Source organism: Pagrus major, chromosome 10, assembly GCF_040436345.1.
Source record: "Pagrus major chromosome 10, Pma_NU_1.0".
Classification (NCBI taxonomy): Eukaryota; Metazoa; Chordata; class Actinopteri; order Spariformes; family Sparidae; genus Pagrus; species Pagrus major.
Window position 1 is genome coordinate 8,950,427 of NC_133224.1, and position 223,851 is coordinate 9,174,277.

The following is a 223,851-nucleotide window of genomic DNA, read 5'->3' on the forward strand; positions in this document are numbered from 1 at the left end:
AGTAAATACATGATACTAGTTACTTTACAGATTCAAACGTTCAGTGCAAAATACTATAAACAAATAATATAAGATATATTATCATTATTATTGATTAAGCTACACAGCAGTTGTGAAGGACTGAAACTGCCATATAAAAAATGGCTCAATAAATAAATGATATATTATATAAAATTATATTATATTTAAAAATGCGACATTTAATTCTGTTTCATTCAATGCTTCTGTATTTAATTATGTCTGACTGAATCCCCCCACCCATCCTTTTTACTTTCCCATGTAATTTTCCATCTAATTTATTAATTTATTAATTTTCTGAAATATATTTATTTATTAATCTCTTTTCTTTTTGCCTTTTGCAACATAATTGATAAATGAATGAATAAAAATGCATACATAAATGAAAAAAATAAAATAAAATGGTCCAACAATATAAAATACAGAAGCAAATTAAAACACAACTCTCAATTTTTAATAATTCATGCTCATATTTATTTATAGTATTATTTTTGGTGCATTTAATGGCATTTCTTTTTTTTCTTTTTTTAAATGTATTTTTGAGGTTGGCAGTTTCAGTCCTCCATACACAGTAGGCTATACAGTATAAGCAGTTAAAATCAGCCTTTTCCAGCTCCAACATTAAAATACCTATGTGTAACGATGACTAAAATGAAAGATTATAATCCAGTGGTATAATCTACATTATTCTGAAATGAGCCATTTTCCATTATGAGTATTTTTACTTTGATATTATAAGTATATTTTGATACAAATACTTCTGTACTTCAGTAAAGTTTTGAATGCAGGACTGCTACTTGTAACAGAGTATTCCTACATTGTGGTAGTCATACTTTTACTTAAATAAATGATTTGAGGACTTCTTTCACCGTTGACCACTGTGTATTATGTATGTTTTTAAGTAAGCCTCTGCTGATGTGAGAGTGTAGTCTGCATGTATAAATCTCTCTGAAATCACGGTGGAAAGACAGGATGCAAGGTACTTGCTCACATCTGCTTTAATCTGTCTCTACATAACAGGGAATTCAAATTTAATCAAATTGTAATATCAACCTATACCACCTGCATGAATGAAGTAAAATTAAATAAAAACACACAGGGGTCTGATATTCATTATATATGTACAGGATAAACAAAAACAATGATGTAATAATTGTGTCAGTGAAAAGTAGTGCAGAAAAATGCTGAACATGTGCTGTCATAGTATCTTACTTTGGTTGATGGATGATCAAACTATGGCCCATAGCTCCCTCTTGTGGATTAAAAAAGTGGAGTTTGTTCTGACTTCAGCATGCCTTCTTACCAACCCACCCATGATGATTTAACATCCCAAGTGTTTGAATTGGATTCAATGTGTAGTTTTATTTACTCTTGGAGTTTTAATTAGAGTCCTTTTCAAACTCATATTAGGGGAGTATCTGAAGTATAAGTACATGAAGGAGCTATTATCTTCTTTTAGTCTCCTCATAGTGGTTTTTCATAGTAGCTTGTTAAAGGATACCTACAGTATTTTGTCCACAAAAGCCACTTTCCTAACTGGTTTGTCCCACCAAAAGACTCAATACAATTTTTGTGACTTAGTTTAAAATGCTCGTGAATCTACATGTCAAATATTGGTAAAACTTTATCAGCATTCTTAAGTGATGTAGAAACATTTTCTTACCCTAACCTACAACCTACAGCATTATGTGTTTGTCATTTTAACTCTGTAGTGTCATTTTTGTTGTTGCTCTTTGCCTTTTAATCAGTTGCCCTCTGGAAAAGTTGAGATTCAACATTTAATAAATGGTTTATAACTCACTATTATAGTTTTATGTAGTTTTAATTGAATCGCAATTATGTTGTGAAATTTTCACATCGTACCATGCTTACTTGAATGCAGCTATAAGAATGTTTTAAGTGTTGATTAATGTACTGTATTTATCATCAATCATAGCTTGAAGACTTATTATTTTATTTGATTACAGTTGTGTTTTTGCAATATTATCATTAATTATCTGTTTGAAGGCTAAACAAGCCTCCACTAATGGTTGCCCACAGCAGGCGTTTTAGTTGTTGACAAATACTAAAATAATAAAAAATACTTATATCTGCTAACGACTAGATTATAAAGTGTTACAAAGAATTTATTAAATCTAACTCTATAACATTACGTTTTTTACTCTAAAAAGGAGGCCTAATGTTATTCTTTTATTGTGTATTTAACGCCCATTTCTACGTTTTACTGATTTTGCTTTATAAACAAATATAAAAAGTTTTTCATGAAACAAATCATCGAGCAAATCATGAAACAAAAAAAAAACAATTTATCTATATCTGGTCACATTGTGTGTGACAGCTATAATTACTAAAATCACTTTAATTAACGGCCAATGCTGGATGAACAACTTCTTTGTCTTCCAAATGGTTGTTGATTCTTCTTTAATTGTAGGCTAAATATGCACATCACATAACCTTTAACACCTCAAAATACTTTTGTCCTCTCTACTGAAGATGATTGATGTCTGCACAGAGTTAATTAATGCTCATTGATGAGTGATAAATGTGTTGCATGTGATAAAGCCTGCGACCATGAACATCATCACACCTGTGGACTATTCACCTCCACCTCCCTGCTTCTTTCTTAAACCGAAAAGTATTAAAATGACTTTCCTTTTTTCCTCCTCTTTCTTTTTTTTGATTGAGACACGTCCCTTGTCGCCCACAGACGCATGTGGACAAACTTCTCACACATGGCTCCTTTCACTTCTTTTGTCCCGCTCCCTGCCCTGAGCATTCTTTTCATTGGTTACCGGTTGTCCTGGTTTCGGGAGCCACTGTAGGCTAAAAACTGGAGGGATTAAAGGCGGCCATTTTGGGGACAGCTGGGCCAGGTTGGTCCCTGTTGCCCCCTGTCCCGCTCCCAGTCACTCTGGGGGGAAGAGGGGTGGTATTGTGTGAGGATTAGAGCTTCCTGTGTGTCAGCTCATTACATGGGGTGGGAAGAGGGGTAGGGTGGGGGGAGTACAGGGGTGAGGGGGTGAGCAGAAAGAGTGAGGGAGAGAAATGAAAGAGAAAATGAAAGAGAGTGCGTATGAAAGAGCGTATGACACAGAGAGGGGAGGGCAAGGCAGGGGGGAGGGAGGGAGGGAGGGAGGGAGGGAGGTGGCGGCCTCTACAGCTGCACCCTCAATCACACTCATACAGGCTCTGATTATCCTTTTCACACATACATACACACACACACATACACATACACACACACACACACACACAGTGCTGGGGAACTGAAACATATTAAAAGACATTGAGGGCAAAAAAGAGGCAGAATTAGGGGACAGCGAGCCCAGCGCCCCAGACAAAGGATCCAGACACACCGAGAGCTGGAACAAACAAGCCAAAACTGACCAGCGCACATGCAGGCGCACACAGAATAGAAGTCATGCAAACAGAATACTTAAACAGATAAATTAATTCACAGGGACAGCTTAAACTGAACCCAGACACAAAAAACCCTCACCCCAAGCCCGAAGAAACCACAGACAACCAACAAACAGGTCTCCTCTTCACATCCCCATTGTTTTATTTATCTTTTATACATCACATGGGAGGCATGGGAACATATTTTGTCATTGCTACAAAAAAGGGGTTACAAAGGGTAAAGCAAAGCACACAAATACTAAACTGGGCTAAGCAGGAATGCAGTGAGTGTAGATCATTTCTGCAGTAGCAGAAAACTCTCAAGTGCTTTGAGAGAGAGAGGAGAGCAGGGGGAAGAGGTGGGGGAAAGGAAAGACAAAGGAGGGGGAGTTACAACGGACAGGGCTCATCTTTGTTGTCAATTGAACTTGAAGATAACAACAAGAATAACCGTTTACAATCATCATTATGAATCATTTGCTGTGGGCAAAGTTTACAGCTATAAGTACAAGGACTGTTCGCGAAAGTACTGATAATCGAACACAATCATCGTCATCATCATAATCATCAACATCATCATGGTTATCGCTAACGTGTTTATTTAAGTCGATGTTTCGGTCGGAAGCACAGGACACAGTGCAACTCACAGTGCAACTCAGCACATCTGAAACATGCTTTCAGCAGCATGGCATTAAAAAAAGGAAAGAAGAAAGTAACAATAAAAAGGCATAAAAATTTAACCGCAGCTCATATTTACAAACATTGGCCATTACTAATTTTGGCCTGTTTTGGTATGGAGTTCATCTTGTAAGAATTCTGGACTGTCCTCTTATTCAAATCAGCTTATACAGTATGTGCTGAAACAGCTATCAGCCAAAAAGCGCCAACAATTAATTCTCATTTTGACAATGCTATGAAGTGTGTATGATAAGGCCTCACCGTGGTCTTTGAAATACAAAAATACATATCTAAAAACTACATTCACAAATCTCTTGTAATGTTACTACAATGTAACTACAATACAAACTATATCTGCCTACTGCAAAAGGTAAACATGAATTAGAACAAGTAATTCTAGAAAACAAATGTCATTCTATTAAAAAATACATTCCCTTGTCAGGACCCTTTAAATACTGACTGCAGTCAGTTTAACAATGCTAACTTGTCTACACAGTAGTGTCCATAGGCTCGTCCGCCACACTAGAAACAACACTTTTTTGTGGAGGATCTGTGCTGTCACCTTTCTCAAGGGATTTAGCCAATCCCTGCTTTTCCTCTTGCTGTCCTGGGTTTTTATTGGCTGAATGTGCACTGCGATCCTCCGCAATGTCATTGTCATTGGTTTGAGCCTTGGAGGGGGTGTTGGTCAACGCTCCAGGGTGAGTTTTCATATGGCCCTGTGGAAGACACCACATAATTAAGATTTACTCACAAGTCAAGAACGATGACATAATCAACTGTACCTATACTTTTGACTCAATCGATAACTTTTTCAACCCTTACCTTAAGTCCGCTACGGCTGGCGTATGCCTTTCCACACTGGGAGCAGCTATAGGGTTTGTCAGGGCGAGGAGGCTGGGTGTGCAGTGCAGGTGCTGGGACAGAGGGCTCTGGGTCCTCTGAAGGCTTTTCTGGCCCGGTGTAACCATCCTCCATTGGGGTGTCCTTCTCCGGCGCTGGATCCAACACTGGAGGTGTGACAGTCTCACTCTTGCTTTTGCTTTGGGCAGCATCTCTCTCTTCAGCCTCCTGTGGTGCACTGCCACAGGCCTCCTCTACTTCAGGGGTAGCCTTCGGGCTGGCAGGTGGGGTGAGGGAAGGTAAGGGACTTGCAGCTGGGGGTTCAGGATTCGAATCAGGACCTGTTGTGGGTTCATCATTATTTACTCCTCTATGCGGGATATCATTTTCTACTTCAGGCTTCGAAACACAGAGAGAAAGAGGGGTGTCATCTGACTCTATGTCTCCATTCATGACAGCTGAATGAGAACTAGCTAAGGGTGCTTTGAAAGGGCTGGTACTGCCCAGGTCAGCATGGGTCTCCTCCTCAGAGTTCATGGGGCTACCATCAGCTTGGGCGTTGTCTCCCAGACACAGGGGGTCCTCAGCTCCTTCTGGGGGGGGATTACAGGTCAAGGGTGGGCTAACACTGGGTGTTGAGTGTTCGGATTCATCTGTCTTCGCAGACGTGGCATCAGCAGCTGTGGATTGCTTAGAAGTGGACCCTGAGTTGAGAGCATCCATTGGAGACTTGGAGCTTGTTGTTAATGCCAGAGGGAGGAGTTGTTGGGCGTTAGATGGGGAGCCTATGGAGTCATTCTCGCCATCATCAAAAATGGCATTCTGCGTTTCTGGGGCGTCTTCAGGAGGTATATCTTCGTCTGGTGGTATTTGCCCTCCAAGGTGCAAGCGGATATGATGCTGAAGAACCAAGGCATTTGTGAACTTGCGTGGGCACAGTGGGCAGGAGTTCAAAGCACGGGAGTTGGCCGGTCTTGCACGGTGAGTGGCCAGGTGGGCCCTCAGGCTGCCCTTTGTGGAGAAGGAACGACCACACAGCTTGCAAGGGAACGGGCGCTCTCCCAGATGTGTGGCCTGGTGCAAACGCAGAGCTCTGGGGCAGCTGAGGACACGCAGACACACTCCACACTGATTAGCAGCCTGGGCAGTGGGAAGAGAAGGGGTAGTACCAGAACCTGAGACTGCCTGGCTGGTCACCAGTCCAATAGCGTTGGCACTTGGGCTCAGGCCAAGAGCAGCCAACATTTCCCTGCGATAGGCACTGGAGGTGGTGGACAGGTCTTGGCCTTGTGTGTCCCCATTTGCTTCAGCAGGGGGTTGTGAGGAGGTGGAGGCACCTCCATGGGGCTGCTTTTCAAGTTTCTGTACCAGGCGCTGCAACTTGGAGGTGTCTGAGGTCTGGGTAGAGGTGGTGGGAGAGGATGAAGAGGTTGAGGAAGTTGATGGTTTAGGGAAAGGTGGGAAAGGGAAGGGTAGCTGATGAGGTGAAGTGAGGTGGGAGGTGGGGGGGTGGCCTGGGGGCCGGAGAAGTGCAAGGTGGTGAGGGGAGGCACCTCCGGGGAAGAGAATCTTGGGGAGGTGTGCGAGTTGAGAGTATGGGGAGGTTGTATGGAGGGCAGAGTGAGGGGGTGTGTTTTCATCAAATCTTTGCTGCTTTGCTCCTTTGAACTGGCTGCCCATGGAGGAGGATGAGGATGAAGAGGAGGATGGCAGTACAGTGCTAGATGCGCTGGCAGCAGCTGCAGCTGAGGCTCTGTTCAGCTGTAGCAGTGAATGGGCTGTGGACAGCAGTGCCATATCCACTGAGGGGGGCAGAGGTAGAGAGGAAGACGAGGGCCGAGAGGACGTGCCAGACAGGAATCCTAAAGCCATGTTCTCTGTCATCCCAGGAATGCTTCCTTTCACTCCAGTAAAGGACTCGTCATCATCAGCACGCCGTTTTCTCCTTCTCTGGATGGCACCAGTTGGAGAGCTACTCTGTGTTTGCTCCGACAGTGCTGGGGGCAGCAGGGAGAGGGACAACTCTGGGTTCTGCTCTCTGTGTCGCAGGAAATGGGCTTTGAGGTTCCCTCTGGTTGTAAAACGGCTCAAGCAGACTGGACACTGGTAGGGCCTTTCACCTGTATGCGACCTCAGATGGATCTGGAGTGATGAATCACTGCTTAACACCTTTCCACAAAAACGGCACACATGTTGAGGGCGTCCTGCTAAGGAGGCAGATCCCAGAGAGGAACTGGGCTGGAGATCCTGGGAATGGCTGGTGGTAGAAAGTGGAGGAGTTGGGAAACTGATACCATTGCTATGACCAAATGAGGAGGTGTTGGAGGATTTTTCATGGAGGTAGCGGTGCGGTAGGCCCAGTGACAAGGACAGAGGGTGTAGGGAGGCAACAGAGGAGCTGATAGTGGATGAAATAGATGAGGAAGGTAATGAGGAAGAGGTAGAGGAGGATGGAGGTCTGCTGCCATTCACGTGTGAAGCACCTGATTTGGAGACAGGTGGCTGGGGGAACAGGGAAGATGGAAGGCCAGTCAAAAGCGATGACGCTGTGGTGACTGGTGTGGCAGTAGAGGGGTGTGTTGGTGATGAAGATGCTGCACCATTAGACTTCTGGTTGTCTGCACCACTGGCCTGTGTATTACTATCTTGGCCAAAGACAGCTCCTCCAAGCCTTAGAACATGTCTACAGATCTCCTCAGTTATCTGCATCTGGTGGATTTGCCTCTGCTGTAAAACCCTCAGCTCCTCCAGGAGTACTGCCAGGGTCGGTGGTACCTGGATCTGTCCCTGCTGCCCCGGAGAGCTGGAGGTGTGCTGCTGACCTGGACTGGAGCTGTCACGATGAGGTGGCACACACTGAGAAGACGAGGAGGAGGAAGAGGAGGAGGAGGTAGTGGTGGTGGCTGAGCTGCCCATCGGTGGGGAGGTCATGGTGGAGTGAGAGTTTCCTTGGTGGGAGAGACTGTGGGAACCTGAGGTTTGACCCAGGGGAGGAGGTGAGTGAGTCTGGGATGACAGTGAGGGGTGAGGAAAGTCTGGGGAGAGGGAAGAGTGGGTGTTGGGGAGGGAGGTGGTGAAGGGGGCGATGTGGCTGGGCCAGTGAGGAGGAGGCGAGCTCTCGCTGGGTAAGGAGGGCGCGTGGAGCCCACCAGGGGATGGGCGAGGGGCCAGAGGTGGTTGGCAGTCTTGGAGAGAGGTGGGGGATGAGGAGGAGGACCCTGACGAAGTCACTTCTGAGCCAAGTGATGTGGACGGTGACTTCATGCCCAGGTGCTCATCTGTGGATTGACAAAAAAGAAGAACAAGAGCTTTAAGAGATTTAAACTTAATTTACTTTCAGCTTGTTTCTATGCATTATTAAGCCCAGATATCCAGGTATGTGAACAACGGGCTTCAGTTACAGAGTGTGTTTATTTCATTGCCTCCAGTTATTGTTTACTAATTAAGTTAGCAAATTTGTGTGCATACCAAAAGATCCTATTACGACTTCAAAAGAAATGGCCTTGAACAAAAAAATAAACAAGTGAAAGAAACTCGGCAGTCCATGAGTCTTTGTAATGTCTTGTCTCAATCTGTGCTCTCCGGAGCAAAACTCCTCAAACATCTTGCACACACAAAAAAGCTTACAGACCACCTTGCTGCTATGGCAACACATTTTAGAGGACAATGGGCATCACCAAGACAACCCATAACCCCTCTTAACCCACCCCCTCCCTACAGCAGTTACGTCTTTCATCTCCCCATTCACCCTTCCCCCCTTACGTCACAGTGGAGGTCAAGGGTCAGGCCACGCTAAGGGTTCTGGGCACTGTCCAGACACTGTGATTGGTCAACTAATCTGACCTCTGCTGCTCAGGGGTCAAATTCTTTCAGAATCTTGAGCACAGAGTGAGAAAGAGTAAAAAGAAAAAGAAGGGGGGAGGGTAACAACAATGGAGAGACAAACTAACTATTCCCTCCTGGAGAGATATAGTGATGGAATGAAAGACTGTACCTCTGTGAAATTCATTCCCTGTGACTTCTTAACAAACCTGAACGAGAAGGAAACTAAAAAATAACTTCCCACGCTTATAATTTTAATTTGTGGAAGTTTACCTGCAGAGACTCTTGGGAGCATGCACTTGGACATATAACCCATTGCAACGCACAACAAGTGCGAGAGCAATCTCTCTATCCCCTCTGAATCTTTTTTTTCTCATCCATCTGAGCACCCCCCTAAGTGTGGAGGGGTATACAGTCAATAGGGCTGGGGGGCGAGAAAGAGGGAGAAAGAGAGGGGAGGGAAGTATTGAGAAGGTGGAAAATGGGGGGAGAGGGGTGCATTAGGGAGAAAAGCATGGACGAGGAGCAAAAGAAGAAGAGAATAGAAGGGTGGAAGATTAATCTTTACCAAAAAACACTGCCTTCCCTTCCCCCCACCCATGCACCTTATTGTTAACAAATAAGAGAGTGCTCTATACTAATCAAAGACCTCCAGCAGTCAGCGCTGAGCAGCCTGTTGGTTTCCTAGAGGACGGACAGCACATGAAAATGGCCACAGATGTATGTTAGTTAATCCTCCTCTATTCACTTCACAGGGACAAGTTTATTGGCCCCGACCAAAGTGCCTCAGGCCTCCATTTAGTGGGGCCCATTACAGTGAATGACAAAGCAGGAGGGGTTTCTTTAGTTGACAAACTTAGATCTTAAACTTTTTTGTCTGCTAAATCAGGTGCGTTTGTTGGAATGTGGCCATGCATAAATAAATGTATGAACAAAATGGCACAAATCAACGAGAAAACACACAATAAATACACAAATCGTGTTAATCCAAATCCAGACTTTTAGCCTTTGAGGATTTAAAGTGAATTCCGCGTGCAGGGATGTGCGCCATTGGGTTGCAGGACGGTCGCCCTCTTTCAACAAATCCAAGACATAAATCGCATGCACACTTGTAAAAGATTTCTTTCTTTTCTCACCGTGAGATAGCAGCTTCGGGCCCCCTGGATCCGCGTTAACGAGATGCTGGGGTCGCTTCTGCTTCCGGCGTGACATGATTCACGGCGAGTCAGACAGAGAGGGGGGCATCGGTCGGTTGAATGGCACTAGGCACGTTTTTTGCGCACTTGGAAGCGCTCCTGAAACCATCCGAGCATCCAAAGTTTAAAAGTCGCGCAAATCCCGCAACGAAAGGGATGTCCAAAAAAAAAGTAAGATCGCTTCTGGATGTAAAAAAAAAATGAAGTTTGATGGAAGAAAGTAGAAATCAAAATAGGACATGTGTTTGGAAATCCGCAGGTCTGCGCCGTGTCATATGAAGCTGCCTGAGTGCGTGTGTGGCTGTTTTCTAAAGTCTCCTCTCCCCCAAAAAAAACTTGTCCAATTTGCGCCCCTCCTCTCCCACTGCTGCCCCGCTGCATGCACATACAGGGAACACACACACACATACAAACACACACACACACACACGCCATACACACTCACACACACAGAACCACTCCTTGTTCTTCAATGATATTTGCATTTCAATGGCGTGTAACACACAGCCTCCCTGGTTCTCTCTTTCTCTTTCTCCCCCAGCTTTATTTTTCTTTACACACTCGCGCAGCAGCTATAAACTTTCAATAAAACATGACAATTAGGTGTCAAAGCATGCGGATGCCTAAAAACAAATCTAAACAGATTAAACAGATAAAGATATATGTTTTCTTTTGGTCACCCTTCGAAGAGAATAAAATCACCACGAGTCAAATTAAGATGCAATAACATGTCCAAAAAGAATCAGGTGACTCATCAATCAGGTGACATCTGTTTGGGACCCCCAGGTGAACTGCTCCTACTGTATAATTCTCACTAAGGCGGGTTAATAATGTAATCATAGCCGTGATAATTGGCTGGCAGGTGGTTTCCGTCAGCAAGAGTCAAAAATCCGTCTTCCCAGCAGGACAAGGAGCGAGCAGGCGATATTTCTCCCCTTTGATTTTCATAGGGCCAATTATCAGCGACAGTGCAGTGAGTGGCTGTTGTGTACAAGTGGGGCCACACAGCCATTCCACATGCATGCATGTATTTCGTGTGTTATCACCAAGCGCATAATACCCCCCCTCCCCTACCTCCACCCCCCACCCCCCACCCCCAAAAAAAGCATCTTACACTGGAGCTCTATTTAAAAGGCAGAGAATAGATGGGAATCTTTGACAATGGCGTGCTGGACACAGTTGAGTGAGCATCTCCCCTCTCTCACTATGAACCCCCGGATCCACTGCAGCACAGCACAATGCCCCTCTTTCACCCCCCGCCTTTACTCCTGTACCACGTGGAGAAATGGATAAAAGAGAGAGAGAGGGAAAAAAGTGGGAGGAGGTGGTGGTGGTGGTGGTGGTGGTGGTGGTGGAGGAGGAGGACAAGGAAGAGGGGGGCTTTATTTAAGTAGGTGTCTCACATTATACACATATCCACTCAGGGGCCGTGTAAGAAAACATGGCATTATTTTTGATAGGGGAAGTCATTAAGTGTTTGACTTCATCCAGGTTCATTAGCATCACCTGGAAAATAAATGGGAAATGTCGATGTGAAGTCAAAGTCCAGCTTGTTTCAAGTGACTTCTCAGGTTCTTTACTTAACACTTTACTTAAGTACTAACACCACGCTGTTACAAGTGAAAGTCCTGTGTCAGAAATGTAAGTACTGTAAGTGTAATCATAAAATGGAATTAAAGTGATTAAATATGGAGGAGGAAAGGTTGTGTTAGGGGTATATGTAACACTGGTGGATAGTTGGATTGTAAATCAACTGGGATTGTTATTTATTTTTATTTGATTGGCTGGCAAAAAAAACTGGGGATAGTTGTTTGTATATTAGTTGTTAATGAATTTGAGATTTTGTTGAAATGATATATGAGTTAAAAGAAGAAAGGTGAGAAAGGCGTAGGGACATGTAAGTTTTTACTTCTACCTACTCCTGTTTCTTTTTGTTTTGTTTGTTTTTATTATGTTGTTTTAATTGTTTGTTCTAAATAAAGTCATTCATTCATTCATTCATGTAATTAGATTATTATGACTCATGCATTAAAGGTGCTATTTGTAAGAAAAGTTGAATTTTGAGTCTCATTCCCAACCCGTCAAATAATGATGTTTGGGATGGCGGCCGACCCGTCCTACAATCTCAAAACGTTGATGACGTTGAAAAAAATTTAAAGGGTGAGTTTACCCAAAAATAAGTTTCATAGTCCACAAAACATTTCTGGAGCTTCACAGCAAAACAGCGTTGCTACATTCTCCCGAACAACTAAGGACTTTTAAAATGTTTTAGAGTAAAATAATAATAATAATAAAATAAAATAAAGTAAAAACATAAAATGGCTCTATACAGCTCATCTGGTGTAACCCAAGTCTCCAGAAACCCTGGATTTGAAGAGGTGTTATTTACACCCTTTTTTAAATCTTCACCATGTGTCGAAGATGTAAATAATGTCTTTTCTCATCAATTCTGGATCTATGGGCTTCCAGAGACTTGGATAACACCAGACAAGCCATATGGATCCAGTTTAAGTTTTTTTTGTTGTTGATTTGTTTTGTTTTAAAACAAGTCCCCACCTACTTGAGCAGTTCGGGAGAACGCTGCAACACTGTTTTGCTGTGAAGCTCTGGTAGTGTTTTGTGGTCTACCCATTGGCATGGGGCTGAGAAGATAATGCATGAATATTCATTTTTGGGTGATTTTATCCTTTAATTTGAAAGTAGGATTAACTGTGCTTTTTGTCTAATCGATACTACAGAATTAAAATATTAAAATTGATTAACATTACTTAAATTATTAAAAGGGAAAAAAGCTGTGAAGCTGGAATCAGGAAATGTTTTTACATTGAAAATGATGATTATCAAAATAGTTGCTGATTAATATTAACTAATTGTTTCAGCTATATGTGTCGACTGTTTATGTATATAACAAAATATAACAGTTTCTTGTCTTCATACGTTTTGCAGGCAATAATCTTAATTTGTAAAACAACTAGTAACTAAAGCTGTCAAATAAATGTAGCTGAGAAAAAATAATAGAGGTATAAGTAGAGATATAAGTGGCATACAATGGAAATACTCAAGTAAGGTACAAGTACCTCACATTTGTAGCCTATTTAAGTACAGTACCTGAGTGCATAAAGCCTACTTTGTTTTATTCCACCACTGAAATAGCAGTACCACATTAAAAAATACTCCATTAAGTCAAAGTCCTGAATTCAAAACATCAGTAAAGTTTAGTAAAAGTAGTAATAATAATGAATAAATAATAATAATCAGCATGTACATACCAAAAACAAATAGTCCTACTGAATGTGATGTAAATGTTTTGTACCTGTCTTGAGATTTTGAGTGACAATCAGCCAATGAGATTACTGTATCCCTACAGCGTCACCTGTTGCCACCTGCTGAGTGAAGGACTAACTGGTAGGTTGTGTATTTTCCGAAACTAACGAGAAAAACGGGACAAAGGCGTTATCCCACTAAAGTTACGGTATCCGTTTAAGTTTAACAGAAAGTGGAGTTTTTAAAAGTCAAAGTTGTTTCTTTTAAAAGTAGCTGTTGAACAGAAAGAGGACGTGGCGGTTTAGCCTGAGAGCTCATCACTTTACTTGCTAGCCTGCTAGTGCTAACATTAAGCTAGCTACACCTAAACTGAAGCTAGCTCCTTCTTCATTCTGTACAACCAAGTTTTTTATAAGTAGCGTTATTTAATACGTATTTATCTAGTGTTTATCTCATTCATAATTTGAAATATATAAGAAGACAACATTAAAGGTAAGTGGAGGGTTAGCTAATATACCATTAACTACAGCGCTGCCAGTAAAAACTATGTGGGTTTATCAGCTAAACCACAGAAAACAAAAGCTTGAATGTTTTTGACAACCAGTTGTTGGCCTTGAAATTTGAAATTTAACTGGAATACAGCATCAAAATGTATCTGTTTGTTCCAGTTCTCAATTTTAGGATTAAAGAGGACTGTCAGCCTAGTATTGATGCGAACCTGAGAAGAGTGGTGGAAAAGGACATCTCTAGCAATTCATAAAATAGCTAAATACTTTCAGTACTCACACATACAAATTCAATTCTTTACCCCAGACTTGGTGACTTGGAGTCCAGAAATTTCACCAAATAGGACCTTGAATACTTGAAACCTCCAAAAATAGGATGTCCAATGGAGTCTAACCCCACACACAAGCTCGGCTTTGCGAAGAGAGACTCATTTAAAAGCCTCCTGGTCCCAGATTGATTTTTATTTGCTTTACACTGGCATAGTCAAGGTCTTTCAAAATCAAAATATGTGTGATTGCTCTATAGACTTGTGCTGATCTCCTATACTGAAATATGCCTGTGCTCTCCGCAGTCTAGGCCATGTCTCTCTGCGAGGACACACTCCTGTGTAACTTCCCAAAGTGTCGGACCAAGCTGAACGGATTCGCCTGGGTCACAGCCTGCTCGCATGTTTTCTGCGATCAGCACGGGTCCGGCGAGTTCAGCCGCTCTCCAGCCATCTGCCCGGCCTGCTCCTCTGCACTGTCTGGGAAGCTGGACATTGTAAGGACAGAGCTGTCACCCTCTGAGGAGTACAAAGCCATGGTGCTGGCAGGTCTGCGACCAGACATAGTACTGGACATCAGTGGCCGAGCTCTGGCCTTCTGGAGCTATCAGGTCGAATATCTTTCTGTCTGTATATGAACAGTGTCTTCTCTCTGTCTGTGTCTATGTAGTTGTCTTCACTTTTCCTATAAATCACCCAGCTTGTCAGTCTCTTTGTAAACAGGTCCATCAGGAGCGTATGTATCAAGAGTACAGTCTGTCACGGGCTGAGGCACAGCTGAAGCAGATGGAGAAGGTGTTGACTCAGCAGAACCAGTGCAGAGAACTGGAGCTCACCGCCATGAAGGGGGAAATCACCTCTCTGAAGAAAGTAAACCACAATTCTGAAAATCAAGTGTAGATTCATAGCGTCACATTTGAAATGAGACCCTGAGACTGTCATCAAGTCCCAAAATGATTTGCTGAGTCCTCTTTTAGGACAAAGAAAGAGGTCTGAAGTAAGATTGTAAAATGGGCTTTAGGGGGGAAGTGAGAAGGATAGGTCCATGCTCATCATCTCTATTTTTTTCTACACTGTAGATGATGAAGGAATAGAAATTGGGGCAGCAAACTTCAAGATGGTGTCAATCTTAATATGTGTTCATAATCTTCAAACTTACATGACGATTTAGAAAGTTAGAAACATGAGTTCAGGAGAACATGTAGCAATGTATAACACATTGTTTCTTTCAGGTGATGGAGGATTATAAAAGGAAGTACAGCGAGGTGTCCGAGAGGCTGATGGAGAGGAACAGGCAGTACCAGAAACTACAAGGGCTGTATGACTCTCTGAGGCTGCGCAACATGGTGGTGGGTGTGGGAGAAAAAGACATGCTGCCACAACCAGGACTACGTCACGACTTCAACACGGGTAAGAAAAACACGTTTAAATTTTCGTTTAATAACAGAGGCTCGGTCTCTACGTGCAGGATATTTCACAATAAGAGAAGTGGATGGGGATTGTTGAAATTTATGAATGTCCTTCCATACTCACCAACTTTTTGACAGTATTTAAAAATTGGACTTGAATAGGATGTATTATACTATATATATCATTTGTACAGGATTGTTGGCTTTTTCGGAAATGGGCTAACTTTTAAACACTAACTTGCTAACAAGGTTTTTTAATGCTGTAAAGTTGGATGTCATAAAACACTTTTCGTATTAGCAATTATTTTATCATTAAATACAGGAAAAGCTTATCATAATTGTTACATAACACACTGATAGTGACAGCAGATCCTTCAGCTAGTGTTGGAGAACAGCAGCTTGTCTTTAAAAATGATTAACCTTTGCTTATGCAGTAAAGTAGGAAGCTTTTCTGTTTGTCTGAGATCTGAATGTTTTTATTGAATCAGTTGTACCCACAGTGATTAATGACAATAGGAAGGAAGCACAGAGAGAGTAACGTTAAATAGCACAGAGGCACACACAGCTGTAGGTGTTTTGTCAATCAGAAGTAGTCATCAAGAAAGAACAGTGGGAGTAATGAGCTGATTGTCTATGTAAGGGAATTTTACTCAGTATAACAATGAGAGACATCCGTCAACCCCCTGCTTGTCACCCAGGGGTGGCTCGGCAGGCGACTCCCCAGAGAAGCCCTCAGTTCCTCTCCACGAGCCACGATGGGGACAGCAGATTCTTCTCCTGCCTGGAGGCCGACGGAGCCAAGACCTTCTTCCAGTTCAGCTCCCCCACCAAGGAGAGAGGCCAGCCCTTCATCAAGAAGCACTGAGATGGGAACAGCTTTCATAGTGACTGTAAAACACTAAATTAACAATATTTATTCATATACAGTACGTTAACAACATGTTCTGTTGTATTATTTAGTTGTCAGTGTTCGGTCTGAGTGCATTATAGTAGTATTTTATTGTCATTTTGAACTACAAATGTGTTTTTTGCTAAAAAATAACAAATACTGGACTGAAACTAGGAGTGAAATCGAATGTTCTACATTTAGTCATGGACTCATGAAGAAGTTCTTTGACAATGTAAAGACAGTAAACTCAGAGCAATGCTTTACAGTCTTCTCTCAATGCAGAGTAGAATGTATCAGATTCACCAAAATAAGAAGTATAAACTTCGTCATACATGCTGTATGAACAATTTGATTTGTGGTGTCATTCAAAGCAGAAAACTGTTAATGTGTTTATTGTACAGCCGTCTGGGCCATCCTCAGCAACTGTCTCATAAAATAAAGAATCAGTTTAAGGAGTGAGTGAGATATAATGCATAATTTCTGTTTGTGAATAAAAAACTTAGAATAATGAAATTAATCGGACAACATTTATGGCCATTTTCTGTGGACAAACAGAAAATGGGCATCAAGGGCTCAAAATGTCTGCAAGAGAGCCCTCATGCACTTAATGATTTGACAGTAAGATAGTAGAAAGTAAAGTCTGACTCTGTGAGAGTCAACATTGGGATTGGGCCAGAGTTTCTTTTGCACAGATATTTTAGCTATTTGATGAGTAACACCAAATAGACAATGTAATAAAACCTCTGATCAGTAGGTCTTTTATACAGAAGACATTTAGACATGTCACTGTAGGAAAAGCATAGGTGTAAATAATAAAATGAATGGCCTTTTTAGCTGCTTTAGTTTCAGGTCCCAGTATTGAGCATGCTGACTCACTGGTATAGTTTACTGGGACACCTGACTAGAGCATGTTGTCATGTTCTATTATTAGTAGCAGCTTTACTTTTTCTACCATGAAAGTTCACTTTTGGGGACCCCTGGCAGCTGATGACCTGATGATTTGAAAACAGCTGTTTTAAGACACCACACAGACAATAGGTTTAAGACAAAAGGTTTAAGAGTAAAGTCACAATTCTGACATCTCATTTTCATCATCATCACAGGATAGTTCATGTAGCAACAAACCCCATGTTATCCCCACAGAATACAAAAAAAGAACAAATTATAAATATAAACAAACGGGGGCTCTAAAGACAAAGTAACAGGGTAACATCTATTTACAAAACAACGTAAAACAGGCACAGACTTTGGAAACTTCAATAACTATCCAAACTCTTCTTCAAAATTCAGGGAAAAAACATTTGGTCCTTGTGTTTCTTGTTGAGCTCATTCACTCAGGGGCTTGTAGCTGACGGAGGCAGCGAGCTGACTTTGGACGTTTTGTTTCTTGCCGTTGACGATGAGGAGCAGAGGGGAGTCGACTCGTATACTTCTGAAGTCGAACGACTGCCAGAGAGAGAAGAAAAACCAAAGTCAGACCAGTAGAAAGACTAATGAGAGGAGATTATTGTACATGTTGAACTGCACATGAGAAACTGACCTCATCTTTATGTGTTATACTGTTTCGCTTGACCTGAGGTTCAGGAATGACTACAGAGTCTCCTATCAGGACGCCCCAGCTGTCTGCAGTGTTGTACACCATCACCACTATACATGTCTCTTCGCTGTCCACCATGCCAAACGTACTGCAGGGAAAAAGAGAATCCAGATTATTCTCTCAACTACCTCACCAACAATCAAGCCACAGCATCTGGATAAGGGAGCTGTCAATGATAAAACAAGCTGCACTCACAAGGCCATGCGACCCTCAGAGGCCAGGCTGAACACCACCTTGCCCAGGGCGGCCACCCCAGCGTTGTGGCCTTGCGTGAGGGAAGAAAGAGTTCGGGGCTCCAGGCTGCCTACACGGCCTGTCGGGGAACGAAACTGGGGGGAGGAGCAGGGACCCAAGGCCGACGTGCTGAGGTTAGAGAGCATCGTCCGTAACCGACGAGCCTTCACCTTCCCCTGAAGAGATGGAGAGACTAAAGGTTAAGAGCAGAACAAGAGATAAGGCCGTGCTTTGCTGCCACCTCGTGGTGAAAAATTATATTGTCTATCTGGATGACAAGATTTATGACTGTAAGCAAACAGATGCAAAGGTAAAATTTTCTTAACATAAACTTATGTTACAATTTTTAAAAACCATTAAAGACTTAACAGACTAAACCTGCAGACGTAGATATAACTTTTCCTCTAGCTTCTTTCTTTTCATTGTTCCCTCTTTACCTTTTGGCCATTATCTGAATTTTCCTTCTTTCCAGTGTTAAATCAGCAGTCCCTCTGTAACCGTAATTTAGTTTCATGTTGCGATACTGATTTTTTGAACAACAAATTAATATTCTACTTGAACAAAAATGCTTAATCGACCAGTCTGTTGACAGAAAATTGATTGGCAAACATTTTGTGTAAATCTGACTAAATCTTTAAAGCAAAAACTGGAGTCACCGTGCCCAGATTCTCATGTGCAAACCTTTTCTGGTTTTCTTATTCTTCTATGACAGAAATCTAAATATCTTTGTGTTTTGGATTGCTTATCTGATAAAACAAAATAGTTGAAGATGTCACTTTGGGGCACTGGGAACTTTTGACGGACATTTTACAGACCAAATGATTATTCAACTAATCAAAAAAATAATGTGTTAATTACCTTCCTAGTCACTTAATGAAAATAATCCAAAGCCCTTGATTTTACATTAACAATTCCAAGGTTCTTTTTCAATGTATTTATTTATTGACTTATTTACTGTTGTTCAACATTTTTCCTTCCATAATGGAAAGACTGTTTGTTATCGTATGTTATGTTATGTTATGTTATGTTATGTTATGTGAATAATTGCAATGAAACAGCTTCTCCCACCTTGTTCTGCAAGAGTTCCGTGACTTTCCTCAGATACTCCAGCAGCTGCTTTTCCCTCTCTAGAGGCTCCTCCCAGCCCGGGTCGAGCTCCGCCGCTCGGCTGTAGCCGCCGAGTGCTGAGCTGAACATCTCCTCATACTGGAACAGTGTGGACCGGTTGAAATGCAGTTCTGGGTAACAGGAGGCAGCTCTGTCAACTTTCTCCTACAAACAAAGAAGAGAGGAGTCAAATACTAGTACAATAGTGCAAATAGTGCTGATGGATAAACAGACATGTTCGGCGCTTAGTACTCACAGATTGTGCATAGGCACTTAAAGCTTGTTGAGACAACTGTGGATTCTGTCCACAGCTGAAAAACAGGGACACGTTGGCATTTCCCAGTATATCTGTAGAAACAATAACATGAAATGCAGTTTTAGGATATGGAAGTATATTGATGACAAAAGGTTTGAGAGAGCACAACTAAGTCTGTACACTTGTTTCTGTGTCTGTTCTTTCAATTTTCTCCTTTAGGACAACACGTGAGTGGCATATTTGATGTCTGTATGCCTCATCGTCCAGACTACAATTTACTCTTGACCAAATGTTGTTCTCTGCTTCCATCTGGTGGTTTAAAAACACAACTGTCTTGGCTTTTTCTAACAGGATGACCCTTCACTTCATGCTCAAATTGAACAGGTGATGCTCTGCTCGGAGTTTGAATTTTTCTCTCAGGCTACAACATCACAAAATTCATACAGTCACGGTTACTGACTCTAACTCAGTGCAACATCCAGAGAGAGAAAACAAAGGTTGACCACTTCTCCATGTCGCTGATAATCACATTTTCTGTTGCCATGTACACAGATGCTCTACTCACACCAAGATGTCCCGTCTGTGACATCCAGCTGGACAGCTTGTCGGGCCATGTCCACACTCTCCAGCACCTGCTTTCCATGTGCGGTGCTGTCCGCTGCCGGCAGCTGTCTCAGCACCATGGACAGGTTACGTAGAGACACTTTGTTCTTGCTCTACAGAGGTAGAAGTAAATGTATTAGTTATAGTATGAGTTAAAGTCCGGGATTTGTGTTTATTTTACCAGTACCATTCTGATCTGTTGAAAACTTGCCAAACCTTCTAATGGAAGCAGCTAGTACAATACCTTGTGTGTTACTATGTATCTAGGAATGTGGTTCTGAAATTATGGCTTTTAATGTGGAAGAGAATGCTTCACTGAGCTGATATAATATCCCTCTCTCTTCCTGTCCTCGTTGTACCTGTTGCAAAGCTCCAGTGAAGCAGTTCTTGGCACCGATCAGGTCTCCTTTTTTCCAGTACTGCTCCCCTAACGTGTTCCAGCCCTCCACCAGGCCAGGCTCCAGCTTCACAGCGCGGGAAAGGCACTCCTCTGCTACAGTACTGAAGTCAGGAGCGACGTTCAGACACCTGCCCTTCTGCAGCAGGAACTCTGCTTTGTGTTTAAAATGATCTGTGGGAAGCCAGAAACAGACAGACATACAGTTGGTGTGAGAGACATTATGCAAATTAAAGGCTGGAGTGCTGTTGTGTGAATACAACACTCACCTTCTTTCTCCTCCAGCTTCTTCAAAGTCTTTTCTATCTCCTGTGCGACATCGCTTTGTTTCCTCCCAGCTTCCTCCACACTGTGAGACTCAAAATAGCAATCTCGGAAATTATACAGTTCATCCACCAGCTCCTGTAATGGAAGGGAACGAGGAAGGAGGGGGGAGAAATGTGACTTTTTGATCTATTTTTAAATCTGTTAAGAATTCACCAAAAAACTGGGACAGCCATGTGCCATTTCCATCTTTGTCTACCATGTTTTCGCAGTCTATCATCAATTAAGATGATGAGGACAAGCTTTCCATGTCTGACAATTGACAATTGATTTCTTTTTAAAACACAGTGGTTCTCAGCAGACTGGCAGATTTTACAGAAGTCAGTTTATTAATCACAAATAGAATTAATCAGCCCATTTCTAAGGTGAGAAAAAAAACACCCTAGACTACCCTGGATTTTTTAACAGAAGGCAAACAAGGTGTATGGACTTTACCAGACAGAGAAGGTCTGTAATGAAAGAAACTATTGAGTTGCATTATGGAAAATGTATGATGAAATCTTATTGGTGCTTGACCCATTACTTGTGACTAAAAGTCAGGATTTTGGCGCCTCTGTTGCTTTGATTTTGTCCATTTTGCCCTTTTAAAACAACTGTGAAATCAGCAACAGGCTAAAATTCATATTTCAGAAAATTAAATACAGATTTATCTAAATCTGACAGGCTTTTCTGTAACGCTTAACCATCTATGCACCTGCATTTGTTCTCATAGCCTATAAAATCATGTAGGGCTATCAATTAAGGATGGTTTGAGTGCAAAAACATATATTGATGCATCATGCTTGGTGCATTTAAAAGTCTTCAAGCTAAATTGCAATCTGGTGACTCAGCAAGAAGAGGGATGGATGCAACCAGACATGCATGTTTAAAGTCATTTTTTTAGGCAGCTCAGTCTAGCACAATAAAAGAAAGGAGGCCGTTCACATAAAACAAGAGAAGTGCCACAGATGAATATCACATTATATCAAACATGACGACTAAAACCAAGAAAGGTCCGTTATTAGCGTAACAGTTGCACCCAGTTGTTATAGTAACGACTCTTCCAGCCAGCAAAGTAAGACAAAACACGACACTGGCTTCATGAAAGGTCAGCAAAACACGACAGCTCGGTGACTAGGTGGATACAAACGTAAGCATAATATAATTAGGAGCAAATACCTTCATAATTTCCAGTTCGTTTTTGTCTTTCACTGGCTCACTAGTCTTCTCCTCTTCCGCCATCTTTGCGCTAGCTTAGAGCACCAATAGCCTGTCAGCGAAGAAGACCGCCGCTGGAGTGGAGCAAAATGCGCCGAGTTAAGAATAAAGAATTAAAAGTAGAATTGTAATGTTAATATAATGTCAGAAAACAGCAATTTCTTATCTAAAATAGCACGAATGCAGTCATTTTAGCAAACCGGAAACAGGCTTTTAATTTCAGTGACGCCGGAAGTTGGAGTAGTCCGTACCCGAAATGATTCCGACAAAGAACCTCCTCACAAATTAACAAATGAGACTTTCATTGAGTAGTTTATCCTTCCAAAAATACAGCTTTCAGTACAGACTGATAAAAGTATGATAATCTATTCATATCATGTGATAAAATCGCCAGACTTACCCGTTTACACATCACGACTCAGCCGGAACGTCCAATCTCTCGATCAAGATGCTGCTCCGACACTTGCCGCCGTGTACCATACATTCTTGGCTCCAAACAAGGCGGACAGTGCGCAACTTTTTGTCTAAATACTGTTTACTGTGAGCGGTGTCGGTGTTGGCATCGCTGCTGACTCCCGCTCGTCATGTCGGACACATGGAGCAACATTCAGGCGCACAAGAAGCAGCTGGACTCCCTGCGGGAGAGGCTGCAGCGGCGGCGGAAAGATCCCACACAGCTGTCCGCGGGTAGGTTCAGACCAGGGAGCGGGGCCACTAGCTGGGCAGCAACCAACGAGTGTTTATGTAAGCGAGTGATCAATTGAGTGTGCAACCGATTATTCAGTAAAATTGTTGAATCGATACGTCGCGAAATATGAAGTCAAATGACTGGTTTTTTTTGTTACTCTCGGCCAAAGTGATGTCTCAAAATGCTGCTGATACGAGCAAATGTTGGAAATAATAACGTCGATCTGGCAGCTGTCAAACTTTCAAAACAGTAACTAATTGTTTTACTGAATGGGACAAATAATACAAACCTCTTTGCATTGGATTTTAATGCTTCTTCTATATTATATGAATATTTAATATGAAAATTCAGCATTTCTTTTCAAAAGCTTCCATGTCATGTGACCCAGTGACTCCTAACCAATGCCGAATTGTATTACTAAAAATAAGACACACCTCTTTTGATTACATTTTACTGCTTCTTCTATTTTATATGAATATTTTGAATTTTTGTTGTATTTATTTCTTCTTCATAATTCCCCTGACAATAAGCAAACATACCCATATTGTGCTTCTCAAAACTGTAAAAACATGTTCAGTTTGCTACAACCACTTTGCTATGTTGATGTGTCCTATGTGGCCTGTAGTGATGAAAAATATATTATTATAAAATAGAAGAAGCGGTAAAATTTAATAAAAAGAGATGTCTTATTTGTCCCATTTAGTAATACAATTTGGCATAGTTTGGACTCACTGGGTCACATGACATGGAAGCTATTGAAGAAAAAAAAAGCCATTGTCTTATAAAACATTTTTGCAAAGTAAATACATAACACAGTAGCGATCAAAATAAGTGTGCTACATGAAATCAGTTTGACAATGTTGTCATCTAATTCTTTGGCTTCACATTGTCATGATTGAAAATGATGCAAAGTATCCTGAAATTCGATCAAACAGGACTGTTAAGTTATGGTAAACATCTGATACCTAAATGATCAGAAAAGCCTCGTCAAGCCTTTTCAAATGAGGGTGTTAACCTCTGTTGTTTCCTCTCGGTCAGACGGTGGCAGCAGCACAGAGGGCTCCACAGCCAGGAGTGACAGCCCGGCTCCGTCTGCACCGTTTCAGCCTCAGGAAGAAACGGAAAAACCACCAGACCCCGAACTAGAGAAGAGGCTGCTGGGATATCTCTCTGATCTGAGTCTTTCGATGCCAACAGACTCTCTTGCCCTCACAAATGAACTCAACAGTGTGAGTCTTTGTCGTGAGCATAAATGCATAATGCTTGTGGCAAATTTGATATCATATTAAGAACTTCATATTTCTGTTTTTATAAATTCTCCCTCTTCTGCTTGATTCTCACTCACAGTCTGGGACCGATGTCAGTCATGGATGCATCCAGAGTCTGCTGCTAAAGTTCTCCGCTCAGGAGCTCATCGAGGTCCGTCAGCCCACTTCAGCCTCTTCCTCTACCGCTTCCTCCCCCTCAATTGTGGTATCAGTGGACCACACGAAACTGTGGGCCATGATCGGGTCCGGGGCCGGAGCCCAACGGACGGGAGTCAAGAGAAAAACAGAAGATCAAACCCACCATAAAAGAGCTCCAGGCTTCTCGCCCTCCCTCCAGAGCTCGGCCTCTCCTCCGCACACTTCCTTCACCTCTCTCACACCGGCTTCCTCAACACAGATGGCGGGGCCTTCGGCGTCGGGGAGCGGGGCGGAGAAGAAGGGCAGGAGCAGCAAAAGCCAGTCGTCTCATTTGGACATGGAGATAGAGAGCCTCCTGAACCAACAGTCCACTAAAGAGCAGCAGAGCAAGAAGGTAAGAAGAAAGAGGAGCCCGACAAATATCTCCTCGACACAGCACCACGATTATTGTAATGGTGAAGTAGCTAAATTTACACAAAAGTGAAGCAGAATAGTTCTGATTACTGATGTGAATGTTATTATGCCAGGTGAGCAGAGAGATTCTGGAACTGCTGAATGCCAGCACAGCTAAGGAGCAGTCCATCGTGGAGAAGTTCCGGTCTCGCGGCCGAGCTCAGGTCCAAGAGTTCTGCGACCACGGGACCAAAGAGGAGTGTGTGCGCTCCGGGGACACACCGCAGCCGTGCACCAAGTTACACTTCCGGTCAGTCTTCCTCAGCATACTTCAAAACTTTTCTTCTGTTTGTTTATGTCTGCATGACAAAGTCTTTTATCAGACACTTTACAGCAGACATTCTCGACTGCAGAGGTTAGATTTTTAAATACATCAGATAAATGATGAGCTTGCTTTGCAGTTGAGTGTTTTTACATCTTCCTTTCTGCTTGTTTCTTGTAATCTACCTACTATTGACTGTATTGACAAATAAAGGCATAAAAACTGCAAAGAGATAATAAAAATAAAAGAAAAATATCATCTTTGACCTGAAGAGGTCACCTTAAACAAGATTAAAATACTACTCCTACCATACAGGACAATCTGAAAATGTTATAACTAGACACTGACTTCTAATGCTGATGATGTAAATGAAGTACTACATTTAAAACTTGGAAACACCTTATAACTACAACAATCAGTTTTATTTTAACCAAATGGAAAAAGATACTGCAGCTTTTTAGTTGTTTTCATCTCATAAATATTTGTTTTGTGGAGTTTCTGCTCATCCAAAATGATGCTCTACGGCAGTAAATATACCTACTCACTTCAAACCACTGGTCTACAGTAGTGGTTCTGTAACACCTACCTGGTGGTCGGGTCTCAAAATAAGTCTCATCAGTCCATAAGATGAATAATGATATATTAAGGAGCCAAAAACAAATTCAGCTGCTTAAAATGTCTATTTTCTAATTGTTTGTTTTTTTTAAAAAAATTCTTTCACAATAATTGTTATTTTCTTGTAAACTATTAGGTCATGTTATCCCTCCAGGCTTTGAAAAATGATCAGAACTAATCTGATACAAGTAGGTCACAAGTAGACGTCTTTTTAAGGGGGCACATGGAAAGAGGGTGCATCAAGGACAAATTTATAATTGAATAATCTTCACTGACATTTGTGCAGTGTAAAGATATTTGTATTATCCTCCCTGTGTTTTTTAAAGAATTCTTTGCGCTTTAGTTTTGTCGATTCTGATCCCAACATGAAGCTGTTACCATAAAATGACGTTACATAAACATGTTTACGCAGCTGGTTCACTTTGTGCTCCACATGTTCTCATTCAGTCGCATCATCAACAAGCACACAGACGAGAGCCTCGGCGACTGCTCCTTCCTCAACACTTGTTTCCACATGGACACCTGCAAGTACGTCCACTACGAGATCGACAGCCCTCCGGAGACTGAGGGATGCCTGCTGGGGCCCCAGGCTGGGACCACGGAGCTCGGGCTTCACGCGGGGGATGCAGACAGCAACGTGGGCAAACTGTTCCCCTCACAGGTGAGGACGAGAGAGGAGGGGTGAGGAAAGAGGATGAAGGGGACACAGACAGGTGTTGACAGAGGTTTTTCTTTGCAGTGGATCTGCTGTGATATCCGCTTCCTGGACGTTGCCATCCTGGGGAAGTTTGCTGTGGTGATGGCCGACCCTCCATGGGACATCCACATGGAGCTACCCTACGGCACGCTGACTGACGACGAGATGAGAAAACTCAACATTCCCATCCTGCAAGATGACGGCTTCCTCTTCCTCTGGGTCACTGGCAGGTAACTAAAACAAACAATAGTGACTTTGAGTTTATATCACTACTATTTAAACAACAAAAGATCTGAATCTGGGATATGAATCTGTGTACAATTGAAATATATAAAGATGGACGACGTGTCCCCACTACCCTTCGATGTACAAAATTTAAGCCAAAATACCCTGGATATGAGCGCCGCCATATTGTGCTATTGACGTCAGTCAATACACTCGCCCGGCTCAGTTGCAGGGACCAGCTGTTAATCAAGATGTCACACACCCTGTTTTATAGCATCAAATAACTAATTAAAACTTATCTTAAAATGTATTTGATGTGTACTTTGAAGTTTTAGTTTGGCGTGGTTTGTAACCTTTACTGCAGCTGGTCACCGATCGAGCTTTTGGGCTACATGTCAATGGAATACAAGTATTCATTTTATATTTTCAGTTCAGTATTTTGTCCCTTGTTTTTCCAGTTTTTCACTCAAAAAGTTAAAGCTTACTTAGTTAAATCAACTCGTAGTGGTGGGATATATCGAATCCAACAATACTTAGTGCACAAACAACACGGTCCTTAATCTGTGCTCCCACATACATTTTTATCTGCTCAAACTTTTCATCTGCCCGACTTCTTGTCTTGCAGGGCTATGGAGCTGGGCAGAGAGTGTCTCAGTCTGTGGGGGTAAGTTTATCCTTCTGTGCATCAACCACCATCAAGATATTGCGTTTACACCATTTAATTATTTTTTTTTTTTCTCTTAGCTATGACCGTGTGGATGAAATAATTTGGGTGAAAACCAACCAGCTCCAGAGAATCATCCGCACAGGACGGACAGGCCACTGGCTGAACCACGGGAAGGAGCACTGTCTCGTATGTCGTACTGCTCTCATGTCTTCTGTTTTGTATTTTATACTCTCTTCTTGCATGGCAGTTTGGGACGATGCCAAATAGCTAGAAGCAGAATATTGGGCTGCCACAGGCTCATTCTTTGTGGTGTCAGGTAAAAAATGTAAACCACGTGATGTTGTTTTTCTTCAGGTGGGTGTGAAGGGAAACCCTCAGGGCTTCAACAGAGGTTTGGATTGCGATGTTATTGTTGCAGAGGTAATCTCCTGTCATATTTATTTTGTATTTACCCACATAATGATTTCTACGGCCTAAAAAGGTCCATAATGTGATAAAGATTCAGCTGTTCCAACACTCTTCCAGGTCCGCTCCACCAGTCACAAACCAGATGAGATCTACGGCATGATCGAGAGACTGTCGCCCGGCACCAGGAAGATCGAGCTTTTCGGTCGACCCCACAACGTGCAGCCCAACTGGTAACACACCATCACACTTCAGTCTAAAGGGCAAGTAACTAATCTATCTATTTTAAATGCAATGATTGTAATTTTTCCGTCTACTCGTAGGGTAACTCTTGGAAACCAGCTCGATGGCATTCATCTGTTGGATCCGGAGGTCGTGGCTCGGTTTAAGAAGCGTTACCCAGACGGCGTCATCTCCAAACCCAAAAACATGCAGTGATGACTATCAGTGGTCACACACCTGGAGAAGTTTGTCTGTAGACTGTTTTTGTTCTTGTTTTTTTATACTAATGAACTCATTTCTTAAATAAATGTTGTTAATAAGATACATTGTCTGTGTCTTGGTGAAGAAAACATTAAAACCACATGCAGAAATGATGTTTTCTGTTCATGACTGTGTGTGACCTGCATATTTAATGCAGCAAAAATTCACATTCACCACCAATAAAAACACAGGAGACCTTTTTAATGTCAGATTTTTGTTATTTTGTTAGTAAACGATGAAGATACTGGTGTTTTGATGCACTGTAGATTTGAATGGCTGACAGTTACTTTTGCATTAAAGGACAAAAATTGAAGTTTTAAATTGTCACAGTCATTTGGGAGCAGTGATTTACATTCATATCTGTTCAATTTAGGCAAATACAGAACCCTGTTCATCCTACAAATCAGCAATTAGGGATTGTTTACAAACATGTAAATACAGTTTAATATCGAATGCAACCAGGAGGTTTAATTCATTATGAAAAAAAATGAAATTTAAGTGAGATGGAGACAAACATGACAAAATACCTATTAGAAAAAGTAAGTTTTGCTGTGCAGCACAGTTTACTTTATGCTTAAAAAAGAGGAACTAACAAGAGGCAAAAAACTGCAGCTGAGCATCCTCAAACCTGTAACCTGCAAATATTATACATAATGTCAACATGACCTCAATGCATTTGCTCTCGGATTAAAAGGCTCTAGGGTTTGTCACAAAGTAGGATTAGACAGTAAACCCATCACATCACTTATGACAACTGCTAATGATGGAGCCATTCTTCATCAAACTTTCAGGATCAGCGCTCATCCTGCTTGGTAATATCCCTTATTTCACATGGGCCATTATTATCATCAGCAGATTGAAAAATCAACATAAAAGGTACTCAAAAAAAATTATAAAGAAATGCAGTTAAAAAAAAAGTTAATCCAAAAGTAATGCACTTTTTGGTTGTGAATGCTGTAAACAAGTCTCTGTTGTCTCCTCTCTCATCGGTATCGTATCCATTTCGGGTCCATTCCTTTAAGAGTTCAGTCTCATGAAACTTTAATGCACAGAAATTGAAAACCAAGTCTGTTTCAGTCTGTTTTCTCCTGTCCCTTGTTGGATCTGATTAGTCATCAAGAGTTCTTTGTCGGTGGCAAGCAATGAAGGGTTAAAAGCATCAGTGGCTGTGCACGACTACTGTTGATCACATCTAAAAGGTGACGATAGATGCGTTTGCTCAGCTAACAGGCTCCCAGGTCTGAACCACAGGCTCCAAGCATGAGTGGGAAACTTTGATCCTGGAGTCCCATTCATCTCCTCAGTAAGTGGCGTCCACGGCGTTGATGTTGCTGTCCAGCTGGTGTCTGAAAGACAGCCTGGCCTTGGTGGAGAAGTATATCTGGGAGCCCCGACTCAGGCTTCCTGCTCCCTCGCTGTCACTACTCCAGGATGTGGTGGAGCACAGACGGGGCTTCATCTCTTCAATGGGAACTGAGGGGATAGAGAATCAGGCTTTAACAGGCCGCACAATGAAGAAATGGCTTTTTATTTGATCTACGTTTGAATTTCTCAAAAAGTCAGAGTGTAGTTGCTCCTCACCTGCAGCTGGAGGGCACTGCCGGCTCTTGCAGCGCTCTTTACAGCGTCTGTAGAAAGGAAAGCACTGCAGCATCTTCACACCCATGATGACAGAGATGTCTGAAGAGAAAGGAGAGACATTTTGTTTTTTTAATCAACAAAAAAATTGACAAAAACCTAAACTTACGGTCTTTTTCAATGCACAGAGTTTCCTCTAAAACAGATGTAAAGCCTCCTAAACTGCAACAGGATCAATATTTCACTCAAATATGAATCATTAGATTTTCCATGGCTGCCATTTAAGCTGCCTTATCATAATCACAACATGTCTGAGTGCCAGCTGACAGCTCCTTGTCTCCTCACCAGGTCAGGGTTTAATGGAATTATGATCCTGCACCTTCAGAGACGCGATAGCCTAATGTAAGCTGACAATATCACTGACTGGCACAGTGTCCCAGCAACAAGCCAATCCGTCAGTAGTTACAGCGCCATCATCATCATCCTGCACGCCGCCTAATCCAGGAAGAGGACGTCAATGGGCTGCGGCAGACAGAGGAATTGTTAAGTCCTCTTTTGACAACCAAACAAATTACATAGAGGTCATCTGAGAAGACAGGATCATATCTCAGCTGATGCTAAAGCTACTGTTGTCATTTTCCTCTGCCCTGAATATCCAATCTTTAGTGTAACTCTGCAGACACTATAGATCTGAATCACTGAGCAACAAGTCAGTCAAACTCATAAATTCCCCAGAGGACTGTCCCTCTATCTGCGGCGCCTCTCAATGTTAAGATAAAGTCAGGTCCACACGCCGGCACTGAGCCTTACTTACTTAGAGTAAAAAAAAAACAAAGGTATTTATTTTAGTCTAATCAGGTTAAGAAATAGGTCGGGTGAAATGGAGGTGATGGATCTCAACAGTTTCCATTGTGATGTGAGGTAAAAGAAGAGTTGTGTGGCTTTGTTGTTTCTGATGCAAATTACCTAAAGTTTTATGTATAACCTTTACATAATCAAACATCAATGACCACAGAAACAGCCCACTAAACAATGAAACTACTCATCTCCAACAAAGGCATAACACATGATGCAAACCATTTCATGAGTCCTTCCATCATAAAAAAAACAAACTAAAACTGGCTCACTTTATGACAGGAGGTGATGGTTTATAGGATGACAGGATGGGTTAACAGAGAACACAAACATGTATTACTTCAATAAGTACGGACTATTAGATCTTATTGTTCTACTTCTTATGTATGGCTTCATTAAAAACTTTCTTTTATAAAAATGAGATAAAAATAGAAACATCTATCCAGGGATGGAGGGTTGGCACAACCACTAAGAGACACACAAAAAAAACAAAAACACAAAGAGACAAAAAAAAGGCTACAAAAACATGCATAATGGCCACAAAGTGCTGCAAAACAACTATAAGAGGCACAGAACAACCGGGAGGAGACATTAAAAACAATGCCATACAGGCCCAAATAGATGCGAAACAACTTAAAATACATGCAAGAGACTCAAAAGAGAAGCAAAACAACTGCAGAGAGACTCATAACAACAACAAAGAGATTCAAAATGACTATGAAGTGACACAAAATGGCTACGAAAAGATGAAAACTATAGAGACTCAGAACGACTAAAAAGATTTGCAAAATGACTGCAAAGAGGCTAAAACGACTACAAAATTAGCAAAACAACTCAAAAAAGAGACTCAAAACAACCACAAAAATATTCAATACCACTGCGGAGAGACTCAAAATGACGTTTAAAGACACAGCGTCTGAATCCAACAGCTTACTTCAGTCTGATGAGAAAATCCATTACTGTGATAGTGCACTCAGCTCTATTATTCATTAATCACAGACTTGTATACCTGATGTCAAACAGTAAACTGTGACTGCAACACACTGCAGAACAGTGTTTGTCTAACATCTTTTCCCCCTTTTTTTTCACTGTTTACTGCGGACGCCTCGTGCTGCTTGAGTCACTTTCGTGGAGACGTGACAGCTCACACATACGCACACAGACTCACAGAGCTGCTGTGGCTGCTGAGCGGAGACAGATTTCACAGTCTCTCCTTTTGCAGATACGTTCACACGGACAACGCTCTTTTTTTCTTAACCATCTAATGCACCTCCCTTCTCGTTTTCACGCAGGTGTGGCTGTGAAACCCTATCCCATTTACAGGCACAGAGAATCCATTATGGTTGGGTCAATTTAGAGGTTCTGCCTGTGAAATGAGAACTCACGGTATAGCACACATTGTGAAGGAAAGAGCACAGGGACAGAACAGGCTGACCATGTTTTCCCCCACCTGAGTTCATTATAGTTGCGCAGAGATTATAAATTCTTTGTGTTTGGTAACCCACTGTGGACTTTTCTCATTAAAACAATGTGTTACACACACTCGATATCAAGGCCCTGGTCAGTGGTGAGGAATTCTGGGCCCAGATCATGATTGGCTGTGGGGGTCTGGCAGCGTGAAGCAGCCTGGAGGAGAAAAACAACCTCAGATGGCAAACACACAAACACACCCAGAGAACACAGACACAAGCCACACTGACCAGAGAGAAGAAGATTAAGACCAAAATGTTAAAAACAAGAACGAAGACCTCGAACTTGAACTTGAACACTTTACGAGCAATTCACAGCACCTGAATTATGTGGTTTGACTTGTTCCATCAGTGGTGGCTCAGTTATGAAGCTGAGAATTACACAATCCTTGCAGAGAAGCATCAGCAAAGTGGCTTGTGGCTTGTTTTATTCATTTTGAGTGCATGTTTGTGCATGTGTGTGGTTAGAGGGAAATGTTTGAGACAACTTAAACCTGTTTGCAGAGCACAATCCTGACATACAGTCAAATGTTTCCCTCTGCAGTCCCCACGCAGCCCCTTATCTGCTCTGTAAACAATGTTAAAGCAAGCAGCAGAGCCCATACGCTTACAGTAACTTGATAAGGATCTTCCCACAGCACCACATTTCCTCTGAGCTCCCCTTTTCCACTGAGGCTTTTTGAAAAAAAAAACCAGGGCAGTCCTGTGTCACTGCCCTCAACACAAAGCCTCACACAGGCCTGCCAGGCGGGATGACGCACACACTACTCTGTGCATGTATACCTGCACAAATGTGTGTGTGTATGTGTGTGTGTGTCCATTTATAGCAGCATACAATCCGCTTTCATTCATATTCATCACAGCCGGTGGATAAAGCAGCTTTTAAGGTGTTTCCATAGAGCTTTCATAGAGCAGACAATGGCAGTAATGATGTTTATCATCAATGGTGGAAAGTACTGTGTTTAAATACACCTTTAAATTGTACTTATACTGCTACTTCACTACATTTCTTTGACAGCTTTAGTTACTGCACTGATGAAGATTTTACAACACAACGTACTCAGTTTAAAATATTAAATGTTTAGTGAAAGGAGCTAAAGTTAGCTTGAACCTGACCTGCCTCACAATTAAAATGCAGCTTACACATCAAATCCATCATTAAAATAATAATATATATAAAAGTATACCACTGAAAGGCATCATCCTGCAAAATTAGAACTTTTGATACTCAAAGTACATTTGCTGATTACACTTTTGTACTTTTACTCAAGTAGAATTTGGGATGAACAACTTTAGGGACTGTATAAAATCTGTTGTTGCGGTGAGGGAGGCTGGACCTTTTCACTTTTGTAAAAAAATGCAACCCCCATTACGTAACCCTCAGAGTTACTGAACAATCCTCCAAGAAGAATGCTGTATCGGCGTCCTGTACAACATGCCAAAACCAATAAACAGCGTTGGTACAATTTGTTCAGCCTCATGTGCAGCGATTAAAACCTGAACATCTTAATGGAACTTCAAATGTTACAAATTCATAAAATCCTGAGAAGGAGAACAAAACTTTTGATCTTTTCAGTGACAGAATGTAATTAAGTACATTAACTTAAGTCGTGTACTTAAGTACAATTTTGACGTACTTGTACTGTAAAACACATTCTGATTATCAGAAAAACGATCAGTCAAACCATGGTTTACAGTATCTACATACATTTATAGTTTACTTTTACTTGTACTTTTGACACTTAAGTGTACCTTATGCCAGAAAATTACTTTTGATACTAGAGCCCATTTAATATCACTTAAACCAAAGTAATATTTTAACACGATATCTCTACTTTTACTCAAGTAAGACTTTTGGGTACTTTTTACAACACTGGGCACCATTGTGCACGTTCATAAAACCCAGATACAGAGACAAAACTGTAACTAAATACATATAGTGAAGTAGTGTACTTAAGTAGTGTAAGTAAGGACATTTTTGAAGTATTAGTTCTTTACTTGAGTATTTCCATTTTCTGCAACTTTATACTTCCACTACACTAGATTTTGGAAGCAGTACTTTTGACTCCATTACATTTATTTGATGACTTTAGTTACTTTGCAGACTGCACGCTGAACCAGAACTGAAGTAGCACCTTTTTTAAATGTATTTATTTTATTGGCAATTAAATAAAAACAACAACAAAAACAAAAACACTGATTCTGATCATCATTATTGGATCCCATAATCATCCATGCACACTTTACTTTTGATACTTAAGTGCAGATACTTTAAGACTTTTGCTCAAGTAGGGCCAACTGTTAAAAGTGAAAGTCAACCATATAAATAAAGTAATATCTCAACACAACTTCTATATATTGCAATAGGAAAGCTGATATCAAACATAAATTAACGATGGGAAAAAAATTAAAGCCTCTCCCCTGCTCCCTGTCTCACTTTCAGCTGAGAAAAGATTCCTCCCTCTTTTCTGACCCCTCAAATAATTTTCGTACGGTCCCTAACCTTAAAATGGAGAATTTGCACCGTTTCACTCAAATAAAGAAAACTTCCTCCACCTCTGTTTTTTATCATGCTCAATCTAATTAACGCTCCTTTAATTTACAGTTCCAGGTGCGCGTGCAGGACGCGTAGGCCTCTGCGCGCATGCGTGCGTGAGGTTGAATGAGAGGCTTCACCAGACAGGATAATCTGAGCTTTCATCTCGCGCGCTACGCATCACTTATCCCCTCTCTGTCTCCGTGGGTAATCTATTAAAGACGTGCCTGTTTACATATTTAAAACGACTGGAGTGGAAGCCTCCATTATCTGCTCATTTAAGCGTGAAAATGACACATCTGAAGCTCTGATTTCACGTCATAAGGCCCAAATTGAACACAGCTTGCTGGACAGTTAAAGAGAATAATAGGTGATTTATTCAGGCGTGCAGAATAACGTTTGACAAGTGGTTTTCACTGAACAGAAGTCCACAAAAAAAGACCTCAGCATACCAGACAGGCTTATTTATGATCAGGGAACCCTCCCACTGACACACCTCCTGCCCCAAAAACCAAGAAAACAACCCTGACACTCAGCTGCTTTTGAGCTTCACCCTTTATTTTGCATTTTTTTAAATATAAATTTAACCCATTTTAGATTTTTGTCTCTAGAGATCCTGAGCTTTCCAATTTGAGGTTTAAATTGGATAAATTGAGCCACCTACCTGGTTAAATGGACTTTGAGACTTGAAGACAGGCAGAGGACAATTTTATATTCTTGAAAAAGTTCCCACGACTGCTCTCACTTCATCTGCGTGTCCTCGTCGCTTCCCCTCATTAAAATGTGCGTCCCTCGGATCGGAGCGCGTCCTCAAATGTGCGCCCTTGTTGGCAGTGTGGAGAGGAGGTTTCAGTGGCGCGGAGCGACTGAACTTTAAATAGCTAATCCCTGGTGCATGGCGAGCTGACACGCCTGCTTTCTCTCACCCTCCTCCCTCCCTCTGAGCTCCACACTCTCCTTCCCCATTTGCTGCCTCTCACCCATCCCACATGGCCCACACACACACACACACACACACACACACTCTGCACACACTTCCTCCTGCATGCTCTGCTGTGTTTTGCCTCTGCCTCATTCACATATTTGTTGATAGAGATAACACTAAACATTTGATCAGAATTAGCCTTCAGGTGTTGAAAAAAATAGCTTGTCTGTCCTGCGGTGCACGGATCATGAAGGATGAAGTCATGAGTGCAAACAGATAACAGGTCAAAATTAGGGAGATTTGACGTCTTGAACTGTGATCAACAAGATGTAATCATATTTCAACAATAGACTCCTTAATCCTCCCTGGCTGTTTAAGTGCATTAATCACTGATGAAGTCATTTCACCGCCTTCTGATTCATTTAAGGGCTTTTTCCAAGCCTGCTGGACGAGGCCAGAGGTCACCAGAGGCTCTAGGACTTCGATACTGCCGCTGGTAAGGTTGTTTTTTATAATTATAATTATTTCCTAAAGGAACAGTTCACCCAAAAATGAAAATTCAGGCATTATCTACTCACCCCACACAGAACGTTCTCCTCAACAGCTGAAGTAGATGGGGTAAACAATGAGGGAAACAAACACAAAATGGCTCCGTACAGCTCTTCTGGCGTAATCCAAGTCTCCGGAAACTCCGAGAGCCCAACTGATTTGAAAAGATGTTTTTTACACCATTTTAAAAGCCAAAATCACTGTAGATGCTAAGCTAAAAGCGTTAGCGCACACCCCAGCTGCGCATTGATGGAGTAAATAATATCTTTTTGAATCAGTTTTGGGATGTCGAAGTCTCTAGAAGCCGAGAGATCCCAAACTGATTTGAAAAGACATTATTCAAACCCTTTTTAAGATGAAATCCTCAATGTAGCTGCTGAGCTAATAGCGTTAGCACACACCCCATCTGAAGCGGGTACATGAGCTCGAATGCCTGTCAATTTTGACTGTCAAAGGGTGTAAATAACATCTTTTCTCATTAATTTGGGATCTCGAGGCCTCTGGAGACTTGGATTATTGCTGTGTGGGGCCATTTTAAGTTTTTTTCAGTTGGTTTTTATACTCCCATCTACTTCAGTTGTTGAGGTGAATGCTGCAATGCTGTTTTGCTGTGAAGCTCCAATAATTGTTCCTTTAACTGTATTACTACACCTCCCTCTTCTTTTTTAGAAATGTATTTTAATATTTAAACTGTTGACACACTTTTGATGTACATATTATGTATAAATCTAACGGCAAAACAAATGGAAGGTGCAGACCTATGCACAAAAAAATGACAGGAACACACTTCCCTCAATGAAAATATTATGTGAAGGAGACACAATATAAACATAATTTCTTACTTAAATAATACGTAGGAAAAAGGTTGGGATGATAGTGGATGTGTGTGTATATAACTTCCACATGACCGTCACCTCATGTCTTAAACACATATGTGATTCAGTTTTACAAGGAGCCTAATGTTTTAATTATAATCAGTTTAAACACCCAAACAGAATAAAAATGCTCCATATAAACACCTCAATCGGAATAAACAGACCCAAACTGAACAAAATTTCAATCAGTTGCAGACGTAGTTAAAACCCTTTTCCACTTACCAAAGATGGCGGCCTCTAAGGTTAACAGTTCCTCTGCGGACAGTTTGTTTTTAATACAAGACAACTTAACATAGACAACGATAGGTATCCATCTTTGGGACAGGGAGCTGATTAAACACGCACCAGAGGAGATTAAATATCCAATGAGGAAGTGGAAAGCATGACAAAACATCACTTGAGATCTCAATTCTTCAATTGGGATGATTTCAATCGGACCGAAGAAATATTGTCCATGTAAACAAAGCCACTGTTTGAGCGCTGAAAGAAAAGGGAGACCTAATTGTGGAGGAAATCCCTACCTATCCTGTTAGAGTGAGAGGGTTTTAGTCTGGAGTGGATCGAACATACCGAGAAGAATTAACCAGCAACAGTCACAGATCCCCGTTAAGACCCTCCTCATGAAATACAAGGAATACACTCACTTGGATTTATTCTTAAATAGATTTCTTGTCCTTGAAAATACACCAACAGTGTGCAGAATTCCTGACAGCAGCCCGCCTCATCAACAAGACCCGGGACCACCACGGATACAGACTCTCAGCCTGCCCCGCAGACACTTCATACAACAGTTTTTATCACTGCTGTAAACTTCTGAGCATTGCTTGGTCAATATTCTGCACTTTCCTCTTGGTTTCAAACACTAAATAGGTATTTTCATTTAAAAAAACAGATACATTTTGACATATGCTTCAGACTGGTTCTGATTGTTGTCTTGAAACTCAATCTAATGGCAGAAATCCAAAATGTGAATCAACACGAGCAAGTAATCACTTGTTTCACTGAAATCTGTGCAGCGTTTTGAGATATCACGGTGAGAGGCATTCGAGGTAACATAGGGCGTACACGTGACCCTTTCAAGGAAAAGAGGTGTTGCTTCTTTTGTAAACAGCACCTATCCGTCATGTAGGAGTCACGCAGAGCTGGTTGCAGCCTGCTGGTTGAGGTTGTTGTACCCACATATCTTTATGCAATGCACAGTACGTGTAAACACAAGATTTACGTCAAAACGCCGTAAATAGCATAAAGTCAAATACCCAAAGCAGGGACGAGAGACAGCCCATGTTTGTGAGCGTGCACCAACATGATGCCTGTAAACCAGAACATTCGTCATGTTATCTGGAGGCAAAACCTGGAAAATAGATTAAAATCTGACTCACACGCTCTCTACACAGACACTTATAGAGAAACTGAGAGGAAACCTCGGCTGCTCTGGGCCCATTCGATGGTTTATTACAGTTTATTAGCTTTCGGCTCCGTGTTTAAGGCTTATTGAGGCCTTTGTCCTGGTGGAAATGTACCCAGATGAGCTCTCAGCCTGAGTCTGTGCCTGCTGGTTAGAAATCACCCAGGAAACAGTCTGTGTGACAGCAGGCACATTTCTTAAGCTGGTTCTGCACTGTGAACTGCAACAGGGACTTACCCACAAGATTAGTCATTTTTCTCACATTGAATTCATATGGGAATATCAGCTTTGTTCAGTATAATGGAAATACACTAAGATGCACATTAACAGCTTGTAATCAGATATTCTCATGAGGTATATGATATGCCGCTTTCTACTGTTCCCTGTTTTATCCGGCACGTTTTCATGATGATAGCAAAAATCTGTGTATACACGTTTCAGTGTAAAAGTGGTATTACTGCGATTTTCTAAAGTACATTGTTGGTAACCAGGATTTGGAATGGATGGAAGGTTATACCTCCAACTGTTTCATGCTTTACAGCAGCTTTGAACTCTGTGCGGTCCGCGTGAAAGTCCAGTCGTACCCACAAAGCCGTGCCTCGATTCTCGTGCAATACGTGCATGTGCACATGTACAGATTCACACCTGTGGATGTGGGTGAAGGACGGATGTCCTTTGATTCGACATTGTCTCTAATTTTAAATCCACTCTGTGTGGATGATTGACAGCATAAAACTTGGTCCACAAGAGTTAAACATCTACAGGCATCCAACCAGAAAAAGACTGATTTCAGATTATAGACATATTTTTATTAGTGATTAACTTGCACAGTTTTCTCACTTTTCATGATGAATAGTCTCATGCAATCAGGACAATTTTCAACCCTTTATTTATGCCAAATTTAACCTTCCTCATTGTTCGTTTCATAATCTAAACCTTTGGGATTATGAAAGCGTGTTAAACAACAGCCCTTTTCTTTGCAACAGATTCCCATCGCGCACTGAGGTTACTGTCATTCCTTCACAGAGAGTCAAGTGGTGCCTCAGTGGTGTCACCTCGGTGCATTCAGACACTCGTTCCTCTCCTTGTAAGGTGACAAGTGTCCCTGCCAGGCTGCCAGTGGCCCCAAGTATGATTACTAGCTTCCTGTGAGCCCACCAGGAGGCTCAGATATCAAGAACTGAACCACTCCCACTGTCCCATTGGCCTCAAGTGCCATCGTGATATCAGACACTTTGAGCCAGGGGACCAACTGGGTGGCAAGTGGAAAGCGACATTGTCATAATACTGACATCATCCCCTGTGAATTGTTGCTCCACTGGTAATTTAATCCCTCAGTGCCACTGCTCCACTGGCTGAGAGACAGGAATAGCAGCACTGTGAACGTGCAGGAAGGATGAAGACAGAAAGAGCAAGAGGCAGGAGAGGGGCAAAAGTAGCCCATCCTAAAATACTCTGAGGTAAAAGGTCAAACCTGGGCCCTTACAAACTTTGTTGTGTAAATGATTCATGCTTACTCAAAGTTTTGGGATTTGGTCCAGTAGATTGCCTCAGCAAGCAGCAGTGACACGTCCACAATGGCTGCAACTTAATCCTTTGGCAACACTGACACTTATAAACACTTATAAATTGTCACTTCTACATTTTCTATTGACTATTAAATAAAGGTAGAAAATACTTAAAAATTAACAATAAAAAACAAAAAAATACTTCAGACTTCCATAAAAATGTCCAAAACATAAGGTAAACAAAAATCGTCTACCTTGTTAACTCGCTGCTATCGTTCTGTGAGCATGTGTGTGTAATGGGTGGCTATTTGTGAAGCACTTTGGCTAAAAGTGCTATTTAATTGCAACCATTAACGATAAATGTTCTTCCCTTCTCTCTTATTAATCATTTTACGACACTTAACATTTGAATTGCGAGCGAGTTAAGGACGATTTCTTCCCCGGCCAGCTTGTTTTGTGTGGAATTTCATGAGATTGCATCAGAAAAATGAGGGTTTATTAGTGCAGTCAGTGTACGTGAGTTTATGAGCTTTTCGGAGCAGCAATATATGTGTGCAGTCACACCCATCTAATCACATCTAAATCCAGGCTAATTTGATTTTAAATTGCCCTCCATGCCTTCAAAACAAATGTATTAATAGTTTCTTCACCCTGCAGTGATTTTTAAAAAATAGTTTTGCAGCTATACAGTTAATGTCTTGCAGAACTAATGTTGATCTGAGTGTAAATCAGAGACCTATTAAGATATCGTATTCACTAACTAAAATCAAGTCGGATTGCAGGATCAAACCAGTTCTCTGTGTGTGTGTTTAGATGTCCCCCACCCCAAATGTGTGTTTCTTGTTCCCTCCCTCAGCACTCCAGACATTCCCACACCCAGAGTTTGTTGATTTTCTGTTGATGTTGGCATGCTTCAGTGGAGCCGGGACCGGGACTGACTGGCTGAGGTCACTCAGGGCTGGTTCCATTCCCTGTCACCCTCCTCAATATCCTCAGGCTGCTCCCTCCCTCCCTCTGTTTGTCACTTATCTCATGCTTCTTTCTGTTTTCACACCACCGAGAGAAATCCAGACACATCAACTGTTCTCTGTGATTATATTAATCCTGAAGTGCATGGGGGAAGGAGTCTAATCTTGGTTGTATCCGACATACTGTACAAATCAGCTGATAATGGTGTGTGGAGTAAATAGCTCATCTGAGGGCGAAGAGCAGAGTGGCTTTACTTCACAGGAAAGCAGTGAGATTGAGAAAAAAGGGTGTACTCAGGCTGGCAATGCAAAATAGACCCTAACCCTAACTCTAGGGCTGTCAGCATACCTTAGCAGATATCGCGACCAGTTTAAGACCTGAAAAACAGGTTCCATCTTCATGTTTTTTAGGAGTTTTTGTGCGATCCTACCATAAAATGTCCTTTTTTATTTGTCTGAATATCAGTGCAGTGTGGTAAGCAATTAAGCCAAGTCAATGTATCTATTGAGCATGCAGAAAACAAGAAAACGCTCTTGAAAAGTAAAAAAAAGAATAGTCAGAAAGTTAAGTAAAAGATAGATATTTAGTTTAAAAGTGCTGACAGAGTTGTAAACAAACTTGCTGAATGTACCTGACTGTCTCCTTTGTGGCTTTGCTTGGGTCATCGTGTGCTTGACATAATTACAGGGTGGGATACACGGCTCAGTTATCACTTACGTGTGTCTGACTCTGTGCCACTTACAGCATGACTGTTGCTTTTACATGTGGTTGTTGGTGTGCTGAGGCGATTTCAACCACAGATGAGCATAGAAATATTAGTTCGATTAAAATTGTAATCGCTTTGCACGCATCGATTTGTACCATTTACCTGCTCTGTCCACATTGTGTTTTCACGAGCCTGGACCGTACTGGCCATTTCTGCTTGTCCTCACCCTGTTTTTCCCTTCTGCCTCCTCTTTGTTCTGCCAGTCAAGCCTGGAAAAGATCAAGCAGAGAGGAGGGGCTCGATTTTGGGAAAGGGGTACATTTCTAAATAATGGACTCACCGCGGGGTCTTAACAAGTGCACAAGGCGAATATAACAGAAGAATTTTGTGCTCCAATGACTGTTTTTCAGTTTGCTCCAGTGATGTCATTCCCTCTTGTTGCTCTCCTCCCTCAGTGCATGTGTGCACTTACGTGAGTGTTTGTCCGCCACATCATTAACAGCACTTTCTTTGCCACTCTGGATTCTTTCCGAGGGGCTACAATTTGCATGAGAAGTGGCCGAGACTGGGCCCCCTTCCCGTTTTCCTCCCTTTGTCCCACCATTCTTTTATTCCAAATTCTTCTCACTTATGCTCCTTCCTCGCTTTGTGCTGTGCATTATATAAGAGAGCTGCACCGGCCAATCGGTTAGCTAAGATGGTCACGGTGTTGGGCACAGGACTTATTTCCACAACTACATAAATTCCCCCCCTGTCCTAGAAAGTATGTGAACACAGGAGCAGCTTGAAAAAAATAGTGAATAATTGGAATCAGGGTGTTACTGAAAATGAGACTTAATTAAAGGACTTTACTAATCAGGCAATTAGGACACTGAAGCACATGTAAATGCATTTATCTGTTCTGCCAGAGACTTTGGCTTTAGCTGTAGGTTATTTGGTCTCTCTCAAGAGACTGTGTCTATATTTACCTGGGCGCAGCTCTGCAACAGGCTTTTAACTTTAAAGTTAGGTAACAATTACCACGAACCAGCTCCATGGCAACAAAAGCTTATGAGCTTAACCTGCACCTATGCTAACAGGCGCCGCTGGTCCAGATTGTGTACTGTTTATGCAGCTGCAGTCTGCACAGTGTCCATAGGGGGCGCCCTGACCTTTGGCCTTGGTCTGGTCTGGACGCACAATAAGCCTGTTAGATCTGGCTGTCTGTGGCTGCATGGGCACAGCATGAGGTGAGTAATTGACAGAGATCATAACGGTGTTGCGCAAAGGTTCATCTACCAGGTGATCAGTGTCAGAGAATGACGGAGTTGGTGTACACATTTCAGTAAATTTACATGTGATTTTGGGAGAAGCTATTCAAGAAAAACTGCATCAAAGTTCACACAAAAACTGCAAGAAAATACGTTTTTAATCAGGAATTTCACTAATTATGCACAACTCCAATTATAATGCTTAATATATATATTTTAAATTCATCAGCTCTTATAGTGTTGTCACATTCACCTCCTATACAGCATACAAAAATATATACTGTATATATATAGGTACATAAAACCAACACAATTAATTACTAACAATTACGCTGAAGAATTCAAACAAAAATAAGTCAGGCAATACACACAAACCAACAACCAGAATCAAATACATGCAATAACGGAGTAAGGCTTTGTCTCAAAAAGCTATAAGATAGGTGTGAGACAGTATCCAAAGAAATCCTCAACATGTTTTACAGAGAGGTGCATTTGAATATTAACTTTGGGAAACAAATGAATTACAGAAATCCCTCCAAGCCCTTGTGAAGATGGGTGAGAACCGGGTGATCTCCTTCAGTTTCACAATCCACCGTCGTCCTGCAACAAGACAGAAGTCACATGTTTATGTTATGTTATGTTTGGGACAGGAAGCGAGCTGTCAGATGACTGACAGAGCTGTTAATAAATGTGAGCATTGTGTCAATGAGTAGACATTAATTTGTACAATACATCTGTGAAAGTGTCGGTATTTCCTAAGAAATGTGGTACAATGATAAATAATGGTTTGGATGACTGCTATGTCCTTCAAATCAATGTGTGTCCCTCATTTGTGTGCATATTAAACATGTGTGAGTCCATATGCAAGTCAGCAGAAATGTTTTTCCACAGTCCTCGCTATATGTTCAACCATGTGCTAAAACTGAGCTTAATTTTCAACCTGGGTAGATATTTGAGCTCAAAAGTACAAAATTAAAAATTATCTTTGACCTTTTTCGGTTTTCCTAAGCTGCCAGTTTATGTATTGTAACTTAGAGTCAAACCAGTCTACCAGTCCACTTTTATCATAAGAATGATCCTTAATATTTTCTGAATACAAACAGCTGTACAGTGCTTTTAAAGCAACTCCAACTGTTTAATCTTGATGACATCTGGGGTTTTAGCCTTAAATCTCTCCGTCTGACTTTGGAGTTTTAGCCTAACACAAGGACTGGGGGAACTGTTAGCTAGCTAGCCTGGCTTATTTGAAAGACTTAGCCTAAATAATCAAATTCCCTTAAAAGAGAACTTCAAAATTTTGGAAATACGCTCATTCACTTTCTTTCCCAGAGTTAGATGAGAAGGTATTTACTCTCATTTAGGCCTAGCTGTGCTAATTTAAGCTAGGTTTCACCAGCTGCTGGTTAGCCTAGCTAAGCACAAGGACTCGGGGACCAGTTAGCACAGCCTTTATCCCTTTTCTAAGGGGATAAAAATAATATGTGATTCCTTTAAAAGAAGACTTTCAGCTTCACTTTCTTGCCAAGTGTTGGGTGAGGATGTTAATCACTCTAGTTTGAAGGGCCAAAGTTAACAAAATCCAATGACCAGCACCTCTACTGTTCACTATTATTCATATAGATACTACACACTTGTTCTGTATCTAGTTTTTTCGTCCATAATTTAGTGGAAAATATACACAATTTGGTCTCATACTGTCCCAAAACTATGCTTTTAAATGAGCACCGATCAATTGTCCTGTTTAATTGCACAACTCTTACAATCCCAGCCCTCTACCATCTGCACTGCACCCATGTTATCTATCAACACAGCAAGCTATCAAAACCATAAAAGCTTTTCCCTTTCCTGTTTTCCATCAGTGGCAGAGCTGATAGAAAACCAGAATTGCAATCATAACAGCGCTAAAGCAACACTGAAGGAATCTGCTGAAAGGCCAAGTCATTCTAGGCTACTAAGAATAGCTGGCTCTGTCTCAGCAACCAAACCGGTTAGTACAGAAAATGTTGCTTCATGATAGATTTATGGAGTTTGATAAAGTTGTTTCAGTCTATTTTGTTTCCCTCTTTTATTGGCACTCCATATCCCCCATGTAGCTTTCATGACTTCCCCTGCTCAGAAATACTTCAACACTTTTTATTGTCACGTGTCATTACTAAGATGTGCTTGCACCCCCTCCTAACTCCTAACTTTAGAGTTTCAGGATTTGTTGACCTACATCTTTGCTTTCACGACAGTCCCCGCAGAGGCATCCCAAGACGCCGTTGACCACCTGGATGCCACAAAGCACCATCTGTATCAACCCCATGGCCAGCAGAATGAAGAACAGGACGACGTGCCACATCACTGCGTTTTTAGGGTACTCGCAGATTGACCACAGAGTCTGGTTTACAATGTAGTTGGAATTACCCCTGCAAGGAAGAACAGCAGTAGAGCATAAGCAATGTCCAAGACAAACACAACACAGCATTAATGAAAATATGTGTACAGCAAGCCAAGTTTGGGGTGCAGGAAGAAAAAGTGTGATGACTGAGTTGAGGAAAAATGTGTCAGTAAGATGGTGAATGGAACAAGTGAGCAGTGGAGAAAGAAAGCACATGGAAAATAGAAAGGAGGAACTGAGAGAGAAGGTCTGTTTTGTTGGAGAAAATTGACATTAACTGTTTACAAAAAGAGAATGTGGTCAGTTACTGAATACAAATTACATTTTGACAATTTTTGTAATTGGTAATGTAACCCAATGGACTGTATAAAATTTAATCTGAATACTTTTGGATTACTTTTTCATGACATTGAAAATATTGCATTGATAGACAGCCACAAGATAGAGATTAGGGCCTCATACGAACAATTAGTTTCCATTATTGGTTAATATTTCGAGTATTTACGCCAATAATTGGTCCTTAATTAACTCCACCGAGGAGGTTATGTTTTCGCCCCTGTTGGTTGGTTGATTGGTCAGTCAGTGGGTTGGTTGGTTGGTTGGTTGGTTGGTTGGTTGGTTGGTTGGTTGATTGGTTGGTTGGTTGGTTGGCCAGGAAGATTACGCAAAAACTACTTCTTAGATTTCCACAAAACCTTGATGAAGGATGGGTCTCAGCCCAGAATAGACTGCATTAACTCTTGGTGTATATCCAGATAAAGGGACGGATCCAGGAATGTTTTCTCACTTTCTTTAACAATATGAGATTGGGCGGTTTTCAACATTTCCATTAATTTCTTAGAGACTAATGCATGGATCCTGATAAGAAAATCTCTTGCATTGAAGGTAGTGGTATCTACGAGTGAGTACAATTGGATGCAGATCCTAATCAAAATCTGCATCTAGTGGATTTATAATGTTTTATGTCATATTGGATTTAGTTTTATTAAATTAAAGGTGACTGTTGGGCCTTGATGAAAGCGGGCCTCTAATGAGTGCCATTCAAGCATTGTCTTCAAATTGATTGATCTAACTCCTTTGCGAGGGAGACCTAGCCAGGTTGGCACTATAATAGGTTGCAGACAAAACAATATAAAGTCAGGTACCTAAAAAACAGATAACACTAAGAAGACCAAAATAAGCTAAGTTAAATGAGTCATTTACTGTACAATTTACAATATTCTTAAAAGCAAGGAGATATTGGGTGACTAACTCAAGTCTATTCACTGTGCACAAGTAAAATAGAAAGTAAACAGGATTGCAGAACCTCACATTGAAAAACAGAAACACAAAAAAGGGGAAATTGAGGTTTGCTGGAGGAAGGACAATCTGAGGTTTAATATTAATATCTCAACATACATTGAGTAATCAGACTTGGTTCCCCTTCCATGTAAACACTGGTGCCCTTTGAACTGCTGCTTATGCAAAACAAAGGCCTAAATATTAACTACATGATCATATTTATTAACAATGGTCCCAGTCTTCTCATGGGCCTCTGTCAGGTGGTTCAGTTTTACCTGCCTGAGCTCGTAAAATGCTTCATTTAGTGCTGATCATGTTGTTATTATTTTAAGTCATATTGTAAGCAAGGATCCAAACAGAGCAACTGTTCTTCAACTAGAATAGGCAAGAACTGTAAACTTTAGCTGAATATGACCTATGATCAAGCTAAAAAAAAGTTCCCTCCATGCATTAATAAGATTTTACATTTAAAGATTTAAATGGGTGAGCTTATTCTGATTTACCAGGCTCATGTTCACACAAACAGTTGGTCCACTCTGCCACCTACTGGATTTTTAAAAATCTTGCATTTCTTTATTTTTATAACTAGGAACTGAAACTTTTCTGCTGCTCCAAAAACGACAATGAAAGTAAATATAACAGACTGAGATAAGAGCGTAGTGCAGACAGGCATCTGAGAAAAATGAGGAAGGGTTAGATCAATACTTGTCAGGCCACTATCAGTGACAGCATCACCTACATGCTCAGAAAAAAATACATTTAAATACACATGAGCGATGGTTGCAGAAACACTCACTCCACTTCAAAGGGGTATGTCCAGGCACCATTCACCTCACACTTGGGCCCGTCAGCCAGACCGGCTGAGGCCACACCGGTGCAGTAGATCGCTCCAACAAGACCGAATCCAGAGCAGAACACAGAGTTCAGCATCTGAAAGAAGACAGGAATATACTGTGTTATTATTTTGCTATCTTGTCGCTATCTTTTTTGTAACTAGTTTATTATTGTTTCTTGTCTAAAGTAGGCCTACATATACCTTTAACTCAACCTGATGTGACTCAAAGGTCCAATTTGTAAGACAGTCTCATTCCCGTTTCCCAGTTCGTCAAATACCGACGCTTTGGGTCTGTGGAGGGCCCGACCCACCGACCCAAAGTGTCATTATTTGAAGTGTTGAGAATCTTACAAATTGGACCATTGGACTGCATCCCGGCCTCATTTGTGAAAAGATTCTGTTTGCAACAACATATAAGTGGCACATGATTTAATGCAATACAGTGGTGAAGCACTATTGTTTTGCGGATATTTCAAAGGGTCTGATGACATGATATGATATGATTGGGGTGCTTTTGGCTTACTTTATCTGGAAAAAATGTTTGTTTTTTTCATGCTTTCAACACAGTGGGGGTTTTTTTCTCAGCAGACAGAGTTTGCTTATTTAGCTCGGACTGATATTGAGCTGGGTCTGGCCAATATATCGATATTATATTATTATCATGATAACAGACTATATATCCTCTAAGGGTTTTGGATTTTTCTATATCACAATATGTCATACATGGTGTCTTTTCTTGGTTTAAAGGCTGCATTACAGAAGTAATTTTCTGAACTAATTCTACTAAAATCTCATTGTTGTTGGACAGATTTTGTAAAAGGACCAATAGTTGGGAATTTGGTCAAGAATATCAGGATATTTGATTTTGATATCCAGTGCTAGCATTATTAGATATATATCGTGTATCATGATATAGCCTAAATATATTGCGATTTTATTTGAAGGCCATAATGCCCAGCGCTATATTGAGCTATCTTCATGCCAAATGAGCAAACTTTATCTTTAAATGCTTCTGGATAAACAAGTAGGCTAAGCCGGCCTTGAGTTAAGACTTTCAAGAAAGTCACACTTATTTTGCTTATTGTTATAATAATTACATACTTAAAATTGCCCTTTGAGTGTGATTTGGTTAAAGAAATAGTTAGAAATAGTAAAGAAAATAACTGTTTTCACCACTTTCCCACAGTCAAACTAATAAATACCTGGGGACAGACATTGTTTTATGTATTCGATTTGTCTAAATTCATGCCAAACAGAAATATCAGGCTATCTTGGCTCAATTGTTGAGTGTTTATGGGGCCAAATAACATAATCATGATCCCATAGGCATCCAGGGATTAAGCAAAAATAAGCAAGTAAGCTAAGGCAGGATGGGGGGGTGTAGTTTTTCAAGTTTTGTCTGAGGGGAGACCCACAGTGACACTTTCCTTTGAAAACCCCGATATAAAAAACACTGATACGCTGCTTTTCTTTTCTGATAGGCCACTACTTGCCAATTAGCAGCCTAGTTCCTGAAAATTAAAGAGAAGTGAGTGTTGCTCACAGAACAGTAAATAAAATCCTATAATGACACGTCCATGTGGTGTGTTGTCGATAAAATACACTTGATTCAAGTTTGTGCTTCCGTCTCTGGTAAGACATCGCCCTCACCTTTGCCTTTTTCCACCCATCATTATCAGTCCTATCCCTACTCTGACGTATAAATGTCAATCTCTTAAATTACTTTACTCACCCTGCAGCGGTTGCCACAGCAACCTGTTCCACAGCAACCCTTGCCCCCGGCCCTGATAGCAGAGGAGCTCGGGCAGAGCATCTGAAAAGTTAAAGACATAAGAGAATGTTTTCTCATTTATCAAGCGAGAAAGATGTATCACAAGTGATTTGAAGTTTTATAAACGCAAGTGAAAGGTATTTAAATGGAGGTATGGTGTGTGTTTGTGTTTGTGCCTAAATCTGACACACAATTGTATTCTTATGTGTGTGTGTCTGTTCTCTTATCTCTTAAACCAAATATTTGTGAATCCTGAGTCGAGTTTTAGTCTCTCGTCCCAGCAGGCAGTGACATCCACACGGTTAAGAGTGGGAGAGGAAATGAAAGTTCCCGGTCACTTGATCCAAACCCTAAAATCACGTCGATTAACATGTGTCCTTCTACAAGACTCAGAGGTCTTTGTGATATATTTATGACATTGTCCTTGTCAGCCATTGAAATATCCCCGAAAATTACGCTGATGGAAAAATCATATCTGTTGTGGGTGTGTCCTTGGTGTGAAAGTACAGGAGATCAGACACTTTGTAAATCTTTCATCGCACAAAGTTCCCCGTATAGTAAAACGTGTTTTTACACTGCACCATCACATAATGTAACTGAAGTAAAAATATGTAGTATGAGCAAAATGCACCAAAAGCATCAATGCCATAAATGGTTGAAAAATTTGCATTTGTATATTTACATATTTATTAATGTTTAAAGGATAAGTTCCATCCAAAATGAAAATTAGGTCATTATCTACTCATCCTCATGCCAACTGAAAGTCAAGTGAAGTTTCTTGGTCCACAAAAAATTTTCTGGAGCTTTGCAGTGAGACATCGTTTCCGCATTTTCCTAAACAACTAGTAGATGGGGACTTATATCTAAAATGGCTCCATACAGCTTGTTAGGCGTAATCCAAGTCTACGGAAACCCCAAGATACAAAATTTTGGAAGGTCATTTTTCAAATCAATCTGGGATCTTGGGGCTTCCAAATACTTGGATTATAAAGTATAAAAAGTATAGAGTGAGCTTAAAAAAAACTAGGTATATTTGTCAAAATATCCTTTTACACTTAATATAAGACTAAATCACCTCGAAAGCAACATTTCAGTGAGATATAGGGACTTTTTAAACCATTTTTACTTGTTTTTAGACATTACACTTGTTATCTTGAAACACCTTATATTCATTGCTTATTTACTTATTTTTATTGTGGCATATTTTCCAGTACCCCATGTTAAAAATTAACAATCTCTTATCAATGACAGGTACAGTTAAAGAATTATTTACTGGGAAGAATTTGCATATTAGATCATTTTAGTCCACACCCAGCCAAAGGTCAGGCATTTGTACAAATAGAAATCAGTACAGAGTTATTGCAAATTACACCAAAACTAAAATATTAAGATTAAAATACTCGTCAAAAGGATGTGATACAAAAAAAGTCTCCCAAACAATTATACTCAATAAAACTCAATAAAAGCAAGCAATTATATTTTACAGGTTTACACAGAGGAGAGTTAATGACCCAGTAAAACAAACAATAAAACATGAAACCAGACTTTGTAGACGACCACAGATCATAATCTCAATAAAACTCACAAAGATGCCTCCTCCGATGAGACCCCCCATGAGCCAGACGTGGAGGGAGATCTGGTTATTTTCCAGCCTCTTCCCATCAGGGAAGAATAGCAGCAGGTTGGAGATCATGCAGACGAACGCTGTGGGCAGCAGGATCAAGCCCACCAGACGGGCGCACTTTCCCATACAACACATGGTTTTTACTTGTTTTTTTCCTCTTACTCACTCGTACGTCTCTACTTCTACTCTCACTGCGAGTGTCCTCGCCTCTCTTTAAATCAGAAGGAAGTCAGTGAGATGTGGGCGACACAAAAAAAGGAGGAGTGAGAAGCTCACCGCTCTCGCACTGTGAAAGTCAAACACAGCCAGTGACAGTTAGAGCAGGAAGGAGAGAGGGAACAAAGGCCAAGTATTGGTGTGGCGACCTAATCTGATTTCAGACCTGTGTGTCTTCTCATGGGTCTCTGATAAAAAATGGAAATCAGCAGGGAAAAAAACCTCAATAAATATGAAAAGACAGGACAAACAAACTAAAGAACACACATAGAGACGGGGGGGTATCTGTGCGTGTGTTCAGGGGGCTCTACATGCCCTTTGATACCTGGTCATGATCTTTTCAGTTTGTTTGTTCTATTTATGGCCTATTGTGAACACAAGGGAGGACCTACAGTACGGCTTAGTAAGAGCTTTGTCAACCAGAGATATAGTCTAACTAACTGGTATAGCATGAGTTGTAAATGAGCTTCTATGTGTGTGTATGGTTAATTAAATGCTCCACAGATGTGAGAAATAAGTAAAAAGTCACCTCATTTGGATATTTAGCAATTTACATGAATGATACCAACCAAGATACGCTAAAAAACGTATTAGTTATTGTTTTTTTTTATTGGCTTTACACATATGTGCAAGCACCAGATGCAGCAAAATACTTACATACAATACAACAAACTCAAGTGATTTACAGGAACAGTTCAACCACAAATGAAAATTCAGTCATTATCTAATCACCTCTAAGCGGATGGAAACATTCCTGGAGCTTCACAGCAAAACAGTGTTGCAGCATTCTCCTAAACAACTGAAGTAGATCGGGACTAAAACATTAAAAAAAGGCTCATCCAAGTTCCTGGAAGCCCCTAGATTCTGAAATCTTCACCGTAGCTGCAAGGCTAAAAACGTTAGCGTGCACTCCATCTGAAGTGGGTGCATGAGCTCAACAGCATGTCGACAATGACTGAATTTGCATTTTTGGGGCGATCTATTCCTTTAATAAAATAATATATAAGAATTCTGCATTAAAATGTCGAAAAACTAAAGACTATAGACTGTCTAAATGTCTAAAAAGAAATAAAAATCCACAAGTTTACTCAAGGTAACGTCAAGGTAACGTCAAGGTAACGCTGCATTTCAACAGGTCACCGCTGCTACTTCCGGATTGGGAAGTCAGCGAACAAGACTAAATTTAAGAATAGGTGAATAAGACCTTAAAACATTGCCTCATTCCACCACGGACTGCTCGCCCAGGCAGTGTTTTCAGCCTATTGCAGTACATAAACACCCGAAAATGGTGTTCAGTTTCACCTTTTCCACAAACATCCTTTGTTTTGACAGAGAGCCCCCCGACGGAAAGAAGTTACATATTGTACATTTAAAGGTGCAATATGTGAGAATTTATTTGAAAACATTCAAGGGTTTTCTAAAATCATCAACAGGATGTGAAGAAAGATCAGTTTGGACGTGACATATAGCCTATGTATTTTGTTGCAGAGATATCTCCTGAAGTTAGCTAGAGGTGTTTATTTTTAGGTAGTCTCAGTAAATAAAAAATGCATGAAGAGTCATTTCACTTTCACTTTCTTTCATCGTTTGCACACCATGGTACAACAGGCCCATCCTGTTCATGGTTTGACCATATATCAAAACATCAGCTGATAGAAATCCCCAGTAGTTCCTGTAAGTGTCTTGTGTACAACCAAAGTCATTTGACGGAGGATTCAGTGAGAGGAAGCTTTTCCAGGTGCAATGGCAGGCAAGTGTGTTCTTGTATAAGTGTGTAGAAAATATATTTGATGTGCTGTAACTGTAAATGCAACCTGCGTCAGGTGTTTCAGGTGATCTGTGGTGAATTTGAGCAAAATGACCTTTTGTCCAATACTTTGGTTTATGACCAAACATCTTCACAAACAATGACATTCCCATCAGCCCCGGCTGTTCGTTGTACTTAGTGCTACTCAGCAAATGTTAGGAGATGAACATTATACCTGCTAAACATGAGCATGTTAACATTGTCATTATGAACATGTTGGCATACTCACATTAGCATTTAGCTGTAGTACAGCCTCACAGAGGAGCTAGCATGGCTGTAGACTCCTAGTCTCATTTTGTAATTAATTTCTATAACAGGGATAAAACAGTAGCATGCCTAAGAATTTGTTGCACTACACAGAGTAATTTTATGGGGGGGGGTTGTACAGTTTGCATCAGTCTGTGTTTATGGTATTTTATGCTTCAATTGGTTCAATAAAACATAAAAGATGTAGCCTATTCTTCCTATCTATTATGACATAACGATCCATAATTAAGATTATAAACTGTGGGAGAATAATACCAGCCTGTATGTTTGCTCTTCAGCCCCATCTACAGGCCATCCAGTGATAGTCACTGTGGGTGCTCTATGGAGGTTTCAAGTGAAGCCACCACCACCCAGACGTCCAAGGCTATCAGGTGAGTATTATAAAGACTCAGCTGCCAGTTTATTAACTACATCATTAACTAGACTATTTTATGCATGTCTCAAAATATACAATTAATCTGACATTACCAATTTGATTTTTTTCATATCTTGCCCTTTCAGTTGGATTCATAGTTGGACAAGTTATTGTAGCTCTGGTACGAGTCATCTCCGGTCAGTGTGCTCTTTCTTTCACATATTGTATTTGAACAGCCCTCAACTCTCAGTTTTGTCACTACATATTGATCTCGTCACGATGTATCCACAGGTGTTGTGTATTTCAAGGACTGCCCTCAGCAGCCGAACATTCCCAACTACCTGTTAGGTTTGGCTTTGATACCGCTGGTGATGATACCATTTGTGACCTTCCCCTGTGAGAGTGAAGCAGCTCAGCAACAGGAGCCACCCAAAGGTTTCAAAGCCTGTCTGGGCTGTTTGATAGCCCTGTTTGCAGTCACATGGATCCTGGCAGGTGGGGATGAAAAATATCACAGATGGAAAAAAAATAATTCCTTTACAGTTCACACTTAATATTTTTGTCCCATGCATATACAGGTGACGTGTGGGTCTTCTCAGTCTATCAGCCCAACTATGACCCGACAGCAGCTGATGGTCTGTACTGTGATAAGACTCTGTACACGTTTGCTTTCTGGAATGCAGTCTGGGAGACGTTTGCAGTCTTGTTCTCTCTGGCCAAATTCTGCAAAGGACTGATGTGTTGGGTGGTGATGAGTCCTGCACCAGCAAACAGAAGTTTTGTGTGAGGCATGGATGGACGGAACAAAGGTTAATATAACTATTGTTATATGTAGCATCTTAGGGGACATGTTTAGCTTTTTATCTGTGAGACTCCACATCACACTTATTTTGATTATTGATTTGTTTTCTTTCCTGATTAATCACTTTTTTTATGCCATAAAATGTGAATGCATATAAGATCATTAAGTTACTTGTTTTGTCTGACCTGCTCAGTTTGATATCCAGTGATGGAAAGTAACTAAGTACATTTACTCAAGTTCTGTACTTAAAGACAGTTACGAGACACCCTAAACCTGCTTTACTTGAGTATTTCCATTTTCTGCTACTTTACACTTCCTCTCCACTACATCTTGGAGGCAAATGGTGTACTTTTCAATCCACCACAATAATTTGACCACTTGAGTTAGTGGTTACTTTATAGATTGAAATGCTGCATATGAAGGACTGGAACTGCTAAAATAATAAGAAAAAAAGAAGAAGAAATTAATTAATCAATATGTTTTTAAAAGCAGGCTTTCATTAATTTATAAAAAATGTGACATAAATAGATATCCCTGCTTTGATTTGCTTCTTTATTTATTTACCTTTTTAGTTAACTGACTTTTTATTTACTTTCCCCTTAACTTTTCCAAATTATGTATTATTCTGTTCATTTTAAAATGTAGTTATTTTATCAGCAAAATAAACTTTGATTCTGATAATCAGAAAAATAATATTTTTTTAATAAAGCTTTATATTTTATCTAAGCTTTTTGTTTTGATAGTTAAGTATATTTGTTGCCAGAATATTACTTTTACCAAAGTAATATTTTAATAAGACATCTTTACTTTTACTCAAGTAAGACTTTTGAATACTTTTTTACAACCCTGTTATTGTCACATAAGACAGAGGAAAGCATAAAATCCACTGATTTAGAAGCTGGAACGAGGCAATGGTGGCATATTTGCTTGAAAAACGATTCAACAGTTGCCAATTATACCTGTAACTTGTAATTTTAAATAAGTATGAACTATTTTGTCCACTGAGAGATGTGTAAATCTGTTCAGACTTTCTAAATAGTCAATATGCATTTTTGCATTGGTTTTGTCTTTGTAATAGTTGTTTTGGGGGCTGTAATGTAAGTTTTAAATGAAGTTTGACATTATGTGAATCCTTTTGTGAAATATAAAAACATCTTCAACACTATTTCCTCCCAACTTTTACCACAAAATGGCGTCACTCAGCGGTACTCCAATGAGGTTACAACCTGGTTAAAGTTCACTTACCTTAGCTTTGAGCTGTGTTTTGCCCCCTTTATCTCGCGAGAACTGGACACAAAAGCCAGGTCTCATGTGGTCCAGTGCCCAAACAAACTGATCGATGACGCTCCGGTCAGCCAGCCAATAACGTAAAGGTAAACAAAGCGCGTGGAGCTCAGGAGCTGAAATGAACCCCGCTATTCCTGCTCGTGTCGGCCAACGTGGCCGGTTGAATTTTAATTTAAGCTGTAAAAGGTGACGAAGGACTCAACAAAACTGCGACCAGTCTTCTTCTGCAATGACAGGCAAGTCTTTCTCTCTGTGCCACAGCCTCTGTACGGGCTCCTTCATACCAAACCTCCTCCATTTTCTATTTCACCTGTCTCATGGTGTGGCTCATTATAAATGCTATCTAACCCTGTTCTGTTAAATGCTTGTGGTTTGTGTGATGCGCAGATACAGTTAAAGAGCTCGTTTCAAAGTGCCTGCAGGCCCGGGACATGGCATACTGTCCATACAGCCGGTTCCCTGTCGGTGCGGCCATTTTAACAGCAGATGGCGCTATAATAACAGGTAACGACCCAACAGGTGACTCCACAGCCATCAAAACTGTGGTAGACAGAGGAGAGAGCAATTTTGAGGTAATGAACTTGATTGAATGCTAATTTATACTTATACTTTAATTATAAATGTATTTTGAACACTAGCCAGATTAAAGAAATAATTAAAAAGTGTGGCACATTAAATCAGTATATTGTGCTCTTAATACTTCTACTCAAGTAAGGACTTGTACGGAAGCCCGAAAGGGCCATGCATTCATACATTTTATTTCCTCCGTTTTCCCGTGATAACAGGTTAATTTCATTTGTTTTCTCGAGATCTCGAATTATTATCTCGAAATAACATCTGCCGTTTAGAGATAACGGGATAATTATCTCGAGATCTCGAGATAACGAAACTTTGTTTTTCCGAGATAACGATATAATTATTTCGAGATCTCGAGATAATGACTGTGATATGATAGGCCTGAGATTATGGAGACGCCCGGGACCTCGTAGCTGGTCAGCTATGTAGTTAACGACGACATCAGGCTCACTTAGATTGCGCCGCCGATGTAGCTGAAGCCTTGCTAACCGTCTTTTTAGATTACGCACACTAATGTGTATATTATCTGTAATAGCAAGGCATAATGCTATTTCAGCCTGTGTCAGGCCTTGATTGAAAAGATATGTGACGTGGTGATCGATATGCTCCTGCTCCTCTGACATTGCTACACTGAATGATGTTTCCTGCAATGATTTAATATACTACACTATCGTTTTGTTTTCTCAAGATCTCGAATTAATTATATCGTTATCTCGGGAAAACAAAGTTTCGTTATCTCGAGATCTCGAGAAAATTATCCTGTTATCTCGGGAAAACGGCAGTTGTTATTTCGAGATAATAACTCGAGATCTCCAGAAAACAAATGAAATTAACTCGTTATCACGGGAAAAGGGAGGAAATAAAATGTATGAATGCATGGCCCTTTAGGGCTTCCGTAGACTTGTAAATTGTGGCTTTGGTATTTTTACCTAATTTAAACATACAAAAAGTCATCAACAACAACTGAAAACTGAAAGTGCAGTGGTGGAAAATAACCATGTACATGTACTGTAGTGCAATAATCATATCTGTAGCCTATTTCATGCTGCTAACACTGCCACCTGCAGACACAAGATACCTCACCTGTTGCCCAATTTCCATTCCTTACATTTAAGAATATTTTAATTGCAATTTCTTAATAATAATAATGTTTTTGTTCTTCATTTTGTACATAATAGATGCTCACAATATATATAATATTGAATGACTGGGAAGATGAAATTGGGTAAGATAATTCTTAATTAGTCCCACAGTGGGGAATTTTGCATTGTTACAGCAGCAAGGGGGATAGAAAAACAAATATAGCATCAATAATAATAATAATTAATAATAATAATAATAATAATAATAATAACAATAATAATAAAGGTAAATAAGCAAAAAAAAGCAAGATATGAATGAGAGGAAAATAAAACGGTAAAAACACCATAAACAATACAAACAAGAAACAAACTCATCAGTTGTTTTCACCATTGCACATATTGAAATTGCACAGTTGACTGATATTGCACCTGTGTCGCATAATGAGTCAAATAATTAAATAATGATATTAATATACTTTGAAAGCATAGCTTTGCAACCTGAACAATGATAAAAAAGTAGTTTTAGTTAATGACACAAAAATGGCACCAAGAAAAGTGTTTAAACTAGAATAACTATGGAAGTATGAATGTAGGTGAACTACCAGCAGGCTACTGCAAAATGTAATTAAACCACTAGTTATTTACAAGTAGTTCAGTACTCCATAATGATGGTAGTATTCTGCTTTCTACATATTCTTTCTTGTTTTATATCAATTCTATGCATCTGTTCTAGCTTAGCTCACAGTCTTGGCTTTACAGTACAGGTTAATTATGATGCTGACCTAAATTAAATTAACCAAAATAAAATCCTGCATATACACAAACACATCAGTAATAATACAATAATATATGTAAAAGTGACATAACATTTAGAAGTGCCATTCTGGAGCATAATGAGTATTCTTGTGACTTTTGATAGTTCAAGCAAACTTTATACAAGCAGCACTTTTCAGAATATAAAAACAGCAGAATAATAGTACAACCCATAAAGTACAGTGTCTAAACTGAGTTCAGTGAGTGTAAAAACAAGAGTCCAGAGTCTAAGTATTTGTGTACTTTCAGGCTGTAACGTGGAGAACGCCTCCTACGGTCTGACAGTGTGTGCTGAGCGGACGGCCATCCAGCGGGCCGTGGTAGAGGGACACAGACGCTTCACTGCCATAGCTGTGACATGGTGACCCTCTCAGTATTAATGACATTAATGGCACATTAACAGTTTCTTATAGCAGAATATTTTAATGCAGTTTTCCTCTCTCTCTCTCTTTTCTACGTTAGTGATATCAAAGACCGCTTTGTGGGGCCGTGCGGAGCGTGTCGGCAGGTTCTAATGGAGGTGAGACGTCTCATCTATGACCAGTGCCAACAATCCTGAAACAACCCCATAAAACCTAATTTTCTAAATCAAATTACAAATTACAAATTACATAAATATTTCACTTCACTGGCAGATTTTTTAAGAAAAAACCAAAGGACTGAATCCAAGACAAAAATGACTTAATAAAAAGTCGATTTTTTCCAGTGTATATAAACCAGGAGTACTAACTCTTAATGTCGGACCCATATCTGGGTATTGCAGTAGACAGTGGGTGTGTGTATATCAGGAGCAGCTGTATTTTACAGGCACGTTAATAATTGATACAAATAACCTGGTACAGTAAAATGTAGCTTCCTTATAAAGTAGAGCAGCATTGTTCAGTAAACTAGACTAAGAGAAGAGGACTTTTTTGTCTCTTTTCTCACACTATAATACAGATTCAGCGGTTTTGAAGATGTCAAATTCAGCTATTATAGGAATATGACTATATATAGTATGGGTGACTTTCACTTTTACCAACGTAATATTAAAACACATTATTTTCTACTTTTACTCAAGTGAAAAATAATAATAGGCTAGACAGATTATCACATTCCATATACAGTTTTTTTCTGATTAATGAAATCAGTTTTTGTTTTGTTTTTTTAATCCAACTGCTGATAAAATAAAATGCAGCATGCAATATGCAAAGTAACAAGTAACTAAAGTTATCGAATAGCCTAATGTAGTAGAGTGAAAAGTACAATATTTGCCTCCAAAATGTAGTGGATTGGAGGTATAAAGTAGCAGAAAATGGAAGTACATCACCTGAGTAAAATTTACATTCCATCACTGATAATATGGAACAGTTAACAGAATACATTCAAAAGATGAAACCTTTCATATAGAATAATGTATACATTTTGCATGTTGGTATTTTCTCCTTCACCACTGTACACATCTCTCTCTCTTCACCAGTTTGGATCAGACTGGACTGTATACCTGACCAAGCCGGATGGATCGTACAAAGAAACCAGCCTCAGTGAACTGTTGCCTCTAGCCTTTTCTCCAGCACACCTCGGGAAGAACTGATGGAGCCTCGACACCATCCTTAGACATCATTGTTTAGTTGCTTATTTTAGTACTTTTTAGCTGCAATGTCTCTTTGTTCACATAAAACTGCAAATTAGGTCAATAAAAAAAACATAATTTTCCTCTGAACATAAGTGTGATTGTTATTATTATCAATATTATTATTGCTGTTGTTATTATTATTATTATTATTATTATTATTATTATTATTATAGTGAAACAGACATAACAGGAGTGTTCTAGAGATTACGTCGCCAACATGTGTGTCACGTGATAAGAGGGGGCGTGCCCAGAAGCAGTTTCCGGAAACATGGAGGCTGTTGTGGGCGATGTGGTAGCTCCTGAAGACCTTTTAGTAAGTTTACAAATAATTAAACCTCTTTCTTTCATTGAACATACACATTAACAAATAAGGGACATATTCTGGTGTTCGTTAAACATATGTTCACTCGGTAAATGCTGTCATGTATGTTAAAAAAAACGACGTATCGGGAGATAGTTTGTCACGTCACAAAGCTAGCTAAATGCTAATGATGATGTTTATGATCAGAAACTGGCCGCAGTGTGACCGTAATGTCCGCTAATAGAATTAAATGACTCATGTTCATAACAGATTGGGAATTGAATGTACTTTAGGGACTTTAACGCCATAACAGCTGAAGATAAACTACTACGTAGGCTAGTGTTTACTCAGCAAACATGACACAATAAGTGCGACATCTGCCAGAATCAACACAATATATGAAATGTAATATCAGCAAAGCGAGCTGTTTCGGTGTCACTCCCTTCCTGTACAGATGATTTAATTAAATGTGACACAACGTCGGTTCTGTGGTCGCTTCATAAAGGACGGATTGTGTTTTTGTTTTGACAGAAATTTGAGAAGAAATACAACAATGAGCTGTTGAAGGGAGCCGTGTCCAAAGAAACAAAGTTTGAATATGCGTGGTGTCTGATCAGGAGTAAATACTCAGAGGATATCAAGAAGGGAATTGTGCTCTTGGAAGGTGAGTTCATTATTTTTTTGTATTTTTTTTTTTAAAAAGGTATATTCTTAACACTGTATTTTACGTTTTCTTTGCTTTGCCACATTCTTAGTTTTATAAAAAAAATACTGCCCTTATTCACAAAATACAGTTATTAAAATGAAATGAATTAAATCACATGCTCAGCCACATTATATTGTTACTCGACAAATAGATTATTAATTTGTCTGAAAATACTCTTAGGAAACATTTCGTTGTGGTTTTCTGTAGTTGATGGATGCTGGTTTTTGTGTTATGCCTTCAATCATTACAGTATATGCTTACTGTATATCAGATGGTTAAACTCAGAAGGGATTGAAAATGCAGTATCTTCTACTTTCTTATATTATTTAAAAAACAGGAAAGGTGTGGTAGATGGTAAACAGAAAAAGTAAACAAATCATTGGGATATAAATGTGTATATATAATAAAAGGAATCCGATCATAACCCTTATTATATGAATGGAGGATTAAATGTAGAATAAAGGACTGTAGACTTTTATAGATCTTTATTAGAAATAGTATTATGAGTGGCTGCATCCAACCATTATTTGCACAATCAATTTATATGCAGATAATTTTCCTAATTCATTGTTTGGTCTATAAAATCAAGAAAAGGGAAACTTTTATCTGCCAAGAGCCAAAGGTGAAAACTTTAGTGCTCTTGCTTTGTCTGGCCAAGAGTCCAAAACCCAAAGTTATTTGATCACAGAGGACTCAAAAAAAACTGTCACTTAACTATTTATATCCAGGAAGTGTAACCAGGAAATAGATTACATTCTCGTTTTTCTTTTTAAATAACCAGATGATTAATCAATTATCAAAATTGTTTCTGTCGATCAACTCATCAGTACATTGTCAAGTTGTCCAGCTCAACTTGGATGCTTTAGCCTATAATGATAATATAGATAATTGAGATGATATCTTGTTTGCCAACTGGATGCCGTTAGAATAAAAGGACAAAAGTATATGAAGTGACAGTTAATATCGCAAAGTGACAATTGTGTAACATATTAGCTTATTTGTTTTGTTTTTTTTTCAGAGCTCGTTCAGAAATCATCCAAAGACGACTCCCGGGACTTCCTGTTCTACCTTGCAGTGGCCAACTACAGACTCAAAGTGAGTGTCATTCCTGAGATAATGACAATGTTTTGTAGGATGTTCTACCTGAGCATTTCACATGAATACTCACACATTGTTAATTGATTTACATTAAAATTGTAGCATTTTTGAGGGCTGCAAGTAACAATTATTTTTAATATGGATTACTCTGAGGATTACTTTCACGATTTATCAATAAATCACTTCTATAAAGTGTCGAAGACAATTCCCAAAAGCCCAAAGAGACGTCTTCAAATTGCTTGTTTTGTCCAACCAACAGTCCAAAACCCAAAGACTCTATAAAGATTATTTTCTATCATAAATGACAAAGAAAGACTTAAGAAGCTGGAACTATCAAATGTTTTACATTTTTGCATGAAAAATGACTGAAACGATTAATCAATAATCAAAATAGTTTCACAACTAAGTTTCTTTCAATCATTAAATCGACTAATGGTTGCAGCTCCAGCATGTTCATTATTTTTAATGCAGCCCTTACATTTGATTATACATCATTTAAAATGTGCACACATCTGAGAGTGCTTTCTATTTCCTCTGCCCTGTTCTTCTTCCAGGAATATGAGAAAGCCCTGAAGTACATCCGAACTCTTCTCAAGAACGAGCCGGGGAACAAGCAGGCTCTGGACCTGGAGAAACTCATCGACAAGGCCCTGAAGAAAGGTGACAAACAATCTGAGTATAAACATAATAACAGAATTTTATCAGTCGTTGTTAAAGTAAATGAATACAGACTGCTGACACTCACCTGTTGTTGTCTAGATGGCTTGGTTGGCATGGCCATCGTCGGGGGAATCGGCCTCGGCGTGGCGGGTTTAGCGGGACTCATCGGCTTGGCTGTGTCAAAGGGAGCTGCTAAATCCTAACGCGGACATGGGACCACGTGTCTACATTTTGCTGGACTGACACACTGACCCCTCCCCTGCATAAAAAAAAAATCAAACTTAAAGGAGAAAGCTTAAGGAAATATAACATATTGGTTTGAAGTTGAATATGTACTGAAACACATTAAAGGGTTTGAATAACGACAGTGCATAACCTGTTTTCATATTTTAACAGGTTTGCGATTCACCACATTACTGGGCTGTCTATTCACACACTATGGCATGGCACTTTCTTTTTATTTGTGTAAATACAGCAGAATAGTCGAGGTGCAGCTCAGTTTTATGTAACTTCTTAGTGTGCACTTCAGCCTAAACTTCCTAAGTTGACATTTACATTTTGTAAAAAAAAAATATCTTTATGAAAGTGCTGTTGTGGTTCTGTAACTGTTTGATTATTTTTGCCATGAAGAAAAGCATTGTTAAGGAAAGTATTGTAAAAGAGCGTGTAGCTTGTGATGCCAAAAGCAACAGTGTGGTGTGTTTGCTGGTGGGGTAGCACCGACTCTGCCATAAAGCTGGTAGAAAACTGTAAGTCCAGCTGCTGCTGTGGAGGCGATGAGGACGTTTGCAATTATTTGGCATGAGGTTTCTTTTCATTTGTTCTGAATACAACTTTAAAATTTAAATTAAAACCTTTGTCATGTAAAATGCATTTCCTACCATATACCTGTGCTACATTTAATGGATTGTGTTTTCCATCTTGTTAAATAAAATGATTTGCAGCTGAGAGTTTTGTTCTCGTGAAATAAGTGTCGAGTACGCACATGAATGTATCTCATGAGATTTTTAATTTTTTCTTGACAGATAAAGCTTTTGTTCTATGAAATTAAGGGAATTTATACAACATTATACAACAAGATTGCATAAAGAAATGAAAGTTTGTAGTTCCTTCATGTGATGCAAACATAGAACATATATGTCATGACTACACATCCAATAAATAACCCTGAATTTGTCAGGGATCTTTGTTTATTTGGGGAACCCCTTAAAACCCAAGCCCCTTTACACCTTCAGTTTACTATTTCATTCCCCTGGGGCTTGTAGGAGCGCATTTATTTATTATAGCGGGAAGAGGCATTTGTTTATTATATCCAAAAGAGGCATTTGTTTATTGTTTATTGTCCAAGTAGCAGACATTGGGCATTCCCCTAGGTAAAAATGTTTTTTGCTTATATTTTTATGTAGGTTGGGCTGGCCTGTAAGGACTTTACAGCCAGTACCGCCACACGCACTCACTCATACACAGATACACCAGATTTTTTTTCATCAATGTCTATGCATTATTTCTTGAGAAATTAACAAAAATGTAGAAAAAATACACCCTATCTTACAATATAAAAGAAGGTGTGAAAACATTTCTGAATCTGTCTCTTTATTCAGATGAACATCAGAAGTTAATGGGGTCTAATCTAGGGCGAGACCAATCCTCAATCCAAGTTTTGTGGAAATATGTTCTATCAAGCAACCAACTAACCAACCAACAAACAGACCAGACAACAAACCAACCAATCAATTAACCAACCAACCAATCAACCAGCCATTCAACTAACCGACCAGTCAACCAACAAACCAACCAGCCAATCAACTAACCAACTAGCCAACAAACAAACTAACTAACCAACCAGCCAATGAACTAACCAACCAACCAGCCAGTCAACTAACCAATCAAACAACCAGCTAACCAATCAACAAACCAACCGACCAACAAACTAAAGAAACCAACCAACCAACCAACCAACACACCAACACATTCTTTTGATATTGTTCATTTTGGGTCTCCATGTACTGATGTAAAATAAAACATATTTAATTGTTGTGCCAGTTGCTCCACATGAGGTTTAAAAGTCTGCGACCTAGACATTGATTGAAAGGAAGAAAAACTAAATGCATATAAAATTGTATCATCTACATATAAAAGTATATGACGAGTATTCCTTATGCTTCTAACTGTTATGAAAGACCAAGAAACAGATTTTCCAGTAAACTGGCAACATTTTATCAGTTTTTTTCATAAGAATCTTTTGTTGATGGAGCAAAGTCTATAATTCCATTCTTATCACTGTCATTTATTGACACTATTAACTTTATAATAAGGTTTTATGTGGTCACTGTTAGAGGGTGCATTATGATCATTAACTAAGTGTTTAGCACTCAGATTGGGCCGTACTTGTTTGAACAAAAACGTGCCTGGCCTAGTTCAGTCCTGTCGATCGTCATGATATCTTGACCCCCGGGGCGATTCAAGTTGCTGTTTTACGACAGGAAGGCTTATGGAAGCTATCAGTTCTGTGTGGTGTTATCAGCCTCGTGGGGAGTTACTCATTAACCCACCTGAGAGGACCGAAACTCCCCAGGGACAGATGAGTGAAAACAATAATCTTTTGTGGTGTGAAAGAGGTGGTCAAGTGGGTAAACGAAAAGAGAAAACCAGACATCAGGGTGTGTAAAAATAATCTAATATCCAAACAGAATATAAACATAATAACTAACCAAAGCTGGACTTGTCTTCAGACTCATCTCGTGCACAGATAAACACTTTAACATCAATGATTAATCAGAGTTGGTGTAATTCAGATCAGCTTCAGTGAGTTTCAGTTGTGAGGGCCAATGTTCATTGAGTATTTCATACCCTGTATACATGTCATCACACAGTAATTTGTAGTTACTGTATAATCCAGCAGAACACCACTTTATTGTCTGTCACTTTTTATTACTGCACGCACCGAGACAGACAGTAAAATTTGCTTTTTGTCACATTTTTATGTGAAGTTAATGTTTGATATTCTTTCCTAGTTTTAATCATTTCCTTCTATCTTTTTTATTGTACTGATTTTGCAGTTTTGCAAATAATGTCTAAGGAACAACTGGATAGATTGCCATAGAAAAATAGTGTACAGATTCACTTTCTCCTCAGGCATAACTGTATGAACTTAGGTGATCTCCTAACTTTTAATCAAGCAGCATCATTAATACTTATTATAACCAAATACCAGAAAAACTTTTGGCCCTCCCATCAGCGTAAGCTGTACTTTGTATTTAGTGCTAATTAGCAAATGTTAACATGCTAACACACTAAACTGATATGGTTGCCATGCAAGTGTTAGCATTTATCTCAAGGCTAGGCTGCACCTAAGTACAGCCTCTCGGATCTGCTATCATGGCTGTACATGAGCTCTGTTTAAATACATAGGCTATCTGTTATTTATTTTTTTTATTTTACCACAGCAGCATAAACGATGGTCTTAACTTTACAGAGCTGATAGGAATTAAACTGAAACTGTGATCAACATGTCATTGATTAGTAACTTCTACCAAACCATAAGGAATTGCAGGAAATTTTGGGGAGTGTTCATGTGAAAAGGGTTAGGGTAAAGAATAGTACATCAATGTGGTGTCGGAATAATCAGAAATATGAATTTCTGACTGGGAGCATTCATGTGGATGCTACCCTTTTGAAACAAGTCAGAAAATTTTGGTGACTTCATAAACGAAGAGACATGCCAGATGAATCCAAATGTTTGGTTGGTGGTTGATTAATTCACGTAAAATATTAATTTTTTGCTCCAGAGTTGCTGTCTTCGTAAAGTGACCTAGATTGGTTAGAAAAGTTATTTATTAGCATGACCCTTGATAACAAGTTATGTTAAACCACTATATTTGTGGTTTTAGAGAACGTACTGGTGTTGCTGTGTCACTTTGTAATATAGATCTTCAAACATCAAACAGCTATCAACATGTTTAAACGCTGTAAGCAATAAAATACGACACGTCTTGTTAGTAGCGTCCATGTTGTTTCCACATTACGAATGAACACACTGAAGTTGGAAGAATGAACTTCCCATCACAGGAAATGGGACCATCCAAGGAGGTGTGTGAGGTTATACTTTTCTTTTTAATATTTTGGTCAGTAAATGCAACCCTGCAAGTTTTCCTGAGCATTTAGTCTTGTTTAGTTTAGTTTAGTCTTGGAAAGAAAACATCGTTCAACACTCATAAAGCCAGATGATTTGCTTCGTCAGTATCGTGAGGGTGTGGTTTTGATCAGATCTGAGTGGCAACCCACAAACATCATAAAATTTTGAACAGCACATAAATATCTCATTGAAAATAGGCAAAATTTTTAGGCAAAACGTTTTTAATATAGGTCTGGACAACAAGATGGTTCTAAATTAAGCAAGAACCGTCTCTATCTTTTAAAACAGTAACTTCAATTTTAATTTTCACACTGGTTGCTCCTATCTTTATGTAAATAAACCAGCGCACAGACGCCTTTTTTATTAGTACTGATCTATTCTGTGCTGTCCGTCCTCCTCACGTGCTTATCCAACATCTCATCAATGAGTTAAACCTAGAAACCATGTGCAAAAGTCATGATCTTTAAAAAAAAAAAAAAAAATCACATAAACTTTGTTTTCAAAGGGAAAGTCATTGTGACATTTGTGTCTAGAAACACAAACTCATCAAACTCATGCTGCGGGCGAGGGAGCTGTAAAATGGGCTTCGCAAACAGCTCGTCTATAAAATGAGACATTTATGGTGGGGCAGGATCAAGTTTCCAGAGGTGGAGGTAGAAGAGGAAGGCCAATGAGTTTATTTTATCTGTGGTTTCAATTTCTGCCCTCTGTCATGTGAACTGCCACAGTGTTTTTAGCTGTATTTTTCCATTATAATGTAAATTGGTGAAGCATTATGATCATATGTTGCTTAAACCTGCAGCTTCTCTCCGCTTCAGGGAACTTTAAAGTGAATATCAGCATGTGACTTGGCTGCCCGACCTCCACCTTTACTGTTTTTGTTCACTCTCACCACTCTCGAAGCGTCATTTAAGGGCACAGCAGGCAGTTTTTTTCAGAGAGAAAGCTCTAAAAATCAGACAGAGTTAGCGATTAGCTGGTAAGCATAGCGGAGCATTTAGCAGCTAAAGAACCAGATTTTTCACTTTTGTTAAACAGAGCATAGAAACAGAGAAAATAGATTAGATTAGATTAGATTAGATTAGATTAGATTAGATTAGATTAGATAAGATTTGATTTGATTTGATTTGATTTGATTAGATTTGATTAGATATAGATTGGCCTTTATTGTCTCCTTTGAGAGTAATTTTTCTTGGGCAAAAGAGCCACAAACATGACTCCAGATGAATGATAATATTGCTCCATGACTATTCCAACCTTTTGCTTTTCACATCTTGTTTTTGTTGCCCTCATGTTGCCAAAGAAATCAGTTAGTGCAACTTTGAATAATAAACGTACTTGCCTTTGTGTTTATAATGAAATAGGAGCAGTGTACCCAGCGTTACTTCGAGCTAGATGCTAACATCAGCATGCTAACATGCTTACAATGACAATGCTAACATGCTGATGTTAAGCAGGTACTGTATGTTAACCATGTGCACCAGTATGCTAACATGTAGGCAAAGTGAATGTCATTAGTTTTGCAGGTATTTGGTCATAAAGAAAAGTACTGGACGAATTTAGATTCTGGCCTGATGAAAAGTTATTACAATTCATCTCAAAGAGGATAAGAGTGCATTTGTTGAGATTGTTGAGACAGTTTCCTAATGAGTGAATTGTTTGACTCGCTAGTTTCAAGTCTTCTTGAACACAGTATGATGTTAATTTTGTAAATGATGGTCTTGTTTAGAGTAAAATAGACGATAAAGCAGGGTATGCTTTCGGGCGTGGCTACCACATCTTCAACAAGTCATTACTATGGTGTGTCTTATCAGGATATCCTCCCCAGCTCCACCCACTTGTCCAAATATGGTCACTTCTGGTTCTGAAAAAACAAGACGGTGACGGCCGGGATGCCAAACTCAAGACTTCAAGAACGAGTCCAGAAACCAATGGGTGGCGTTGTAGTGGGTTTACACTTTGGTGGCACATGAAGAAAACTCAGGGGATCACCGGCGTCATTAGGGTTCATCCTCTGGGAACACAAAGTTTCACTGCGATCCATTAAATAGACTAGTTGGAGAAAAAGAGTGACTTTACTATCCACGGAGCCACTCTGCAAGCATGATTAATATAAGAAAACACAGCAAACTGTTAAAAATGAACCATTTGATTTAACTTTATTATTATATTTAGGTCTTTGTTCAAATCAGTGAAGAAGCCTAACCTTTGTTACATAAAAAAAAAAACACTTTACGTCAAGAAGTACAAAGCTAACTCCTAACACGGCTATTCAAATTGCATCAAGATAATTGGCCTGTGACTGAGATTAAGCCCTTTCATATTGCTTCATGTACTAGCCTTTATTGTTCTGGAAAAAAGTGGCCATCTGCAATCAGTTTATTTCATCATTGATAATTGCACAACAGCAGCAGCAGCCTTTATTTCAAAGAAACTACCTGTTTATTGAGGGAAAAATAGTTCTGCAGTATGAAAAAAAACAATACTTTAGGACCAAAACATATAAAAGAATCAAACATCTGGTGAGCGGAATAACATTATCATCTTGAGTAATAACTGTCACCTCTTTCAAAATGATAAAAAATAGATTTCACAACCATTTCTGCATCACTGCAGCTGATTTACAGGCAACAAACTCACTTTGCAAACACTTCTCCTCTCACTTCCTTCCAGAAAACCGATGAGCAGTTCGGGTCAGGTTTATTGTTGATGAACTGTGCGTCTGTTTCTGGAACTTCACTCTCGACCTTTAACCAACCGGGTTTAAAGGAGGTTTACAAATCACCTCCCCTCTTTATACTTGAGTGGCTTTGTCTGAAATGCAGGTTAAGATTTATCTTAACATTATCGGTGTGTGTGACCTGCCCTGGATTTGGCAATGCTGACCTAGCAGCTATCAGGGGGATTATTAATGAAGTCACACAAACACAGAAACTACAGGATGAACTGGGTAACTTTAGACCTTTTGTTTTTTAGCTTTGAGTTTAAAGGTGCACTATGTAGTTTTGGGGGAGAAATTTTAATCAGAGGAGTAATGATTGTTTATGCCTTTACAACCTAAATAAACAAGCTCTCGTTGTTTTCATGACTGAATAAACTGAATAAACAAACTGACCTTAAAGGACAAAACAATTTCATACTGTTTCAGTTTGTTTATATGTGGCAGACCCTGCCACGTTTCTAGCTTCAAACAGTGTTCTGGGGACTTTATTTTCGTCTGAGAACAGCTTGTTTATTCACTTATGGAAAAATAAATATTACTACGTTTGTATCGACTCATTAATATTGTAAATATTGAAATTCTGAGTTTGAATTTCTACATAGTGCCCCTTTAAGGTTCAAATTCGACCAATAAGATGTTGGTGGCTTTCCAAAATGTTGCAAGATGATGGGTGTGACGCTCAGTGATTGCGACCTTGTGTGTTACGGCCTTGAGATTTTCAAACCCAAACAATAAAACTAACAAGAGGGAATGAGCTTTATTAAAAAGGTTTTGTGTAATGCTTCTTCAGTATGTAACGTGGGATATGAAAATACAGTTATCAACATTTTCGCAAAAGCATCGTTTTTCAATTCCTTGTGATCAGATGCATTTTAATGGAAGCAAAGGTGGTTGAATGCGTCTAATAAACATACACAGTGCAGTGTCATTTAGAGAGACAGATGATCGTTGGACCCTGAGAGCGAGACGATAAACACCTGTTGAGTTTCAGGGGTGTAAAATGAAAAAAAAAAAAAGAAGATAGAGCGTGTGTGTGAGGTGAGGGGAAGGGGGAGGAGAGAAGGCAAGTCATATAAATCATTATACATATCTGTTGGAGCTGGACACATCTCACAGAGACAGAGAAGACACACCGCACTCTCAGATACTCTCCCTTCTATCATACCCAAATCTGATTTTTAGAAGTTTTATTGATTTTTTTTTAAAACTCGAGATCTGGATTTACTCTTACTTGACTGCTGGGCCGTGGTGGGGTCATGGATCCGATTGTGGAAGTAGTAGCTCTGGTTCTGGGGTTCATCGGTTGGGTGATGGTGGGGGTGTGCCTGCCGAACCGTTACTGGAGGACGTCCACCGTCGACGGGAATGTCATCACCACCTCCACCATCTACGAAAACTTGTGGATGTCATGTGCGACGGATTCGACGGGGGTTCATAACTGCAGGGAGTTCCCGTCGCTGCTCGCTTTGAGCGGTAGGTCGACAAAAAAAACGTTAAATTTAACTGTGACAAATGAATCAATTGTTGCCACTTTAATTATACAGTTTTGTTTTTTTTTTATCGACAAAACATCAATCATTAGCCCATTTTAACTTTATAAAAAGTAGCTACATGACCGAAAACACTGTTGCTTTGTCAGGAAACCATGATTATGCCATAAAAAGTGCCTGTTAAAGGAAGATTTCATGATTTTATGGGCCGTTGGACACCCTGAACTTTTGCTCTGTTGAACTTTAAAAGTTCATGATGACACATGTTCACAGGCCAACATCAAATCTTGCAAACCGACCATATCTTATGACCCCTTTCGTGGCAGATGACGAGTAAAAGATGGTGAATTCGGTGTCTGTTTTTGTTTATTTTGATCTTGTGTCTAGGTTACATCCAAGCGTCTCGTGCCCTGATGATCACATCGATAGTGTTGGGCACCATTGGACTGTTTGCGGCCCTGATAGGAGTACAATGCTCAAAGGCTGGAGGGGAAAACTATGTTCTTAAAGGGAGGATTGCTGGCACCGCTGGGGTCTTTTTCATACTTCAAGGTAAGAAAGATGAAAACAAATATTTTCAAGATATCTGTCTAATCAATCATCCATTCATTTCTTCCTGGTTCCCTTCAAGACTTTGGACCTTTGTCAAACTATCTGGCAGCTTCCGCCTGCCACTTTCTCAATAATTAAAGAATATTTGATTTGTTCTACTCCTCTCTAAAGGTGTGTGCACAATGGTCGCTGTGTCCTGGTACGCCGTCAACATCACTCAGGATTTCTTTGACCCATTCTATCCTGGCATAAGGTAAGGTAGTGGTGGTGAGGGGGAGGGGAGGAGAGGGGAGGGGAAGACGAAAAGCAAAAATAAAAAAGGCCTGACCTGTTAACTAAAACTCTGCTGTGTGTCGCAGGTATGAAATAGGAGAAGGTCTTTACATCGGCTGGTGCTCGGCTGTGCTCGCCATCGCCGGAGGATCCTGTCTCACCTGCTCCTGCAAGATTGGCACTGAGGAAAAATAGTAAGTTCAACTCTAACTGTGTTTAGTAACCAAAATGTAATATTAACAAATTTATTGGTAGACTGACTGCTTGTAAAAACGTTGAATTGCACTCGAGATCCTCCATATACTTCATGTAAATTAGTGAAAGTCTCTTTTAAATGTAAAGTCTTACCTAAGGCTAAAGAGATGGATTAATGAAAGAATTCATATAGGTATAAATGTTATGGTATATCAATAAATTGATTATATTACAAATAATTTAATCAGATAAATCATTTCAAGCTAGACTGCTTTTTAACTGAATATATATTTGAAAATCAACATAAAGTCTTAGAAATTAAACAGGCAACATGCAGAAATATATGCGCCTATAAGGTTTTAAATGATTTTTTTGTTATTTATTTGTATTTTTCTCGTGACCAATTATTTTAATTTATTACGTAGCTACCTCTGTCAATACCATAACATATAGGAATATTACTGAATGAATGGGCATTCAATTTTGACAAAGACGGTAACAGATACAGAAAAGTATCCATTTATATTTTATTTTCCAATTCTTTTAGACTTTACATGCACATATTGAACACATGATGAATGTTTTGCTTAGGCGGACCTCATGAACCTTGAAACCCTCTGGCGCCTCCTTGTGGCTAAACTTTTTTAATTCACCTTTGGGATGCAATCGGAGCTCTCACTGGACGTTACAATCTGAACTTGTTTCTATGTTAATGATGCAAAATACCTCTAATAAGTGTCATTATGCAAGAGTGAATGATATCATATGGTATTATGGTATTGGGGGATGAAGGGGAATATAAATCAGAAGTGGTGATAACTGATTAGTCATGATCCTTGAACCCAGCTGGATTAGCTGTTTATATGTTTCAAATAGTAGTGTCACTCAGAAGGACAGTACACAAATCGGCAGGGGTGAAAATGATAAAGGGGCACCCCATGGCAGGCGTGTTTGGACTAGGCTGCAGACTGTTTTAAAGCAACTATGTGTAGGATTTGAAAATTGAGTTTGGCGCCCCCCGTGGTAGGATTAAAAAGGACACTCCTGCTTGTACACATGCTGTAAAAAATCGGCTGAAAACAACATAAAATCTGCAAAAATCATTATAAGATCAATATGATTTAATTGTAAAAGACATAATTGTAGATGGACGAATTCCATTTAGTGGCTTCAGTTTCAAGATCCTGGTATTGTGCATGCTGGCTCACTGTCGTAGAACAAATCCATTATTGCTAGCAACACCTGTGCTTTTTCATTATGACACATCAATATCTTCTGTGAGAAATGCCTTTGAAATGCTTTAAAGATTCTTGATTTTAAGACATAAAGCCTCAGTGACTGATGTTTTTATTGAACCGTCTTATTTTGCAGCCCTTTGCCTTATCAAGCCAGGGGAACTGTATATTCTGGAGTTGCACCGACCAGAAGCGTGGCTGCAAGTACTTACGGACGAAATGCTTACGTTTGAGCAGGATCTGAAGATGAAAATTAAATCTCTTACAAATGCCTGGGGTGACCTCTGTCATCACCTCAGTTTTTGTTGACACATCAATGTCCAAGAGTTCAGTTTTTTAAACGGCAGTTGGAGCTTTTTGTCCACAGCTATGTGGAAAAGCTCCTTAAAATGTTCGCCGACTGAAGCACTGTATATAAGATCACAATATCAAGAGTATCCTGTAAAAATGATAGCATTGAAATTATGTTGTAAAAGTTGTAAAAAGCTAAACTACTTAACACTGCGTCACAGCGCAAACCCACCGTGTGATTGCAATGATTCTATTTAAGTTATCCTGCTGATGTTAGTAGAACAAACATTCACATACAGTCACTTATTTCCAAAGTAATCCAATCATTTGATCATCTTCATATACACTTCTAGACATTTGTAAGGGGAAGGTCAAAACAGTGATAATCCAGATGTTTGTGTGTGTTGTACTGTACAGTTTTATAGATAGTGCCTTGGAAGAAGGGTGGAGGAAAAGTGGTCTTCATTTTGATGGTTTGTTGTTTGTTGGGTTTTTTTTACGATTGTACACAATAAAATGTGTTATGCAAAACATTTCCATTTGATTTTTTTTATCCCTGTTGTCAATTAAGTCATGATTGTAACCTACTCAGTACAAATTACATGGACACCAGCATATCAGACTATTTAGAGCTCATATCATGTGTTTTTAAATGTTAATTTTCTATTACATTACACATTTTTACAATTGAATTTGCAACAAAGTAGTTTTTTTCTTTCTGTATCTGTAAGATATATATAAAACAGTAATCCACTTCAACATTAAGAGACATTGTGTCATATATACGAGAAAAAAGTCACATAATTGTAAGATACTAAATCATAATAGTGAGAGATGTAATAGTATAGCCATCATTAAGGACACTGAGGTCTCACAATAATGATAAAATAATATATTTATAAACACACTCACTATTGAATAACACTTGTGAAACACTGAGTTGATTTTATGCAAAAAAAATGTTTTAGTGAAAAAACAGACATGTATACAAACACACGTAAATGCACTTGTAAAAAAAGGGTTGATCATAAACATAATAATGATACATCAACTAAATATAATTGTAAATATGTACCAACTAGAAAAGCACTCACTCATAGACCCTGGGCATCAAAATACGCCAGATCTTTGCATGAATCAAGCATTATTCCATGAGAAATTATGAAAAACGTCCTGTCTCGCAGAAAATGAAAATGAGCAAGAAATTCCTGGATCTGTCCCTTTATCCAAATCCACACCAAAAGTCACTGGGGTCTATTCTGGGCTAAGACCCATCCTGCATCAAACTTTCGTGGCAATCCGTCAGGTAGTTTTTGTGTAATCCTGGTGACAAACCAACAAACCAATCAAAAAAACATACAAACGGACTCACATTACCTTCTTGGCGGAGGTAATAAAATTAGTAACATATTATTAATAATAGCCCTACAGTAAGTATTCATTAATAATAATAATAATGAATGTAATCAATATGCACGCAAACATATAATTTAAACAGTAATAATCATGGAAAGAATAAGATTAAAAAAAACTGATAAATTGACTTTCGTATTGGCAGAAATAGTCCTCCAAGTTAACTTTCGTTTACCCATAAGTAAAAATACAGGACAAGTGCGTCCGGTTCTACTGGATCTTCAGATATTTACATGCAATCACTGTGAGTGATAATATGCACTGTGGCGACGCTCGGGTTAGCTTGGTCCATGCAGGGATGTGGGATCCGTGTTAAAATAGTCCGTCCAATGAGAGCGGCCCACGTTTCCAGACGAACACGGATGTGCGGCATGTGGACCAACCACGCGAATGTAGGGCAGAAAGGGAGGGGACGACGAGACCAGAGGCAGAAAGGTTTCGTGTACAAAGTGTACAGGGCCGTCAGCTGTTCAACTTCTCTATCATCATGTTACTTGAGGGTTTTTTAAGTTCAACTAGAGACCACTGAGTCAGCGTCAACGTCGGAAACTGCTGGTTAATCTTTTATAAGATTTCAGGTGGAACCTTTTAGCTGCGTGCCTCAGTTCCACACGGAGTACTTGTCAGACCGGGACCGTAAATAATATGCCGTCGTAGCTTGTTCCTGCGATCCGGCTGAGAAAAAAACATGAAGATTTAACTCGGAACATCATCGTTTCAATGACACAAACCGGCATTTTGAGTCGACGTGAAAGCAGAGCTGTTAAATTCGCTGGTTCCGGTGTGAAAGCGTGAATAAGTCCAGTGATGGATTCGTGTCGGCGGACAGGACTCAGCGGGGTCCTGTGCTCCCTGTCACTGCTCTGTGTCATCCTGGACATCCAGCTGGACGGTAAGGCTGACTTTAAATAACAAATATAAGTTTTTAAAGGCCTTCTCTAACACAAGGACACATTTTTCTAGACGTTTCCAGCTTCGTCCTGGTCGCCAAAAGTTTCCGAAACTGCCCTGAAATGTTAGCTTACCTAGGTTGGGTTACAGTTACCTCCCGCCCATCCAAGACCTGCTCTGAATCACAGTCAGGGCCAGATTGTTCCTCAGATATAGACTTTATTCAGGCTGCAGCAGCAAAATGTAACAGGTGTAGGACATATTTAAGAGTTGTAGGAACAGGTGGTGTATTTACAGTAATTACAGGCTCTGCTTGGGACTCCACACCTCTGTTGTTACCTGTAAAGAAAACCATAATGGTCTACTTGTTTACACACAACACATATCTGAAATATTAGGAGGATATGGTTTGAATGAGGACTGCTGGATTCATGTTTTTGGATTATTTTTCACGTCACTTGATCATTCATTTTCATATTCAAATTACTTGTTTTGTCCAATCAGCATTAGAGCTGGTCGATATTATCAGCTGATATCGGCTTATCACAGATATATCGGTATCGGCATATATGTTCACCAGTACATGCCGATATGAAAAAGATGCTTAGGGTAATTTTTGATTAGCTATATTTATTGTTTCACTGCACTTGGACAACAAAGTCTGTTGTTAAAATGTAAAATATCTGGCCTCAGTTACATACGCATCGTTGTCTTTTTAGGGATCATTGCAAACATGTGTGTGTATATAAGAATATCCACCGATGTATCAATATCTGAATTTTTGTACTCACTAATATCGGTATTGGCATCTGCCCCAAAAATCCAGCATCAGTCGGGCTCTAATCAGTAGTCTAAACCCCAAACATTTTAAAATGATAATACAAAACTCTTATTTGCCTAAATGTAGATGAGGATTTTTTATCTCAATCGACTAATCATTTCAGCCCAAGATAAAATCCTCTATCACGGTGTACACCATAGTATACCACATTGTACTGTGGTACTCATATATAGTGATTTAAGACATTGATTTGAAAATGAATGCCATTTTTTAATTTGATGATAAGCTCCTTGAGATTCCCCATCTTGTTTTCAAGGTTTCCCTCAAAATAAGTTGATAGATAATAAAAAATGTTCAATATTGCCATAAAGCACTCCTGCTCACATTGCCAACAATGTCTTAATGTACCAAGAGATGAAGAACTGGACACCATGGAGTAAACTGTACGGCTAAATCTCTGACATTTAACAAATTAAATCATGTCATGGTGTGTAACATCTTTTTCCTCAACCCTATATTATATAATATAATATAATATAATATAATATAATATAATATAGTATAATACATACAATAAAGTAAAGTTGGTTATCATTCTTGCGTTTTCTTAACCCAATTTTCTAATACTTATGATGTACTACTGTAATGTAAAATGACACAGAGACAGACAGACAGACAGACAGACAGACTCAGACAGACAGACAGACAAAATTAAGCTCCAACATGTTCTGCTGCTTTCTTTGTCACTGATATATTTCTAGCGGGGCTCAAGCACTGTCTTGTGTTACAGGGGTCTTGGGGGCGACTCATGTTGAGATCGAGCACCACCTGGAGATGGGCCGCAAACTTTTGGCTGCTGGTCAGCTGGCTGAAGCCTTGTCCCACTACCACTCTGCTGTGGGTAAGGTTACACACAGACATGCAGACACACACACACTGACACACATTTATACTCTCACCGCTGGCTGACATTTTCAGTGTCTGCTCCAGTAATGCCTGCCCTCGCTCACACTTCCACTTAACTTTCTTGCCCCAAATCATGTCTCTCAGTACAGACGAAAGAATTGAGTGTTCATTGCATTTTGCAGAGGGAGACTCGAAGAATTACCTGACCTACTACAAGCGGGCTGCGGTGTTCCTGGCGATGGGAAAATCCAAATCCGCCCTGCCAGACCTGACCAAAGCCATCCAGCTCAAGCCTGACTTCCTGGCTGTAAGTTATCGTGATCACAACCAGAACAACTCGCGTTCTTCAGAAAATAGTTTCATTTTTTGTGTCCACATGCTCATATTTCTTTTGTTCTCTCTTTTGTCCTCCTCTTCTTGTCATCCCGCCCCGTTACGCTCCACGTTCAGGCCAGGTTGCAGAGAGGGAATATCCTGTTAAAGCAGGGCAACACCCAGGAGGCCAGGGAGGACTTTGAAGCGGTGGTAAGTTTAAGTCCCAAACCTCTGCTGTTTTACCTGAAAAGGCCAGAATAATGCATGTGATTGAAAGAGGAATCTACCTGGTTTTTTTAGCTGGAGCGCTCTCCAGATCATGAGGAAGCTCAGGACCAGCTGATGAGAGCAAACGAGCTGGAGGAGCTGCAGGAGGAGGCCCATGCTGCGTATCACCAAGGGGACTATAGTGCTACCATCAGCATACTGGAGAGAGTCATTGAGGTGTGTTTCTAGCTGTATTGTTGGTATTATGTACCATTATACGTCAAATAACTGTCAAAAAATATGGTGTCTTTTGCTGTCGAGTTGAATTAGTTTGCCCTCTTCAGATCTCACCCTGGGATCCTGAGTCGCGGGAGCTCCGTGCAGAATGTTACATCCGAATGGGGGATCCACAGAAAGCCATCCAGGATCTGACCCCGACAACGAGGCTACGCAACGATAACCGCGCCGCCTTCCTGAAGCTCAGCATGCTGCACTACACCCTCGGAGAGCACCACGAGTCCCTCAAGTGAGCTTTGTTTGTAGGAATAAACAAAACTACGCTGATCCGATCGGCAGAGTCATGCAAACGAAGCCGATTTTCATATCGAGAGCATCTGTTGTTTTTCTGGAGGCAAACTCAGCTTCTCACTTTCTGTTCTTCACTTCACTTCACTTTCTTTCTGTGTAGTCACATCCGAGAGTGTCTGAAGCTGGACCAGGACGACAAAGAGTGTTTCAGCCACTACAAGCAGGTGAAAAAGCTCAGCAAGCAGCTGGACTCGGCAGAGGAGCTGATTCACATGGAGAGGTCGGTACTTATTGATGAATAAAAGTATAACACAATAATAAATATGCCTTTATAGGCACCAAAAATAATTAAAAGAATTTATAAAATGTGACAAATTGATATTTCTATTTTAAATTTGCTTCTGTATTTACTTACCTATTTAATTTTCCTTTTTATTTATTACTTTATTCATTTTTAAATGTATTTATTTCTCTATTATTTTCTCTTTTGCACAACTTTTCGCTTATTGGTTGATCGATATCAAATTGCATAGACCAAGAAAATCGATTTATGTCACATTTTATAAATAAATGAACGTCCATGTTTATTTCTAATATGAAGTTTTGGTGCATTTAATGCCACGTTAATGCATTTATTGAGTCATTATTTTTTGTATTCATGTATTTTTGATTTTTTGATTTTTAGGATTTGTGGTCCTCCTTACACTAAAATGTAATGTTTATATGCACGTAACACATTTGTATGTGTCTTTTTGAAAGAAAAAAAAATCAATTCATGCTGAGTTCTACACAGATGCATGCAAACCCTCATAATCAATTAGTTCCAGTGGTTTTATTAGTCAAGATTCACATCCTGCGTGTGATTCCTGGTCTTTTAATATCTTGTTGACGCTGAAATACAAGAAGTAACACTTGCAACCTCACTATCCTTAATCCTTAATCCTTAATAACGACACTCCCTGGATTTTCTTTTTACGTACAATTAGGTATCAGGAAGCCATTGATAAGTATGACTCGGTGATGAAGACGGAGCCGAATGTCCCGTACTACACCAACCTGGCCAAAGAGAGGATCTGCTACTGCCTTGTCAAGGTGAGACAGCCCGCATCAACCTCTGTTGACTGTAAACTTTCTCTGTGATAAATGATACAGAATATCTGATATTAGCCAACATGAAATTATACTTTTTAAAGATAGTGTGAGGTTGGGTATTTCTTTTTTGACCTCAGCTAGCATCGAACTTGCCCATCCAACTGCTCTGCCAACACAGTATCCCTCTGTCCTGCTAACTTTAGATAAGGCTGGCTCATGACGCGATAGATGTGTGTTCAGAGGCTCACCAGAGAGACCCCCGAAACGCCAACGTCCTCCGAGACCGAGCTGAGGCTTACATCCTGAACCAGGAATACGAGAAAGGTAAGAGGACTCGCTCTTCTCTGTGACAGTTTACTGAGGTGAACTGGCCTGAATGTGCTGAAAAACTGAAAAGAAAACTATGCACTCTTATCTGAAATACAAATAAAAATCAGAAATACTGTAGATGTATGCATGTTAGTAGGATATCCATGGTTTTAAGATATATAAAACACAGATTCAGAAGATTAATTAATAGATTGTCGTCTTTTTTGGTTATTCACCCTTCAAAATAAAATCATGTGAAACTTATTCAGTCCAAATAGATGTTAGTTTGAAGCAGGATCAGTGTCAATGTGTTTAATTTAGGATTTAATTGTGCTATGAAAGGCAAATAAGTAATTTTAAAACAAAATTAGGTATCGTCCAGTAGCAATCAGAGCAAAAATGTGGTAGTCAGACATTTATTTTGTGATGTGTGTTTCCTTTTTAGCCGTGGAGGACTACCAAGAGGCGAGAGAGTTTGACGACACCCCCGAAATAAGAGAAGGGCTGGAGCGGGCACAGAAACTGCTCAAAGTCTCTCGTAAGAGGGATTACTACAAGATCCTCGGGGTCAGCAGGTAACCAGCCTAACCAGTGTTGTAACGTACAGTGTTAACTTTCTCTCGACTGGCAACAAACACAAATTACTCCAAATAACTCGAACTTTGTTTCCCTCAGGAGTGCAAACAAGCAGGAGATTATCAAGGCGTACAGGAAGCTGGCGCAGCAGTGGCACCCCGACAACTTTCAGTCCGAGACTGAGAAGAAAGAAGCGGAAAAGAAGTTTATCGACATTGCGTCGGCTAAAGAGGTCCTCACCGACCCAGGTCAGGAGCCGACATGGCTATTTGTAATTTTAGGAACACAGTTTTGCTTTCTTTCAGTGTCTTTTTGTTAAGGGAAACTCAGTGAGTCTGTTCTCTGGTCTCTCTTGAAAAAAAACAAAAACACGAGGAAACAGCTAGCATGGCTCCGTCCAATGTAACAAAATCCACCCACAAGCTCATTGTTTAACATATAACATTTCATTACTTCACTTAAAGGTGCAATATGTAAGAATTTTAATTGAAAGTTAGCATGCTAGCATGGTTGGTTCCTGTGCCAGACTATTTCCTGGTAAGCTAAGCTAACCAGTTGCTGGCTTTGGCTTCATATTGAACGCAGAGATATGGGAGTGGTATTGATCTTCTCATCCCAATCTCGTCAAGACTTAAGTTTGTTCAACCAAAATTCTTCCATGTTGCACCTTTTTAAAATAAACGTGTGGCTCTTTAGTCACGAACAATCCTTAGTTGACCGTCAGACTGTGACGGTGTTCTTCCAGAGTTAAACAGTTAGTAAAAAACACACGCGCTAACCTTCAGAGAATCATAATAAATATAAGAAAACTGAACTGGTAAAGTACTAAATTAAAGCAAAATTTAGCTCTCACTGTCTTAAACTTGTCCCTCCCTTCTTCTTCCCATCTTCTTGCCAGAAATGAGGCAGAAGTTCGACGCCGGCGAGGATCCCCTGGACCCGGAAAACCAGCAAGGTGGAGGAGGAGGAGGATCCGCCTGGCCCTTCCACTTTGACCCCTTTCAGTCTGGCGGCAGCTTCCACTTCAAGTTCCACCAAAACTAGAGAGGAGAACTTGAAGACCACGAGGGGGGAGGGGGGGGTGCGGGTACATTGGGGGAAGACCAACGTTGGATTTACGGAGAAGTCTTCCTCGGTACTCGTGCTTCATCTTGGACACAGTTTTGTCGGCTACTTGAAACTTTGATTTTTAATACGGTGAAAAATGACCACAAGGACCTCACTGTGGCGACGGAATGAACTTGTCGCTGTCGAACAAAATGAAGTCTCGCCTCAACACTCCTTAGGAACGGAGAGGTGGTGTTTGAAAGCAGTCGATGTGTCTCTGCTCTGATTACTCATTTCTTTCTTTGTGCCATTCTTTGAACCTTTTATCGAGAGCCTGTTTTGTTTTGAATGCAGTAGCTCCTGCTTGGACATGACATAGGAGGACTGTCAGTGTGTTGGTTTCTGCTCACAGTATTCTTTAAGAGGATTTACATGTTTACTGATCTCAGTCTATATTTTTGACCATGTCAAACCAAGATTTTTTATACATGACGACATCAGGAGGCATGCTGTTGAGCTTCTATGGTCATGGCAAGTAGGTGAGACTTCAGCACTATTAAAGGAAACTTGTGGGTGTTAAAGTTTTGAAATCCTATGGATCTTAAATCAGTGCCGCTCTGTGATTGTGTGAGTTTGTTTCAAATTTCCTGTTTGTTTTTCCTGCAGCTATCTAATTGGAATAATGTGTGAATTCTGTACGTGGGTGGAAATATTGTATCCTCAACCGGCTATATCTCAAACTCCAAACATTATGGATGTAACTGATATTGGAAACTTGGTTAAAACTCCATATTACGGTATGAAAAACAGTTCTGAACAAAAGCATATTTCACTCTTTTCCTTTTCACCCATTTCAGAGCACATCTGTGAAAACTTGCACTTTTACTCTTTCGTTTGAAAAAACCACTCCAGATATTTTCCACCCTTGAAATGTTACTGCAGGCTTTTTAAAAGCCTTTCAAAGACTCTTTCTAAACCAAGTGTGTCTTCAGTGGATGTCTGAGAGCCTTGTTTATGAAAGAGTTTACAGAAAAGTGGTCTAGTGGAACTCCTGCAGGATATTGTGTGCATCTTTTTAAATGAGGCTTCAGTTTAACAGCCAGGAAAGACACAACAGTTTAACTATAAACGAAGACGGCGTTCTTTTTAAGATTTGACCTTTTGTGCACAAACTTAAGTTATTTTGCCATTAATAGCTTACGGATACTTTTATGACTGTAACGGCTTTGAATCCTATTTACTGCTCGACTGTGTGAACCAAATGTGATGAGCTGTTTGGTATTTAAATTGACTGAGTGAGACAGTTTTGTTTCCGGGTTTTCTTTAAAGGTTTTCTCCTGTTAGTGGCTTCAATTTTACTGTTGCCAAACTGAATCAGCTGACATGCTCAAGCGTATTAAAAAACTGAAACAATCCATGTTTGTCCCAATTTCTGGATGCATGTATGAAAGGTAGAGTTGCAGGACAGCTCCCCCTGCAGCTAAAAGCTTGTAACTGATTGTTAGAGAAGCTGAAGCAGGATAGTTTTACAATTTAAGGTATTTTTCCCCTCAATTTCTCTCCTTTCTTTCCCCTAGTGTACTCCACCAATTTAAGATTGTGCTGCTATAATGTTATCAGACTCACGAGGGACAGCTAAAAAAAAAGGATTAAAATTGATGCAGCAGAACCAGAACCACCCTTTTTGCCAAAACTTGGCACCTACAGTACCCACGATGCAACTTAAATCTGTGGATTTTTCCCTAAATAAACATGTGGCACCTTACGTATTATTATATATACCGCCTAGAAATGAGTCGAAAAAGAAGTGATAATTTGAGTCAACTTTCTCTCCATTTTTGCCAACATTTAACAAAGTCTCAAATACAGCCATACATTTTAGAACATCATGTAACAAAGACGTTTACTGCACACGCACGCACGCACGCACACACACACAGCTGCTGTTTGCCCACACTTTTCACACACGTCACTGCAAATGGACACATCTTCAAGCATAGAGGGAATGGCTAAATCCAGAATATTCACACAGGAGTTCTGTATCTGCATCTGTAGAGGTGAAGCGACTGATTAAAATCCTCCATGGAAGATGTCCGCTCTCCTTAAGAGCTCAGCCGCAGCCGTACAGCCGGCTCGCAGAGAGACAGTCACACTGAGAGCTGCTGAGTGTCGTCCTAACGGGGCAAAGCGTCATCAATGGGTAGCTCCAAATCCTTGTGTGTCCTCCAGACTGTCTGCCTCCACCTCAATGGATACCACGTGGTGACCGGGGATCATGGCCAGGCCTAGGACTCTGGGTTCCCCTTGGGAGAATGTGTCTAAAGAGAAAAAAACATAATGTTTGTTATTTAAAGGGTGTGAATCCATCGTCATCCTTTTAGATCTCTCTAAGGTGTTTAACACAAATGCACAATGATTTTTGGGTTTAATCTTGTGAGAAAATGTTGTTTATAGCAGGTTACATTTTAAAGACTATTGTGCTGACTAAAAGCATGCAGTAGCCAAAATCCCATGACTTTAAAAATCAGACAAAAAGACAAAAACATGAGCGTTCAAGAGTTGACTTCTGTTTAACCTCTGATGATGATGTCACATGGCAGCCATGCAAGAGGTGGCATCCTATGATTAGAAAAGCTCAAAACTTGTTCATGTTTCAAACTAACCCTCAATCTCCCTCTTTAATACCACGTGTCTCCTTGCAGGAAATACCTTGTAGGAGGCGAGGAAAGGCGATGAGGAAGTTAAATAACAGCAGTAATGAATAATATTTAGCTAGTTTGTCTTAAGTCTTCACTGACCTGTGGATTTGAGGAACTCCTGAGCTGATCCCAGGATGACATTGCAGTCTCGGTCTGTGCAGAGGAAAAGCCCCACCAGGGTCCGTCCGTCTGTCATGCGGATCCTCATGTTCTTGTTCAGGAGCCCCTCTAGTTTCTGCCTGGCCTGAGACGAAGAGGACACTTCAGACTGCACCTGGGTGTGGACAGAGATGTGACACACTTAACTATCATTGAGTTTAATGCTGAAGCAGTCAGATTGGCAGAATGCATTTGCTTTAAAAACACATTAATCTGGTGTGGAAGTCACCCGATATTAGAAAACATTTTAAATTGCAGCCCTATTAAGTTTCACCTGGGTGCTGCCTGGTTAGCGTGAAGTTAAAGGTTATTATTCATAACTGCATCAATATACTGTGTGCTCATTTTGATAATATAAATAGCTATTTAGATGCCAAGCTTAAGTAGCTTAATGCTTGCCAATGTTTTCTGTTAAATGTAGGAATAGTTTTAACAGATGACAGATCCATAAGCTAGCTAATTTGTTAGCCGCCGCCTAACATTAAAGTACACCGGAAGCCGCGATAACGACGGAGTATGTGTTGAGAAAATTATTTTCTTCCCTTAATGACACGTCAGAAAGTGTGAAGAATCATGTAAAACTGAGAAATTAAAGAGGAAACTACTTACATGAGTCGAAGGACCATTTTCCTCAATCATTGTTGCCATAACCCCTTCCTCTATTCTTACATTTGCAGGCGGAGCAGTTTTTCTGACGGACCAGCTAAACCGGAAACACAGTACCTTTTTTTTCTTTCTTTAAGGGGAGCGACACCATCACGATAAAGATGTAATGTAATGTATTGTAACGTTCAGGTTTAGCATGAAAATATAGAATTAGAAAAAACATATCAGTAGAGTATTACTGTAGAAAGAAAACACGATTAACGGAACTTTATTAAATGTAGGAATTTATTGCGAAAGCACATTGTCACACTTGACCTTTAGGAACTTCAGCTACAGCAACCTCAAATGTTGGGTAATTACAAAAGATCATTATCTGAAGGCGTTAATCCTGAGCAAGATAAGAAAAGATAAGACAAGATATTATAAGACTTAATGGATGATCTCGGAGTGGTTAAAACTCAAAGTAGATGTAGATACAAGATTATAACTCCACCTGTTATGGATCTATGACTCGTTTTACAGTCATTTATTTATTTTCCTGTTCTTTTGAAGAAGTGCAAGCTTTTATTTATAGAAGATAATTCTTTTTTCATAAGATTTTCATTTAATTCTGTCACAATCATGCTTTCACCAACTGGCAACTTACATCGTGGACATAAGCCTCTTCTTTTATGTCAAGAAAAAAAAAGAAAAAGTGACCGTCCCTGGGTGGGCTCGAACCACCAACCTTTCGGTTAACAGCCGAACGCGCTAACCGATTGCGCCACAGAGACAGGTGAGAATGCAGGGGCGTGGTCTCCGCCTTTCACCACACCCCCCAGAATGTGACGTAACCCTACAGATCCCTTTTCGATTCCCGGTGCTCCCAGATACTAAAGTCTACAAATGATATAATTTGTGTGCACGTGACTAATTAATAACATAATATTAGTAATGTATTCATAATAATATTTAAATGCATGTATATTTATTTAGCAGACACTTTTATCCTCAACAAAAGAGAAGCATATATTTTTGTTGTGACTGAATTTCTATTTCCAATACTATAAGTGACCCCCTCCATTAATTCATCCAACAGTATCTACAGACAATGACAAATAAAAACTATATACACAAATTAAAGAGTTCATGTTTATTATTTATTTATTTATTTACTTATTATGTCTTCGTATGACACAGTATGATCAGGTATTTGGTCTTCTACATCTTCATCTTCTTTGCCCACATCCACACAGACAGTTGTATTCAAAGCATTTTATATGGGTAATGTTTAATTTTAAAATTAAACATTAGCACCCCCATGAGGTCTCTCCTGTTTGGACCCCCACAAGACACCATCGCGTTCAGTCCCAATCCCCTTCTGCACGGACAGGATCTGGCCGGCCTCGTTGCCAATAGAGGTCACCAGAGAGCTGTCCACACCCTCAGCCATGCCAGCTGCTTTGTCATCTTGAATTTGACAGCAGCATTTGTTTTTTTTACACATTATCTAATAGCGGCGAGTGTATGTAGATTTATTACACAGCACACATTTATAATAGCTGCTAATGTTATGTATGGATGTGTAGGATAGTGGAGGAGAAGGGCTGGGGGTCATAGGATGGAGCAGGCCTGGGGCTCCTTCTAACCACTAAATTGTGATTTGGTGAACTTAAAGGTGAAACAGAGTTCGTTTACTATGCAAAACAATCAAAATTATTCATACAAATATTAATTACTAAAAAAATATTTACCATGACAAACTCAGAGAGGACCGCAGGAAAGACTGCAGCAGTCGCACCAGGGGCCGAAGACAAGGCCATAGACAGCGGGACATCGACAGGAAACTGAGTGGCAGGCGGCTAAAACAACAGCATAACAGCTTTCTCACAGACATGCAGTGCAAGATTAACAATAATGAGTAACAGTGTGAAATTCACAATTACAGGCCATGGACCCTCCAATCAGGGTGGTCTGTCTGCGGGCCTGCATGCAGCTTTTCTCAATCTGCAGTATTGTATTGACCATTTTATATCAAGTGCTTACCAATCACTGTAAAAATTAATAGGGACATATTGCGCTATGCTTTACTTCACGGGCAGTTAGCTAACGAAAAGGTGAGCTAACTGGCACAATGCTTTTTTAACTACAATGTACTTCAGTTTGTTTGTTTAGCCGCCATGAACTACAGTTGGTAGCTCCTTACCTCATACGAGTGACAGAGCTAACCAACTAACTAACTACTAACAAAGACCAAGACAAAATCTCCTCTAAAAAACGGCAGCTTCATGAACTAGGGAGGTTAAAATGGCGTCGCTGACTAATTATTTCACTGTGTGTGAGCCTCGTTCTCAGAATGGATGAAAGAGCTGTGATTGGATGCGTCCAATGTCATCCCGCGCTGTGATTGGACACATCCAATTTTCCCAGTTTGACAGTAATTATGTAATACGTATCATCTCTCTGCAATCTGTAGACTGTGGATGATAAGTTTATGGTCCTGGCTTATTGTATCGTGGGGCAATTTCTATGGAAGCCCATATAAAAATAATGACATAACTTAAGCTTAATGAAAAAAATATTCCCATGGTAGGTCATATAAAAAGATTTTTAAAAAAGCCATTATTCTAAGATAAAAAGTCAAAATTGTAAGTTATAAAAGTCAAACATTTGCCTCATTATTGTGTAATAATAATGATATTTTTATCTCATATTTTTTTTACTTTTTATATCATTATTTCAATTTTCAACCTCTTAAATATGACTTTTTATATATTTTGTATAATATATATGTATATATAAAAATATGATCCAATACCAGTTCCTGCCTAATGTTACTTTAAGACATCTGTAGTCTTAACTCTAATAGACGGCTGTACATTCACTGTCTCTCTGTGACTTTGACTGAACAGGGTGACCTCGTTGCATTGTATACTGACTTTGTGTGAAATAAGAACAGTTTGAGCAAGCTTTTATTGCAGTGATGGGGGTTAAGACCTTGCTAGAACCAGAATAAGAAGTTTCCAAAGCAAATTAAACACTCCTTCAGAAGCTTTACGTCTCAAAGGGCAGACAACCTATAATGTGAGCCTATTAACTGGCTCATGCAAGACCAAACACTAAAAGAATATGTCATACTTTCACTTTGTTGGGGATATGTAAAGCTGACTTTTTCTCCCTGGCCCCTGCTGCATGGATGCTATTTCAGCATTATCTGCTCTCCAGGTTGTCTCAGTTCAGACAGCTCAGCTCTGAATGGAGCCCAGGAGCCGGTGTCTTCCTCTGTGTGTCACACTGCATAATATCTGGGTTAGCTAAAGCGCAGCACCCAGGGGAGGCGCTTTTCCCTCTCATCCTCGACATGTCTCCCTGCCAAACGGACGTGGGGGGGAGGGTGTTGAAGGGGGAGAGGATGATGATGAGGAGGAGGAGGGTGGTAGCCACAGCACAGTAGTGCAGTGTGTCAGGGCCTGCGGCATATGAGTGTCCTGGCCAGTTTCACCCTTTTTTTTTTTTTTTTTGCAGACGCAAAGTGAGACACATGCACAGTCATGGCTCCAAATACCTCACACACATGGATGCTCCACACACAAACGCACATAGGAGCACACACCGTCTCGCCAGCCAGCCAATCTGGAAACAGCAGACACCTCAGTGGCCAGAGGCTCAGTGGGTGGGGGGGTGCACAGATGCACACACATCCCCTCCCTCGCTGTGTGTCTTGCATTGCAGCGTGTCTCTCTCCTGGCAGATGTGGCCGTCGGATCAGACACTAACAAATTCCTGTCTTGTCATTTGTGGGCACGGGGGGGAAGCCGAGCCGGAGCGGTTCAGGCACCTGTTGCAGCACAGAGAGACAGAGGGAGAGAGAGGAGTGTGCACAGCAGAGGAGGCATAATTGAGATTCCTGTTTACATGATATCCAGTTATTGGAGCAGCTGACAAGAGTAACAGATAACACACACTGATGCTTCACACATGTTGTGGCAGTGAGGAAGGCCGGGCTGTCTGCCATGTGCTCAGGATGCCAGGGGTTCAATCCAGGCATCTTCTGTCGCATACAGTCACTTCCCTGTTCGTCTTGTCCGAAATACCTTGAAAAATCCAAATTTGCATATTTTTGCATGACTACAATTTTGTTGGAAAAGCAGCTTTTGTGTGAAAAAGTATTTTAAGACTTTGGTTTATTCTTAGTCAAACAGCAAAGCGCTGAACTGCATAATTATATCTTTGAAATTAAGAAAGAATCTGTTGAAATACTTCTGAGTTGCAGGCTCGTTAAATGGCTCGTTAAGTGTTGCTCCACGACCAATTAACTGATGGTGTCAGTGAATGAGCAGTGACTGTCCTGACATAATTATGCTGTAAAAAGTAGTTGAGGCCTACACATGTATTGTGTGTGGATGTTTGATATATGTGAGCCAACATCATGACCCTGAAACTGAAGCAATTAAATAGAATTCAGCCATAATTAATTCATTTGTGTTGTTTTTGCCTGTGCATTTCCAACCGTGGTATGTCATATTGTCTTCAGTGAAATAGATTCACCTCCAAGACATGACATGGTAGTCATCAGTGAATAAAATTGCACAGAAAAACATCTTGACAAAGGTTACTTAATAAAAAAAACAGGCTCCAGAAGATCTGAGCAAATAAGATTTTCTTGAAAAATTCAACTACATTTCCAAGGTCAAGACTGAACTTTCAGCTCAGGTTGAATGAAACGAAGAGCGTATTATCGCCTGTGACCAAAAGTGGCTGAGATATCCCAGTGATTCATGGCATTAAAGGCCTCTTAGTACCAATAAATGGGCATTTTCAGCATCAAGGGGTTAAAAACTAAATGCTTTGCTGCAAAAAATGCAATAAAATGAACTAAATGCAATTAAATCGAGGCTGCATGAAGTGTTAAAATACATTTCTTTTAAACACATGGCTTATTTGTGTGTGTGTGTGTGTGTAAAACGCTCTGACATTTCAACCCACTGCAAACCATTCTTCATATTCTCTCCGTATAGCCGTGCCAGTTCCTCCTGCCTGACCCCTGTTATTTCGCTGCGAGGTTTTTGAATGTGAAAGGCAAATCAAAATTCCTTTTGTCAAAACAAAAGTGCCCTGAGCAGCCACCGAGAGGCTGGATGGGGATGTAGGGATTCCCATGGCCTTACTGCCATCCAGTTGACACAGCCTGCTGCTTGCTCGTGATTTTCACAGTGAGAGCTCCCAAAAACAAAATAAAAAAAAAATAAAAAATGTCTTGTGTTTTGTTGCACACCTCTGTGTTAGAGCTGGATTGTGCTCTCTGAGCTGTTTAACATGATGCTTTATGATGAGGGGGTTACAGTTTGCACATTCTCAATTGTTTTCATCCCCACCACAAGTAGTTAATTTTTAAGCAATACAATCTGATGTAAGTCTGGGCATGGCTGCGGCAGATTTTCCCAACCCCCCTCTCTCAATCCCTCCCCAGCACTCACACACACACACGCACGCACACACACACACGCACGCCCGCTGCTGCTGCTGCCGCTGCTCCAAAATACTTTTTTATACAACGGTGGGGGCTCCGGAGAGTATAAGGTGGCCATATTTGATAGATTTGTGTCGGGCTCTGCAATGCAGAAAGCGAGAGTTGTTGCGTGTGATCTTGCAAAGTGACAGTGACACCAGGCAAGTGTGTCGGCTTCGTGACTGATCCGGACTTGGGGGGGGGGAGAAAAAAAAAGAGGGGTGGGGGGGAGAGAGAGAGAGAAAAAGAGAGGAGGGGGCTGCTGGTGGTGGTGGCGGCGGGTGGTGTTGGGTGGTGGTGGGGGGCAGACAAAAAAAGAAACAAACAACTAACAATGTAACTTACATGCACTCACACACCCCTTTTTTCTTGTAACAATGTGTACGTTTTTGAGGAGGGAGGGGGCGCGCGGAGGGAGAAGGAGAGACGGAGAGAGATAGAGAGAGGAGGAGGGGGGTGCGTTCTGAAATAATATAGTCAGCCATTTTTTATGTAAGGGGATTTTTTCTTATTGGGGGGGTTGTTAAAAAATAAATATAAGAGGGCGGCCATCTTTGTTGCTCTGCCTAGTGTAAAATATTTCAAAACGCCCCCCACTTTTTTCTGTGCCGATTTGAATATTAAATAAATATCACACATTCGCGCAAGATTACGCTTTTTTTGAGCACAAGGACGGATCCAATGACAGGAGTATAATGTCCTCTCCTCTCCGGTCCTGTGAGGAAGACGAGGGCATGGTGGTTAATTCCGAGGGAGGAGATTTTGATGAAGAAGACGACGACGACGGAGACCTAGACGAGAACGCAAGCGACATAAACTCGCCGGCGGCGCCTCGGGAAACTGCAACACCAGCCGCGCCAGGTACAGTAAAACAGGAGAAAAAAACTGGCGGACAAGTCGGGAGCGCGCCTCCGAAATAAAAAAAACACACTTATACAAGCGGGTTAAAATGCGGAGAAAGGGCATGTTGAACCCGCAGTTTGTGCCCCCCGGATTGGAGCTTGTCCCGGTCCGGTTCGGTACAGTAGAAAAGCAGCGAGGACGAGTCGAGTACGCGCGTACAAAAATACAACTTACAAGTCGAGGTTTTCCACAAAAAGAAAAAAAAGACATGTTTCACCTCCTTAAACCCGCCATACATCCTTCTAGTTATCGCACCTGGGTGCCATATTTGCAGCTACAGTAGAGCAAGCTTTGAAAACAAACTCAAAATGCTTCCCCCCCCCAAAAAAAAATAATCCACAACCCGGCATGTGTCCGTGTTGTTGCGGGCTACATTTTCTCCCTCACTCCACTTCCTCTTCAAGCGCCATCCCAACAAACTTTAACCCAACTTGCCACCGCTGCTTTTTCTCGTCGCATCCTCGCTGCTCACTGCTCCACACAGCTCCAGAAAAAGAAAGAGAAAAAAAAAAAGGAGAAGAAAAGTTGTTTGTCCCTTAAATCCCCCGTTTGACAGCTTCTCCCTGACGTGACATGACACGAGAGATGAGAGCTCGGGGGGCAATAAGGTCGGAGCCTGAAGGGTAAGACAGGCTGGCATAGTAAACATGGAGTCCCTCTCCTGTGGCCGGAGGCTACATATATTTGATAACCATCTTCGGGAGGAGATGATGCGTGTTTTTTCGCTGTGGGTGACTGTGTGAAAATCGAGGCGCGAGGCTGAAACTTGCCCCCATTGTCTCCATGACAGGTCAGAATAGGACACTGCTGCTGGTGCTGCATGCTGTTCACTTACAGGCCAGGAAGGTGTGACTTGTTTAGCTCGCCCCTGATAGCTTAGCATAATTATCTGACCAATATTCATTACATGTTTATTCTAACTGTCTTTCTGGGTGCGGGAGTTGCTCCTCTCACAGCAGCATTATTGATCCTGTCAGAACACGATTGACTGGATCATGACAGTCTTGAAGTTTGTGTGTCAGAGCTGCATGTGTGGGGTTTGCAGTGAGAGTGAAGGGTGCAGAAAGTAGTGGCTGGTTAACCACACTGCAACAGTACAAGTCAAAAATAGCAGTGCAGCAGCCTTCAGGTTGCAGTTTAGTCATAAAAGCTTTATAATAACTATGAGCATTTGGTTTTGGATGCAATGCAGATGTAGGGGAACAGTTTAAAGTCACAGTGCAGATGTCATAAGGGAGAAATGCGAGCTAACTCGAGATAAAAGTGTCATTTTCTACATGATGAAGCAGTGCATTGTCTTTAGTCCTAATTAGCTCGACTCCCGGACCCGCCGCCATGCCGTGCCAGACAGATAAATTAGTGTCGGGGCTTCTCAGACGAGGACCTTAACCCCCTCACGACCTCTGCTAGAGGTGGTCGGGGTCCCGGTGTGGGAATTACACAGCGGGGGAGGGAAAAAAAAAGAAAAGGAAGTCGTTCCAGTTCACCGCACCGTCCCGCTGGCGGCCTCTGAATCACCGAGCCCTGCGTGCGTGCTGCCGCCGCCCCCGGCGTGTCTTCGGCGGCTGCGCGCTGCACGGATACGCGGGAAGCGAAGGGTTGTTTGGACGGGGTGGGAGTGAGGAGGAGGAGGAGGAGGAGGAGGAGGAGGTGGGGGCTGCTGCTGCTGCTGTTGCTGCTGCTGGCGGTGGTGCTAGTACTGCCACCAACAAAAGGCAGGCAGACAATAAAAAGCGACAAAATGCAGCCTATCAAACAGGCGGCTGGTTGCATGGCGGAGACCGCAGCCCGTGTTTCGGTCATGCTTTAACGCTTTGCTGCATTTTGTCCTTTGAAGCGCAGGCTGCTGCTGCTGCTGCTGCTCCTCTGTGTCTCCCACTACTTCTCTTTTTTTCGACTTCAAGCCGGGTCAGGTTGCAGGTTAAATTGCTTTCCTGGTGGTTGTGATATTGCACAGGAACCGTGGGGAATAACTGGCCTGATATTTTCACATCATTTGCTGCCTGAAAGCGGAGATACAGTCATGTATTTTAGATGGAGTGTGGCTCAGAGTCCTCTATGATATGGCAGGCGGGAGGTTTTTACACTGGGGTGTCTATTTCCCTACATCAGAAGTTTTAAAAAACACAATAACACAAGATTTATTTGTTCGGTTCTTGACTTATCGATGCTTTTCAGCCAAAAAACACCAGCGAAAGTTTGTTTACGAAGGTGCTCACGCTAAACCAATAATCCCCATGCTATGTAACCACAAACACCAGCTGTCAGATCTACTTACAGCCCTCTGACAAACTGTATCTAATGTAGCATGTGTCACAATTCAGGCGAGGTCAGAGGTCGCCGAAGCCACCGTGGCCATAATGCAGCTTTTGTTGCGTGTAATTATGTTCAGCAGGGATTAGCCGGGTGTAGAGAAGATTATTGTTCATCTGATTCTGATAGCTGTCTTTCTTCCACGCTTCAATCTTCTGCTCTCCTCCTCCCCCCTTTAGAGGAACAGCCGGAGATATCTGACAGAGAGGTCCCTTCCAGGAAGAAAGGGCGGCCGAAGAAAAAGAAAGACGCAAAGAAGAAAGAGAAGGAGGGGAAACCTGCCAAAACAAAGAAACGGAAGAAGATTGTAAGTTTGTTAAGCCGAAATGCTTTTGATTTTTTCTTCCCTGACTTCATTACACCATCTTTGTTATTTTTCTGATATCCTCCTCTCTCGTCTTCTCTCCAGGAAAGCGATGTAGACAGAGATTCAGACAGAGAGAGAGACTATGGCGAGAACTCGGACAGCATCGCCAGCGACTATGGATCCGGAGAGAAGAAGAAAAAGAAGAAACATAAAGAAAGGAAAGAGAAGAAAACCAAGAAGAAGAAAAAAGACGATGGGGACCGAGACAGCAGTCAGGAGGAAACGACAAAGGTAAAGCACCTGAAGTCAAGCGTTGTCTTGTTCTGGTTGTGTATTGTGACATAGCCTAAAATAGCCTTATCTCCTTGTCAGTCCACCCTTATTTGATCTGTTATCTCTCTGTTCTGATTCTCTCCTCAGCAACCGATAGAGCAGAAGACCTCGGCCCAGCTGGCGAAGGAGTGGGGTCTGGAGGATGTTGATCATACCTTCACGGAGGAGGACTACAGGGAACTCACGAACTATAAAGCCTTCAGCCAGTTCATGAGGTACTGAACCGTCTTGTTTGCACGTGGTGTTGATGTGGACTGCTGGCAAACATCACGAAACATTTGTCGAAGCAAAAAACAATGTTCAGAGTTTCGAGCCTTACGCCAGAAGTTCCTGTACTTTTGGAAAGTACTACCTTTTTGGGGGATAAAATAATATCCCAGATTTAAATTGACACCCTGGTCCCTGTGAGGGAGAAGAATCAAGTTTTCTGAAAAGGTTCCTTGTCCCTGAGGAAAGTTCAGCTCGCTGTACGCGGCGTTGGCTCAGTGATGGTGTTCTAGCCACAGTTCTTTAAATTCTCATTTTTTTCCAAAAGAGCTTGCTTGCGTGTCAGTACAAGTTTTAATGTAGTACGATGTGGTGTTAATAAAGTCTGTGAGTTGCCCAGAGGAGACAGTTGTGGCTTGAACCCTTTCAAATAGATTGGAAGGAATTACAGAAATGTTTAGTTTAGAAATGTTAGATGTTGAGTCTGTGATTGCGATTTCAGCTATTGGTCATGACAAAGTGGTGACTCATGTACTTGTACGCACTTGGTGCAAGATTCACGTGAATGCAATCTCACAAGAAATGCCCAGTTTTGGAGCGTGAGCTTGGTTACTGTCTGCCTGTTGAAAGTATGTTTTTCAGAATCAGAATCTGCTTTATTGACCAAGTGTGCGAAGAATGCGTCTGTATCAGCCAGTTAAGGCTTTAAAATAAACTGTCTGTATCGGCCTGAAGTGTACATTCCTGCCCATATGACAGGCTCATAAGATGGTGCTTTAATTAAGCACGTGCGACGTGAACGGAAGACTAAGTAGTTCTCATTTTCCTCAATGAATGTGTACATTTTTAAAAAAAGCATTGTATGTCGGCATCTGCCAGAAGGCCATCACGATAAGAGTAGGCGTAATGATATATGTTCATTCCACTACAGGAGAGACTTTATGTACTCTGCAATTAGATGGAAAAAAAACCCATCTGCATTTATCTCTATTTTCTTGCTCTCAACAAACATACAGCGAAAAACAATGATGACAAAGCTGAACATGAAGCATGAGGTATATAAAAGTAGGTGAAAACAAAGATAACGTAGATTTTATATAAAAAGCAACCATGAACAACAACATACAAGGTCTATATTAGAGCCAGATATGTGCATTTTTTTTGCAGAACATAACGTAGAAAATAATTTTATAACCGTAAAATTCCCAATGAAGTTTATTGTCATTTTGGACGATGATATATCCTGCCTCAATTATATTACAAGTGTTTGATGACCACATTTGAAAGATCGATGCAAAAAAATGTGTATTTTTGCATATGTTGTATACATTGGCCAATTGTTTGATATCTGAATTTTTTTACTCCCTAATATCGGCATCTGCCCCGAAAATCCAGTACAGGTTGGGCTGTAGTCTACATACAAGTCAAACTTTGTCTGTAAATTGTAAAGAGGAATACAATAATGGAAGAGAACAAAGAGTGCTGGGAGAAATATTGAATTATTAATGTAAAAGGTTACTTGATATAGAATAAGTGGTTGGATATGTACGGTATATGCATGTATACATCGTGACTATATACAGTATATACAGCTTTGATTTATAATTGATGATACATCGATATTAAAAGCGGACCAGCCTTCCTCTACACTCCACAACACGTGTCCACAGTGAGACTACAGGCAGCGTATTAACACAGAAACAAGAGCACCTGTATTATTACCTGCCTCTGTCGTCCTGTGGCAGCTGTGACTGTATCATCTCCGATAGTTGTTCTTCTCAGGTAGCAGTGCTGTCAGTGTGTCAGTGGCAGCCTGAGCCTCGGCCCCTGTGGCTGACTCATACCTGCTCCGACTCTGATAACATGAAGTATTACATTATGTCCGCAGCATGAATATGTTGGGAAGTTATCTGGCTGTCAGACAGAGCTGTACTCCCCTCAGCCGCATTGTCCCTGTTGTTCAGCTATATCAATATTTTTTGCAAATACTGCAGATTGTATATACAAGCCATTCCTGTGACTTAAAGATATAAATATGACTGATAGCCACGAAAAATTGCACTGAAAAGTCAATTTTAATAATCCTAACCATCTCGTCCTTAGGCCGATGATAGCCAAGAAGAACCCCAAGATCCCCATGTCAAAGATGATGACCATCCTGGGGGCCAAGTGGAGGGAGTTCAGCTCCAACAACCCCTTTAAGGGCAACTCTGCTGCCGTTGCAGCAGCTGCTGCGGCTGCCGCGATCGCTGTCGCCGAGCAGGTCTCCGCAGCGACCGCCTCGCCTGAGCCGCTGCTGCAGCCTCCGCCGATCAGGAAGGCCAAGACGAAAGAGGGCAAAGGTCAGTTGTCGGTACTCCTCTTGTACCCTTTTGGCTTTTGTGTCAGTTCTGACTGTTTGTAATCCAGTAAAGCAGACATAGATAGAATAAATAGAGCACACGACACAACAAATGTCATCTTTTAAGACGTTCTGATGTCTTGTGAACAGCTGTTGTTTGCTTATCTTGTAGTTTCAATGCTAATATAAGACACTAACCGTACTTCTTTGCCAAAACACTAGCTATACACACTGCACTTGATCTTATCCATCCAGGCCCTGGCTATAAGAAGCGCAGTAAAAGTCCTCGAGTCCCAGACAAGAAAAAAGCAGCAGCAAAGGCTAAAAAGATGGCGCCCATTCGGATCAAACTGTCACCTATAGGTGCCAAGAGAAAGAAGAGTTGCTCAGTGAGTACAAAGCCTCAGCATGCTCCCACTTTGTCTTAATTCCAGCATCTTGTATCTGTTTTTGTTAATTGTTGAACCCCTTTTCTGTCTTTTTCCCACTTTCTTCCTTGACCCGTCCTTGTTCCTTGTCAGAGCGATGATATGGATGAGGATGAGTCCGAGCAGGAGGACTCAAGCGTCCACAGCTCCTCGGTTCGCTCCGACAGCTCGGGCCGCGTCAAGAAGAACAAGCGAGGACGGCCGGCCAAGAAGAAGAAGAAAACTGCCGGTAAGCAGCAACTTCCTGTTATAGGTTCAATATATTTTTATAAATATGTCCTGTGTTTAATTCAGTTTTTGAAAATGCAACCGACAGAGCTTGTGCTACATTTCAGACGCTAAGAATATTATCTGCTGTTTTCAGTCTCAAACTCTTTTCAGACACGTTGTGGTGTGTTTGTTGTCTCGCCCCCTCCAGTCCCAGGCGAAGAGGAAGGAGACGGCTACGAGACGGATCACCAGGACTACTGCGAGGTGTGTCAGCAGGGTGGAGAGATCATCCTGTGCGACACTTGTCCTCGAGCTTACCACCTCGTCTGTCTAGAGCCCGAGCTGGACAAGGCCCCCGAGGGCAAGTGGAGCTGTCCACACTGCGTGAGTACCTCTCTGCTCCTGCTTTCTTTGTATGATTCTGCTCAGCGTTCTCATTTATCTGCAAGCGACACATCTACTTGGCAAACCTGAGTGAAAAAAAAAAACAGTTAAATGTGGTTTTGTTTTTACTTGCTTGGAGCACAAGATGAATAGAGGCTTTGTAGCTGCATCGAGAGTCTCAGTGGAGAGCTGGCAGACACAGTCCTGCCCAGACAAAGACAGATACCTGAAGTGGAGCTGTGGGTGTAGATCTATTCAGTAATGTCACAAATAAAACCCAATGCTCATTTTTTGGGCTACCATGACACTGTGAACTGCTTTTTCTCTTCAGGAAAGCCACTGACGGTCTTTTAACCCACTATGTGCAGAACTTTATGTCATTATTGCAGCTTTCAGTTTTTTTATGAAGACTTTTTGTTGGAAAATGATCTTATCACTGTGAAAATCGGGACAGTCTTTGGGTTGTTCTACAGTATGTGTTGCTTTCAGGCGTTCATTCTCAGCGTCCCCTGTTTGGATCTGTGTGAATTTTACATGGACTGCCCAGGAGTTTATGGTTTCAAGCCTTCTTCAACACTGCACAATGTTTGTTTTGTTAATTATGGTCCCATTTAGAGAAAAATAGATGATAGAGCAGGGTATGCTTTAGGGCATGACTACCTTGTGATTGATTGGTACAACCGTGGCAATCGTCCATCAGGATGGAGGCGTAGTAATGCTTATGCTCCCCAGCTCCTTTGTCTCAACCAAACAGTAGTCCACGAACCCATGGGTGACGTCAGGACAGGTTTATTGTACTCAAGTCTGGGCATTGATCAGCTTCATTTTCAGTTGAGGCTTCACTCAAAGTCGATAAGAAATCCTAGCCATCACCTGGCTCCACCGTGACTGTTAATTCTGTCAGATTTAATTGCAAAGTCAACCAATCAAGTGTTTTCTTTGCAGGAAAAAGAGGGAATCCAGTGGGAAGCAAAGGACGAGGACTTTGAGGATTTCGAGGAGGACAGCGAGGACAGAGTGATATCAGAGGTCGGGATCGGGGTTCCCACCGGGGCGGAGGAGGAGGATGACGACCACATGGAGTTCTGTCGGGTGTGCAAAGACGGAGGCGAACTGTTGTGCTGCGACACCTGCACCTCCTCCTACCACATCCACTGTCTAAACCCACCACTGCCAGAGATCCCCAATGGAGAGTGGCTGTGTCCACGATGCACAGTGAGAAGCTTCTCTTTTATTTTATTGCTGTTGCTATCTAATTTCACAGAATCCCTGTGTGACCAAGTAACAATAATTGTGCCTCCCAGGGTCTTGCAACACTTCCTTTAAAGTCTCAATTTCATTAGAAAAAGCGCAACATGTCTGGCTCTGTGTCAGGCACAGAGGTATCAAACAGACTCAGCTGTGTGTGATTGAATGAATAGCTTGAGTCCTATCCAAGCGTGAGCCTGCTGGATCAGTACAGACTTCCGAGGATTAACTAGTGAGTGTATTCCCCCTCTAGTGTCCGCCAATCAAAGGACGTGTCCAGAAGATCCTCCACTGGCGATGGGGTGAACCTCCAGCGCCCATCCCCGTTCCTCCAGCTCCTGATGCCGCACCTGACGCCCCCCTGCCGCCACCCATGAAGGGCAGAGCTGAGAGGGAGTTCTTTGTCAAGTTGACCGGGCAGTCCTACTGGCACTGTACCTGGATCACTGAGCTGCAGGTGAGAGAGGAAAGGTCAATGGAGGGAATGATATAAAATGATGTTCGAATCAAGGAATAATAATAGGATGAGAAATTTCAGTTTGTTTCAGTTTTTTCCTTTTTTTTTTTGTGAAATACTGGTGAGATTAAAATCTACAGGCGTCTGAAAATCCTTCAAATGAAATAATTCAAGAGGGAAAATAACTTAAGTTAAAGTACTCACAACTCATGTTCACATTAAGGTTGTATTTTACTTTATTTAACTTTATTTTAATGGGTGACAAGCTCAAACTATTGGAAACTACTGATCCTGTGCTTCCTCAGTTGCCCAAAAGAATAATTAATCTTCTATCTGTTCTTTTATTTTGGAAACTTTTTCAGTCATTAAAGGTGCAATATTTAAGAATTCGAAGCACCACATCACCAGAGTAACCGCTGCAAACTGTAGCTGGCATTAGCTAGTTAGCACAGTTAGCCGTGCAGCTAGCGGTGCTGTTAGCTGACTCTGTCTGACTGGCAGTTGGATGTAACGGGTGCAGTGTTAGTGTTGTCTACTTTCGAACTATCACCTCTTGAGGCACAGAGTGGCTTGGGGCTAGCTGGTTAGCATGTCAACTTCAATAGATATCTCTGCAACTGTTATTTCTTAACATGTCTATTAGTTTTGGTTCGTTTTTCAATGTTTTAAACTAAAGTTCTTATATATTGCACCTTTTAAATGTTATACAGTATGTCCTTAAAGAATACACACTGTAGAGATAGACACTTGATATGAATAACAAGCGAGAATTGCTTAAGATCAAGCTACATCTAGTCACTGCTTCTGACTGACTTGGAGAAAAATCATTATCTTCTTCCTTCTTCATTCCAGTTGGAGATCTTCCACTCAGTGATGTACAGAAACTACCAGAGGAAGACTGACATGGACGAACCTCCAAGCCTTGATTACGGTTCAGGCGGAGAGGACGAGAACGGAGTGGGAAAGAGCGAGAAGAGGAGGGCCAAGGACCCCCAGTACGCCATCCTGGAAGACAAGTACTACAAATATGGCATCAAGCCTGAGTGGATGATGATCCACCGCATCATCAACCACAGGTGAGGGAGTCTGCTTGTGTGTGGTCATGCAGTGTCTGGTCTTGTCAAATGCAATTTCATTAGTTATTCTTGGCTTCATTTCCTGGGTGTATTGTCATTGAATTGTGTGAACACACCTGTGTTCCTCTTACACTAAACTCATTTCCACATTCTTCAACATAGAAACTTCATTTAACTTCATTTTAAAATCATCAAAATGTTGAGCACAATTAGGAGATTTTTGCTTGTACTTTTGGTGTTTATACCTCTAATATTCATCTTTTTTGGGGTATTTTCCTGCCATATAAATGAAAGGATGGATATATTCAGAGTTAGAGTTGATGACATCACACACAGAGTGGGATTACGGTGTTAAACTATTGTATAAAATGTCTGTACTGTATGTGTCTCCTGCCAGTGTGGATAAGAAGGGGATGTACCACTACCTGGTCAAATGGAGAGACCTGACCTACGACCAGTGTACCTGGGAGAGAGATGACCTGGAAATCCCTGACTTTGCAATTTACAAGGGCAACTACTGGAGGCACAGGTAGGACCTTTTGGAGACATGTTTCACCTCCACTGACTTTATTATGAAAAAACAACAAAAAACATTTTTGACTGGCACAAGCAACAGGTGCTCTGGCCACACACTCATCACTCACATTCACATATCTTGTTTGTTTACGTTCTTGATATTGACTCAGCGATGTCTTGCTGTCCAACAGAGACACAATAATGAAAGAGGACCCAGACAAACCCAGGAGGATGAGGAGCAAGAACCAGGAGGAGGGTGAAGAGGAGTCTCCTGCCTCACCGGTCACTGATGTGAGTTAACTGTAGCTTCAGTTTCGGTATCATTAAGTCTGATTTATAGTTACTTCATGTCTGTATTTTACACCAAATCTCACTGCGAGATGCATGTTTTTTGTTGCTGACTCTGGAGCTTTGTATGTTGGTACAATCATGTTTTAAAAGAGAACCCAGTTCTTTTTTAAAAAAGGCAGGACATTATTTTTAACGTTTTAAATGTACTTATCGTTACGCAAACTAATCTTGCTACTATTAAAACTTCTCACGCTGGAATAACTAAAATTAAAAATTGAATTTTACTTTCCCAATCGTTTTTTCAAATCTCTCCTTTGTCTTCTCTTCTTTTGTTCTCCTAGCCGACGATAAAATACGAGGAACAGCCAGACTTTGTCACATCAACAGGTGGGACGCTGCACCTGTACCAGCTGGAGGGTCTGAACTGGCTTCGGTTTTCCTGGGCTCAGGGCACAGACACCATCCTGGCAGATGAGATGGGCCTTGGCAAGACCATCCAGACCATCGTCTTCCTCTACTCACTCTTCAAAGAGGTACTGGCGCCCCTTGGTCCTATTATTGTCTTGTTTCACCTCCTGGTGAAGGCCAACACTGACAGATTGTATGAATTATTCATCCCTCCTTTCCACCGTAGGGTCACACTAAGGGTCCGTTCCTGGTCAGCGCTCCGCTCTCCACCATCATCAACTGGGAGAGGGAGTTTGAGATGTGGGCGCCCGACTTCTACGTGGTGACGTACACGGGAGACAAGGACAGCAGAGCCATCATCAGGGAGAACGAGTTCACATTTGACGACACGGCTGTCAAAGGAGGGAAGAAGGCCTTCAAACTGAGGGTGAGGAGAAGAGAGGGGAGGTGTGGACGGGAGAGTGAAAATAGATGTGTGTTATCCAGGGCTGTGGGATAGTTCAGCACTTTGTTTTCAGTGGGATTGTGTTGTAATTGTATCATATCGTCTAATGGTTTTGTACATTTTATGATCATTTCTGGCAAAATGTAACTCAAGAATTACAGTTGATGGTTTTGATTTGATGTCATGCCTAACAGTCGAAATAGATATTGTGATATGTACTGATTCAAACCACATTGCCCAGCCAAAATGTTTTTATCACCCCCTACAGAAGCCGTTCAGGGACATTTGACCATTCTTTTTAAATGCTTTTACCAAATTTAAACCTTAAATCCATCATAACCTTTAAAATCTCATACAAAACCTTTGTTTGCAGTTGCAGAATTGTCTGTACACAAAAATAGCATTAAATATTAACTATCATAATATAAAATCGATGTATATAATATATTGTTTCCTTCTTATCTTCCTGCAGAGAGAAGCTCCCATCAAATTCCACGTGCTGCTGACCTCCTACGAGTTGGTGACCATCGACCAGACGGCGCTCAAGTCCATCGACTGGGCCTGTCTGGTGGTGGACGAGGCTCACCGCCTGAAGAACAACCAGTCAAAGGTACTGTAGCTACTGTGTGTGTCAGTGTTGAAGCTGTGGTGAGCGACTCTGGAGAGACATAGCTGATTATTGTTGTCTCATTCCCTGGTTTTATAATACAGATGAATATATTGCATATATGATATAATTTACAAGTACAATTAGGTTAGTAATGTGTTTTTGAGACATATTTGAGTTAAAAGAATCTCGTTATGTAATTTAATATGGAACATTTTTGATAAAGAGCCTTTAAAGTAGAAAAATAAACTTGTCAGCGGTCTCTGGTGGACAAACTATGTAATGGCAACACTGTAAATCAGAGGTTCCCAAAGCTTTTCATGTCAAGGACCGCCATCATAGATGCACATTAGACCATTTTTTCAGGTCAAAAGTTTTTCTATTTAATCAATGCTCAAACTAGCATCACTATAAAGTACAATCAATCAAAACAGTCAACCCTATTTCTTTCCTTGTTGTTCCAACTTCCAAAAAATTTGATGAAAGTAAAAAATATTACATTCTTCCTTTTAAAAGGGACCAACTCAAGGACCCCTGTTGGTCCCTGGACCCCAGTTTTAAAACCACTGTTCTATATTAACTACAGTATCTTTAACATAATTGAGACATGTTCCCACTGCAAATTCATCCTGAGAACACTTAATTTACTGTATTTACACTTTGTTTATTAAAATTCTCATAAGGGAATGATTAATTTTGTAATGATACCCACAATGATGATAAATAATGTTGTTGTAATTATAGTTATGTTATAGTATGTTTTGTTTTGTTTGCCTGATGTAGTGCTGCTTTTTCATCCAGTGAGAAAAAAGTGTCGTAATATTATATTATATTATATTATAATAAAGAGTAATATTATTGTATTTAAAAGTAATCGCAAATCTGTGATAGAGATCGTAACCTTTCTTGCCTTTGCAGTTTTTCAGGCGTCTGAACGACTATAAGATCGACCACAAGCTGCTGCTGACGGGAACTCCTCTACAGAACAACCTGGAGGAGCTGTTTCACCTGCTCAACTTCCTCACACCCAACCGCTTCAAGTACGACTTCTCTCACACATTCACAAATAAATACACAGACATCAGTTTGTATTTTCCTTCCAAGTTTGGTAAATGACATGTAAAGAACGTTTGATGCTGACTAAAATAACATGTCAGATAATGTCTAATTTGAACCAAGCTGTCAGTATTACCTGTATTACCAGTCCTTCACTCAGTCCGTCTGTCTGCACAGTAACCTTGAGGGCTTCCTGGAAGAGTTTGCCGACATCTCCAAGGAGGACCAGATCAAGAAGCTCCACGACCTGCTGGGGCCTCACATGCTGCGGAGGCTGAAGGCCGACGTCTTCAAGAACATGCCCGCCAAAACCGAGCTGATTGTCAGAGTGGAGCTGAGCCCTATGCAGAAGTACGACACCTGGAGGGTTTAGGGGGAAATGGGGAACATTTAATATTCATCCTGTAGCTTCATCATTGGCCTACATTTTCTGGCACAGTTAGGATACACAGTGAGATATAGGTGAAGATGTATTTTATTTAATCAATTTGCCACTGATTGATATGGTTTAAAGGGATTTCTATTGATCTTTATACTTATATTTTGCAGCCGGGCAGCCTTTATGTTTAATGGTTGGTTCCTGTAATGTCTTCATGTTATAAAATATAAATCTGATATGTCATACATGAGACAATTACTCAGCAACGCTTCAGGATTTTTGAAATTCTCATTATAAATTGAGCAGTGGAGGGTGAAGAGGTGACAAAGGAAGGAAGTTTATTGTAGTTTCTGTGTCACACGTGGTTTACATTTAATATCTGAGGCATTGATCGTTTGTCTTTATGTTTCTTAAATACAGGAAATACTACAAGCTGATTCTGACCAAGAACTTTGAGGCTCTGAACTCGAAAGGCGGAGGAAACCAGGTGTCTCTGCTCAACATCATGATGGACCTAAAGAAGTGCTGCAACCACCCCTACCTCTTCCCTGTCGCCTCCATGGTGAGAACAAACAAAACAAAAATCAATGCTGCATCATTATTATGTTGGATTCAAACAATTAGTCTTCAGTTTGATCAAACAGAAAGTTTAAGTCCTCACTTATTTGTAAATTACAGAACGGTGACACCTTGTGGTGATGTTCAGTGCTTTTGTATCATATTTACATTCAAATAATGAAGCATATGGTTAAAATTACAGTTGAGATGCAGACATTAATTTGTTTTTATTTATTTTTGTGACACAACACATCATTTTTTATTAATTTATTATCAGTGCAGCAAGTAAAAAAAAATATAGTCTCAGCATACAGACGACAATCATGTCTTGTTTACTACTATTTACCTCATGTTTGTTTGTGTGTGTTCGCAGGAAGCTCAAAAAACCCCCAACGGTGCTTACGAGGGGTCGGCCCTCACTAGGGCCTCTGGGAAACTGACGCTGTTGCAGAAGATGCTGAGGAAACTGAAAGAGCAGGGGCACCGAGTACTGGTCTTCTCACAGGTACACACTCACACACACACCAGATGGACACCTGTCTTCACAGATGTTAGATCAGTCCCGTGACACCTCCAGAAGGCTCAGCAGCAGACTGATTCCAGCTGCCTGTGGGACATGACACAGCCACATGAACAGCTTTCTGTCTCTTCTCCCCTTATAGATGACTAAAATGTTGGACTTACTAGAAGATTTCTTGGACCATGAAGGTTATAAGTACGAAAGGATTGATGGAGGCGTCACAGGAGCGCTGAGACAGGAAGCCATCGACCGCTTCAACGGTGAGATGATGATGTGCAGACGTTAAAGGTGCAGTAAGTTCTCCATTGTGACCGTTAGGATATTAGGATTTACATCATTATCAAGCGTGTCTGTTTCACTGAGAAGTTCCCTGACATAAATGAATAAAGATATTATATGTAAGATTTCTGCTTTAAAATGTCTAAACCTTTGTTCTATATTTTGTTGAGTAATTACAGAGAAATCATTAATTTTATTCAAGCTAACGGCGCGTTTTTTTTCTGTCGCCTGTTGCGATAACTTCCAAATAAACACCAGATGATACACCAGACAGCGAGGAAGGAAGTCGGTGAATGTGACTTAGTATTTCTGTCTTTAGAAATAAAGACAACAACTCCCATGATCCCACGCTACTACACAACATCATCTACCTCCATCTACATATTTTTTTAATTTAGAGAACCCTAGAAAATACATACTGTGCGCTTGATTTTAATCCAGAACGTTGTTTAAAGTTGCTGAGCAGCTACTTCAAGCTTCAGCAGAACTTCCTGTTTCTTCACAATAAAAGTTTTCCACTTCCTCCCAACACAGGCAAACGTGTACACTCATACAGGCAGCTGTTTTATCAGCTGAACTCTATTCTTTTTCCTACACCTACAATTCTGTGCAATAATATCTGCTATACTGCTGAAGTGCAAAAAAACACGACAGGAGGTGCCTTTTTGAACATGCAAAGAAGATATGAAGTTGATATTTATTTGTTTTTCCTCACATTTCTATGCTCCTGTCAAGTGCTCTAGTGTGCTACAAACAAAATTGAAATCTTTATGAACTAAAGGATTGCATTGTTGCCACAGTGCTCTTCTCTCATGGCTTGAGAATATTTAAAATAATGCATATTTGAAGCTTCAGTCTCTATTCTTTTTATAAGATGATAGTTCTTGCAGTTGAAAACCTGATTGATGACCTCTTCGTTCGCACCTCCAACAACGTGGAGACAAAAGACATTTCTAATGAAGAGATATCATAATGCAAATACTGTAGCAGAACTGCATAGCTGTTTGCTCTGTGTCCTTAATTTAGACTTCATTGTTTGCTGAGCAGATGGAAGATCAAGTAGATGATAGAAAGAGATGACGGGGAGTCAGGCAACAGGATGAGAATCGGTTGCTGGAAGTGAAGCCAAAGTGACAGAGATTTATTTAGCCGTAACACCAGACACTACAATTATTGATGTCTGTGACTTCCAAAGCATAAGAATCACTAGTTCGCATGCCGAGTTTGTTTTTGAATGTGGAAGTTGGCTCGATTACTAAGCAATTCTCTGGCAACAAATAGCATTAAATTATACAGTATGAATAGCAGCTTAAAGATGAGTGCAGATTAAAGCCACCAAAACTTTACTGGACTGAAAGAAGTTTCAGTAAGAGACAAGAGCAATTACATTATGACCCATTATGTCATTTTTTTTATGCTAGTGTTACAGTTGCAAAAATGCGAGGACCCAAATGCAACAAACACAGAGGCAGGCACCTTGAAAAGCTTTAATAAACGAAGCCGGAGTTAAAAATCCATTGTCGAAAATGTAAGCAACAAAACTGACTGAAAACAGGCTGGGGCAAATCCAGAAAGGTCCAAAGAGAAATACAAGAAACAAAAAGTTCAGGGAATACAGTCAGAAGCCAAAAACACGAGGGCAGAAAACACAAGGAGACACCGGGAACAAAACAGACGAACTGAACAAGAGAGACAAACACAGGAGGCTAATCAGGGACAGGTGAAACTAATCAGGAGGGAAAACAAGAGGAAGTAACACAACATTACACATGAAGATGAACCCTACAAAATAAAACGTGAAACAATAACAACCGAAAAAACCCAAACCATGACAACTAGTATTGTATCAAAGTAAAACATTCTAGTATCGTGAAAATCCTGTCGTCAAGGAGAAATGATCTGTGTAACTGTCTGTTTCTATCGTTCTCTCTCTGTCTCTCTGTCTGCAGCTCCTGGTGCTTGTCAGTTTTGTTTCCTGCTCTCCACCAGAGCTGGAGGTTTAGGCATCAACCTGGCCACAGCCGACACAGTCGTCATCTTTGACTCGGACTGGAACCCTCACAATGACATACAGGTACGACAGACTGGCACCCGCTGAGGAAGGAAAAGAGTCAACGCGACACAAGCTTCATGTTTCTGCTTTCTTCCTCTCTGCACAGGCGTTCAGTCGAGCCCACCGAATCGGGCAGGCCAACAAGGTGATGATCTACCGCTTCGTGACACGAGCCAGCGTGGAGGAGCGCATCACCCAGGTGGCCAAGAGGAAGATGATGCTGACCCACCTGGTGGTCCGGCCAGGACTGGGATCCAAAGCTGGCTCCATGACCAAACAGGAACTGGACGACATCCTCAAGTTTGGAACAGAAGAGCTCTTCAAGGACGAAATAGAAGGTGATTTACCACAAGTAAATTGTAATAATTTGGGAATTTGGAGGTCAAAGTTGGTGTTGGATTGTTTGTAATAGAGACGAGTTGGCAGGCTGATCCACCAGGGTGAAATTATTTTGTCAAACACACTCACTTTAACGCCCTTTCATCCTGACGTGTCTGGCTTATTGTGGTTTTATTAACGGTACAATTGGTTGACAAGAAAAACTGTACATGTGAAATTTGTCTGGAAGAACAAGACAAATCATCTCCACTTCTTAACCCCATGCGTGGCAGGTATGAAGAACTGCTCCAGGGATAAAGTTGAGGAGGAGGGCAGCGTGATCCACTACGACAGCACCGCAATCGAGAGGCTGCTGGACCGAAGCCAAGACGCCACGGACGATTCGGACGTCCAGAACATGAACGAGTACCTCAGCTCCTTTAAAGTGGCCCAGTACATGGTCCGAGAGGAGGATAAGGTGAGAGGGAGGTGAAGGAGATGTTATCATGATGGATTTTATGGTTAAAAGAATAAAGAATGGAAGAGTAGGGAGTTTATTGCAGTGTGCAGAGTGGAAGATAAAGTAGACAGCGGGACTCCCAGATTGTTTGCGCGTTCACATCCATGTTCACAAATCATGTACATGTCAGCTCAAGCGTAATCTCTCTCTTTTTATGGCAGTGGCTGTTGTCCACATGTCGAAGTGTCCTTGAGCTCGGTCTGTTTTGAGTTAAAGCGCAGCTGTTTTTATCTTCCCAACTCTGGATGTGGAACGATTAGACATTAATCAATAAAAAGTTTTAAGAAAACTTTTTATTAAACAAAAATACCAAGCGTTCATTGGATTCAGCTTAAGTATTTCTGCTTAAATGTGAATATTTGCATCTTTTCTTGGTCTTCTATGGTTAAGGCTGCAACTGACAATCATCTTCGTTATCCATCCGTTACTTTCTAGATTCATCTTTTCATCTTGCGAGTTTCATCTTTTCGACTATGAAAAGTCCCAAAAAGGTGAAAAAATGTTCATCCCAGTTTCTGAAAGTCCTTGTCTGCCCATAACCCAAAGACATTCAGTTTAATCTGATGTAATACAGAGAAAAGCGGGAAATGAAGAAGTTAGTTGACAATATTTTTTATATTGTTATTACAACATAAATGCCCTGAAGGTCTGACAAAGCCACATTTAAAGAAAGATAACCATAACTAAAATTATGACTAAAATTCTCCACAGAATGTGAGGAAACAACAGTTTTGATGTTACGACGCCTATGTGTGTTGTGTTGCAGAGATATCTACTGAAGTTAGCATGCTAACCGGATAGCAACAGCTTGTTCCGGTTCGAACATTCCTGTGCTAGTCGTGTAAACACCAACACTCTTCTGTTGTTGTTCGTCAGCTCCGAGCTCGCAGTCTGGACCACGACATGCACGGCTAATCGAGCTAATGGAAGCTGCAGTAAGCAGCAGTTACTCTCAGTGGTTACTCTGGTGACATGCTGCCCCCTGTTTGTGTTGAGTATGAATTCGACAGGTGGCCAATTCTTTTGTAATGCACCTTTAAGTTCTGAAAAATTCTACATTTGTCTGAGGTTGACAATTGTTTACCTACCTGTTACCTGCAGGACCTCTGTGGAAGCGTCTTTAAACAACATCCTGCAGGGTTTTAACTTAAAGCGGGGCTCCTCCTCTGTATGGAAAACTATGGAATTTGATTGGAGTAATTTCCAGGTCTGGATAAGTGAGGAAAAAAGAAAAGAGAGTTTGAAAGATATTTGTGTTTCTAGACTATTGCCCCCATTTTGTTTTCTAAAATAAAAGTTCAGAATTTACAGACATAACCGGATCTAACAGGCAGTGTTTTTCATTTTGTGTTTGGAGCAGGCAGCCAAATGTTCACCACAATCGGTCAGCCACAATCTTCTGCCAGTTGTTCCAGCAACATCTTAGCATACATAGTCAGAATATAACAAACATGGTAACAGTGGGATTTTAAAACCATTTACTTACGTAATAAACATCTTATTATGTGTACTCAGATGTCAAACATTATTCTGAAAAATCTACAGAGGAGGCCACAAAGTTTTTAAATAAAAAAATATGTTAAAGTTCACACTGGCGTGTTCCCTCTGATGCTCCAGATCGAGGAGATCGAGCGGGAGATCATCAAACAGGAGGAGAACGTGGATCCGGATTATTGGGAGAAACTTTTGCGACATCACTACGAGCAGCAGCAGGAAGACCTGGCGAGCAAACTGGGTAAAGGCAAGAGGAACCGCAAGCCTGTCAACTACAACGACGCTGCGCAGGAAGACCAAGGTAGGAGTTGGTAATGTGTGGATCTGGAAAACTTTAAAAGCTGGAATAAGCTGAATAAACAGCTGTGAGTTGTTTTGTATCAATCACACCTCAGTGTTAGGATCATGTCAGCAGGATAAGAGGATTTTTTGAGGGAAGCCTGGATTTAAAAATGCTCTTTCACATCCTGAGAGTGATTTCTAACATTTATTTACTGTGAAGATTTATTATTCTAATCTTATTAAAATTCCTCAGCAGAAACAGTTGGATTTCAGATGATGTTTTTGAGTTATTGCTTGCACAGTGGAAGTGAATGGGCCTGGCCTATTGACAGACCACCATGTGCTGTTTCAGAGTGGCATGCTGACATTTCAGATAACCAGTCCGAGTATTCAGTGGGCTCCGAGGAGGAGGATGAGGACTTTGATGATCGGCCAGAAGGTAAGGAGAGATGATGAAAAAGAGATATCAAACCGAGCTCATGAACTGCTGTAAAACACACACACACAGACACACACACACAAACTGGTCAGGTCTGTGTTGAATTACAGGTTGAAATTGATTTAGTTGTTACAGTCGCCTGGCAGGGTCGAACAAGTAAGTTTGCCAAAAATGCAGTAACCTCCATCCATCTCCTCTTCAGAGTAAAACGCTCGAAGCATTTCAGAAGTTTTTGATTCTTTACTGGACATTCTCATGATCGGCTGACTGTGCATTTCAAGACAAGAAACCTAAAACAGACTCCTGTTACCTGCAGGTCGAAGGCAGTCGCGTCGCCAGTTGAGGAATGAGAAGGATAAACCTCTGCCTCCTCTTCTGGCCAGAGTGGGAGGCAACCTCGAGGTTTGTACAACTCTCTGGAAGCCGCTCCGCTCTCATTTTGTGTGGGTTTTTTTATTGTGATATTACTGGAACCTGTCAGACCTGTCTTCAGTTGAACTCGCACTTTTCAATATTTTTCGAACAATCTAACAATCTCAAATTGGAGACTGGCAGCAGAGCTATTATATCTCCAACAGCTCTCAACCTTCCAAGCTCATTTATCATCCTGATGATAGTGGACGTGATTTTAACTGCCTGAATTGTTCAAATGAGGACTCCGAGTTTATTTTAGTTTTATTAGGCAGTCAGAACTATTCAGAGAAGGCCTTGGGAAGATCGAGCAATAAAAATGTTTTCCCATCCTGACGTTTTCATTCAAGGTCTTCCAGATTAATAAAGATACACAGATACATTTGAACAGGCTTTAAAGATAGTGCCAGCTTCAATCGGGAAATCTAAAATGCACTATAATTTGCTTCAATAGGTGCTTGGATTTAACACACGCCAGAGAAAGGCTTTCCTGAACGCAGTGATGCGCTGGGGGATGCCGTCTCAGGACGCCTTCGCCTCTCAGTGGCTGGTCAGAGACCTCAGGGGCAAAACAGAGAAGGAATTCAAGTAAGAAAAAACTGTGTTGGTTCAAATTAATAAGATCATTTGTCTCCATTTTCATCTGACTCTTCAACCATACATTTTTTCTCTTCTCCTTCTTCTTCTCCTTCTTCTTCTTTGCCAGAGCGTACGTGTCTCTCTTCATGCGTCACTTGTGCGAGCCGGTGGCCGATGGTGCTGAGACATTCGCAGACGGCGTGCCGAGGGAGGGACTGTGTCGACAGCCGGTCCTCACCAGGATCGGCGTCATGTCTCTCGTCAAGAAGAAGGTCAGATAAAACTGTTCCAGGGCTGCAACTAACAATTACTTTCATAAGTGATTAATCTGCAGATTATTTTTACGATTACTTGATTAATCGTTAAGTGTATAAAATGTGAAAAAAACAGCAAATCCTCACATTTAGGAAGCTGGAATCAGAGATTTTAGCCTTTTATTAATAAAAAAACTACTCAAACCGATTGTGCAATTATCAAAATGGTTGGTGATAAATTTAAGAGCTGACAACCAATCAATTAATCCGTTCATCGTTTCAGCTCTAGATTACGTACTTTCCTGCGAATCTGTAATGTGTAGGTCCGCAATAAGGATCCAGTGTAGGAATGGCTGACTCCGCCACCACCACCAATGAAAACACAGACATGAAACACTGAATGAAGGAACATTGCTGAAGACATTCTGACCATAAATTGTATCAAAGACATAGTTTGCTTTCATGAAAATCTTCAGGATTATCGCTTTAATTGGGGGCCTACAGGCATATCTGAAGTAGTAAGATGTCTTTAATTGAGCAAACTACAAAGACAATAAAGTCTTTAAGTCTTAAAAAAAAATCTTGGAGGTCTTTTTCTAGTGAGGAAACCAACCGTGACATCTTGAAAGATGTTCTGATTACCCTCCTACTCTCTGTTTGCCAGTTTACTTACAATTTATCCAAACATCTTCAATCCAGTTTTCAGTCCAACTTGTCGAAACCTGCTGACATCCTAATCTGCTATCTATGCCAGACGGAATGTATGATACACTGCCAGGGCGAGCAGAGCATGTGGGTGGTGAGTTTAAATAAGGTGGTATTAGGTAAAGAGAGCGTGTGCCAAGCTTTTTATTTTGCTGAGTGTTTTGTGTCCAGATTCAGGAGTTTGAGCACATCAACGGGCGGTGGAGTCTTCCAGAGCTCAAGCCTGAGGTCAGCATAGACAAAACCTCCTCCAGGGCCTCCTCTCCTGCCGTGAAGACTGCCACACCCACACCCGATGCCAGCTATAATAACACACCTTGCACCTCCAAGCCAGGTAACCAAGCATGCACTCGCCAGATCCAGCAGGGGGCACTCTATGTAAAGGGTACTGACATAAAGCTGGAGTTGAAGCTTACCTACAGAAATGTGTGTTTTTTTTCTTGTGTTTATTTGTCCCAACATGTGCAGCGACCCCCGCTCCAATAGACAAGCTAGAAAAGAACGGAAAAGAGGTGGAGAAGGAGGAGGACAAAGAGGAAGGCGAGGCCCCGTCTGACAAGGTGAAGGAGAGGGACGAGGGGAAAGACGTGGACAGCAACAAGACAGCAGACCCTGAGGAGGTGGGACACTGCAGACACTTAACAGCTAAAACATCTACATTTTGTGCTCTTAATCAGCCAATAAATGCAAGTTTTCTTTACATGTATATATATATGTTTCTATTTTTGCAAGTTTAAAAGCTTTAGAGCTACTTTAAGTCCCTAAAAACCAGTTTCAACATAAATCTCATACACTTTACGTTCAAGTTTCCTAGGCTTCCCCCTTTGTTGTATGTTTTTGTTCTTCCCTTTAGTCATGTTTTGTGCTCACTTTCATACGCAACAAAAAAGGAAAAAGACATTGTTACTGCATGGCAAACAGTGCAGACTTAAAATAATCAATTCCATCTATGGATCGACCAATTATCAGGTCCGATATTTAGCATTTTTCCAATTATCAGCGTTTTATTTGCATTACTTTGGCTCTCATGCACCCCCTCTTTTCTCTGTCTGTAGTCACCGCTCATTTCATGGAGCTCATTTAGTTGCAAATGTTGCAAATATCAGTTATCAGTCTCCTTGATTACTGAAAATCAGCCTTAGCCCTGAGCAAAACTTATCAGTTGATCTCTGAGGCTTTCAGTGGAATCATTTTTATATAATTAGAAAATCACTGGGAAATATTGGCTGCCCGTAAGGAAGGAAAACAGAATTAAATGTTATAAAATGTAATTTAAAAAAAGTATGTGGATTTAATTGCAAAATGTCAACAACAAAGGTATAAAAACAAAGAGTCTGTGACTGTCTGTTAAACAAACTACATGTAGAATACGCTGTACATTGAATAAACTGAATAAATGGTGCTTTCATCAGTTATGGTTAATAAGTAAATTATACATTTCTTCTCTGTTCCATGGACGTTTAAGCGTTTTTACTGCACAACTACAAGACAGACTGCCTCTGTGTGAGTGATAACATATCGTGTTCCTCTCCTTAGCTTTCCTCTCTGACAAAAGAGACGTCACAGAGCGCATCGCCCGGTCAGAAGACTGAAGGCAGAGAAGAGAGCGACCTGAAAGAGGAGGAGAAGAAAGAGACGACCGACGCTCCATCAACAGAGGACAAGAAAGAGGAGAGCAAAGAAGACGCAAAGCAAGACACGGAGGTCAAAGAAGAGAAATCAGGTACAAACACAGAAAAGAAACTTGATAAGTCGGTCAGATGAATTCCTTGCCAGCGTAAGTTTTAATGTTTTTTCCTGCAGAAGGAGAAAAAGCGAGCGAGGAGAAGGAAAAGGACAAAGAGACACCCACAGCAACAGAAGCCACGGACGCCAAGGATAAGACCGAGGTGGCGGACGTAAAGAAAGGTACGTCTCTGCTGTCTTTGATGCGATGCTGCTAAATAACCGCAATTCTTTTACTAAACAATATCTTTGCCGTATTTCTCTATAACAGAGGAAGTTAAGGGTGAAAAGGATGCTGGGAAAGAAGTCAAAGCAGCGAAGGAGGAGGCGCCAAAGGGTAACGGGAAGCCTCCAACTGAGCGACCTCGCTTTATGTTCAACATCGCAGATGGCGGCTTCACTGGTCAGTACTGATTCACCTGCAGGAAACAGATTCGGCTGATCTCTGTGGTATTGTACGTAATGTAACGGCATCTGTATTATTAGCTGCCAAATTGAATGTATCAGAACTTGAAGAATAATCTGCGTTTTCCAGTCACAGTCTTGACTTGACGTGATGTTATTTTCAAGCGAGAAACTGTTAGTTATGGTAACTCGGATATGACAGGAACGCGGCAATAGCCTCTTGCTAAGTTGGAAGTGAATGCACCTGTTTTCGAGGCTGGATGCTTGTTGTCTGAGGCGGCATTCAGGTGATCCTTGTGGTGCGGACAGTGGCATGTCTGCAAAGACCTTCCTCAGATCTCAGGATGTTCAACAGGAAACATGGAGAACATCCCTGTCAGATCAAAACAATGTCAGCTGATAAAAATTCTCGTTGCAAGAGAAAAACAGATGTTATCGTGGCAAGAACTGTATCCCATCAGATATGTAAGGAACTGTGTGCAATATTCCAAAAAATGAATGTAATGTAGCTCAGAAACATGTTTTAGGATTGAGACGATCATTTTTTTCCTAAATAAAAATACAAGACAATCAGTGACAGATGAAGAGAGAAAGATGAAAAGATCAAAATAACTTAAGATGTCCAAACAAGTCTCTAACCAGTCAAAACAACAGCAAATTCACAGCTATTACAAATAACATTCCTGTTGCATCCCGGAGCTTTTCCACAAAGCAGCAGTGAGCCAAAACAATCTTCCCCTCGATCACAAACCTAGAAGAGCTCTTTGTTCTGTCGAAACACCTGCAGCCAGGTTTCACCTAGCTAAGCACTTTGAGACAAACCTCATTTTTACTTTGTGTTGGCTTCACCCCGCAGAGCTGCACACTCTTTGGCAGAACGAGGAGCGAGCTGCCATCTCCTCGGGGAAGATGAACGAGATCTGGCACCGTCGACACGACTTCTGGCTGCTGGCGGGAATCGTGATGTATCCTTGACAGCAGTAGCCCGGGCGATGACCCCGGTGTGTTTATTTTTCTATCGCCCGGCAGGAGCCGAGTGTAATAAGTCAACAAGCCAGCCAGAGCTCCGTAAACAGCAAACTGTGTCTGCTGGAAGCTGATGTAGTGGCTCGTTTAGTTCATGTTGTTCCCTCTATTATGGTAATTAAGGCTGTGCAGCATTCACATAAAACTCTGTTTTCATTATTCAACAAGCTAGTGCTGAGCCCTAGTTAGACTGAAATGAAAGAAATTATGTGTTTCAGAAGCTGCCTGAAACCTATTTTGTGCTATAATAATGGCAATTTTTGAGAAAAATGGGATAAATCACCCTCAAAAACCAATATTCATTTAACATTTTCGGGAAATAAACATATCTGCTTTCTTTCCCAGCAGATCAATACCACTGTAATGTGTTGGTTAAAGGAGATAGATTATGGTCATTTTCAAGTTCAAAATTTTATTTTGGGTTACTACTAGAACAGGTTTATATTCTTTAATGCTCAAAAAACAGCTGTTTTCTCATACTGTGCAGGGCTGCAGCACTGTATTCCCCCTCTATTCCCCCATGCCCTGAATACCCAGTCTCCTCTGATTGGTCAGCTCACACACGCCTGAGCCAGCAAGATTGCTAAATCAATTCTTATGATACAAAGTAGTCGCTAGGTATAAATTATGCAAATGTATGACTCTGTGACGTAGTGTGATGTCACAAAGATGTCACTAACAACAATTTGAGGTTTTAGGGGAAGCTACGTGCTGTTGCTAGCTTTTTCTTCCCAGGAGTTGCCGTGTTTGGTAACTTAGCCTTCACAAAGTGTCGTCTTGATATTTCTGGTTATATTGAAATTGAACATAAACGCAACAACATGTTGATTGGTGAGCTTTAGTTGCTGGTAAGCATTTTGTAATTTTAGGCAGAGCTAGGATAGCTGTTTCCCCCTAGCTCATTGTGCTAGTCTCCTGGCTCCAGATCTATGTTTAACACATTCAAGAGTGGTGTCGACCTTCTTATTTTAACTCTCAGTCAGAAAGCAAATAAACATATTTTCCAAAATGTCAAACTCCTTTAATTCTTCTGTGGTTCATGACCCTTGACCCCTGTGCCAGTCATGGCTACGCCCGGTGGCAGGACATCCAGAACGATCCCCAGTTCGCCATCGTCAATGAGCCTTTCAAATCGCAGGCGAATAAAGGCAACTTCCTGGAGATGAAGAACAAGTTCCTGGCCCGACGCTTCAAGGTAAGACAAGACCTTTTCTAAATTAAGCTGTTTTATTTTGTTCTTCTACCAATAACATGATTTTTTTCCAAAATCTAACAAATGTAAACATGTTTCTCTATTAAATCATTTCATTTAAAATGAAGCACTACATACAAGAACTTCACTGACTGAAATTGTCTTAAATTGGCATTTTTTGCCACAGACACCCGAAATGTGTCTGTGGCAAAAAATGCCAATTTAAGACGATTCTTGACGAAGTTCTTTTTTGCCACAGACACATTTCGGTTCCTGTCAAAAAAGTCTGAGGTTTCAAACCCATTCTTAGTAACATTTCGCAGCGTCTTCGATCACCTGACTCGTTTGATGGTCGGATGACGGATGCCCCTAGACCCACATATTGGCTGGATGGTATTGCTGACCGCTGCATTTCTGGAACAGCTCTCATCCTGTTTTTGACCGGCTCACATGTTTCAGATCCTGCACTCAACATCCTCATTTACTGTATCTCTGTCTCTTTTTTACTCTCTTCATTTTTTTCATTGTTAAAATTGCTGGAGATTTTTTTTAATGTAAATGTGCCGTTAAGACAGCACACGGCAGCACAAAGCAATTTCTCCTTAGTATGTTTCAGCTTTAATAGGTTATATAACCAAATCTCCTCTTGTGCAGCACGTTCACACCAAATAATCCCTTTTGACTTTTTTGAACGGCTGTATGAAGCTTTATTAACCTTGAAACGGTAAGATTACTGTTGCTATGACAACCAAGACATTAATATACAGCTTAAAAGTATCAGAAAGACGCGATGAGAGATGTTTGGAGCAGATTTAATAGAAAAATGTTTTATGATATAATGAGAGTAGGGGGCAAACAGAGGGGAGATCAGACTTTTGAAGCCCCGTTTTATCATTTTTGCCTCCTCGGCTGTGTTTTAACATAACTTAAGGAATAAAAGTTGGCTATTCAGATTTCCTTTGATCAGAAATGTGGGTGAGTTCAATCTAAAATTGGTTCCTTTTACAGTAAATCTTTTAAATCAGTTCATGTGTTGAGCTGTTTTCACACCAGGTAGCTCATAGTAGCATAGTGAATTTAGTTTCTTTATTGGACGTATTTTTATCTTGTATTTTCTTTTCTCTCAGATCATGAATATTATCTTAACATCTCTCTATGGAATTAGAGGTGTCAGCTGCAGAGGGGAGAAGCATAAGTTATATACAGTCTTAAATAATCATTCTTCAGAGAGACTGAAATGCTAGAACAAAGTGCAGGAATCTACTTTTCTACCAGATACTGAGCTCTACTGTCTTTTTCTATTCTGCTGTAACTGTTGTGTCTTACATTTTTATCGCTCTCATTCTCTTACTGTTTTACTTTTTTCTTGGCAAGATGGATTATAAGTATAAATCACAAATTAGGGCAACAATAAATAATGCCTCATGTGCCCCAGTTCCATACTTAATGGTAATTCTAAGCAGGTTTCGAGGAGGTACAGTGTTTACTCTGGATCTGAAAATATACTCAAAAAAGTTCTGTGTCCACGCTCAAAAACACTTCATTTCAAAGTGTGATGTTGGTGGAAACTAGTTTTTCTCACAATGCAACGCACACAGCTGTAAAACATTAAAACAAATTGTTGATAGTGGTGAGACGGCTCAAAATGAAAAACAATGTTGGTAAAACATTTTGTTTTCTGTGTCTGTGTTCATTTTTTTAAAACCCTTTTTTTTTCAAACGCAGTTGATGAAGACATATTTTCATTTTACATTCATCATAAAAATAGTATAAGATAATTGAGAAGGAGGGAACTATCGTAGCCTAAGTATCAAAATAAAACGGGAAAAAAATACAATATCTTTGTACAATGTCAGGCCGTGGGCGTCAAAGAATTTCCGAGGGTGATGATGGAAACAAATTCTTTGTGTTTGTATTCTGTAGTGTATTCTTTCAGTAATTTAACATTTGTGAATGCAAAATCTAACCTCAACATTTACAATGAAAAGAATGCCTTGATCCTTATATTCAAAATACTTCCATACAAATACATTCAAGATACATTTAAATCTGTAAAAACTGACCAAAAATGAAATTTCAGCTTAAGTAAAAAAGACAGAAGTGAATGATTCTGGTTACATTTCATGAAAAGTATAATTAACATCAGTATTAGCAAAGTGTGAAATTAAAATAGTTGTATATCTGTGATGCAGAGTTGCAGTTAGACTAATGTCAAGCTTAAACAAAGCATCATTTCCTTTTGTTGGAACTGGGACACAGTGTGACTGAAGCACTACAGAAATGTGGACACACCAGCGTTCGATGCTGCACCTCCCTTTAATAACTTTTGGTATGAAGTGTTACAGACCAACTGGGATAGCAACATGAGCTTATGCGTATGTGCAACACAATAGACAATAGAATGCACTTTTCTCTCTCGTCCTCCAGCTGTTGGAGCAGGCGCTAGTGATAGAGGAGCAGCTGCGACGGGCAGCCTACCTGAACATGACCCAGGACCCGAGCCACCCGGCCATGGCGCTCAACGCTCGCTTCGCAGAGGTGGAGTGCCTCGCCGAGTCGCACCAGCACCTCAGCAAGGAGTCACTGGCCGGCAACAAGCCCGCCAACGCTGTCCTGCATAAAGGTTGGGATGATATTTTAGAAAAATAAGCCCGTACAGTTAATTAAAAAAACAAACCCAGTGTGTGTGAAAGAAGTAAACAGAGAAGCTGAGGAGAGATTGGCAGACAGATAATCACAGGCACTGTTGTGCAATCCGTCTGCAACGACCAAATCGCTGCGCCTGAAGCTGTCTTAAGTAAAGCCAGGCAGATAAGCTTACACCATGTTAAGTGATAGTTCCAAACATTTCCTCTCTATCTCCCTGGCAAGTCTGTCCATGTTTATATCATTCCGTCGAAAGGATAACACTGCACTACTGTTGTCGTTCCTGTCTCGTATTTCTGCACGTAACGCGGCTGAAGTTAATGAACGCTCATAAACAATTTTATCAAATTGTCTCCGATCAGGGATGAAGTCCATGTAGGGATGTGATGACAGAGGCGAGGTAATAAAGAATGGGAACAGGATAGAATGAGAAAAATGCTTTTCTTTTTCTTTTGGAAATAAAAGGCCCAAAAGTAGAGTAATCTGTAAATATGAGACTTTCAAACAAACTATTTATAGTGTTCAGACACGGCAAATGATTAAAAACCTCATAGTTAGCAACAGGATACTTTTTTTTTTACTTTTTATTGCAGAATCACCTCAGTTGACCTTTAAATTGACATCTAATTTTTTGAAAAATGCCTGTTTTTACTTTTAAATGTTTATATTGAAGTAACTGAATACATACAAGCTCCTAAGTTTGTCCGTCAAAAAGACAAAAAGTGTCAGCGTAAATCAATAAAGTATCCAAAAAAGTATAAAAATGATTAAAAAAAATAGGTGCAAAAGAAGCAGGAAGTAGAAGCTAAAATGTGAAAATATGGATCAAGAAGGAAGAATCAGTTCTTGTCTTCCTCTAAGTCAGCAGTTGTCGATGCTTTTGTTGTTGCCATTGCAGTGCTGAACCAGTTGGAGGAGCTGCTGAGCGACATGAAGGCCGACGTGACCCGGCTACCGGCCACGCTGTCCAGAGTCCCGCCCATCGCCGCCCGCCTGCAAATGTCCGAGAGGAGCATCCTCAGCCGACTGGCCAGCAAGGGCACCGAGACGCACACACCCCCGGTCAGCTGCCTGCGCACACACTTAAACACACACACACACACACACACACACACGTAGATTCACAGGTTGAAACCTGCCTGAACTGCCTGCACTCATGGGAAATAAAACCGATGGAGGTCGGCCAATGAAAATTCAGAGCCCATTATCCTGTCACCCACCTGTGGTTTTGCACTCCCCAACTGCGCTGAGTCAGCAGATTTTTTTTTGTCAGCTTACATAACTTAAAAGTGGTTTGTATTGTTTCTCTTATCGTTGTATCTTCTATCTCTATAAATCACTTCCTACATGCACATAATTCCTGACAAAGATCTTCTCTGCCTCTGTGCAGCCCATACCTCCAGGACCCTACGCGACCCCGCAGAACTACGGAGCCCCCTTCACCCCCGCCCCACCGAGCGCCCTACACATGGGAGGGGCCAACTACAGTCAGATGCCGCCCGGATCCTTCATATCAGGTCAGTGTTTGAAGCTCCGTTGAAGCTCAGACCCAGTTTTTTGGCTTGCATTACAGGTGTTATAAGTGAGCGAAATTTTTCTTCTTCTTTTTTCAGTGCGAGTTCTCTGTGTGTGTGAGTCTGTGAGTGTGTGTGAATGTGTTACAGTCAGTAATTACAAACATCAAAGGTGTAAGACCTCTATAATTATAGTATTCAAAGTAATTTACACAAGAAAACCAGTTTGTTTGATCTCTTTGACACTTGGCAAGCTGGCAATTTAAGCCAGATTTATGCTTCTTTGCGGAGGTGTTTCTTTTTTTTGCAATCTGGCTGCAGCTGCCCCTGGCACAGGAACTGATTTACAGCTCAGCAGAAAGTGTAACCTCTTGATTGTTGTAGCACCACAGCAAGAGTAGATTTAGTACTTTATTAAGGTCATGTTGTGCTTTTATTACAACCACAATTCCCCCCAAAAAATATGGGACGCTGTATAGAACATAATGAAAGCAGAATGTGATAATTTGCTAAGTCTTTGACATATACTGTAGTGAAAACAGCACAAAAACAGGTTAATTGCGAACAGGTGATAGTGGCATCCTCGAGAGGCTCAGTCATTCACAAACGAGGATGGGGCGAGGTTCACCACTTTGTAAAACACATGATTGTATAAAGAATATTACTACATGGCCTCAGGAACACTTGTAAAACTGTTAAGCGGTAAACAGCTTGTTAGCAAATCAATTGCATGCTGTTTTGGGTTTTTCTTGGTGTGTTTTTACATTTTACACAGCGTCCCGACTTTTTTGGGATCAGTGTTGTTTATACCTGAAGGATTCCCCTGTACATTCTTTCATTAACTTGGTGATTATGGAAAGATTCAGACCGATTCGAGGTTGCTTTGCTATCTGTAAAAGCTGAAAATGGCTGTGCTTGCAATTCTTTTTTATTCCGTTATCTTGTGATCACACATTAAAGCAGTATTATGTAGAAGTTGACATTTTGTGCGATCTGACACCGCTGTGGCTAATACAAATCCCAGATCTGTAACAGTTTGTCAGACATAACGTGAGTGCTACCTACAAACAAAACTCACTACGTCATAATAATGTTATGACGTGAACCCCCTGCTTAACCAAGCAGTATGTCATTTCTGCCACTAGGGGTCACTCATTCAAAACAAAACTAAAAACGTAAGTAGCACGGGCTCATGGGAATTGTTGTCTGCATTGTTAAACAATCACCAACTTGCTGATGGGAATGTATCGACGAGGTAATTTAAAAAAGTTGTATTCATGTTATGTTCAGTCACGTTTGGCAAACACACACACGTTAAATCACAGATTTCTCTGAGTTTGAACATTGTCGGAAACATTTGGGATAATGTAGTACACACTACAAAATAAGTATGTTGGCCTGTGATGCTTCGATCTTATTTTAATGCAACTCTTGCAAGTCTTACAACTTTGTGGAGGTGAAACAGTTAAGCGATATAGTTCTCCTTTAAGTCTGGTTTGTAGAAGTTTGGATACAAAATGACTCCACAAAATAAGGCTTTGTCAAAGATTACTGAAAACGAGACAGCTACTGAGAACAAATATGAATCAGAAACACAGGCAGACCAATCTCACTAATCACAGTTCTTGTGGTCAGCCTCAGTGTCGTTACATTTTTTGAGAGGGTGCACATCAGCTCCAGCAGAGAGCCTCCACGACACCCCGGACAGAGAAGCAGGAATCTGGCTTTAGAGATCTGGACTTGATTACTTGGCAAGTTGCACTGATGATAGGCAGAAAATACCCGTCCAAATGTTGCTTCTATTTAAAGATATCACCCGAGGAATTCCGTCTTAATATGGTTATTTCTTGTGGGAAGAATGTTTAGAAAAGAAAACAGAAAATTACTGACTCTGGGAATCGGGTATTTCAGGAGAATAGTTAACTCTTAAATATGTGGTGTAAAGAACGACCTGATTAAACGCTTTATCTCCCTGAGCAGCCTTTAAGTTGTGAAACCTTCAAAATCCAGAGAGGAGTCCATATTGAAGAATCACCATCTGTAGCAGAGTGTCTGATGTGGCTGCCAAATAGACACCTGAAATAGACATTACCAAAATCAAACACAAACGTGCTGCGCTGCTATATTAAGGCATTTTCATCTCTTAACATGTCCAACCTCGAAACCTTAATACTCGCCTCGGCAGCACATTGTGCAACAATAAAGCACAGTCTGGAGCGCTATCAAACCTGTCTGAGGAGTGTTTTCTTTATCCAGCATGTTTATTTTCTGCTTTGAAGTCCTGTTGTGGCCCTCATTACTTATTGAGTTAAAAGCTTTAAAATTAAATAATAAAAAAAGAATCTGTTCTGTATTTTGGCCTCTCGTCCAACTCCCCTCGCCTGCAGTCTGTCAGAGCACGCTGTCGGTTTGTGAATTTACTTTCTCATAATTAGTTTGGTAACAGCATATGCTCACCAGACACCCTCTCTCCGCTCTGCGTGTGTATTCGTGTTCGGAGATGTTTAGATAGCAGAGATGTGGCAGAGATAACTGGTAAAACCTGATATTCCCCAATAGCTTTGCCCTAAAAAAAAAACCACAACAGCCAGCTCTCTCAGAGCAGCGCCTTCCTCTCACTCTGTATCTTGATTTATGTAATTGTAGACTGGGACATCTGTCAAAGGCATTGCATTTTAGGGAGCCAGGGCCTATCTCTGAAAATGTCATTATGCTCAGCCTGTCTGAATCGGGCCGTGCCAAGAAAACATTTGGACTTTGTACCAAGGTATTTTGAGAGGGACAGAAACCGCAGAAGGAGTTTGGTTGTGTAAACGTCGTGTTGTGACTTGTGAACCGGCGGCGGCTGTTCAGAAATAGTCGCGCGCGAGTTGTGTTACTCTGTGGGTTTTCTTGCTTTGCGGGGGCCTCGCAGCGAGCCGAGCCGAGTACAGACTGAACACCCTGAACTCTGGCAGGGCACAGGCACGCAGCAAATGAGGCCACATTTATGGGCTTGATTAGGGTCGCGCTGGTTCCTGACCTTTTTAGACTCAGCCAGGGAGGAAAAGAGCGAGCGGGAGAAGTGGACGGAGTTAAAACAACACAATTCTCTTGATTTCGTGACCTCATAGCTCCCCTCCATTAATAGCCCTTCTATTGAGAGAAGCTCAAAACATCTCCAGAAATATGCATGTCTGCCTCTGTGAAATGCAATGACACACCAAATGCTCCGGTGAAGGATTGTTTTGTGTTTGGCATTATCAATATCTTGAATTGCATTTTGGAAAACCTGTTTCAGGATCAGTACTGCCATGAGGAAACTACTCATCTGCACTAAAAGGAGTCCCACATTCTAGACAAAACTTAGAAATTAGCTAGATTGCCCTTGGAGTGGAGAACACTGGTTCAAGCCCTCATGACTGCAAGCACCCGTCCTGCTGAGGTGTCCTTGAGCAGGACACTGAACCCCCGCCAGCTCCAGTAGCTCCCCCACTGACCCCTGACCTCCCTGCAGAGGAGAAAACTAAAAGAGAATTCCCTACGGGGACCAGTAAAGTGTCACATTATCCTGCTCCCCTCTCCGAGTCTCCACTACAGTCTGCCGCTTGTCTGCCCCCACAGAAGCCGCCGCCGCTGCTGGGGCCATCGGGGGAGCTGCGTGGGGAGCCGCCGGAGGGTCAGCCGCCGCTTGCCAGAAGACCAAGGAGCACGATGTGGGGCAGCGGCAGCGAGTGGTGGACCTCTGGAAGGACGGCAAGTCAGAGGGGGCCATCGGGCAGGAGCTGCGAATGCCCAAGTCCACGGTGCACAGCATCATCGTCAAGTACCGCCTCAGCAACACAGTGGAGAACCTGCCGCGCAACGGGCGACCAAAGAAACCCTGAGGGGGGGAGGGGGAGGCTCACCGAGAGGGGGGAGAAAAGAGGACATTTGGATAGAAAATCCTGGAATGTAACAAAAGAGGAGACTGAAAAGGAGAAGGTGGGAAAGGAGAGACGAAAAGAAGGAAGTCCAAAAAGGACCGACGGACGGAGCACTTTGACACTGCAGGAATGTGAGGAATATAAAGGGAGAAGGAAGTCTCACAGGTGGATCGAATAAGGACCGAGGAGAGGACATGAAATGTGAAAAGAAGTGGCGGCACTTTGATCCGAGAGAACAAGCAATCAGCTGCAGAGGGAGAGGGAGAGAGGGCCAAAATAAGAAGGAAGAGGTGAAAAGCTGGCCCCGAGATGAAGCGCTAATGATGCGTGGGGGAAGAAAATGCGGCAGAGAGACAGAAAAAAAGAGAGATGACTTGTCTGGAACAAACAAATCCTCGAGTAAAAAGAGAAAAGGGCGCTACTGAAAAAAACTTCGAGGGGAAAGATGTCTGGAGGGGGGAAAAAAAAGACGGTATGTTAATGCAATCACAGGTTTTCAGGAATTCAGATATGAAGGCCGAAATGGAGAGAAATATTTTTTATAACTCCTCAGACGGATTTCTCAAAAACTTCTTTTTCTGTTTCTCCCTCTGCGGCGAAAAAAGATTTCCACCGGGATCAATTCTTCATCCGTCGGCTGACTGAGCAGGCCGGTCCCCTCGCTCTGACCCTGCACTCCCTCATTCCTCCACAGTCCTCCACTCCTCCGTCTCTCTTTCTCAGTCTCTCTCACACACACACATACATATAAATATATATATTTACACTGTGGACCTCACACACAACCGAGAAACCTGCAAAGAACCTAATTTATCTGCTGAGTACAGGCAGATGAGGCTCGAAATAGAAAGGGACAAAGTGGACTCAAAGAAAAGAAAAGAAAAGAAAAGAAAAAAAAGTTTTCTAAGTATAAAACACTACTTCCCATGGACTCTCTTGCCCTAGCATTCCTGAGTCCAACCAAGCAGAGAAGCAAGAACCATAGATATAAAAAATAAAAAAAACCTTGGATGTTGCCTTTGTCCAACATTCAGTAGCAGCACTGCTCTGACTCAATCTGATGGACTAGTATTGAGATATGTACTGTATTACAAAGCATATTTACTATTGCACCTTTATTTGTGGGGGGGGGGACACTTAAAGGGGAATATCACTCCATTTCCTGTTTTTAAGCTTCCTCACAGCCAAAAAAGTCAGTGTTCACGAGCAGCTCTTCCCTCAAGCTAAAGACTGTAATCTGTCATCGAAAAGAAAAAAAGGAGACTCCGTTCGAGGCGTTTTTGTTCTTTAAGCTGCTTTATTGTGACAGCGTGATGGATTCCACGCTGGAAAATGTCCCCCGATCCCCGAGAAAATAAAACACTCTGGACTGTGTCATCGTTTTTCCAGCTCAGCGTGTGTGCAGTAGAGCTGTACATCAGCGTGACATCCCAGACTTAAGAGCAGGGCGAACTTCCTCTGAAGAAAGAGGAGGTGAACGGTTACGCAGTCCAAACTTTTTCTAAGAACTGTGGGTATTTTTAAGCTAAAATTGAGTGGTATTTCCCTTTAAGCTTGAAGGACTTAAAGACCAGGTATATGTGGCAGTGGTGCGGCCTGCAATGAGAACTATACTGTGTGTGTGCGTGAATGTGTTTTTCGTTCATGTGTCTGTGTGCACTGCCATTTTCATCAAACTTGTGTTTGATGTCAGATTTGGTGCCAAGATGATGCATTTTGTTACTTAGAAGACGAGAATGTTTTTTTTACAAACCCTTTTTCTTTTTCACAGAATAAGCTAAACTTCTCAAATGTATCTTGTAACGCTCTAAAAAAAAATTAATTAAACCTTAAAGCTGGGCTAATTAGGGCTGCACAATTAATCGAAATATAGCAATTTCTTTTATTTTGAAAGTTTTGGATAGTTGTGATGCAGAATGATAAATCCCGCAAATCGTGAATCATATCGTGATATCCGTCACAATAATCAGAATATGATTTTTTTTTTGACATATCGTGCAGCGCTAGCACTAATCAATAATTTTATATCCAACATGGATCAAGCTACACTGTCACTCATGGTGACAAACCCCCAGAGAAGTATGCATTTCCTCTCAGCTTAACAGAACATTTTAGTGTCTTTCAGTTTGTTGTTTTGGTTTTACAGCTCACAAATGTACCATGTTGGTTCGGTCATCAACATCGTTTCCAGCTGCAGGCAGCTGTTTTCAGTGAAAAAGCTCTAATAAACACACTGTACACCACTTGCCCAGCGCCAAACAAAAATGTAGCGACTTGCTGGTGAACGTCGTGGAGCATTTAGCAGCTTTAAAAGCCAGATAATTCTTCCAGGAGTTGGTAGAGACCAAAAAGGAGAGAAAAGAAGATAATACTGTGTTAACACTCATTAGATGGACAGAAACATGACTCCAAATGAATGTTAATGTTGCTCGTGTGTGTCTGCTGGTTGTGTAAAGATAATTAGCTGTATCAACTTTATGAATGTTTTGTGCTTAAATAACAAAAGAAATGCAAGTTTAAACCAGGAAATACCTGATCAAAGCAACCGAGACAAAGAACCTGACAGCAAACAACTTTCAAAACTTAACATGCTCACATTTTACTCTCTGATCTGTATTTAACCGAAACCAACATGTGCACACACACACACGCGCGCACGTGCATGCAAATCACTTCTTTACCTCCAAACTCTTGCGACACATGTATTTATGAAACTCTTTCAAGCCTCAGCTGGACGGACTCTTCAGTCTAAAACCAAGCCTGTGCTTTTTAAGTTCCTGAACAGTTGACAGTTCAGACACAGAAGGTTGTTCCTGATGAAAGGCTTTGGCATTGATGCACTCACGCAAAGCTTTTCTGCAAGCAAAAATGCTGCGTTTCCTGCCAAGATGGCAGCGGTTTGCTTCTATCAGATAGTAGGCAGGACCTACAGGGGAGAGACACAGGCTGTCATGTCGGCCAAGAATGTTTTTTATTGCCTTTCTGGACTTGAGATGCTCCGTCCAGTGCATTCCCAGAGTTTTAGGCCTGGTAGAGGAATAAAATGGTTTAAGTTTTAGGAATTCTTCGAGATATGTCCAGGTACTACAGGGCTGTTGGATTCATCATACTTTTACTGCAACTACAATTATCACAGCCAAGCTAATCTGGGACAAGAAAATGTTCATCTGTCTAACAGTTTCTGCTGCTGTGAGGCTGTAGGGGGGCTGGAGAGAGTAATGGATCTGTATGAAGAAAGAGCGAGAGGAGGAGGATGGACAGAGATGAAATATCGCAGAGTGAATTTGGCGGGAGAGTGAAATGTACGCTGTTGGACGACACAGAGGGAATTCATTATCTGTTGTAATACAAGTGCCTCATTGAATTCCTCCTCCTGTTTTATCTCAGCTTCTTTACCTCAGTTTATACGGGAGTTTTGTGAGACCAATATATCAATATCAATAATCAAAAGTTACTGGTGGTAGGCCAAGTGTTGTTTAATACTACAGCAAACACTCCTTGAGCAGCTACGCTGACAGAAATACCACAGAAAAGCAACTGGTGTATGTTGACAGTGCAGCCAAACAAACTCGCGTTCTTTTAATAAAAAATAAAATAAATAGTAATAACCGACCTGCTGAGATCTGCTGAAGAGCAACTAAAGATTATTTGCATATTCGATTAATGCAACAGTTATTTTCACAATTAATCGTTTAGGCTATAAAATGTACAAAAAAAAAATGAAAAATGCTCATCACAATTTCCCAGAGACCAAAGATTTGTCCAAACAACAATCCGAAACTCAAAGACACTTCATTAATTATCAGAAATGAAACAAAAAAAGCAGCAAATCCTTGAATTTAAGAAGCAAACATTTGACATTCTTGTTTGAAAAAATGACAGAAATGGTTCATCGATTATTTAAACAGTTTGCAATTAGTTTTCTTTCTCACTGAAATCAAATAATTTTTGTCTTAAAACGATTAATTTATTATCAAAACCGTTGGCGATTAATTTAATAGTTGACCACTAATCCATTAATCAAGTTATCGTTGTAGCTTCAGTTTCATATCAGTGACGCATGTGTAGGAGGGTGATTTCAATCCAGTGTGGGAATGGCGGACTCCGCCACCAGGAATGCAAACTACTACGTAGAGCGATAATTAGTGAATGTGAATACAATGAATGGCTATTCTGAAAAGTACGGGATATAAATAGGATCAAAAGTGGCCTTTGATTTCATTAAAATATTGAGGATTAGAACTTTCAAATAAATGAACAGCTTCAATAAAGGTCCTTTTTAAAAGTGTTTTTTGAACAATTATGGCCTGGGTGTGTACTGAGCGGGATATTTTACAAATTCAAAAATATTGGTCAGCGCTCTCTGGTGGACAAAGTACGTAATGATAAGACTGTTTCCAGATTACCTCGAACACATCGCTGCTGTTCATATCTGTTGTTTTTTCTCTCTCTCTTCCAAGTTTCAATCTTCTGCTTCTGCACCTTTTTTTTTCTCTCTACGCGCCCGTAATTCCTCCTGCTCTTTCACCCAGTCTTTACCTCCATTTGTTTTGCTTCTTATCAGATTTTGTCTGCCACCCCCCCGACACTCACATACACACTCGCTAACCCCGTCTCTCTTCCTTCTCTTTCCCTCCATCCCTTTTGTTGGCCTCCACTGGCGAAATGCCATACGTTTTCCCATAAGTGGTCCCCCCTCTGGTTCGAGACACACACACACACACACACACACACACACACACAGAGTTCCAGCCCCCCCAAAACGTCTTCAGCCTCAATACACTGCTTATCACATCTTTGATCTGCACGGGGGTGTTATGACAGTTTATCTTTCCCCGTGGCGCAAGTGAGAGAGAAGTGCGCTGTTAGTCTATTCCTGGCTTTGTTTTGAAAGGAGCGCTAAACTCGCCGTTCCACTCCCCGAGCAGATTCATGATAGCGCACAAATGTGGGAAGCACAGATCCCTTTGCTGGCCAGCTGTGCAGTCGTGGAGAAAGATGTTGATTTCCGTGTGTGTGTGTGTGTGTGTGTGTGTCTATGACCTCGTTTGCCTGTGTGTGTGTGTGTTTACTCATTGCCGGCCTCACTTTTGTCCAGGTTAAAACGTTATGCATTCTGGGTTTTTATCATTATTGTAAACATGATACTGTATATGTAATATGACATATTGATGTACTGTATTATGCAAGTTTGCTCATTAAAAGGATTATCAAAGTTCGATTGAGCAAGCTCTGGGTGCAGTTTGTTTGCTCTGAAGCCGCTGCTCATCACGTCGTGATACTCTGGTTGCATTATCATAGGAAAAAAAACAAGAAGGAGATGATTGGCGGGTTCCCTGTCAACACCAGACATGTTTTAGGACTGAGGCCAAAAGAAAACTGAGGCAATATTTCCCTCAAACTTTGACTGACGTTGCAAAAGAGGATGTTGCGAGTACTTATCACCCTTATCAGCTCCACTGCAAAAAGATTCCTCTTTTGATTTCCTGAGGAGGAAAGAACAATACAATGTATTTGGTTGCTCTCAGTGAAACAGAAGAAATTGTTAAACCTTAAAGTTAAAGTTTTATGATCTTTTTCAGTCAGATTTAGTATCGTCAGGGTCAGTGTCGTGTTATAACGTGAAAAATCTATTGTTACAACAAGTTATAACATGATAACTTATTTTCTTGTTATATTATTTAACCATTTATCTCATAATTATGTGAAACCTTTCATTTTATAACGTGTCGACTTGTTACGATCTAAAACATTTCACGTTATAGCGAGATAAACGGTCAAACGTTATAACAAGAAAAGTTCCTCGTTGCAACCTGATATGTTTGTATTTCATAACAATAACGTGAAAATCTCTTGTTATAACGTTCATTTTTCTTTTTCCGGCGTGGCGATATGCTTCCTCGCGTGACACGCGGCGACGTATGTGACGTATCTTCCGCTCCGCAGAGGATTGTGGGTCAGAATAGCCAGAAAAGCATGCTGGCTTGCATGCTGCAGAATACGACCGGATGTAGTAGGACGTCCTGGTAGTGTTTGGCATACTGCATTTCAAATTTTCCGTCATACTAAATATGTTTCTAGCATACTTAATAGTATGGTAGTTTGGGTATTGGAACGCAGAGATTGACTTTATCTGCTTGAGTTAGTAGGAAACTTGCACCTACGCTTGGTGCACACGTATACTAAATGTTTTGTTTTGAAAGACGTCCAACTTCTAGAATCATTTCGAGAAGTTTTCCAGAACAAACAGAACTGAACTCTCTCGTCTCTCTCTCCCCCTGCAGTGTTGAACGGGCCTCCCATGTCTGTAAAGAAGGAGCGGGAAGCAGAGCTGCTAGTCAACCGGCGAGAGCAGCGCAGCGGAGAGGTCATCTGTATCGACGACTAGACTACACACACACACACACACACACACACGCACGCTAACACTCTCTCACACACACACTGAACCCATCTGCTGCAAAGATATCTTCACCTTCTCTCCGAGAAGTTTTCTAACACTTTACTCAGTGACTGGTACTCCCTGAAAAAAACCACAACTGCTCGCACGTACAGCACACTCACACACCTATGCACGTACTCTCCACGGACACACACTCGCGCGCACACACACGCACACACACACTCCTGCACTACACACAGTCCATACTGTCTCATAACTTCTTGTGACCTTTTCTCGTCTGCCTCAAACCATTATACTCCTCATAAGCGGCCTCCTCATGCAGGCCTCCTCCTCCTCCTCCTCTTGGGATGCTTCTAACCTCATCTACACACACACACACACACACACACACACACACACACACACACACACACACACACACACACACACACACACAACGCTCAACCCACCTCAACCCTAGAAAACCTTTAGATCTCTCAATAGGCCATGTAACCCTCTTCCTCCTCCTCTTCCTCCTCGCCTGGTCTTTAAAGTCTCGACAGGAAGCTGCATGTGAAAATCATTTCTACCGCCGCACTCCATCCCCTGAAGCATGCTCTAATCACAATAATGCTGTCTCGTGGAAAGGAATGAAGAAAAAAAATGGTGTCAAGCTGTGCCTACAGTGGTTTTAATACTGTTTCTAATTCTCCCAGAGAGGCTGAACCTCTTGATTTCTCAATCCGAGCAGCTCCAAGCACAGCTCCAGATTTGTTCACCTTTGCTTTTCCTTTTTTTTTTTTTTCCTCTTTTTTCAAATGGTACATGTTCAGATAAAAACAAGCAGCAAGGTATGATAGGATAATTATATTCAGGACTCGTTCGACCACATTAAATATCCCCATCCTGCTTCCTTGGGTCTAGTTTATGTACAGAGCTTTGAGGTATTTTGGGGGTTTGTTCCAGAAAAGGCCTCGCGACGACGCTATTTTTCAGAAAACCTCCTATGAATGTTTATAACCTTTCATAAGCAAGTCAGTGTTATTAAAACCTATCGATCACTCCCCTTGAACCTTCCCTCCCCTCCCTTCCACCTCCCCCCGTTTTTTTTTTGTTTTCTATTTCTTTCTACAAACTTCCTGTGATATACTTTGCATATTTAAACAGCTCATTCGTGTTATCTTGTTTCTACTCTCGCGATTATGATGAGTATTGTTGTCGTCGATGTTGCTGTCGTTCTCGCCGTCGCTATTCGAGAAAGAGCTTCTACCAAAAGAGACATTTTTTTGTAACTATGAAAAAAAACAATACAGTATGTGCGACACACGATGCACCTCTTTGCCATGTTTGTCCTATAATTGCAAACGAAGAAGTTGAGATAACTTCAGAGGTAGATATATTACAAGAAAAACTAATTTCTTTCTTGCTTACGTTTTAGATTTGGGGCTTGCAAATGACATATGCATATATAGAAAAACGGCCATATGTAACCCTAAATGCTTCTCTGAGCAAAAAGAAAATGTATTCCATCTAGCCCCACAGTTATTATCTGGAAAATCAGAGGCTGGGAATCCATTTTATATATCGCTTCATTAAAAAACGCCTTAATAAACATAGCTGAACAAATGTAAAGTCATCAAATGAATTAAGAACCTGATGTCAACCTGTAAATCCTAGTCTAATTTAAGTTAAAATTAAAAAAAGATAGCTACGGTAGAAGTTAATTTATCCCCATGAATCCCGGACATTTTGCACCAATCTTCCCAGGAAATGCTCCATTTTACAAATTATGTTTCACACAAAGATTTTGCAACCCCTGAACTAAAACGTTGTGTGTCGAAAAACAAGCACTTAGTTCTTTTTTTCCACTCTTACGTTGTCCTCTCTCCAGATTTTTTTTGTGTTGATTTCTGGGTATCTTGTGTCACTGTGTACGTAGTGGTGCCGATCAAATGATGAGTGGCAGTGAAACATGTCAATGATGACGCATCTCCTTTTTTTTTTCTTTCTTTATTTTTTTTGTTTGTAATAAAACTGAATGAAATGATAAAAAAAAAGGGTTGTGTGGATTTTTTTTTCAAGATGGCGTCTGTATTTCACACACATTGTTTTTAGTTGTGCTAGTGCTAGGAGGGTGGCAACATCACAGAAATATATCAGCAGGTTTTGGATGGATTGACTAGATGTCGAATGAGAAATGCTCGCCTGGCGTGTACGTCTAAGTCCTTGCTAAGCCCTCAGACTTCACCTTTAAATGTCTTTTCTCGACTTGAGAAAAGTTTTACAAGTATAAAACCTTCATGAATCAAAACTCCATAACTGAAACAGCGATAAATGACCTTGTTTGCAGTTCAACGGTTTTACAGACGTTTCTTCTTGTACTTACGGGGAAAATGCTCTTTGAGCCACAGGGGCAATTTTTTGCTTCAGTACCACCAGTGGCCACTGGGAAAAGTTGGAAGCCAGTCTGAGCAGCCATGCTGCATCCAGTTGTAAAAAATGACATTCATGAAAATGTCTCAGTGATATCAAAGTGATTTTGGATGGACTGCCATGAAATCGACTTCACATACTCAAGTTCCCTTGAGTATGCTAATCGTTGATGATGTATGCGCGACATGCTTGAAAGAGACTACGAAGCCGGCTAAAGGTCAATATTTTAATGTGTCCAGTATTTGGGTTTATGATGAATAACATGGCAAACTAATGACATTCCCATCAGCCTCAGCTGTACACAGCGTTTAGTGCTAATTAGCAAATGTTAGCCTCCTAAGTCAATTTGGTACCATCAGCTGTGAGCCTTGTCTCTGTGAGCGTGTTAGCATTTAGCTCAAAGCCCAGCGTATGTGCACATGTACAGCCTCACATAGCGAGCTAAAGCTAGCATAGCATGACTGTACACAAGTCACACAGCTAACAGTTTATTTAAGTGAAACATAATTGCTTTATCATGACATCAAGACATGTATCATCACAAGACAGCAGCACAACTGAGTCATTAAGTCAGAAAAGTGACTCGCCATTTATACAGAAATAGGTTTGCTAACGTTAGCTACACCAAGTGAGGCTTAAGTAAGGAATTACACAAAGGTTATGAATGTAGCTTTATGGTTGTGTTATTTCTTTATTTCATAAGTTACATCATCTTACTCTGAAATGATTTTTTTAAATCGTATACTATTTTTTGAATGTAACACCCAATATAAGTTTATGGTCTCTTTTTATTGCCCTTATATTTTATGACAGCTTATCTCATGTGAAGGCAGGCTGATAGGCATGGATGACTTAAGATAACACTGGTCCATTAATTCGTAACTAAAATGTTCTCTGTCCAATTTTTCTGCTTTACAGATTTCAAAGCAGAAAAACCTTTTATTTGTAAAGCTCAGAAAACTTCATGAGGCATTGCTCTGCTGAGAAAAGGTGTGCTCTGTTTAGCTTGGGTTGATTATTTAAGGTAAACAAAACTAAAACCTCTGACTGAACAAACAGAGAAACAGTCGTCTCCAGAGACCACAAACTGTCGTCAATCTGCTCTGACGGCTGTGGATGCTGCGTAGAAGCACAAAGGCGTCAATGTGGGGGGGCTGCGGTGATTCAACATCTCCTCCTCACAAGTTCATCACACTCTCCCCCCCCACACACACATACACACAACTGCAACCTTGAAGAGCAGATGGCGGGTGATTCATGGTGACTGAAGGTGAGGAGTCATCCTGCTCTGTTACTCAGAGCAGATTGATGCCACGCAGTTCTCTGTTTACTGTTATCTCAGCTTTGTGATTCCTGGTGGACTCCCATTCAGCACACACTGACGGCTCATTATAGATGATGTATCGACTGTCTCGTCTGAACTGTACGTTCATTTTTACATTTATGTTTCTGGCATGCGGCACATGTTTTTATGCGGGAGATACTAGCAGGCGGTTTGAAAGTGTCGGACATTTTAACTCATTTTCTTGAAAAAATGTAATTAAATCAGTTAACAAAGCTCATAAATTCATGAATTCACCCAAATGTATGTAATATTCAGCCTTAAGATGCTATCAATTGATATTTTATATCGCGGACACAGTGTGTTTATTATTGCAACAGATGAACATTTGACTTGCAGACTCTGGAATCAAATCAAGGTTAGTGTCACATTTACTCCAATAATAACAAATATAACCATCACAGTACATGACGTTTTGTATGTTTGTCTGGATTGATTACAGTGCTGACTAATGAATCCCCACAGATGAATAAATGGATAAGATATGTTTTACTGACCTGAGTTTAGCTTTTTTTCCTCTCTTGGCTAAACATTGATGACTTTCAGCTCTTTAAAGTCTCCAAAAATGCTTCAAATGGGACCATTTTGTCGTGAAAATTGAACTTTTCAAAACACACGAGTGACGCGGCCTGCGATGAGGGGTCACAAGTTCAACATGAATTACAGTACGACCAGTTTAAGTGTCTTGTTAGATGAGATCAGTTTAACTGTGATGAGTTTAAGGAGGTAACTTGATCAATTTGATGAAGCTTACAGCCATTCTTTGCAGTATGTGTGCTACTGTTTCTAACTTTTAATGATGTGTTGTTCAGTACAAGGTTTATTACTATCCTCTCACTAGCTTGCGTATCATTTTATGTCATAAAAACACTCTTTAAAGGAATATTTACGCATTTTATGGCCACTTTAGGCATGTTAGCTAACAGTTGCCATTTATACATCCAGCAAAATAGCACAAAATTAACATTCATTGCTTATAGCAATATTCGTGATCACTTTTGGCTCTGTTTTGGTCTTCACCAATGCCTGAGGGAAATATTTGGCTCTTTAACTGCTAATTGCTCCGCTGCATTCACGAGCTAGTCGCTAATGCTCGTCGCTAAAACTGCCATTAGGTGCTGGGTGTACGGTGGGTTTATAGAGAAAGTTGTGGGCTGTAAAACTAAAACAGCTTGATTAAAGTTGCTAAAATGCTCAGTAGAGACCATTTGTAGGCAGCTTTGAATTCATTGTCCAACCAATCCTGTCATTTTATTATATTTACTTGACAACTTATTACTTTCTGCTCACCTTTGCCTTCGTTTTTGGAGACACACAAGTTTCTTGACTTTTTCGGGAAACAAATTTGAAAGTAAAACTCCTCAGAAACACCCAAAAAAAAGTTTATTCATCATATGATGAGTGGGCTGAGAAGAAATTGCATTGCATACATCATCATTTTACAGAGAACTTCTTCAGAAGACTTCACAAGATTTTCCGGGGTGGTAATAAACTTTGACATTTCGAAAATAGGAATTAGGGCAGGGAAGTGTGTAAAATTGTGTGTGTGTGTGTGTGTGTGTGTGTGTGTGTGTGTGTGTGTGTGTGTGTGAGGAAAATCATGCCTCGTCCCTCCACACACACACAAAGACCTTTAGCTATGTGGTTCAGGTTCAGATTCAGGAAGTGAAAATTTAGATGGCTGCTGGTGTGTGTGCAGAGGACACTCTGGGGATTCAGTGTGTGTGTGTGTGTGTGTGTGTGTGTGTGTGTGTGTGTGTGCGGTCTAATCGGTGCTGACGGGGAAATATGAGGTGCACGGGGTTGGTGGGAGTAGTGGTGGTGGTGGGGGATGAGTGAGACACAAAAGGGAAGAGGAAAACGATGATGAAATCAGACAGGATATAACGTCTACACGTCAAAATCTGACATTTTTCCATTTGACAACATGAATGTTTGGCTCCAATTAAAAGCACTACGTTCGCTGCAGTAAAGTGCTGAGGAGAAACCAATGTGGTTCGTCCACAAAAACTACTTATAAACAAGAGTGGGAGTGCTGAACCCACTGCTAGAAATACACACTGTTTGTACTGTAGCAGGGAATATTACAGAAAGCAGCAGCAGCATATGAGAGAATGGAAGGAGTTTCATTTTCTAAAAAAGAGATAAAAATAAAGAAGCGACAGTCGAATAATGTGACTGAGAAACCTTCGAGAACAAGAATCAGGAGCTTAATGTAACAATCAAAAAAACTTTCTTTGTATTATCTGCAAGGTTATCAGTATTAAACACATATCTGTATCACTGACAATATATAGGAGAGTAACTTCCCAGATTCAGTTAAAGTTAAAAACCTTTCTATTATTTATTTTTAGCTAAGCTAACACTGTGGCTCTACATTGTCGGTCAGTCAGTTTGCCACTTTGGTCCAAGCAGAAACAATTAAAAAAATATTTGAAGGATTGACAAGAAATTTGGCACAAAATGTTCATTCCCCCCGATGACTTTGGTGGCCTCTGAACTTTTCCTAGCCTCATCATCAAAATCAAAATGTTAATATGTCCAATACTTAAAAAAGAAAATCCAACAAAACTCATGACATTCCCATCAGCTGCAGCTGTACTTTGTTTAATGCTAATTAGCTGAATGCTAACATGCTAATATAAGACTGTGATCATTGTAAACATTATACCTGCTTAACTGTCACATTGGTAACATTTTTATGATTAATTTTATAAGTTAGCTAACCAGCGTTAGCTAACCAGCGTTAGCTAACCAGCGTTAGCAACGTTAATGTTTGCTAGCCTTAGCAACGTTCACGTTAGCAAGCTAGTGTTAGCAACGTTAGGGGTAACAAACTGGCACCACTTGAGGGGGCAGATGATTCAAACATGATGATTGTGGTGTGAATGTAATGGTTGGTGGTGAAATATCACATTTAGTGGCTGAATGTTATCAATAACACCTTTAGCTTGCTGACGTTAGCACACAAATGTATTACAGACCAGGATATAGTGGCCACTCAGGCTATGCTTTCACTTTTTGCTCAGTGCCCATAGAGCGCCATTATAACTGGATACCTCAAACTGCAAAGAAGCTCAATTCTGACACCTTTTTTGACTCATTGAGGTTTTATATTTGTAAAACTTTCCTCAAGCCCTGAAAAGGAATTTAAAAATGTATGACGAAATCAAAATGTAAAGTCTATGGGCAGAACGGGAACTAGCTAGCAAGGGAAACTCTGCTGTGCATATGGGCCTTCTTTGCATTTGTTATCTCGTTCTTCTTATAATTCTGTGTTAGCAGTTAGCTCAAAGTACCACTTTTCTAGGGCACAGCCTCAAAGAACTGCTAGCATAGCTGTCCGGGTGAGTAAATTTTCTGTGTTTTGGTATAGGCTTTTATTAAGACTTTTTTTAAAGGTGCAATGTGTATGAATTTTAGTTAAAACATTAAAAATTTCAGAATGTTATGACATCTGTGTGTTGTGTTGCAGAAATGTCTGCTGAAGTTAGCATGCTAACCAGCTAGCCCCTGTCCAAAGCTCCTGTTCTAGCTATGCTAACACCAACACTTTCCCTGGTCCCCAAGCTCCCAGTCTGGACTGCTGCACAGCTAACTGAGCTAACTTCCTAGCAGCTAAAGTTAGCAGCAGTTAGCGGTTACTCTGGTGATAGGCTGCCCCCTGTTTGTTATAAGTATGAATTCAACAGGTGGCCAATTCTTACATATTGCACCTTTTAATGCTCGTCTTGATATTATACTAGTATTCAAACTTTTATTATCTATTAATCACAGAATCAGAAAATCGAAGACAATGTTCCTTTTTCAGTACAAAATCTGTGTAACATTTAATTTCAGCTTTTACTTACACTATATCTTTGGACATGAGGGCCTCTCCAATACTATTTAATGACTGACTCTTCATGGCAAATTAATAATTATCTAATGATTTACAAGACGACTTGGAAGTGACGGTAACTGCGCCATCAAACAGATAACAATAAGAGATGCAAAGCTGTATTTAAAGCTTTGGTTACTGTAACTTGCAACTACTTTTCAAAAGTAAAGCCAATACTGTACATACGGATACGATCATAAACCATGAAAAAAAACACACAATCAACTTTGACCTTAGAAAAGAGCACGAATTCACATCCATGTTTTTTAAAAATGTTCTCCTTTCTTTGCCAGCTGCTGACTTGATATGCACATATCAAAAAAAAGGGGGGAAAAAAGTGTGACGTATCTACAAAGTATTTAAAGAAAAGGCAATAATTCACACACACATTGCATTGTAAAGATCATAAAATCAGTATAAACAAGAAATGTTTGATTCATTAGATTTCACAAACACACACTGTATAAAATATCATTGACAACTCATGTAGGCCGTTAATAGTGTCGAGATCTTGCAGACGTGCTCTCAGCTTCTTGAGGCACCGGTGATATAAAAGTGGAAGGTGCATGCACAGCTTTACTGTCAGTCTTAAAAAGAGAGTGTAAGCACAATTTATTACACGATACGAAGGCTAAGAGGAACATCCAAGAACTTTTTATATGAAGCCCTTTATCTACACAGCAGCTTCCATCACATCTGTGCTCTCGGCAGACGTTCATCGAGCCATTTCGTCCACTTTGGGTCTTGGTTTTAATCCAAAAGTCTGTGTTTCTGCGTTCCAAAACAGCACCGCTGTCCAGAGGAAAAATTCCACAACAACTTCCACAAATGTCAGGTTTGTCTTTCAAATTAACTTCTTCAGGAAGCGGCTGTGGCACGATGTGATACCCACGACTGCTTATGACTGTTTTACCATGTAGAAAAAAGAAATGCCATCCATACAAAAACAAGTGAGATTCCAAGCTTCAGTTGACTTTAAAGATGCTGAAGATGTGAGGTGAGGCTGACGGGTTGCCCACAGCGTGGAGTTTGAAGGACGAGCCTGTGATGGTCTGCAGCTCCGTGCCTTTGTCCAGTCGGAGGAGGCCGGACACCTGGCAGGGCTTCAGGAAGTGGAAAGGGTGCGGCCCGGCGGAGGGGGTCGTCCCGTAACCCTCTATGCACTGCAGCTTCTGAGGCCTCGGGCCGCTAGTCACCACGTCCAGCTTCACATACTGAGACTGCTGCTCATTGAACAACACCTGAGGAGACACAGAGGCTGATCTCATTAAGGGAGGTTAGCAGAGACACGAGGAGTATTCACATGAAAGCTACCCAGACTGCCTCAGGACCTCCAATGTCCCGCTGTTCTTTCTTTTTTTTTGGTTTGCCTAGATTTTCTCCAGACCTCTGTCAGCTTGACAAGACCAAAGTCTGGCTACATGAGATTAGCCGAAACCTGATATCGACCTCTCTAAAAAACATGATACATACCAGTACAGTATGACTGATGTTTGTGCAAATGGAAGCTGTTTTTGATATATCTACAGCTCAAAGAAAACTTGAAAATGAGGCCAACGACTCTGTTGACTCACTCTAGTTGCAAATATGAAGCTAAGGTTTCTTAACCACTTCATCTCAGGAAGTAAGGAAACCAAATTTAAGAACAAAGAAAATAAAATTGAATATTTTTCACCAAATTTAAACCTTATGACACTTTGAAAAGACACTTCAGAGACGTTTATTTGACTTGTTTGAGTGAGTGTTGGAACTGATAACTGAGGAAACTGAGGAATATAAAAGTCCATGTTTTTGTCCATGTGACAGAATGCTCTCAAGCTGTCTTGTTTTCAACAAAATCATTTTTAAAAAGGAACTGTCTGATCAAGAATCAAGAAAAAATGGGATCTTATTCTTATTTTTCCATAATCTGTGCCAAAGACCCATTTTAGTCAAATCCAGTCCTGGTTAGAAATACTGAACAACTTCTTTTTTCTAAAAAAGGTCACTTTTAAAATGGACACAGGACTGACTGCACCGTCATCACTCTGGTTATAGGAGGGAAAAATTGAATAGCTTGTTTGTATTTCTTTAAACCAATCATAATCGTCTTGGGGCGGGGCTAAACTGAGGATGCACCAACGGCGCCCCTGCAAAATAGTGTCAGTTGGAACTTATTTTGCACGTGGGGAGGCGTCCCCTGCCAATAAAATGGCTAAATCCCTGCAAAAGGAAAGGTAACACCCGCTAGCTTGTTCAGGTTCATACTATTAGCAATAGGGCTGACGGTCATCGGCTAACGAGCCGTGTACCATCCTAACCAATGACCACGATAAAGTAGAGTGCAGAGGGTGTTTCTTTTCTGTAGGTCGCTGTGAGTGTGTTTCTCTCAACCGTGCTGTTATTATTTCTTAGCTTAGCTTCCTCAGTTGAGCTAACCGGCTAAATTAGTTTCGAGCTTCCGAGGCTCAACACAGATAAGTGGACGTGTGGTGCAAAGAAGACGACCATTTTAAACCGGCCACAGGAATGTGTGTCGGCGGTGACGGGAGACAGCCGGAGGTTGCTGTCCGAGCGACGGAGGAAAACAGCGGTGACCACGAACGACAATGTTGTCGTCCGTCGAGCGATGTTTCACTGTGGACCTCGTCACATGCCAATTCGGTAGACGTCGCCCCACCCTGATTAGCGACCGAGCTAATGGAATATGTGGCTCTTTAGCTCACTGTGCTAACTTTGTCTGTTAGCTGGTTTGGTGCCGAGCAGGAAGTGTACATTAGGTTTATTTAGCTTCTTCTGTCTTCTGAAAACAGCTTCATGTCACTTCTGGAAACTAATGAGAGCTGTTGATGATGACAATGAGAGATGCTAATGTTAGCAAAGAAGTCCTTTAATAGTACATGTATTCATTTTGATTAAAAAAATACTGACGAGTTAAGCATCAGAGTAGCGATGAGACACTACTGTTGATAAACTACAACCTCCAGCACACACTCACCTGGCAGAACAGGAAGTAGACGCCCGCTTTCTCCACGGTGAAGGTGCCTTGCTCCTTGTTGTACCTCACCGCTTTACTCATATTCAGCGTCCTCTCCTCCCAACCCTTTATCACACCGCCCTCTCCCACTGACACACACACACACACACACAAACACATCCAAGATGAATCGTCTCGTGGACAAAAGATTCGCAGATTATCCTCCATCCTTCATTTTTATGACTCTTACCTTGCTGAGAGGACACTTTGGTTACTGGTGGAAAGTAAAAAGAGACATTGGGAGAGAGAGAGAAAAGGGAAAGTCAATTAAGATTTTATGGGTGCAATCGTATAGGGGTATAAGATTGAAACCACTTCAGCAGATGCTACACGAGACTGCTATAAGCGATCTGCCAAGCCACTTACTCTCAAAATGAGACGCCGCTTTCTTTCCATTTCCATTCCTCCCTCGCACCGTCCCCCCTTTTTCGGAAAAGGCAAGGAGAGACAGAATATGAGTTTGAATGGCAGAGAAAAACATGCCTGTGGTTTTTTTGATAAAACAATCATTACCATCTGTATCTGTCTAATAACACAGTGTGTTAATTTGCAGCCCATTTAGAGTCAACCTGGCTCGTTTTAACGCAGTTAGCAGATGGGCCGAGGATTTCCTTTCACGTGCTTCAATATATTTCCTCAAACTGTTATTTTCAGGCAGAAGCGTGTGCCGCGTTTTTTTTCTCTTTTTTTCTTTCTTTTTTCTTTCCTGTGGGGGCTAATCTTAGTGCCAGCTGGTCGCAGTCATCTAGAAAATACAGAATACGGAGAAAGAAGAGGAGAGAGATGGAGTGAAGGAGGATGGAGAGCCGTGTGTGTGTGTGTGTGTGTGTGTGTGTGTGTGTGATTAGGGGGGACAGGAAAAGACAAGAGAGACAAGGGGAAAGCGAACGAGAGACAAAGCTAAGAATGGCTAAATAAGAGAAATGAAGTGCCGGAAAAAGAGAGTCAAAAAGGTCTTTGGCTGCTCTCTGACCCAGAAGAGTCGATTAAGAACAGAGTGAAGCAACAGCTACGGGGCCCGCTCGCATAAATACAATAAATAAAACACAACAGTAAAAAGCCAGAGCTGCAGAATGCCTGCTCTTGTTTCACTCTAAAGGTTTATTTTAGCTTTGCGATCTAGCCTACGGGGAGCAGTTTCAAACACAGATACAACTCCAATACTGTATATACGAACTGTGAAATACTTTATGTTACGAGAAGGAGCAGCCAAACACCGGGCCCCCGCCATCACGCGAGGAATATTAAGCCCGTGCTAAAATAACTCGCAGGTGGGTGCCCCTGTAGATTTAGGATTTTCTATGGGCGAGCGTAAAGCCCTCCGGCTGGCCAGGGTTTCCTGACTTAAGCTGTCAGTCATCAGGAGAGAACATAACGGCAGTGTCCTGCTGAAAGGCTGCAGCACGGTGGTCAACTTTCCACAAACTGGAAAAAGCTGTTTTGGTTTGTTTTTTTTCCATTGACAGCCATGAATTTCTGAACACTGTTTAATGCGTTCTGGAAGACAAAGTCAGATATCAGTTACAAAAGAGAAAGGCTAGTATCTGCAGGGTATCAATACAGATATTTTGGCGAGGCGTGCAGCTCTCTAAATGAATCCGTTTGTCAATTTTTGGATATTCATCCCTGCGCTGAAAACCCAGCTTAAAAGCGCCTGAGGGTTCACTCTCGGACAAAATGTGAACAATCAAGCAATCCCGTGACGGTGACGCAAGCAGAGGCTATAAATACAGCAATGATAGGTCATCAAATATCACCGCTTTCACAACAAATCATAGCTGTGTCAGTCGTGTGCTCAGAGGGGGGACAAAAAAAAATCAATTTCATTGCCCAGAAGCGTGCAACAAGGCCTCGCTCCCGCGCCAGCTGGTTTTCTGGGCTCCGAGGCCGCTCTGGTCAGACCTGTAATTTCTGAAACAGTCATCCAGCTGCCTACTTTTTCCTGTGTCAACTTTTAGCAGCGGGTAGTGCCTGCGGCCCGCTAGACCTGACCAAAGTGGCATGTGGGCCAAGACTGGCCAGCGTTTGTGTTAAATGTTCTTCCCAAAAAAACAACACTGTGCAGTTGGTAAGTATTGTGTCTGTGGTGATTTGGGGGCGGCTCAAAAGCAAAATACTTCTGTACGTTGGTGGCGTTGAAGTCTGGAAAATGCAGCTGTGCACTGCAAAATCTGACAAGTTGATTTTACTTTGAAACAAATCTAGGACACTGGTTGCCTTGAAACAGGTAAATAAATAACTATTAGTCTTTAGTCTTGGTGACTTCATATCTACTTGCTCAGTTCACTTAGAATTGAGTTGTATTAACTTAAAAGGACAGTTCACCCCAAAATAAAAAAAATACATATTTTCCCTCTTACATGTAGGGCTATTTATCCATCTAGATCGTTTTGGTGTGAGTGTTGGAGATATCGACCTTCTCTTAAATATAATGGGACTAAAAACTCAACAGCAACGTCTCTTTCCAGAATGCAAATCAAGATAATCCACAGACCTTGTGAGCAGTTTCATGTAGGAACTGCTTCTTTTTACCAAACTACACCGACCCACCAACTGTATCACTGTGCAGAAGGAAAAGGGGCATCTGCTCATGGAAAAGTGTCTAAACATTAATGCTGTCCTCGTCGGCTGAGCTGTAATGTGACTAGCTTAGTTGGCTAGCCTCGCGTCCATGAGCCGATGCTTGCTGCGCAGTGATACAGAAAGAAAATGGCGCCTACATAAAACTGCTCATAATCAAGCCCCCGGGAACAGCGGCAGGCTTTGAAGCCAATTTTCGTAGACGTCCAACAGTGGTCCAAAAAAGACTTTTTCCAATTAGCTTATATTGCGAAAGAAGCCGCTCTATGGGCCTGACAGCGCAGCAGATCAGGGTCATTTTATACCCCAGAAGCCAAGCCTTTTCAGCTTCATGAGAACGAATGGGACTCTGCCTCCGATGCTGTATCCAGAATTCCCCTTCATACATCCATGGCCGTAACACTAGATAGCTTAGTTAGCTAGCTTCTTGTCCACAAGCAGACGCTCGCTCCCTTCTGCGTAGGCAGGGTCTGTTGTTGGCTCTAAGCTCGTCACCCTGGAGGAGGTGGCGGAGGACAGGATGCTGGCAAAACCGCTGGCAATCATGGACAAGTCTCTCACCCCCTCCAAAAAACAAAACTATATAGAAACTTGTTTCTATATTTGTATTTTGATTGTATTTGTACTTAAATGTACCAGCTGCTATGATAACCTAATTTCCCCTCGGGGGGTAAATAAAATTATAGTTCCTACGTTAAACTGCTCACAACAAGGTCTGTGGATTATCTCGAATAACTGGGTCATGATTCCTGGAAAGAGACGTCGCTGCTGAGTGTCGAGGGAAGACAGACATCTCCACGGCTGACGTCTCTCACACCAAAACAATCTGGATGGATAAATATCTCTACAGGTAAGAAGAAATATATGAACTTTTGACTTTTAGATTCTCAAGTTGTTCCCGACTTAAAAGTGGCAAGTGAAGTGAACTTGAGGACTTCTGATGTGCAGTACCGTCTCTCTTCACTCTCTGCCCCACCAGCAGCTCTCTCTTCTCCAGAATGAGCTGAACAATGGCCTTCCTCTGTGTGTTGACCTGTTGAAAGAGAGAGAGAGAGAAAAAACGCACTATTAACGAATGTCCAATAAGCTTCTTATGACTTTTTTTCTGGCAGTGATCCCACACAGCCACAGACGGCCTTTTCCAGCCAGTCAGCCACATAAACAGGCTCGTCTCTTCCAGTATCCTGCCCCTCGCTGCCATGCTAGCTTTAGAATAGGTCTACCACTTCCTCAGAGACCGGTTGCGACACCTAATGCATGTTTTTAGTGCTTTGCATTCCTCACATGTCTTTACACCCTCTTTTCCGAGCGAGAAATGAATTTTGCCGAGCCAGCAAAAGTTTTAAAACTCTTGGCTGGGGGCCCACCGAGTGACCGAAGGAGGCCTGATGTGAAGTAAGAGGAGAAGTGGCTCAGGGAAAAGTATGTTTAAATTTACTGCTACTGTTGGAAATGAAGGCAGCGAGTCGCTCCCCGCTCCTTCCAGACGTTCACTCGCTGGCTCTCATCAGCAGTTGGCCACCGGTCAAATGGACAGAACGGGGCCCCTTGGGAAAGACTCCAGCATCAACACTCCACGTGTCCAATTTGAGGGTGTTTGTGTGTGAGGGAGAAAGTGTGTGTGTGTGTGTGTGTGTGTGTCAACATGATCCACAGCCAACCTGTCCCCCTGATCTCAAATCCAGTGCAACCTGGTTTTGTAAATACTGTGAACTTGAAACCAGAAGAATTTCCATCAGCTCCTCTTGGCCGCTTTTGGAGAAAATAATTCGCCTCATGATGCAACCCGTGCTGGAATCTCACATATGCTGCAAGTGCACTTTGCATGAGACTGCACGGGATTTAAGAACACATGTACCTCCTGACCTGTGCACGCTGCAAATCACTTACACTTGCCGTACTTTATCACCCAGCCCGTTTCACGCCTGGAGCCTCTGTGCAGTCGGTCGGGTATGAAGCGCTCACATGCCAAGTAGTTGAGGCTTTCCAGTAAATTGAGATAAAACTGGAGCACAACTGGCACCAGAGTAATTAAACATGGCGCGAGGGGGGCTGGACACGAAAATAAGTGCTTGACTGCGCTTATTGGTAAGCAATAAAAGTGCCAAGCAGAGAAATGGTGCAACAGAATAGAGTACGTGCGAGGAGAGAGGAGGGGGGGGTGAAGTGTGCAACTGCATTTTTCCATAAACCCCCCGCGAAGACTCCCAGTAGCCACAAAAGAAGTTACATAAGAAACACTTGAGTTGCAGACGAGTAAATATTATTGTTGGTACAAATATGCATGCTATTCAGACAGGCAGGAAATATTGGGGTGGGTTTTTTTTTATTTTTTTTATTTTTTATAAAGTGTGACACAAACCTGCTCCAGTCGGTCCTGCAGGATCTTAAAGGACTGAGACAGGTCCCGCGTTTGTCGCCAAGTCCACGCCGTGAACAGCGCGCTGCACGCGGCCAGAGACAGAGCCACCAGGGCCAGAGAAGCCCAGACGACCCGCAGCTTGCGCACTCGCCTCCTCTGCAGAATCCGATGCATATTGGGTGCAGACTGCACTGCAACTCACCGAAATCCGCGCTTCAACTCCATTCCAGCAGAGCGTGAGGTCCCTCCAAACGCGTGTCTGTCCAAATGTCCATTTCGGTGAGAAAAGACGCGCGAGTGGACGGCCGACAAACTCTTCTCCTGTTTGATTTCCCGTTTATCTGACAGATGAGGGGGGTTTAAAGCAACAAAACATCCGATCCGTCCTCCGCACAGATCAAAGCCACCATCCTCTCCAAACACAAACTGTGCAACTTGCGCACATCAACTGTTGCATCCTTCTCCCTGCGATTCGTTGACTCAGCTCTCTTGTCTTCCCTTTAAACAGCGTGCTGGGGGGTCACTCTATTAGGCAGACAGACTGTGCACACATGAGCGCGAATTCACGCACGCACGCACACACACACACACACACACACACACATGCACGCAGACTTGGAGGTGAACTTTCCGTGCGTCCTCGGCGAGCTCTGATGTTGAGATAGCGGCGCGCATCCGCCGTGAAAATCAACGAGGTGAGCGCAAGAAAAACATACGAGGCGACCCGGGGCTTCCTCCGCTGCTCAAATCACTTTCATCAACTTGCATGCCTTGAAAGTATGTGCCATTCACGCGTGTGACAGTTCCCTTTGTGACCACACGGTGGCTGTAGTGTATAGGTAAAGAAACAGCAGTGTGCAGTGCTGGGGATCTACTGTATTTCAAGAGTACCATCAACAGGTGAGCCACAGGCTGATGATGGGCCAAATGTCCAACTTCTTTATCTGAAATCTAAAAGAAAATATCCAAGATAAGCAAAATGTATTGGGAAATTAACCTCTTAAAGGTGCATTATGTAGTTTTGGGAAAGCCATTTTGATCCTTGAGTTAGTTTTTTATCCCTAAACAAACTAAATAAACAAACTCTCCTTGTTTTCACGGTGAATAAACTGAATAAACGAACTGACCTTATAGGACAACACAGTACTGTTTTACTTTGTTTATATGTGGCGGACCCTGCCACCTTTCTAGCTGCAAACAGTGTTCCTGAGACCTTATTTTCCTCTGAGAACAGCTTGTTTATTCAGGAAATGAATAAATATTTCCGAGTTTGCATTATAACCCCGTTAACATTGTAAATATTAAAATTCGGAGTTTGAATTTTTTCCATAAAACTACGTAGTGCCCCTTTAATAAACTGTGTAGACAAGTGGAGGACTCTCATTAATGCATTAGTTCAAAATAATGCCCAGTCATGTGATGTTTCCCAACACTTTGTGCTTGTGACCCCTTGTGACAGGTTGCATGTCAGTGAGTTGTGAATTTTCCTTCTCAAATTCTCTCGTTTAAAAACCTTCAATAGGGCTGATCTGGTAAGAGCTCACAGTATTTATATTTAGTGAATTTAGTTAATTTAGTGATATTTAATTTTTGTTCTTAGTTTCCTCTTCTTGCAATCCCCTCTTTAGAAAGTGTGTACTACTCTTTAAAAAGCAGCAGAGGCGTAATAAATGTTCAGTGGGCCCCTTGTGCTTATTTGGTCCCCACCCCACTCAAAAGAAATTAAATACATTATTACCACCGCCAAGGAAGTTATGTTTTCACCCATGTCCGTTTGTTGGTTGGTTTGTAATCAGAATTACACAAAAACTACCGAACGGATTTCCACAAAACTTGGATGGAGGATGGGTCTTGGCCCAGAATAGACCCAATTAACTTTGGGTACAGATCCGGATAAAGGGACGGATCCAGGAATTTTTTCGGGAGAGGGCATTTTTAAAAAACATTTTTGTTAATTTCTCAGGGAGTAATACATGGATCTTGATGAAAAAAATCAGCCATATTTAGGTGGCTGGTATGTACGATTTGTCACAGTGGAATAATCATAACCAACTGTGATGTCACAGTGGTGCCACTTGGTGGAGGTATGCGCTCTACTGAGAGCCAGTTAAGTTATAGGTGGAAAGACACACCTAAAGGCTAGTTTTCTTTCGTGGTTGTTTTGCTTAACATCCATGCCAACATGAAGGATGCATGTAAATATGTGGGCAGTGACGGTTACATCGTTTGAAATGGACGCATCTATTTTCTTACATAAAGGGATCATATATGAGCCTTTACTCTTCTGTTCTAATTCAGGGCAGGAAATTAAAGGCACCCTGTGGATTTTTTGGGAAAAACAAAGTTCTGTTTACATCCGCTGTTTACCAGAAAAATACACTGTGTATCCCTGAAGCTTCAAAAACATTTACGAAACCAATTTTTCAGAAGAACTTGAAACCTTTGTTGTTCGTATCAACGTTTACTTAAATGGCATGTGAACGAAACCGTAAACAAAATGGAGAACCACTTTTAAAAACACTGCTCCACGGCGCCAGTAGTGGTCAAAAACTCCACAGGGTACCTTTAAGTCATGAGAAGATGTGACTCATTTTAAATCAGATTAAATGGTCAGGTGGTGTTAGTAGGCCCCGTATAGTTCAAATGCATATTGCCTTTAATTTTGATGTAATTTGTGTCCCTGATTTTTTGAGTTAAAGTTACTGTGTCAGATTTTACAGTGCACTTTTTTTAAATGATTGTTGACTTGGCGCCTGCCCTTTTTGGTGTGGATGTGCGTGTACACTCCTACAAAAAACACACTTACACCAGTACTGAAACTCTGTAAATAACTCACCCTGTGACTACACTGTAAAATCTGACAGTGACTTTACCTAAAAAAAACTGAGGACTCCGATCACCTCAAAATTACCAAATAAAATACACTAATAATTCTAAGTTGTCCAAACTTTTTAGCTCGTGCAAATTAAATGTTTTATTTTTTTTTTAAAGTAAAGTCAACTTTTAAAATTTACAGTGCAGTACACTTGGCTCTTCATGACAACTTAACCGCACTGTTGAAATGAGCCAAATGCATCAACATGGCTGTCTTGTCTACTTATACTGTCTGCTACGCTGTGGCGTAATTACATAAACATCCTGCACACTAAAATCTGAATAAACATTTCAAACATTTTCTTGCCTTTTGAATGCAAAGTTGCTCTTCAGAGTCTGATTTATTGCAAATATTTGAGCTTTGATTTTGAAACCGTTTGAGGAGTGCATGCTGGGACCAAAGTTGCCTGACAAGTTGTATAATTTATAGCTCTGGGTTTGGCATTCTGATGAGAAGTTGCAGACGAGGGAGGTTATAAATATCTCTTCATGTTCTCTTGGGCTCATATTGATTTTTAAGCTCATGTGCTTTGATAGCACGATGACAGCACATGCTTTTCTTTGTAGATTTTGCAAATTGAAGCAAGCAATATTTATATTTAGAGAAAATATTTATCTATATTTCACAACCCAATGTCCCGCAGATGAAAAAACAAAATGTTGCACATTCTTTACTCAATTACTTTGCAAACAAAGTACGAAAAGAAATGCAAATTGCAAAAGCCACAAAGGAGGGTCAGTGGTTCTAACTTGTTTAGAGTGAGAGAAAACAAACTAAATATAACCCACAACTCAGACTGTTTTCATTAGATTGCTGGAACTGATACAAAACGCTCTCTTTTTTTAAAAGTAGACTGGATATGAAACAGAAGTGCAGACCGAGTATGTCCCTTTTGTTTAAGCGGGACAGGTTCAAAGACACAAACTGAGCCCGGTCCAAGACTTTTACTTACTAAATTCCACCAGATGGATCGATTTTGTCTGATTCTCATTCATTTAGATGAAACCAGCCCCGGGAGTTTGTTGTTTGGCTGCATGGAAGTAAGTTCAGGTTGAGTCCAACTTAAAAAGAAGACTCTTTGGTGGCTGTTATCATAGTTTTATTTAACAGATGTAAAGGGACAAGATACCAAAACACTCTTTTCCATGCATTTCTTTGCATAGCATTTTTTTTCTGGATTTCTGTTAAATTATTAGAAAAAAAATAAAGAAAAAGGGACCATCAATAATAAGCTTTCAAAGTACATGCATTTGTTTTTGTACTTTTTTAATTTAAATAAAGCTCACTTTTGGTTCCCCTATTTCCTGCCTCCTGTGTGTTGTCTGCGTTTGGGTCCTCTTCTCTCGTCTAACAAAGTGTAACAGGTCACGGCGTCATCAGCCCAGCATTGGGTAAGGGTTGGGCCAGGTGCTCGAGTGCTTCTCCCTCGCAACGCATAAAGTGTTTGCCCGTGCTCGCTGTGATATCGACGCAGCCCTGCCGGAGATAAAAGTCCTGAGCTGATTTGTTCCAGTCCAGGATGGTGAAGTTGAGCTGGTGGCAGCCAGCAGCCAGGCCGAGCTGTGTGACAGCAAATTTAAGCAGGAGGTCAGATATGAGTGCAAATGATATACAGCGTAGAGAGAAGACTGTATATTTACTTTATTAACTGTCATATTTAAAAATAATGTAGTTGTTTTACTCACCTGTGCTACCTTGCTCATAAGTGCTCTGCCAATACCCTTCCCTGAAAGACATGATCGCAGATACAGACATTTTTTTTTATGTTGTGGCCACTCTCACAAATTATTATCGACTCTGGATCAACAAAGACGTGTGTCAAGTTCTGAGACGGTGTACTGTACCTCTGAACTCAGGCATCACATACAAGTCCCCCATATAAATGGTTCTGCCACACCATGAGTTGTAGTTACAGAAGTAAAATGCATAGCCTATCTTTGTGTGGCCTGAGAGCAAACAGACAACAAATGTGAAATCAAGGCAGCAGAAACAGGTTACATACCGATTTATTTAATCATTCGTCATTTTCAATCAAATATTTGTCATCACATTTCAAATCTTTCATATTCGGCCCGTTTGTTTTATGTAGCTTATCATTCCCTGAACATTTTCTGTGTATGGAATCTTCTCAGGTAGCTTGTTAGCGTTATTTGATACAGCTGTAAAAGTTAATTCGCCTTTTTCTTGAACAGAAATGTCAAACGTTTGCCAGTTCCAGCTTCTGAAATGTCAGGATGTGCTGCTTTTCTGTGTCAGAGAGTAAATGAACAATATTTGGGTTTTGGACTGCCAAAGATCAATTTGAAGACTCCACTTTAGGCTCTGGGAAATTGTAATTCCAACATAATTGAGTATCTTTTATAGACTAATAGATAATTGGCAGATTAACGAAGAATGAAAACAATCGTTAGTTGCAGCCTTTACTATAACGTCAAATACAAGTCATTTTCTATCACCTGACTCTCCTGGCTCTTGGCATGTTAGTACCTTTCAGCTACGTTTTTGGGTGAACCTGATTTACTTGCTCTCCTGCTGCTGTCAGCCCGTGATAGACAGTAATAGACATTTGGTCGTTCAATCACCTGCCAAGTATTGTTTGTTACGGGAAAAGTACAGCTACTAATTCTGGTTTTAAGATTTTTTTGTTTGATGAAAATAAAGATGTGTACAACTCAAATCATTCACACAATATGCGTAATTGCTTGCTAGTTTCTCAGCTGTAAGTGAAGTAAACAGTGCTTTTTGATAGCTTCCCTCTCACCGTCTTTGGTTTTGTGCTGTTCTGGCACCTCAGCGACGATCCCGTGGAAGAACGGGTTCTCGGAGAAGCCGTCCCGCTCCAAGTCTGCACGTCAAATACAGAGACACTGTTTACTTATGTGTGAAATGCCGCAGATAGTTTTTCCTGATGTCAAAAAGAGACATATTCTGCTTATTTTTAGGTTCATAATCCTATTTAAGGTTATTACTAGAATAGGTTTACATGCTCTAATGCTCAAAAAACATCGTTTTTTTTTACCCAGTGTGTTCTGATTTGTCACAAAGTCACTTAATTAAAGGCCGGGGCACTGACAAGGTGTAACATGCACATCAGCAGCAGTGTTAGAGGAGCTCCTCCCGCACGGGCCTGCCTATTCTATTCTCCAGATGTAAGGAAAGATTCCTGTTTGTTACCGAGCCCAGCAAATATCATCATCATGGTTTTTTTTTTAGGTCAAACTTAAATGTGAAAATGACCATTCCTGCCAAAATCATGACTCATATTGAATTTATTGCAACATCTGTCAAAATAAACACGTTTTTGTCCTGTTTTTTGTTGTTTTTGGGGTTTTTTTTGCATATCATTCAGCTCTATATTCAAGTTAAATAAAACACCTCACCACTATCCTTGAGTAGAGTACTTAAGTAAATATATTTCCCACTGCTGACAATGTCCATCTGCTGAGGAAGATCATGGCATATGATCAAAAGCACAAGAGCTGCGACTACATGGGCCAACTGGATTTAATCTGTTTTTCATTAAGGCCAAGCACATTTTAATGTGAGGTCAGGGCACAGAAATGCACAGTTAACAGATGTATAATGTACTTATTTTACACAGTACCTCTCTGGGTGATTGCGACTTCGTCTTCAGCTTTCTCATATTTAGCGAACTCCTGTGAACACGTGAAAATAGCACAGAGATGTTTCAATCCTTTAACTGTCCGACCCTGCTTAATGTCCTCCAAGTTCCTCAAAGCTGCACTGCACACGCACGTCTTCACTCACCACCATCATCCGCAGGATGTCCTTGCAGTCCTCCACGCTGGCTGCTCGGATAGAGCTCTCCATCGTTGGATCTGATGGTGTGATGCTCACAGTGAGGGTGGATGTAATGGGAGAAATGACAAGGAGGAAAGCAGCTGTGTCGTTTATAAGTTAAACAAGGTTGAGTAAGACTAATTTGCAATGATCTGGGTCCAGCCTGACCGGTTTAGTCTGTGGGCGTCAGTGCCGGCCCTGACCAATTTGGTGCCCTAGGCAAGATTTTGGCTGGCGCCCCCTTGCATCACGGTCAATTTTACAATTAATTTTCATACACTCACACAGAAACTACATGTATGTATTCAAGATTTTATTTCTTTTAAGTCAAAAATATCACACCAAATAAAAACTTAAGAAAGAAACAAGTGATAAATTAAAAATACAATATAAATAAGGTATTGCACAAACATATTAAAGAATATTCTATTTACATACAAAATAAAAACAGTATGTATTTATTTGGGAGGAAACCTTTTGCAGCAGAAGCAGTGCAAGCTATCATTCGTTTTTGAGTACTTCAGCCAGCTTCTTTTGATTTCTTCCCCACTGACTCTGGTAAAAAAAGTCATGTGGACACTTTCTCCCATCTTTGTTTTTGGGAAATGTGTCACTGTTTTTTATTTGAAATGGTCCTCTGTGAACTAACTCCTTTCTTACTTTGTCAGTTAGAAGAGATGGCCAGTCAGCAGGTCTATTTGTGCAGCCTTTAGTCCTGATGCTGTGTCACTCTGGTGTGCTGAGGTAGAGGACAGGAGCACCTGATGCTGTGTCACTGGGGGTGGTGGTGAAATACTTTAAAAGTGCATCTGAAGAGAGAAGAGAAGTATATGTGACCACTGGATGTTACATTTAATATATTATATACTATATATATATATATGTATATATATGTATATATATATATATATATATATATATATATATATATATATATATATATATATATATATATATATATATATATATATATATATTACATTTTAATAAAAAAACAGATGCTTGGTGTGTGCTATACATAAGACTTAGATGGACTAATAATGAAAATACGATGAGATTCATTCAACGGCACTACACCAGCCCTGGTGGGCGTTTACTGTATGTTCATGTCCCTGAAGGGAATTTATTTTACCTACATCAGATCCCATCAGCAGTGCAGCCTCCTTGCATTATAAACACAATAGAGGAGGATAGACAACACATAAGGCATCAGACACAAGTTATATATTATATTTTATTTTACAGCATTTGGAAACGTATGTAAACATTTAATTCCCTAGCCTTATACAAATACTGTAGTCTACAAATACACCCTACCCTCTATCCCAGGGGTGCTGCCATTGTTGTGTGACATCCGACAACTGCTCCCACATTGTACTTTTTCAAGTAGGAAGTTAGACATTTTTGAGTTCTGAGTCATCTGGAACGCACGGACGTGATTTATTTATGTTGTGGCCACTTCTACAAATTACATTTACCCTAGATCAACAAAGACGTGTGTCAAGTTCTGAGACGGCGTACTGTACCTCTGAAGTCAGGCATCACATACAAGTGGCTCAAAAAAATGGCTCTGCCTCTCCATGAGTGGTAGTTATAGTAGTAAATAGCAAAGCCTATCTTTGTGTGGCCTGAGAGCAAACAGAGCAGCAGAAACAGGTTACAGTAATTAACATTTAAAGCAAAATCAAACTGGCTTGTTTATTCATTCGTCATTTTCTATCTAATATTTGTCATTTCACATTTCTAATCACTCCTAATATCATTCCCTAAACATTCTCTGTTGTCTGCTTATTGCATCTTTGAAAACAGTTTTCAAAGCGCTCTGACGAACAAGCAAAAGCAGGAAACTCATGAGGAGAATATTACAGAATAATCACTCAACAGTCAAGCCAAACACGAGGAAGCCTCGTCTACGGCGAGTTAAAAACAAGAAGGCAGAACAGAAAATGTAAGAACACAGAGAGACAGCGTGAGCCGTTACAGATAAAATGAATCAAAGCCAGGGTCAATCTCAGAAAAATAAAGGGAGGGGGGAAGTAATAAAATAAAATCAATGAAGGACGATAAGAAGATAAAAAGATTAAGAGCATAAAGGACAATAAATAGATTAAAAAGAACCAAATAAAAGCAGTAAAGGACGGTAAGAAAAGAGCAGTTCAAAGAATAAAAAGATTGAAAGATCAAAAGTCAGTCCAAAAGGTTGACTAGACATAACAGCATGTCTATAAAAGTGAGTGTTAAGAAATGATTTAAAAGAAGTTACTGATTCTGTGACCCTTATCTCCTCAGTAAGGTCATTAGGCTGTTAACAAGCTCATATGGGGCCAACATTTCTACTATGTGTATCTATACATGTATGTGCAAGTGAAGTATTCAAATGAAACACTGTGCTCGTGAGTTTCTCAGCTGTATTGATAGCTTCCCTGTCACCTTCTTTGGTTTTGTGCTGTTCTGGCACCTCAGCGACGATCCCGTGGAAGAACGGGTTCTCGGAGAAGCCGTCCCGCTCCAAGTCTGCACGTCAAATACAGAGACGCTGTTTACTTATGTGTGAGAGAGGAGCTCCTGTTTGTTACCGAGCCCAGCAAAAATCATCATCATTTTTTTTTTGGGGTCGATATTAAATGTGAAAATTACCATTCCTGCCAAAATCATGACACAAATTGAACTTATCGCATTCGCAACATCTGTCAAAATAAACACAATATGATTTATTTATTTTTTGGGATATTGTTCAGCCCTATACTCGAGTCATCATGAAGGTCGAGCACATTTTAATGTAAGGTCAGGGCACAGAAATGCACAGTTAACAGATGTATGATGTACTTTTTTTACACAGTACCTTTCTGTGTGATTGTGAGTTCGTCTTCAGTTTTCAAATATTCAGCCAACTCCTGTGAACACATAAAAATACCACGAGTTCATGGGAGTTCGCAGTGTTCATACAGAGATGTTTCAATCCCATAACTGTCCGACCCTGCTTCACTCACCACGATCATCCGTCCATCTGTCCTTGCAGTCCTCCACGCTGGCTGCTCGGATAGAGTACTCCATCGTCGGATCTGATGGTGTGATGCTCAGTGAGGCAGTTCTCCGGTGGATGTAATGGGAGAAATGACCGGGAGGAAAGCAGCTGTGTCGTTTCACAGTCAAACAAGGTCGGATAAGATTTCAACTCAACCGGTTCTGACCTTGGCTGAGCAATGATGCGCTTGAATTATCTGGGACCAGACTTACCAGTTCAAACTGTGGGCATTTACTAGCTAATAGATGCCAGTGACAAGTGATTAAATGTGACTAAGTACAAAACTACAGGCTACTCCTCCATTCCTTGCATTCATTTGTCATTTAACAAGCTTCTGGCGTTCATGTTTGGGAATTTTGTGGTCAGACTGACGCAGCTGGTTGTGGTTGGCATGTTATGCCTGCTTGTTTCACACAGATTTTGTAAGCAGGTAAAGCAAGATGGATAATAACATGAAACCATGTAACTCATGTGTAATCTCTCAGCATCTCGCAAAACAATATATAAAACTTGAATATTCTACAAAGTGCTGCCCCACTTGTATGGTGCAGTGGGAGGATGGTGTTTGTACTTGTTGGCCTGGTGCAAGGAGAAAGGCCATGAGGTCACCACAAAGCATCTTTACAAGTGCTACGATACTGTACGTCTCGTCAAGTTTTATTTTAAACTGCACTAAGTGATATAAGCAGCTCAAACCTGCTACAACATGATGATTTTTCATATATACTGTATCTACTTATCTATAGTTTGTAAAGTACACATTTATATAAATGTGATATGTGTATAAGTACTTATATATGTGACATATATGTCAAAATACAGTATCATGTCATTTTCAGGCCCACACGGCATCTGCAGCCATAGCATTCAGCAAACAACTCAAGTGTAGCAATATGTAAAACATTATATTTACTACTCGGGAAGTAAGTACTATATATTTATTTCAACCTGCTGAACATAATCTTAAGCTGTTTTAATGTATTATGTTTGATATTTTTGCTCTGAAAAACAATCTCTGTTGTCTCTAAATGAATACTGTCTGTCACATTACAAGCAAAGAAACATCAGCTGGATATTCGTTATCATCCATTATTCCATTTGGCTAATTTCACATACATAAACATACATATTTGTATATGGTGATATAGGAATATGATCCAATTTCTAATAGGTTTCCTACATAGTTTGAACATATATATAAATATATTTCATATATGGGAATTTGTGTGTGGGTGGTGTCAGAAAGCTCAGCAGTATAAATAATAAAGTATTTTTAGACCGCACATGAATAATGACTAACTGGCGGCAGCAAGACAAAAAGGAGGTGTCTTGAGCAGAAATGATTCAGGGCTCATTACTGACTTTTTAATGGACTTTAATGAACTGACAAAGTACACTTAGTAGGATATAAGTACAGCAGTTTGAACAGATTTCAACTTTAAATCAGGGAAGTCGTCTGTGCTGATGTGCATCTGTCTGCATGATTACCCACTGATTTGCATAAATATATACATGGCTTGTACAGATTGATAATACAGAACACATTTCACAATCAGCAGGTGAAGTTATTTGTACTTTTGTCCTCTGGGTTTTGACTTGTGCACTGTATCCTATATGTGGACGACTTTGTTACTGTGTGTTTTATACAAATAAAGTTAAATAAGAAACAGAAGTGCAGGCCAGAATTATTCCCCTTTCTTTTTAGCGGGACAGGTTCAAAGACGCAAACTGATCCCAGTCAAAGATTTTTGTCATTTTTTTTTTATTCTGCCAGATGTTGTCTGATTCTAGACTCCATTTCTTTGAAACCAGCCGCAGGAGACTGTCGTCTGGCTGCATAAGCAGCTTCAGACACAGACCTTTACTTTACAATTTCATCACTTTATACATACATAGCTTAAAAGGAAGAGAACAGTGCAAATACCAAGATTGTGCTTCACAACAGCTGTACAATACTCCTCATCTGGAAGACGAGGGGAGAGGTGACTGACTCTTTGGTTGCTGTTGTCATAGTTTATAACAGATTTAAAGGGATAAGATACCAAAAACTCACTCTTTTCCAACAGTCATACAATGAAACGTACATCTTGGCTTTCTAATACATAAACTTTTTATGTATTTTTGTGCAAAAAAATGATTTGATTTCTAGATGATGACATGTTAAACTGTATGTTACCTTCCCTTTCTATCTCCTGAAAATCCCACACCCAACCACCACCACGCACACACAGGCACACTCCTTTTAGACATTTCTTTTGCCAATATATTTTAAAATTTTCACACTTTAAGCAGAGAGGTTAGGTTATCTCATCCATTTAACACAGAAGGTGCTCTAAGTCATAACACATCACAAGAGGAAAACACAAAACACAGATTTCAGTGCCTCATTTATGTACTATTTAAATGTATTGCATAGGCCCCATTCCAACACTTGAAACTGCATCCTTGACTCTAAATCATAAGCCAATTGACTGTTTGCTATACCCAATTTATGTTAACCATAACAAGGCACAGCGGGTTAATGTTGAAGCGGTGTGAGGGAGGGTTACGTCCTTTTTTTTTTTTTTTTAGCTTTACCTAAACTAAAAACAGCACAGCAAAATTGTAGGGAATGCATTAACAGCATGTTTGATGTAATGAAAGCTGCAAACGTTAGCATGCATGGCTAACCAGTTTACTGCCAGTGGTAGCCTAATGAGCATTAGCCTTGTGGGATTACAAGTGAAGTTGGGCTGTGCAGGAGCCAAAATGCTGCTATATCAGAGTTTAAGCTAACGTTAGCAGCTCCATCTTGGATTTGTCGTGATCCAAGACAGCTTTACGTTTGTTAAACATCCCAGTGTAGTCCTCATCCTCAAAACTATTTCGCATGTAAAAGTAAAACACACTTTTTTAAAATGTAAACATGTTTTTATAAGAACAATTAGCATTTTAAGAACAGTTCTACACTGCAAGTTCAATGTTCAAGTGGTAGGATGCTGATCACGTACTGCATGAAGCCATAATGTGTATATTATACAAGGTTCATGTTTGAAAGCAAATCAGCTGTAAACATCAAAAAGTTGTAGCTCTAGTTGTCAGCACTCCCAGTGAGTTAGCATCCGCTAATTGGCTAACGCTAGCTAACTCCAGCTAATAAAATGTGCCAGCTGTAGTCATTCCAGCTAATAAAAACATCTAGAAACTTAGAAGCCTGGTTGGTTACTCTATTTGAGATGGAAGACCCAGGCGGTGAATCTGCCACTGTTATCTTTATAAAACTGCATTGTGCTGTGCTAGCATGTAAAACTTAGCTTAGAGACAGTAACCAAGGGGGCAGGGGCTTAACAAGATTTTAAGATATTGGCTTCATGATTGTCATTGTCAAGTTTTGGAACGGGGCCACTGAGTGGTGTCTATCCCTGCACTGTGTAGGTCGACCTCGTGGTTGTAAAGGTCATGCCCTCATCAGCCCAGTGTTGGGTTAGGGTTGGGCCAAGTGCTGCAGCGCCTCTCCATCACAGCGCATGTAGTGGTAGCCCATGTTAGCCGTGACATCGAAGCAGCCTTGGCTGTGGTAAAAGTCCAGAGATGATTTGTTCCAGTCCAGGACGGTGAAGTTGAGCTGGTGGCAGCCGGCAGCCAGGCCAAGCTACGGGACGGCAAAGTAAAGCAGGAAGACGGATATGAGATAAGGGATGGAAACTGGAAATAAACAGAGGGAAGGTCCAAGGCAAAACATGTGCAGTTTAAAACAATGGCTAGATGTTTTACTCACCTGTGCTACCTTGCTCATTAGTGCTTTACCAATGCCCTTCCCTGAAAAACAGACAGACACCCATTACTGCAGATACAGACATGCTTTTTGGATGTTGTGGCTGATTTTCTCCGGGCTATTTTCACAAGTTATTATTAACTCTAAAGCAACAAGGAAGTGTCGAGTTTTAAGACGGTGTACTGTACCTCTGAACTCAGGCATCACATACAAGTCCTCCATAAAAACGGCTCTGCCACTCCATGAGCTATAGGAATAGAAATATAGTGCATAGCCTATCTTCGTATGGCCTGAAAGAAAAGAAAACAAACAAAAATGTCAAATGAAGGCAGCATGAAGAGGTTAAAAAAGCTGCATAAAACTGGTTTATTCATTCTGTTGGTCATTTTCTACTAAAAATGTCAGAATTTTAGAAGAAATAACAGTATTGACATTATGATGTCTATGTATTGTGTTGCAGCGACATCTCCTGAAGTTAGCGTTAGCGTTAGTGCAGTGTAAACACCAACACGTCCCAAGCTCCCAGTCTTGACTGCTAGATGCACTGCTAACTGGGCTAACTAACTAATGGTAGCTAGAGTTAGCAGCAGCATTTAGTGGTTCATACCTAAACTACTATGCTAAAAGGGTGTGGAGCCTGTTGTTTACGCCTTTGTTATCAGCTCTGCATTTGGCATCGCCTTTGGGACAGTTTAGTTAACTGAAGTGTTCTTTGTTGTTCAGCCAGTTGGTCTTGTTGTGTTGCTGAGTTAGGGTCACCAGTTTTTTTCCTTTCTGTCAGAAAGAGGCGAAAGAGAGACTGTGAATGAAGATTAGATAAGGGATTTGTTGGCTGCGGAGCTTCAAGAATCCAGGTTATTTGACCAATTTAGAACTGGATCCAAAGTGGATCATAACCCATCTAGGAGCTTCCACTTTTACACTACATGTTGTCATTTGACCCATTCTTAATATAAAGATATTGACCGACAAGAAACATCCTGCCCTGTTGACATTTGGAATGTATTTTGAGGTGCACTGCACCTGAGGAAAAAGCACATTCTTGTGTCTTAATTCAGGATGGTAGCCGCACGCTAGCATCTTTTTAACCTGTAGAAATCACCACAGAGTTTTGTCTTTCGTCGATTTTTGTGATGCTGATTCTCGGTGCCAGAAGATAGTCTGTATCCTATCAGGCTAACGTACACTGCTGGAGAAGCTGTTTAACTGTGAATATGTGATGGGATATAAGCAACCACTCCTCAGTATGGAGTCAGATATCTGAGGCCAGAGGAAGAGTGGACAGAGGTGGTGACTGTATGGAAAAAGGGCTGTGTCATGGGAGAAAAAGGCCCAGCTGGGCAGCAGAGCGTATGTTAATGTTCTCAGTCTTGTATTCTGAGGAAAAGCAGCGCGTTAGACTCGTTATGTAAGTGGCGTGTCAGGGGAGAGGCCATGTTTCATTAGGTAACAGAGCTAATAAATATGGGCTGATGAACCTGGCGACTGTCTGACAACAAGGGAAAAATGCAGCTGCTCTGAGGCATGTGTCGCACAATTACCCGTTTATAAACAGCTGTTGTATGGAAAAATTGATAAAAACAGATATATATGTAAAATGACAGCATGCACTAGGACATGGCATGGCTTGGACTCCACAAGTTGGGCTTGAAGTCAAGGTTCAAGGTCCTAAAGTTATTTATTGTTATTATACAACACAGGGTTGCACAATGAAATGATAGTTCAGGGTGTGTGTAAGCAGCAGCAGCAGCAGCAGCAGCAGCAGCAAGACGGTGATGAGAATGTGGTCAACATCTTCATATCGAAAGTTTGACATCAACTTTGACTGTGTGTGAGCACCAAGCATCGATGTTATAGACGCAGAGCCGACCTGTCCTTGTCCAGCTGTATTCCTGCGCTCTGTTCGGTCCGCCCGTCAAGTGCAACCGCTGGATCCTCAATGAACAGAATTTGAAGGAGCTACCGGCCGCTGCATCTTCATGCACCGCCGTTACCAAACACGGGGGGTGAACCAATCTGCGTCTTTTAAGGAACTACTGGCAGCTGCAGCTACTTAAGATATGACGACCGACGAGAGAAGCTACTGTTTATTTGAAAAAACAACAGTGGAGGCTCCTCAAGACCTTAGCATGGCTGCTATAGCATCAGTTGTATCAGAACTGGAGAGTATATTTCCTTGATGGAAAAGATGCGTTAGTGCTGTTGATCTGATTGGTTGATGTCAGCCCGATGTTCAGTCGTTCAATCAGCTGCCTTGTATTTTTAAGTCCTTGCCCTTTTCCAAACTAAGGATGCCTTCTGGAGCCCCGGGTTACATCTGAAATGCATTGTGAAGACAAAAAATGACACTGCGCTGGAATTTCAGGGCTGACATGTTGAAGCATGTTGTACTTCTGGCCTAACAGTGATGTCACGTCTGTTTTCTTTTAAAGAGATAGTAAAACTACCTGCTGTTACATAACTGATCAGAGAAAAGGCAGCATTGAGTGTTATTGTGTTATTGATAGCTTCCCTCTCACCTTCTTTGGTTTTGTGCTGTTCTGGCACCTCAGCGACGATCCCGTGGAAGAACGGGTTCTTGGAGAAGCCGTCCTGCTCCAAGTCTGCACGTCAAATACGGAGACACTGTTAACTTACACTGGTATTTAAGGTCACACATGGTCTTTCCATGTTTAAAATAACCTCAACACAACGTCCATTTAGTCGATTGATTATCACCGAATTGTTCACGTTAGTGTAAAAATGATCTTCTTAGTTCATTATCTTGTGTTACCTTTTTCAAGAATAAACAAGCCAAGATGGACAAAAAGTTGTACTGTCCAAAATTTCATGACAAATAAAAATCCTTCATTCGTTTGGTGCTGCTTTATCGAGCAGCAGCAGACGGCATCCTGAGCTTCACTGAATTATTTTTTTGAATGCCTAAACAAACTAAATAAACAATCTCTCTTTGTTTTCATGATTGAATAAACTGGATAAACAAACTGACCTTAAAGGACAACACAGTTTAATGCTGTTTTGCTTTGTTTATATGTGGCGGACCCTGCCACCTTTCTAGCTTCAAACAGTGTTCTGGGGACCTTATCTTCCTCTGAGAACAGCTTGTTTATTCACTTATGGAAACAATAAATATTTCTGGGTTTGTATTAGTACGTCGTTGATGTTATAAATATCAAAACACTGAGCTTGAATTTATTTCCCAAAACTACATAGTGCCCCTTTAAGTCGTGATCAAAGGCTCTTGAACAGCTACTAAATGGGTTTACGACTGGATTGTTTTATTAACTACTTTTTCATAAAAGGTCACGACAGAACTTTCCATGTGTATCAGGGTGTTTCAGTCTGGTAAAAAAAAACACACACACACATTTAAACGTCACAGATGTGTAATACAGTACCTTTCTGTGTGATTTTCACCTGGTCTGCGATTTTCTCATACTCAGCCAGCTCCTGTGAACACGTAAACACAACACGAGCTCGTATGGACCTTTAACACGTCAGTCAGTGTCAGTGTATTAGCCTGCTGTGACCCTGGCAGATCTCGAATAATCTAATAAAAAGCACCGTCCTCTGCATGCAGCTCTGACGTCAGCCTTTGATTCATGGGGTGCTGAATGTCTTCCGAGTCACACACACACACACACACACACACACACACACATAGCTGCACGTGTCCGCTCACCACGATCATCCGCGCGATGTCCTTGCAGTCCTCCACGTTGGCTGCGCGGATAGAGTACTCCATAGTTGGGATGTGAGGGGGCTGATGGTGGTGATGGTGAAGCTCACAGTGCGGCGGTTCTGCCGGTGGGATCCGGACGGACGGACGTGGAGAAATGACGGGAAGCTAATGCAGCTGTGTTGCTTTACTCAACCTCACCGAGCTGAGCTGAGCTGAGAGCAGCCCGGGGAAACAGCTCCCCGTGTGGACTGAAAGGTGCATTAAAGGGATAGACAACCCATATCTGTGTAGTTTGTAACCAAGTCCTGGTTAGATGAGATTCTTTCTGCAGGGCCGGAATAATCCTCCAGGTGGACCCAGGGCAAAATAATGAACTTTGGGCCCCCTCGCGTCTTTTGCAGAACTTGAAAACACACAAAGTTCAGTTCATCAGTCACTCTCCTGGTGGTTGTTTGTCCCTATGGTGAACTGGCGATGTGTCGAGGTTGTACCCCGCCGTCACCTCAATGTTTCAGATTTCAGATAGTAGATGGATGGATGGATGAAAAGACGTCCAATGGAGAGCCAGAATGAACTTCTTTTGACGTCTTTTCAACTTGTAATGTGTAGCAGGAAAATACTGCACATGTGACATTATTTCGGCGACTGACATTCAAAATGAAAGATTTAACAATCTAATTTTTTTGGCCTTTTCATGACTTTATTGATAGGACAGCTTTAGAGGTGACAGGAAATGGGATGAGAGAGAGAGTAGTAGTAGCATTTTAGGCCGTAGAGCAAAACATGAATATCCTGTTTCAGGCATTTCACAGAAAACACATCGACTTCCAGACGAGAGAACCGGAAGTTAAAAAGTACAAACTTACCTCTCGGTTTTAGGACTCATTCCTACTTCATACTCTATAGATGTTACAGCAATGTGTCAACTCGTTTGGCAAGAGCTTGACACAAGACACATTCATTTGCATGTAAAAGTCCCGCACTCCAGCTTTTAAAGCAACATTTGTGCAGAAATTGGCATTTTGTGCGATTTGGCAACACCACTGTCGTAAACACAAATCCCAGGTCTGTAACAGTTTGTCAAATGTAATGTAGGTGCTGACTACAAACAAAACTCGTCACATCGTAACAATGTTATGTGTTGAAGTGAACATGTGTGTAACGCTGTGATCCGACCCTCTCGCTGAAGTTACATAGTGCAGAAACAAGTGATAGAGAGGTGGAGTGGCTGAGACAGAGACACCATTCACCCTGTTACAAGACACTGAACCATCAACATGATTCCAGGAAAAAAGTTACATAATGTTGTTTTGAACTAATGAATCCTTTACAAAGGATGCCTTATGATAAGTATATTTTTAGGTTTGCGGCTTTCGTCTAAATTGCTGTTAATTCTAATAAAATCTCACTGTGGAGACACACCAAACATTCGTTAATTCTTGAAAAGCTAAACTTACAAATCCACAAATTATAAATGTGTCTGAACGAGACCCTTTTAAGGGGGTTTTGAACTATTTTTCCAACAAACTAATTAATACTCTGGGGTCAAAGGATGGCGCTGTCAGTCAGTCTGTTCAACACTTTGGTCTGGTTTCTTTTTTGGTTGTTTTTTTGTTTTTGTTTGTTTTTCTGAGTTGTGGTTATCTTTATTTATTTATTTATTTATTTATTTGATTGTATAAAAACTATTTAAAAATGTGCAATGTGCTCGTAAGCAAATAAATGTATGGAAGGAATTATTGCAATACAGTATTTAAAAAACACTGTGTTTAGAGCGCCTTCAAACATATTGGCCACAATGTTGTGAAGTTTAGTGAGAATGAATTCATATTCTGGGGAGGATGTTTTTGACCAGTGTGTTACTGTCCGGCCAAAGTTTCCCTTTGACTTGTTGACCACCGTCTTGCAATAAACATTTTCTTATTTGTACACAACAAACAGCATACAAACATTCATGCTCCCAAAAAGCTCCCTGAAGCGCTCCATGAGCTTTCCTCCAGAGCTTTTCTTTTACTCTGGGTGATCTTAGCAGTTTTGCCTAAAATCAAAGGAGCAAAATTATTCGTTCATTATTTATTTGCTCCATCTGCTTCATCTAACTCTTCAATCTTGTGTGCTGTAATAAACATTGTGGCCTCTAGGGGTCGCTAGCAAGTTTTAGACTCTTGCTCTTGGTATGTTTTCTTTTCTATTCATAATGAAGCTGATAGTGTGTGTCTCTTTCTGGGTTATGAGTTAGTGCTGTTTCATCCCATAAGCTTCATTCTGTTATTTTTTTTTCTCATTGAAGCTAAAAGCAGCTGAAGTTCACAGAAGGTGTCAGTACCGCAGAGGTTATATTTAGTTCAAGCTGCCTGAGATGACGCACAGTGTGGACATGTCATCAAACTGTGAACTTCAGCAGAATAAATAAGAATGAGCTCATGTTTAGATAAAGTCCCCACAACCACAGCGCTAAGTTTGAGGAACTGAGAGAGAAGCACCGCAGAAATTAATGAAGTAATTACAACATTATTCATCTTGTGAGGGTTGGGGTGACACCTCTTTCCCCGTGGATGCCTGTCAAATGAATTCCCCTGATTCAGTGATTGAAGAATGACATCTTGTCATGAGGTGTTGCAATCAAAAATTCCTCATCCTCCAACAGCAGCTTAATAATGAGCATCAGCAACCCCCACCCGCAGCCTTCAGGGTGAAGGTAATGCCCACGCAAGCTCCCCTGAGGATCATATTACCCACAATCACTATGAATCTGTGTTGTTTGTTTTCACTCCGAGACTGATGGAGAAGTTAAAAACACGAGTGTGATCGCCATGTGATGACATTATGATAGAATGATGTTCATGCAGTCTTATGACAGTCAAGTCAATTCAAGTCGATTAAGGTCGGATAAAATGTGATTTGAAATAAATCAAATGAAATACAACACAAAAATCAAGAAAGAAAGAAATTGACCAATCAAGTTTGCAGCATGCAACCAAATCTGATGAAAACAGCAGGTTTCTCATTTAGACTGGAAAATGGATGGAGTTTAGAGTTTAAGATCACAAGGAAGTGGTTTGGCAGCTTCACCAACTACGGACACTTAAAACTTCTTCTTCGTCTTCTTTGTGTTTTTAAAAGTTGACGACACACATAGTCAGGAGGAGATGGAGAGGGATGTGTTATGGATGATCAAAAACAAACAAAAAAAAAACAGATGAACTGATGAATATAAAGGGAAAAGACAGACTCAGATAGCTACAAAAGGGCTGAAGAACAAATGAAACACAGGTGTACACGGAAAAAGAGCGGAAAAAAGACAAAAACAGGAAGTGGAAAGCCACAATAAGACACATGAGGGTGAATACTACAAAGTAAAACATTAATCAAATAAACTGAAAACCAAAACCATGCCGTCATGATATACATTAAAAGTTTCCAGCTGGTATTGAAGTGGGTATGTTTAGATTACGGTTGGGTCGGATTACTTTGAAATGTAGTCAGTTACTGAATACAAATTACGCTGTAATTTCTGTAATTGGTAAGCAGCGTTGGAGGAGTACTTTTAGGCTACATACTGCGATACCATACTGTACATTTAAGGGAAGATCTGCCTCCTCTGGACAAAATAAGGAGCAACATGCAGAAATTATCACAAAGTAATTTTCTATTGTTAAATACTCTAATGAGTTACTTTTCAGAGTAGGTAACGCTGTGACAATCTAGCTACTTTTATTTGGCACTGATCTTGATGATCTCCAACAAGTTACTTTCAACAGTAACGCTACACCTAATACTGTTGGTAAGTAACATTTAAATGTAATGTAATCTTTTGGGTTACTTCAAAATCAAACTTTAAAAATATTGCACCTTATACTAAAAATGAATGCAGCTACAAACGTTAAAAAAAAGAGTACTGGCACAAACTACAGGAGTACTGTGTGTATTCTACCACGTATGGGATGCTGTTTCAAAAAAAGTGAACATTAATTCAATAAAGTAATCCTTCGCAATGTAATTACAGATTTTTTCCAAATGTAATCTGGGTTTGTTTATAAATATACTAAAAACACAGAATGCTGTATAGCTGCCACTCTCACCACGCCATCTTGTAAGGATAGTGTAATCCCAATTACATGTAATCCATTACTAACCTACTGTAACCTGGTGACTTCATGGAAAAACGATGTTTTTCAGACCCTTATTGTGACACGCTGAGGCGGTGACGTCCGTGCTTACACGAAAACAAAAACCTTCAGGATTTGTCTTTTTTCAATCACAAACGTTTTCTAGAATACAAAGCAAGCAGAATTGTATATATTTGCTACAGTGCAACAGTGTTTTTAACTACTTCTTGATGTATTTTCACCTTGTGTCGCCTCACAAAGCCAAAGAGCTCAAGTATAAGTTAATGTTTGTGTGAAGGTTTGGTTTAATGATTCTCGGTGAAACCAGACGACGCAAAAAAGCTGGTTTAGCCGTGTGTGACGGCTGATTCGAAGTAATAATTGATGAAAGATTCACCAGTCAAACATCAAGTCTTCATACTAATAACATGCTTTTAACTACCTCACCGTCTCTGCCTTGTATGTGTTGATTCTACACTCAGTATAATTAGACGAACGTGGTCGCTCGGGGGCTAAAAATACATTTATGAGAGATTTGTCACAGTACATGGCATTCTGCAGACTGGAGGGTGGGGAGGAAATGAGCAGGGAGAAAGGGGGATTTCAGCCAGCTTTCTCCTGACAAAATAGCACAGCCTGTGTGGCTATTAATAGCTCCAGCGAAAGACGGTGTGGCTCTTTAAGGGGCTGACTAACGGCTCCTTTCAGAAGACGCAAGCAGAAAAACCAGAGCATTGCCACCGTTTTCATCAGCGGCCTCTCTGGCTCTGCTGATGACGCGCGTAAGACGACCCTGACAGTTTTTACAGACGTACTTAAAGCACTCACAGGCAGCTAGAGGCAGAAACATTGTAGACGGTATTACTCAGTGGATTGTGAGTGAGAGGGAGTCAGGGCTCTCAGTGGGCTATGATGAACGTCTGAAAAATGCTACAAAAGCCCAGAAAAAATGATGGTATGAGTTGTTGATGTCATATCCACTTGGCCAATGTTGCTGGGACGCATTTCATGGATCCCATGAGTGAGGGTGTCTTTATGTTGTAAGACTGGAAATGTCGGCTGACCCCAGGTTACATCACTGATGATGTACCAAAGTGAGTTATGTGTCACTCATACTCAAAAATTGTTTCTCATATCTTTTTCTTAAACCCCTTTCCTGACAAGAAAAGTTTGGGGAAATACAGCATGCTTATTCAGTTTCAGGAGAGTGAGATGAGAAGAGTGATACTCTGGTTAGCTTAGCATAGCATAAAGTCTGGAAATGGGGACACAGCTAGCCTGGCTCTGACCGAAGGCAGTCTGACTTACCAGATGTTGGCTATCTGTGTGTTCTGTTTTCAAACAGCTATACCAGTATGAGAATAGGTCTGGCGATGCAAGACTGGTCCACCAAGCACCCCTGAAGCTCACAGATTAAAGGTGCTCCATGTAACTTTTTTTAGTGACAGTTTGGGTTAAAAAGTCCTAAATTCTTGAACTGATCTTTCTGTTCTAACCCCTCGGTAACTCAAAATACAAGCTTGTTTTGCCCTAAAGTTTATCAACACAAAACTACATCTAAAACTTATGTTAGCGCTTGGGGACTCCTATTCCTGTCTGTTTATAGGCCTGTCAAAAAAGTTGCATAGTGCCCCTTTAACATGCTCTATCTTTTTGTGTGAATCCGTGCATTTCTGTGCCAGGAGCAGTGACGTCTTTAAGCCTTAGTACAGATTAAACAAAGGAGACTTAGCCAACTTTACAGGTGTTGGTTGGAAGATTTTGTAACCTTCAGACAGCAGGCTAGCTGTTTCCCCCTGTTTCCAGTCTTTATGCTAAGCTAAGCTAAGCTCAGTGGCCACGAGCTGTAGCCCTTCTTTTAAACCACAGTTTGTTTTGAGCAGTGTTGTGTCTTTATTAAACCAAACAGAGCATCATGCTGTATAAAACAAACATTTATCCTTTTTACCTATGGATCGGCAAAATTCTCTTACTACTTGGGATAAATAAACCATTTAAAAAGCACGGATTATCTAAAACAGGCCTGCTTTTTTGTTTCTTTAAGCTCGTGAGAGATTTCCACAGGACAGCTACAACACTGCCACTTGTCATTTGTCACTCTTAGACTTCACATTGTTGTCACCCACAGTGTTAAGTCTGTGAAGCAGCACTAAAAGAGTAAAGCCAAGGTTGTGTCACTTCTATTCAGCACTAATGAATAGACCACTTATTACGTAACGCTGACTTTATTCACACCTCCGAACACATAAAAAAGATGGCAGCCAACTTATTTTACAGCCAGCTCTGTTAGCGTCATTGAAACGATCCAACATGCTGTTGAGTTCATTATCCTGGCGTTACAACAAAAAAGTAAACATTTACTTTAAAAGATTATTTAACATGTTATGTTGGTCTGATATAATAACTCTTAGACACCCTAAAATCTAGAAAAACAAGCCTGCAGTCTGGTGACGCTCAGAGAAAAAGCTGCTTGTTTGAGGCCTTCACATCCAAATAAACCTTCAGACATTTGGACTGTAGCTTCAGTATTTAGTTCAACATTTTGACCCGGCTGTTTGATTTGGTCGAGCTATTGTTTCTCTGGATGTTGTTCCAGCACACTGTGGAGTCACGTACTGGATCGTGTCTGCTCCTTCTGGCTTGGACAGGAAGCCACCTCCTCTTCCTGTTTAGTCTAGATTCTGATTGGTCCCTGGGCTCGAGAGCATTTCCATAACAAGGCAGTCAACACCACCATTTATCAATTTTTGAAGAAGAGCTAAACGTGGCTAAAAAGAAAGCAAGCGGAAGGGAGTGAAAATACAGTCAAAACAAAACAGGAACGACTTTCTTGAACTTCCAGAAACTCCATTTTGGGACATTTTTTTGAGCTCCCTCCATAATTAGCTACTTCACCACATTAGTGTGCGTCTGTACATGAATACACAGCGGTATGATAAGAGCTATTCAAGTGGCTTGACGCCTTCTATTCTGCTTATCATGAATAGCTCGCTCTGGGAATACAGCGGCCACAAGAGAAAACATGAAACTCCCATTTTTGACTTTTTCTAGGATGTTACATAACAGGTCGGTCTCTCTTCGGCGTTTTGTTTCCTGCTGCAAATCGCTGAAATAATGGCCTACTTCAAGATGTTAAAACTTGAAACTGATCCTCGTGATTAAAGGAATTCCCCCAGACGAACCCATCCTCCTGTCTGGCTGTCTGGTGCGATACCTAAACCCACAGCTATCTAAGTCTGACAAAGAGGGAAAAAAAGGGAAATTAGCTCATCAGCAGGCTGACGCAACCCTCATGTAAAGATAGGAGAGAAAAGCAGACACCGTGTCATTCCCTCTGCTCCACACGGGCCCATTAACATGCCATATTAGGACATCTGTGTGTAGAAGCAGTCGGGCAGGCAGATGTTACTTTTTGTTTTCTGTTGTTTTATTGGTCAGCCCGCCTCTCATGACTTCCCTCAGACAGTCTGAGTCACGTGATTCCCGTGAAGGCCAGGTCACTCGGCCACTTGCTCACCACGGGACCGGGGCCCGAGCGGGACGTGCAGTAGAAGATTAAACATAAACACTGCAGGTACACTTACGATAAATAAATGACCGGCTCTCCGGGAAGGAAAAGGCAGAAGTTTCTTTTTCTGGAGCAGGTTCACTTTCTGGAAGATACTGGCAAGCATCCCATCTGTGTCATTTAATCTGGGATGAATTACCCCCTTTCACTCCTTTTACAAGTATTATTTACAGACCTCATATTTCTGTCCCACTGATAACACCTCCGCGAGCACGTCCGCTTCCCTTTTTTGATGCCAGGTCCGAGCCTTCAGGGCAGGTCCAAGCTGAGGTCAACCCAGCTTACAGACAACACCGATTTACGTGTAAACCTGTTGCTACTGCAAACATCCAGGACTTCTGAATTGTTTGAAAGTGTAATAATACTCCTACAAGCCTTAGGGGCCACCGTGCAAATGTGAAGCTGTCTTGTATATTTGCACACAGGTAAGCACACAGATTAGCACGTCCTGATGTGGACTATGTTAAACTTAGACACGTAAACTTTCTAAATGCAACCCCGTTCGATTGTTGTTGAGCAAGTTTGTATGGGATCAAGACTGAGAGTCTGAAGCAGGGGTGGACAATCTTTTTCTTATAGAGGGCCAAAATGTAATCTGGCCAAAAGAAAGCACCTATTGTGCTGTTAAAGGTGCAATATGTAAAAACAATAAAAAAAGTTATCAAAAAACAAATGTGACGGAGTAACAGTTTTGACCTTGTGTCAAAGACGTCCATGTATTGCGTTGCAGAGATATATAGCATGCTAACCAGCTAGCAGTGCTCTGAGCTCCAGGCTTCATGTTCAGTTATTATGAATTCTGTTTGATTGGAAATGTTATGTGATGACATTTCGTTATTAATGCACAGGTCCTTAAAATACAACAAAGACATTTTTTAATCACCTCATCTCTGCGGTGTTTACCTAACCAACACCCTCCTCTGTTCAGAGATCGCTAACAGTAACAGAAAATAAACAAAGGGGTGTACATCAACCCTACAAATTCCTGTATTTCCACAAAACCAGCAGCTTGTGAAATGCATCTAAACTCCAAACACACATGAGCACAGAAGCATCTGTAGCAACATCCTGAGGAAACCGCCTCTCCCTTACAGCTTTACTGTAATAAGGCATCAAAGCCTGGGCTGCAGCCAAAAAATGGGATGTATGTCTGAGATAATGTAGGTTTTTAAGTGGTAATAAATCCCACCTAAAGAAAATTCCCAAGAAGTAGATTAGAATTTCCAGTCTTCTCCTTCTTTAGTATTATTTCCCAGATTTGATTCCTTTGAATTTGGGCGAATAACAGGAAAACCTGACTGTGAGGCCAACAGACACAATGAACCCCCACCTACGACTCCTCTTTTGAGTAACTGAGCCATTTCCTTCGGTGAAACTTGGGCCGCCCATTGTACTCGTTCAGGAAGGTGTCACCAGGGAGTGGAGAAAGATGTGGATTTACATAATTAAATCCGGTCACTTTCACTGGAAGAGCAGCTGTTGTATGTTACAGTGGATCGAGCACATGAAAGCATGCAAGCATGTGGGGTTAAGTGTTCACACATCCCTCTGTCAACTTCAGAGGGATGTGGAACGCCAGCGTTATTTTTAACAATAACGGTGAACAAGTCATTAGTTTGCCATGGAAAAGCAGAGTCATGCTCACAATCCAAACACATAACAGCTTTAGATTTTATTGTGCAACACACCTCCGCGTGGATTATGAAACATACATTGGATGACACTTTAACACACTTGTCATACTTGTCATACCGTGCACGGCCAACAACAACAAGTCTGAACCCTTCCTATCGTGTTCTCTATTGTGGTAAATATTTGAGAACAGAGCAGAGCGATCATAAATCTACAGTTGCCATTCCTCTTTTCGTATCTCCACACCTCATCCAACTTCCCTATAAAGGTGAGCACTCTGCTGGAACATACAGTATGGGTGTGTGTGGTATTCGAGTAAATAACAACACAGCTAGCGTGACAAGAAACGATGAGGTTGGAAAAATGACACCGTGATGATCGATCATGATTCTGGCTTTTGGCTTAAATGTGGCAGATTATAGAGGAAGTTTTAGGGGTTTGGACACGAATGATGATTTTCTTCGCTATTTGTTCAAGTGTTTTGTTCAGACAAGACTTAATTTTAAAAAAAATCTTATTTAACCATCATTTTACAGAAGGGAAACCTAAATTAAAAAAACCCAGGCCTGAAAACCTCTTTCTCTCAACAGTCCAAGGCTCCTGTGCTGTGGTAGGCTGGCTAGCTGCATGGCTAACTGAGCTAACAGTAGCTACACTGTGAAAAAGAATACAATTAGAAGTTATTCTGGTGTTATGCTGCCCCTATTTTTTTCATCATTATTTTCTTTTTCTCTTTTTTCACATACACAATAATAAATACTTGTAGAACATGCAACAACAAAAAAACATGACAAAATCTAATCTTGAGAATGTTCTGGTAGACATACATCAGTAACAACGAGTTACAGACAGACAACGTGAGACAGATAACACAAGATATGCCACAAGATCAGAATCAAACGGGAATGGAGATATAAAATGTTGCATAACAATTGTTGGTAAAATCATACAAAAGATTTTATCCTAGAAACAACCTGGCACCCTGAGACTGCCCAAGAGCTAAAAAATAAATAAGACCAATAACTTAATGAGGCTAAAAACAATTTTTTAAAAAAACTGGTAGCTGCATAGCATGTTGTATCATATATTACAAAAATAGCAATGGTACTTTCTATGCTGTGAAGTATTTCAATAATGTTTTTATTGATATTTTTTTATTTGCTGTATATATGTATGGGAAAACATATTCTGAATCTACCATTATTTGTTCAGTAGGCCTACATATTTTAACAAGGCTAAGAGTCTACAGCCATGCTAGCGGTTCAGTGAGCTAAATGCTAACATGATCACAATGGTAACAGAGTGATGTTTTGAGCTATAATCTTAATGGTATATATGATAATAAAATGCTCACTAACTTAATTTAGCATGTTAATATGCTAACTTTTGCTTTGTAGCACTTAACTCAAAGCAAAACTGACAGTAATGTCAGGTGTGTGGTCATAAACCAAATTATTGGACAAATATACATACTAATGTTAGCATGCTATCACACTCACAGTTCTAACATACTATGTTTTGCAGCTATAATCTTAAAGGTGCAACATGTAAGAATGGGCCATTGGAACTCAAAACATATAGAGGGCAACATATCGCTAAAGTCTATGCTAACTGCTGCTAACGGTAGCTGCCGTTTGCTAGTAAGCTTGGTTAGCCGTGCAACTAGCAGTCTGTACTGAGAGCTCAGAGCACTGGTTCTGACGCTAGCACAGGAGCTTTTGACCAGGACAGGCCTAGGCTAGCTGGTTAGCATGCTAACCTCAGTAGTTATCTCTGCAACACAAAACATCGATGTCATAATGTTGAAACTGTTATTTCTTCACATTTTGTTGATAATTTTTGTAAATTTTTGATTGTTTTAAACTAAGATTTTACATATTACACCTTTAATTTAATATGTGTTTATAATGGTCACATCTTAATTTAGCATGCTAGCATGTTAACTTTTGCTACATAGCACTAAACAAAGTAAAATTAATGGGAATTTCTTTCAGGTATGCGGTCATAATGGCCTGATGATGACACTAAATAAGAAGATGAGGGATAACATCATCCTATGGGGAACATGATGTCCCCATAGGATGATGTCTTTACCAAATTCATAGTGTAATCCAATAGACACTAAGAAATTTAACAGAAACTCACAAAAATCAACCTTATGGAGGCACTAGAGGAAAAATCTGGGGAACATCAAAGTCAGGAAGCTTCATCCCTTAGGGACCATGATTGTCTGCATAAATGTTCAATTACAATCCATTCAATAGGTGTAGATATATTTTAGTCTGGACCAGTTGTTGGACCGACCTGCAAATAGACCAGCAGAGCCGTTCACATGCCTAAAAAGGGATTGACAGTTCCTGTAATTATCATATGAAGGTAAAAGTTCATACATGCCTTTTATAGCACAGGTTATAATGGTCCTGGGGACAGGTTGTAATGTGCTTTTTGCTTCAATAGAAGTCAGCGATATCAAACTGGAACGCTGCCTTCATTGTTGACGAGCCTGGCTACTGCAGATATATATCAGTAAATGCCAGGGACATTTGATTTGCAGCAGTTTCCAAAAAGGGAACTGAGCATAAAGCATTTGTGCTGTGAATAGATTGCAGCTCATATTGTGTCATTTTACTTCCTAAATTTTCTGCGTTTGCCCTGCCTTCAACAGTAACAGCACTGCATCCCTGTTCAACTTCTCAAGACACTGTATGACAAAAGAGGTACACCCTGTGAAAAAACAGGCAGTTGTTCTCAGAAGCAAAGAGAACCAGATAATAACTCAGTCAACCAGTTTCTTGGAACAGAGCCACTTGACGCTCCGATTCACAAGAGCTGTAATAACACAGCCTGGGTCAGTTACTCCTTATCTTTAGCATGTATCAAAAGCTCAACTCATCAACAAAAGTTTCCTTTTTTCCTTCATGTTAAAGGTATTTTGTTCCTCAAAAATCCCATAGTTTCCTCCCAGCTCAACTGTGAACTGTGTCGACCATTCAAGGAGTGGCTTTGTCATGATGTGTTCTCTTGAACCGGAAATTTTCTTGGACCCTGCCTTCTGCTGAAGTCAGATATTGTCTTTGTTTCCCCTCAATGACATGTAATAGCTTCCTGAGAGGGTTGTAAACGTGTTGGTTTCAGTCACAAGTAGCGGTCAAGAAGAATTAATGGCTGCCAATTAGCTTAGTTTCTGAACAATCGGGTGTGTCTGTAATCGCGGCACACCCACTGATAATAATGTGTTGTGGCTAATTGTAGAGCATAAAAAAAACATTGCTCTCTGTCCAAGGGCTAGACATTTAATAATCATGATTTACATAACTGAAAACTCTAATGCTACAAGAGTTTAATGCTATGCTAGCAGCTCTGTGAGGCTGTAGTTACGTAGGCAACATCAGTGGCTTACATGCTCACATTGGCAATGCTAACATGTTATTGCTTTATGTAGCATAAAATTCACTGTCTTTGTTTGGTGTGTTAGCATACATGCTGATGTTTTTTGCAGCTGGGCTATCATGTTCGGCATGTTCAACGTCATTGTTGAGTGTGTTAGCATGCTAACATTTTGCTAATTAGCACTCAATGCAACATAAGGCTTTTGTCATAAACCCAACTGACGTCTGTACAAAAATGCATGGCAATCCGTTCAGTAGTTGTCAGCCATCATTATTAGCCTCATTTAGCATTTTTAGCATGCTGAACAACCAAATAGGGCTAGAAATAGCCTACAGGGTACATTGTTGATTGATTCTCTACTGCAGGTGCACTCCAGCCTATGCAACGTTTTGAATGCTAACTTCGACCTTACTTCCTGTTGTAAGATACGTACGGACAAATAACCAGCAGGGAACGTTTCAAAGGGGATTAAACATGTAAAGTGCGCAACATTTCTTTACTGTTGACCACTATAATCTCTACCAATCAAGTGGGCAATCTAAAACCTCGTTCTATGCTGGCACTCACTGAATGGCTCTCTCAATAGGAGCACCGAATAGACTATATCTCCACTGCGACATGCCTCAACAAGAACTGCAGCTGCACTCCTGCCTATGCCACAGTTTGGATGCTGACTGTGTTCTTGCTGACCGTTGCGAGATACGTAGGGAGGGTGGCGCGCCCGCCTGAGATGCTCCATTATGTCACCGGTGCCCCAAGAATAGTTGCAGTGTGTCCTGCGAGGCACTGAGGCGAGCGTGACGTTCAGAACTTAACTGTTATTGGGCCAAACCCAGAAGAAACAGGGGCCCTACTGTTTCCCCACGTCAGGCACACCCAGCCACACACACACACACACGTACAGATGCACAGACGCATACACACATGGAACCGTTTAAGGTTTTCCCCTCTGCCACTGTTCAAAATGCCCCCAGAAAAAACACTCGGAGCAGATCTGAAGCGGTGAGGCCAGCGATCCCCATTAGAGACGGGCTGTGACGCAATGCGACGGTAATGAAAGGTAGTGGGTTTCAGATGTTTCCTCAGTCTTGTATTGTACTTACTGAAACTCTCAGTTGGTAGAGCGTATGTCATGGGACGACTAATATATTTTTAGATATAGCCTACATTTTTAATATTTTCATTGGTCCTGTAAGTGTAAAAATATGAGGAAATGAAATGTCAATTTTGATAATCTGTTAATTAAGTTATCTAAATGTACTGCAAGGAACTTTTAACCGGTTATGAAACGCTTAATTTAGAACTGATACCTGATCAAAAGTCAAAAAGGCATCGACTCAGTTGTTTTGTACAACTTAATGCCGTTTTTTTAAGACACAAGTTTTCTCACAAACATTGCTAAAACACACTTTTTACTTATTTATTGGGAAATTTGTATAAAATGCTGCACAAGACATCAGTGGGGCTTTTCAGAGACATGAAATTTGACTCGACAGAAAATAAATCACTTAAGACTCGAGTTTGACTTGGAAGTTAAAGACTTTACGTTCTTTTTTTTACTCTGGCTGTCAGTATTTCACTGATTAGAGTCATGGAGACAGAAAACATGTTTGATTGAGAAGAAATTGAGGGATTAATAAGCTTTTATGAAGTTTTTTTTCCACTGTGTGATTACATTTATTTCACTGAATACCAGTAATCATAATACAAATTCAAGTCGTTGTCATACGTTTTGAACAGGTTACATAAATTGACCAGTAATCTCATCAGACTGGTACTGATGCCTGTCTTTTCTCTTTATAAGGACTGGACTCTACTGCACGTAAGACTTGACTTGCCTTAACTAAGCACTCATTTTGAGGAAAGAGTGACTTGGAGCCGGGTGTAAACATCATATTTACAGTTCATAGCAGTGTCACGCATTGTGAAATGATTTTTTACAATCTTAAAGGAACACTATGCACCTTTTTTTTTTTTTTACAGGCCTATAAACAGACAGGGCCCTTGATACACGGAGCAGCAGTTTGCAAGAGCTAACATGAGTTTTAGATCTACTTTAAAGATTATTGTGTACCTTGTTTGTTGGTAAACAAAGCAAAAGAAACGTATATTTTGAGATATGGTGGGGTGAGGACAAAAAGATCATAAAACATATCCAAAACTCTCATTAGAGAAAGTTACACAGTGCACCTTTAAAGCTACTGAAAGAGACATAAAGTGGAAAAACTATGATAAGGGGTTAAAGGTTAACAGTTAGTCCTTTAAAGTCAGTGGTTAATCACTTTGTTTAGGCATTAAAAAAAAATCACTCTCCTGAAATGTCTTCCCCAACACTTACATAGTGCACCTTTAACTATGTGTGTATATGCACACAAATGAGACATAAAGCCGTAAATCTCCTGACAGCAACAGTTCCAGTAAAAGGCTGCATGTTAGTTAATTGTTACCCATCCTGCCAGCTAGTGAAAAGCCATTTCTCTCTAGTAAATCATCGCCTCCCTCTGCTCACACACTAACCAGCCTCCTCACCGCTCAGAGCCTCGGAGCCTCAGACGCATGTGCGCGTCCACGCGTGTGACGAGCTCGCGCCTACGCTGCTTAAAACGCTCTTCCCACGGGCGGTCTGATTCACTCACCTCACACAGAGAGCGGAGACAGAGGAGCGTGATTCAGTCCTGTCCTACATCAACCCCCTCACACTGCCGCACACGTCTCGCTGTCGCGTATTTACGCACGAGGAACGCCGAGACCTGAAGTTTTAGCCAGAGAGTTTGTCGACACCGGTCGGTTTATCGGTTATTTTTTCCTATAAACTGACAGTCCGACTTGTTTTGTATGCGGACGTGCAGGACCTCCACCTGCCCCGTGTGTTTGGAAAGATCACGGGACTCTGCGGTTCACCTGAGGCGCACGGCGACGTCGTTTGCATGAAACTGTGGCCAGGTAAGACTAATTTGGGAACTTATTTGAATGGAACACCTACATGATGCTTAAATCAATGTTTGTTTAATGTCGTATTCGTGAAATCTAGTGAGAAATCTAACCGGTTTTTGACAGTGTGGCAGTTGTTAATGCCCTCAAGTGTGGAGTTTTTCGGGACGCCTCAGGGGCTCGCCGAACCTCACTCAGAAATCTTCCATTTTAAAGTTATCTCGCTTATTCCTGACACTTGACATCGCGCAATATATTTTTGCGAGCTGTTCAAATAGTCACTAGGCTCTTTTTGTCAATTCGGCTTCAAAAGAAGGAGTACATGACTCAGTTTGCCATTGCCATCCATTGATTGGTTTTTGGATCAGGTGAGCTTCGTGACATGGATGTTTCATGAAAGTTCTGCCTTGTGAAGTGCATCCTGGAACCTCACTCAGAAATCTTCCCTTTTAAAGTTATCCTGCTTATTCCTGAGGCTATACATCGCTCAGTATATTTTGTGAGCTGTCCAAATAATCCCCAGGCTCTGTTGGTTAATTCGGCTTGACTTAGTTTGCCATTGCCATCCGCTGAGTGCCTTTTAAATCAGGTAAACACAACTTCTTGACGTGTATGTTTCCTACAAGTTCTGCCTTTTGAAGTGCATCCTGGGCCCATAATGTAGCCTCTTAGTTGAAATTCTTCTGTATTTGTGTTTTGCCCCACATATTAGAAGTGTTCAGGTCAAATTATAAGCAAATGTGTACCGTTTGGATGTGACAGCTCCTTGCACGTGTCAGAAAACAGAATGACAGATGTTTGTTCAGATCAAACTAAGACAACAGCATGTGAGATCTTATATGGATGCAAATTTGGATTTGTTTGTTTTGATTATTGCGATTTCTTTTGTGCGCTGTGACGGAGAAAACCAGTGGGTTGATGCAAAATAGATGGCTATCTGTGTGTGCATGTTTGTGACCCACACGTGTAGCTGTATGTGTGCATGTCCCGGGTCTGCCCAGCCTCTAGGTCATCTTGCATCCCTTCTGCGATGTGACACACTCACACAAGCATGCCATTGTTTGCGGGAGAAATATTTAGGGGGGAATGCAAAGCTGTTTCCTGCGCAGCAGGGTGGACTAACAATGGCCCACCACCTTGGAACAGTCGGTGGTTCTCTCTGCAGCTCACTTCTGAGGACGGAGCTAGGATGTTGAAAGAATGGCCAAGAAAAGAGAAAGGGGAAAAAACAAAGTTTAACACAATGGATAGCCGGCGGTTCTGTGGGTTTGTAGGTTGGGAGACAATGGGTGAGCAAATGTAGAGGTTGCATAAGACTTGCGGTAGCGAGGTCACAGAAGTCCTCCAAGTCCTCCAGTAACTAATATGCTGATATGAGTGATCTTTTCGTGTGTTACAGTAACCCTTCATTTATTTTGGCATGTGCCCAGTTCTTAATAGTGTTTGTACGTCTCGAAATGCTTCACTGCAGTGAGGACAAAGCCCAAGTCAAACCTGAATGTAAATATTTAATGGGCTGGCATCTGTGGTGAACGAATATTCCTCACTGAATGCGTCACATTTGTAACTGATCCTGTTTGGTGGCCTTTTGTTTTTCCAAGCTGCGGTACAACTTGTGCTGACTGAGTTTTTTCCTCATCAAGGAGGCGAAAGCATGAGATTGCACAAAAGCTGTAACGAACGAAGAGTTGCTTCATACCTGAGAAAGTCCTCGGTGTCAAAACCTTCTCGTTATTCAACTCTGAGCAAAGATCAAGCATCTGTCCCGCTCGATTGTTCAGGCCTCCTTAAAATGGATCTGCTAACGTCAATGTCTTTTATCTGTCTCGTTTCAGATAAAAGCAGTGGATGCAACGACGCTCCATTTATAGAAGGAAGGTGGAAGAGTGGGAGAGGCTCTGAAGAGGACCAGCTGACCACCGGCAGATACACCTCAGCTAAAATTCCCTCCAAACCCAGCCTGAAGCGCACCATGTCCCTCAGCACTTTCCACCTCATGCAGACCCTCAAGAACTCTCCTGCGGCGCTACGTCGCCGCTTTCGTCGCGACCGCACGGAGTCTTTATCCCACGGTGACCCTCTCTTCAAGGTCCACTACCTGGGAACGGAGAAAATCTTCTCTCTAGATCGAGAGCAGGCCCAGGACGCTATCAGCCACTTGCTGGAAGGTATTGCTAACGGGAAGAAGCTGAGTAAAGATCACGCCTTGGTGGTGCGCCCGAGATACGTCGAGGTCAAGGAGCTGAGCACGGGTCGGCAGCTCACTAAGACGTACCTGCAGGACATCGCGTACTGTGCCGCGGACGTCAACCGGCCAAATGTCTTCCTGTACATCTGCAAACATCACGGGCAGCAGCTGCAGTGTCGAGTGTTCTGGTGCAGCCGGGCGGAGAGGGCGAAAGACATGACGGCTTGTCTGGCACATTCGTTCCAGAGGGCGCTGAGCGACTGGCAGCAGGACGGCTCGGCCACGCTGCAGCCGGGAGAGGTGAAGGCCAAACGAGTAGAGGAGTCATCCAACTCTCCCGCCAACACGAAGAGCTCCACGCTGCCTGCCAGTCTGGGAAAAGGTGAGACGACAATGCTGCAGAAACGGCAACGTTTGAAGGCTCTTAGCCAAACAATGTTACAGATGATAAATTATAAAACCTTAAAGGTGCAATACGTGAGACATCCCCCTTCATTATGATTATATTTGCTGCCTTATTTATGTATATAATAAACTAAATTACTTAAATGTCAGCGTTTTTTTCAGTTACTTTTTCATTAACTAAATTAGCTTTAGCAAAGGCTATCCTCCCAGCTAGCTTTAACTTAAGATGCACTGCAGTGCTTGAACAGTTGACATGCTGTGTTGTTTCCAAAAAGTCCACATTTTTACATCAAAATCCGTTTTTATATATACATTTTCGTTCTTTTGCAGATTCTTGTCTTGGCTCAATTGTAAGAGAACAGTTGTTCTAAAGCAAACGACCCTTTAATGGTGCATGACTAATAAAACCACTTCCCTGATCCATAGCCCTTATCACATTTCCCTCTCTTGCTCTCCAAGCTGTTTAGAAAGATAACATTTCCAGAGGTAATGCTGAAGCAAGCACATTCAGTGAAAGTAATGAAAACCAAGTGCTGATGTAGGTAGAAGTAACTGATAGCCTCACTCGGGCAAACTAGTGGGGTTAGCTGGATGCCCTTTTGCAGCTGCCAGGCTAACATAACTGACTCACTGTCTTTTCCTTTTCAGTTCGCTGGAAGAAGAGGGGCTCAGTGTCTCGCAGCCCCCTCAGGGCCATCAGCAGGAGAGGATCTGCCTCTGACAACTGGAACTGAACCCCGGCATTAACCCTTCCAACACGGGGACACATTCACCAGACGACAACCTCAAGGATGACAGCACTGACGGGACGAGGGAGGGATTACAAGACAGAAGGACGGACAAAAGGGATTAAAGTGTGCGAGTCCATATTTGGACATGTGAGAACTCTGCTTGTGAGAGGATGTAATCAGTGAGCGCATGGACTTGAAGGTTTTTGATGCAGCAAAGTTGACTTTTGCGAGAGTGGCGCCCAATGTAGCACAAAAGGCCGTTGACAGCTTCCTTTGTTCGCCTGTCAACAGCTGTGCGAGGACTTGCGACTGGCTGCGGGCCACTTGCGGACGTTTCATTTCCTGGGCTCCTCTTCTTGGTCGGCTCGTTCTCTGAAGCTACCGAAAGAGTTTGTCGGAAAGAGACGATTTGAACTGACAATGATGAAAGGATGACGACTAAAAACTGGAAAAGACAAACGAAGGCTTTTATTTTGAAGGCGGATTTTTATTTAACTGACATTTATGACAGGTCATGACGATTTTATTTAATTTCTTTTAAAACCCTGTGGCACTAGCATGTTTCTCATCTTTATTTTGAAGTGGGTGGACAAAACCACACTTTTAATCTCTGTTTTGACAGTTTGGGCCAAGATGTTGTAGACGTAAAGATACAGAGGAAAGAAAAGGGTCATAGAAATGTTCTGTGCACTTTCCATAGTTCCAATTGTAAAATTAGACCCCTGAACACATCAGATGTTCCTTCATTTCTTACTACATTTTAATAGGTCGGCAGCATCCAGCACCTGCATGATGAATGTGGGGAAAAAATAGACCCTAGCAGAATCTGCAGAGTCAACAAAATCCTCCCTTCAAGCGCCAAAAAAACCCCCCTGCTCCTAACTGTCCACTGCTATGAATTATTTGCATTTATGTGGAAAAACAAACACGCACACACTCGGCCATGACTTGCAGGGCCCGTCTGTGTCCGAACACTGGGAACGCTGTGTTCCCACGTGGAGCCTCGGTGTGGAATGCGCGGCCGTGCACCTGCATTCCAATCGGGGGCGAACTGGCGACGGAGAATCTTCTTAAAGTCTCCTCCGCGTCCAGCCGTGACTTTGCACGTCGAGCAGCCTCGTCAGCAGATGCTTTAATGGGTGTTTAACTCTGAGCCCGTGACTCGTTCACATTATCGAAGCCATAAAAGGTGCCCAAGTACTAAAGTTAGACTGACCATTACAGGCATTTTCATGCGCAGTATTGCATAACAGGCTCTCATGATCTCATGATTTCTGTCTGAAGGTTTACAGATGAGGATTAGTGGTACACCCTGAGGCCACCATTAATGTGTCATTTTGTGCTCTCGGACCAAAACGAAGCTAGAAATGTTGCCTTTTTTTTTTTTTTCGGACTGATGTGCCACTAGGTTTTTATTGTTTTAATTTTAACGTTTTGTACTCGTGGTGTATCTTTTCAATTACAAACGGCGCAGCCCTGATCTCAGAAAAAGGGGTTAAAGCGCCTGCTTTAAGGCGTATTTTATCAATGTACTGTTTTTATGTCACTGTACATATTTAATTAATATGTATTTTATGGAATATTAAAACTTTTTATACAAGATTTTGTTTGTTTGAACATGTTCTCTCTCTTGCAAGAAGAAACATATTTAACCAGCTTTAACTTTGACTTTGATATTTGGCCTGAAGAAAACAAAGTTCTTGTCGTTGTGTGTGTGTTTGTTTGTGTGTGGGAGAGCAGGATTGAACGTTTCGGGGTTGGCAGGGCAAGACATTCAGAGAGGTCCTGGGATGTTTAATCTCAGTCATGTGACTCACTTCCCAGGGTCATTTCTCCAGTGTTTTCATATTTTTCAAACACTCTCGTACATGTGACTACCTTCGAGCTGCAGTGAAGATGCAGCTCCATCAGAATGGCGTTGAAACACATAGGGCCGTACGGTGCTGCAACAAGAGCTCTCTATAGACATTTTGTTCGTACAGGTTAGATAAACACACACAGATATCATTGCACTTGCGGTTATACAGGACATTAAACGCACCACAACACAAAGAAATAACAAAAATAAAACAGGAATCACCTAAATACAGTCCTTCTAATGAGGTTTCACACATTTGAACATTTGCTTTCCCTTTTTTTCCTCCAAAAAGTCAGCAAAAGTCTCTCATCTTCAAGTAGATCACATATCATATACCAACAATCGCAGTCACTCCTCTCCAGAAGAGTTTGGCCCTGTTGGACTGCTGGCCGACCCGGAGGACTCTCGGTGTCGCTGTAACTCCAGCAGGGACTGTACGTGAAGACGCCTCAGAGGCTTCACCTCCTCTACCACTGGAAAGAGAAGGGAAGCAATCAAAAACATTTGCAGATGCCTTAAAATTCAAGCGCGGCCAAGTGTGGAGCGGAAGGAGGGCACGTCTGAGCCCTTTTGTAATGTGGCTAAACGGCACCACCTGCTGGCCTCAACAAAAATAGCAGCTAATCATCATGACGAGCAACAGTCTGTGACAACATGAAAGTAAAAACCAGACACCCCCTGCTGCACTCCAACATTTCCTACCTTTGTCATAGTGCAGCTCGTCCCGGTTCCCGTAGACCACATACATCTCCAGGAAGTTGAGGAGGGCGCCTGTGACGAGGAAGCGGTCAGGGAGGGGAAGGCTTTTGATGTAACGCGTGTCCAGGGCAAAGGGGTTGGAGGGAGAGGGGACGGTGCACAGGCACACCAGCTCACTGACGACGTCCCACACGCGAATACCTGGAAGAAATCAACAACACCAGAACGGAAAAAATGCTAAATTGTAATAAACATTTGTATAAGTCCATATAACTAAAGCACCTCGAGCTTTTTCCACAACTCTAATCCCCACCACACAGTAGTCTCTAAGACGGTTAAACCCAAGCATCTGTGTCTGATTTAGCTCATGGAAAATGGTGTAATTATTGAATCTGTGCAGTGAAACAATAACTCTCTCCTGTTTGGATTCCTCACATTGTTTCCATACCTCGCGTCTGCCAGTCTGAGATGGACTTGAGCTTCATGGGCGTGTCCTTGACCATCGAATCGGTGCCTCCGATGTTGACCAGCCGCTCGTGATTGGAGCGGATCCAGGCGTGGGGCCGCCCGTACTTGACGTAGCCGGCCAGTAGGAACAGAGTGCAGTTCACCTCCTGTTTGGGGGACAAAGTCGAGGCTGTGGGACTGAGCGAGCGAGCGAGTTAGTGCTGAAGGTCAAAGAGTCTGAATGAAGCACTTACAGGCACTGCTATCTCTCTCTCACTGGGAGAGGCTGGGAGGAGATGCTCCTCACTGCTGGGCTCCCTGAGGACACAGAGAGGAGTCAATCAATGGGTTTGTGTCTTCAGTCTGCACGTACAAACACACACATCTGCACCTGGGAGCCGCTGTTTAAAGCCTAATTAGTACTATTTCCTTAAAGGTGCCATATTGTAGATATTTCCATGTCTTTTTGATTATAAAGCAGGTCCAGGTGTTGTATAAAAAACACTCAGTCCACGGAGAAATGCACAAAGCCTGTACTCAGGGTTTCGCCTTCAAACGAGGTCACCACCCTCAGCACGGCCGTAGCTGCAAAAACACCGACAGAGCCAATGCAGAAACACAGTGGGTGGTGCTTTCGCAGGCCTGCCATAGCTGACCAATCAGAGCAGACCTTAAGGGGGGACTTAAAGGGACAGGCACTAAAACGGAGCATTCAAACGGAGGGTGAATAGAGGTGCTGCAGCGATGGACAAAGATAAATAATGTGTTTTTTAGAACATTAAAGCATGTAAACATTTTCTAGTAGACACCCAAAAATGAAAATAAGCACAATATGGGATCTTTAACAATGTCCCATAGAATTTAATGTAAAGATTGGACGTCCCAAAGCAAACATCAATCATATAAAATTGAGAAAATTCGCAAATCCTCACATTTGACGAGCTGTTATCACATAAAAACACAAATACATGTCTCAATCACCTGCCGGTCTGTGGCTGTGCCTTGTGTGTGTGTGGCTGGTGGTCTCGTGGACACGGAGGACGCTCCCCGGGCAGGGGTGAGCTGCCACGGCTGTCCACGCTGGGGGCGCTGCTGCTGGGGGAGACATCGCTGCTGTTACAGCTGCTGCTGGAGGAGTACGAGGAGGCCCTGGAGACCAAGAAACCTGGGGAACGCCACCCCTGCAGAACAGGGACACAGGAGGAGGGGAAAACAGGGTTTCTCTTCTCCTGTACTGACTGCTGATGATGATAAGATTATAAATACATGAGGAGATGTATTTTCTGCCAGTTGTTTTGCAGAAAATGTGCAGTATTTATTAAAATGCACACGCTTCGTGTGTGTCTGTCTGTGCAGAAACTTACCAGATCCTCGTTAACGACTGTCAGCAGCAACTCCTCTTTCCCTCTTAGCCACGGCTGGAAGTATTTAAAGCCCTGCGACAGAAAACGAGATTATTTTCAAGAAATAGTTGTTAACTGTGTTTTCTGCATGTGCATTCACTGACCTGCAACGATCCAAGAAGAGCCAGGTCATTAAGAAAGTGCTGCAGCTTCCTCTTCTGATCCCTCTCTCTTTTCTAGACAAAGAGGCATGACATTTGTGAGAAATGCAAGATATAAATCAGCACTAAAACTTGATACTGTCAATAATGACCTAAAAACCCTCCAGCACCTCAGGGATCCCCATCATCCCCCTCCCTGCAGTATCCTAGCAACACACGCAGCGCCTGATGGCAGCATCCCGCATCTCCATCCGCAATAATTAGAGAGAAAAACAGAGAAAATAACGCACAGGTGGTGTAAAAACGTGCAGCAAACAACGTGCGCGCGTAAAAACACCACCTCTGCTGCATCCCGATCCTAAATCATCATCCTGAAAGAGGCTCACATCATGAAGGAAACAACTCACGCTGCTCATCTTGAACCAAATCGCAGAAAAACGTCCTCTTCTTCCCAGGCGATCATGACATGCTGACGCTAAACACCTTACATTGTGTCTGGTTGACAATGGTTAGCTGCTGTGGGGAAGCAGACAGACACAGGGTTTGTTCTGCTCGGGTGTTGCCTCGTCTGTGTCTGCTGCATGAAGTCGGTCTGCTGATGGCAGTGTGTGTGTGTGTGGAAGCCCCCAGCGGCCATGTTGGGAATGAGCTCTGTTGAGGCAAAGCAGCAAAATGTCACCAACAATATAACTTTAAAAAACATATTGATGTTAGTGAAAATGTCCCCGTGAGAATTTAAAACAGTTATTTTATACACCGTATAAACTTTATTCACTTCATTTTTTTTTATTTGGATAAAACCAGGCTGCCTGTTTTCACTGCTTCACTCGGCCCCTTAAGAGTTAGCTAAGCTAGGCCCCGGAAGTGCTTAGCTTAGCCTATAAACTCGACAGGACAGAAAACTTAATTTCTAAACGTATTAAGAAAGTGAATAAACATGTTTTCAAAATTTACAACTATTCTTTTGAAAGTAAAATACACTAGAAATCTGTCCCTAAACTTTGACAAACACATTTTCTGATCTTACTAGAAGCTTTTTTGTAACGTAGCCTACTAAAAATGTAATAATTTCTCTTGTTCAGGGATTTGGAGACTGTTTAAAATGCTTGTCAGTCAGCTTAGCATGCCTGTAGCTTAGCTTTTAGGTGCTAGAAATAATAGGGAGCAGCACCAGAGCTGTCGCTAGCTAGTTAGCTCAGCGCAGCTAGCTGTTCAAATTGGGGGCTCGGAGCACTGGGGAAGTGTTGGTGTTTATACTGTTAGCACAGGAGCTCTGGACCGTGGCTGACCAGGGCTATGTGGTTAGCATGCTAAACATGCTTTACAACACAATATATAGATGCTGTATGTCCAAACGGTTACTCCTTCACATTCTGTTGATAAGTTTAGTTAGGTCTTTGCATGTTTCCCACCAAAATTCTTACATATAGCACCTTTAACACCTTTGCTGCAGTGACTTGATCTTAAAATCTGTTCCGACTTGCAGCCGGTGAAGGTTATGACAAAGATGATGTAAAGTTATCCACGGTAGGAGAAACTTTTAAGCAGCTTTCCCTGAAATGAATGAGCCACTCACTCATTCATAACACCGCACAAATCCCCAATATCAGACCAACTTTATTGTGGTGCTGGCTGGTTGGTATGTCTCAATGAAGTCAGACGTTTGACAAAAATAATCAGTTTATTCAGCGAGAGATTCAAAACACCTCATCAACACATTAGTGCCTCTCGACAAAGCAACATAATGATCAGCGACACCAGGAATCAAATGTTTAAAAAGCGTTCTCATATTGCGTCTAAGGATTGTTCATCTTCACAGAAGACAAAAGACGGTTCAGCCTAAACGTTTCTGGAGGCGAAGCGGACAAAGAAGGTCCTGATCTCTTTGGGTGAGATGGTCACGGTGAAATCTCCACAACTCTGACAGCTGCTGTTGTCTAAGATAAAAAGAAATTTAGTTTGTTAGTATTTTATAAAATGTGTAATATCGTTGTCACTCTATTTAAACGCCAAGTCATTCTCACTTGTTTCTAAGTCATCTGCTGTTTTCCACTTCCACCTCTGCAGACTGGTGATGTCCCAGGTTCCTGTGAGAGATCGCTCCTCCAGCACTTTTACTTCCCCTATGCCCTGCAGCACATCCTGTTCACAAGAAATGACAAAATGAGTTATGCATATTCTATTTTTAAGTGAAGAAAATCAAAGGTTTTCGGTTTCCTTATTAAACTGGGACATTAACATGTAAAATAAGTCACAGTTTCATTAACACCTTCAGGTTTATGGTGACTGGTTTGGAAAGCTCGGGGTCTTCTCCCTCCTCGAAGAGATGCATGATCCTCAACAGGACCCGATCGTAGTCTGGCTCTGAGTGCAAATCATTACCTAGATGTACATCATATGGTTACATTTCACTTTCCAGAAGACAAACAAAGGTCTATCAATCTCCTGAAATGACCTTAGAAAGCCCACGATGTGCTCAGTGTGTCTAACAGCTGACCTGAGTGAACGCGGCTGAGGTGAACACTGTGATCAGAGCTGTAGTTCCACCCGGGGATGCCGAGGCTGAGCAGGTGGAGATTCGGTGGGAGAACGACTGAGCGCAGAGGAGAACGTTCTCTGGGTTCCTTCTCCTGCCAGGGCCTCTCTAGAGGTAAAAGAGATTGGAGAGTTTGGTCAGCCAACACAAAATATATAGTAATGAGGTCATCAAGTAGTGCAGGAGTACAAGGTATTACATTATTCGGGCTTAGCCCCGTTCAAAGAGACTTTTTAATGCTTTTTCAAAGCCAGCACTCACGAGGTTGGTCGATGGGCATGATGACAGGTCTGTGCTGCAGCTCTATCGCCTCCCTCTGGTAAAGCCTGGAGGTGGCACTGATGGAGCCCAGCATCATCCACAGGGTGGGCCTCACCACCGAGCTGTCGTTGAGGGTCAGGTTGTAGCCGAGGTTCCAGGCCAAGTTGTTCCAAAGACGCCGATGGAGCATGACCTGGAGTAGGCGAACACGCAGGATGTTAACGTGCGTTTCTGTTCATCAGAGGTTTTTCTTTTTATAGCTTTTTGTTTTTTGTACCTCTAGCTGTCCGTCAGCTTGGCTGGACACACCGTGAGCTCTGTCGCCGACCAGCACCAGTCTGCTGAGGTCGTCCTCAATGTAGGCTGTCCGAACCATGGGGAAGTAGTTCTGAAAAGTGCATATTGTACGTATATTATTCCACGTATTCCAGTGTTGTATCCTAAATGTCAAGAGTCCAGATCACCCGAGGACTTACTCTTGCTAAAGTGTTATTCGTGAACTTCCTGTGTGTCCTCTTCATCATCTGATAGCCGTTATCATCTGTGTACAGGGTCCGGTTGTTCTTCAAGGAGGAGCTGGTTCTGAGGACGACCTCCGTGTTGAGACGGAGCGGACCCAGCGAATACGTCTGCTCCAGCCTGTGACACGGCACTCTGCCCCCGAAGCATTCTGCGACACGGGTGGTGATGGAGAAGGCGTAGTCTTGATCACCTTCCTCTCTAGAAGATGGAACGAATGACTCAAATATTGTTTTTCTTAATAAAAAATAAAGTAAAACTCCAATTTTACCCACCTGAAGAAGAGCTGCCTGATCTCCGTCACAATCTTCCCGGGGATAATCTCCATCTCCACAGCCTTGTAGGCGCGCACAGCTGACCCGTTGGCGCTGAAGATGTAGTTATCAGAGATGGGGCCTGCTTTTACGTCTCCGTTTGCGTGGTACTCCCAGAAATCCTGAGTCATCCTTACTCGCCTTTTCTCTGGACTGCCAAGGATGACAAAGAGGACAAGCAGGAAGTGATGGATGCAACCAGGGCTGCAACTAAGAATGCTTCAATAGCGTATCTATATCTATCTGCTGACAATGTTCTTGTGATTTAGGGGGATCTTTCCTACAATATGTCACTGTTAACACCCTGTTAAAGCATTACAGTGTTATCTTAACAGGGCGGATGAGTGTGATAATGTGCAAACACAAACTCCTCCCTATGTGTGCTTAAGTTTATTCACATCTATGTGGTGCAACAAGAGGCTTGAAGTCTTACAGATAAGTGATGCTGTGCAGTAGATTTGTATCCTGGTCAAACATCAGCTTGTAACATTCGTTCAGAACAGGCAGGAGCCTCCTCCCTGTTTTCAACCAGTCCCGGACGTTGAGTCTCTCGAACAGAACCCCTTTCGCTTCATAAGTCCAGCCACACTTGGACGTCCTGGAGCACCGCTGCTCGGAGAACTTAATCAGGTATTTCCTGTGCTGAAGGCCTCCGAGGTCCACCACGATGAACAGATCATAGGTGGCATTGGACTGTGCCGACCTCTGGATCTGTAACACAGAGGAAGATACTATTACAGCATGTAGATTTCCTACACTAGAAATTATAGTATAAAAATAAAAAAATATACATAACTGCTGCTAACTGTAGCTGGCAATAGCTTACTAGCTCAGTTAGCAGTGCAGCTGGCAGTCCAGACTGTCAGTACATAGGGAAGTGTTTACACCGCTAGCAAAAGAGCTTTGGACCAAGGCCAGCCAGGGCTAGCTGGTTAGCATCCTAACTTCAGTCGATAACTCTTTTTAGTTCATTTCTTAACTAAAATTCTGACATACTGCTCCTTTAAAGATAAACAACAAAAACACACTACCTGTGCAGGCACCGGCTGTCCGTCATCATCGAAGACAGCTGCGGTGGGGAACGTCACAGTGAAGTTGATGACAGTTGTTGTGTTCCATGCTAACGGGTTGTAAACGATGACATGTTGCTCCAGAGCCTGATGAACACCTGGGACAAGGAGATTAAAGGAGCAATATGTAAGAATTTGCCACATGTCGAATTCTAAACAATTAGAGGGCAGCACATCGCTGGAGTAGCTGCTAACTGCTGCTAACTGTAACATCCGTGAGCTAGTACAAGTAGTTAGTGCTGCAGCTAGCGGCCCGGACTGGAAGCTCGGAGCTTGGTTGCTTTCAACTAAAATCTTACATATTGCACCTAATTAATTTAAATAGTAGCCCAAATGTTTAGGAAAACCCCTTGTTGATCTAATCTTCAAGCTAGTGTTAGCATTTAGCTCGAAGCACAAACTGTTCTGAAAGCTAACTTTAGCTCTTTATGCGTTAATAAATGTTTTGACTGATCAGCTTTTCCTTTCAGGGAGTTGTATGAGAAGGGTATGGCACAAGAGCCAGGAGGTGATTAGCCTAGCTTTGCCTAAGCCAAGGTTACAAGCTAACCTGGCCCCTCAGGACCTCTTAAACTCACTAATTAACATGTTTGTTTAACCAATGCAGAAACAGAAATGTAAAAAACAAAAAACAAAACACAATTTGTGATTTTACGTAGCGTCCTGCATCATTGTTAGCATGCTAAAGCAAGCTGCCGTCCTCTTGCAAAATGTTCACACCTTTCCTGTGGTAGCGGGTGCCGAGGATGCTGGGTACGTCGAGGTTGTGGGGCAGCAGGAAGAGTGCAGCCAGAAGCTCCTCCACTCCCATCATGGCCTGCAGGAGATGCTGCAGGTACATGTCTGCCACTTTGGGAGACTCTGTGCCAGTGATGCCATCATGGTGCTGCACCTAAAAAAAAAAACAGCATATAACATATTTTAATATAAATTAAATTGGCTTAAGAGTAATGAATGAAAAACACATTCTTTTCTAATTTTTATCACATATTTGACCAAGAACTTTGATTATTTGCATTTCTTCCTGTTAAAGTGGCCAAATATTTTGACATATTACCTCTGAGACAGCCCAGCGAAGTGCCCTCAGTTTATCCAGGGCCCAGTCTTTAGCTACAGGTCCGTCAGGGAAGCTGATTCTGTAACGGGTGAAGAGAGTCTCCGCTGCATGCAGCTGGGCACTGGCCCGTCGTGCCACTCCTTTCAGAACATTTCTGGAGGCGTAAAACCCCGTCCACGCCTGGTGGGGCTCTAGGAAATTACATCAACAAGAAAATTTGCCTCATTTGTTTCCTTTGCTGTGAAGCAGCCGGTGATTGTTTTAGGATGCAGATTCTCACCGGTGGAATAGGGAAGAAAATCTTCACTTCCACGCTGCTCCCAGACAAGATCTGATTGGTGGACGGCTTGGAAGTATTCACCAAGAGTGGCGTACTGGACCGTCACCCCGAACTCTTTGCTGTTCTGGTTGATGTACTTCATTAGAGGATCCATGTTGTTGAACTGGACAGATGAGTTGTAGAACTGCTTGTCACAGCCCTGAAACACAAAGATGGCGCACTGGATGTCTGTTACATGTTCACCTAGTAGTTCTTTTCAGCCATAAAGCAACACTTTACTTGGCTTTGACATTAAATAAAAGGATCACAAGTCTCTATTTACTCACCCACGGCCACAGCACATGATTCGTCCTAAACCACGCAGCCCTCTGCTTGATGTTCTCCACCATAGTCTTGGCGTAGGAGTGTACCGTCTCCTTGGTGACAGGGACGCTCATGTTGGGGTAAGCTCCGTCTTTAGGGGGATCGGGGAACAAGGCAACTCCATTCCAATAGAAACCAGAGCTGAGACGTAAGAACATGTTTGATTTTAATGAATGATTTTTAAAATTTAATTTGATTTTTACCAGCTTTCTTAATACATTACGAGTCATTTTCAGTAGACGCCGATCCATTGTAGAAGTAGGAGAGTATAAATATGGACCTACCTGTTGGAGAATGGCAGGTATGATGGGGTGCAATAACTAAACTGGTCCATAACGTGAGTGAAGATCTGCTGCTTCTCTTTTAGAGAGGGAGAACCTCTCCACACAAACTGTAGTTTCTGTAAGATAAACAACATGCAGTGACTTCTGGTGCCATTTTAAGGTCGGGTTTTCAGGCTGTCAGCGTGACATGTCCTGACCTCCTTCTTTTACATCTTTTTGTACAATGATTTGATTTTTTCTCCCTACCTTGTTTTTCTGCATGGCGTCTTTGAGGTCGTAGTCGATGCGGGAGATGAGGTGGGCGTTGAACCCGGCCAGGGCGAAGAGGACAGGCGTGGTGGCCGAGGCTCCAAATGGATCCACGTGCCAGGAAAACTGGGGACGCACCCCAAATGTCTCGTAGAGGAAACCGTGTCCCTCTGAAACAGCACAGAGACACACAGACAAGTCCTACTTACTGTTTCTTCCTCTGTCATCTACTGGGAAGGAAATGTGTTGTACTACCTGTCATCTGTAATATCTCATCGTCTAGATCGGTCACAGCCTCGTCGTGCATCACTTGGCCCCCGATGATGAACTCAAGCCGACCTTCTTTTACCAGCTGTCGTACCTGGAGAGCATTTAGCGTATTTAAAGCGTCACGGCAACAGTTTTACACATGTGGATCAGTTTATCAAGCCTGTCTTGCATCACATGTCTATACTTGTCTCTTCTGAGAGTCTGTGGCCACGGTATCCCACCACAGTCGAAAGAACTCCTGCTCCACAGCGATGAACCGGCGGTCTTCAGCCTTTGACAGCTCCTCAGTCACACTGGTGTACACATTGGCTGCATAGGCGTGCATGCTCTCCTGATGGGGAAATACACACTCATTTACATTATGTTACATGAAAAACACACACATTCGTCCACACAAACTGCTAAATAGCATGCAGTACAAGATACGCTTGCCAGGTTTAACACCTAATCCAGAATATGGGGACAGAAACCTACCTGGATAGTGTACACCCAGCCAACATCCATGTGACTGTGAGGGATTACAAATGTCTGAATGGGCTTGTTTGCTGCTGTCACTCCATAAGAGCGACAGCAGCACAAAAAAAGCACAGAAACGGCTAAAAAAGTCATCTTTTGAGCCTGAGATAGAAGAGAAGCGCTCATAACTTCTCACATCTCCACCCAGACTTCCTTGTTATTGTTGTGCTGCAGCACGTGACTCTGACGACGCCAGTCACTACGGAAGCCGAGAAGAAACAAACTCGCTCGACGCCGCGTTTGTTGACCCTTACACCGGAAGTGCTTATTGTAAACACTGTGTGCATTTGGAGGTGAGAGTGTTGGATCCCATGAGACCGAAAAATGTCCAAAAATGCGAGAATAGCGTTAATATTTGGAGGTTTTGTGACGGCTGTTGCCGCTGCGTTGTACCCCATATTTGTCTACCCGCTCACACATAGAAACGAGTACAGTAAGTGTCAGCTTTCATAACAATTCAGTTACAATATTAGTTTACAGCGGCTGCCTTAATGTCGTTTAATATTTTGCTCTGTTGCCTTAAGCATTGTGCTAATTATTTCCAGTCATATTCAATCTAAATGTTGCTGTATTTGTCTAAACATAAGCTAAAGTTAAGCTAGTAGTCGTTTTAGCTAGCTAGCTGTTAGCTGGCTAATAGTTTTTTGAGCATTACAACTATTTTACATCTATTTGAAGTCTTTTCACGATAATTTAACTGAGTGAACTTGTGGCTTTATGTTCACAAAAACATTGAACAAAAGCCCTTCATAATGTAATGTATGTGTGTGTTTTTATTATGCTCATATATGCCTGAATGTAGCAGATATTTACCTGTTTGACGTGAGCTAACTAGCTAAAAGTGGTTCAATTGTGCACCTAGACTTGCAAGAAAGCAGTAGGAGTTGCTAACTGAACACCCAGAGCTTTTTCTTTTCCACATTTCCCCAAACTATAAACATGTAATCAATGCAGCTAAGACCGACTAATGTCAGGAAAATCCATTTAAATAGTTGTGGTTTGACTGTATATGTTGTGCAGCCGCTCTGCTCACTGTAAAGTCTGGAGCCAGTTGTGGCCAGCACACATGGAAGGTTGAAGTCAGGACACATGATGTTAGTTGATTGTGCAAAGCAATCCTCCAAGAACAGATGAGCTGCAATGTGACATTGATTTTGATTACTTTTTTCTGAATATATACTGCACTCTGCTCTCTTTGCTAGGAGAAGTCCAAAAGATGAACCGGACAGGAATCAAGCAGGCGGATATTCAACCCGTGGGTAAGAGCACACTCCTAGTAGATTTATGTACAGTGTTTCAGTCCACACAGCAGGTATATTATGCCTTGTGAAGGCTGGGTAGATTGAATAATTTCTATGACATTTTTGCAATTAGGCAAAATTTGTTGAACTTTCTTAACTGGGATATTAATGTCATTTTCAAAGACTTCTCACATATGTTGTTTGTTGTACTCACCAGATGTATGTGGTTTACAGTATCAGGGCAATATTGAGAGTCATTCTCTCTACATCCCAACCAAAACATCGGTCAGCAGATATTATTGGCCGATATTGGCTCATCACAGATGTATCTTATCAGCATATATGCTGTACGCTGTGCGCCAATATTTCCAGAGATTATAATGCTTGGAGCTCTAATTCCCTCCAAATCTAAAAAAATAATGTGCTGTATAATGAGCCACACTTAGTGACAGAAGCCACTCTATAAAGTGTAATTCACTGCCTTAATAGTGATTCAGCATACATCATTTTTTTTGTCTATAGGTGTGAAGGTATGGTCCGATCCGTTCAAGCCTTCAGGCAAATGATGACCAGTGACGGCCAACCCTTCACCAATTCCCGACACTGATGCTGTTCAAGACTTTAAACAGAGAATGCCTTTGTATGAGTGCTTGGTGTGTGTGTGAGTGAATGCTTTCCAGAATGTGTGTTTTTTTGGTTGTTAAATGGTATAAATAAAATTTAAAGCTCTTATAACTTAAACCTGATTCTGTAAGTGATTTGTTGGTAACATTCAACAGTCTCATCTTTATTTACTTTCACTGACACTGCTTATGTTTTAGTTCCAGTTTTATAAAATAATAATAACCCTGATACAAAGTGTGATGGACTTTCTACCACAGTCCATATTTCAGATGATCTGCTCTTTGTCCTCTTTTGTCCACAAGGGGGCGCCGCATACCTGTCTGTTGACACAAAAGGCACTGGCCTGCAATGTTTTGTTTGTGAGATATTTTGGAAAAACTTCTGTATTTCCAAAAGCCTTGCTCTGGTATGTGGCCTGTAGGAAATTATAATAAAATACAGTGGTTTGTTTAGCCATCCTATTCATAAGAATCTCTTTTGACATTTTATTTTGATTTAGTCGGTATGGCAGTTATAAAAACGGTTCAGCAGATGAGGGACAATGTCCAGTAATGTGTGGTATCATCTTCCAAAATGGAAATAGTGGAGACAGAGTTATTCCAGGACACATCACTCCGTATTATCATTTCCCTGTCAGAGACACTGGGTTGAATTGTTGTTCGGCTGTTTAAATGGCATGTGACTGGAGCTGTGTTTTGCCCATCGGCTGAAAGGACGGGGCAGAGCTCCGTGGCCGTCTTGTTCAAAATCCTCCTCGATGTGATCCAGACTCCCTTTACGAGGCCGTGGGTGCCGTAAAAGCAGGGGGTTCCAAAACTACAGTTTTTTCCCTGTACTTTTGTGGTTTCCTGACATTGACCAGCATCCCCTTTCAGAGTTTGGTCCATCAAAGTCCTCTTGGAGGAAAGATAGATTAAGAAAGAACTAAAGCATGTGTTTATGGTCCTTCAGAGATGGTGCATTTTTAAAGCTGCCCTTAAATCTTTCACAGTCCTCCATGTAGCCTGTACTTTCGGACTTTTAGGACCGTCCGCGAGGCCTGCTGCCAGCAAAACCGACTGCTCGGGCCAGCAGCGGCCACTCTCCTTCTCAACCCCCCAATCAACAAGCCCCATTGTTTATGAGAGGTTGTTATTGTTGGGCTGCATTCAGAAACAAGAGAAAACTCAAGAGCCCGGCTGCGCAGAGGCATCCAAAGTAAAGAGAGCAAGGGGTGAGGGGGTGGTTGAGGAAAAACGAAAAGCAGAAATTCCTCTCATTCCCCGCTGGTGTTTTCCAGATTCCTCAAGCGACAGCTTCTCGGCCGTGCGAGTGAAGTAAGCAACCAGAGGGGAAATTGAAGAGAACGGCGAGAGGAAGAGAACCACATTCTTGAGGGGACGCGTCACCTACACACAGAATAGAAAGACACTCAATCTCTGTTACTTTGCCTGGCAGAGTATGTAACAGGTTGTGCAGCACGGCCTTCGGCTTTTTAGTCGTGCCTCGCCATGAATCACCGTGTTTGGATCACTGTGACACTGACAATTCACTTCAAACACAAACTCTTCCTCAAGTCCGCCTTTTCAAAAGTCTGCACCGGGCTTTTGTACTTCTGCGTTGTCAAGTCCTCTTGTCCCATTCAGCTGATTATATAGATACACACCCATAACTATAAAACATTCAACAGGGTCACAGCCTAACATGAACTCAACATTGTCACCCCGGCAGCACTTTTACTATCCCGCCATTAACCCATCACACAAATCTCTCCCAGCTATTGAGGCTGTTTCGGGAGAGCGGTGGCACATCGTTGATCTGAGCTATTTGTTTGTAAGGCGTGTGTGTGTCGGAGAGTAGCAGATAATTGGCCAAGGTTTCTAACTAATTGCCATGGGAACAAGGGTTGACAGACAGGTCACGGGGTTGGAGAAACAGCAGAGAGTGTCGGGAAGGGGTGGGATGTGAAATACGAGCAGAGCAAACGCCTCTCATGCTCGTACTATGTCAAGTGCGGTAAACAGAAACAGAAAATAACAAGTGAACAAAGGCAAGCACTTTGGAGGGCTCTTGATGACACTGTAATTGAAGACAGAGACCTGGCACTCGTTTCTGTTTGAAGAAGTGTTACACTTTAGGAGAATTTCTTGTTCTTTTTTATGCTTATTTGCGCTTGTATAATAAATAAGGTACATGCTTAACGGGTGATATTCCCACTTTAATCCTTCTAATGAAGTTTTATTTTTTAGTTTATGGACAGATCGACCTCTTCAAGGTGGCCGAGTGTATGGCACGGATTACTCAAAGCAATGAAAGTCAACATAAACTTAAAATACAGTTCATAGAGAGGTCATCCGTATCTAAAAGAGGACTCCAACATCAGTGTGTTCATATTATAAGAACCAGCAAACCATACAAAATAAAATACATACAGATGTTGGCAATCAGATCATGCAATACGTCTGCACAAGAAAACAGATGTGCAAAGGAAGAGCAAAGGTTTAATTTAAATAAATATATGCTTGAAACATTACAACAAGACAAACAAATCAGAGATGTCGTCTTTTTTTTTAACACAGTTCTTCTTCCAGGTGCCTACGTTACCCACACTGCAACTCGACTCGATTCTCTGGTCTGCGCCTTAGATCTATACAGAACTAGGGGATGCAAATTCATAATAAAAAGCCTCATCAGTGACCGTGTTTGCAGTTTGAGGTGTCCTGTCAGCAGGTTTACAGACTTTTCTTTTATAATTGCAGTCTATGGGGGAAATGCTTTCCCGGCCTCAGAGGAATTTTTCGCTGCAATACCACGTGTGGCCACTGGGCAAAATTGTCGTATCCAGGTCTATGTTTACACTCACAGTCTGTACAGATGTAGCCTGAAGCCGCTAGCATCAGGCTAGATCAGGAGCCGCTACAGGGGCCTGTTGAGCTAACTTCTTGCTAATAGCACACCTGCAGATTCTTCTTCTTTCTAACGTCCCATCTTGTCGTCTTCAGCCCTAACTGACGCCGACTCAGGTGACATCACTTGAGGCAATTGATCAGATTTTGCACAGCTCCCCCTAGAGCCACAAAATCCTTTCTTCAACTTTTTTAACATATGCAGTTGTACTCCTCATTGTCCCCAACAGACTCTGACCCAATTTCTTTGGAATACATATGTAGCTTAACAGGATATGTATAACGCCAGTGTCCATATTCTGTATATTTACAGTAGATTACGTGCATAACACTGAGGCAATGGCTTCGTTTCACCAAAGATGTTTCCAGCAATGAAAAAACAAAGAATATCACAGATTATGACTAAAAAGCAAATCTGCGGACAAGCACGCTGTTGCAAACACACACACAGGGTTTTATCCCACAAAACAAGCAAGAGTCTACATTTCACATCTCAAATACACTGCTTAGCCTTGTAAAACAATGTACCGGAGTGCTGTCCACATTCTTGGGTCAGCAGGCGCACGGCTGTGGAAACAGATAGTATAATTCTGAAGCAATGTCTAGGAAAAAAGGCACCGGCCAGGCTCGCAGCAGGCAGGCGAGGCAAACTGCCCCAGTGACGGTGTGGTCTGGAGCGAACTAGAGTTACATTTTGCATGAGTGCGTGTGAGTGTGTGCGCATGTGTCATTCAGGAAAGAAAACGAAGAAGTTCAGCTGAGAAGAATCCAGTATCCCCAGGAGACTAAACTGTGGTTGTGGAACTTACTGGAACTCCAAACATCGTGTGTGTGCTTTTGTATTATGTTCATATTTGCCCAAAGCAAGACCACAAATAGATAATTATGGTTTGTTTTAGGTTGCATCTCTGTTGCCCAGTCGTGAAGGCATTGCAGTTCATAGCTGCGGTGTGTCAGTTCTAATGGTAAAGGGCAAGATGATGCAATGACGGTTTGTCGGTTCCCTCCTTCTTGTTTGTTGGTGTTTTTTTAGACTCTTACCGGAACTTTTAGTTGCAAACAGTCTGTATAGCTGTTTGGCCACCCAGAGATGCACGTGTGAAAACATGTTGTGAGGCTTTTCCCCTCTTAAGTCTGTTTTTAGCTGAGCTCATTATAAACACTCATCTAGTAATTAAGAGTTAGCATTCTTAACATTGTAATTTTCACAATATTTAGATTGTAATTAGCAGAATTCTTGTTTTTTGAGCTTCCTTGCTGCTCTAAGTTAGCATGGTAACGTGTTTTTAGCCGTGCTTGAAACACTGCAAGGCACGGCTCTAAAGGGTGGCAGTGTTGGTCGGCCCATCCCTTCGGTCCAGACTGAAATATCTCAAAAACCGTAGAATGGATTGCCCACAAAATTTACAAGGGCCAGGACTGCCCCCTAAAAGTAAATGATTTGGGTGACATTCATGCTCCCCAGAGGATGAATCCTATTGCCATTGTTGAGACTTTCCCCTGAACATTTCCAGCGGCACAACGTTTTCACGTTATTCAGAATATCTCAACATCGACCAGGTATGTGGCACAAAATCCTCTACAGACAGTCATGGTCCCCAGATGATGTATCCTAATGACTTTGGTGATCCCTCTGCCTTTTCTCTTGTGCAACCATGATCTTACAATTATTGGTTGGATTGCCCACAAAGTTTACTAGAGCTATGGCTGTCCTTTAGTTGGTGTTTCAAGTGGCATTCATGCTCCCTGGAGGATGAATCCTATTGAACTTGGTGAGACCTTTCCACTAATATTATCAATAGTTCAAAGTTTACCCATATCATTCAAAATATCTCAATATCTACCAGGTATGTGGCTCAATATCCTCTACAGGCAGTCATGGTTCCCAGATGATGAATCCCAGTGATTGTGGTGATCCCCTGGCCTTTTTCTCTCACACAACCATAAGTGTTTTTTGTGGTTTTTAGTGACGTATCTCAACAATTATTGGATGGATTGCCCAAAGAATTTACAACGGCTATGGCTACCCCCTAAGTTGGTGATTCAAGTGACATTCATGCTCCCCACAGGATGAACCCTACTGACTTTTGTGAGACTTTTCCCACTAACACTACCAGCAGGTCAAAGTCTTCACACATTACGTCTGTTGCGCTTATGACCTGAACAAAACAATCACCCAATGATGGCAAAAAGGATTTCCAGCCTGTTTTTCTTCCTGTAGGAAAAGATACAATTATCTAAGTGAACAATTATGAAAAAGATCCTATAGAAACATACAAAACATGTTAAAGGAACACCAAGTGGTCTCTGTGTGCTCACGGCTAAACTCAGTGGTGCCTTGCGTCTTCACGGCTCCTCAGGCAGCCAGTGAATGTGATTAAACAACACCTCTGAATGAGGTGAGTAGGAAATTCTCAATGTGCCTCGAAGAGTGCCAAAAAGCCTGTCGCTTGGCTCACATCCACATATGGATCTGTAGAGGAAATGTTTAAGCAATTAGTTGGGGCTTAAGGTTGGAAAAAAGCTATTATTTCCTCCATGTCTTTTTTATTTCAATGGGGAGGAAAATCTTTGTTATGGACAAACCTCATCATGCAGACCATCTTTTCCCCTTTTTAACGTGTTGTCCCATGTTCCACTGATTCTATGGAACCAAAACCACAATTACATTTAGCTCAGAGCTGTTTGATTAACCTACAAAACCACACACACGCATGCACACACGCTGCCTGAAGTATTATCATCACCCGTTTAAACACATGCCATTACAGCACCGCTGTCTGAGCTTGTGCGAGCCCCGGCCGTCAATCACGTTATATAGCAGGTTTCCGTTTTACAGTCCCATTATAATCTTAAAAATTTCTTATGTACTTAAATAGCAGGCCGACTGTTGATTTAGGCAGGCTTACTGACGATGAGGGCCAGAGCTGTAAGCAATCATGCTGCTCTTCCAAACCTCTCGGAAAGGCTAAGAAAAGAGGGGAGAAGAAAGTGAGGGAGAGTGATTTATAAGGCACCTTAATACTTGACACGTTCATTCGTGAAAATAAGTCTGTGGCCTATCAAAGCCATCGCTTACATTAAAAAACCATGGAAAGCTCTTTTAAACAGCTTTTTTATACTCAGCGGCCCAGTTTTCATTCATATTTCCTGGCACGGCCCCCTCAGTCTGAGAGACTATATCAAAATAAACAGCTTAACCCCAAGACGGTATTAAAAAATTATATTGTAGTGAACAATACAGAAGGTATGCAATTTCACAGAGCTGTTTAACAGCAGGTAACGCAATAAAGCTTGATAAAAATGTGTAATATTATGATCTAATATGACAAACTGAGGCTTGTTTTAGTTGGACTCGGCGCACCAGTGGGCTGAGTGATTCACAGTGTTGAAAATACTCACAATACCCTGCTATTTTCATGCAGCTAGATGAACTGTATCCTGTTATTAGTGGCTTCAAACAGAGCAGATTAATTCAATAAGTCAAACCTATATCCTATGGCGAGCAGCAGCTGTATAGAATAAAATAGTTTTAATGGATGTTGAGCATCCACGGCGGTGCGTGATGAGTCATATTTGGTGTGTATTTTCATTTTTAGTGTAAATGGCGTGTGGCTGAGCAGACATGGTGTGCCTCTGTGTTCCTCGTGGGTTTTCATTAGGGCCTTGCGGATGACAACAGAATATATGACTTGGCTCGGGACGGGAATTCTGGGAAAGTCATGGAATTTTGGACGCCTTGACGGAACACAGGCTGTCTGCTCTTGGCCCGTTCCCCACCGAGGAGGAGGAGGAGGAGGAGGAGGAGGAGGAATCTTGCTGCAGTGTGTGTCTGTGTTCGTGTGTGTGTGGTGGTGGTGGGCCTTCGGGACATCCTGAGGGAGCTGACCCAGAACAATGACAGGTTTACAGTGCAGCGACAGGCAGGCAGGCAGGCAGGCTCACATGTGGCTGAAATCAAACAGAGAGCAGGATTGCTCTGAGCGCTAGAGCAGATTTGACACATCCAGAGTGTCCAGATGATTAGTAAGTCTGGTAATCTGTATTTATGCCTAAGGAGGGAATCTACGGTATCTGTTCGACGCATTTACCTAACTCCAAAAAAAAAAAAAAAAATCTCAAGGCTCTTAAGAAGGAAATCTGCGAGGAATCACTTGGTCTCTTGTATTTTGGAACAACTTCCTTTTTACATTTTTTGCTGATGAGCAACATGCAAAGATTTCAAGACCGCTGACTGCTGTGAGACTCGGCATCATCCGAGACTTGAAAGCAAAAAAAACGAACTAAGGTTTTTTTACCCTGTAAAATCCGGCAATTGTAAAAAGTAAATAAGGGTGCACAAGGTGAAACAAAATCTCAAAACAGCTTGTGTCAATGCAATGTCATTAAAACACCCAGCATTTGACTTGCAGCTGACTTACAAGTTGCCTATGAAGACTTGAGGCAACTTGGGAGTCGCTATTACAAGCCTTGACACTTAACTTGCACTTGTCTCACATGACTTGGGGCCTGGTCTCACATTTTCTGTGACATAACCTGATTTTTCACTCTAAAGATTTTCCACTTGACTTGGACTTGTCCTTAAGGACTTGAGACTTGACCTCAGACTTGCTTGTGTTTGTTCTGAGTAGTTTGACTTGGTCTTCTCTTAAATATTGTGTCACTTGACTCCGATTTGACCTGAGACACACTACTGCAAGACTTGAGACTTGACATGGACTTGTCTCGATGGACTCGACTTCAGACCGGCTATTACAAGATGTGAGACTTGACTCTGACTTAAGGACTTGGACTTTGAATTCATTTAGACTTGGACTTGTCCTGAATGAATTCAGACTTCAACATATCTCAGGTAAATAATGACATTAATTTGACACTTTTTCCAAGACTTGAGACAGAAATTGGACTAATCCCCAATGTATTGTGACTTGATTTGGACTCGTCTTTAAGGAGTTGAGACTTGAGACTTAGCTTGATTGTCTTAACTGACTTGTGCTTTGACATTGTCTCTAAGGACTTGAGACTTACCTTGAAAATTGCTTTTGCGTGACTCGAGACTTGGTGTTCAACACATGCAACCTGAGTTTGACTTCCCAGCGCCCTGGGCTGTTAAGGACAGCGTCATAAATTCTGAGTGAAAAATAGTGGAAATTGTATTATTATGAAAAGCTTTGAAGCCCTGGAAAGGATTTTCTTTCCACAACTGCTCAAGAACTTCATTATTTCCTCCATTTGTTCGCCTCGGCTGTACGTGCAACGGAGGGTCAAAAATAAACCTTGGTCATGTCATGTGCATAACCCTAAACCTAACCGCAGGATTAAATAGCACCCATATGCACTGATGTCAGTAGGAAATTTGCAAAAACGATTGAATTGCATGAATAAACCTCATCCTCATATTCTGTCCAAAGGGTATACTTCTGCTATTTAATGCCATCCGCACATGAAAGCCACCCGACATGAAAGCAGAATCGTATCCCACCTGAGCTCCAAATGATCTCTCCCTTTGGGCTACGAGCTTACTTTGTGGTCTCCCTTTTCCCTGCTCCCTGCTCTCCTCATCCATCCATCCCTCCGCCACTGCTCCATTCAGAGGGAGAGAACAAACCACATGTTTCAGGGAGGAATCCTTAACGGGCAGCATCCCAGACCAAAGTACCTCCAGCTCTCCTGCCCCCCTGGCATCACTTAGCTCTACCCTGTCATTAAGGATGGGGTTGGATGATTTGTGTTGGATCGCGGCCCTTTGTTCGAACAGGATGGGTGCAGAGGGAGAAAGACGGGGAGCGAGGGGTGATAGAGGAATGATGTCATCTCAGGTCGGCGCTGGAAGTGGGCCTGGACCTGTGGCGGCAGGAATGGTGTTGCCTTTGGGCTTCGGTGCAGGAAAAGGCGGATGGAGATGGAATGATGTGGAAGAAGAGTGTGTGTAATTTGGTATGTGTGTAAATACGTGTGTTTTTTTTTTTGTCTTCTGCGCACGCGGGTGCACAAAACTTTCAGTACGTGGGTTTGCTAGGCATGTGGTTGGAAAAGTATAGGCTGTTTTATGTTGCGCTTGCTCTTTGTTTCAGTGTTTCTTTAGTGGGTGGATGGTTGAATGAATCATTTGGACAGAGGCTGAGGTATCAGAGAGAGCGGTTTGGCTTGGGGTGAGGAGGGGGGGAGACAAGAGAGAAGGAAAACCAACTTGTACTTGTGGCTTCTGGATTCCTCGTGCACACTACTGCACAGTGATGTCTGTCTCCCTCCCGCTACCTACAGTATGTAGTGTGGAACATATCACATACACCACAGACAGCGAGGACTGAAAGTAATTATCCAAAGCATTTCTGTTCAAGTATACTGCTGAGCTTTGTCTATTTTGTTTTACTTAAAGGATCATTTCGTTTTTTAACAAGCTGGCTCTTATTTTTTTGCAATTTTGGCCATTATTTCTATCCATCGTGGTAACAATGTATTCAGGAAGTTGGTTTGCTAATATCTCAGAATGTGGCCACATTGCTTAAAAGACGTAAGACAGACATGAAACAAACAATAATGAAGCACATTGAGGGTTTATTACCAGTATTTCAGGTGTTTTACCTGAAAATAAAGTGTTTTAGGGCACCTGGCCGACCTGTCCGATCATCTGCATGGTCAAAAAAGAGATAATGGCCAAAAATTAGACCCAAATTGTTATAAACAGAACAAATTGGGTCCTTTTGGTGCCACTTGATCCAACGGTAATGACGGTGGACCAATGTTAAACATGGACAGAAAGCTTTTAAAATCACGTCACATCATATTAACATGCATCGTGTTATGTGACTTGCAGTCGTCTTAACAGTAAGAGGTTCGACCCCGAGTCACATGACGTGCACTTGAGGAAAACTCGACTCACAATCTGGCGACTTCAGACTTCAGAGGAGAGGTGGACTCTGCGTTTACAACATTGATGCTTGGTGCTCACACACAGTAAAATGTGATACAGTGTTTCCCAGAAGACGAACATTTGATATGAGGCTGCCGACCACATTATTTAAAAGGTGCACTACGTGTATCACACATGTATATTTGTGTATAAATAACTGTATATGTTCTATATTATATACTATATTGCTAAAGGGAGTTATAGTTTGTAACATAACGCTGCTACTTTATTTTATTTACAATTTTGAACTTTTAGGAATTTTTATACACTTTATCTTCATTCCCCCCGCAGATCATCCGCCTGTCTGTGTTTATCATGCAGTTACAAGTTCATTTGGCGGCGGATGCTCACGTGACTTCTGCAGAAACATGACGCATCATTTGACTCTCAGCCATGTTTTAGGACAGCTCCGTGGATCCTTAGCGGCCTCGAGATGAAACACGTCCGAACGTGTACTTTTCATCAATTTTTAACTCGCGCTGATCTCTGAACAAAAAAACTTTACCCTTAGGCAAAGATTTATGAAGCCATTAGTTACATATGCACACTTCACATATTACCACATTCACTCAAATGTAAGGTACCGAGGAAATGCACTTACTCTGCACTCCCAGTGCTATTTCACATATTTATTGCATCTTTTATTGTCTCTGCCTCCAATAATATTTAGATGGAAGGGGACTGATAGGAGCAGACGTCCAATAATACAGATAAAGTGCTCTGGGGGTGATTGTGCAGCATTTTTTGAGGAGCGAGGCGTCTGCCTAAGTAAACTCAGCCCAACACTAAGGAATTGCACTCTGGAACGTGGTGGTGTAACCGGAGCGCGGGTTTGGGAATAGCCCAAGGGAACTGGGCTCAGTTTTCCAAAAGCCTCTATCTCCTGCGATATGTAGTGTGATTTGAGGAGAGAGTGTGTGTGTGTGTGTGTGTGTGTGTGTGTGTGTGTGTGTGTGTGTGTGTGTGTGTGTGTGTGTGTAACAGGGGAAGTGGATGGAGGGCTTACAGAACGGCTAAGTCAGGAAAACAAGTCTCAGGAAACCCTATACCTCACTCTGGCACCGACACAGACGTTCTTTCTTTCTCTTCCTCTGTCTCACTCTTTCTGTCTGTCTCTTTCTCTCTCTCAGCAACTCCTGTCTGTCTGTCTATTTGTCTGTCTGTCTGTCTGTCTGTCTCTCTCCTCTCCGCCTGCCTGTTCTGGAGAAAAGAGGAGTGAAAGCAACAGCGGTCAGAGCAACAAGCGGACAAAAGCCACCCTTGACACTCGGTGCCGTTAAGGAAACAGCGATGACCTTGTCGGGAGTTCAAACCTCTTCATACCAAGAGTGTCCGCGTGCTTTCTTTTCTCACTGTTTTTTTCCCTTTTGTGTTGCTGATTTTTGGAATTTGAAAAGAGTTGCAAAACACTCAATGCACAAGCAAAATATGACCGTATGACTTCTTGTGCATGTCAAAGATCTTGAAAGTTAAAAAGTCCACACAGACAGAAGCTCCTCCCACAGAAAACACTGCTCCTGGAACGCCTCGTCAGTAGTCCCGCCTTTAACTCCGCGACTTTGTGACATCACATTATGTCACCATGTCACACGTTTGCATAATTATGTGTAGAGGCTAGTTTGGCACGTAAGAAATTATTTAGCTCTGTTGTTGTTAGTGATGCTGGCTCAGGCATGTGTGAGCTGACCAATCAGAGGACATGGGGGCCTTAAAGAGATTATTTGATTTTTCTTTTTTTTAATTATGAGCCTGAAAATGAGCATAACATGTCTCTTTTAAATTGCTCCTTGGCCCTTGAGATGAATAAGGAATGAGGATTTTAAAATCAGATTTTTTAAAATTGGCATATTTTAAAGACATAATCCTAAATGTAACTAACTTCAGGGTAAGTGATAGTTATCTTTTATAATCTGATTATGTAATCCAATTACACACAGCAGTTACTACCCAACCCCGTCATCTATCTTTTTTTGTCTCTCCCTCTCTCTCTTCCTCTCCCCTGCCTGCACCCTTTTATCTCATCCCTTTCCCACTATCCCTATAGCCCTTGTCTGTCCCTGTCACCCCCGTATCCTTCGACTTTCCACTGCTTTTCCACTATTTTCTCTATCTTTTCTCCCTCTTCCAGCCCTCCACTCTGTCTCCCCCTCCTCTTTCCACATCTCTGGACCCCTCGCTGCACCTCCCACAACAAACACACCTACTTAAAACACACCCCAGTCATCTTTCTCCCCTTCTTTCCATTTGTTTGCTGCCATCTATTTCTCCCGACACCTCATTCTCCCTCTGTTTTCCTCCATCTATCATTATCGGCCTCTGTTTCCGTGTCTCCACCTTATCAGCTTGTCCTCTCTCTGCTCTCCACAGTTCTTCCCTCCGTCTCACCCTCTTCTCCTCTCTCTCCGTGTCCTCGGTGTGTCTGTGAGGGCAGCGAGTGGTCAGGCCTGCCTGCAGGCATCAACAGCACAGGGCCACTGCCTCGGGCTGTGTGTGTGTGTGTGTGTGTGTGTGTGTGTGTGTGTGTGTTTGTGTGTGTGTGTGTGTGCATGCGCTAGGCTGTTTGGCGCAGTGCCCGGACCCACCTCCTGTGGTGAAACTCACTCCTTTTCTTCTTAGCAGTCTGGACTGATGCCCAGACTGACCCTCACAACACACACGCACATGCACACAAAGATACAGGCACGCAAACACACCCACAGATAGCCTGACTGGCACACAGATGTGAGGCATTAATACACACAGTAACACACACAGATAAGTCTTATGAATATCCAGAGAGCAGAAAATCACCTCTTCTATCTCTTTTGGTTGGCCTCTGTGAGCCGTATATACACATGCATTAAGATGTGTTTGTATGAGTATTTCCACAGTGTGTGTGTGTGTGTGTAGTTGAGAGTTTCCTTGGCAGCCAGTGTGTGTATGCATGTCGCACACAATGGGCCTGACTTCCACCCTCTCCCGTTCTACAAATTGATGTGTATATCGTTCAATTTAGGATGTTTGCATTAGATTAAACTGTATATACGAAAAAATGCTCTCTTTTACAGTAAAGGAAAATTCCACCCTAAATTAATAACATCCACATGTGCTGCTCAAGTAGTATTATATACCAGCATGGAAACAATAGTGGAAAACAGCCTCATGGTCTCGCCACGAGGTCCACTTATTTATTTATTTGTTAATTTATATGATTTCTGTGACATTCGTATTCTAGAAGGAGCAACTGCAACATAACCAAAGTATTTCTGATTCTGATTCTGGTTTCAATTAACTCACAACCCCCGCAGAATGCCACACAGGAAATGCAGGTGTAGGTAGAGGTGTGAAAGCAAATTTCAAGTTTACACTTTCCCAGTTTCACAAAGTTTTCCGAAAAGTTGTGGCTGTAAGTATTTCTACGTAAGTGAACGCAGACTGTGGGGTGCAAAAAGTAAGGTCAAATTGAATTTAAAGAACTTAAGTGAAAGCTGTTCTCTGATTCTGATAACTGGGGAGGGGAGTCGTCCATGTCAACAGGAACTGGTACGGCAGGGACTTTAAACTGGAGTCGCAGGAGGAGCCGTCGGTGTTTTATCAGTCCTCTGGCACATCTTGCACAGCTGTGTCACTCTTTCCATGTCATGGTCAACTAGCGTGTGGCTGCTGGCCTCCACACTCTCATATCTGCTCCTTGAGGCCGACTCTAAAATGTGAAAAGCTGTTATTTATTTAAGCCGTCTGTTGCGGTCTTGGTGTCGCTTGGTATCGTTCTTTTTTCCCTCGTCGTCCACATCATTTAATGACTTTATTTTTCTCTTAATGGCTCCCCCACTCATTAGAGTAATAGATAGAAAGATAGATAGAAATATTGAGAGCTACCACAATTCGTCCCAGATCCTTTCCCCAGATGTAATTGCAAACGAGGGCCAGCGTCAGGCCAACAGCAGCCCCGGCCGCTTGTTCCCTGACACTTGGATGCCAGCTCCTCTGTGGTTTCAGCCAATGAGCTCACCCCTATTGAAAATAACAGCAGTGACATCACTGTTTTGGCCCATCGCTGATCCCACCCAGTCAGGAGTCAGAGGTAACCCGCAGTGAAGGCAGGAAAGGGCTAAAAATGAACGGAAAGAAAGGGAGAAAGGGGGAAAAGACTGGAAGATGGTTTTTATTTAAAGGTAATAAGGTTGTTTTATAGGCAGAATAAGGGGAAGGCGAGGGTGAGGCCGGATTGAGCACAGACAACGCAGACACATATACACGTATATAAATAGAATCACATTTTTCTGTTGGCCTGCGCTGTGTTTTGGCTCCGTCGACCGACATTTAACTTCTTGTAGTGGTTTGGGCCAGTTTTTGTCTCAACCTTCATGCACAACTTTCTGTCTGCCCGCCTCTTCTCCTTACCCTCGGGGTCATCAGCTGATGTACCAGCTGCACTTCGTGACACCGCCTGGCGTTGATCTCTTGACCGTTCAACTTTGACCTTTCAGACCTCCTGACACACATTTACGAGGACATCAGAACACGTGCTCACAAGTAAAGTCAGGTGACATTATTATAGAGCAAAAAAGTCCTCGTAGGAAGAAGGTCAGGATGGATGAGTCAACAAATCATGACACTTTGTTTCCTGTTTCAAAATTGACAGTCAGTATTGCTTTTTTTAGTTCCCATGAAACGGCGAGCATATTTACGTTTTTCCTGTAAAAACAGGAAGCTATGGCGGGGACTGTCGAGGACTTTGATTGCCGTTTACAGTTACCGATAGCACTGAGCGTGCTTTACATGCCCCCCACCTTACATGCCGCCCCGGGCTGGGTCAACTAGTGGTGCTAGCTGCATGGCTAAACGAGCTAACTAGCCAACGGCAGATACAGTTAGCAGCAGTTAAACGTTACTTTAGCAACAAGTAAAGCTGTCCATCAGGAAACTCCCTGATTCCCAGAGAGGAAATACTTTCTCCATAAAGTTTAAAGCACGGTCATGATCGATCCCTCGCTTTAACCACGTGTATATTACTGTTACGATGATGGTGAAGCTCTCCTGATGTTCATTCTTACCCAAACTACAATGCCTCCCAACATCTGGTCACGTTGGGGTTCGGCGACAGGGACGTAAAATCAGAAAACGCTTCTGTATGTCATTCTAAAGGAAAAACGGTATTTATAGTGTCATTTGGACGATCAATCAAAGAACGTGTGAGGTCGGAGACACACTGCTATGCTCTTAACGTTTGCCACAGCAGGTACAAAGTAAAAAGTAGAATTGCATTAAATCACACTGTCTGGCCTTGTTGGGAAGGCTTAGTGGCTCCAAGACGTCCGCCGCCGTGATTTGAATCTCCAGCCCTGCGGTCACAACCCCAGCTTCATTAACCTTGAGAGGGGTAATGTCACCCTCTCCTCCCGGTGATGTCATGTTCGGTGATGGGGCTCAGTGGGGTGGTGTCTGTATGTGTGTGTGTGTGTGTGTGTGGACATGGTGGTAGCAGGGAGGAGGAAGATGAGGGGGATCCTATTTGTTTGTTTTGCCCTCCAGACGTGTCCGAGAGCAGATTAAGGGATTTAGCTTGAGGGGGGGGTGGGGGGGCACAGACTTAAACTCCTCTCCCATTTACATCCCCGGTTGGTGAACACAAACACACCAAGCAGGTCAGAGGAATCAAGAAGTTTCCTTTTGTTTAAAATGAAAGCAACTGCAGCGAGAGATAGGCGGATGGAGGGATAGGGTTGACAAAGTGGCGCTGTGATGGTGGAGGGGGAAGAGAAGACAGGAAGTCATGCGTTGACACCGTGATACCTCTTCAAGTCGTCTGATCTTCTCTTGTTTTAGTGCTAATCCCAACTTTAAGCACCAACAGAATTAGGGACCCCAAATCCTGAAGCTTTGCCAGGTCTCGCACGCAACGGCTTTCTTAGAGAACAGGAGCGTCTCTGCATCTAGAGGACTTCTTGACACTTAAAACACATTTTTTTTTAATACATATATCCTTTTATGTTACACTTTGACTGCAGTAAGTCTTCTAGCAACATAGTAATTTTTACTTAAAGCAACACTATGTAACTTTTGATGTAATTCTGGACAAAGATAGTTGATTGTCGAGACTCATTCCCAGATCGTCGAATACCAACGCTTGGGGTTAACGGTTCGGGTCCAACACCAAAGACACAGAGACTGGTGTACCCCGCCACTCGCACCATGTTAGCTTGGATCGACTCCAGCGCCTCGCGACCCTGCAAAGGATAAGTGGGTTATTACAGATGATGGATGGATGGTTGAAACAGATTTGTATCTGATTTTTGAACTGTTTTTGTCTAAAATTAAGAAAATAGCAACAAAAACTTCCAACTCAGTCCTATTTTGATTAACTTCCTGTCTATCATCTGAACGAAACCCTCTGATTAATCGCCCGATTGACTGCGCCGGGTTTCTTTTACCTTCTTCTTCTCCTCCTTTTTACGTCATCGCCTCCACCACCTGACACCAGCCTGCCACGCGCGCATGTGTGTGTGTATGTAATTGTGGTGGGGTTAAGAGGAGGGAGGAGGGGTTTGGAGGGGGGGGAGGCGGGGGTTAAGGGGGTGAGGGAGGGGTGCTGCAAACTGCAAACAAACGAATGAACGCCAAGCTCAAATTCAACCGCAGGTCGCCGAGGCTGGGCCCAGGGCCCTACCGTGGTGTGGCTCTTTTGTAATGTATATCAAGTTCAGCAAGGGCCTTTTCATCTGACAGGCCATTGTTAAAGGGAGGCTAGGCGGCGTTCTACTCCCCTCTTAACCCCACCCACCCGACACGGGAGCAGGTTGGCTTGCAATTGTTTTATGGAAATGCACGCGGGCCTGGCCGGGTGTCTGCCAGGCGAGGACTGAGAGGAGGGAGGGATTGTGTCTCTGTGTGTGTGTGTGTGTGTGTGTAGGATGGTGGGTTGGGGAGGGTGGAGGGGGGTGTGGATGTGACGCCGACCCCTTCGAACGCCCCTGACCCTGAGCAGATGGCGAGGCAGGGTCTCTCCGCTGAGCCAGAATTAATAGCGTGTGCCATGTCACATTGTCTGAGACGGGCTTGCTGAAAAACTCCCCACACCTCACCCCCCCCCAATCCTGATTTTTGCACTCCCCTCCCTCCCCCCACCTCTCTCTCTCTCTCCTCCACCTTTCTTCTAACGCTCCTTCTCGTACCCACCCTCCCTCCTCTTCTTTACCTCCCATACATCACATCACTTGTCTCTTCTTCCTCTCCCTGATCCCCCCCCCCTCCCCAATACATCCCCAATCTCCTCCAGCTTCCCCACCGAGTGCTTACTCTTCCAGGCACTCGTTTGCTCATTCATTCACTCATTCATTTATTCACGTGCGCCTCATTCATCCCTCTTTTTAACAGACACTCATTCACAGGTTTGCCCACTCGCCGAGGCTTTATTGGAGGACAATTAAGGCACCTGCGTTTCTAAAGCTCCCCCGCTGAATGCCTGCCACCCCATTTCCTCACCCGTCTGTTCACACTACTACCGCTGTTCACCCGCTCACTTGTTCTCGTATCCGGCCCCGCTCACTCGCTCATGTGCAGAGTCGCTGGCTCGGCCCAGTCGCTCCGCGTCACTCAGTCACGGCGCATAAATGCATAGAAATCTGAAAACACGTCTTTTTTTTCATCAGTTTCGGTCTTCAGAACACAGGAAGCTTTTCACTAACGCTCCCAGATCCTAAGTCTCACACTGCAGTGTGGATGGGGAGCTTTTGTCAAGTGCTCAGTTATGATGTCGTAAGATGCACGTTTGAGAGTCGTGACTCTCGGGTGAAAACATTCCCTCAAAATCGATGAAAAGCCACTTGGCGGAAACGGTGCAGAAGTGCAGGTGCAGGCTCGAGGGGCCCACATGTGGCCAAAAGTGGGATTTGCGAAGTCAGTGCGGACTGCAAACTTTAATAAATGAGCACAAACAGCCATGTCGCTAGAATAAAATGTTGGCAGTTAACATTTCTGGAAACCACTCGCACATTCACATTTGTATCCGTCATACATGTCATTTGACATTTCTACATTACGCATAATATCGCATTCACATTACATCTTCATGACCTGACTTTCATATCAAGAGGTAGAGAGGTTGGTGGTGGTGATACAGGCGGGATGGCTGCCAAGCCAGTGACCACTGTCCAAGACTGCGTTTCAGTGTTCGTAAGCCAGTAACCACTGGATACATTTGATGGAGGACAATGTCCAGCCATGTTTGTGGTGACGAAAATTGGATATTTTTGATGAGATGTTAGGACATCGAGACCTACAACATGACCTTGGGATATCCAGACGTTTTTTTCGCAACCAAAGCAAGTGTTTTTTGTGCCTAAACCTAACCAGAACATAAGCACAGTGCTGTCACAACATAAAATCGAAAGTTGAACCCAAAAAAACATACATTACCAACATTTTTTTTGGCACAAATTACCAGTTTTTGACTTGGAAAACCAAGTCAATTAGATTTTTCTGAAGCTTTCAGTAACAACTTGTGGCCTTCTTCAGAGGATGAAGTATGAAACTATGGCCATGTGGTAACATTTTATAGTTTTAAGCAAGTGAGCAAGTGTAGCTGATGATAGCTTAGAAATGTCCACTAACATAAACTAACAAGTCCCTTTAGTGACAAGATAAAGGCGTCAAATATGGATGCCAAAGAGGACCTAGTCAATAAACAAAATGGTTGTCTACAAGTCATTCCAACAGTCTACAAGAGTCATGCTAACAGTCTACGAGAGTCATGCTAACAGTCTACAAGAGTCTACAAGAGTCATGCTAACAGTCTACAAGAGTCTACAAGTCATGCTAACAGTCTACAAGAGTCTACAAGAGTCATGCTAACACTCTACAAGAGTCTACAAGTCATGCTAACAGTCTACAAGAGTCTACAAGAGTCATGCTAACACTCTACAAGAGTCTACAAGTCATGCTAACAGTCTACAAGAGTCTACAAGAGTCATGCTAACACTCTACAAGAGTCTACAAGGGTCATGCTAACAGTCTACAAGGGTCATGCTAACAGTCTACAAGAGTCTACAAGGGTCATGCTAACAGTCTACAAGAGTCATGCTAACACTCTACAAGAGTCTACAAGTCATGCTAACAGTCTACAAGAGTCTACAAGAGTCATGCTAACACTCTACAAGAGTCTACAAGGGTCATGCTAACAGTCTACAAGGGTCATGCTAACAGTCTACAAGAGTCTACAAGAGTCATGCTAACAGTCTACAAGAGTCTACAAGAGTCATGCTAACACTCTACAAGAGTCTACAAGGGTCATGCTAACAGTCTACAAGGGTCATGCTAACAGTCTACAAGAGTCTACAAGGGTCATGCTAACAGTCTACAAGAGTCATGCTAACAGGTGTGTGAGGCTGTACTTGAGCTAAATGCTTATGTCAGAATGCTAACATGTTCACAATCACCATGCTAACATGGTGACGTTCAGCAGCTGTAGTGTTTAGGATCATAGTTTAGCATGTTCGCACGTCAACCTTTGCTAATATGGTAATAGTAGCTGCCAGGTTACTGGAAATGTCATTAGTTTTGCAGGTTTTGGTCAGATCAGATCATACATCAGGGGATCATCCAAGTATTTACAATTCACCCTGAGGGGAACATGAACGTCTGTTCCACATCTCATGTCAATCCATCAAGTAATTGTTGAGATATTGCAGCCTGGACAGACTGACCGGCATTGCCATCCACAGCGCCATGACTGTGGATGTCCACTATCTAATCTGTGGGTGTGGATCCATCACAAATATTTGCAGGGCCTCCCTCTCTCTCTGCCTCTTTCCCTCCTGGAGCCTGGTGGCTGCCAAGACTGGGACAGAGGGTCAGGGGTATGTTCAGCTCCCCCCCCCCCCCCCCCCCCCCCCACACCATCCTAATCACCAGTCCTCTTCCTGCTCGCTATATGCCCCCCGCCGACCCCCGCCTCCTTCGCCTCTATCGGCCTCCAGACAGACAGCCTGGGAGATGGAGGAGGAGGGGAGGAGGGCGCAGAGGGTCACGGCCTCGGCGGTGCAGTCACTTGGCCAGAGAGTGTATGCGTGTGTGTTTGCGTGCTCAACGTGTGGGCGTTTGTGAGTGTGTGTTTCTTGTACTGTATCACCTCCTCAGCCTTTGTGTGTGCCGGGAGATTTTTCGTATTTTTTGCGGACGAGGCAGCAAAATGTTTGTTAGTGTGTGCGTGCGTGAGGAGAGAGAGAGCGAGTGTGTGGGCGTTGAAGAGGCAAAGGTCAAGGTTTTAGAGGTTCACTTGGCGGAGGTTTGTTCCCTCCAAACCCCCCCAACAGCCAAATATGCTGCGGTTAACAAAGTGAAGCTGTCTATCTAAACACTATCTCCCAAACAATTGCAACAGCAGCCCAGAAATGTTCAAAAAAGTCGTATAAATATACAATATATCATGTTTTACAAGTTCACGAGTGCACGAGGGGCAGGAAAAATGAGAGCAAACTTGCAGGAATATTAGTTTAATAATCGCAGGAGCAATTATTCTTCTTCATTTCACTGAAACAATTCATCCTTAAGAAACGAAAATGTATTTCTTTCTTTGGGTCTGGGTTGAGCTGACCAAACTACTTTGTACCCACTAATAACTGTCCATCAATCTTTTTGTCGTGATATAATACAGCCTGTCACTCGCTCTTGTTAAAAAAACATTAACATTCAGCATTGTAACATTATCAGGCTGCTTCTGCTTCGAGCCTTCGACGAGCTCTGGCTTTAGAAGTCTTAACTGACAGGGGCGGCAGGCCAAGCTAAACGAGTTATGCTCTTAGTTTACTGGATGTGAATATCCCAGGAGGGTTTTCGCAAAGTGGAGAGCTTTACTTTTGTTGGAAGGGTCCATTGTTATGACATTTTGACCCTGTTCCTGATTAGTCTCTTAAGGGTTTGAATTTTGGAGGAGTTTTGGTCCTCTCCTAGAACACTGGCACTCATCCCAGCTGACCGCGATACTGGATCTTTAGGCTCGGGAGATGATGTTTCAACCACATCCTGACAACAAACAAAATAACTTGTGTTGAGGTTTTCGAGGATTCTTGCAGGTCCTTATAGCTCCCATAAATCAGGCTTTGCATTCGTCCGAACACAAAAGGGGGTCGAGACGAGGCTTTGCTTGGGGCTGCATGCATCGACTCAGATTTTCCGAGGTGGAACGTGGATGTCACTCACAGTAACACGCTTCCAGTGAAGCACTCCAGAAGTGAGAGTGACTGGATGCATCATAGCTGAGTCATAAAAGAAAGACACTGATGGAGAGAAAAATACAAAGACAAATCGACTCACATTTCCTCCTTGCATGTTTCGCCTCTTTTGTGTCGGTGTCTGATGCTATCAGCGTTTTTGAGATGATTGTGCAAATTACAGCAACGGCTCTCTGACATATGAAATGAAGAATTTAGTTCATTTGAGCTTTATTTGTTAATGTGCTGATTCATCCGGGGGGGTTCGATGAGTGTACGTGCGTTACCACATCATCTCAGAAAAACAGAAGAGTCATGTTTCCGAGTTCCTGTGCCTGTCCTCGCTTTACTTAACAGCTACACTTGAGAAACAAGGATTTATTCTCTATGCACTGCTTAAGGGAGTCTCAGTGGTGGTTGCCGAAGGATTGGAGAGCATTACCTCACTAACAATCTCCCATCTGGACTGAGAATTGGAACCAGCAACCCTCAAGATGACTGTTTGGCTGTTTTTGTAGATCCCTAATGCTCCTAATTCCTAACAATGTTTTTTTAGGCTCTGTTTGAAGGAATAGCATGCTTATTTGCTTTTGTCAGGAGAGTAAGACAAGAGAATCAATACCAATATCACGTCTGTGTGTTGATCTCAGACCTGGAGTTAGCCTAGCTTAGCATACAGACTTGAAACAGGAGGAAACAGCTAGCTAAAAACCATATAAAGCTCATTTTAATCTCTTGGTTGATGCTGTACACAAACAGTGATTTGAAAATGACAATTTGTGGTTTTAAGGGAAGTTACATGCTGAGACTAGCCCATGTCTTCTGCTGTGTAGCTTCTCTAGCCAGAGCACAGGTTGCCAAATACAGTCGTTAAGCTAGGTTCATGGTATAGGTTGCCATACAGGCACAGTGGTACCAAACCTGGCAACCTCACTGACGAAAATAACTATGAGAAGCGTTCTCCAATTTCCCCAATGGCAATTAAAACGACAAATGATTGTTTATACGTTTCTGTTTGTGTATGGACTACAAATGAGACACAATATGATATTTTTACAGCTTTAAAGTGGTTAGTAGGCGTTTTTTGTAATTGATTTTTTTTTTGCCAGAGCCCGACTAAGCTAACCTAACCAGTAGCTGGGTGGTTAGCCAAGATTAGCATACTATAAATACTGGAAACGGGGACACCAATCGCCTGTTACACCAACTATGCTATACAAGATAAATACAGAAAATAAAACATGAACAGCTAGCTAAAAATGGGTTGCTAGCTAACTGGCTAGCAAACAAGCAGGAGTGGACAATAGGCTTGGTTTTAAGTTGTGAGCTTTCCTGTGAGCTTTATATATTATTTTGTAGATTTTGAAATAGCTATGCGTAAGAATACTAAACTTGCAAGCAGAGCACAGAGTTAGCGCTATAGCTACAACAAAACAGCCTCCATCAAAGACTCGAGCAAAGTCATTGATGGGTTAAAAGTTGCGGGTTTGTGATGGTGCTGGTCCTTTATCCCTACTGTCGCGCAGGAGTGATGATTCTGTCGACCACTCAACAGGCCATGGTGTGTCTAGCTGGATCAGTTTGCTAAGCTAAGCTAACCAGAAGTGTAACGAAAACTTAGGACAGGACAGCAGTTCTTTCGGTACCATCCACAGCTTTTGACCATTGAAACGTAAAAATGTGTAATGAACCAGACTGCTCGGTAGAGCCAGGCTAGCTGTTTCCCGCCATTTTCTTTGTGCCAAGCTAAGCTAACCAGCTGTAGCTTCATATTTACCGAACAGACGCGAGTGTGGTATCAATCTTCTCACCTAACTCTCAACAAGAAAGTTGGAGCATTTATTTCAGTTTATTTCTCAAAATGTCAAACTATTCCCTAACACTCATGAGTTCAATCTTCTCACTACCAGGGAAGAATAAAAATCATATGTACAACGAATCAACTAAATTTTACATTTAAGTTGGCCTAAAATGTACTGATTCAAGGTAATGTCTTTGCTTAAAACGTAGGATATGTGAGTAACCATACCAAAGTGTCTGAGAAAAATCTTTAGTATGTACTTTCAGGGCTTCCATAGAACTCTGAATATTATTCTCCTCCAGTAAAATGTTATACAATGTGTTTCATATAAAGAAAGTCAAAAATATATGGTTGGATGCCCACAAATGTGGGATTTCACTTCATTTAAACTCACTGACATACTTAAATTCCCAAAAAAATCCCCCTTTCACAATGTCACATGTTTGTCGAGAGACAGTTTGGGAGCATAAATAAAGGCAACAAGCTGCTTTTTTACTTTCCACAACATAATTCATTCAACATATTTTCAGAGCTCGTGATCAACTCTGCTTTTTTAATCAAAGCACAATACCCCGAGGCGGACATTGATTTAAAAAGATGGCGACAAGAAACGGAGCCAAGTCGGCCCAGACCGGCGCTCGTATAACTTTTTATGAAAAGACTTCCCCCTGGTGAAAACGAGAATGAAATCTTCCGTGAGCAATCCTCAGCAGGACGATCTGAGAAGTGCTATGGCTGCAGTGTTGACATCTCTCCTCGGGTAACGGAGGAAACATGCCAGGTTTTTGGTTTTTGTATCTAGCTGCTGATAACCATCGCACTAATGGATTTATGGGTCCTTGTGATTGTGTCATGCGTGTGAAAGCCCATAACCTGGCTCAATGAAAGGCTGTAAAATGTACAGTGTGGATTGATTGCGCTTGATTATAAATTGGGGTAGCTATCAGATCATAAAGGCTTTTACTTGAGCTATAAACTCTCTGAAACTGTCTCTAAAGGTAGACTCTACAAAGCCACTTTGGTACGAGTCAATCATATCATAGTGCTTATTTTCCAATGTCACATTTGGGCTATGTCAGAGCTGCCACATGGCGTGCCTGTGCAGCTCTCAGCCCGTATACATTCGGCTTGAACTCACCGTGACCCGTACAGGTCCAGGAAAGGGGAAATGTCTCTTTCCTCATGCCTCTGATTCCCCTCGCTTTCAAAAGAGAGTAAGCTTGCAAAACAGGCTTTAGTTCCCTCGACAGTCTGCAAACTTATCACCCTGTCAATTTTTTCCCCTCTGCTGTTAGGCCCTGTGATGTCTCTGGTATCTAATTGTGATGACAGTCATGTGATAGGAGCGGGAGTCTTTGAACATTTGTCAAACCTGCCTGCCCTCGTCCACCTTTGGGTTTTCCCGTGCGGCCGGAGAGCAAGACAGATGGACCTAACGGACGGATGGACAGACATGGACGCCCTTCCCTCTGCTGTGAACTCAGACTCACACGAGCCAGTTTTGATTAATCTGTGATTTATAATCTTGTGATGCTCGCTGAGGGAATATAATGAAGTCGCTCTGCAGTAAACATATGTAGGAGTTGTGTCAGCGGCCAAATTCTCATTTCTCGTCTCTGTCTGGCACCCAGCCGATCCTTCGTGTCCACGGCCCGTCTGGCTTTGTCTAACATTTGACCCAGTGTCTCTCAACCCACCTTTCTTCGCCTGCCACCGATTCTCGCTCTGACTGTGCTTCATTGCTCATTTCAGGAAGTTTCACCACCCTCCGGTTGTATCAAATGACTTTGAGTCAAAGGGCTGCTAATCAGGAAACCCAAACGGCACTTCCTTAATTGGCTCGCTCTATTTTCACTCCTTAAAAATCTGCAGATAAAAATCATTCCCCCCTCTTTTATTTTAATAAGAAGTGCTAGTAGTGCTTGAGCTTAGCGGGATAAGCTGGATGTGAAAATTGCCCCGACCGCAGAGCAAAACCTGTTAATTTTCGCAATTTCAGCTCAGCAAGGAATTATGAGACTTAACTGTCAATCTGCGCAACACCTATCACAGAGTTGCTTCAATCTGGTGACCCTTTAACCTCTTTATGAACAAATACAGGTGTTGGATGACAAATACATGTATGTAGGTCACATATATATATATATATATGTATATATATATATAGATAACACAGATGGGATGATCTCCTGCTGTGGAGTTTCCACATGGGGACAAGAATCTTTCTATCTCAATCACTCGTTCCTTCAGAGCCACGAGCTTAAGCAGTCAAGTGAGTGGATTTATAGACCTGAGGCTTATGGCTTAGTCACGATTGCTTGAATTGGCTCTGTCTCAATTAAAATGAATGGTTTTTACTCTTAATGAGAGAATGGGACATGGGGTGGGGGGGGGGGGGGATTGAGACATTTGTAGGAGCTTGCTGATTTTAATAAAAGCTGTGGAAATGTACTTTTTGTGCAGTCAATGAACAAATGATTAAAAAAGGGAGAAATATTGTGCGTTTGAGGCAAGAACTATGTACTTGTTCTTTCAAACATGCCAACCAAGGTCAATGTTCAAACCCTGAACACGTCTAAATATAAAGTTAACATATCCTCAAAATAAGGGCCTCTTCTCCTTTCCTATTTCACTCCCTTTTCTCTGAAAAGCTCTTGCACTTGTGTAGTCTCTCCTTTTTTTTCTTGCTTTTTTTTTTTTTTTTTTTACTGTGTTCAGCTGTAAAACATTTGAGGAAACTTTATGCTTCCCCATTCAACTCCGAGTGTAACTGGAGGTTCTCCGCCGACTATAAAAAATAGAGGGAAAGGAAAAATGGTTGAGGGCAGGATGAGGTCCTCGTCTCTGTGTCTTCATAGTGTGGGCGGCGGGCCAGGCACACTCTCATGCAAAACCTCATCCCTGCAAACTCTCTTCTCTCCCTCATTTTTTTTTTCTTTCTTTCTGGCAGAACAGTGAAGCTCCATAAAAATGAATTATGCATCTGAAAAATCTGAAATGTGTAGATTTCTACAGTTTTGTACACTGGGGGAGATCTGCATCTGCTACTTTATACGGAGAAAGTGTGTGGAAAAGTACGGATATTAGTTTGAGCCTTTTGATTTATTGATTTGTTCTTCATTCATATCGAGACATTTAAAGAAACAGTTTGATATTTTAGCACGCTTATAAGTTTTCTTGTTGAGAGTCAGATGAGAAGATTGAAACTACTTTTATGTGTGTACGGTAAATATGACGCTGGAGACAATTAGCTTAGCTTAGCACAAAGACTGAAAACAAGGGGAAACAGCTAGCATCGCTCTGTCCGCAAGTAACAAAATCCACCTCCCAGCACCTCTGAAGCTCACTATAAAATATTTACTTTCACATTTCATGGAATATGCTCATAATATATCAGCTGTTTTCTATCTCCTGGGTCTTCAACAAGGGGTCCGCGATCCCGACGGTGTCCTCAGCGTTACTACAGGAGGGGGCGCCAAGTCTTGACAGTTTTTATTTCGTCAAAAAAATTAAATGTGACTGAAAATACAAATTAACATTAATCCAACATAACATTAGCAAAGATACAGTTATAATAAAAAAAAAATTACACAACACAGATCAGAGTCTACCCATGATTCCTCATGCGGTCATGTGAGCAAGCTAACCTGACCGTTCGCTTAATAACTGTGCAGTACCTATCCATAAATATGTATTACTGAAACATATGTGCCAGTTATCTGTATTATCATGCTAAGTGTACAGTCATTCTTGTGAACTACAATGGATTGTTTCAAAACTTATTGAGCAAGAGACCGACATAGCCCCGGCCTCGGAAACCACTGAAGAAATTGGAGAGGGTGAGGCTAACGCGCCTAACATTAGCCATGCTACAACTGCTGCCGACTTGTTTATACACTGCATTACAGGCCACCCTGTGCATAATTGTAAGCCGAGTTTAATATGCAACAAAAGTTTGCGTTTTAAATAGCTGCACCCACGTATTTCAGGAAAAAAACAACTAAGTCTGTAGTTTAAAATATTCAACCCATTTAAACATCGTGCCAACTCTGCCAACTCTTTGTTTCGTGTTTGTCTTTTTTAGTCAGTTTAATTCATCCAACTGCTACTTTTTCCATTAAAAAAAAACAGCCGCAGGCACAATACACACACACACACACACACACACAACATCTAACAAATGAGCGCATTGACTTGCCGTCGGTGTGGTCTCAGAAGCCTCCACTTTTATCTT

At 41.5% G+C, this 223,851-nt stretch overlaps 19 protein-coding genes and 1 non-coding gene across 22 annotated transcripts; 9 read left to right on the plus strand and 11 right to left on the minus strand.

Moving 5' to 3' along the window:
• Positions 1 to 4,583: 4,583 nt before the first annotated feature.
• On the minus strand, positions 4,584 to 9,972 carry LOC141003313 (uncharacterized). The gene is made up of 3 exons (XM_073474638.1): positions 9,897 to 9,972; positions 4,921 to 8,216; positions 4,584 to 4,814 (listed from the first exon to the last, which is right to left on the minus strand). Exons 1-3 carry the CDS (start codon positions 9,970 to 9,972, stop codon positions 4,584 to 4,586), a joined length of 3,603 nt encoding a protein of 1,200 aa, XP_073330739.1.
• Positions 9,973 to 13,324: 3,352 nt separating this feature from the next.
• On the plus strand, positions 13,325 to 16,676 carry LOC141003966 (E3 ubiquitin-protein ligase CCNB1IP1). 2 transcript variants are annotated; one of them, XM_073475463.1, is made up of 5 exons: positions 13,325 to 13,361; positions 14,299 to 14,603; positions 14,716 to 14,862; positions 15,225 to 15,402; positions 16,100 to 16,676. In XM_073475463.1, exons 2-5 carry the CDS (start codon positions 14,307 to 14,309, stop codon positions 16,264 to 16,266), a joined length of 789 nt encoding a protein of 262 aa, XP_073331564.1. In that variant the 5' UTR covers positions 13,325 to 13,361; positions 14,299 to 14,306; the 3' UTR covers positions 16,267 to 16,676. The 2 variants fall into 2 exon arrangements, with proteins under 2 accessions (XP_073331564.1, XP_073331563.1); XM_073475462.1 differs by lacking the exon at positions 13,325 to 13,361 and adding an exon at positions 13,605 to 13,712.
• A 649-nt stretch (positions 16,677 to 17,325) lies between these two features.
• On the minus strand, positions 17,326 to 22,479 carry ttc5 (tetratricopeptide repeat domain 5). The gene is made up of 10 exons (XM_073475382.1): positions 22,406 to 22,479; positions 21,967 to 22,079; positions 20,754 to 20,886; positions 20,447 to 20,658; positions 20,050 to 20,200; positions 19,485 to 19,576; positions 19,190 to 19,393; positions 18,083 to 18,297; positions 17,831 to 17,975; positions 17,326 to 17,736 (listed from the first exon to the last, which is right to left on the minus strand). The coding sequence occupies exons 2-10, from the start codon at positions 22,027 to 22,029 to the stop codon at positions 17,617 to 17,619; spliced, it is 1,335 nt and encodes a 444-aa protein (XP_073331483.1). The 5' UTR covers positions 22,030 to 22,079; positions 22,406 to 22,479; the 3' UTR covers positions 17,326 to 17,616.
• Positions 22,480 to 22,576: 97 nt separating this feature from the next.
• Positions 22,577 to 27,969, plus strand: mettl3 (methyltransferase like 3). The gene is made up of 11 exons (XM_073475381.1): positions 22,577 to 22,692; positions 23,732 to 23,922; positions 24,041 to 24,493; positions 24,627 to 24,802; positions 25,877 to 26,090; positions 26,169 to 26,356; positions 26,977 to 27,015; positions 27,096 to 27,204; positions 27,373 to 27,438; positions 27,544 to 27,656; positions 27,747 to 27,969. Exons 1-11 carry the CDS (start codon positions 22,590 to 22,592, stop codon positions 27,859 to 27,861), a joined length of 1,767 nt encoding a protein of 588 aa, XP_073331482.1. The 5' UTR covers positions 22,577 to 22,589; the 3' UTR covers positions 27,862 to 27,969.
• A 181-nt stretch (positions 27,970 to 28,150) lies between these two features.
• On the minus strand, positions 28,151 to 35,191 carry LOC141003904 (uncharacterized). Its single transcript, XM_073475383.1, has 3 exons — positions 35,009 to 35,191; positions 29,488 to 29,586; positions 28,151 to 29,379 (listed from the first exon to the last, which is right to left on the minus strand). Exons 2-3 carry the CDS (start codon positions 29,570 to 29,572, stop codon positions 29,207 to 29,209), a joined length of 258 nt encoding a protein of 85 aa, XP_073331484.1. The 5' UTR covers positions 29,573 to 29,586; positions 35,009 to 35,191; the 3' UTR covers positions 28,151 to 29,206.
• A 7,480-nt stretch (positions 35,192 to 42,671) lies between these two features.
• Positions 42,672 to 50,712, minus strand: tm4sf5 (transmembrane 4 L six family member 5). Its single transcript, XM_073475208.1, has 5 exons — positions 50,384 to 50,712; positions 48,760 to 48,840; positions 46,989 to 47,122; positions 44,747 to 44,939; positions 42,672 to 43,131 (listed from the first exon to the last, which is right to left on the minus strand). Exons 1-5 carry the CDS (start codon positions 50,555 to 50,557, stop codon positions 43,114 to 43,116), a joined length of 600 nt encoding a protein of 199 aa, XP_073331309.1. The 5' UTR covers positions 50,558 to 50,712; the 3' UTR covers positions 42,672 to 43,113.
• A 4,571-nt stretch (positions 50,713 to 55,283) lies between these two features.
• On the plus strand, positions 55,284 to 59,334 carry LOC141004136 (cytidine deaminase). Its single transcript, XM_073475634.1, has 5 exons — positions 55,284 to 55,392; positions 55,544 to 55,660; positions 57,877 to 57,988; positions 58,090 to 58,147; positions 59,087 to 59,334. Exons 1-5 carry the CDS (start codon positions 55,386 to 55,388, stop codon positions 59,198 to 59,200), a joined length of 408 nt encoding a protein of 135 aa, XP_073331735.1. The 5' UTR covers positions 55,284 to 55,385; the 3' UTR covers positions 59,201 to 59,334.
• A 154-nt stretch (positions 59,335 to 59,488) lies between these two features.
• fis1 (fission, mitochondrial 1) lies at positions 59,489 to 62,955 on the plus strand. Its single transcript, XM_073475639.1, has 5 exons — positions 59,489 to 59,555; positions 60,075 to 60,207; positions 61,268 to 61,344; positions 61,902 to 62,007; positions 62,107 to 62,955. The coding sequence occupies exons 1-5, from the start codon at positions 59,511 to 59,513 to the stop codon at positions 62,208 to 62,210; spliced, it is 465 nt and encodes a 154-aa protein (XP_073331740.1). The 5' UTR covers positions 59,489 to 59,510; the 3' UTR covers positions 62,211 to 62,955.
• Positions 62,956 to 69,967: 7,012 nt separating this feature from the next.
• Positions 69,968 to 73,433, plus strand: cldn15a (claudin 15a). The gene is made up of 5 exons (XM_073475638.1): positions 69,968 to 70,337; positions 70,742 to 70,906; positions 71,078 to 71,159; positions 71,266 to 71,373; positions 72,746 to 73,433. The coding sequence occupies exons 1-5, from the start codon at positions 70,121 to 70,123 to the stop codon at positions 72,840 to 72,842; spliced, it is 669 nt and encodes a 222-aa protein (XP_073331739.1). The 5' UTR covers positions 69,968 to 70,120; the 3' UTR covers positions 72,843 to 73,433.
• Positions 73,434 to 74,712: 1,279 nt separating this feature from the next.
• Positions 74,713 to 82,380, plus strand: dnajc3b (DnaJ (Hsp40) homolog, subfamily C, member 3b). Its single transcript, XM_073475409.1, has 12 exons — positions 74,713 to 75,205; positions 76,776 to 76,886; positions 77,074 to 77,198; positions 77,342 to 77,416; positions 77,507 to 77,650; positions 77,758 to 77,939; positions 78,102 to 78,221; positions 78,928 to 79,033; positions 79,237 to 79,357; positions 79,788 to 79,917; positions 80,018 to 80,166; positions 80,817 to 82,380. Exons 1-12 carry the CDS (start codon positions 75,121 to 75,123, stop codon positions 80,960 to 80,962), a joined length of 1,494 nt encoding a protein of 497 aa, XP_073331510.1. The 5' UTR covers positions 74,713 to 75,120; the 3' UTR covers positions 80,963 to 82,380.
• Positions 82,381 to 83,074: 694 nt separating this feature from the next.
• On the minus strand, positions 83,075 to 84,510 carry naa38 (N-alpha-acetyltransferase 38, NatC auxiliary subunit). Its single transcript, XM_073475195.1, has 3 exons — positions 84,433 to 84,510; positions 83,764 to 83,938; positions 83,075 to 83,283 (listed from the first exon to the last, which is right to left on the minus strand). The coding sequence occupies exons 1-3, from the start codon at positions 84,469 to 84,471 to the stop codon at positions 83,159 to 83,161; spliced, it is 339 nt and encodes a 112-aa protein (XP_073331296.1). The 5' UTR covers positions 84,472 to 84,510; the 3' UTR covers positions 83,075 to 83,158.
• Positions 84,511 to 85,128: 618 nt separating this feature from the next.
• Positions 85,129 to 85,202, minus strand: trnan-guu (transfer RNA asparagine (anticodon GUU)). Its single transcript has one exon. It is a non-coding gene; the product is annotated as a tRNA-Asn (tRNA).
• Positions 85,203 to 90,508: 5,306 nt separating this feature from the next.
• Positions 90,509 to 133,078, plus strand: chd3 (chromodomain helicase DNA binding protein 3). 2 transcript variants are annotated; one of them, XM_073474719.1, is made up of 40 exons: positions 90,509 to 90,778; positions 93,313 to 93,440; positions 93,543 to 93,731; positions 93,861 to 93,988; positions 96,084 to 96,322; positions 96,577 to 96,710; positions 96,843 to 96,978; positions 97,168 to 97,343; positions 98,289 to 98,558; positions 98,845 to 99,048; positions 99,901 to 100,124; positions 100,522 to 100,653; positions 100,832 to 100,931; positions 101,273 to 101,464; positions 101,566 to 101,766; positions 102,257 to 102,394; positions 103,310 to 103,431; positions 103,625 to 103,798; positions 104,247 to 104,388; positions 104,758 to 104,889; positions 105,047 to 105,164; positions 107,133 to 107,257; positions 107,343 to 107,574; positions 107,848 to 108,032; positions 109,692 to 109,869; positions 110,203 to 110,289; positions 110,606 to 110,691; positions 111,155 to 111,288; positions 111,407 to 111,551; positions 112,410 to 112,572; positions 112,707 to 112,858; positions 113,775 to 113,961; positions 114,042 to 114,146; positions 114,235 to 114,366; positions 115,225 to 115,333; positions 116,457 to 116,589; positions 119,014 to 119,209; positions 120,131 to 120,294; positions 120,623 to 120,749; positions 130,936 to 133,078. In XM_073474719.1, exons 1-40 carry the CDS (start codon positions 90,613 to 90,615, stop codon positions 131,037 to 131,039), a joined length of 6,189 nt encoding a protein of 2,062 aa, XP_073330820.1. In that variant the 5' UTR covers positions 90,509 to 90,612; the 3' UTR covers positions 131,040 to 133,078. The 2 variants fall into 2 exon arrangements, with proteins under 2 accessions (XP_073330820.1, XP_073330819.1); XM_073474718.1 differs by lacking the exon at positions 130,936 to 133,078 and adding an exon at positions 124,350 to 124,612.
• Positions 133,079 to 136,172: 3,094 nt separating this feature from the next.
• Positions 136,173 to 146,917, minus strand: tnfsf12 (TNF superfamily member 12). The gene is made up of 6 exons (XM_073474408.1): positions 146,647 to 146,917; positions 145,236 to 145,317; positions 142,071 to 142,127; positions 141,895 to 141,918; positions 141,666 to 141,793; positions 136,173 to 139,929 (listed from the first exon to the last, which is right to left on the minus strand). Exons 1-6 carry the CDS (start codon positions 146,818 to 146,820, stop codon positions 139,654 to 139,656), a joined length of 741 nt encoding a protein of 246 aa, XP_073330509.1. The 5' UTR covers positions 146,821 to 146,917; the 3' UTR covers positions 136,173 to 139,653.
• A 3,947-nt stretch (positions 146,918 to 150,864) lies between these two features.
• On the minus strand, positions 150,865 to 153,352 carry LOC141004058 (thialysine N-epsilon-acetyltransferase-like). The gene is made up of 6 exons (XM_073475554.1): positions 153,290 to 153,352; positions 153,126 to 153,177; positions 152,283 to 152,366; positions 151,366 to 151,467; positions 151,207 to 151,247; positions 150,865 to 151,081 (listed from the first exon to the last, which is right to left on the minus strand). Exons 1-6 carry the CDS (start codon positions 153,350 to 153,352, stop codon positions 150,887 to 150,889), a joined length of 537 nt encoding a protein of 178 aa, XP_073331655.1. The 3' UTR covers positions 150,865 to 150,886.
• Positions 153,353 to 157,705: 4,353 nt separating this feature from the next.
• LOC141003943 (thialysine N-epsilon-acetyltransferase-like) lies at positions 157,706 to 163,947 on the minus strand. Its single transcript, XM_073475433.1, has 6 exons — positions 163,784 to 163,947; positions 163,500 to 163,551; positions 162,621 to 162,704; positions 160,290 to 160,391; positions 160,105 to 160,145; positions 157,706 to 159,978 (listed from the first exon to the last, which is right to left on the minus strand). Exons 1-6 carry the CDS (start codon positions 163,844 to 163,846, stop codon positions 159,811 to 159,813), a joined length of 510 nt encoding a protein of 169 aa, XP_073331534.1. The 5' UTR covers positions 163,847 to 163,947; the 3' UTR covers positions 157,706 to 159,810.
• A 15,165-nt stretch (positions 163,948 to 179,112) lies between these two features.
• On the plus strand, positions 179,113 to 184,339 carry LOC141003956 (low density lipoprotein receptor adapter protein 1). Its single transcript, XM_073475450.1, has 3 exons — positions 179,113 to 179,425; positions 181,249 to 181,983; positions 182,655 to 184,339. Exons 1-3 carry the CDS (start codon positions 179,410 to 179,412, stop codon positions 182,738 to 182,740), a joined length of 837 nt encoding a protein of 278 aa, XP_073331551.1. The 5' UTR covers positions 179,113 to 179,409; the 3' UTR covers positions 182,741 to 184,339.
• LOC141003957 (uncharacterized) lies at positions 183,184 to 186,257 on the minus strand. The gene is made up of 4 exons (XM_073475451.1): positions 185,996 to 186,257; positions 185,743 to 185,908; positions 185,298 to 185,495; positions 183,184 to 185,068 (listed from the first exon to the last, which is right to left on the minus strand). The coding sequence occupies exons 2-4, from the start codon at positions 185,795 to 185,797 to the stop codon at positions 184,944 to 184,946; spliced, it is 378 nt and encodes a 125-aa protein (XP_073331552.1). The 5' UTR covers positions 185,798 to 185,908; positions 185,996 to 186,257; the 3' UTR covers positions 183,184 to 184,943.
• A 2,650-nt stretch (positions 186,258 to 188,907) lies between these two features.
• Positions 188,908 to 195,116, minus strand: man2b2 (mannosidase, alpha, class 2B, member 2). Its single transcript, XM_073475370.1, has 19 exons — positions 194,923 to 195,116; positions 194,633 to 194,779; positions 194,434 to 194,539; positions 194,176 to 194,348; positions 193,930 to 194,045; positions 193,609 to 193,786; positions 193,283 to 193,481; positions 193,003 to 193,193; positions 192,666 to 192,837; positions 191,907 to 192,043; positions 191,309 to 191,586; positions 190,837 to 191,028; positions 190,519 to 190,762; positions 190,320 to 190,430; positions 190,043 to 190,235; positions 189,743 to 189,889; positions 189,515 to 189,627; positions 189,270 to 189,387; positions 188,908 to 189,182 (listed from the first exon to the last, which is right to left on the minus strand). The coding sequence occupies exons 1-19, from the start codon at positions 195,088 to 195,090 to the stop codon at positions 189,085 to 189,087; spliced, it is 3,081 nt and encodes a 1,026-aa protein (XP_073331471.1). The 5' UTR covers positions 195,091 to 195,116; the 3' UTR covers positions 188,908 to 189,084.
• A 118-nt stretch (positions 195,117 to 195,234) lies between these two features.
• Positions 195,235 to 196,946, plus strand: smim20 (small integral membrane protein 20). Its single transcript, XM_073475259.1, has 3 exons — positions 195,235 to 195,397; positions 196,167 to 196,223; positions 196,728 to 196,946. Exons 1-3 carry the CDS (start codon positions 195,289 to 195,291, stop codon positions 196,769 to 196,771), a joined length of 210 nt encoding a protein of 69 aa, XP_073331360.1. The 5' UTR covers positions 195,235 to 195,288; the 3' UTR covers positions 196,772 to 196,946.
• The last annotated feature ends 26,905 nt before the right edge of the window (positions 196,947 to 223,851 follow it).

What these genes read in the sequence shown, in the direction of transcription:
- LOC141004136 (XM_073475634.1), top strand. An exon ending in AGATGGCGCTATAATAACAG is followed by an intron (nt 55,661 to 57,876) that starts GTAACGACCCAA and finishes GTGTACTTTCAG; the next exon opens with GCTGTAACGTGGAGAACGCC. An exon ending in ACTGCCATAGCTGTGACATG is followed by an intron (nt 57,989 to 58,089) that starts GTGACCCTCTCA and finishes TTTCTACGTTAG; the next exon opens with TGATATCAAAGACCGCTTTG.
- LOC141003943 (XM_073475433.1), bottom strand. Translation starts at nt 163,846, where the DNA reads ATGGAGTACTCTATCCGCGCAGCCAACGTGGAGGACTGCAAGGACATC. An exon ending in TGTGATGCCTGAGTTCAGAG is followed by an intron (nt 160,146 to 160,289) that starts GTACAGTACACC and finishes TCTGTTTTTCAG; the next exon opens with GGAAGGGCATTGGTAAAGCA. An exon ending in TAATGAGCAAGGTAGCACAG is followed by an intron (nt 159,979 to 160,104) that starts GTGAGTAAAACA and finishes GCCGTCCCGTAG; the next exon opens with CTTGGCCTGGCTGCCGGCTG.
- mettl3 (XM_073475381.1), top strand. Translation starts at nt 22,590, where the DNA reads ATGTCGGACACATGGAGCAACATTCAGGCGCACAAGAAGCAGCTGGAC. An exon ending in AAGAGCAGCAGAGCAAGAAG is followed by an intron (nt 24,494 to 24,626) that starts GTAAGAAGAAAG and finishes TTATTATGCCAG; the next exon opens with GTGAGCAGAGAGATTCTGGA. An exon ending in GCGATGTTATTGTTGCAGAG is followed by an intron (nt 27,439 to 27,543) that starts GTAATCTCCTGT and finishes ACACTCTTCCAG; the next exon opens with GTCCGCTCCACCAGTCACAA.
- LOC141003956 (XM_073475450.1), top strand. An exon ending in GCCTGCCAGTCTGGGAAAAG is followed by an intron (nt 181,984 to 182,654) that starts GTGAGACGACAA and finishes TTTCCTTTTCAG; the next exon opens with TTCGCTGGAAGAAGAGGGGC.
- LOC141003904 (XM_073475383.1), bottom strand. Translation starts at nt 29,572, where the DNA reads ATGGGTGTGAAGATGCTGCAGTGCTTTCCTTTCTACAGACGCTGTAAA. An exon ending in GCAGTGCCCTCCAGCTGCAG is followed by an intron (nt 29,380 to 29,487) that starts GTGAGGAGCAAC and finishes CTATCCCCTCAG; the next exon opens with TTCCCATTGAAGAGATGAAG.
- LOC141003966 (XM_073475463.1), top strand. Translation starts at nt 14,307, where the DNA reads ATGTCTCTCTGCGAGGACACACTCCTGTGTAACTTCCCAAAGTGTCGG. An exon ending in TGGCCTTCTGGAGCTATCAG is followed by an intron (nt 14,604 to 14,715) that starts GTCGAATATCTT and finishes CTTTGTAAACAG; the next exon opens with GTCCATCAGGAGCGTATGTA. An exon ending in AAATCACCTCTCTGAAGAAA is followed by an intron (nt 14,863 to 15,224) that starts GTAAACCACAAT and finishes TGTTTCTTTCAG; the next exon opens with GTGATGGAGGATTATAAAAG.
- ttc5 (XM_073475382.1), bottom strand. Translation starts at nt 22,029, where the DNA reads ATGGCGGAAGAGGAGAAGACTAGTGAGCCAGTGAAAGACAAAAACGAA. An exon ending in GAAGCTGGAGGAGAAAGAAG is followed by an intron (nt 20,659 to 20,753) that starts GTGAGTGTTGTA and finishes GGCTTCCCACAG; the next exon opens with ATCATTTTAAACACAAAGCA. An exon ending in TCACTGGAGCTTTGCAACAG is followed by an intron (nt 20,201 to 20,446) that starts GTACAACGAGGA and finishes CTACCTCTGTAG; the next exon opens with AGCAAGAACAAAGTGTCTCT.
- naa38 (XM_073475195.1), bottom strand. Translation starts at nt 84,471, where the DNA reads ATGGCAACAATGATTGAGGAAAATGGTCCTTCGACTCAT. An exon ending in AAAATGGTCCTTCGACTCAT is followed by an intron (nt 83,939 to 84,432) that starts GTAAGTAGTTTC and finishes GTCCACACCCAG; the next exon opens with GTGCAGTCTGAAGTGTCCTC. An exon ending in GGAGTTCCTCAAATCCACAG is followed by an intron (nt 83,284 to 83,763) that starts GTCAGTGAAGAC and finishes TTTTCTCTTTAG; the next exon opens with ACACATTCTCCCAAGGGGAA.
- LOC141004058 (XM_073475554.1), bottom strand. Translation starts at nt 153,352, where the DNA reads ATGGAGAGCTCTATCCGAGCAGCCAGCGTGGAGGACTGCAAGGACATC. An exon ending in TGTGATGCCTGAGTTCAGAG is followed by an intron (nt 151,248 to 151,365) that starts GTACAGTACACC and finishes CATGTCTTTCAG; the next exon opens with GGAAGGGTATTGGCAGAGCA. An exon ending in TTATGAGCAAGGTAGCACAG is followed by an intron (nt 151,082 to 151,206) that starts GTGAGTAAAACA and finishes GCTGTCACACAG; the next exon opens with CTCGGCCTGGCTGCTGGCTG.
- chd3 (XM_073474718.1), top strand. Translation starts at nt 90,613, where the DNA reads ATGTCCTCTCCTCTCCGGTCCTGTGAGGAAGACGAGGGCATGGTGGTT. An exon ending in CAACGCTGTCCTGCATAAAG is followed by an intron (nt 119,210 to 120,130) that starts GTTGGGATGATA and finishes TTGCCATTGCAG; the next exon opens with TGCTGAACCAGTTGGAGGAG. An exon ending in CCGAGACGCACACACCCCCG is followed by an intron (nt 120,295 to 120,622) that starts GTCAGCTGCCTG and finishes GCCTCTGTGCAG; the next exon opens with CCCATACCTCCAGGACCCTA.
- man2b2 (XM_073475370.1), bottom strand. Translation starts at nt 195,090, where the DNA reads ATGAGCGCTTCTCTTCTATCTCAGGCTCAAAAGATGACTTTTTTAGCC. An exon ending in CAGTCACCATAAACCTGAAG is followed by an intron (nt 189,388 to 189,514) that starts GTGTTAATGAAA and finishes TCTTGTGAACAG; the next exon opens with GATGTGCTGCAGGGCATAGG. An exon ending in AGCAGATGACTTAGAAACAA is followed by an intron (nt 189,183 to 189,269) that starts GTGAGAATGACT and finishes TTTTTATCTTAG; the next exon opens with ACAACAGCAGCTGTCAGAGT.
- tnfsf12 (XM_073474408.1), bottom strand. Translation starts at nt 146,820, where the DNA reads ATGCATCGGATTCTGCAGAGGAGGCGAGTGCGCAAGCTGCGGGTCGTC. An exon ending in TGCAGGACCGACTGGAGCAG is followed by an intron (nt 145,318 to 146,646) that starts GTTTGTGTCACA and finishes CTCTTTCAACAG; the next exon opens with GTCAACACACAGAGGAAGGC. An exon ending in AGCGGCGTCTCATTTTGAGA is followed by an intron (nt 141,919 to 142,070) that starts GTAAGTGGCTTG and finishes ACTTTCCACCAG; the next exon opens with TAACCAAAGTGTCCTCTCAG.
- LOC141003313 (XM_073474638.1), bottom strand. Translation starts at nt 9,972, where the DNA reads ATGTCACGCCGGAAGCAGAAGCGACCCCAGCATCTCGTTAACGCGGAT. An exon ending in CCCGAAGCTGCTATCTCACG is followed by an intron (nt 8,217 to 9,896) that starts GTGAGAAAAGAA and finishes GTCAATCCACAG; the next exon opens with ATGAGCACCTGGGCATGAAG. An exon ending in CCAGCCGTAGCGGACTTAAG is followed by an intron (nt 4,815 to 4,920) that starts GTAAGGGTTGAA and finishes TGTCTTCCACAG; the next exon opens with GGCCATATGAAAACTCACCC.
- fis1 (XM_073475639.1), top strand. Translation starts at nt 59,511, where the DNA reads ATGGAGGCTGTTGTGGGCGATGTGGTAGCTCCTGAAGACCTTTTA. An exon ending in TAGCTCCTGAAGACCTTTTA is followed by an intron (nt 59,556 to 60,074) that starts GTAAGTTTACAA and finishes TTGTTTTGACAG; the next exon opens with AAATTTGAGAAGAAATACAA. An exon ending in CGACAAGGCCCTGAAGAAAG is followed by an intron (nt 62,008 to 62,106) that starts GTGACAAACAAT and finishes GTTGTTGTCTAG; the next exon opens with ATGGCTTGGTTGGCATGGCC.
- smim20 (XM_073475259.1), top strand. Translation starts at nt 195,289, where the DNA reads ATGTCCAAAAATGCGAGAATAGCGTTAATATTTGGAGGTTTTGTGACG. An exon ending in CACACATAGAAACGAGTACA is followed by an intron (nt 195,398 to 196,166) that starts GTAAGTGTCAGC and finishes TCTCTTTGCTAG; the next exon opens with GAGAAGTCCAAAAGATGAAC. An exon ending in GGCGGATATTCAACCCGTGG is followed by an intron (nt 196,224 to 196,727) that starts GTAAGAGCACAC and finishes TTTTGTCTATAG; the next exon opens with GTGTGAAGGTATGGTCCGAT.
- dnajc3b (XM_073475409.1), top strand. Translation starts at nt 75,121, where the DNA reads ATGGATTCGTGTCGGCGGACAGGACTCAGCGGGGTCCTGTGCTCCCTG. An exon ending in CCACTACCACTCTGCTGTGG is followed by an intron (nt 76,887 to 77,073) that starts GTAAGGTTACAC and finishes TGCATTTTGCAG; the next exon opens with AGGGAGACTCGAAGAATTAC. An exon ending in TCTGCTACTGCCTTGTCAAG is followed by an intron (nt 79,034 to 79,236) that starts GTGAGACAGCCC and finishes TGCTAACTTTAG; the next exon opens with ATAAGGCTGGCTCATGACGC.
- tm4sf5 (XM_073475208.1), bottom strand. Translation starts at nt 50,557, where the DNA reads ATGTGTTGTATGGGAAAGTGCGCCCGTCTGGTGGGCTTGATCCTGCTG. An exon ending in GCTGTGGCAACCGCTGCAGG is followed by an intron (nt 47,123 to 48,759) that starts GTGAGTAAAGTA and finishes GTCTTCTTTCAG; the next exon opens with ATGCTGAACTCTGTGTTCTG. An exon ending in ACATACCCCTTTGAAGTGGA is followed by an intron (nt 44,940 to 46,988) that starts GTGAGTGTTTCT and finishes TCTTCCTTGCAG; the next exon opens with GGGTAATTCCAACTACATTG.
- LOC141003957 (XM_073475451.1), bottom strand. Translation starts at nt 185,797, where the DNA reads ATGGTCAAGGACACGCCCATGAAGCTCAAGTCCATCTCAGACTGGCAG. An exon ending in CTCAGACTGGCAGACGCGAG is followed by an intron (nt 185,496 to 185,742) that starts GTATGGAAACAA and finishes GATTTCTTCCAG; the next exon opens with GTATTCGCGTGTGGGACGTC. An exon ending in CGAGCTGCACTATGACAAAG is followed by an intron (nt 185,069 to 185,297) that starts GTAGGAAATGTT and finishes TTCTCTTTCCAG; the next exon opens with TGGTAGAGGAGGTGAAGCCT.
- cldn15a (XM_073475638.1), top strand. Translation starts at nt 70,121, where the DNA reads ATGGATCCGATTGTGGAAGTAGTAGCTCTGGTTCTGGGGTTCATCGGT. An exon ending in GGTCTTTTTCATACTTCAAG is followed by an intron (nt 70,907 to 71,077) that starts GTAAGAAAGATG and finishes TCCTCTCTAAAG; the next exon opens with GTGTGTGCACAATGGTCGCT. An exon ending in CCATTCTATCCTGGCATAAG is followed by an intron (nt 71,160 to 71,265) that starts GTAAGGTAGTGG and finishes TGTGTGTCGCAG; the next exon opens with GTATGAAATAGGAGAAGGTC.